The 288,358-nt window shown below is 35.2% G+C and overlaps 1 non-coding gene and 1 pseudogene across 1 annotated transcript; both read left to right on the top strand.

The window, feature by feature from the left end:
- The first annotated feature begins 107,984 nt into the window (after positions 1-107,984).
- Positions 107,985-108,087, top strand: LOC116743370. The gene has a single exon (XR_004346756.1). It is a non-coding gene; the product is annotated as a U6 spliceosomal RNA (small nuclear RNA).
- A 6,788-nt stretch (positions 108,088-114,875) lies between these two features.
- Positions 114,876-239,852, top strand: LOC116742940 (annotated as a pseudogene).
- Positions 239,853-288,358: the final 48,506 nt, after the last annotated feature.

Raw genomic sequence — 288,358 nt, 5'->3', positions numbered from 1 at the left:
AACTACACCAGAATAATTTTTAAATAATATCACTTATTTTCGCACTCAGTATGTGTTTGTATCTATGCTAAGAGGTTTTACCTACATCCTTTCCCTTGTATCCATATATGGCAAATATTATTTTCCCTTTTTAAATGATGAGAACTTTTAAGCTCAAAAAGGTTGTTTGTTCAGAGTCTTGCCATTAGTGAATAGAGTTAAATATTCACTAAGTGTCTGTTGCGTTCCAAAGTCCTAGGATTTAAAGCACATACTACTAAAAATAGGTCAGTGTGAATACACACAGCATCTTAATACGGAGAAGCCATCAAACTCATCAGAGGGAATGAGGGATTTTGAATATATACCTATAAGGACAGTTTTCATGATAACATAACACAGGCTCACTCATCAATGAAATGGTGAGGTAGAATTGTAATTTATCTTCTGAGTTGAACTATTTCCTGCATTTGTCCAGAAGTTGGGGTTTTTCTACTCTCCTTGCACCAACAAGGAGAAGGAAGGAATATGTGGGTGAGGAGAAACTCTATTTTATTAACTTCCACCATGAGCCCCAGTAATATTACTTATTCCTCTGTAACTTTCCTTCAGTGGAATGACTTAATGGGGATTTACCTTACTTAGTCATAAAATAATTTGATTTTGTTACCTACAATGAAATTTATACCCTTTGAACAGTACCTTGAGATAAGAAAGCACAGATCATTATGTAAAAAGTGGCAAGCAGTGAAGACCCTGCAAAATGTATAGTGATCTTCTAATTTGGTGAAGAAATTTTATAATTAATCTAATAACATACACTACAATATGTAAAGCAATTTTGCACAGCTATGTATAAAATTTTTAATTTATTTTGGATATATTTAAAGGTCTATACCTTTAGGTAGTAGAAAGAAACAGAAAATGTAAAAACACTTTAGTTTTAATTAACTTGTGAACACAGAAAAAAGAAAAGGGATAATTTTTCTAATGAATGTAAGCCTATATTCATCAAAGAAAAAATATTCATTCTACCACAATCTGGGAGTTATATGAAGAAAAGCATTTTATAAATATAAATTATGCTTATTTTAAAAATATTATGTAATTATATAAAATGTAAGTCGTGCTCTTATGTCTACTTCTGGTTCCAGGAAAGCAGTCAATATATTATCTTACACATATTTCCAATCTCTTTAGTGCTTTTAAACTTCCAAGACAAAAGATTACTTAAAAGTGAAGACATATAAGAAGTGTGTATTTTTAAAATTACAAATGAAGATAACTGTCTTTTTCCTCAATACTCTAAATAAAAATGAAGTTAGACAAAAAAACAAAAATCCCCGTTTGCCGTTGGATATTTAATTAGATTGAGCAGCAGGACTTCTTAGCCTGATAAGACTCACAGTCATTTCCAGCTCTGAGTAGAAGAATTGTTTAAGGTTTATTAATTGCATAAACTACTCTTGTTGCTCTTTTTTTATCCTCTTTTAGCTTTACTCTCATATTGTCCAAAACATGCAAAGGTTTAGCTACATGTATCAGAATATAACTAAGTTTTCACAGTTAGCAGCCAAGTGGTTTATTCTGTTTCGGTTATCACAGAAGTCCAAGGAAAGTGAAAGTATTCAATTATGAATATGCATTAATAGGAAAAAACGATTATGAGGAAATATGCATAATACTGGCTTTGGAGTCTGAAAGAGCAGGTTTGGAGGCCAAGATCTGCATTTATTAACAGTGTGGCCTCTGATGAGCTCCTTAATTTCTTTAAACCTCAGTTTCCTTATATGAAAAATAATCACACCTTAGGGCTGTTCTGAGGATTAAAAGATATAACATATGTAAATCACTTCCCACAATGTCTGGCTTAGAGTAGGCACTCAAAATTGTTAGATCTCTCTTCCACTGATGAATTAAAATAGTTGGGGTTTACATACTAATAGGTAACAATGGGTCTCATTTTGGTTTTTAAAATTGGTGTTTCATAAGATGAGTAACTGATGGGAAAACCTAACCAACTCTAAAAATGCTGCCTGATAACGACATCTACACATCATAGATGTTTATCTACAATTCCTCTGTTATCCGTTTGCTTTGCTTTCTCTCTTGTAGCTAGATTGACTCTCAGAGTAACTATCTAAAGACAAACCCTCCTCTTGGGCACCACACTTCAAGCACTCTTACCTTATAAAAGTTATTGTTTAAGTCTCCATTCTCTCTCTTAGATCATCAGTTTTTCTCCTACGTGCTGGATCATTCTTAAGTTTAAAAAGACTTCTCTTGGGCGTCCCTGGTACCGCAGTGGTTGAGAGTCCGCCTGCTGATGCAGGGGACACGGGTTCGTGCCCAGTTCCGGGAAGATCCCACATGCAGTGGAGTGGCCGGGCCCGTGGGCCATGGCCGCTGAGCCTGCGCATCCGGGGCCTGTGCTCCGCAATGGGAGAGGCCACAACAGTGAGAGGCCCGCGTACCTCAAAAAAAAAAGAAAAGAAAAAAGACTTCTCTTGACCACAATGGTGTACCTAGGGCTTCAGTAGAAGCAGTCTGCTCAGAGTGCAGGCAATATTAGATGATTATATGATATTATATTTAATATGTGTGTATGTGTAGTTAAAATTGTCATATGCATTACTTATCCTTTCACAAACCTTACATTTATGTGAAAGTTAATTTCTAAAACCCATGTATAGTCTTCAACCGACACATGAGAACTGGGGTGTTCATTTTGAGGATTAATTAATAAGTGTTTGGAATTATTTGAGCTTGCTTCATATGGAATTCATGTATTTCACCAAGGTACATGACAGTAGAAAAAAAAGGAAAAACATAACAGAAAAATACATTTAAATTACTCCAGTGAATTATCTAAGAAAAGGAAAAAAAATAGATGAAGGAAAGCTTCAGTAAGGCTTAGAAAATGATTTGTACATAGCATGACAGGATTGAAGTAACTCAAGTTCTATTTTCCATGTTTACAATCATTGTGTTCTCATTGCCCGCTTTGAATCTCCTGTTTAAACACAGGAATATGTCACAGCCCTGAGGTTCTCCAGTCTTAAATTAAGAGCAGCCACCAAAATAAACAGGTATATATTTACTTAAGAAAGCAATTAAATAGAAAAATTATCTTATATATTAGATAAAAATATATGGTCAAGCAAGAGGAAACTATTCATTGTTTCTTTACAATTGTATGGATGATATTTTGTTCTCTTTTTAGCTAAGCAAAGTGTTTCAAACTTTACAAAGAAAGAATATCTTATCTTGTTAGGAGTGGATGAGTATGAATCTTCTGAAATTATTTTACAAGATCTGCATGCAGAAAATACCTCTTGGGAATGTACTGAGGATATCGAATACACACTTAAGCTCTTAAGAATGTACTGAGGATATCGAATACACACTTAAGCTCTTAAGAGTTCATTTACTCTTAGGCTTTTTAATTGATGAATTTTTGCAAGATTGTCAGACTATCCCAACAATTTCAACAGAAAATCTATTTTTATTTATAAGAGTCTTAAGAATGAGTTTAGTATCTTATCCTTGAGATGACTATTTCATTCTTATCCATGTTTATTATCTGGCTTTTGAACATTTTGTCATTCTAAAACATTTTGCTAGCATGATCTCATTTATCATTTATTGCTTCTCTTATCTTTTTTGCTACTGGCAGGACACTCTCTGAATTGTGTATCTTTTCAAAGTAACACATGCTACATGAGGCAAAGTGCCAAATATCACTCCCCAGGTTACCCTCTCTCTCTTGAAATATTGATTTTCTTCTCTGAGGTTGATCCAAGAGTCTCATAATGTTGGTGGCTGTCTACTGATCTCCCCAGTGAGGAGGAGGACCACCTCCTCCTTGGAGGTAGTTCCAGTCTTGTCAAGTAGTCATAGCTTTAAAAATTGGCGCATGCTGTCAGTAAAGAGAGATTAAATTGTAATCTCGCTGTTTCACACTTCACTGCTAATAACATGGCCATCTATTAAAAGTTCTCTTTCTTTGGAGGTGAATACTGCTGTTTCTGCTAAAATATCACCTGTGTGTCATTTAAAAATCTTGTGATATAGAAAATTGCAGAAAATAATAATAGAATTTACAGGCAAAACAATCTATGCAACTTTGTAACTAGAACACTAACAGCTTTAAACAATACGGAAGCAAATTAGAGATACTACCACAGTTAAAAACACATTAAATTACTAATGACCTCCCCTTTAAAGCAATAATGATAGCTTGATGGGAAGTATGGAAGGAAAGGATTGTAATAACTGAGTTATTTAGACAAGGACGATATACACAAATGTAGTGGACAACCCCAACAAACACTTCTAGAATAGAGTATCTAGAATTAAAAAAAAAAAGAATAGCGGATGAATGGCATCGTCTGTAGCAGGTATATCTCCACTATTTAGGACACTAAGCACTAGTAGTCTACTATGGGTATGGCTGTCCTCTTGGCAGGGCAAAATATGAATGCATTTGGGAAAATCACAAGGAAACAACAGGGTTTCGTTCTTTAAGGGTTGAAACTGACAGTTTTCCCTGGTGAACCAGAGAAAGGTATGTAGCTCTACCTTCTTATCCACGAATGTCCCTCAAAAGAGTTGTATTTTCAGGCATTATCACCATTGTGGGTAAGGAGACCATAATATGTATAAATATCAATTCTCAAAAACAGAAAAGGAAACAAATTTGTGAGAATTGAAATTTTAGATTTTTTGTATTTCTGTGTTCACTTATTTAAACATTTTATATTCTCTTACATCTAGCTTATTATTTTCGATTTAAAGATGGCTGTACATCTGGGTTATTTCCACGTTTTAGCAAAAGAGAAAATGATCAGAATTATTAACAATAATTTTATACAAAATTAAATATGTATGATGTTTGAAATTATGGATCATTATAATGCTGATGTTTTCATTTACTTTTTTTCTTTTTGCCTTTTGATATTTGCAATGTTCTCTTATAATGGAAAACAAAGATTTGGAAAGTCAGATTTGAATAATTGATAATCCTAATTGAGAAATTTTGTGGGCCAGTAACATGGTAATGAGCTGATCTGATTTGATTCTAAAGGTGACAACTACTTTACACAGTGTATATTATTGATAGTTATATTTTACAAATGAGAAACCTGAGGCTAAGGAGCATTACGTAAATTCCTATGTTACAACTAGTCTAGTAAGTGGTAGCTCCGTGATTGGAATGCAAGCAGTTTTATTCAAACCTCATGCTTTTAGCAATATAACATATTAAAACATGGAACTAAATACTGATTCTGAGTGTTAATAAAATACAGAAATATAGGAAGAGGTAAATGATCTAGAAAATGTCCACAAAGAGAAGATGACTACAGAAAATGGCTTGAGAGGAAGCAGAAAGTGTAATACCCTAAGCAGAGAATAAACTTAGAGACAAAATGTTGCATGGAGAACACAGTGAAAGGAAATATGTTATCTTTCCTCTGGAACAAATAGCAAGACCTTTGGTACCCTATGACCTTGGGATTCAGAATCGGCCTGATGCATGCACAGTCAGCATGCTTGGAATGTGAATAGGATAGGATCCAAGAGGATCAAAATTTTAACAATGTTAATAATCATGTCTTAAGAGCTATGACCTACCTAAACTCAAAAAATTCAAATTAGAAGCTGATTTCATATTTCACAGTCACTAGTTAAGGTTTATATATAATCTGAAAAGAAAGTCAGATGTAGATACCACAGGACCTGGAATATGCTTATCAAATACATATGTCAATAACTAAATTAATACTGTCTTATATTGTTTAATGATATTTTTAACAAATAAGCCCTATATTTTAAATATTCCTAGAAGAGTTAGGTAAAAGATAAATATTTCAATATGGTGATATTTCATGGATATGTTTAGCTAGAGAAATTCGCATAAAGATGTCCTTGTTAAATGTACTTAATAGTCAACATTTTTTACTTCTCCACTTCAACTATTAGCCTAATCTCACTAAAGAAATTTCTTCATGAAAAGGTATTAAGATAAGCTGCAAGAGACAATAGTATATTTAGATTGATGACATAGTGAACAGCATAGAATATACATATCACCTTTTATAAGTTATACGACTAATTTAATAGCATCAAATCCATAAAAAATTAACTTGTGTTTTTGAATTCAATGCTTTTAAAATGGATCTCAATTTTGGAAATATTAAAAGAAGAAAAGATGAAAATGAGAATCTTCGAAAGAGGAAATATATTAATTGTTAACATGTTATTACTTCAAACAAGTCTACTTCAGTAATTTTATTAATATGAAAATTTCTATAAATCGGCAAAAGTTAATCAGCATATATTTAAATAACCATAATTCCATCATAAAGGAGTGGCATTTTGTTGATTAGTCTTCTTTACACATGTTGTATAGATAGAAGATAGTAAGTTAGATAGCTAACCAGCTAGATGACAGCTAGCTAGCTAGCAAGATAAACTATTGATAGTGATCTCTTATCTGTTGCCTCAAAATCTTCCTTCTATAAGTCTCTTCTGTGTCATAGAAGGTTGGAAGCCTTAAAGTTGTATTTCTCAGATTCCCTTGCTATCTAGGTTCTAGTTAATATTGGCCAACAGAAGACTCTGGCATATAAGAAGACAGGAAGAGAAAAGACATTTTGCTTCTTGCTCTAGTGGTGGTAGAGGCAGCAGCAGATGTCAGTGACTGAAAGAGACTGTGGCCTCCAGCAGAGTTGGTTTTCCCAGCAGGGGCAGTGGGGGATAGACCTGAAGTGGCAGCAATTGTGCTTCCAGCAACTGGACCTGAGTACGGACTCCAGGGCAGTCCATGGACAGTGGCAAATTTTTGCTGTCTGAGTAACAACATTTTAGGTTTGTTGCTCTTCTATCCTTTCCAAGAATTTTGTAATTATTTCTTTTTGTATAAATTTCTCTCTGCTTGAAAGAAAAAGAAAGAAAGAAACAAAGAAACAAAGAAAGGAAGGAAGGAAGGAAGAAAGGAAGGAAGGAGGGAGGGAAGGAGAGAGGGAGTAAAAAAAAGGAAGAAAAAAAGAAAAAAATTATTAACGTATCATTATTGGAAGCCTTCTCCCCTTCTTCTCTTTCTTCTGTTTTTCTCTGTAGACTCCTGGGAATTTATGGTATTATCCAGAATTTGGTTGATGAGAAACAGATAATGCCAAGCTAAGTTAAAATGTTTTATGTTTTAAAACACTGAATTCAAAGCATATAAGAAAGAAAAATTAAAGGACCACTCAGACAGGCACAGAATGATCAAAAAGGAAGAGAAAAAAGAGAGGTAAGAAAGTCGTAAGAAAAAAGGGCAAGACAGGAATTTGGGGTAGAAAATATGGAAGAAATATTGGGCACAACTCTGTTGATTTTTTATGTTTTTTGGCTTGAATTCTACTTTGATATCGGTTCACAAAGCTACTTTCTTATTGCCTCAATTTGCCTATTTAAAAAAAATCTCTTTTAAAATTATTTAGTACTTATCACTGTAATGCTTCTTTTCTTTTCACTGGTGTATAACATATAATTAGTTGGCCTTTGATTTTGAGTCAAACTGAAATCTTGTTTTCTTCTAATAGGTAAGTTTGTTGACTCCATTAGTTGATAACACTGACATTTATTCTTTGTCAGTCTGTTATAATCATTATGCATACCATTTTATATTTGCTGAATTTGTTTAGTTTCTTTTGCTTTAAAAAGATGTTTTGGTATTGTAAAAAGTTGACATTTTTGTTCAAGTGGTTACCTTTGTGCTTTCATCATTTTTTATCCACATTTTAACACCTTCATAACTTACTTTCTTTTCCTAACTAATTTGGCAGTTTTTAAGCAAATCCTTTAACACTCACCTACTGCTTAATCAATGGGTTAATTATTTGTTTCTCCTTTCTTCTTCCTATATTTTTATTTCATCTCTTGATTTTTAATGTTTTTGCAGTACGCGGACCTCTCACTGCTGTGGCCTCTTCCGTTGTGGAGCACAGGCTCTGGACGCGCAGGCTCAGCGGCCATGGCTCACGGGCCCAGCTGCTCTGCGGCATGTGGGATCTTCCCAGACCAAGGCACGAACCCATGTCCCCTGCATCGGCAGGTGGACTCTCAACCACTGAGCCACCAGGGAAGCTCTCATCTCTTGATTTTTAGTCTATATTTCTTTGGTTTTCTACAATAGCAGAATATTCATATTTAATGTATCACAGCCTAAATTTACATAATAATAGGATACTTCAAACAATATAAGAACCTTTTAGTGGTAAAACATTTTTATACCCTACCCTCACCCCCACCAATTTGCTCTACCCAAAAATATATTTCTGCTATTTTATCTTAAATGGGTAATTGCATTTTAAAGTAATTAAAGATAATCAAGAGTTGTTTTATATTTAACCAGATATTTTTCTTCTTTGATATTCATTATTTTTCAAACTTTATTACTTTCTCAAAAATGAGAAATATTTTTCAATTTACAGCATATATGGCATCTTTTTGTGTCATTGGGGATCTTCCCGGCTCTCCAGGCCCACCCCCCAGTTTTCTGCCCTCAGCAGCTTTACCTTGTTTCCCAGACACCAACCTTCCTAGAGCAGCTGCAGTGCACTCAATGAAGGGCTGAAGAGCCTTGGAGAGATTTCTTCCAAGTGCCTCCAGTTTGCTCTTGGTGAAAATCAAGTGCGCCCTATAAAAACTTTTCTAAGTTCTGTTTCCTGGTCTCCAGCTAAAATATGGTGGCAAGTATACAGGAGTTTGCTTGTAAACATGCTCAGAAATAGACTAAAAAAACTGCTAGAAAAGAGATTGTTTATGTATCAACCGGTAAAATTAAGTAAACAGACTGGTTGATGTGAAAAAAAAAATAGTCCACGCTCACTAAACACAACGCATTCTTTGATAATGAGTCTCAACTCCAGTAATTTACAGAGAGGTAGTAATTGAGCATATGGGAAAAAAATCTAGAAGAGTTGATATATGTATATGTATAACTGATTCACTTTGCTGTACACCTGAAACTAACACAACATTGTAAATCAACTATACTCCAATAAAATTTTTTTGAAAAAAGAAAAGCATGAATGAATTTCAATAATGACAAAAAAGAGAGAGATATCAATTGAGGGTAGGTTGAGAAAAAGGCATTTTCAGAAAAAAGATGCAAAAGCGAAGAATGAGGCCTTTGGGGGAGCAAGGTTAGTCTGACTTATGAGATCTTGTTGGTTAATACTGGGGTTCAGGGAACAATGGAAGAAATATTTGCTGCAAACTTTTGCACCCCACCCCAACATATTTTATCAGAATCTCTTGGGGAGGGCACCCAGAAATCTGTGTTTGAAAAAACACTTCGGGTGATTCTGATGCACAATCAAATACGGAGACCACAATTTAAAAAAAAAATTAAATGTTTAACTTTTAATGCAAAATAAGCTTTTAATTGAAAATACAATGTAGAAAATTTGTGACTTCAAAACATTTAGAGTTTAAGAGCCTTTAGGTACATGGGAAGTGCTGTTCTCCAATATTTTACAGCAAATCCCTAGGAAGTAACAAAAAGAAATTTCTATTGAATCTGCATATTTCTGTTCATATATCACATAAAACTGACATAGAATAATTTTTCCATTTTGGGGAAAGACTTTTATTTTCCTTGAAACTCTCAGAATGAAATTATGAAAATACTATGTGATTTATAAAGACCAATGGCAATGCAAGAGTCAAGAGACAGAGTTAAGTGATAGTTTGTACAAAGATATGCCCATTTCTCACAATGAAACACTAGAAGTCACAAAGATCCCCCACCACACACACAAACTCATAGTATACTTTGCTCTTTATGCTACAGCACTTTCCTCTGATGTAGTAAATGCTTTGAGAAATAAGGGCAATTGTTATTTTTCGTTGTTGTTTATGGATGATTTTATTTGACCAAAATCTTGGGATCAGCCCTATTCCTAGCTGTCAACCTGTTGGAAAAACACAAAACAAAGCAAAATGAAAAGAAGTGTTTTATAAGCATGCAATATTTCCTATATTTAAAAAATTAATAGAATAGCCTGAAACATGAATTTGAAACATAGTATTCTTGGACCCTTATCCCTAAATCGATTTAATTGCAGTTATTAACTCATACCAAAGAGAGTAATAGAGGGAAAACCTCTATTATGGTGGAGATGAATACATAGTTTCATAAGGAAATTTTGAATTTCTTTGATGGGAATTTCAGCATATTGTAGAAGACATTAAAAGATCATCATCTACAAAAGTGTTTAGTTAGTGCAAAATGAGAAGGGAAAATAAATCTTAGAAACATCAAAATCTCATTCCTTGCTACCCAAGTTCTAATTTACTGTCCGCTGCAAAGTGATGTTTCTCCGCCCCATCTAAGTTCATTTACCATTCTGCTTTGGTCACTTCCACCTGTGCTACCACCCTGATGGGAGCCACCATCATTGCTCACCTGGATTATGGCCGAATGACACCCTGCTCCCAGCATCCCTTGCCCCATTTTAGTCAGCTACTCAGCTCCAACGACACTGGTGTCTGTGACATTCCCATGACACATCAGGTATGCTCCTGCCTTGATGCATGTCTTCTTTTTTTTCTGATCTTTAATCAAATATCAGTTTCCCCAAAAAACATCTTTGGTCACTATCCAAAATTGAAAGCCCCTTTTTACTTTATTTCCCGCTTTGAACTTGTTTTGTTTTGGAGACAGCAAATTATGCTCAGAGACTAACTTTGCCAGTAGTTTCTTCAACAAATTTACACTGGGGTAATTAAAGTAATTTCACAAGCCAATAGCATACAGGATAATGTCTCTTAATAAGCCAATAAAGAAATAACATACTCCAAACAAATGATAGATTAATTACATTGTTGTTCCAGGCAAGGGGGGATGACAAAAATAAAATCCAAATTTAGTTGATATATACTTTTTCTAGGAGTTTGGTTCTTTGGAGAGGTCACTTAACCAACCAGGATTCCCAGCTGCCAGGTGAATGGAGGTGAAACGTCCCCCTGTGGCTAGAGCACGTTGCTAGGGAACCAGGGCACCAGTGTTGTCAGGCAAGGTGACCTTCTTCCCTGGGGCCACTGCAGTGAGGTAAGAATTGACTTTACCAGGAAGGAGCTAATGTCCCAAGGTCTTCAGAGAGCTAGATCAGCAAAATATACCTTTGCACAGTCGAAACTCTCAGAGCGTCCTTATGAACTTTGGGTATCTATAGTCTAAATGTGCCCTCACCATAGCTGCTTCTTCATATTATTTGTTTTTGTTTTTGTTTTTTTATCAATAAGCCCCCAGCAGGAGCCTCTCTGTAGCTGAGCTCTGAGTGCTTATCAACTACAACAGATGAAATGACATCCTGACACAGTTTACCACATTCTTATATCAAAACAACTTTACTTCTAAGTTTTTTTTATCTTGTCCATAAAATAGAGGATTAAAATAACTTCACTTAAGTCATAAACAAGCAGCTTTGAAATCATATCAAACTAATATGCAGCATCACTTATTACCATCTAACTCGCAATATATTCAGTCAATTATTTATCTTGCTGATTTTTAATCTCTCCAGCACACCAGCTCATGCAAGTTCCAGAGGTGGAGTTCTCTTCTGTTCTCCATGGTGTCCACTGTGCAAAGAGAATGATCTAGTATTGAGTACACAGGCAAATAAGCATTTACTGATTGAATAAATGGAAATATAAACAATAGTGATGCAAAAACTGGAGATGGAATATCAACAGAAGTTTATAGAACAACAACAACAACAAAAAAGCATCTAAAAATAATCAAACTCAGACATAATAAAATAAATGTATATTTAAAAGAATCAGTGAGAATACCCTGCACTTGGCAGGTACAGACTTACAGACTGAAGAGTTTCTAAAATTTGGCAAACGATGAGAACATTATTTGCAGAGCGCATAAAACCTCAAGTTCTTTGTTATACGTACTTTCTGACAAGAAGGTTGCAATAGATATAAAGTAATTCTTTCAATCTGAGATGTTCACTAAACAGAAGAAAAACCCATAAAAATAAAACTTAAAATAGGAGAGGGTTATGAAGCTGTATAGCACAGGGACTTCAGCTCATGCTTTGTGACCACCTAGAGGGGTGGGATAGGGAGAGTGGGAGGGAGACGCAAGAGGGAGGAGATATGGGGATATATGTATACGTATAGCTGATTCACTTTGTTATACAGCAGAGACTAACAACATTGTAAAGCAAGTGTACTCCAATAAAGATGTTAAAAAAAATAGGAGAGTGTTGAATTGTATTCTTCGTTGGTTTTGGAAAACCTTCAGCATTACAGAAGGCTGCAAAGCATTTACAAGAGAAAAAATAAAAAGAATTCACAGCTACTTAAAAGGTCAATAGAGCAGCCAACGTTTGAAACAGTGACAGAGAATTTTGCATGCTGGTGAAAGTGAGCTCATTAGCAGAGTGATGGCTTAGATCTGACTCTGGGGGAGGAAACAATTGAACTTCACACAGTCTGTCCTGCAGAGCCCATTGTGAAACATCCTTGGTCTCACTTTGTTGGAAGCTGCTCAGTGTGCTTTCCGGCCTAAGGTAAGATAGGAGTCAGTACAAAGGCAGATGGAGAGGGACAAACATTTTGAAATAAACAAAATGAAAGGCCACCATAAAAGTTGGCATAGTATAAAGTAAGATCCCAAATTCCTATATGAATCCTTTGAACACAGAATGTGCCAAAGCCATTGCTGAAACACACTAAAAGTCTCAACACATGATCCTAAATATATATATATTGTGTGTACACACACACACACACACACACACACACACACACACACACATACACAATGTATATCAGTATGACTATTTGATGCTGCTGACTCTAGGAGAAATTTCCTTTAAAAATGTCATTAAAAATTTTATAACTGGGTAAGAATATAAAAGGCATCTAATTTTAATCATCTTAAGTTAATTAGAAACTGGACAATATGTGGTCTAATTGGTCTAAGTTTCAAAGACAATTCTTTAATGACTAAAGTAAACAAAATAAAAAAATATGACTGCAGTTAACTATTTTCTACATATTCATAGTCAAAGGGAAAATTGCTAATAATAATAGAAGTTACATGTAATTTTTTTAAATAAAATGAGCAGAAATTATTGTATTATCCCTGAGATTTCTATTTTTTGTAATTATTTAATGTGACAAATTTCCCAAGATTATCACCTTTTGAACTTCAGGAAAAAAAAATAGTTGTAATTATGTAATATTTATGGGAAAATAATAACATTAAATTTTAAAACTTGAAAACCAGGTACTATATCAAACAATATTAAGAAAGGTGAGGAACAATGGAAATGTTGACTGAAAAAACTGCATAACCTAAAAGTTGAGAATTGTGTTTTATTTGGAAGACTTTTTGAGGACTTCAAGCCCAGGAGACAGCATCTTATATAGCTCTAAGGGACTGCTCCAAAGAGGTAAGTGATACATAGGGATTTTTGCAAAAAAGACCAGTTAGTCAGAATATCAAAAGATTACCGTTAATTAAAGGAAACAAGATATATCAAGCTAATGAATTTAGCACTTTAATATGTATGGGAAGATGCAAGAGCCTGAGCTCATTGAAATCATTCCTTTTGTTACTGAGCTCAGGTGCCAGTAATTCGAGAGGCAAGTGTCAGTAGAAAGGAAAGGTGCTTTAATCAGAAAAGCCCGCAATCTGGGGAAATGGTGGACTCGTGTCCAGAGACCAACTTTGAAGATTCTGCTCAGCCATGACAGTTTTAAAAGGGAAAACTGGGGAGAGAATCTCAGTGAATCATTGAGACAGGAGATTGTGTTCTGCATCATTCTCCATTGTGTACAGAATGATTGACTCTCTTCAGATGTTATCTTGCCAAAGTGATCTGCCTGCAGGATTGTTTAGGGGGGCTGTTGAGCGTAGAGAGCCAGTCATTTTTTTAACTGCTTAATTTTTCATTTTTCTTTTTATCTAGGAAAAGACTCAACAGGTTAGACAAGGCATGGTGTGCATTCAGGAAAGTATGTCAGGAGTTAGGTTAAACTGCCTAGTGATCTCATTCCTATAATTAGGTTCTTTTAAGGTTAGAGAGGAACAGAAATGGACAAACAGGAAAGGGGCAAAAGAGCTGCTTTCACTTTGATATGCACCTTAGCTATCTAGGGCCAGTATCCTATTCTTTCCCATCCTGAGTCCCATCAGGGTGCACCACTGAGGGTGGCTGCAATGACTGAGGGCTTGGCAGGGGGTAGCTCATTTGTCTCCATCTTGAGTTCCCTCAGGGCTCACCATGGGGGGTGTGCTGTAGTGGCTTGATGTCAGCAACATCCTTTGTTTACTGACATGCAACATTTTTCATTCACAGAAGTCATGACCAGCCAGAATTCTAGTAGCACATGGAATTACTTAAAACAGGGTTGTTGGAATATCTACAAGATGCTGAGTGAAGTAGCATCATTGAGAAAGAGCTATATGTGCACAAATCATTTTCTAATCAGCTTGTGAAAGTGGTTCCAAAGGAACGGGGTCAGTTTCACAACAGGGTACAAAAGAAGGAAATCAAGTTGACAGCAGCCTAGGCAATAACAGGAGCAGGAAGCTGGAAGAATGGGACTGTGTTCTGGAGCCCTGAGGCGGGAGGAGAGGTAAATGTGTCTGTTTAGGCAAGAGACAAGGGTCAAGCCCTGAGAAGCAGGAACAAGACCTGAACTGGGAAGTCCACCCAAGAAGAAAAGAAACAGACCTTCAGGAAGCAAGGCAGATGGCAGGAATCAGAATCTGAAAGGCAAAGTTAGCTGGATCAGTGTGTAATATAGTAGAATCCTCTTTCCCAGACCTAGGCGACTTTTAATTCAGGCAGAAAAAGCACACCTGTTTTAGAGCTCCATTTTCTCCCTATCTTTCAGAAAACTTCCCCAAAGTTCTACATGTAGGGATACAAGGAATTAAATGCATTGGTTCTGATGGACTATTGCTTTTTGTTTGAACCACTCTCTCACAGTGAAATCACAGAAGAACAGTGCTGGGTACTAGTAAGTGTTTAAAGCATATATATTAAACTGCATTGATAGCCCATGAGGGCTGGTCCTTGGTCTGACCATGATTAGTTCCACCAGTGATTTTGATATTAAACTTTAGCACCTTCTCATTAAATTCTCTAAGAACATCAATATTGTGACATAGCAGCTACCTTAGAGAATAGTTTCAGATAGTAGTTTTAAAACTCAATTTGACCATGACAAATTGTGGAAGCAAGCATGAACAAATCAGATAACGTCTGAAAACACAGAAGCATGCTGTAGCTTTCCTATTGAAACCCACTTACTTAAAAAGGGTTTATTATTATGCACAGTCTTTCTTTGATTTTTTAATTAATGCAGTGTGGAGATTAAATAGCAGGCTCTCTCACCAGTTTCCAGTAAACTGATGTAAGGATAGAACTTTATATTTTTCTTTCAAAATGGCTCATCTAGAATTGCTTGCTAATTTGAAGGAAAAAAATGTTTCTTTCAAACATAATTTTCAGTTTAGCCAAGATGAGAAACACCTCACCCCATGTGTTCCTTCAGATTCCTGTGAATGCATGCTTTTTTGGGTATGTTCTTTCTTTTTTTTATTCAGAGAAATTACATGAAGTATTAAAATACATGATTTTTAAAAATCACTCATGGTATATCACCTGCTATAAATTCAAACCGTGGAAATGAACTTTTTTCTATTCTTTATGGATGTTAGTTAAAAGTTAAAAATGTACTGCCTGATAAGTGAAACATTGGTGATTCCTTCATAAAGAAGGACAAAAGAGTCATACGAAAAGTATTACTTTTGAAATAATGGAAAGATGAAATGGATGGTCAAAATTTGGAGGTGATCTTGGCTAGCAGTGGTTCTAATCTTTCTACTCAAGAACACTGTCAAAGTGTCACTATCCAAAGTTATTTGAAGTGGTTCATATTAATTGCATTTTATTGTCAAATAAAAAAATGTTCAGACTTAGTAAGGAGAGACCTTATGTATGTATGTATGTATTGAAGTATGTATGTATTGAAGTATAGTTGACTTACAATATTATGCTATTTTCAGGGGATTCTACAACATAGTGATTCAAGGACAGACTATTCAGAAGTATTGCTGCAGGGGGAGGGGAAAAGACTATTGCAGTGGTGGGGGTGGGGAACTATTGCACTAGGGAGAGTGCTCTGACAATAAAATCTGCAAATATCTCAAGGGGTGGACAAAAAGTTTTTCGCTTATAGAGTGGGGTAAATAAAGCCAGAAAGAATCAGGTGTGGAGAAGTGAGGGTGGTCTGTTTAAGAGAAACTGTCTGCTTCTCAGGTTATGAGTGGGAAGAAATTAAGGAATCTGATAGAAGTAGAGAATTTTAACCAAATTTAGTTAACAAGCATTTTGTTCCAATTGATCAGTGGTGACCAGTAATTCAGCCAAACATTTATGAGTCAAAGAATGGGAATATGGAGGGGGCGTGTCTATGTCTGCCCTGGTTAGAGGTAAGCAAGCAGGACATCCTTTACTCTTGTTATTTTCAAGATTGTAACAGAGAAGAACAAACGTGACTCCATATTAGATCTATTCCTTTAGCTCTAACTCTGTGCTTTGTTGCCTGTGCTTTGTCATGCTGGCTCTGCACCTTTTGTAAAACCGTGTTGCCTATAGTCTGAAATATACAGGATAGCCCATTCTCAAGGCTCTGACCTTTAAAGGTATAACACTTTTACATTCATATAGAGATGGAAGTTTCAGAAAAGAGAATAACAATTTTCTTGTCGAAGGTTTATTGGAACACTCTGACCAGACCTAAATGGACAGCTGCAAGAACAAAGGATTCCGGCACCAAGAAATTTGCAACAACCAGCCACAACCTCTCCCCTTTTAGTATAAAAGAAGCCTGAATTCTAACTTAGGTAAGATGATTCTTTGGGACACGAGTCCACCATCTTCTCAGTCTTCTGGCTTTCCAAATAAAGTCACTATTCCTTGACCCAACAGCTCATCCCCTGACTAACTGGCCTGTCGTGTGGTGATGAGTACAAGCTTGCACTCAGCAACAAGATGTTTTCCAGATCACAAAAGGGTAGGGAGATTGCTTAACTTTTGATATTTTCCAGGAGCAGAGGGCTAAGTTAAAATTCAGTACTACGGAGGTGTCAAGGTTACATTTTTGTAATATCACTATTCTTGCTGTGTATCTACTATTATTTTAAATATGAAATGTATCCTTAACACAAATAAACCCTTATTATTTCTACCTCTATGAACAGCCTAAAACTTTTGTGTCATTTTGAAATAAGAAAAAGATATAAACTATGTATTTACTTGCCTTTCATAAAATCTACATGCAAATAAGTGAAGATATTATTTATTAAAACATCTATATGTCATCTAAATTGTCAACATGCTAAGGTGAAAATATTTCATTCTCTGACTTTTCTCAAATTTAGCATGCACGAAATAGAGAGATACTCATGAATTACTGCTCGATATTTCCCCCATCTTTATCAGGGAATCTGCAAGAGATGAAATTTAAGGATGCAATTTAAGGTGAATGCATAAACTGGTCAGTTTTTTTGTTTTTCCTGGTGCAACTTCATACCACTTCTTACAAATATACAGTTTGGTAGAGAAGCTGCAATGCTGAATACACTTGCAGGCAAAATAATTAAAATGTAATTTAAATGGCTTTTATTTAGTAGGATAACTGATACCTTCATTCAAGTAGCAACTTATCATTTATAAATACTTGTTATTTATTTCTTGACACATCTATTTCACTGAGAAAGTTTACCAGTGACCATGGATATCTATTGGCACATGTAATGAAACCAAGGGCTGGATTCAGAGAATCAGTTTGACTGTAGCAAAATGTTCTTGGGTAGATTTCCCTCTCTTCTGGAAGAGTTCACTAACAGATGGCAACTTGTCATTGTTAATGGAGTATTTTCCTAAAAAAAATTCAAGGATCCATGCAGAGTGTGACACTTTTCCCCTCCTCTTTTCAAGCCACATCACAGAAATAGCCAATAATGACCTCTTTCTTTTCACAGATGATTCCACCTTATGTCGGTTGATTCCTTCCAAGCCACATCATGGTTGCTGTAATCCAAATATGACAAAAAACTTTTTGTTGTTTGACAACTAATCTGTACTAAATAATAAAGGCATAGTGATGCAGTAGGAAGGATATTTGTGACCCACAGGTAGAAGTCCTGTGTTCTACCCCATCTCTCTGAGTCCTTGATCAGATAACTTCTCCATTCTGGATTTCACTGTTCTCATTAAAACAGAAGCAGATTGCCTTACACAAACCAGATGCTCATTGCAGGTACATTTGGGATATTCTAAATTCCTTTAATATAAACAAAGAAAGCACTGGTTGCTATTTGAGTATGTGTGAACATTTTACATTGTTTACTTTATTCTCCTAAGATTGTATTTTCATAGAAAAATTGGCAATTTTGTTTCTAAAGTATATAATTGCCATAAAACAACAACAGAAACATTTTGTCTTCGATATTTATTTAGCAATATTACATGGATTAAAGAGCTCACTCACAACATAATATTTATTTGTTTCTGTAAATCCATTAATAATTTAGCACTTCAGAGTTGACAATGCAAAGTGGTAAAAACTTGTCCAGGATCATACAACTTGAAAAGGTTTGTGCAGACTGTAACCTAGATGATATGAATCCTGGCACTAAGCTTGTTCACTTAAGCCATTAATATCTATTTTATTTTATTAATGATAATTAATATTCACACTCCACCTGCTAGTTGCATTTGTTTTTGTACTTTGAAACATTTTTAGATATAATTTTACTTAAATATTGACAAAAATATTCAGAAGAAAATAAAGGTAGAAAATGTTTCCAAGGTCACAGAGTTATTAGTGATAAATTAAGAAGGATCATCAGTAAGAGACAGGTAGAGGAAAATATCGGAAATATCCCCTCTTCTCTCTCAATATTCTAAATCACACTCCACAGTTTAAATCAACCACTCCTCCAGAAGAGAATTAGGCTGGACACCAAATACCTATTGAATAATTAGAAATCAATTATTTTAACCAGATTATTTTTTTACTTAAGTTTGCTCTAATGTTTTCTAATCACTCTTGTCTTTTCCTTTCTTCCTCCCTCCCTCCCTCTCTCTCTTCTTCCCTTCTTTCCTTCCTTTTGTCCTTTCTTAGCATCAACTTCTATTCCTTTCACTTCATTCTGTCCATTGCTTTTTACATTGTTATCTCATACCTGTCCAGACCCATAGATAGTTAAATATGTAGTTTCTTTAAGAATTGTTATTCAATGAATCTAACAAATATATATATAGTATTCAACTTCCTTTGGCATTAGGTGCCAGACTTTTGCAGGTTTTGCTTTTTGTGTTAGAAAAATGTCAATACCATTTTCCTGCAAATATATATTAGCAACACTATGAGAAAATTAACATTCTTATTGCATAGGATTTGTTACTTCCCTAAATGAATAGGAGAACAGCTAATGCTAAGGCCGTTTAAAACTGAAATGAAATGTAAATAGAATTGGAATTTGATTTCCTGAAAGTGTTTTCTCTTGAATAAAAGGAATCCTTAAAGACAATGCTTTTAGTTTTAGACAAAATGCCCTACTCAAATATTAGCTGTCACTTTACAATACCTTACCTTTTAACAGCAATGGCAATTACATTTTTGACTTGTATCATATTTTATGGTTTCCAAGACAAAAAAGGGGAATTAAGGTTATGAGATCTGTTTTCCTCTAAAGTGCAGGGGGGGTACCTATGGCTTCCAGGATGACTCCATATGCATGCTCATGCATGCAACCTGTTTTAGGACAGTGATTTCAGAGGAATAAAATATATTTCTTCTACACTGTAACAAACTTCATTTTACTGATTGTTTGCATATTAACCCTTAACAAGTCATAGTCATAGAATGGTAACCTGGGAAGATACCCCAAAAGTTCATTTTAACCATTCTGGACAGGCAAACATCTATAATGTATCATTAAAAGGGATATAATAAAAGAATAATTTTAAAAGCAGTATGTATCAGTATACATTTCTGTTATACTGGATACTACAAAAGAAAAGATCCAATATAAAAGGCAATGGCAACAATTATTTTTCAAATGTAAATAAGCTTCATTAAAATTCATAACTTTTCAAAAAGATCTCAAAAGTGTTAATGATGTTACGTACAATTTTGAAAAGTGACTTACCTTCCCTGCTACACTTATTACGTTATATAATATATAACCTATTTAGATGAAAAGACGTTCTTCTGAAAGATGGTTGAATTGTAGAGATAAATTTATTGAGGGATGATCCATGAAAGCTAGCATCCCCAAAGGAATTCTGTTCATGCAAAGGTCCTTAGTTATTGATAGTGCTCAATACAATTGAACCTACTCAACTGCGAAGGTTAGTGGCAACCCTGATCCTGCCAGGCAAGTAGCTGGTGTTCAATCCAGTGGTAAATGCTGAGCTCCAAGGGCACACCTGTATCCAAGGCTTTGTCAGATCATGTTGCACTATCAGCCCCTCCCCCAGTCATACCAGGGCAGAGCCAGTGAAACCTTAAATCACTTAATTTGACGTTCCCAGAGCTCCAGGATTGAAGCTCTTTCTTCCAAAGTGTGACATCTAACAAGTTGCATGCCTGTAAACGCTGACTAACCAGCTCCGGGGCAGGGTGTGGTGGTGTGCTAATTTCCATGGTGTAACTATTCCAACCAAGGCTGAGTTCAAGCTACCTACATGATGTCACTGTACAGTAAATTAGGAAGAGATACTCAGCAACAAACTGCAAAATATTTTCACTATACAAATACAAGAGGCATAAATAACCTCAAGAACACAGATATTAATAAAATAGAGTAAGATGATTAGAAAGGGGTGAGTTTTGTGTATTTATTACTTTTGCTTTTAAAGAAGTTTAATTGTTTATATAATTTAATTCATAATAATGGCAATGTTTAACCACTGGGCAAAAAAATTCCTGAAACTATATTAATCACCACTGTATCTGGATCAGCTAGAACTTTGAGGGCTACCAACAAATACTGTAGGCATTGGAGATCTGCAAATCCACTATGCTTCTTTCTCAGCAAGTTCCCCAGTGAACTTTATAGCTGCTAAGGTTGCCATCTGAGTGCTACCTGACCTTTTGCTTTTCTTTTCATAAACAACTCTGAGAAAAGTCTAGCAGGGGGTATATTATTACCTCATTTTTTTCTCAAGTTACCCAGAACTCAAAAATTAAAAAAAAAAAAACAAAAATCTTTATTGAACTAAAAATTATGTAAAGATTATAAGCATATCAATCTAAAATAGAAGATGGTCTTTGGTCTGTCAACCTCAAACAAACATGCTGCCGGTTATTTCTCCAGCAAAAATGAGTTTATTAGAAATCAACAAAAAATTGTATTTTGGCATCTGCAACTACGGCAAGCCATGAGCAAATCCCCACCAACCAGAAGAGAACTCTTTTATAGAGGGGAAGAGAAGTTTTAGAAGGGTTATAGTAAACAAAGTGTCCATTGAAAGAACTAAGAGTTTAAAGTATAGAGGCTTGCTGAGCCTCTATACTCATTGGCTGAGCTTTTGCCAGGAAAGAAGAGGAGATTTTGCTTCTTCCTCCTGGGTTTTGTTATTGTCTAGGGAGTGAGAGCTCCTCCTTCTGGCCCCCCAACTCTATTTTAATTGAGGTTTCTCTTTATTCATTTTTACAGGTCCTATGAAAATTCTACATGATCGAAACTGAATTTTAGTAAAATCGCAAACATGGACCTAAATTCTCTCACAAGAAAAGTATTAAATATTTTTAGTGTAGTTAAAAAAACACTTGATTAAATGTTTCAAGTGTGACTCACACTAGTCCCTATTTAACAATAGACATCTTGAAAAAAGATCACATCCTTCTTTTACCTCTCCAGTGCAGGCAGTGTTCTATGAAATATTAGAAATAATGAATCAAATGCTGACTAGGTGACGATCAATGATTTCAAATATACTTAGACTTGTTCTATGTCAATGACTGGGTGTATTTAGAAAGATTAAAAGACACTTTTAATTAACTGATTCTAATATAAAAGATAACTTTGGAAACGATTTCTTCTGACTCTTAGAGTATAATCAGGAACTATTCCTGGCAAAATACCTCCCAGCCATTTCTTTCCTAATTTGTCTACATCACAGTGAAGATATGGCTGACTACATTGGTTCTAAGGCCCATAGCAGAAGCTGTGAGAGTAGACATTTAAATTCTCTGACCCTAGATACTCAAAATGTGGTAAGGGACCTGCAGCAGCTATATGTTAGAATCACAAAATCTCAGGCTTGATCTCAGACCTACTGAATCAGCATTTGCATTTCATCAGGGTTCCATGTGATTCTAAAGAAAATTAAAGTTCAAGAGACATTAATTCAGACAATATCCAGCCTCAGGAATAGTTCTGATCACTATTTGATCCCATCTTCACCTACCAGAATGCTGGTACTGGCATACACTCATAAATATTTTTGAATAAATGAATGAATATATATTTGTTTTCGCATGTGTATTAGACTAAAATAGATTGTTTTCAATCTGTTTACTACATGAATATTGTCATAGGTAGCTTAAAGATGGGGTCCAGAAAAAGCAATGGAAAATTCCTGACATAAAAATAACTAATTTTCAAACTAATCCAGAATTACAAATAAAAAATTACTAATAAGGAATTATAATCAGATATTTTCCTGAAACATTATTTTATTTGAATTTTATTTCTTTATTTCAAACAGTATATTAAGGTATTCTACCTTATTTTTTGTGATACTACTTTATCCTCCCTTAAAACATTTATTTTAAGCATCATTTTATTATCTAATGCCAGTGTTTTCAAAGTGTTTAACATCTGTCTCTTAGAATCCTTATCAAAATGCAAGTACTTGGACTTTGCTCTGAACCTACCGAATACAATCTCAAAAGTAGACATTTGAGTAGGTACTCCCTCTATGAATCAGGCAGTGGCAGCATGCTGGTACTATATCTATGTCATTGCCCTGAATGCTCCCAAGTGCTCATGGGAAGTGTGTGAGTGGCATTTTGCCCGAAGTGATGCGCTCACGAGGCAATACAGGAAGCACACAGGTGCAAAGTCTTTTAAATGCAACCACTGCGACAAGGAATTTCCTGGATCTGACCATCCTGCCCTCCATATGAAGTGACAAATCCAAAAAGCCTAAAAGCCAACATTTTTATGGCCTTGGCCATTGTCTGAAGGACATGAAGCAGGACAGATGGCTGGATTTTAGGCACAGATCCATGGCCTTGAAGAAGAAAGTTCTCAATTATAAATGTCTGTGTAAACACACACATGCGTGCAGACACACACAGTCACACATAGACCCCCCACCACACACATACACAGTCTTGCCCTCAATGAAAAAAATAATAATAAAATAAAACTACCTAGTGCTTTCTAAAATTAAAATACCTATGTTAACCTTGTATAGATGCATATTGATAGACTAAAGATATAATAATTTAATCAATGGTGATGATTGTACAAAATATATTTTTAAGGTCATCTTTGTATTATCTCAAAAGTGAAGTTGAAAGGAGATGTCTGATCATCCTCAAATCCTACAAAAGCTGAGGGGGACAAGATGATTTTAATGATTCTAAAGAACAAACAAAGTACACACACCACCATCTATCTACTTATTTTTCTACATATATAGTTACTATACTATTTATGTAAACAGGTCCTTTATGTTTAGTTACAATATACATGAACATTTCAGAATTATTGAAGTGAGATGATAACTATAATTAATCAATGATTTAGATTGTATTTGAAAGTGATAAGTTATTAGGAATATTTATATATCTGTTTATCAATCATTCTATCAATTTACTTATTTATTTCTTGGACTGAGAACAAAATGTCTTTGTCATGAAGAGGTTTGTTTATTTATTTATTTTGTAATGATTTGAACTTGCTAATTAAAAAACCCATGGATTTCTCTAAATTTCATTATTTGATTATCATCCTCTGCTGTACTATTCACAGATTGTATTAGGTTCTGTATCAACACTTTTACCAAAGGAACATTTTACTTGCTATCTGTATCAAATAGTACACGTGTTATAGACAACTACCTAGAAGACTCAAAGGCAAAAACATGACTTTTAATACATTAAACACTGATAGCACAATTGAAGCTGCAGATTAAGTGTGCTTGAGCTATGTTAATAGAAGCTGTATTAATAAATTTTAGATATTCACATAGGAGACAAGATAAATCTTTGTCTTTCTAAGTGAAATCTACTTATAAGATTCATACAAATATATTTAAATATACTTAATTTATATAGCTTATTTTTTATAAGCTAGAGTCTTCAGTTCTATATTTGTATAAACTTTAATTATTAATAATTATATGTCATGTAACAGTGTGTAAAGTGCTTTCTCTGACACCATCTCTACACTGGAACCTTCTATGCTGCTATGCCTGTTTCAGTAAGGAGTAAACAAATTCTTGAAGAAGGTAAATGAATTACTTACCTTCTTCAAGGTAGTAACTGAATGAAGAGGGATTCATTCGAGATTTTGGTTGCTAATGCAAAGCTTGGTACTCAAGTACTGCTTGGCAATTTCACCATTCCATCAGAAGGATGGGACAGATAAATCTTCATCATGGACTTTCAACAAATGGTAGCTATTTCTGATCATGATTTTTTGTTTTCTTTCCTCTCAGGGCAGCAGAAAGACACTTGAGACCACATCACTTTAAGAGCTGTGGCAGTCTGTGAGAAGTCTTCAGAGAAGGTGGGCAGGAGGATTCAGGATAGGGTCCTTAGAAGCCCACTAGAATAAGCGTATATTAGGATAAGAGAGGATTGGAAAGTGAAGCTTCTGGCTGCTCTTCATTTAAACTCAATTTAAGCTGGAGGCAATCACTCCATCCAGCTGTGTGTTGGTTTCCGCATCTGTAGAGCATGGCTGAGAATATTCCCAGGGTTACTTTGCTTACCTGCTAACAGTATGAAGTGAAGAAGGAAATACTGTAATAATTGAAATTCATAAAATGTTACAACATTTTAGACAAAGTATAGCATTCATATCATTTATAATATACTGCACTACAACAATGAAGCAGCAACACTGACTGACCTATCTGGTATTCAGTCCTCAGATGATTTCTCTTCTCTGAGTTCATTCACTCCCAAGATGCTCTCCTGTCTAAGCATTATCTCTATGCTGCTAATTTCCAAAGCTATATTTTCAGTGCCCCATCTCATGTGGAGTAAAATCTTAGTTTGTAACCATGTTCCATCCCCCCCCACACACAACTTATCTCTTATTATTGCTCACTCTCTCTTATGGTCTTTACATCCTGTTTTATCTTGAAAAACCTAGGTGGTCTCCTGCCTCAGGGCCTTTGCTTACACTCTCACTCTGATAACAACAAGACTGTCCCCTGACTTCCTTTGAATCTTCTCTCACAAATCATTTCATCAGAGATAAAATATCCCTTTCCTCCCCCATCCCTCTCTCTCTCCATTGCCTAGCTTTATTTTTCTTCATAGCACAGATCTCCATCAAGCTAGCATATTAAATATTAACTAGTTTATTTGCATTTAATTTATCTTCTTCCATTAGAATCAGAATCGCAGGAGCACAGATTTTGTCATTGCTCCAGCCCCAGGACTCAATACATAGTAGATACTTAAGAATTAATCATTAAATGAATTATTGAGCAGAACAGCATCATATGCTGGCAAAGGTGGCTATTTAATTATTGAGTTGCTTCACTTAGTGTTATGGCAGCAATATGGACATCTAGGTATTTGTAGATTCTATCTGTTGAATTCCAGTATTTATGGATCTGTCAGTTTTATCTGTTTATAGCAGTATGTGGAATTGTTTTCAATTGTCTCCCTCACTTAGGTCTATTTACTCTTATACTAAATATTGATTGAAAACTTGTGTGCTATGAAAGGTATTTATATTCACAATCAAGTGACTATGATAATATCACTAAAAGTGTATCTCAAGGTATCCTTCTATTATATCCCAGAAATAGAGTGGAGCTTTTCATATATATATATATTATTTCTATTCCTGCCAAGCAATTCTGCAATGTTCACATTTTTCTCTCTATCTTACAGATGACAAAACTGAGTATTGAAATTGTAAGGAACTTGACCAAATTAATAAAGCTCTTAATGGTTAGTATTTGAATTCAGGTTTGTCTCAATCCACAGCTGTACTCACTGCCACATTGCTACCTTCAAGCATGAAACATTATGAGAACAATATAATGTAGTTATGCTAGAATTTTCTCACTTACAGAATCTATTATGTGAGTTTGTATTGATTGATAAGCTCATACATTTTAGTAATCCTTAATATGTTCCTGAAATCTGTTAGAGTTGGAAAGAATCTCAGAGTTCTTTAGTATGACTTTCATGTTTTATAGATTTGGGAGGTCTGCCTAAGGAATGTTGTTTCACCCAAAATCACATAGCTGCCCTGTTGCCCCAACCCTTTAATTCTCTGGTCAGTGTTCACTATGTTGAACTTTCCCTAACCCTGATTTACACCATATGATTGGAAACTATATAAACTGTGAGCCACCTTTTTCATGGGTTAGTTTGGAAGAAAGTGAGCAAGACTGTCCCTTCAGGGCTAGGGAATTGACTATATACACTGTAGGAACGACTTTTAGTCAATCAGTAATACATTCCTGAAGGAGGGGGAATGAGGTGGGTGGGAAAACCAGGCAGAAGACAATGGATTGTACATGATAGTAATTGGAAGACATTGTGCACCTCAAATGACAGAGTGATACTGTCAGGCTGTTTATGGCTAAGGTGGCTGATACAGAGCTCTGAGTTGTAGCATATCGTGATCATCAATTTCTTCATAGATGCATCACTTAAAAATGCCAATGACATCAACATAACAAAGTGTAAATGATACAAATTAGATGTGTATGTGTCTATTATGAACACACACACACACCACCTAATATATATGTAACATAAAAACATAAAAATATGACATATATACTTAAAGACATGATTTTTTTTCAATTTAAACATAAAACATTCAATCGTAGTATTGTCTGGGAAAAAGACAATACTCAAATAACATATAAATGACTTTTTTTTCTGTATTTGTTATAGATTGTACTCTGATCAAATGAGAGGTGTTACAATCAGAGTTCTGTACCGTGAGTACATTAAGGCTTGTTATTTCTATATGTTCATTCAGTATTTCAACAAGATATTCTTCTGAAACCAGCCTTGAGTGACTGTGAAATTCTACATTATGGTCAATTTACGTTTTGGCTTTATTCACTTGTAGTCCTAAAGCAAATACTTAAGAAAATTCCAAACTGTTTCCATTCCACAATTTCCTATTTTAAATTATTTTGAAAAATAAAGAGAAATAAGAGTAAAGAATTTTGCAAATTATAGAGCCAAAAGAGTTATAAGCAAGTTTTTTTGGACAAAAATATTTCCCCTTAGCTATTATAAAATTGAGTTATTGAAAATATTTTAATATATATGGCTTATGTTATCTATATAAATGCTTGAACTCTTTCACTGACTTCATCTTTGTTTTATATTACACAGTTGGAGCTTGGAGTGCTGGATACAGAATTTAGTAGATAATAAGAAACCCCAAACACTAAATGACTAATTTTCATTCTATGTTAAAGCAAAACAATGATAGAAAACAAATTTGGCTTATAAGGAAACAAGCACAATTGGAGACCACAAAGTCTTAGTTGATATACATTGTGTAGCAATATTTTTGCTCTTTTGTTGTTATTATTAGGACACATTTTGTTTTTTATACTAGGCAATCATTCTCAATCTCATTTGGCACAAAAGAAGAACAAGATCAGTGTAATAAATTTTTAAATAGTAAGACTTACCAATTATTAAATAATAAAAAAAAAAACCTACATTGTCAACATTGGAACTGCTTGAAATTGTCTCCTAAAGACCAATATACATAATCTCATTTTCTAGGCATATTGCTGTTTGAATAAGATTTTTGTCAACTAGTCAAGGAATCAAATGCCTATTTTAAACATTGTTTATATGGTGGGAAAATGAATTCTGAGTTTTAAAAATTAATTAAAAATTAATAATCTCTAGTATTTTGCTGCCTCCAATTCATCCTTAATATAATACACATTCTGCCTAAAGGATGATTTCCCCCCCCAAAAGATTTTTTTTCTTATTACAAAATAAAAATTTTAAGTATATATTAACCATTAATCATGCTATATATTTCCCCCAGAATTGTCATATATATTCCTCATTGCCTCCTTTGTTTATCCTCTATTTACATATAAAATTGCAGTTTCTCAATCTGACCTGAAATTCTACCACAATCACTACCCATTAAATTTTTTACCTATATTCTTTAAAATGACCCCTTATTTCTTTTCTCATTAGCTACTCTCAAGATTTAAGATTATTAGTTGTCTTCAATAAGCAATAAAATTAAATGTCTCAAGCTAAAAATGTTTTTTACCTTGAGAAGCAGTGAGAGAATGGAAAAAAATATGGATAGATTCAGGATTGATTGTAAAGGTCAAATCAACAGCTATATGTTGATTCAATATGGAGCATTTTTAGAAAAAAGGGAACTGATTAAAATTTAAAGGATGGGCAACTGAGAGAGTAGTGGTGACATACACATAAATGAAAAGGCTAAGGGATGTGGTTTCTTCAGAATTGGGAAAAAATAAGATTTGATTTTTTTTTAAATAATAGTTTTATTTGTTGAGCACTCATGAAAGTGCTCAAAATTCTTTATTATCCATTGAGAAAATTAACTATTAATCTAAGTAACCAGTTGGTCACCATTTATGAATTTGTTTTTTTTGTTTTGTTTTGTTTTTAACAAGATTGGATTTTGACATGTGGAGTTTTGTCACTGGGCCGCTTGGCCAATACTTGGAAATGCAGTTTATAATCTCATGGAAGAGGTCAGAGGTCAAGATGTATAGATTGCATTCAATTCAATAAATTCTTATAGAGTACTTATTTGGTGTCAGAGAATTTTCTGAGAAACACGGTCCAGATATAGAATTAAAGGGAGCCTCTCCTTAGGGATTCTTCTGTCTTAATAAGAAGAAATTGATATATACATAACTATGTATAGTTGTATGGAGGTATCTATAATCCACTACAGAAATCCATATGAAAAAGCAATTCAATTTGCCTTGGTGGCTCGGGTGAAGCCGTGGCAAACCACAGAGTTGTGGACAATAAAGTTGGCCACCAAGTATCATTTGCTTGAGCCCCAGGTATTGTCTCTCCCTATTTTGTATCACTTTGTGCAAAGATAATGTAATGACAACATGAGGCTCCTCTAAATATTCTGTTCTCTGCAGCTCTGTCTCTTCTGACTACTTCCTTCTATCCTCCCAGACTTGACCCCATTTTTACTTTCTCACTGAGGTCTTTCTTACTCTCTCTTGGCTTGTATTTCTCCTTATGAGTTCTCCTTATGAGACTCTGTAATCACTGCTATTTTAATATTATTAAACAGTGTTCAAATTATCTGTTTGCAAATCTCTCATTAGGCTCTGAACTACTTAAGTGGGAGGCTGATTTTATCTCCAGATCCCTAGAGGCTAGTCTAATACTTGACAATACTTTATTAAGATGCTTGATAAATCTTTGTGAAAAAAGAAAGGGGAAATGAACAGATGTGAAAAGTGTAGCAGGAGGAACAAAGGAAGGCAGGAATACACAGATTAGGAAATTCTCAAGGCAGACCCTAAAATTGATAAGGTGATATAAATAGATGCAGTAGAGGACTAATGGAATTGATATAATTGTCTGGGAAAAGACAGTAAAAGAAAATTAAACAGCAATTTATAGTACATTGATTTGAGGAAAGGGAGAGAAATGCTTTTATTTCAAAGCACATATTTCAGTATCATGGGAGCTAGTGGACTGAGGGAGGAGTATGGTTAGTAAGTCAAATACTATTCAGATTTCTATAGAGATGAGACTGGTTTGGTTATTAAGAAGTCACAAGTGGGATGTCAATGAAAATAACAGCCTAGGGAATTCTAAAAGCCCAATCTTCAATAGAAATACCAAAGGAGTGATCAAAATATGTTAAAATAAACTTTGTCAGACCTCCAGAAAATAATAGATGTTTTACAACAACCAAGCAAATTCTGAATCAAGAAAAAGACAGCTTAAACCTGAGAAATTTTTGACATTTTAACATAGTCTTCCCCCATTCATCCCTGTCTCCACCATGTCTTTGATCTTGAAGATAGTAGCCTATGTTCTCAGTGTGAGTACCTAGATCCAGAGTGACCTCAGCAGACCTTGGCTCCAAAAGGTCTGTTCAGAACTGTCTGGGTATTCCCTAAAGGACAGATGCAATGCACATGCTTTTGTTTCTCTTAACTTGGAACTCTTTCAAGGTGGAAAATCAGCTGAGTAGAAGACACTATTCAAAATGTTAGAAGACAAATGAACAAGGCTCAACCACCTGGAGCAAATGAAAAACTGGGGAGATAATTACTCTGGGCCTAGGGCTTGAAAATCTACTGCATATTAAAGGGAATCTGGAAAGCTAGATGTATGACTTTGGAAAGAAACATACTCACACAAGACCTGAGAAGATCCTCGGGTTTCGAATCCAGCTGATCATGCTCAGAACAAATAGAAAGTAAACATTAAAGCAGAATTATAAATGTCCTGACTAAGCATTGAAGGAATACCTCAACAGACAGCCAATCTGCAAAAGACAAAGAGAATATTGCTTTCTGTTTGTTGTTTGTTCCAAGCATTTAAGGAAATCTCTGACTAGCTGACTGTAAGCTAAAGAAACAAATGCATCAGAGATCACATATGATGAAGAATAAAGTCTTTAAAAAATAGTTTAGAAAAGTTGCTAGACAAATAACTACAAATGAGAGCAAGAAACAAAAACAAACTTTAATTTCCAGAGTTACCACATTAAAATATTCAAAATGCCTTGGTTTCAATACAAAATTGAAGCATACAAAGAAACAAGGAAGTATGGACAATTCACAGGAAAAAAAAAATTAAGGGAAACTTTCCCTAGCAAGGGACAGACATTTGATTTACTAAATAAAGGCTATAAATCAACTGTCTAAATATGTTCAACAAGCTAAAGGAAATCATTGAAAATGAACTAAAGAAAACCAGAATGATGTCTCAACAGAGAGAGAATATTAGTAAAAAGATATAAATTTTAAAAAGAAATTAATAAAATATTCAGGACCTAAAAAGAGGTTAGATGAAATGAAATTCATTACAGAGGTTCCACAACAGATCTGAGGAAGAAAAAGAAAGACTCAGGAAATGTGAAAAGATGAAAACTATAATCCATGCAACTAGTGAACAAAAGTAAGTTGGGTGGCTTACTAATATCAGAAAAAAATAGACTTTAAGTTAAAAAGCATTAAAGGAGACAAAGAAGGACATTATATAATGATGAAAGTGTTAATTAATTAAGAAGATGTAACAATTTAATTAATTAATTTATCATTTATTTATTTTTGGTTGTATTGGGTCTTCATTGCTGCGCACGGGCTTTCTCCAGTTATGGCAAGTGGAGGCCACTCCTCATTGTGGTATGCAGGCCTCTTATCATTGCATAACATGAGCTCTAGGGGCACAAGCCTCAGCAGTTGCAGTGTGTGGGCTCAGGAGTTGTGGTTCGCAGGCTCTAGAGTGCAGGCTCAGCAATTGTGGTGCATGGGTTCAGCTGCTCTGTGGCATGTGGGATCCTCCTGGACCAGGGATCAAACCCATGTCCCTTGCATTGGCAGGCAAATTCCCAACCACTGTGCTACCAGGGAAGTCTCAAGATGTAACAATGTAAAACATATACACACCTAACAACAAAGCCCCAAATTATATGAAGGAAAAATTGACAGAATTGAAAGGAGAAATAGACAGTTCTACAATAATAGTTGGAGACATGAATATCCCACTTTCAATAATGGATAGAACAACCACAGAAGATTAACACGTATATAGAGGGCTTGAATAACTGTATAAACCAACTAGATCTAACATACACAGAGCACTCCACACAAAAACATCAAAATACACATTCTTCCCAAGTGCATATGGAACATTCTCCAGGATAAACCATATGTTAAGGCACAAAACCAGTCTCAATAGATTTAATAAAATAGGTATCAAACAAAGCATATTTTGGAAGCACAATGGAATGAAAAGAGAAATTACCAACAAAAGGAAAACTAGAAAATTCATAAATATGTAGAAATTAAATATCATACTCAAATAACCAATGGGTCAAAGAAGAAATCATAATAGAATTTATAAAATACCTTGCAGTAAATGAAAATAAAAACACAATATACCAAAATATAGGTCATGGAAAAAGCAAAGCTAAGAGGGAAATTTATAACTTTAGAAGCCAATATTAAGGCAGGAAAAGCATCACAAGTCAAACACCTATTTTATATTTTAAGAAACTAGATAAAGAAGGCCAAACTAAATCCATGCTCATAGAAGTCAAAGAGGGGATGTTACACAAAGAAAAGAGACTTTAAGAGAGTAATATAAATAATTGTACGCCAACAAATTGGATAAACTAGATGAAATGGACAAATTCATAGAAACACATTATCATAAATGAATAAAGAAGAAACAGAAATCTGAATGAATATATAAGAAGTAAAGAAATAGAATCAGTAATAGACAACCTCCCAATAAAGGAAAGCTCAAAACTAGATGGCTTTGCTTTGGAATTATAGCAACATTTAAAGTTAAGTTAATACAATTTCTTTTTAAACACTTCCAAAAAATAGTAAGGTAGGAGAACCCTTTCTAAATCATTCTGTGAGGTCACATTACCCTCATACCAAAGCAAGACAAAGACATCACAAGTAAAGAAAACTAAAGACCAATATTCTCTATGAATATAAATGCTACAATACTCAACACAATACTCGCAAACTGAACCCAGCAACATATTATAAAGGGTTATGCATTATGATCAAGTGGGATTTATCCAAGGAGGCAAGAGTGGTTAAACATAAAAATCAATTAAATGCGCCATATTATGAATAAAAAAAACTACACAATTATCCCAATTGATGCAGAAGAAGCATTTTACAAAATCCAACAATTTTTCATGATAAAAACACTCAAGAAACAAGGATTACAAGGAAACTTCTTCAACCTGATTAAAGGCATCTATGAAAAGCTTAACCGCTAATATCATACTCAGTGATGAAATGCTGTGAGTTTTCCTGCTTAGATCAGGAACAAGACAAGAATACCTTCTTCCACCACTTCTATCTAGCATTTTACAGAAAATTCTAGCCAGGGTAATTAGAAAAGACAAAGAAATAAAATGCATCCAAAATGGAAAGAAAGAGTAAAATTATCTTTATTCACAGATGATCTACCTTTTATATAGAAAATCTTAAAGAATCCATGGGAAAACTATTAGAGCTAATAAACAAATTCTGAAGAGTTGCAGAAAACAAGGTCAACATGTGAAAGCCAAAACAATCTTGAAAAGGAAAACAAAGTTGGAAGACTCAGGCTTCCTCTTTCAAAATTCACTACAAAGCTACAATAATGTGTGGTACTGGTATAAAAATAGACATATGTAACAGTGGAATAAAATTGAGAGTCCAAAAATAAACCTTAAAATTTTGTTCAACTGGTTATTGACAAGGATGCCAAGACCATTCAATGGAGAAATAGTAATGTTTTCAAAAATGATGCTGGGACAACTAGATTTCCATATCCAAATAAATAAAAATGGACCTTACCTTATACTACATTAAAAAAATAACTCAAATTGTGAAAAACTTAAATTAAGAGTTAAAATTACAAAACTTTTAGGAGAAAATATGAGTAAATCTTTTTGAACTTGTATTTAGATATCGATGTGACACCAAAGGCAAAAGTAACAAAACAAAACAAAAAGATAAACTGAACTTCATCAAAATTAAAAACATTATGCATCAAAAGACACTATGAGATAGTGAAAAGGCAACATACAGAATGGGAGAAAATGTTCACAAATCTGCTAATTTTCTAGTATCCAGAATATATGAATAACACTTACAACTTGACAACAAAAAGACAAACAACCCAATTAAAAATTGGTCAATGCACTTAAACAGTTCTCCAGTAAGGATATTAAAATGGTCAACAAGCACATGAAAAGATGATCAGCGTCATTAATAATTAGTGAATTGCAAATCAAAACCACAATGAAATACCACTCCATACTTCCTAGGACAGCTATAATTTAAAAAAAAAGGCTTGGCAAGGATGTGGAGAAATTATAACACTTGTCCATTGCTGGTGGGAATATAAAATTGTGCAGCCACTGTTGAAAGCAATTTGGAACTTCCTCAATAACTTAAAACATTACCATTTCACTCAATGACTTCACTCCTATGGATATATCAAAAAGAATTGAAAACAGTATTCAAACAAAGCTTGTATACGAATGTTCTTAGTAACACTGTTTACAAATAGCCCAAAAGTCCATCAATGGTTTAAACGATAAACAAAATGTATTATAACCAGACAATGCAATATTTTTTAACCATAAAAATGAAGTACTTCTTATAAGTTATAATGTGGATAAATATTGAAAGCATGCTAAGTGTAGCCAGACATGAAAAGACACATACTGGATGATTCCATTCTTTTGAAATGCCCAGAATAGGTAAATTCATAGGTCAGAAAGTGTTATCAGTGATTGCCAGGGACTGGGGGAAGGAAGAAAAGGAGAATCACAGCTTAATGAGTACTGGGTCTCCTTTAAGGGTGATGAGACTATTTCAGAAGTAGAGATGATGATCGCACAACATTGAGAAGATATTTAATGCCACTGAATTGAACTTTCAAATGGTTAATTTACATTTTTTACATTTCACTTCAGGGAATTCCCTGGAAGTCCAGGTGTTAGGACTCTGCGCTTTCACTGCCGAGAGCCTGGGTTCAACCCCTGGTTTGGGGAACTAAGATCTTGCAAACCATGCGGCCAGAAAAAAAATAATTCACCTCAATAAAGAAGTCACCAGTGATGTTTGAGAGAAATGTTTTAGAGGTAATTGGAAGCAGAAATCAGATAACTGTAAGTCCTTTGGCAAGTTACTTCGAATCTTTGAAGTTCAATTTCATGCTCTGTAGAGTGGTGGAAATGAGAGTAATTTACAGGAATATTTTAAAGATTTAAATAAGGTAATAAATATGAAACATCGCATTGTCTCCAAGTAGTGAGTTTTCAGTTATATTTGCGTGTGTTAGGAACTATATTATTATTGTTTCAAGAATGAAAAGAATGGCTAGTGAGGAAGAACAAGTAGTCTTATAGAACATTTTATAGACTTGACTTTCAGCAAACTTGTTATTAGAGAAAAGGACAAACACATATCATGATACAGAAAAAAAATTTTTGAAGTAAAACTATGATGAAGGAAGATGAAGAGCCATAAGGGATAGAAAGACTTGAAAGAGAAATTGAACATGCAAATGAGAGATGAAAAAGTTAATGGTGCAAGTTCCAAGAGGAGGTAGAAATACATGGAATGATAAGGAGTTTTGAAAATAAGAAACAATTGTTCTTGATCAAAAGCAAAGGAGAAGGAGAATAACAAAGTTCTCCATGAGGTTGAGTTACAAAGAATTTATATTGGTCCCAACTAAAGTGGTTTTGGAACCTCCAGCTGACATGACTTAAGAGAGAAGATAAAAAGCACAGAGCAGGAGGGATCCCACAGCCCAACATTGTCAGGATGGGCAAAGGAAAAGAGAAAGGAAACAGAGTATGTTTTAGTGAATCCACATTTTGGAAAATACAATTGATTTCAAGTGGATTAGACAATTTAGTGGAATCAGAAATAGAGTAAAGGACCAGAAAGGTAAAAAGGAGTTAAGGATATAACTATAATAACGAGGGGAAAAGGAAATTTGATGAGACAGTAGAGGAGTGAGATAAGAGGTCATTGTCATCAGAGAGGGCAATTCAGAGTTTAAATCTGCATTTAGAAAATTGCCATGTGATGAGAAAGACTTGTTAGGAATTCTTGGTGGGTAATGGAACAAATATTAACAAATTAACAAAAATTAGAAAATATTTACTGGCTGTAGACCAAGTGCTAGAAACTGTGGAAGGTGCAGAGAGCAGGGCTTATAAGAAACAAAAACTACCTTCTAACACCCAAGTCTTAAAGGAGAGATACACAAATAGATGTAAAATTTCAGTCTACAGTGGAAAGTGTTATGATGGAGGCCATACAAAAAGTGCTACAGGAGCATATAAGGGAGCTCACTAGGACAAGTCAAGTCTAAATTGAGTCTTATAGTATGATTAATAACTATTCAGAGTCAGAAAGAATGAGGTTTTCAAGCAGAATGAGCAAATATACAGAGATATAATCAGCAAGGGTGAAGAAATGGAACTGGGTGAGGGAACCACTAGAACTTCAGCACAAGAGAAGTATCTTTAATCAACTTCTTCTTGACCAGGTTAATTATCTCCAATCCCTTTGTAATATATACCAACCTGTGTCCACAGCACAGTAAACACTTGCAACCTTAACTTTCCTACCAAGTGGGCTTGTTCAGAACATTGTTGTTTCCACCAGCTGTTATGTGCTTGAACAGTCACTTGTATTTTCTTTCAAACCTCACTTACAACAAATATTAATGTGTGAATACAATTGTTTAATTAAGTTGAATAAATAAAAATGTTCATTCATATAAAAAGTCACTAAAGTAACAGGAATCACTGAAGAACTTTCTTGTTGGAAGATGTGGGAAAAGCAAGTAGAAATTATTGGGAAAACAATAAATTGAAAATCCAGGTTTCTTCTCAAATGCCTTGAACTTGTTCTAATTTAAAGAATTGAAACTAGAAATCATAGATGTTTTTAAGCATTATGCAATAATATTAATCAGAATTCAAACCAGCTAACTCACATTTAAAGAAAAGATGATAGGGCTTCCCTGGTGGCGCAGTGGTTGAGAGTCCACCTGCCGATGCATGGGGCACGGGTTCATGTCCCGGTCCGGGAAGATCCCACGTGCCACGGAGTGGCTAGGCCCGTGAGCCATGGCCACTGGGCCTGCGCGTCCAGAGCCTCTGCTCTGCAACGGGAGAGGCTACAATGATGAGAAGCCCATGTACCGCAAAAAAAAAAAAAAAACAAAAAGAAAAGAAAAGATGATAGCATTTATTAGTTTTAATTAAGATGCTTAAAATATGTATTAACTATCAATTTTAATGCAACCATCTTTAACTGATTTTCATAGCTGAGTAACTATGTGTCCTCATTGTGTTGGATAAGCAGTGCTTCTATTCTACCAGTAACTGTCAAGTATAAGAAGAGGAAGTGAGGTAGGTTGGTCAATGCAGTCTGGTCCTGAAGGGACTTTGATGAAATGCTGAGCAATGTAGCACAGTGTCCTGCACAGAAATGCAATTAATCAATATTTGCTGAATGAGGAAAATATGGAGTTTAGAATTTAACTTATAGGCAATGCAAGATATTAATGGGTTTTAGCAAAATGAGATTGTGTGTAGATGGATTATTGTTTCTCATAGAGTGGATAACACATTTAAGATGTGAGAAAAGTGGGTGACAGAAAATGGAGACTTATAAATACCCATGTAAGGTCCAACTAGGGCCTAAAGCCAGTTAAATTCTGTAGGGGTTCATTTCATATATCATACACCTAACTAATACTTGTTACACCTAACTAATACAGCTAGAATTGGCCAGATTTTGGATTAGGTGCTGAGGGTTGATTTATGAATCAGAAGGGACAAGAGGGAAACCATGGAACATACCTAAGAGGCTATGGTTGAAATCCAAATAAGAGATAATCATGATCTGGACCAGAATGGTAGCAGTAGAGGGAATGAGAAGTGGTTTATTTAGGAATATATTTAAAAGGTAAAACAAACAGTGTATGCTGGTGCATTGAAAGAAGAGTATGAAAGAAAGAGACTAGTTCATGATAACTAATACTTTGAGCCTAAACAAGTAGAAAACTGGAATTGACATTTGCTGAGATGGGGAAACTGAAGAAGTGGATTTGGATGGGGAGAAAGATTAGGAGTTCACTTTTAAATGTTAAGTTTGAGATGTCTTTTAAATATCTAAGGGGAGATGTCAAGTAGGCAGAAGTATGTCTGAAGTTCAGTGTGAGTTCACTTGCAGAAAATAAATTTGTAAGACAGCCATCATGTCCCATAAGTTTTTAAAAAATTAATTGTATGAAAAAAACTTTGATAACTTTTTAGGCTGCATATTTTTAAGAAGCTACGTTTTCTTTGTTTTAGCATCAACAAGCTGTGACTGCAACAATAATTTACTATTCTGTCTTGACAATGCAAACAGAATGATATAAGTAACATTGAATGCAATATATGAATGAGTAAGATATCCTTGTGTTAGTAGGCACAGAATCTGGAACAACTCATTACCAAACATAATCAGAGTTATTGCTCAGAACAATATACAAATTATGAAAATCTGAAAATGATTCAAATTCAGCAAAAGAAAAAAAAAAGAAGTAACAAGTCTTTTAGAGCAGAAGAAGTAAAGGAAGATGGTAGATTGTATGTTTAAAAACCTTTCATGAAAGACAGCCAGAAAACAAAATAAAGAAATGGAAAAGCTAGGGTCTAACAATGAGTTACAAAGAAAAGTCAAGCCAAACCACATTGATTTTATGCACGTTGTCATGCAATGCTTACTAAAGGAGAGAAGGGTTTACCAGCTCTTGTGATAGACTAAAAGATTATTCTAGATCTTAATATTCTCTCTTCAGTGTTCAACATGTAAAAACAATAAAGATTCAAGTAATTTATGGTGGATCATATGATAAAAAGTTCATAGGTCACCCTGTTGCATTTTGCACTCTGTTGCTTTGATTCCACTGCTGTCTCCTTTCCTTGCAGTATTATTTATTCAATCTGTTTAGTTTGCTTTACAGGCTGTGGCAGCATTCACAGGGTGGACCTATTGAACTAAGCCGTAATAGATGTAATACATCAATACATTTGAGCTGAACAGCTTTAATTAGGCCTGCCCGGTCATTTCATCAATTCAGTTGAGTACCGTTGGGATTTGGATAACACCGAGCTTCCTGTCTAGCATGAGAATTAGAGCACTCCAGCAGGGCTCCCCCAGTCACAACACAAGGTTAGTTATTCAGCGATAATTCACATGGGGAAGTGCCCCACACACAACCCATAAACTTACCCTTACAGCAATATCTTTGAAATCCTAAAACCTTTAAACCCCAGTGTCAATTTGGAATACAGGCTGCCTGAAAATCTCACAAACAGATACATAAAGCTCTTTTCCTGCTCAACAGAAGAACAGGAGTTTACTTTTGTTTCTACTGATATACGTATATTGACAGGATCTAAGAAGATGCAAAAACTGTGCTAGGTGTAAAATTTTACGTATACAATTTGAAGTTTCAATAACACAATTGGTTTGTATCTTGCACTGTACTTGTCACATAGAGCCCAGAATAAATATGCTGAAAGTAACCTGATGCAGGAAATCTATACAAATGAACCTTACAGCAGGGCAAAACCACTTCTATCTGGAAAAGGTAGAATATTTTACACTCAATTTTGGAACAACTAATGATGAATTTTCAGATACAAAATATCTTCAAAATGAAACAATAAAAAAACAAACAATGAAACATTGGTCAGTATGGTTGGCTAAAACCCAGGTAACAAAGACATTTACATTTACACAGAAAGACGCCCAAGTAACAATCTGATTTTTCTACTGTGTGTGCAATGTGGAGACACAAACTCCTCTGGACACCCAATGAAGATGTGATGGAGAACAGCCAGCCAACACCATACAGGAAGTACTTTAGACAGCCGGCACAGAAACTGAGCTGTAGTGCTCCCACATCAAGGAAACCATCTGACTTTGATAAGAGAAAGGATGGAGAGAAGTGGATTAGACTGAGGTCTCCAATTCCTCAAATGCTGAGGGTAAAATAGCAGATTTATGGGGAATACCTCATCCGGGAAAAATAGTAAGTAGTCCTTACCAAGTAGTCTACCAAGTCTCTCGTCATTCTTTTTCAAATGGTCTCCTTCCCCTAGGGTAAGTATTCTGGAAGCATGGCTTGTTCTGTAGCCACATCTGCTAAAACTCGGGAACAGAACCTGCTCATTTTCGAGGACCATGAGTCAAGTGGCAACCGGGCTAATTTATTATGACTATGAAAGCTTTAAATTGTCTCTATGTTTACTGAAATGACAAGGGGAATGTAAGTTTCCTTTAAAAATTTGACCTTGTTGAAGTCGTTTAGCAAAAATGTAAAGAAGTTTGATGTACAAAATTAGAACATAGGAACTTGTAAAAGAATAAGTGGGTTTGTTACTTTAAAAAGTTAACCACATAGCTATGAGCTGAAAGGCTTATGTCATTTACATTTTAAAATAATACCAGACATAATATAGGTTAATTTGAAATCTTCTTTCTCTCATCTGCAGACAAGAAAACTAAATTAGTCTTAATTGTCTTGTTTAACTTGACCATTTAAATTAGAGATTCTTTGCTAATCTAGATGCTTTTATAGTTAACACATCTTTTTACTTGAGATTCTTTTTCTTATTTGACTTCTTTGACCCGTGGAATGTTTTCAAGTGGGCAATTTTAGCTTTGGAAATGGTAAGAGTGATGTTATAATTACACTTATAGTGCTCTATGAATATATAGATGAATATATATGTTATATATATATATATATAGATGAATATATATGTTTTATATATATATATATATATATGAATATAGGGATCTCTGCAATATTCAACTCCACAGTACTGATATTTTAAATTCACAGACAAACATGTCATTCTGTAGCAAACATTGTTAGTTCATTTGTTTTAATATAAGAGAAAATGACACTGTTTGGTTGTAAGAGAGAGAATATAAGTCCAGTAGATATGAATATTACAAATTGATAGAAATATTAAATTAAATTGTAGTAGAATTTAATCTCTCATATTTTAAAATGTTTTATAAGTTTTGATGGTGAATTGTCCAGTCAATAAATGCTGGGTTGTTACACTTGGAAGGGAAAACATGCCTAGAAATTTCATTACAAAGTTAATTCCAATAATGAAAATATATTGTATAAAATAATACAAGATGGGTTTTCTAATGCACATTACTGACTTGGATATATTCTAACAATTAGAGTATATAAAGCGTAAGTATTTTGCAGTTGAATCTAAAGATCTATTCAATGTTTTCTTCTCCTATCTTTTCCTGGATGTCCTTCCCACTCTGTCAGGGTCCCTTGGCACATTCATTATTGTGGCTACATATTGGACTTTAAAAGAAGATTTAGATATGGTCTCAACATCTACAATATATTCTTTACTTAGTTTATTTTTTATGTGGAGATATATACCTTTATTTCTTATCAAAAAAATTACATGACTATTAGTTTATAAGAAAAACACTGGAGTGAAAGTGAAAAACTGAAGTTTTAGTTGTTTCTTAACTTTAAGGCAAATAAATTTATGTAGAAAACTTTTCTGAAAAGTAATTTCTAATCAGTTAATATCGGTTATAGGAAAAATGGAAAGAACAGTAAAATACTAAGAGAGAAAAGTAAAATTTCCTCTCTTCAATTCATACCAGTAGGAATAAACACTGCTATTAGTTTAGTGTATATCCTTTTGCATATTTAAAATGCATATTTTAACATTTAAATAAATTAAATATTTGTTTGACACAACAACAGAGATTCATATCTAAGAAATTGATGTTAATAGAAAAATTTGATAGGGCTTATAAAATATGTATGTTTAAATATTCCAGAAAAGAATAAAATGAATGACTCTCCATAAACAAAACTATTAATATATAAAATACAAAGATAGACCTAAAAGAGAAGAAGATAGAAGTCATAGAAATTAAAATTTTAATTACTGGGAAAAATTTTAAATTGTTAGTTAAATATTGACTAGGCACTGTGAAAGAGGGAACTATAAATTAGAAGAGAAGGGAAAGGAAAATAATACAATATATTGTAGTCAGCTTTTTCTAAAAAATCACAATATAAAAGGAAGTTAAGAGACATTGACAATGGAGTGTGAAGCTCCAATATTCTATTTGTATTTGTTCCAGAAGTATTACAGAAAGAAACTGGATGAAAGGCAATATTAAAAAAGTTAATGGCTGATACATTTCCAGAAACAAGAAAAGGCATGAGTTCTCAGATTAAAAAGTTCCACCTAGTGCTAGAATTGATAATATCTGTAACTTTATACCTTGTCAAGTCATAAGGAAAATAAAAACATCAAGGATAATGGAACATCGTAAAAGGTAACAGAAATATATGAATATTTACCAAGGATGAATTATCAGGAGACATATCCTCAGCTACTATAGTTGATAGAAGAAAAGTACCTTGAACCAGCTAAGAAGAAACACTTTTTTAAACGTACACCACCAAATTATAAAGATAAAATAAAGATTATACTTGGAATATAGTAATTTATAAATTGTATAGCCCCAAGAACCTCAATGAGAAAATATTATAGTATGTCCCCAGTTAAAGAGACATACATTCAAGAAAGAATTGAAAGTAGAAAAAAAAAGAATAAAGGAAAAGAAATAAAAGGAAATTGGTAAAAGATGATGGTAAATCTAACTAAGCTTTTATTATTGAGTTAAGTCATATTAACAGTAATTTGTAAGTGTATTTAATAAAATACACCCTCAAATGACATTAACATTGTTTGGGTGTTTGTTTTAAAAGGAAAATGAAAATAGACTAAAATGTAATCGGGAATTTTGCGGGGCATTTACTGAGAAGTGTGATATAGTCCTTACCTAATTTAAGAGGAGACTAGGGATAATCTTCAAATTAGGCTATGTTAGAATACATAAATTTAAATATCTGTGTTAATGTATTAAAAGGTGTTACTAAAAGAAAAAATACAAACTTTATTATTTCCATCCAGTAATAGAAAAGGAGAGAAATGAAAAAAATAAAAAATAAAAATTAACAAATGCACCAAATAATAATCTCAGAAGCAAATAATCCCAGAAGTAAAGAGAAACTATAGCAAATAAAAACCACAAAATATGATGACAGAAATACATCAAACAAATTGAAGTCAAAATAAAAGAAAATGGCTCAAACATGCCAATTAAAAGCCACTCAAAAAGGCATGGGGTGGGGGGGGCAGATCACTTATTCCTCGAAAACATCACTTAGCTAAACATCACTTAGCTCCTGATGTTTCCTTCTCTTTGAAGGGACAACCATTAGTGTTATACTTCTGGGTTCACTCCACCCCTTTCTTCTTTTCAGCTTGGAGCTTTTGAGTCTGTGACCTGGGGGTTTACAGCTCAACCTTGTCTTCCTTTCTTTGACTTTGTGGTCCAGCTTACATTAGGCTTTGTGTTTTCTGGTCATTGGCTCCATGCTGAAGTTACATAGAGGTATGAACTATTAAAAGGTAAACGGAAGAATATTAAACATTTTAAAAGTTCATTTGAGCAAAAATCAGTTGGAATCAGGCAGCACCAAAAAGGAAGTGATTTGGAGCCCTCCACCAACACGAGTGAGGAGGGGAAAGACTTTCATAGAGAAAAGACAGAAGAAAAGCAAGGAATTTATCTGATTGGCTATGACTTAAGCATTTGCCTTATTTGGAAAAGGCTAGTTGAGTATTTTTGATTGCTTATCCTTAGGTTTTGGTTTCTTAACCCTGAACCATTTGGAGACTTAGGCTTTGGTTTGCTGCCTTAGGCTGCTGAGGTCTAAAGCCACCTTAGACTAATTTGCCTCCTTGTTTAATTAATTCAAGGAAACTAACACAGGAAGGCCTGCAGTTGTCCGGTTCTATCTGTGATTGGGTAGCATTGATGGTTTAACTCTAAGGTTCAAATTATGAAGCTCACTATTAGTGAACACCTGGGAGATATTGCCAATCTCAGCATTATAGATAATAAATATTTTTATATTTATTTACCATTTTTTTTTTTTTTTTTGCGGTACGCGGGCCTCTCACTGTTGTGGCCTCTCCCGTTGCAGAGCACAGGCTCTGGACGCGCAGGCTCAGCGGCCATAGCTCACAGGCCCAGCTGCTCCGTGGCATGTGGGATCTTCCTGGACCGGGGCACGAACCCGTGTCTCCTGCATCGGCAGGTGGACTCTAAACCACTGCGCCACCAGGGAAGCCCTTTATTTACCTTTTAATATTTTTGTTTCCAATCTCAATGCTATTCTTTTGTTTCAATTAACATATTTTAAGTCCTATAAGATAAATAGGAATTTAAATTATTAATAAGCTTAAATATTTACTATCAAATTAGTTACAGTATGCACATTTTTTCTGTTAGAAAAATCCTCTTCAAGTTTAAGCAAACTTCATTCATTTCACCTTTCCTTTAAATATATTTTGCCAACTCCCATGCTGAGCCGTTTTTTTGGACTAGGAATATCAGGACACACTTAATATAAACTGCTATGCAATTGAAAGAGGTCACATGATAGATATTTATAGGATGAGATGGGTATCCTGTGGTGCTGATGGCTTTTTCAAAAGCTATTTACTTTCTAATACACAAAGAAGCTATTTTGTCTTTTAAATACCACATTAACTTTTGAGAATGGGTCACAGTTCATTCTTAAAAAATCTCATCAACTTTAAATAATGGCAGTAGTTTACAAAGAAGAAAAGCAAAAGCAAACCCTAATAATTTAGCTTTTCAGCAAAAGGAACATATGGTCAAATTTATTGGAAATTAAAAGGGAAACATCTGAGTTTGGCTGCATATTATGAGAAATTTTACACTATACTTATTGGTTGGCTAAATTCACTACTTGTCAACTCTAATTTATTCTGGACAAGTCACCTTGCCAAATGCCTGGGCTTTCATTGTGACCACATTTAGTAATGTAATTCTGACAAGCACTGCAATTCTCCCATCTCATGTATGTGTTGTTTATAATAGATGCATTTGTATATGCTTTCTTCTGTTTGCTTGTACTATATTCTCTCTGTCTGATTTTGTATAAATAGCATAAGTGTGGATTGATTGTGTGGAAGCTTTGGGTCAATCATACTTTAAGTTATCAAAAAACAGCTGTATACACCACAAATATAGCATTGCATTTAGTTGTGGAAATTCTTTAACCAGACAATGATAGTAGATTTGGCAGCTGAATGACGTATTTCTGGAAATAGGAAGATGTCCTAGAAGTAACTTGTGGCTGTTCCTAAAGATTTATGAAAACTTAGCTGACACTTGCATCATTGATAGAGGTAATTTTAAAGCTCTTGAAATTCAACTGACCCTAAGATAATGAAACCACCACCTTCTACGCATTTGTATTCTGTGGCAGGTGGTGTGGTTAGTGGTATGGAATATGAAATGCTATCATTATCTTCCAGAAGAATTCACAAAAGTAACTGAGGGCAAATGCACGGACTAAGAGACACTGCAAAGAAAGGTAGATACAGTGCTGAGTACCTGATGGGTGCTTATGTATGAAAACAAACAATAATGATAAGGGATTATTTAAGCAGTTAATAAATCATGAGGCTTGGCGATGCACACAGCCTCCTAAGCAACACAGATTTCTAAAAAGTATTTCTTTTATCATGTATCACAGCAGAGAATTTATATTATGCCCTAAAACAAATCAAATCCAGTGCATATGAAATGTACTTAGAAGAACCTTGCTAAGGCGAAGATAGGTGCATATTTATGACACAGACAGCCGTGGGCTCCACAAATGAAAGCTCTGCTTATAATCCAAATAGCATTTCTGACAGTATTTTCAGATAAGGGGAACATGTCTTAAACTCTGCTCAGAAGCCTCAAATCTTTAGGCTCATTCAAATTACGGATTGTCCATATGAAATAGGATGATTATATTGAAATACGGCAGAAATATTAATGAAAATCTATGGAGACGGCTAACATTCAACTGCTTTCAGAGATTTAGCACTAAATTATGATTTATTAATCACATATTCATGGAAATAGTTTATTACACTGTTCTAGTCCTTCCCTTCTAAAACTGATATTCACCAGTGCCAGGTAAAAAGATTAGCTTTCAGAAAAAAATGTATAAGACAAGTGGAGTATGAGGGGTTAAGAGAATATATAAAGATAAAAGACATAATGCATAGATGATTTTAGTGGAGGTTGCAAGTTAAAGATGTGGAACAGCCTCTACCCTCAGAATTTCACGTTGTCTTTGGCAACTTTATCACCTTAGTTATTAGGCATAATTCTTTTCTGTTTCCTTGGTCAGATCCCTCCCCTGTTGCCCAAGATGGATATTGTAAATCCATCCCCCTATAATCCAATCTCCTATTTCACCACCCTCCCCCATTTTCAGTAGATGTTTTCATCTACAAATTCACAAAGACATGAACTGTCTTAATTAAATGCCACAATGTTATACAACAGCTGAATCTATAATCATTCTTTCATCCTTCTTTCCTCAAAGGAAATTGTATTTCTCTTGACTTATAGGTTTGATCCCTCCTCTTTCCATTGCTTCATTCATTATCCATTTTTTATTCATTTCTTTCTACCTCCTGGCTCCTTTTCTCTGTTCCTTTGATGATCCATTCTATTTTTATTTTTTCTTATCTCATAGCTTATTTCCATTAATGTTTGTTTCTTTAAATCATATATATATATATGTGTGTATGTGTATATATATATATATATATATATATATATATATATATATATATATATATAAAACACCTTGCCTTGCTTCTTCCTTATTTTCCTCCTGTTACTGCAACTTCTTTTTTCTCCATCACCTCCCCATCTCCTTACTCTTTTGTAGTGAAACTTCAAGGAAAGCCTTCTTTCACTTCCTAACAATCACTTTACTTCTCACTGTCCTGCCATCTAATACTCCAACTAATCCATTAAATCCATTTTCCCAGTGGATTATTTTCAAGATGTATATATATATATATATATATATATATATATATATATATATATATATACATATATATATTCTCTGTTTTCTCCTTCAAAATGGTATCTTTTCTTTGCTTTCAGATACTACATAGTCATTTTTTTTTTCTTCTATGACAGGATTTTTCAACTTCAGCACAATTGACATTTTGGACTAGATCATGCTTTGTTGTGTGGTGTTGTCCTGAGCACCATAGGATGTTGAACAGCATCCTTGGCCCATCCTGGGCTTCTACAGACTAGATGCCAGTGGCACACTTAACCAGCACCCCTCAGTTGTGACAATAAAAAATTACTCCAGATATTGACAAATATCCCCTTGAGGACAAGATTGGCAATAAGGACCCGGGTTGAGAACCAGGTCTATAGTGACATATTCTCTGTCTCTCTTTCTTCACTTACCAATTAACTGTGGATGTTCCTAGGTTCCACTCTAACATTACAACAATTTCACATTTATCTAATTTTTTGTGGCTTACTGATACATATTTACACCTTGAGTCCTCTATATTCTTACCTACAGGACTGCAGGACATCTCACAAGTACCTTACACTCAGAATTTATGAAACTGAACACATCATTTCTCACATCCACTTCCCTCAACCTGAATAGTTACCTGTCTTTTCTGGGTGAAACAAATATCTATCCAATTTCCAAGGCAGAAATATGGGTGTCATCCCTGATTCCTTCCTCACTCAGATACCACATATCCAATCAACAAAATCTCAAACTGTGCATTTCATTTGCATGGCTACATTCTTATTTCAGAAGGCCATCATTTTTAACAAATGTTACTGCAGTATATTTTGTCTGCTCCCAGAGATGGATACCACCAGTGTATTTACCACACTGCAGGGAGAATGCTCTTTCTAGAATGAAAACCTCATCTTGGAGTTCCTCTGTTTAAAGCACCTATGGCTTACTGTTACACTAAGGAAAAATGTACCACAAACTTCTTAATGTTCTTACATGCTTCTTAATAATCTGACTCCTGCTGTATTACCCAATCCCATCTTGTTTTTCTTATCCATTCTGAATTATTTCCAATTTTTTAGAATGTATCATTTCAACCTATTTCTAGACATTTGCATACACTACCTTTTATCTCCTTGGGACACTTGTATTTTATGACTTGCAGCAGCTTTAACTGTACTCAACAATCAGTTTTTAGCTGATGCATATTTATAAAACTTCCCTTAGTCTTTATGAACCACCTATTTTCAATGTTTTCCTGAAACACTGTATACAAACACATTGCCACACTTTATTGAGATTATAAGTTTAACTATTGTTGTTCTCAACGGGACATAATGTGGCCTGTACCTAAAGGCACTGATTTAGTTACTACTATATGCATAGTGAGTAGTACAGTGCCTGACAAATAATGTCCATTATATATCTGTTGGATGGACAGTAAATTTGTGACTGAACTAAACTTTGTCCCATTCATAACATTTCAGTTGTTTTACTAAATCCCACTACCACTTTTAATAGTTGATCTATTTATTCCTTTTCCTGATTTTTTAGATTAGTTGTTTTATTAATTCATTCAGTGAGCATTAGTTTATCACTACAGTGATGTGTGCCATGCTAAGCTCTGGCAGTACAACGAAACCTCTACTGGTTGGGAAGATGGACAAATAAATGATACCAATAGAATGTCAAAGTGCCACAAGATAACAAGGACAAGATCTATAAAATCTGTAACAGCAGCAGCTATTTAGGAATTGAGGTTGGAAAGAAAAGAGGACAAGTGGCATGAGAATACTTCTGGATGAAAGAGAACAATAGATTGAGACATGATTGTTAGGTGGGAGTTATCCAAGTAACAAGAAAGGGAGGAGGAAGAGTCTTTCAGACAGTACTAAAACACAATATCAATCATTATTCTCCGATCTACAATGTATTTTGTTTTCACCACTGTGGGTATGGGCCCTTGAGAAAGTACCATGTGGTTCTATGACTGTGGTAGGGCTTCACTGGGACTAGAGTAAGGTAAGACCTGTCAGGTACCACACCTTCAGGTGCAGGCTGTAACAGGTAATGCTACTCAAGTTCTGATTTAAGAAAGATGGAGATAATAGAAAATGGTTCGGCACAGATAGTGAAACTCTAAAAACCTGATATCTTAACAGGTACTTGGTCAAGTTCTGTCTAGAGATAGACAGAAAAAGAAGAAACAGAAGCAGAAATAAAACAGAAAATGCAATACAACCAGGAGTAAAAATTTGAACAATATCACAATTGCATGGCCAGGAAGCAAAAGCTGGATTTTCAGTTTAATAGGAACAACCAACTGTATAATATAGAGAAGAGGTACATTTCTAAAGGAACTCCAGATATAGAAAGGTTATGGTCAAAATAGTCAAGAATGACTACAGAGAAATTTTTCATGGGAGGGCAGTGAAACATTTCTCATGGTGACCTTCCATTTCTTTAGGTGATGAAGCTGGACAGTTGATAGATAACTTAGTACCAATTCTCCTTCAGTTTTTTATGCAGCATGGCACAGTGTGTGACCTTGGGAAGTTAATTAACTACTCTCTGCCTCAGTTTCTTCATCTGTAGAATGTAGATAAGCCTATGTCACTGAGATGATGTCAGTATTAATCATTAATATTAAGTTTTGCATATTACTATTTAACTACATGAATTGTCCAATCTCGATAAGTATAAAATATGATATGAAAAATGATCCATAGTGAGTTCTAAAATTATAATGAGGTCTTCACCAAATTTAAAAATATGCTAAAACTTTTTCCTGGAAGTTGATCCTTATTTATCTTTTAGATATAGCTAAAATAAAAATTGTTAGAAGTGGGAAATATAGTATCTGGGTAGCTAAAATAGTTGTAGCAATCTTAGATCACAGGACAATATGAAGAGTCTATATATTTCAAGGATTTCATAGTAGTCTTCTGATGAGCACTATTAAACATGTCACAAGCTATATAAACATACATAATCTCTTTTGGAACTAATTTGTTGAAATAAATCTATTGGCCATGAAAAAATAATAACCAAAATGTTAGTGCTTCATTAGCAAAAATTGAAGATTTTTGTTACATTCTCCTTTGGTTCGTCCTATATCTAATACATTTTTCATGTTTCATAAGTAAAAGTGAAAGCTATCTGTGATGTAGTAAGCCAACTGAAGATTTCTAGAAGTGGATTGTTTTGCATTCCATTTTTTTAAATGGGATGAAGATGGCCTTAACATCCCCTCTTCTTGATTAAACTTTACACAAGCTTCTTCTTGACTTAGGCCCCTGATCTCCCTTTTCTTAGAGCATTTACTTCAGAAAATTGCAACTAAATTCTTTCTCTGCTCCCTTTAGATGTAAATTTTCTCCTAGCTTTTTGCAAATTTACAACCCAGGAATGTTTTTCTCAAAGGTCTGGGAGACATCCCTTTGAAATGTAATCACTGTAGGAGTAAGTACCCCTCTCTTGCAGTCTCTGTGGAAGGGTAGGCACCTAACTTAATAAGCCACAATCAACAAACACAGATGGCCTAATCATATTTATCAACCTCTCTCACCCCAGTCCTTCAATACTTTTCCACTAGCTAAAACATCCTCTCTCTCTGCCCTCATTACCTTTTGTTCCAGGGGAACTGAATTCAATCTCTCTCTCCCCTATTACAATAGTCTTGAAAGTCTTCCTTGCCTGTTTAACTCTGTCTGTTGAAAATTTTCTTTGACAACTGAAAATCGTAAATTGTGGACACATTCAAAGATGATTCCATGAAAGTCAGTATTAGAAAAAAAGAGATGGGATATGTTACTTAAAGTTTCATTTTCTACATTAAGCATTTGGGTTATGAATTAAATAGAACCATCTTCAAAATTTATTCTTGTATATATCAAAATAATTGCGTATTAAATTTTGAATTCTTAGAAAATGCTTAAGTTCAAAGAAACTCATAACTTTTGGTCTCTGTTTCTATCTCTTAAAATATGCTCATTTGTGGTATTATTTGAACTATCAGGAAGTAAATTCTAAAACTGATTTCTTATCCTGCTACCAAGCAATTGATGTTCTATTCAGGAAGGTAGGATTATCTGTTTAAAAATGCATTAACTTTCACATAACCTCAATAAGTTTACCAAAATTCATTCTAAATTTATATTAACGCTGTGAAAGCTTTGAAATTGCTGTCTAACAAATTATTCACAGAGGTATTCAAAATGGCTCACTTCTGTGTTTCAATCCTACAGGGTTGTTACTGGAAAACTTATATGTAGTTGAGACTTTGATTAGATTTCCATCTGCCAAGTAGATAAATTTTAAAAATTTGGCCTTAATAAATTAAAATAAAAATTTAACCTACCATCAGAAGTTAACATAGTGTAGGGAAATATGTATTGGGCCATTTTAGTAGCTTGTATACAATTCTAGACTTAATGGTTTCTAAGCCACAAGAATATGAGCTAACCATCTATACTTTAGAGAACAGCTTCTCCAACAAAAGCAAAACAAGCCTTGTTCCTACTTCTTCACTGTCCTACCAGTATTTTCTGTAAATAACTAAATGTCAATTGTAGGTAATTTATATATTAAAATATCTTCATGTACATATAGTTTGTGGCCTAAAGTATACATTTTCTTATAAATTGCCAAAAGTAGCTGATTTGTGGGCCATAAGGAATATTAGAGCACCATTAAAGTAGTGTTTTCTCGGTAACTGTGCATTGCAAAGTGCATTATTCCTATATATAATTGTGTTCAGAAAATATAAACTTAAGTTCTACAAATCTCCTTATTAAAAATAAAAATCATGAAGAAATAATGTAAAAGGAATATAATAATAATAAAAGAATATTTTACCTTGATTTACTAGTTAAATGAATAAAACTTGAATATCACAAGATGAATGTGTTCCTGAGACTTATTTGAAAAGGTGAACATGTTTTAAATTAACCATATTTGAAAAGCAATAAGATAGTGCTCTGCATAAAGTCAGTCATTGTGAAAGCTTTGAAAAGGAGAGAACACTTTTAGTAAAGGAAAGTATCACTACATAAATTATTTGGTTTGAGTTAAATATGAAGACTAAGTGGATAGTGATGCATGTAAGTTAAAATCCATGGCATATGTATATATAGCGTGATGGAATGATGCCTTAGGAGTATAGGTGGTATTAAGTGTTTCAGTTGACACAGGAGCAATGCATATCAGCAATATGACATTGCAAAATTCAAAGAAGCAAACAAATAAAAAAGACACATTGAATCTTTAACTATATTGATGGAGAATTAAAGAAAGTTACAGTCCCAACATTCCTTTTCATTGGACTATCCTGATGATTGTGGTAATTTCACGTGGTCATAAATGCAACATTTCCAGGGTGATTATGAGTCTTGAAAACACATAATACTGCTTTTTCCTAATAATTTAAATGTGTATCTTTAGCCTAAACCTAAAGAAACAAGAAAGAGTTTAGAATAGAAAAGAGTCTTGGATAAGGTTGTCAGATGAAATATAGAATTCCAAGTTCAATTTGAATTTTAGAAAAACAGTAAATAATTTGGAAGTATAAGCATGACTGACACTGCATGGGAAAAATGCATAGAGCATACTTATGGTAAAAAGTTATTTGTTGTTTATTTGAAATTCACATTTAGTTGGGTGTCTTTTATTTACTTATTTATTTTGCTAAAGCTGGTCTATATTTTGAAAGACCTTTATGTGGGAAAATGGGTTTGATTTATTTGATATATTTTCAGTAAGTAGAATAACAGCAGGAAATTATAAGGAGGTATAATTAGGCTAAAAAATCACTAAAATACACTAGGTTCACAAAACTGGAAAACAAACAAAACACAACAAACAACAAAACAGAGATTTCAACTTTGGAAATGTTCAAGCAGTGATTGTCAGTGACATAACAGAAAAAATTCTCTTTCAGATGCAACATTGACTCAGATGATGACTCCAGAGTCTATTGTGATTAAAAGATTCTATAAGTAAAGTTTGGAATGTATCAGATTTGATAGTTAACCTTATTTCTTAACCTTATTTAAGGAGTAGTCACACTTCCTATTCAAAGCATTTTCAATAAATTACACATGATATCCTATGACTCTTACCATTATTAGAGTAAGTAAAATAATTTTGTGTAAAAATAGGAGTAATATTCACTGTGGAATTCAAATGTTGTATCATTTACTTAGTAAACTTTCATTTCTAAAAATTGTCCCTAACCTTTTAAAAACAATGATTAAACATTTGATTTCCCATTTGAAAAACTGTTCTACACTAAGGTCCTTAAGAAATGTTTCAAATTATTTTTTTTCAGGATATTCATAAATTCCATTCTTGAGGATTATTTTTTACTTTTCAAAATAGCCTTTGATTTACTAAGGTAAACATAAACCTATGATATATTTTACCTAAAATTAAAAAATAGAGTTGTAAAATCAAAATCATATAATTTTTAAATCCAGTCCCATAATCATAAAATTAAGTGATTTGAGTGGCATCTTATTTTCTAGGGAGAAATGAAAGTGTTAAATTATTTTAAGTATTAAAGAATGGATTTTGGGGCTTCCCTGGTGGCGCAGTGGTTGAGAGTCCGCCTGCCGATGCAGGGGACACGGGTTCGTGCCCCGGTCTGGGAAGATCCCACATGCCGTGGAGCGGCTGGGCCCGTGAGCCATGGCTGCTGAGCCTGCGCGTCCGGAGCCTGTGCTCCACAACAGGAGAGGCCACAGCAGTGAGGGGCCCGCGTACTGCAAAAAAAAAAAAAAAAAAAAAAAAGAATGGATTTTATTATAAGACTATGTGTGTTTCTAAAATGAGAGTCCAGATTGAAGAGAGCCTAACTTAACTAGTAACCAAGTATATATAAAATAAATAACTGTTGGAGTAAGTTATTTAGAACTTAGAAAGAATGATTAAATATGTATATCATATTTAGATGACAAGTGTTTGTGGAGATTGAAGGAGATGGTGTCTTAAATCTTAATACCATTTTGTTTTTTCATTGCACTGGGTAATTGTGTCCCACTTCAATTATATTGAGTATTATTTCACAATATGTATGATAGCCCTTTAAACCTGAAAAGCACTTCACAATCATTGCTAATGAAAACTATTTATTAAAATTATTTTTTCTTCAGTTGTCATATTGAGTTTAAAAAAGATTGAAATTTCTTATGACAGAAAGAAACAAACCAAAAAAGGAACTCAACAGCAGAGATGCCAATACTTAAGAACAAAACTGTATCTTCCAACAAAAAGGAACAAATAAAAATTTTACTGAATAAAATTAGTTCAGATCAAGAAGTATTTATTGAATTCCTGTACATGTTAGATGAAGTGAAAGACTGGTAATAAAGATACAGAGATAAAAAGGCATGTTTCTTGTCTAGCAACAGATGATGTAGTTAAGGAGATAGAAAAGGAGTCCAAAGTATTATAGGAAAAAATAGATGGACTTGATCAACTTGCATTTGGAGCACTGGGGAACTCTTAGATAAAGTCTCATTTGAAGGGAAACTGGATGAAAAGATATTTTCAACAAATAGAGATAAAGAGAAGTGTTTTACTAAAAGGCAAAAATATGAGAGTGTGGCTGAAACATAGACACATCGTTGTACAAGGAGGGGAAGTGAGTGTCTTGTATATTCTCAGTGGGTAAATAAATCATTTACAAAGACAGAGGGAGCAGCACTGGTGTCTAAATAACTATACTACTTGGGATTACAGCCTTCTCCATGAGTTTTCTGCTATGCTGGGCCAGAATTATAGTGAAGGTATTGGAAGAGAAGCTGATTGTACTGGGAGAAATTTCCACCAATCAGAAGACCAAGGCAACTAGCATGAGTCTCAGCACCTTGTAGATAGCCAGCAATTACTCTATCATAGACAAGGGGAAAAATTAAAGCCAGTGAGAAATGTGTGATAAATGTAACTAAAAATATCAAGAATCTAACTTGAAATAAGTTATTCCTTTGAATATGGAGCAGTTATATTGTTACATTCATGATCAAAATGACAGATGCAGAAAAATACTGGTTATCTCAGATATCAAATATCACTTCAGGGATCTATTTTACACTTCTTTTCACTCTGACCAAATATAAACAAATGCTTTTTAGAATTATTAAAATAAATTGTATTTGACATATAATTTTGGATACATTACTGATATGAATTCCATGAAACACTAGTCTTGTGATATGGTTTATGAACAATATTTTATAAGGTCAAATAACTTTTGTGATTATTAAGTTTAAATAGGGCTTAGAGAACCGCTATAAACACTGTCAACATGAGTCTCAGAAATTTACAATAAAAGAAAACCCTTCTTATTTTAATTTAACACTTCCTAAACATATGTAAACAGTAAATCTCATTTTTAAAATAACTAACTTTTAATAATACTCATGGAACTACTGGTCCTCTCAACAAAATTTGTGACACACTGGTAAATTGAATTCAGGTTCTTCAGTCTAATGCTTATGAAACTAAAGATTGTAGGTTTCAGTTATACTATTTATATAGAAAATATGTCCACAATTAAAAATAAACCAAAAAAATAGCCACTCACTTGTAGAAAACAAAATAAACAAATCACCTCCAACAAATACTTCTCCTGAAAAGATAATAGATCCCAAATAGTCATTTACATGGTTGTTACTTTTCAAAAGGTAGAAGATATTTTTGTCTAGGTCATTTCAACTTCCCAACTTGTGGCTCTGTTCATGTTTTGAATTGCATCCTGATCAGAGAGGAAAAGGTGGAAAGAAAAAAGGAGAGAAAGAGAATGAGAAAGAGAGAGAGGAAGAAGGAAGAAGCAAGGAAGCAAGGAAGGAAAGAAGGAAGGAAAGAAGGAAAAGAAAGAGAGGCTAGAAGCTTGAAATATAAGTCAATGGAAAGAGTAATCAGACACTGATATGACATTCTCCTGAAAATGGGAGAGTGGATCCATTTACTCATCCAGCCTTCATTGGGGAACATGTGATGGTTTATTACTCAGAGTGAGAAGGAGAAAAAAGGTATTGATATGGGAGAGGGGAAAGTAAAGTGAAGAGCAAAAACAGTTGTTTCGATTCCTGAGCAAATATTTGGGAACTATCTTTTATTTCATTATTAGAGGCTCTAAAGGAATACAATATTTATATGAAGCATTAATTGGTGAAAAAATCTTAAAAACTAAAAACAATGTCCTGCTTTTAAAAAAGCTATGTATTTTGCGAATGGTTTAAATATAACTCAACTGCAGCTATAAAGGGAAAACATTTTAAATAGTGTAATCCTCAGCCAATCCCCAACAATTTTCTGAATTAGATAGAAAGGAATTTGTATCCAAGGACAGAGAGAGAGAGTGTAGCAGAGAGTGGACAAATATCACTAATGACCAGAAGGGATTGACTGTGGTTTATTCATACCAAGCAGAATGAAAAATCAATTCAACGTTTCACCAGAAAGCACAGGAGTTTTTTTCATTCAGTAGCAAAGTAATCAGAAATGTGGGTTCCCAGGAGCATTTAGTCATCACAGATCTATAGACTGTGCAAACAATTGTAAAACGTGGAAGGAGTAGAGAACTGAGAGAATTACAAAAGCAGTGAAAATAGTAAAAGGTATATCACAGAAGAGGTCTTATGTTGATTGCTAAAATTTACCCCAAGTAATTGCAGTGCCACTGCAACACATTTGAAACTTCAAAACTTATCAAATGGTTTCGTTGAATTTTATTTGTCTTTTATACAGCAGGTTCTTATTAGTTATCTATTTTATACATATTAGTGTATATATGTCAATCCCAATCTCCCAATTCATCCCCACCACCATCACCTGCACCCCCCCCCCAACCTGCAGCTTTCCCCCCTTGGTGTCCATATGTTTTTTCTGTACATCTGTGTCTCTATTTCTGCCCTGCAAACCGGTTAATCTGTACCAACAAATGGTTTTGTTGAGAAAGCAAATAGCAACTATTTTCTCTTAAATTAATTGGAAGAGGCCAAGAAGAAAATGTAGTACAAGTAACAAGACTGAGAATCGTAGACTGTTGAAGCCAGAAGTAACCTTAAAGACAAGTATTAACAAATGGCCTGAGAGTTGAGACTTCTCTAATCATAAGCCTGAACTAATTAATTAAACATGGGCTCAAACTTAGGTAATTTGCTTTATCCCATGCACTGCAGTAGTCTATAAAAAGAGACATTCAAATGAGATGAATTCCAAACTTCACTTCTGCAAAAACTTTCTGCACTCAAGGTTCAAACCTATAGCTCCCTTGTTTTACCCTGAGATCCATGGATTCCTTACATATTTATTGAATGCCTATTATGTCTGAAGAATTGTGCTTGATTTGGGGAACAATGAAGAGTCCAGGCTCTCATGAAGCTCAAAGTCAATTTTTTTTTTTTTTTTTTTTTGCTGTACGCGGGCCTCTCGCTGTTGTGGCCTCTCCCGTTGCAGAGCACAGGCTCCGGATGCGCAGGCTCAGCAGCCATGGCTCACGGGCCCAGCCGCTCCACGGCACATGGGATCCTCCCGGACCAGGGCACGAACCCGTGGCCCCTGCATCGGCAGGTGGACTCTCAACCACTGCGCCACCAGGGAAGCCCTCAAAATCTATTTTTGATCTCCATACTGAGAGTTGCATATTTGCCCTCTTTCCATTTCTTCTTGGTATTGAAATTGATCCCTATGGAATATGATAATTTATATATTGTTTTGTTGTGTTTAATCCACTATTATTTATAGATTGACTTATTCCTCCTGCCCGAGGAAATAGTAGCAAATAAGCAAATAGGTTATCTTTATATCGTATCTGAGCACACTGAAACTTAACAATGAGGTATGTTGAAAATACCGAGTACCAGAAGTGATACTGTTACACCACAGGGATTAAAAATACATGTTTTGGAGTCACAGAGTATTGAAAGGGAACATTGATTCTACCTTTTTAATAATAACTGCTAAACATTTATTGAGTGCTTCCTCAATAATATGAAAATTATTTTGGTTATCTACTACTACCTAATAAACAATCTTGAAACAATGGCTTGAAGCAGCAACATTCATTTTATTCACTGATCTATAATTTGGGCAGTGCTCAACAGGGCCAGCTTGTCCTTCTTTCATTCAGCAATATCTAGGGGCATTCAAAATCTGGTGTCTAGAATCATCTGAAAGTTTTTTCACTTATATGCCTGGAGGTTGATGGTGCCTGTCATCTCGATCTGTAGCTGGGGCCATTGGAAGGAACACATTCACATGTTGTGGGCTTTCTCATGACATAGAGGCTGGGTTCCACATATCCCGAGTGAGGGATTCAGTCAGAAGCCATATCAGCTTTTATGCCTGGAATCAGAAGTCAGGGAGCATCACTCTCAATGTAGTCTATTGGTCAGTGCACTCACAAAGGTTGCTCAATTTCCAGTGAAGGGGGGATAGAATTCCCATGTTGATGAAAGAGTGACAGGTCTTGGAAGAATACAAGGACCAGAAATGTTCAGTGTCTTCTTTTGGAAAACACAATCTGCCACAATCCTATGTCCCATTACTATAAAATGAAAAATGCAATTCCCCACTTGCCAAAATCCTCCCCAAAGTCTCATCACATTATGCATTAGGCACAAACTTTATCCCTTTCATACAAGTTGGTGGCATTTCTGCCAATAAAATTTTCTTAGAATTTTGTGAGTTTCCTATGACTTGTATTGGAGTTCACTCCATTAGACAAAAGCCTTCCGCATAAATCTTTTGTCTAAGGAGATTTTTAAAGACCCTGTAATGAGAATTTTATGGATAAATCTGTATATGTACAATCAGATTTTATTTTCAATTGTTAACCTTTAAAAGTAAACTCTGGACAATATAATATCACCAGATTTAAGAATAAAACTGTTGAGGATAGTGTTTGTCATTTATACATGTGAAATATGTGATAATGATAAATTATTCCTCTCAGTATGATTCATGCTGTTGACAGGGAATCGATACTCAAAAATGGAAAAAAAAATTAATTAATCTGTGGCTGTACACATTTTGCTCTATATATCCAAACAGCACTTGAAGAATATTAGTTGGGCTCATGAATATTAAGTATTCTCATGGTTTAGTATGGACATATGTTCTATATATCTTCTGTTTCCCCCTCTGGATTTGTCCTCCATAATTGTCAACCCTGCTTTGTGGCCAGGGAAGCTGATTTAAATGAACTGGACTTGACCTCTTGCTCCTGATTCTACTAAAATATATCAAAGGCACCAGTGAGAGATAGGATAGAGAATATAGTCATGTATTTGTTTCCTCTGCAGCCTGCCTTCCAGGTCTCTCTAAACTGACTATACATTTAACAACACTTCTCAACATCTTTCAAGGGCTCTCTCCATATACTACCTTCTTGAGATTTTGGTAATTTGTCCATCCCTTGGGTTCTTCTGTCCTGTCAATGTTTTTGGCTCTTAATATCAATAGAGGACTTTACAAAACTCTGTTGTATATGAGGATAACTAAGGGATACAATTTCCAATGTAATGTGGGAAACAGGCAGGTAAATAATTAGCAATAAAAGAAGCCCAAAAATCCTTCTAAGGACACATGCAAGAATTTGTGTGGAAATCATTTTTAACTGGATCTTAAAGAATAGGTAGGATTTTAAATGTACTTAAAATAGTTGGTTGTATTATAAAGCAGAAACTAACACACCATTGTAAAGCAATTATACTCCAATAAAGATGTTAAAAAAAATGGTTGTATTTCCTAAATTTTTATACCAACATTACATGGTAAAATGTAAAATCATATATAGCTGATAATATAATTTCAATGAATTTTGAAGAAGAACATTCTAGGTAGGAGAAGTACTAAATTGAAAAAGAAATTAGCATGTTCTGAAATGTGGTTGTGAAACAGGGTGAAATGTGAAATTGTGTGGAACATAGAGCGGGCACGATAAAAATAAAGGAGGACAGCTTCATGATGAACTTTCATTCTTTTTTTTTTTTTTTTTTGCGGTATGCGGGCCTCTCACTGTTGTGGCCTCTCCCATTGCGGAGCACAGGCTCCGGACGCGCAGGCTCAGCGGCCATGGCTCACGGGCCCAGCCGCTCCGCAGCATGTGGGATCTTCCCGAACTGGGGCACGAACCCGTGGCCCCTGCATCGGCAGGCGGACTCTCAACCACTGCACCACCAGGGAAGCCCCACTTTCATTCTTTAGGTCATAATTTATTGTCACCTGTCCCATGAAGGCTTTTCTAAACATTTCACCTAAATTCTGTTTTCCCACCTTTAAGACTTTCTATTCCTCTTTCCTGTTCAGTATTTTTATGTAGCATTTATTGTAACCTAACCTACACTATATTTAACTTATTTATTTTATTTATTGCCTACCTCCCTCTCTACTACTGTTTAAGATATAGAACCTATGACAAAATACTTTGTTGATTTGTGCAATTTTGAATCCCTATTGTTTTAAACAAAATAGTTTTAGACACCAAGTGGTCACTCAATAAATATTTGTTATATAAATTAATTAATGGAAAATGTATTTTTTACTACATTAAGTCTATATATACAAAATTAATTTCTAGGTTGTGCTGAAAAAAAAAACCTAAGTATTTCTCATTGATTCCCTCTCTAATGAGTGTGTAAATTACTTCTTTTAATTATTTTCTTCCCTTCTTTATGTTTTTAAAATTGATTATTGAAACTTTGGAACTTGTCCTATTGCTAGACTCCTAATGTTATAACCATAGATTTTGAGAGTCTCATGATTAGTAGGATAGTACGTTTGTTAAGTCAAATGTGTTCTTTCCATCTGATGATCTTAGATTTTCCCCATCTCTACTAATGACTCACTTGTTCTGATTTTTTAAAATAATTTGTTACTTTCTTAAAACATCTTAACAGTGTCCTGTCATAGAAATTTGCACTCTAGCAAAAATCATTCTCACAAGGATCTTTCTTCTTTAAAATTCATCATCTTAAGCAATACTTAGGATTAGTTTTGGATGAGATACTTGATCCTTTAGCACTAATTTGTATATTACTCACTACTTTGATCCTAATTCTCCATTGTCACCTATTATTTGCTTTTCTAATAAGAAGCATATTGTCAATCAAGCCATCTCGGCTTAAGTGAAAGGCCTTCTCTGACTCTCTATTTAAGTTCTCTGACTATCCTATCTGTCATATCCTGACATTCCATATTGCCCTTCTGTAAGAGAGAAGAGCAAACCTGACTCCATATTGGAGGTAACTTCTTCGAGACACTAGTCCACCTCTTCCCAGTCTGCTGGCTTTCCAAATAAAGTCATTATTCCTTGACCCAACAACTCATCTTTCAATTTATTGGCCTATCCTGTGGTGAGTGGTATGAACTTGGGCTAGGTACCACTTTTCTTCTTCACTACTTTTCCATGTCATCCATCAATGTGACTATATTTTACCTGTGCATGCAGTTCTAGTTCAGCTGTTTATTTTCCCTAGCACATTGAAAACATTTCTCTGTTTTTCTTACCATCTATTGATGCTAATAAGAAATTGGCTGTCAGATCATTTTTCCTTTGTAGATTATCTATCTTTTCATTATGGTAGTTTTATAGTATTGTCCTTGAAATGTCTATGATTTTTTGTTTTCTAGAATAAAATCTTTATTCTCCTACTTTCTTTTTGGAATTAGCTTTTATTATAATAAATTATGTCTACCTTTAATTCTGAAAAAGCATCTGACATTACATCTATTAATATTTTCCTCTGATAACCTATCAATTTTCCTCTCCTTAAATATCTACTTGATCTATGTTGTCTCCTCACATTACTTTACAATTCTCTTCGTTACATTTTCATAATTTTGTTAATCTCTTTATGCCATAATCTAGGTGAATTTCTCAGTATAACCTTCTAACTTACTGATTATTTGAATATATCAAGTCTAAATCTTTAATTTAAGACTATATTTTTATCTCCAAGATTTATAGTTTTTTGTTTATATTCACTTAAAATATACATATGTATATTCATGTATACATATATATGTGTGTGTGTGTGTATATATATATATATATATACTATGTTTAGTGAGTTCTTGATTATGTCCAGACTGAAGTTTAAATTTCAGTAGCTATATTTTTTCATTTCCAAGATTTCTATTTTTTTCATATTTGTCTTGTTTAATTTCTTCAGATTATGTTTACTAATTTATTTTATTTTTGAGTATCAGCATTTCATTTATATATTTGATGCATTACATACATTAATTTTTAAGTATTAGAGATGCCACCATTATTTTCATTTCATTTAAAGAAAGTAATTTTCAAATCATGTTTTTGCTATCTCCATTAAAACATACAATCTGTTATAATATGTTAGTTTTTTTTCACATATATGGAATTTTGCTTTGCAAGATCATTTTAAGCATGAGGTTTTGATCTTTAAGTTTTCCTCTTTCCCTTTGTGCTCTCCCTTTCTTGTTTAGTGGTTTTGTGATTGTTCTCCAGAGTCCCCAGTCCTGAATCTTGTTATGTTTTCATTTCCAGGGGCTCCCAACTCACAGACATCTGGAATGGAGATATTCCAGACATGTCCATGACACTAATGCCCAGTGGAAGCTTGACTCAGGGCTTCATTAGAAGACACCTTGTGTTTTCTTCCCACTAAGCATACAGCTGCTGATAAACTGTAGTTCCAAGAAAAGGTGTGCACCAACTTATTTCAAACTTTTTTTATCAATAGTAAGTTCCACATCAGTAAAAAGCCAGGCTCTAGTTTATCATCTTGTGTAGAAAGCATAAAGCAAATTTCCCAAGCTGCCTTGGCCTTTTCCAACTTGGAAATCAGTGAACTGTTCATGACAACTGTGCTTACTATTTTGTTTCTGTTTCATATATGGTCATTAGAAATATTTACTGTGTTAAGCATGATTATATTATTTGCATATTCTCTCTTTGTAGTCTTAGTGGTATGCGTCTGAACAAAGACAAAAGAGTGTGGTCCTCAAACAATTTAAACAGAACCTGTCTTGATCATAATGCATTCCTTCACACATTTTAGTATTTCATTTATAAAAATTAACATTATAATAACAGTAAGTCAGTAGACAATTATTCATTGTTTATATTATAATGGAGGCAAAGGCCAAGTCAAGTAGAGATATAGACAATGAAATGCTTACATCTACTTAGTATAAACTCCTTAATTATGTTTCTCTCTTAAAAATAGAAAGAAATTTTGGCATGAAGTATTAGTAGGAATTTGCCAAATGAATAGTCAACAGCAGTGGATCTAAGGGAAAAAAATTAGCATGTGCAGAAGAGTAGAGCTGCGAGAAACTACAGCCATGGTGGCCTAAGACTCACACCCTAATGACCAGTAAGTTTAAAGAAACCGAGAATTTCTTCTCCAGTAGATCTGGCAGGTTAGTCATATTGAAGATTGCATTTGCCTTTGTTTTGTTTATGTGAACATCTGTGAATCAACTACTGGGATTAGTGTTTATTATTTAGCCTGGGACAAAAGTACACATCTATGATATAGAGATGGGAACCAATCCCCACTCAATTCATACAGATGAGAAATGAGGGTTTTTCTTTCTTTTTTTTTTTTTTTTTAGAAAAGAGAACAGATGGAGATGCCACAAATACAGCAAATATTTATTAAGAGAGTTGTTAAATGTGGATGTAAACATATATTGCTTACATAAAAATTAATACTACTCATTCTCAAAAGGGGACTAAAAATGAGATTCTGTGTACATAATCACATACTTATGACATACACACGTTTTCCATCTGCAGATATATAGAACTGTGTTTCCAAACACCATATTTCTAAACTACTCTTTTATGTTGTTTAATATAAGTTGTGTATTTATCTGTTTATAAATTCCTAATATCCACATTAAACTTCTTGAGGAAATCCTTGCTTTATTCAGTTTTCTAGGTACTTACAACATATATGTCCCATAAATACTAGATAAATTACTGCTTATAGTGTTAATATTCACATATATTCCTAAATAAATATGTATCTAAATAACTGTTTGTATATATACACATAAACACACACACACATGCATACCCATATGCTAACCTATTTCCAGCTATTGCTGAAATAGAGCTTTCCAAAATGATGAGTATTTTGCATTGGCTGTTTCAGTTAATAACACTTTAAAGGCATTTATTTCAGGAAAAAGACACTAATTATAAGGATATTTAATGACCTAATTAAGAATCCATTTTACTAACTGTAATATTAAAATTGGAGTGAATATTCAAGTAAGTTTAAGGACATGATTTTATTTTATGATGTATTATTTTAATATGTACCTTTGCTTCTATATTTTGTAAATGTTCTCCAAACACATCAATCCTGTATTATTGACCTCCCTCCCAACTCTGTTGACCTAAATCTCTGGGATTTCTACTTCAATTAATTATTTTTTAAGTTAATCTCTTCAGAGATCGCTCCCTGCATCTTCTTACATTAAGTAATCCTGGTTTCCTTTGAGACTATCTTATATGGGCACTGCTTATCTTCTGCTTTTCTTGAAAAATAAAGAAGTGCTATCAATTTTCTTTTCTATCCACTGTCCCTTGAAAAATATTTTTTTAGCTTCACGCAAAAAGAGACTTTGTCCCTTCAAGGTTAATTACACCTAATTGTATTACCATTGTCCTGCTGTCATTTTTTAATTGTTACTAACTTATCTCCCATCACTTATGTTTTTTATGAATTTAATTATAATTATCTTTACCTTAACTCTTGTGATCATCCTTCTTATCCCCTGTTAAATCCATTCTTCCTTTTTCCTCAACACAATCCATGGTAGCATTGAAGGAAGGTCCCCAAAATTTCTTGTATGTCTAGTTCAATACTGCCCATGGCAAGACAGAAGGATATCTTTTGCATCTATGTAAGGAGCCCTGTGTGTTTATATAAAGTCTTCTCCTGGCCTCAACAATACCCACAGCAGAATATGTGAGGGATCCAAGAATTTAGGTTTCACTAAACAAACTAATTATCCCCCACCATGATTATCTCCCAACACTGGATTTGGGGAGGGGGAAGCTGAAATAATTTTGTATTATTGAGTAGGCCATCTATCTTTATCATCCCATCTGGCCCATACATACAGAATATCTACCTCATTATTATAAGATAGGCTATAATTTGAGTTATCTTCTTCCCCTGATAGAACAGTAAAATTGATTCTATCATGCTGTAGTGTTTGGTATATAAGTCAATATGAAGACTCCAAAGCTCCCATGTCATCCTTCATCACCCAGATTAAAATCCCCATATGGTTTAGTTCATAATTTCCTTGATCCTTTGTGTCTCTAGAACTTAGTCTTTGTCATCAGCAAACTCTCCCATGTTCTGAACTTCTTTTCTCAGTGCTCTGGAGATAGTGATTCCCTTACAGCTCTATCAGTTGATGTTTTTTTGTTTTTTTTTTTTCTCTCTCCCTCCTTTGTTGCACAAAGACATGAGAGTAAGGTAGGTTTTCTACTTGTATATAACACTATTTCTATGCTATTATGACTCCAATCTTAATTGAAAAATTAAAACAAAAATAATAAAAACAACTCAGCTTCTTTGAAATCTTAATATCCTACAAGTCACTAGCTTTCACACTGAAGTAATAAACCATACTTCCAATCACTCCCTCCCTCACTTTAGTGTCTGTCTTGTTTATTGTCTCTATCTTTGTACCTTTCTTCTACTACTCTTCCTATCCATTTACATTTCTCTCAGTGTCCATATAGATGATTCATCCAACAACATGACCTCTTAGTTTTGTATTCTTCTTACTTTCAACAGTTTTGTTTTCCTCTCCACCTCAGTCACACACACAGCTTAGAACCTGCATTAACAGCAGTGGTACTTTTTCCAGCATAATGCTTTTAAGAATTTCACCTCTGCCACAATCTGTCACCATCCATCCCTCACTCTCACATTTCTCCATTCTCACCCATAGCCCAGTTGTGGGTCTTGATACCTTTCTGTTCTATTTTCTAGCAAATAGGCAGTAAGAATGAAAAGAGTCATTGGTTTGATTGTTGGAAGTGAGGAAGGTCTGGAAATGTTGCTGCCTACACAGTCAATATGAATAACATGTGATACTTGTAATCAAGGTTTTCTAATGTGTTGGTAGAACTGTCAGCCAGAAAAACAAGTATAAATCAAGACCAAACAAAGTTAAATATCTAAATCATGTAAAAATTAGTTTAATTGCCTGTAGAAAAAAAATATTGTAACTTCAACAACATAGATGTTTATTCTTTCACAAATAAAGAAATCTGAAGAACTACAGGTTATGGCTGGTAAAATAGATTCACAACCACCAGTAACCCAAGCTCCATCTTTGTTCCATGATTTTTAGCTGGAATTTTTATCTTAGATTGCGACATGGTCCAAGATCCTATGGAACTCTAGCCATCATATCTGAGTCCCAAGCAAGAGGAAGGGTCAAAGATATTTTCCCCAGTTAGAAAATTATACAGACAAGTGTCCAAAGTAGTCAAGAAATCTTTCATTTTGTGATTTTATGACTATTTCCTTAAATCTAACCAAAGCTGGCTTCTCTAAAATAGGATACTTTAAAGATCATCATGTCTACTTATGGATCATTCAAAATGATCTGGGTATAAAACAATAACTGCCCTTTAGGTTTATATTTTCTTTTTTATAGTGTAGTTTCCTTTTAATACATGATCTAGCAATGCTATTTACCTAAGCATCCTAGCACCTTTTGTATATATTACCAGTGAAAACTTAAAGAACTAGTGAGCTATACCTATACAGTTTTATGTTATATTTAATGATGCATAAAGTCACTTAAGGTCTCAAACTTTTCATATTTAGGCAGATTTAATTGTGTTTTGATTCTGAATTAATTAAATGCAATTAAAATATTCTGAGATATACTGGAGATATATTAGCTTATATCTTCAATGATGTCATACATTTAGGAAATGTTTCTAAAGGAAATTAGAAACTAAGTCTACACATTAATACAGAATCCAAACTTTAATTTCTACTGAAAATAAGCAAATCAAACACAGATAAACAAAAATTTCAATTAAATAGAAAATATAATCTGCTTAACTTGAAGCTGTCACTCAATTCTTAAAATTTTGAATCTTACAAGGACTGGCTATAATTCATTAGACTTTTATACATGGTTAAAGTTTTGAAACAAACATTGCATTCGGTATAAATTTATTTGGAAGAAAATTCTAGGTTTGTCTCCCAAATAAATCCCAGTAAAAACTGTTCTACTATTTCTCTTGAGAATTTATGTTTTGAAACATTATGATTTGCTTTGATGGTGCCATGGACATGTATATTGGAAACAGATATGTTGGGATTTTCTTTAAGTTTCATGATATAAGTTTTTACCAAGTGATCTAAATTTTGAATACAATATTATTCTGTTATACTTTTAACATCTATCATATGCATTTGAAAACAAACAGGCAAATAATTATTGACAGCCAACAAAGTTAAAGATTTTTACATGTTTTGCTGTTGAAAGAATCCAGAGAAAAAAATTATAACTAGGCATTTAGAAAACCTTTTGAAGTGCTCTGAAGTATAACAATAAATTATTTTGCTTAAGTTCAAAACAGTATCATTTAAATGGTCTGTAATTAATCTAATCCATGACATTAATTGTCAAATGTACTTCATAATAGAATAGCTGTCATGGCTTAATTATTATGCTTTAGGTTATATTATCTCCTTCACGTATTAACTCCAGTGGATTTAATAAGAAAAAAAAAGATACTGCAAAGCATAAATGATCAAACAATCATCACATTTTCTTTCCTTGAATACTTTCTCTCAAGAATCAGTGATTCCATAAAATAGGGCCCATCATAGATTTGAAGGAAAAGCGTCTCTGAAAGCTACCCTTCCAAACTTGTGTATATGCCTCGTCTTTTATTTTCTTTTTATTTTCTTGTCCTTCCCATCAGGTCTCAGGTCTCTCCTTCCACTGATTCTCCAGGTCCTTCCCCACTGACTTCCTACCTGGGCTTCACACTTTTTATTTTTCCACATCTTACCTGTCCTCCAATTCCTCTGTAAAATCACCAGAGACCTTAAAGATAATGGAGCTAATCTAACAAGCTAATATAAAATGTTAATAAATTATATGGGTTTGAGATTTTTACTTTGATGATGGGATATCTACCATTTAATAGAAAACATCAAACCAGACAAATAGAGGGAAAAAAGACATTTTAGGGCATTGAAGTGGCACTTAAACCACAGATACACTGGCTTATCTCATTAGAGTCTTAAGTTGATGTAGTCAAAAATTTGGAAGCAATGTTTTCAAAGTTAATCAGTTAATACCCTAACATAGAGAATATTTTTTTCTGAAGTTCTATGATTTCCTATTTTGTGGATCATAATAAGTAAATTATGCCACATTGTCTAAGTTTATAGAAAATAAGGGGAGGAAGGCTACACTGAGAACTTTGAACGTTTATAACTGGGCAAAAACAATGTACACAATATCTGACTTTTTTAATGATGCAGTAATAGAAAATATAACCGAAGCTACTTCTTTCTCAAGGCAGCTATTTCAAGGTTATCTCTAGAGCCTCTCTATCCAAAATAATCCCATATAACTGTTTAATCTCATGGACAAGTAGAATATGGTGTGCCTATCTACATAAGAGGCATAAATGCCATGGCTGATTCAACTTTATCTAAGAACTAATCAAGTGATTTTTTTTTCTTCTAAGTAATAATACATACCCCCTCTGGTAGGCTGCCTTGCATAAAAAAGTTCCTGATAATATGTACTTTTATGTGTAATGATACAGGAAGCAGCAGGAAGATGTCACATGTCTTACGAATAAAAGTGATAATGGTGGTAGACCAAAGTAAAATTGGAAGATACACATTATATTCAGAATAACTTTGTCTCATTTCTATATGACCAGCCCTAGTCTCAGTGTGGGCACTGTTTATTGGCTTGGAAAAACCCTGGATTGACATGGAGCTTTAATAGATGTGGAAGTGACTTTCTAAGTGTGCCTGCTGCGTTCTAGTCAGGAGATGTCCATACTTAACTAGCTCGGGGTTTGAGAAAAAAATTTAACCTTACCACATGCCATTACAGTTAGTTAATTGCTGTGACCTCTATCGTAGATTGTGATCATCATTGATATTTTCTGTTTAGAATATAAAGAAATGACTAATGAATGATATTTTTATGAATGGTCAGGAGAAAACCATGGCTTAAATCTAGAAGACCATCATTTTTTGAAGTTGTACTTTGACAGGCAGGCTGTGGAAATGATTTTCTTAGGCTCTCTTCTGACCAATTCATAGAACAACTGTGATCAATCACAGTTGTTTTATGGAATGGAGTTACTGGTACCATGTCACAACAAACTGATTAAATTCTCCCAGAAGAAATCATCAACTTTATTGGGACTAATGGTATATAAGATCTTAAGTTAGAAAGTTGTTTTCATTCACCCTTCAAGGAAAAGTTTTGCTTTTGAAAACTCAGCACAACTGATTTAATATTTTCAGAATAGACATTATCTAAATGGTTCATGACACCATTTTTCACATTTCAGGATATCATTGTCTTCTTAGTATAATAGTGACAATCTCCCTTTCAAAGTATTTTACTAATTAACCCATCTTGCTACGAAGTATGTTACTGGCTCCCTTTTTTCACATGTTTACTTCTCCTATTTTAATATACTTAATGTAACTGTTTGCCATGATCTTTGTTTTTTTCTTGAATATGTGATTTGAAAATCACGTATATGGTTTCAACACATGAATGTAAGCATGATTTATTTTTGATGCCTCATGATATTCAATAAATGTTATTTAATGAGTTCTTGATATACAAATAACCCCACAGTGGGACTGAGTCAGATTTTACCAACTGCTGTAATAAAGAGACAATCAGGGATGTACTTTGCTAGGTATGACTAGCAGATTTGTTATTTTTTTCACCATTATGGGTATTTATAAATGGTCTGAAATAGCTAGTCCATTTTCCTATTCTATACACTTCCTTGTTCAGGATAAATGTTAAAGAAACCATCTGAGTCCTAGAATCTAAACTAGTTTGTGAAAATTATTCATTATGCATTAAAAATTGCTGCCTCCTTAATAGTAAAATTTTAATTTTCATAGTTCTTTAGGAAAAACAAAGCTCAAATATAAAGTCCCCACATACTCGATTTTCTAAAAATGGCTAACAGTATACTTTCAAGCAAAAATGATCAATTTCATGTTTAAAACAATGGAAGCATTTAAACAGGGAGACAGAAGAATTGCAATGATTAATCTTATGCGACAATTTTATTGGGGCACAGGGTGGGTGCACTGATAAAACATTATTTGGGGGTGTGTCTGTGAGGGTGTTTCTGACTGAGTAAAGCAAAGTGCCTTCCTCAGTTGGGGTGATTATCATCCTCTCCATTTAAGACCTCAGTAAAACAAAGAAACAAAGCAAACAAACAACACCAACAAAATATATATATATATACTATTTGTTCTGTTTCTCTGGATAACCCTAATACATGGATTGCCTTTGTTTTTAGAGCAGTATATCAGACAACTCTTCTATTGGAAAGAGTAGAGACTACACTAAAAAATCAATTAGAGGGCTTCCCTGGTGGGGCAGTGGTTGAGAGTCTGCCTGCCGATGCAGGGGACACGGGTTCGTGCTCCGGTCCGGGAAGATCCCACATGCCGCGGAGCGGCTGGGCCCGTGAGCCGTGGCCGCTGAGCCTGCGCGTCCGGAGCCTGTGCTCCGCAACGGGAGAGGCCACAACAGTGAGAGGCCCGCGTACCGCAAAAAAAAAAAAAAAAAAAATCAATTAGAAGTTGATTACAAAAATGCTTTTGTTATATAATAAGGACTATGACCTTTCCATAGGTCAGGAAAGGAGATAAAATATTCAAAAGACAGTTATTAGGTATATTAAATAAAATTATAGAAATCAAATGGGCATATATAAAAAGTTACCATAAGAGAGAATTTTCAAGAACGAGGCAGTGGTGAGAAGTATAAAAATGCAATGTAGATTGAGAAAGGAAGATGGCGGAAGAGTAAGACGCGGAGATTGCCTTCCTCCCCACGGATACACCAGAAATACATCTACACGTGGAACAACTCCTACAGAACACCTACTGAAGGCTGGCAGAAGATCTCAGACCTCCCAAAAGGCAAGAAACTCCCCACATACCAGGGTAGGGCAAAAGAAAAAACAGAGACAAAAGAATAAGGACGGCACCTGCACCAGTGGGAGGGAGCTGTGAAGGAGGAAAAGTTTCCACACACTAGGAAGCCCCTCCGCGGGCGGAGACCGCGGGAGGTGGAGGGGGGAGCTTCGGCACTGCGGAGGAGTGCACAGCGACGGGTGCGGAGGGCAAAGCAGGGAGATTCCAGCACAGAGGATCGGTGCCGACCGGCACTCACCAGCCTGAGAAGCTTGTCTGCTCACCCGCCGGGGCGGGCGGGGCTGCAAGCTGAGGCTCGGGTTTAGATTTCCGATGGAGCGCAGGGAGAGGACTGGGGTTGGCGGCTTAAACATAGCCTGAAGGGATTAGTGCACCAAGGCTAGCCAGGAGGGAGTCCGGGGAAAAGTCTGCACCTGCCGAAGAGGCAAGAGACTTTTTCTTCTCTCTTTGTTTCCTGGTGCGCGAGGAGAGGGGTTTAAGAGCGCTGCTTAAAGGAACTCCAGAGACGGGCGCGAGCCGCGGCTGAAGGCACGGACCCCAGAGGCGGGCGGGAGACGCTAAGGCGGCTGCTGCTGCCGCCACCAAGGGGCCTGTGTGCGAGCACAGGTCACTCTCCACATCCCTCTGTGGAGCCTGTGCAGCCCGCCACTGCCAGGTATACGGGATCCAGGGACAACTTCCCTGGGAGAACGCACGGCGGGCCTCAGGCTGGTGCAACGTCACGCCAGCCTCTGCCGCCTCAGGCCTGCCCCGCACGCAGTGTCCCTCCCTCCCCCGCCCCCGGCCTGAGTGAGCCGGAGCCCCCGAATCAGCGGCTCCTTTAACCCCGTCCTATCTGGGCTAGGAGCGGACGTCCTCCGGCGACCTGCACTCAGAGGCGGGGCCAAGTCCAAGGCTGGGCTCCTGTGAGCCTTGAGAGCGAAGAAGAGCGGGGGAAATCTCTCCCAGCAGCCTCAGAGGCAGCAGATTAAAGCTCCACAATCAACTTGATATACCCTGCATCTGTGGAATACCTGAATAGACAAGGAATGATCCCAAATTAAAGAGGTGGACTTTAGGAGCGAGATCTATGATTTTTTTTCCCTTTTCCTCTTTTTGTGAATGTGTACGTGTATGCTTCTGTGTGAGATCTTATCTGTATAGTCTTGCTTCCACCATTTGTCCTAGGGCTCTATCTGTCCATGTATTATTTTTAATTTTTTTTCTTAATAATTAATTTTAATTGTAATAACTTTATTATACTTTACCTGCATTCTTTCTTTCTTTCTTTCCTTCCTTCCCTCCTTTAGACAACAAATCAGCCCAAATTAAGGAGGTGGTCTCTGAGAGCAAGATTATGATTTTTCCCCCTTTACCTCCTTTTGTGAGGGTGTATGTGTATGCTTCTGTGTAAGATTTTCTCTGTATAGCTTTACTTCCAACATTTGTCCTAAGGTTCTATCCATCCCTTTTTTTTTCTAAATATTTTTTAATTCAATAACTATATTATACTTTATTTTATTTTTACTGTATCTTCTTTCTTTCTGTCTTTTTTCCTTCTTTCCCTCCTTCCTTCCTTCCTTCCTCCCTCCCTCCTTTCTTTCCTTCATTGCTTCTTTCTTCCTTCCTTCCTTTCCTCCTTTCCTTCTTTCTTTTCTCATACTTCTACTAATTCTCTCTACTTTTCCTCCCTTTTATTCTGAGCCATGTGGATGAAAGGCTCTTGGTGCTCCAGCCAGGAGTAAGGGCTCTGCCTCTGAGGTAGGAGAGCCAACTTCAGATCACTGGTCAACAAGAGACCTCCCAGCTCCACATAATATTAAACGGTGGAAATATCCCAGAGACCTCCATCTTAACACCAGCACCCAGCTTCACTCAACGACCAGCAAGCCACAGTGCTGGACAAACTATGCCAAACAACTAGCAAAACAGGAACACAACCCCACCCATTAGCAGAGAGGCGGCCTAAAATCGTAATAAGGCCACAGACACCCCAAACACACCACCAGACATGAACCTGCCCACTAGAGAGACAAGATCCAGCCTCATCCACCACAACACAGGCACTAGTCCCCTCCACCAGGAAGACTACACAACCCACTGAAACAACCTTAGCCACTGGAGACAGACATCAAAAACAACAGGAACTACGAACCTGCAGCCTGCAAAAAGGAGACCCAAACACAGTAAGATAAGCAAAATGAGAAGACAGAAAAACACACAGCAGATGAAGGAGCAAGATAAAAATAGACCAGACCTAACAAATGAAGAGGAAATAGGCAGTCTACCTGAAAAAGAATTCAGAATAATGTTAGTAAGGATGATCCGAAATCTTGGAAATAGAATGGACAAAATGCAAGAAACAGTTAAGAAGGAACTAGAAGAAATAAAGATGAAACAAGCAACGATGAACAACGCAATAAATGAAATTAAAAATACTCTAGAAGGGATCAATAGCAGAATAACTGAGGCAGAAGAACGGAGAAGTGACCTGGAAGATAAAGTAGTGGAAATAACTACTGCAGAGCAGAATAAAGAAAAAAGAATGAAAAGAACTGAGGACAGTCTCAGAGACCTCTGGGACAACATTAAATGCACCAACATTCGAATTATAGGGGTTCCAGAAGAAAAAGAGAAAAAGAAAGGGACTGAGAAAATATTTGAAGAGATTATAGTTGAAAACTTCCCTAATATGGGAAAGGAAATAGTTCATCAAGTCCAGGAAGCACAGAGAGTCCCATACAGGATAAATACAAGGAGAAATACGCCAAGACACATATTAATCAAACTGTCAAAAATTAAATACAAAGAGAGCATATTAAAAGCAGCAAGGGAAAAACAACAAATAACACACAAGTGAATCCCCATAAGGTTAACAGCTGATCTCTCAGCAGAAACCCTACAAGCCAGAAGGGAGTGGTAGGACATACTGAAAGTGATGAAGGAGAAAAACCTGCAACCAAGACTACTCTACCCAGCAAGGATCTCATTCAGATTTGATGGAGAAATTAAAACGTTTACAGACAAGCAAAAGCTGAGAGAGTTCAGCACCACCAAACCAGCTTTACAACAAATGCTAAAGAAACTTCTCTAGACAAGAAACACAAGAGAAGGAAAAGACCTATAATAACGAACCCAAAACAATTTAGAAAATGGGAATAAGAACATACATATCGATAATTACCTTAAATGTAAATGGACTAAATACTCCAACCAAAAGACACAGATTGACTGAATGGATACAAAAACAAAACCCTTATATATACTGTCTACAAGAGACCCACTTCAGACTTAGAGACACATGCAGACTGAAAGTAAAGGGATGGAAAAAGATATTCCATGCAAATGGAAACCAAAAGAAAGCTGGAGTAACAATTCTCATATCAGAAAAAATAGACTTTAAAATAAGGACTATTAGAAGAGACAAAGAAGGACACTACATAATGATCAAGGGATCAATCCAAGAAGAAGATATAACAATTGTAAATATTTATGCACCCAACATAGGAGCACCTCAATACATAAGGCAAATACTAACAGCCATAAAAGGCGAGATCGACAGTAACACATTCATAGTAGGGGACTTTAACACCCCACTTTCATTCATCCAAAATGAAAATAAATAAGGAAACACAAGCCTTAAATGATACATTAAATAAGATGGACTTAATTGATATTTATAGGACACTCCATCCAAAAACAACAGAATACATATTTTTCTCAAGTGCTCGTGGAATATTCTCCAAGATAGATCATCTCTTGGGTCACAAATCAAGCCTTGGTAAATTTAAGAAAATTGAAATTGTATCAAGTATCTTTTCTGACCACAATGCCATGAGACTAGATATCAATTACAGGAAAAGATCTGTAAAAAATACAAACACATGGAGGCTAAACCATACACTACTTAATAATGAAGTGGTCACTGAAGAAATCAAAGAGGAAATAAAAAAAATACCTAGAAACAAATGACAGTGGAGACACAACGACCCAAAACCTATGGGATGCAGCAAAAGCAGTTCTAAGGGGGAAGTTTATAACAATGCAAGCCCACCTTAAGAAGCAGGAAACATCTCGAAGAAACAACCTAACCTTGCACCTCAAGCAATTAGAGAAAGAAGAACAAAAAAACCCCAAAGCTAGCAGAAGGAAAGAAATCATAAAAATCAGATCAGAAATAAATGAAAAAGAAATGAAGGAAATGATAGCAAAGATCAATAAAACTAAAAGCTGGTTCTTTGAGAAGATAAACAAAATAGATAAACCACTAGCCAGACTCATCAAGAAAAAAAGGGAGAAGACTCAAATCAATAGAATTAGAAATGAAAAAAGAGAAGTAACAACTGACACTGCAGAAATAAAAACAAATAATGAGAGATTACTACAAGGAACTCTATGCCAATAAAATGGACAATCTGGAAGAAATGGACAAATTCTTAGAAATGCACAACCTACCAAGACTGAATCAGGAAGACATAGAAAATATGAACAGACCAATCACAAGCACTGAAATTGAAACTGTGATTAAAAACCTTCCAACAAACAAAAGCCCAGGACCAGATGGATTCACAGGTGAATTCTATCAAACATTTAGAGAAGAGCTAACACCTATCCCTCTCAAACTCTTCCAAAATATAGCAGAGGGAGGAACACTCCCAAATTCCTTCTACGAGGCCACCATCACCTTGATACCAAAACCAGACAAGGATGTCACAAAGAAAGAAAACTACAGGCCAATATCACTGATGAACATAGATGCAAAAATCCTCAACAAAATACTAGCAAACAGAATCCAACAGCACATTAAAAGGATCATACACCATGATCAAGTGGGGTTTATTCCAGGAATGCAAGGATTCTTCAATATACGCAAATCTATCAATGTGATAAACCATATTAACAAACTGAAGGAGAAAAACCATATGATCATCTCAATGGATGCAGAGAAAGCTTTCAACAAAATTCAACACCCATTTATGATAAACACCCTGCAGAAAGTAGGCATAGAGGGAACTTTCCTCAACATAATAGAGGCCATATATGACAAGCCCACAGCCAACATCATCCTCAATGGTGAAAAACTGAAAGCATTTCCACTAAGATCAAGAACAAGACAAGGTTGCCCACTCTCCCCACTCTTATTCAACATAGTTTTGGAAGTTTTAGCCACAGTAATCAGAGAAGAAAAGGAAATAAAAGGAATCCAAATCGGAAAAGAAGAAGTAAAGCTGTCACTGTTTGCAGATGATATGATACTATACATAGAGAATCCTAAAGATGCTACCAGAAAACTACTAGAGCTAATCAATGAATCTGGTAAAGTAGCGGATACAAAATTAATGCACAGAAATCTCTGGCATTCCTATACACTAATGATGAAAAATCTGAAAGTGAAATCAAGAAAACACTCCCATTTATCATTGCAATAAAAAGAATAAAATATCTAGGAATAAACCTACCTAAGGAGACAAAAGGCCTGTATGCAGAAAAGTATAAGACACTGATGAAAGAAATTAAAGATGATACAAATAGATGGAGAGATATACCATGTTCTTGGATGGGAAGAATCAACAATATGAAAATGACTCTACTACCCAAAGCAATCTACAGATTCAATGCAATCCCTATCAAACTACCACTGGCATTTTTCACAGAACTAGAACAAAAAATTTCACAATTTGTATGGAAACACAAAAGACCCCGAATAGCCAAAGCAATCTTGAGAACGAAAAACGGAGCTGGAGGTATCAGGCTCCCTGACTTCAGACTATACTACAAAGCTACAGTAATCAAGACAGTATGGTACTGGAACAAAAACAGAAAGATAGATCAATGGAACAGGATAGAAAGCCCAGAGATAAACCCACACACATATGGACACCTTATCTTTGATAAAGGAGGCAGGAATGTACAGTGGAGAAAGGACAGCCTCTTCAATAAATGGTGCTGGGAAAACTGGACGGGTACATGTAAAAGTATCAGATTAGATCACTCCCTAACACCATACACAAAAATAAGCTCAAAATGGATTAAAGACCTAAATGTAAGGCCAGAAACTATCAAACTCTTAGAGGAAAACATCGGCAGAACACTCTATGACATAAATCACAGCAAGATCCTTTCTGACCCACCTCCTATAGTAATGGAAATAAAAACAAAAATAAACACATGAGACCTAATGAAACTTCAAAGCTGCTGCACAGCAAAGGAGACCAGAAACAAGACCAAAAGACAACCCTCAGAATGGGAGAAAATATTTGCAGATGAAGCAACTGACAAAGGATTAATCTCCAAAATTTACAAGCAGCTCATGCAGCTCAATAACAAAAAAACAAACAACCCCATTCAAAAATGGGCAGAAGACCTAAATAGACGTTTCTCCAAAGAAGATATACAGAATGCCAACAAACACATGAAAGAATGCTCAACATCATTAATCATTAGAGAAATGCAAATCAAAACTACAATGAGATATCATCTCACACCAGTCAGAATGGCCATCATTAAAAAATCTAGAAACAATAAATGCTGGAGAGGGTGTGGAGAAAAGGGAACACTCTTGCACTGCTGGTGGGAATGTGAATTGGTTCAGCCACTATGGAGAACAGTATGGAGGTTCCTTAAAAAACTACAAATAGAATTACCATAAGACCCAGCAATCCCACTACTGGGCATATACCCTGAGAAAACCAAAATTCAAAAAGAGTCATGTACCAAAATGTTCATTGCAGCTCTATTTACAATAGCCCAGAGATGGAAACAACCTAAGTGCCCATCATCGGATGAATAGATAAAGAAGATGTGGCACATATATACAATGGAATATTACTCAGCCTTAAAAAGAAACGAAATTGAGCTATTTGTAATGAGATGGATAGACCTAGAGTCTGTCATACAGAGTGAAGTAAGTCAGAAAGAAAAAGACAAATACCGTATGCTAACACATATATATGGAATTTAAGGAAAAAAAATGTCATGAAGAACCTAGGGGTAAGACAGGTATAAAGACGCAGACCTACTGGAGAGCGGACTTGAGGATATGGGGAGGGGGAAGCGTGAGCTTTGACAGGGCGAGAGAGAGTCATGGACATATACACACTAACAAACGTAGTAAGGTAGATAGCTAGTGGGAAGCAGCCGCATGGCACAGGGATATTATCTCGGTGCTTTGTGACAGCCTGGAGGGGTGGGATAGGGAGAGTGGGAGGGAGGGAGATGCAAGAGGGAAGACATATGGGAACATAAGTATATGTATAACTGATTCACTTTGTTATAAAGCAGAAACTAACACACCATTGTAAAGCAATTATACCCCAATAAAGATGTTAAAAAATAAATGCAGTGTATAAGTCCTAGATCCTGAGAACTGGAAATCGCCGCTGGGGATGATCATTGATGGAGATAGATATGAGATTGTAAAAGTTAAATTAGGATAAACATTGACAAGATTAATAAAAATAGTGACATTTATTATTTTACACATAAGGAGGTAGGGCTCAGAGAGGCTTTTTGGTTTTTTTTTTTGTTGTTGTTCTTGGGTTTTTCATTTGTTTGTTTGTTCTTACTGGCTTAAGCTCATACAGCATGTAAGGACTGAGATAATATTGCTTCCTGAACTTATGACTCATAATTTATAGCCATTATACTAATAAAGTGTATCAAATGTTAAAAGCAAGGCATGAGCATCCTAAACATTTCAGATATAAAACTTGCTAAAACTTAACTTTGGTATGATAATTATAAAGTGAGTATGGGATGACAAAATTTACTTGGGAATCAGCTGGCCAGTAGATCTAAAAGACATTTTAAGAAATATTATAATTATATAAAATAACAATGTCTATTATTGAGTTATAATTATAGAAGGCAGAGAAACTATGGTACCAAACAAATTAACTTCTCATGCAGAAACAAGACATTTTAGTAGCAGTACATATATGTGCAACCATGAAATGAAACAAGATTAATTTCAGAAAATAATAGATCCTGAACATGCAAAAATACAATCTTCAATTGCATATACAATAGAAAAAAATGTTAGACAAGGATCTTTGATTTCTTGTTTTTAGACAAAGATAATTATAATACAAAGGGCATTAAGCTATAGTCACATACATAATCATAATTCTACGGATAGTAAGTAATATGCACATTGTGAGTTAGAGTATACAATATTATTTACTTACAATTTAAAAATACCTTGCAAGTTATGACTAACAGATTTGTTATGTTTTTTCACCATCGTACAAATATTAAAAAAAAATACCTCAAAGGGTTAAAGTAATTTTTCTCAGTTTACATAGCTCTTATGTTCTCAGGACTTATGGTTCCAAATCCTTTATGTTTATGTCACAAACATATATAAGTGAATGAACACACTGAGACATAATTCAAATGGTCACTTGGATGTAATGTAATCTTTTGGACAAATCTTTAGGTATAACTGAATCACTAATATGTACATTCTTTGATTACCTTTAGTTACTTTAATAAGGTTTTCTGCACAGAGTTTAAGCTTATATTTTGATGTAACCTTTTCAGAGATAACTTTATTTTCAATTTTAAAGTTTCTTTTCTTTCCTTGCTGACATTATACAATTCTCTAAGTTTATTTCAAAATTTCATTCAATGAGTAATCATCCATGTTTCATCAAATGCATACAGTGAGGTAATCGTGGTGTGTGTGAGTGTGTGTGTTTGTAATTGGTGTACTTAATATATGGCTTTCCAGAATCCTTTTATTGAATTATGTGGAGCATACATTTTATCATCCTCAATTGGTATTTATAACATACTCAAATGCCTATAATATATGCTAAATAATATTTTATAAAGTCATTAAATGTTTTCTAAAGGGTGATTCCAATGATTTTGTATATAAACACCCACCACTAATACACCAAACATGTACATGTATATGCTGATTTTTATTCTATTATTATTTTTTTTTTTTAGCTCACTGATTTGGAAGGACGACTTATAGCTGGCTATCAGCATCCTCCTCACTGAACAATGCTGTTGACTCTGCATCCACCTCTGTGTATTCCATATGGCTAGAATAGCAAATCCAGGTAATGGAGTCTGTGATAATGTAAGAAACAAGCTTCAGCTGAGCAAGCATCTACCTGAATTGGGCATAAATAATTATGGTTTTCTCAGAGATATTGCTGCTTTGGAGAGGATGTTTCAGAAGTTGTGTGCTTTGGGTCCCAAACTAGTAGAACTAAGGTTTAAAAAAATGAGTGGTCCATTTTATCAAAAAGTATCTGTAATGTGTGTATTTCTCCTTTGAATACTCAGTGTATACAGTTTATAATTGGTTTGCTGTGTTCTCAGAGCAGTGATATAAGTGACTAAAACAAATGCTGGGAGGAAAAATTAGTGTTGCCTATTATTATCTATAAAACTAAATATGTGTTTTCTACTGTATACATTATGCAATTGTCTACAGCTTTTTATTTTTAATGCTATTAGTTGTGCCTAAGGAAACACAGAACTCTTCATCTGAAACCAAGCTGTTTTTTACTTAACTTATATACTTAATAACCTTTATAGAAAGACAGTTGTAGCTTCAGCAATTTTATGGCTTGAGATCAGCATACAAGTTGAAATTTATAGTCAATGACAGTTGCTAATCTTCACTTGTAATGTCATATTTGTTTGCTTCCTTTGTGAAAATATTTAGTTAACTCTACTTTTACTCAAACATTTATTTTATATGTAACTTTTATGCAGAGAAAGTTAAATTGTTTGTTAATAAAGTTTGAGTAAAAGTACTGCTAAAACTATCCTTATTGACACAGACATAGAGAATGGACTTGAGGACACGGGGAGTGGGAAGGGTAAGCTGGGACAAAGAGAGAGTGGCGTGGACATATATACACTACCAAATGTAAAATATATAGCTAGTTGGAAGCAACCGCATAGCACAGGGTGATCAGCTTGGTGTTTTGTGACCACCTAGAGGGGTGGGATAGGGAGGGTGGGAGGGAGACACAAGAAGGAGGAGATATGGGGATATATGTATAGTTGATTCACTTTTTATAAAGCAGAAACTAACACACCATCGTAAAGCAATTATACTCCAATAAAGATATTAAAAAAAAAAAACTATCCTTATTTTATGCTTTCACCACTGAATGTTCTCCATTAAAAGTATTAAACTTATATGCTCACAGTCATGTGTTCATTTGAATGGGGAAATTAATAGCTCATATGTGGCTAAACTGGAGAATTAATTTTGATACATCATACTCCAAGTAAATGTTGAAAACAAAAAAAAAAATAATGGTTACATATAGGAAAATACTAAAGATTTACACTATTCCCATTTACACCTTGTGTCATTTCATAATTTGACTAATTCTCTCATCCCCATACTTATAGATTTCAGTTTGCAACATGGAATATGTTTTCCCATGGGCAAAGCAACAAGTGAAAAATAGGTATTTGAGCTTCTGAAAATAAAATGCTGTCACATTCTTAGACCTTAATATAATTAGGTTCCCATTATCTTGGTAGACTCTTTTGGTGGCAAGCGTTAATGGTATGAGTATGATGGCAATTCAAATATACAGAACAGAGAAGAAGAAACTAAGATTTGTTGTGTGTCCCACATATGTCAGGCACTCTGCAAGCTGGAAATTTTAGATAATAACAATAAGAGCATTCATACATAACAATTATATACATATTTCAAATAGTCAGTTGTTTTATAATTATTTACTCATTCATTTCTCACAATAATCTCTGGTATAGGTGTACTTTTATTTAGGTATTAGATTATGCCATATCAAATTAATCACTAATCTCAGACTTTTAACGTAGACTGAGTTTATTTCTGTCTTAGGGTCCATATCCAAAGTAAGTCTGAGGCTAATTGTATGTGGAAAGTGTTGTGTTCGACAGTCACTCAAAATCAAAGCTGTCAGCTGCTCCCAGCTATTCATTGACCCCAAAGTGACAGACATTACTTGTGCCCACATCCCTTTGACCAGACCTTGTCTCAGAGAACTACAAAACAAAGGATAGGAAAATAAAAGGCAAGCAAAGAATATTTGATTAAACACCACTCTTTGGCAGTGCGTCTTTCTGATGTGCAAACTATTTGATTCTACTTAGTTCCGTGTTCCATAACCACGCATTTCTTTGGGGCCATGCACATTTATTATCACTTTTCCTGCTTGAGGTAAACAGACAAAGGATTTTTTTAGCCAGGATTGTAGTCTCTTTGACAGTAGAATGAATGTAGATCTCTGCACGGGATCAGATTTCCAAGTGGAAGACTACAATGGGAAACTCCTTTATCAATAGAGGGTTTTTTTCATTTGTTTGTTTGCTTTTAAGCAAGAAATTTTAAAGCCACACCCTTAACCTGATCTGTGCTATAAGAGTTAGTTTTAATCTTTTGTTATTATTTAAAGGAATATTCCATTTCAACACCTAATGTTTAGGTTCTCAAAGTAATTAGATTCTCTAACACTGCAAGTGTCAACATTTCTGAAACCTATCCTTTTTCTTTTTATCAAGCTGGCAAACTAGCTCATCTCTTTCTTACACCTTGCCAAACACAGGCAATTAGAAATAACACAAACCATAATGCCTTGTTCTCCAACCTCTTCTTACCTTAGTCACAAAAACAAAAAAACAAAACAAAACATCTCTCCTATAATTTTAAATGACAGTTTAACCAAATAATTTGGAGCTGTATAACAATATTTTTCAGCCTCCAACCTTAGCTTCTTTGTTGTCTGCTCCCAGATGCTAAGCCAATACCACAGTCTATGTTTTTGTTTGGGAAATACTCTACAGCAATTTCAGTCGTGTATAGTAACATAGATGGTGTTTCAGCTGTTGTTATCTTCTAACAATCAAACATTATTTTTTTAGTCTCCTGGTCTGGTACCTTTCTTTGTCCACTCTTGAAATGCTGGTGATCTCTTTGGTTTCATCATCATCCTGACTCTCTTCTTACTGTACATACTTTTCGTGTCCACAAATGAAATATTTGGCAAACATTATGATTTTTGCCACAAGAGCTACTACTTTCATCCCATTTTACAGATAAGAAAACTGAGGGACAGTGTTACTAAATTACTAGCCCAGAATCACACACCCAATAAAGAGTGACTCTCCAGAGTATGTGATCATAATTTTAACACTATTAATTCATTTAATTCTCACAACTATGTCCTTAGGTATTTTTTATTTCTCATTTTACACATGACAACACTCAGTTCCAGCTAGGTGTCAAAGACAGAATTGAAATCTAAGTATGCATACTTTTTGACCCTCTAACAGATCCTTCAACCTTAACATTTCAAAAACTGGAACCAGAAAATATATTCTCCTTCCTAAAATCTGCTGCTCTCCCTGTATTCTCTGGCCAAGTTAACCATTATCCATAGAGCTGACAAAACTGTACTCACCTTGTAGCCTTTAGTTCATCTCCTTTTCTAGTTTAGACCCTTATCTCCTGTTCCACTTGGACGATGATAGTTGCATTTCACAGGTTTACCTGTTTACAGTCTCTTCCAACTCCCATCCATCCTTTATATTCCTGGATGTTATATTTCTAAGATAAAGATTTGATATACTATTTCCCTTTTATTAAAAGAAAAAAATAATAAAGGATAGTGCCTTGCTGCTCTTTGCTACAGAATAAACTTTAACTTTTAGCCAAATTAATGGGAGTGTATAGTTGCCCTCAACAGAGATGGAGAAGACTAGTGCTGGAAGAAGTTTCGGGAAGAAAGATCAGTTTGGGGCACTATAGCATGTGTCTTAGACATCAACATAGAGCTGTCAGGAGACATCAAAATAGAGCTGTCAGGTCAGCATTTGTATATATAAATTTCAAGGCATTATAATATAGATTTTGTTGAAATCTATGTAAACAAATTAAATCACCAAGGGAGAGTACTGAGAAAGAATAACTAGTGAAGTAAGGAGAAAACTAAGAGAAATGGCATCCTGGAAGACAAGTGAAATAAGTATATCAAAGAAGAGGACAAGACTAACTTTTTCAAATACTCCTGGTACGTCACACAAGATACTCATTTAGAATTGAAACTTGAATTTACAAAGCATCTGGAATAGAAATTCTGGCAAACTGATGGACTCTAAAACTTGATTGAAATGGGTATAAGAGAGAATTGGAGGAGAGAAATTGGAGACAGTGAGTGTAACAACCATTTTGAGGTGGAATTTCAATGCAAAAAAAAGGAATCAAGAAATGGTGTGGTAGCTCCTACAGGAAGGCAAGTTAGGTATTCTTTTTAAGAAAGAAACACATAAAAGATGGAAGCTTTGTATTGACGGTAACAATTTGTCTGAGAGAGAAACACTTGATGATGTGTACGGAATAATGACTAGGAGAGAACAGATGGAGTTGTGTCTTTGAGAGAGGTAAGAGGATATGGAATCTTGTACCCCAAAGAGGAGATTGACTCTAAATAGAAGCTTGGAAATTTTGTCACTGGTAAAAGAGAAAAGGCAGAATGTGTCTGCAGATACTGCAGGCTGGTAGGAATTGTAGCTAGTGTCTGTGGATGTCCCTTTCTGATAATTTTTATTTGCCAATGAAATAGGAAGTAATTTTATTAGCTGTAGTTAAGGTAAGGAAGGAAATTGACAAGTGCATGGGAACTTATAAGTAAAATTACAATATGAAAGAAACATGAATACTTAATTCTTGCCAATATGTTTAGATCATGGATGATGTGTCAACTAATTTTGGGTACTCAGCCTATCTAAATACCTAAGATATATTAGGGTAATGATAATAATAGCTGCAATAATGCTGAAATAATAATAATTTACATTTCTTAGGTTCTTATTATTTACCAGACACTACTCAAAGTGCTATATATGGATTAGCTAATTTAATCTTCAAATAAAACCTAAGAGTTAGATGATATATTATCCTATTTTACAAATGAAAATATCAAGATATTAAAAATGACATTTTACCCAAGGTGACACATTTAAGAAAATAAACTGGTGAAATGAAAAAAGAAATTATCTCATGTGTTAATACATTTCATAAGGACTCCAAGAAAACTGAGAGACTTATTAAGTCAGTGTTAAAGTATCAGTCATTTTGGTAAGTCAGAGTATGATATTTTGGAAAAGGATTTGAGGACCTACCCAATACTCTATAAGTGACCATTTAAGGATATCCTCTTAAGGATAATTCTATATCTATAAACAAGCATAGTTGTCCTTGTGGTCAGATATCCCTCCTAAAACCAAGTCTTCAAATGTTGTCTGAAACCATCTAACAAAGAAAAACTTCCGCATGTTCCTTGAGGTTAGGGTGTGTTCCTTAGAATCTTTTATCTCTCCAGCAACTTGCAAATAATAGGAATTTGTTGTTGATGCCAATTATAAGGAGGATGATTTCATGGCTTTTTAAATTAACATCTCTATATGCAGGTAACAATCACCTTGAAAGACTGATTACTAATGTTCAAATTGCCTTTTGTGCAAAACTGACAAATTTTAGACTAAATTGCTGTTGGCTATGTTTTCAAAAAGGTAGATTTTAATGACATTTAATTTTTTTCTTTTTTGAACAAATGAATGAGTTTCAAGACTGTTTCTACAAAGACAGAGCACTATATAAATTCCACATGATAGCAAGCCCTAATTTAAAAAATAATACCCTAATGATACCTAATTACTTCCTTGAGAATAAGCAGCAACCTAATTAGTCACCTTTATCTTCATATGCACCTGGAATTGCCATTGTGAATAAAGCATACAAAGCACAGTACATTTTAACAATAATTCTCTGTACTGGAGGAAAGTGAGAAGGTTGGGTTAAGCAAGCATGGTAATTTATGACAAATCATTAGAATTTGTAATGGTATTTGATTCATTTTTTGGAGGGGATTGATCAAATAATTTATAGAGTTTGGAAAACTTCCCATTGCCAGTTACACAGAATTATTTTAGAGCTAAACTTAAAGTATTTCTTATAAAGCTAGATAAAATGCAGCTTCAAGAGACAGTGTATCTGTGTATGTCAGACATTTCTCTGCCGTAGCAAATGGCAAATATTAACTCCACACTTTGAGATTTTATCCAGAAAGAACTTGGAAATCTCTTCTCAGTTAGATAATGTCTTCTCAGAAATGGGTTGTGGACAGGACAGATTAACCAAGCTGACAACCACTCAGATGAGTTCCTGGAGGTGAGCCTTTGCAGACAGAAAGGAAAATAAAAGTTCTCATGTCTTCACCACTGCCACAGTGAATGGCTTAAAAATCAGTTTGAAAGATATTATAAATAAATAAATAGATAAATAAATAAATATTTTTTAAAAAATCAGTTTGTACCGTCTTGTATAAAATTTGAAGTGAGAAAGGCAAGGCATATTCTTTCCTTGGGCACTGCAGAAGAGTTAGCCCTTACCTTTATTGTTAATAATGTAAATCTTTAGAAATTTGTAGTGGCCATTCAAGCCAAGTGAAAACAATTCTATTTCATGGTAAATTGCAAATAAGTTTCCATGGAAGGTGAAGACAATCTTCCTGATTACTACTGGACTTTTATGAGTATGAATTTTTTATATTCTTTGGCTTTTCTGAGAAGTTACTTTTAGAGAAACTTTATTTGTCATCAATTTCTTTGTTGCAAATTACCACAAATTTAGCAACTTAAGGCAACAGGCTTTATAAGCACACAGTCCCTGTGAGACAGGACTCTGGAAATTTGCTTAGCTGATTCCCATACTAAGGGTCTTATAGGCTGTCATCAGAGTTAGCCAAGACAGGGTCCTCATCTGGAGGGTCCACTACAAAAGGATCTGCTTCCAAACTCCTAGTTCTTGGGCAAAATTCATTTCCTTGGAGTTGCAGGACTGAGAGCATTAGTGTTTTGCTGGCTGGAGGCCAGAGGCCAGACTCAGCTCCTAGAGACTGTCCAAAGTTTTTGCAGTTGTTTGCCATGTGGGATTCCCCAACCTGACCATGAACTTCATCAAGTTGACCAGGAGAGTCTCTGAGATAAATGGGCTAGCAAAACAGAGTCTTGTATAACAGAGCATAATCACAGGAGTGACATTCCATCACTCTTGCTCTATTATACAGTGTTAGAGGAAAGTCACAGGTCCTTTCTCATTTAAGGGGAGGAGAGTATACACGGACATGAAGACCATGTGGCAGGGGTCTTGGGGATGGGCACCCTAGAAACTGTTCCGTCTTTTCACCTGTTTATCATGGAGCTTTGTTTCCTCTGTTCCAGCAAATGTATTCTTGTAAATTCTTAAGAGCAACTACTGAATTAAGACTTTTGCTTAGAGGAGTTTTTTTTTTTTTTTTTAACCATGTCTGCACTCCTCATTTCTCAACTTTCTGTGATGACTTTTATACTCCACTGTCTTCCAGTCTCCTGTCTTTTTCACTAGGACCATGAGTTTTTCAAATTCTCAGCAGCTGTGTATAGTCAAGATAAGTAAGAGTCTGGGAGGTCCAGTTACCAGGCAGAGCCCTTAGGCTTAAATCAGTCTCTTAATGATGATGATCAGATTGCTTTCTCCCCTTACATTCATTTTAGTGTAACCTCTGCTAACCACAACTCTTTAGACTACTGAATTTCTCCTCCCCTTAGTAACTAGGGAGAGAATAGCTTTTGAAATTCCATCCTTAGATTCTTGGATCCTTGGATCAGCTATCCACAAAAAGTCTTCATTGTTAAGAATTTGCCCCAAACCCCTGGATTCCACCCCTCCCACACACACGTTTGAATGGTTAAAATTAATTAGCTTTCTAAACAATTTGATGTTCAAAATTTTATACCTGCCTTTGCACCTGGCATCTAGGGAGGTCCTGCTCAAAGAAATTTTTCTCTTCTCTCCAAATAATCCAAATGGCAGGAAATTCATTTGGTAAACTATAGCTTTAAAAGTATACAGAATGATTATTTCCTGAATTTTTTCTGATTACTAAGATTATTTTGACTTTTAGAAAAAAGGTATATCAGGATTAGTTCAGTTGTTATGAAGATCATTTATAATAAGAGCTGCTTAGTAGTCTATTCCAGATATCTATCTTCAGACCACATTCTATGCTTCCAAGCAGCACTGCACTTCATTCTGAAAAACATATTCATCCCACCTTCTCAGAAAAAAAAGCCTCCTTTCTATCTTTATTCACAACATGACCCTTTGGGTCTTCAACAATTGGTTACTAACTTCACACTCACCTCCACTAATGTTCTCCTCTCCCCCCTTCCCACCTGAGCAGGTTCTCTAGCCATCTACTGGATACAACTAAAGCATTCTTTTGATTTTAGAAGTTGATTCTAGTCTTTTATATCATTTCTTGTCTCTGATTTTCTAAGATAATAACCAGATTAAATTTTTCTAATGATTATAAAATTTCCATTATGAGTTTCATCTTTACGTGGATACTATTTAATTCCAATATCTTTAAATAATTGTAAGCAGATTCCTCTTTTCAAAGGCTATGTATTAAAATTAATAATTTTTTCTTTTAAAAAAATTTGGTTGTGCTATCAGTTACTGAAAGAGGGATTATGGATTTGTTTATTTCTCCCTTTATTGCTCTTGAGTTTTGTTTTATATATTTGGAGGCTACATTATTATTTGCATGCAAATTTAGAATTGTTGTAACTTTTTGATAAACTGATCTTTTTTTGTTTTCACTGGGATCAGTTCTCTTTGCATTGATTTTTTTCACTTAAATTCTACATTTGTTGATATTAATGCAACTACACCAGATTACTTTTGGTTAGTACTTGCATGGAATAACTTTTTCTATCTTTTACTTTCCTCATTTCAGCATCCTTATATTGGACAGGTCTCTCTTGTAAGCAGCATATGATTTTTTTTTTTTTAAATCCAGTGTGTTAGTGTTTGTCTTTCAATTGGAGTATTTACTCTGCTTACATTTAATATAGTTGCTCATATATTCAGCATCCTAATGCTCGTTTTCTATTTGTCCCTCTTATTTTCTGTTACTTTTCTCTCCTTTCTTACCTTTTCTGGCCAACCTGAAATTACATACCCAGCAAAATATATCCTTTGAATATTTTAAAATATTATTATTTTACCTTCTGGGAGAAATAGCTCAACCTCTACATATTTGCAGAGCACATGTAAAATCAAGTTCATCAGCTCCCTCTGCTATATTTTCATTTTGCTATGCCATTCTGTTACCGACCAGGGTTCCTGGTCTCCTTAATCAATAAAAATTTATCAGAGGCCAGACAAGAAATTCAGGCAAGGCTTGACTGAAGCTCCTGCTGCAACAAGACGGAGCAAAAACAAGTAACAGTTTCCCTTGCTTGCTCCCTGAGCGGGGTGGCAAGCTGGTTCCTTCTATGGGGTGAGGGTAGGGGTGGGACCAGGGGTTGGACCCAGGAGGTGATGTAGGTGCTTTCCCCACCGCCTTGATGGTGTTGTGTGCAGCGTGCGTGTGTAGTACCATGCCTTTGCTCCCAGCTCCTCAGAAGTGGCAGTTGGAGTTTTGGTCTTTTGGTATCCTGTTGTTCATAATTTGCCCCAACTGTGCATGCACACAGTTATTTTTAGTCCCTTATACTTTCTTTTTGTTTTTTATAACATGTTATTGGAGTATAATTGCTTTATAATGTTGTGTTAGTTTCAGCTGCATAACAAAGCGAATCAGCTATACATATACATATATCCCCATATCTCCTCCTTCTTGCGTCTCCCTCCCACCTTTCCTATCCCACCCCTCTAGGTGGTCCCTCTAGGTCACAGGGAGTTGATCTCCCTGTGCTATGCAGCTGCTTCTCACTAGTTATTTTATATTTGGTAGTGTATATATGTCCATGCCATTCTCTCCCTTTGTCCCAGCTTACCCTTCCCCCTCCCTGTGTCCTCAAGTCCATTCTCTACGTGTGGGTCTTTATTCCTGTCCTGCCCCTAGGTTCATCAGAACCATTTTTTTTTTTTTTTAGATTCCATATATATGTGTTAGCATACAGTATTGTTTTTTCTCTTTCTAACTTCACTTTGTATGACAGACTCTAGGTCCATCCATCTCACTACAAATAACTCAATTTCATTTATTTTTATGGCTGAGTAATACTCCACTGTATATATGTGCCATATCTTCTTTATCCATTTATCTGTCAGTGGACACTTAGGTTGCTTCCATGTCTTGGCTATTGTAAATAGAGCTGCAGTGAACATTGTGGTACATGACTTCTTTTGAATTATGATTTTCTAAGGATATATGCCCAGTAGTGGGATTGCTGGGTAGTATGGTAGTTCTGTTTTTAGTCTTTTAAGGAACTTCCATACTGTTATCCATAGTGGCTGCATCAATTTACATTCCCACGAACAGTGCAAGAGTGTTCCCTTTTCTTCACACCCTCTCCAGCATTTATTCTTTGTAGATTTTTTGGCGATGGTCATTCTGACCGTTGTGAGGTGATACCTCATTGTAATTTTGATTTGCATTTCTCTAATGATAAGTGATGTTGAGCATCCTTTCATGTGTTTGTTGGTAATCTGTATATCTTCTTTGGAGAAATGTCTATTTAGGTCTTCTGCCCATTTTTGGATTGGGTTGTTTGTTTTTTTTTGATACTGAGCTGCATGAGCTGCTTGTGTATTTTGGAGATTAATCCTTTGTCAGTGGCTTCACTTGCAAATATTTCTCCCATTCGGAGGTTTGTCTTTTCATCTTGTTTATGGTTTCCTTTGCTGTGCAAAAGCTTTTAAGTTTCATTAGGTCCCATTTGTTTATTTTTGTTTTTATTTCCATTTCTCTAGGAGGTGGGTCAAAAAGGATCTTGCTGTGATTTACACCATAGAGTCTTCTGCCTCTGTTTTCCTCTAAGAGTTTTATAGGGTCTGGCCTTACATTTAGGTCTTTAATCCATTTTGAGTTTATTTTTGTGTATGGTGTTAGGGAGTGTTATAATTTCATTCTTTTACATGTAGCTGTCCAGTTTTCCAAGTACCACTTATTGAAGAGCAAGTCTTTTCTCCATGGTATATTCTTTCCTCCTTTATCAAAGATAAGGTGACCATACGTGCATGGGTTTATCTCTGGGCTTTCTATCCTGTTCCATTGATCTATATTTCTGTTTCTGTGCCAGTCCCATATTATATCTTGATTACTGTAGCTTTGTAATATAGTCTGAAGTTAGGGAGTCTAATTCCTTCAGCTCCGTTTTTCTTTTTCAAGATTGCTTTGGCTCTTAGGGGTCTATTCTGTTTCCATACAAATTGTGAAATGTTTTGTTCTAGTTCTGTGAAAAATGCCATTGGTAGTTTGATAAGGATTGCATTGAATCCGTAGATTGCTTTCAGTATTACAGTCATTTTCACAATGTTGATTCTTCCAATACAAGGACATGGTACATCTCTCCATCTGTTTGTATTGTCTTTAATTTCTTTCATCAGTGTCTGATAGATTTCTGTATACAGGTCTTTGGTCACCTTAAGTAGATTTATTCCTAGGTATTTTATTCTTTTTGTTGCAATGGTAAATGGAGTATTTCCTTAATTGCTCTTTCAGATATTTCATTGCTATTGTATAGGAATGCAAGAGATTTCTGTGTATTCATTTTGTATCCTTCTACTTTACCAAATTCGTTGATTAGCTCTAGTAGTTTTCTAGTAGCATCTTTAGGATTCTGTATGTATAGTATCATGTTATATGCAAACAGTGACAGCTTTACTTCTTCTTTTCCAATTTGGATTCCTTTTATTTCTTTCTCTTCTCTGATTGCTGTGGCTAAAACTTCCCAAACAATGTTGAATAATAGTGGTGAGAGTGGGCAACCTTGTCTTGTTCCTGATCTTAGAGGAAATGGTTTCAGTTTTTCACCATTGAGAACAATGCTGCCTGTGGGTTTGTCATATATGGCCTCTATTATGTTGAAGTAGGTTCCATCTATGCCTACTTTTTGGAGGGTTTTTGTCATAAATTGGTGTTGAATTTTGTCAAAAGCTTTTTCTGCATCTATTGAGATGATAATAGGTTTTTCTCCTTCAGTTTGTTAATATGGTTTATCACATTGATTGATTTGCATATGTTGAAGAATCCTTGCATTCCTGGGATAAACCCCAATTGATCATAGTGTATGATCCTTTTAATGTGCTGTTGGATTCTGTTTACTAGTATTTTGTTGAGGATTTTTGCATCTATGTTCATCAGTGATATTGGCCTGTAGTTTTCTGTTTTTTGACATCTTTGTCTGGTTTTGTTATCAGGGAGACGGTGAGCTCATATAAAATTTGGGAGTGTTCCTTCCTCTGCTATATTTTGGAAGAGTTTGAGGACAGGTGATAGCTCTTCTCTAAATGTTTGATAGAATTTTCCTGTGAAGCCATCCCGTCCTGGACTTTTGTTTGTTGGAAGATTTTTAATCACAGTCTCAATTTCAGTGCTTGTGATTGGTCTGTTTATCTTTTCTATTTATTTCTGGTTCAATCTTGAAACATGCTTTTCTAGCAATTTGTCTACTTCTTCCAGGTTGTCCATTTTATTGGTATGTACTTGCTTATAATAATCTCTCATGATCCTTTGTATTACGACAGTGTCAGATGTTACTTCTCCTTTTTCATTTCTAATACTGGTGATTTGTGTCTTCTTCCTCTTTTTCTTGATGAATCTGGATAATGGTTTATCAATTTGTTTACCTTGTCAAAGAACCAGCTTTTAGTTTTATTGATCTTTGCTATTGTTTCCTTCATTTCTTTTTCATTTATTTCTGATCTGATCTTTATGATTTCTTTCCTTCTGCTAACTTTGTTTATTTGTTGTTGTTCTTCTTCTTCTTTCTCTAGTTGCAATTAGGTTGTTTATTTGAGATTTTTCTTGTTTTTTGAGCTAGGATTGTATTGCAATAAACTTCCCTCTTAGAACTGCTTTTGCTGCATCCCATAGGTTTTAAGTCATCGTGTTTTCATTGTCATTTGTTTCTAGGTATTTTTTGGTTCCTCTCTGATTTCTTTAGTTGTCTCTTGGTTATTTAGTTGTGTATTGTTTAGCCTCCATGTGTTTGTATTTTTTACAGTTTTTTTTTTTACTGTAATTTATACCTAGTCTCATAGTGTTGTGGTCAGAAAAGATACTTGATATGATTTCAATTTTCTTAAATTTACCAAGACTTGATTGGTGTCCCAAGATATGATCTATCCTAGAGTATGTTTCATGAGCACTTGAGAAGAAAGTGTATTATGTTTTTGTTTGGATGGAATGTCTTATAAACATAAATTAAGTCCATATTGTCTAATGTGTCATTTAAAACTTGTGCTTCCTTATTTATTTTCATTTTGGATGATCTGTCCATTGGTGAAAGTGGGGTGTTAAAGTCCCCTACTATGATTTTGTTACTGTCGATCTCCCTTTTATGGCTGTTAGCATTTGCCTTATGTATTGAGGTGCTCCTATGTTGGGTGCATAAATATTTACAACTGTTATGTCTTCTTCTCAGATTGATCCCTCGATCATTATGAACAGTCCTTCTTTGTCTCTTGTAATAGTCTTTATTTTAAAGTCCATTTTGTCTGATATGAGAATTGCTCCTCCAGCTTTCTTTTGCTTTCCATTTGCACAGAATATCTGTGTCCATCCCCTCACTTTCAGTCTATGTGTGTCCTTAGGTCTGCAGTGGGTCTCTTGTAGACAATGTATGTATGGGTCTTGTTTTTGTATCCATTCAACCAGTATATGTCTTTTGGTTGAAGCACTTAATCCATTCAAATTGATCCATTAGTATGTATGTTCCTATTACCATTTTCTTAATTGTTTTGGATTTGTTTTTGTAGGTCTTTTCCTTCTTTTGTGTTTCCTGCCTAGAGAAGTTATTTTAGCATTTGTTGTAAATCTGGTTTGGTGGTGCTGAATTCTCTTAACCTTTGCCTGTCTGTAAAGCTTTTAATTTCTCCATCGAATCTGAATGAGATCCTTTTTGGGTAGGGTAATCTTGGTTGTAGTTTTTTCCCTTTCACCACTTTAAATTTGTCTTGCCACTCGCCTCTGGCTTGCAGAGTTTCTGCTGAAAAATCAGCTGTTTACCTTATGGGAATTCCCTTGTATGTTATTTGTTGATTTTCCCTTGCTGCTTTTAATACTTTTTCTTTGTAGTTAATTTCTGATAGTTTGATTGATATGTGTCTTGGCATGTTTCTCCTTGGATTTATTCTGTTTGGGACTCTCTGCACTTCCTGGAGTTTTTGACTATTTCTTATCCCATGTTAAGGAAGTTTTCAACTATGAGCTCTCCAAATATTTTCTCAGACCCTTTCTTTTTCTATTCTTCTTCTGGGACCCCTATATTTCAAATATTGGTGCATTTAATGTTGTTCCAGAGGTCTCAGAGACTGTCCTCATTCTTTTCATTCTTTTTTGTTTATTCTGCTCTGTGGTAGTTATTTCCACTATTTTGTCTTCCAAGTCACTTATCCATTTTTCTGCCTCAGTTATTCTGCTGTTGATTCCTCTAGAGAATTTTTAATTTCATTTATTGTGTTGTTCATCATTGTTTGTTTGCTCTTTAGTTCTCCTAGTTCCTTGTTAAGCATTTCTTGCATTTTCTCCATTCTGTTTCCTAGATTTTGGATCATATTTACTATCATTAGTCTGAATTCTTTTTCAAATAGACTACCAATTTCCTCTTCACTTGTTTGGTCTGGTGGGTTTTTACCTTGCTCCTTCATCTGCTGTGTATTTCTCTGTCTTCTCATTTTGTCTAAATTGCTGTGTTTTGGGTCTCCTTTTCACAGGCTGCAGGTCCTGTTGTTTTTGGAGTCTGCCTCCAGTGGGTGAGGTTGGTTCACTGGGTTGTGTAGGCTTCCTTGTGGAGGTGATTGGTGCCTGTGTTCTCGTGGGTGGGACTGGATCTTGCCTTTCTATTGTGCAGGGCCACATCTGTTGGTGTGTTTTGGGTGGTGTCTGTGACCTTATTATGATTTTAGGTAGCCTCTCTGCTAATGGGTGGGGTTGTGTTTCTGTATTGCTAGTTTTTGTCATGGGGCTTCCAGTACTGGAGGTTGCTGGCCATTGGGTGGAGCTGAGTCTTAGAGTTGAGATGGAGATCTCTGGGAGAGCTCTCACTGATTGATATTACATGGGGCTGGGAGGTCTCTGGTGATCAAATGTCCTCAACTTGGTTCTCTCACCTCTGAGGCTTAGGCCTGACACCGAGTAGAAGCACCAAGACCCTGCCAGCCACACGGCTCAGAAGAAAAGTGAGAAAAAAAGAAACAAAAGAAGTTTTATAAAAAATTAATAAAATAAAATTTTAAAAAGGAGAAGAGAGCAACCGAACCAATAAGCAAAGCCATCAATGATAACAAACAATAAACACTAAACTAAGATAAACATAAAAGTCAGAAACAAATCAGTTGCAGAGAGCAAACCCCAAGTGTACAGTTGGTCCCAAAGTCCACGGCCTCAATTTTGAGATGATTCATTGTCTATTCAGGTATTCCACAGATGCAGGGTACATCAAATTGATTGTAGGGATTTAATTCACTGCTCCTGATGCTGCATGGAGAAATTTCCCTTTCTCTTCTGTGTTCCCACAGCTCCTGGGGTTCAGCTTTGGTTTTGGCCCCACCTCTGTGTGTAGGTTGTCCTCAGGCATCTGTTCCCCAACCAAACAGTAGGGGGTTAAAGCAGCAGCTGATTGGAACACTCTTGCTCACTCAGGGAGGGAGGGATACAGTAGCCATAAGTGGAATGTGGGGTGAGCCTGCAGTGGCAGAGGCTCTCATGATGTTGCAACAACCTGAGGCTCACCGTGTGTTCTCCCAGGGAACTTGTCCCTGGATCATGGGACCCTGGCAGTGGCGGGCTGCACAGGCTCCCATGGGGGCTGTGGATAGTGACCTGTGCTTGCATACAGGAGTCCTGGTGGCAGCAGCAGCAGCATTAGCGTTCATTCCTGTCTCTGTGGTCTGAGCTGATAGGTGCTGCTCACGCCCAGCTCTGGAGCTTGCTTAGGCAGTGCTCTGCCTTCTGTGAGCAGATGGGGAAGGAATCCCCTCTCTTCACACACCCCAAAACAATGGTCTCTTACCTCTTTGGCAGGTCCATACTTTTTCCCAGACTCCCTCCCGGCTAACTGTGGCTCACTAGTCTCCTCAGGCTGTCTTCACACAGCCAACCTCAGTCCTCTTCCTGGAGTCTGAACTCTGGAGCCTGAGCCTCAGCTCCCAACCCTCACCCACCCTGGCAGGTGAGCAGACAAGCCTCTTGGGCTGGTAAGTGCTGGTTGGCACCATTCCTCTGTGAGGGATTCTCTCTGCTTTGCTTTCTGCACCACTGTTGCTGTGCTCTCCTCCATTGCTCTGAAGCTTCACTCCCACCAATGCCCTGTCTCCACCAGTGAAGGGGCTTCCTAGTGTGTGGAAGCTTTTCCTCCTTCACAGCTCCCTCCCAGAGGTGCAGGTCCCATCCCTATTATTTGTCTCTGTTTTTTTCTTTTATCTTTTGCCCTACCCAGGTACATGGGGATTTTCTTGCCTTTTGGGAAGTCTCAGGTCTTCTGCCAGTGTTCAGTAGGTGTTCTGCAGGAGTTGTTCCACATGTAGATGTATTTTTGATGTATTTGTGGGGAGGAAGGTGATATCCACATATTACTCCTCTGCCTCTTGAAGGTCCTCCAGGATAGGCTTTCTATTTTCTATGATTATGGAGTTTTGGTGAATCCAAAATCTGATGTAGTAGGCCAGCTAGCTGGAGACTCTGAGAAGAGTTGCAGCCCAAATGAAGGCTGCTGGCAGCATCCCATCCCTTATAGTTTCTTTGTATTTTGTTTCTCAAGAAGACATTTGTCCAGGTGCAAACACTGTAGCAAAATCTCCCAGGTCCCAAGTCCAGCCTGTCTCAGTTCTATGATGACACATGAGACTATGTGTTCCCACTAGAGTGACTGAATTGACCACACCCTTTGTTATCCTGCTCTATGTTACTTCCCTAACAATCACTGACCTCACTAAGTAGAACAGTGCTCCTGGTCCTCATGAGCTCTCTCTCAAGAAACTCTACTGGCACTCTGCAATTTTTCTTCAGTCCTTATACTTAGGTCATATGTTCCCAGGCCTTGTATACCCTGTATTTGCTATGGCATTAGCTCATGGCCCTGAGTATTGCTGAGACCTAATTTTAGTAATTACTAACACTTACAATAAAAAAAAAAACACCCACAGATTATAAGAAAACTTAACTAAGGCTGCCATGTTGCATAACTCCATGGCATGTATGTACTACAGGAATCAGTCCCTGTGGGGTTAGACAACACTGTGGCCCTGCCAAAGCAGTGGCCAGAATATGTTATTTTTAACTGTTTGAATTCACAGTTAAGTCTGGATGAAACCCTTAACAAATTCTTTTTTTTTTTTTTTTGTATATGGCCAAGCTCAACTAACTAGCCAGTCTTTTCCAACTGTCTACTTAGTTATCCCTTCAACTTGACTAGGAAAGTGAAGTCTCAACTAATGTTTCTGTCCACAGATTAAGAAAATATATTAATTTATTAATAAAGGAGCTGATCTAGTTATATACAATTAAATGAAATTGAGGATTGATTATTTTCATAATCTGGATGCATTCATGGTAACAAAGAAAATTAAATTCTATGCCATTACTACTTATAAACTTCCATATATATACCATTTCATATGTTTCTTAGTCTCACAAATACATAGGATGCCAAATCTAAAGTTGCTGGGCTCCATTACCTTTTTTCTCTGAAATGAATTGCTTTTCGGAAAGAGAAAAAAGGTTGGCTACTATGTGAATCTTGTGTAGTATCTTGTCTGCATAGTAACAGAGATTTGGATCGTGACATCAGGCTCTAACAGGCCACAGACTTATAGAGCATTTCAATTTGTGTTAAGAAAAAATAAAAAGACAAATGCTCAGTCCTGAAAAGATACCATAAAAATGACTGAGGTCCTATGGGTGTAGATAAGAAATACAGTAATAATCTATACTGGTATGCTTTCACATTTCACTTATTGGCCTTTCCATGTGGGCTAATATATTCTTGTAGATCAAGTGACCAACTGTACGTCTTCTATTGAACGGTACTGTTCAAACAACATCATATCAATACATTTTAGCATGCTTTGAGAATAATTGTAAAATGTGTGATTTCAAGATTTACTGAAAATTTCTCTAATGGATACTTAATTTTGTTCCAGGTTAGTGGAAGGAAAGGGTAGCCAGCTCAAGAATGTAAGGTTGACACCAGGAATCTAGTCTCTACTTTCTTTTTAATGACTGTGTTTTGAGTAGAAGCATATTTTTCTCTCATTATGATTTCCATGAGGAAGAATTTATCCTTAAACCCATTTCAGGCCAGTCTCTTCATCCTTTTTCTTATGTGGTTGTTGAAGAGGTAGGTTAACTTTAACTAGCAAATTTGGAAAAGGATAACTTAGACTGCAAAGCTGAATTCTTCCCTGCTCATTCTTATGTGCAGCATAAAGTCTCAGTTTCCCTATGCTGCAAATTATGCAAGAGACTATTTTACAACACTCTTCAGGGTGTCCAAAGTAATGTAGTATAGAAGTGATGAGAATAGGCATCTTGTCATGTTCTGGAATTTAAAGTGAGTATTTTAAGCATTTTTAATTGAATTTGATACTTGCTATAGATCTTTGGTGGATACATGAAAGTCCCTTTCTATTTATAACTTGCTAAGAGGTAATTTTAAATAATAAAATAATACTGAATTTTATCAAGTGACTTTCTGCATCTAATTAGATCATCATTTTTTTCCATTTTTCAATATAAACTAACATGTCAAACTATATTTATAGATTTTTTTTTTTTTTTTACTTAGTTTAAAACTTACGTAACATGCTTGGAATAATCCCGAATTTGTCATAATATCCTCCATTTTGGGAGATTTGCATTGATAGCTTACATTATTTTAGTAATTTTTCAATTTATTTTTGTCAATAAGGTTAGTCTATTATTTTCTTTCTCATTTGTTTTAGCTGTTTTTTAGATTATCTATTTCTTTAAAGGTATCTTAGTATTCTTGTCTAAATACATGATATTTTCCATTAGAATTTATTCTTACATATATAGATAAGATATTAATAAATATATATCCATATGTAATCTGTTTATTGTAAACTTTACTTACTATGTCTTATTGGTAAATGAATCATTTTATCAATATGTGATCATTCTCTTTTTCTCTGGTTTTAACTTATTTCTTAAAGTGTATTGCTTCTCTTGCTATTACTACAACCTTTTGTTTTTGTTTGTATTTGCCTAACAAATTTTATAAATTTGCTTTTTGTGTGTAATTGTGTTTCACTTAGAAATATTTTTTAAAAGTTGGATTGTTTTTTAATTGAGTCTAAAAAGCTTTACCTCTCTTTGGAAAGGTTTACCATTTTTACTGAATGTGATTGCTAATATATTTAGGTTTATTTTATCTTTGTTTTATGCTTCTCAGAATTTGTTTCTTGTGTGTGGTCAGCATCATTCTTCTTTTTGAATATTTTTTCAGAAGTTCCTGTAGTAAAGTTTTAATTGTAGTACATTCTCTGTTTTTAACTTTTGAAAAAAAATAATTTTTGTTCTCTTTTTAAAGAAAACTTTACCCTGCATATATTTTTGTTTGATAATTATGTTATAATTGTAATTTGAAGTTTTATTTCACTGTCTTATGGCTTTTGTAATTTTTATAAATTTGTCTACATATAATTTTTGGTAGTTACATCATTCTATGTTGACTAAAGAATTTCTCTTCATGGTTACTGCTCTGCAATGTAATAAGCAGTGATTGAAATTCATTGTGATATCCAAGGATCTACATCTTTCATCCTTCTGTTTTTATATCTAGAAGTTATATATTTTTTCATATTTACACAATCCTTTCATTCTCTGGTTACCTTATTATATTTTGTTACCATTTTTCATAATTTTAAACCTATTAATATGTTAGTTTATATCCTCTTGTATTTAATATTTTCTAATTATGTGGGCTCCTAAGATCTGATTCTTGTTGATTCTGCTGACTCTAGCTCATAGAGTGAGGATTTTTTCTGCATGTGTTTCTCATAATGGTTTACTACAAATTTATATTTATTGAAATTTTATCTATAGAAAGTTTATGAAGTTTGGTTCTAAAGTGCATTCTGGCAGAGAGGATTCATGTTTTCCTTCTCTTAGATATTTGGGGACATAACCAGTCTGGACCACGTTGTTTTCTCTTGTGGGGGTATGTGGCAAGCATGGAGTGAAATGTTGCCAACATCAGGTGAATGCATATGGTTAGAAATTTTCTGAGATTTTTTCTTCTTTTTTTTTTGCTCTATCCATAGCCAAACTTGAGACAGTCAGGTAACTATCCCCCATCACCCTAAGGGATGTTTTATTCAATTTCCTTCATCTAGAGAGTTTCAGATCAGATTTTCTATCCTGCTTGTTACTCAACCTTCACATTGTCATTTTGATCCATTTAAACCTGGAATCTAAGATAGCAGACATCTCCAGAGACCGGTGAGGACACTAGACCTTCAGTGATTGCTTTGTTTCTGGATTCTTGCTTTATTTTTGTCCCTCACCCCCAATAATTTTCTTTAATTTCTCCCCAAGTCAATTTCACATTTAGATTTTATTTTATCTTTTCGTCAAAAATTTTATGTATTCCATAATGGGAAGTTTTGCTTGGACAATAATCTGACAAGTTATTGTAAAGGATCTAGTCAATAATATTCTATTTTCAAATAGATGAATATATTTTTCTTCTGGAAATCTTGTGTGTGGTGTCTCACTAGATCAGTGTTTGTGCAGAACTTGTGACCTTTAAAAAATCTGCATGAGTTATCATAATATTTAGTTTGAATGACATGGAATTGGCATTTTTGAGTTCACAAAAAGTTGAATATCAGCATATTGTATCATTTAATTTAAATACATATTTTTATATATACTAAATGCAATAGCATTGTCAGTTGTATTAGACAGTATTAAAATAATAAATCTATTGTTTGTTCTGTTATGCTTTGTAGTGTATTTAAAAAGTCAGACAGAGAGAGTTGAACATGCTGTGGTGTCACTTATGTGTGGGGTCTAAAAGGATGATCCAAATAAACTTATTTACTAGGCAGAGGTAGACTCACAGAGGTAGAGAACAAACTTATGGTTGCCAGGGGTTGTGGGGAGGAAGGAGGAGAGGGAGGAATAAATTAGGAGTGAATTTAACTGAATCACTTTGCTGTACACCTGAAACTAACACAACATTGTAAATCAACTATACTTCAAATTTTTAAAACTACATAAATTTATTAATGTGATCTAATTAGATTATAGATTTTTTTCAACATGTTCCATTTTTACTGCTGTCTCTCCTTTTAAACACTCTTACCCCAGGAGATGTATGTTGACTACTTAACAGGCATGCCTCCATTTTTCTCTGTGCTCATAGAATCACACATATATACACTCATACATCTGTATGCAGGTACACACATATGTAACATATTTTTGACTAAGTCACAGAAAGCATATATGATTTTCTACATTTTCTTATTTAATACCTCATAACTATCTATACAAGTCACCAATATAGTTTCACTTCTTTACTGTGGAGCTTAATTTTCCATAGTATTAAAGTAACATACTGTGTTCAATTATTATGTTAATCACGGGTATTTCTTGGTAAAATACTGTGTTTCAAACATAGTTTTGTTGAGGACAACCACCATTATATACTGGGATTAAGAGAATTAAAGGTATAATAATATAACACCAAATATAGTTCTCTAATATATTTGTCGAAGTCTTAAGTTTTGAAAATAAAGTTCCCGTTATTTATTGTCATTTCAAAATTTGGCTCAAGTATGTTTTCTACAGCTTCTGAGGCAAGAAGAACCACCCAATTCACATGGATTTATTATTTCTTGATATTGTTACTTAGAGGATTTTCAAAATCAGTTCTAAAATTATCTGGACAAAGAATTTTTTATTTCTTTTTCTTTTTTGTTTTTTTGGTTAAATCAGACTATGTTTTTCAGGGTATAATTTTATGAGTTTGGAATGTGTCTTATCTCTGTGGTATCTCCCAATTGACACACAGTACAAAAATTGGAGATTTATTTATGATTTAAAAAATCTGTTAATAGCTTTATGAAAGTACAATTAACATTCAAATAATTATGCATGTTTAAATTGTATAATTAGATAAACTTTGACGTATTTATGCACTTATAAAAACATCAACATAATCAAAATTGTGAACATGTTCTTCATTCCCAAAAGTTTTCTTACACTCTTACGTAATCTCGCTATTCTGCCCTTTTGACCTACTCCCTCCTCTCTCCCCCAGGCAAACAATGTTCTGTTTTGGATCACTGTAGATTAATATACATATACTGAATTCTTCAAGTAAATTCTAAGGTATGTACTTTTTTTTTTTTTTTTTGTCTAGCTTCTTCCACTCAACATAATAATTTTGAGGTTTATCTATGTTGTTGAATTCATCAATAGTTCATTCCTTTTAATAGCTGATTAGCTTTCCATTGTATGGATATACCACAATGTTCTTAGCACTTTACTTCCTGATGGACACTTGGGTTGTTTCCAGTTTAGTGATATTACAAATCAAACAGCTGTAAATAGTTGCATATGTGTCTTGATATGGATATAAGTTCTCTCTCTTTTTTTTTGGCTCCACTGTGCAGTATGTGGGATTTTAGTTACCTGACCAGGGATCGAACCCACAACCCCTGGAGTGGAAGTATGGAATCTTAACCACTGGACTGCTAGAGAAGTCCCTTTTTAAACATTTATTTTTATTTATTTTTATTTTTTGGTATAAGCTCTCCTTTGTCTTAGGTAAATACTTAAGAATGGAAAGACTGGACCCTATGTTCGTGCTATTTACCTTTTAAAGAAACTATAAAGTTGATTGTCCAAGTGACTGTGCCATATTGCATTCCCACATGCAATTTAGAGACCTCAAGTTGTACCATATCCTAATCAACACTTGGTATGGTCAACATTTTTATTTTGGCCATTCTAATAGGTGTGCTTTATCACACTATGGTTTTCATTTGCATTTCTCTAAAGACTCATCATGTTGCTTGTTTTTTTAATATCTTAATTTGGAAAAAGAATATCATCTTTGGTAAAGTGTCTTCCAAACTTTGCCTCATTTTTTATTAGGTTATTTTCTTTCTTAATGTTGCATTTTAAGAGCTCTTTATGCATTCTGTATATAAATCCTTTATCAGATATATGATTTGCAAATAATTTCTCTCCATTATGGTTTGTCTTTTCCTATCTTAGCAGTATCTTTCTTAATTTTGATAACATGAAGTTAATGGATTTGTGTCTTTTATGGATTTTGCTTTTAGTATATTTATGAAATGTTTGCATTACCAAGGTAAAAAAATGTTCTTCTAAGTATTATTTAGAAGTTTTATAGTTTTGTGAAACACATTATGTTTAAAGTCCATTTTGAGTTAATTTTTGTATGTGGAAAAAAGCATGGGTTCAAGTTCATTTTGTGCAATTGTTTCAACAAAATTTGTTGAAAAGATTTACAGATTCTCCACTGAATTGTCTTTGCATCTTTGTTTAAAATCAATTGAATATATGTAAGTGGGCCTTTATTGGCACTTTCTATTCTAGTTCAGTGATCCTTTACATAAATATTATTCAGTCGTTTTTACTGAAGTTTTCCAATAAGTCTTAGTGTTAGGTGATATGTCTTTCAAGTTTGTTCTTCTTTTTCCAAACTTGTTATTACTACTCTAGGTCTTTGATTTATATATCAGTGTTAGAATCATCTTGTCAATATCTAATAACAAAACACCTGTTGAGATTTCGATAGAAATCACATGGAATTTATAGATCAATTTAGGGAGAATTGCCAACTTAGCTGTATTGAGCCTTCTAAGCCCTAAAAAAAGTAAAATTCTCCACTTATTCAGGTCTTCTTTAAAGCCTTTCAGCACTGATTTGAGTGTACAAATGTTGCATATCTTTAGTTGGATTTATTCCTAATATTCCAAACTTTTGATGGTATTGTATTTTAATTTTAATTTCTTTATTTTCTGTGTATAGAAATATACTTGATATTTCTATAATAAACTGGCACACTACAAAAATGCTAAACCGAACTTCTTTGTTTTATTTCTTTTTTTATTTATTTTTTAGATTCAGCAGATTTTTTTACTTAGAAAATCATGCAAATTCTAAATCCCTTCACTTCTCCGGTCTCCGGTCTCCACCTCCTCAACTCAGAAAGTTCACTAGTCTGTGCCCTTCTATTCTCTCCCTGTGTTGTTCCTGGAATATTTATCTGCTTAGTAACATGGGACAACAGAAAACTACCTTGTCTGTTTCACTTCTCTCAGAAAATACTGTCCTTTTTGCATAATATTTAAAGTCATCTTGAGAATTGTTGTTTCATATATTTTACCCAGTTTCTTAGCTGTTTGAAGGAAGATAAATCTGTCCCCTGTTATTCCAGTCTGGCCCGAAGCAGAAATATGTAAAGTGTGTCTCAATCTATACAAGTATCCACCTCTTGTCCTCACATTTTTTTTTATTAAAATATGATTTACATACCATAAAATCCATTGTTTCAAAGTGTACAGTTGAATAATTTTTAGAATATTCACTTAATTGTTCAATAACCACCACTATCTAATTCCAGAACGTTTTATCAGCTCACAAAAGAACCCCTGCCAACCCTTAATCTACTTTCTGTCTCTATGGAGTTTTCTATACCGGCTACTTCATGTAGATAAAGTTATGCACTATGTGGCCTTTGCCTCTGACTTCTTTCAATAAGCAGAATATTTTCAAGGCTTATCAATGCTATAGGATGAATTGGTAACTTATTTTTATGGCTAAATAATGTTGTTATATGGATATACCACATTTTATTTATTCTTTGATCAATTGATGGATATTTGGGTGGTTTGGACTTTTTGTTTATTACAAGTAATGCTGCTGTTAACATTCATGTTCATATTTTTGGGTTGATATGAGTTTTCAGTTAGTTTGAATATATGCCTGAGAGGGTAACTGCTGAATCATATGTTTAATTTTTGATAAACTGCCAAAATATTTTACAAAGTGACCTTGTTTTCCCTCTGCATTGCAGCCTAAAATCTTCCTTCCCTCAGTAAGCTGGAGCCAAGTTTTGTAGCAAACAATAACACAAGGTTCACATGGCTATATACAGATGGCACTCCACAGTGTGCGTGGAAATAGGAGAAAAAAGAAAACAGTGGCACTAAATAAATTTCAGATTTTTGTAAAAAATGGAAAATCTTTGCCGTCACAAAGTAGAGCATACTCTGGCATCGCACTGCTTTACCTTGGTACTCAGGTGGAAAAAAGCAATGTGAACACTTAGGTGGTGAGTTTAGTTTGTAATAATATTCTTCTCTAGAGACAAAGAAACTAATAAAATGTCTTCTTTGTAAAGTACATGAGAACTTTTCTGTGGTAAAATGATGCAATTGGGCCTATAGTTAGGAGAGTAGATTTTAAGTGTCCTCACCAATAAATAAATAGTAACTACCTGAGGTGACAGATATGTCATTTAGCTATATTATGGTAATCATTTCATATGTATACATCAAAAGATCATGTTGTACATCATAAATATATGAATCTTCCTCAACTTATCAACTTATGATGGAGTTACATACCAATAAACCCATCATAAATTGAAAATATCATATGGTGAAAATGCATTTAATGCACCTAACCTACCAAACATCATAACTTAGCCTAATTGACCTTAAACATGCTCAGAATACTTACATTAGTCTACAGTTGGGAAAAATCATCTAATACAAAGCCTATTTTATAATAAATTGTTAAATATCTCATGTAATTTATTGAATTCTGCACTCAAAGTGAAAACAGGATGTTTGTACGGATACAGAATGGTTGTAAGTATTGGTTGTCCACCCTTGTGATCACCTGGCTGATTGGGAGGTGCCACTGCTCAGCTGTGGCTCTGTGCCTAATGCATTTCATTAGTTGGGATATTCAAAATTTGAAGTACACTTTGCACTGAATGCATGTAACTTTTGCATCATTGTAAATTGGAAAAATTTTGAGTGGGACCATTCTAAGTCAGGGACTGTCTGTATAAAATTTTTATTTAACAATCATACCTCAATGAAACTGGATAAATAGGGGGATGGGCCTAGAACCTCTTGTTGCAAGAAATCCAGGCACTTTAAAAAATGCCTAGGTTAAGCCTTTGAAAAGGAAAAGAAAATCTCATTGGCTTAATTGTGATTAAAAAAACAGTGATTATACTATTTTGTTGAAAGATGTTGAGTAAATTAAAAGAATCATACACCATTGACATTGACAGTGAAACATCTTCAAATAGAAAAAGTGCTAAAAAGTGGTGGTAAAACATATATAATTTTCCCAAAATTTAATCACTAATGCTATACATTGATCAGTGCAGGTTTGTGAGTCTTATGTTGAAGTTAATCTAATTATAAACCATGGGTTAACTTTTCGTTTTACACCAACATAATATCTGGAAGAACATATGTGTTTGTAGAATGTTAAATTGTTAGAATATTCAGAAGGAAAATATTTGTTCTTGAAGAGGGAAAGGGATCCATGTTATATTGTTGAAATAGAATGTGAAATTCAGTAGATTCAAGGTAATTTCAGGGAATTCCACTGGTTTGCAAAGAAATGGAAAATGCTGAAAATTTTTCAGAATTAAAAGGAATGAGCTAACACAAGAATACAGTAAGAGTTTATTGAAGTAGAATTAAGATCTCAGTAAAGGTAGAAACTGCTTGTCCATTCCCTTAATAAGAAGTCCCCCTTTATGATAATAGCATTGTAATGGGACAACCCATGTGCAATGGAAAAATGCATTCATTCTAAGGGCACTCATTTGGTTTGGATAGCCTCACATTCAGGAATGGTTCAAGGAGAAAATGGGAGAGGTTGTGACATTAAAATAAAATAAATAAATAAAAGGAAAAAATGCCTTGAGGAAAATATATTGAATTATTATAAAAAATAATTTAACATCACCAATACACTAAAAGGAATTTGGGGGTATGTTGTATATATCAGTCAGAATCTTTGCAAGTATAAATCATTTGATTGTGTGTCCACATTACAATCAGTTGTTTGTACTTCATTATCTCCATCTTTTGCTTTGGAAAGAGTAGGAGCCTATGCCAAAAACACAGACTATTTTGCATTGGAAATCTCCAAATCTAACCATTATGGCATAAATTCTTTGAATGCAGACACCAATTTTGTACAGTTGCTTATGGTATGCATAATGCTGCACAAGGCAATGTACTAAGTGTATTATTTTACACATAGGAAGTGTAAAATAATAATTTCTGAAGGATAAACAGATAAATTTTCAGGACATTTAAATTTTACATGCAGAACACTGAATTTCAAACTAACTCAACTAACATTAATATACATACTATCACATTTTATAATCAGAAAAATTAATTAAAATAATACAGTGTAGCTTGAATCAAAAATATATCTTCTTCCAAGTAACCATATCAATTTGAGCATAGAGTTTGCCAATGTCATATTCAAAGCACTTTAAAAATCAATTTTTCTCTTTTTTTTTCCCAAAATACAATATATAGAATTTTACATTGAAGGGAAAAAAAAATAGCTGACACATAGGGGAAAGAAATGATTGGCTTTCCCCAGCCAGTGTCTGTCTGGATGGGAAGAGAGAAGCATGACATTACTGGAGAGGTGATGACATCTAAAATGATGTATCAGAGTACTTGCTTTGGCAGCACATATACTAAATTTGGACCGATACAGAGATTAGCATGGCCCCTGCACAGGATGACATGCAAATTCATGAAGCATTCCATATTTTGAAAGCAGTTCAAAGAGGGAAGATTATAGCAATACAAGTCTACCTCAAGAAACAAGAAAAAATCTCAAATAAATAATCTAACTTTACACTAAAGGAACTAGAGAGAGAAAAACAAAAAAAAAACCCAAAGTTATTAGAAGGAAGGAAATCATAAAAATCAGAGCAGAAATAAATGAAACAAAACAAAGAAAACATAGCAAAGATCAATAAAACTAAAATTTGCTTCTTTGAGAAGATAAACAAAATTGAGAAACCTTTACCCAGACTCATCAAAAAAAAAAAAAAAAAAGAATGGAGAAGTTACAACAGACACCACAGAAATACAAAGCATCCTAAGAAACTACTACAAGCAACTCTATGCCAATAAAATGGACAACCTGGAAGAAACAGAGAAATTTTTAGAAAGGTATAACCTTACAAGACTGAACCAGGAAGAGACAGAAAATATAAACAAACCAATCACAAGTAATGAAATTGAAACTGTGATTAAAAATCTTCCAACAAACAAAAGTCCAGGACCAGATGGTTTCACAGGTGAATTCTATCAAGTATTTGGGGAAGAACTAACACCAATCCTTCTCAAACTCTTCAGAAAATTGTAGAGGAAGGAACACTCCCAAACTCATTCTATGAGGCCACAATCACCCTGATACCAAAACCAGACAAAGATACTACAGAAAAAGAAAATTACAGACCAATATCACTGATGAATATAGATGCAAAAATCTTCAACAAAATACTAGCAAACATAATCCAACAACATGGTAAAAGGATCATACACCATGATCAAGTGGGGTTTATCCCAGGGATGCAAGGATTCTTCAATATATGTAAATCAATCAATGTGATACACCATATTAACAAATTGAAGGATAAAAGCCATATGATCATCTCAACACCCATTTATGATAAAAGCTCTTCAGAAAGTGGGCACAGAGAGACCCTACCTCAACATAATAAAGGCCATATATGACAAACCCACAGCAAACATCATTCTTAATGGTGAAAAACTGAAAGTATTTCCTCTAAGATCAGGAGCAAGACAAGGATGTCCATTCTCACCACTATTATTCAACATTGTTTTGGAAGTCCTAGCCAAGGCAATCAGAGAAGAAAAAGAAGTAAAAGGAATACAATTTGGAAAAGTAGAAATAAAATTGTCACTGTTTGCAGATGAACTGACACTATACATACAGAATCCTAAAGATGCCACCAGAAAACTATTAGAGCTAATCAATGAATTTGGTAAAGTTGCAGGATGCAAAATTAATGTACAGAAATCTCTTGCATTCCTATACACTAATGATGAAAAATCTGAAAGAGAAATTAAGTAATCACTCCCATTTACCATTGCAACAAAAAGAATAAAATACCTAGGAATAAACCTACCTAAGGAGACAAAAGACCTGTATGCAGAAAACTATAAGACAATGATGAAAGAAATTAAAGATGATAAAAACAGGTGGAGAGATATACCATGTTCCTGGATTGGAAGAATAAGTATTGTGAAAATTACTAAACTATCCAAAACAATCTACAGATTCAATGCAATCCCTGTTCAAATTACCAATGGCATTATTTTACAGAACTAGAGCAAAAAAAGATCTTAAAATTTGCATGGAGACAAAAAAGACCCTGAATAACGAAAGCCGTGTTGATGAAAAAAAAACGGAGCTGGAGGAATCCGACTCCCTGACTTCAGAGTACACTACAAAGTTACAGTAATCAAGACACTATGGTACTGGAACAAAAGCAGAAATATTGATCAATGGAACAGGATAGAAAGTCCAGACATAAACCCATGCACCTGTGGTCAACTAATCTATGACAAAGGAGGCAAGAATATACAATGGAGAAAAGACAGTGTCTTCAGTAAGTGGTGCTGGGAAAACTGGATAGCTACATGTAAAAGAATGAAATACGAACACTCCCTAACACCATACACAAAAATAAACTCCAAATGGATTAGAGACCTAAATGTAAGACTGGACACTGTAAAACTCTTAGGGGAAAATATAGGAAGAACACTGTTTGACATAAATCATAGCAAGATCTTTTTTGATCCACCTCCTAGAGTAATGGAAATAAAAAGAAAAATAAACAAACGGGACCTAATGAAACTTAAAAGCATTTGCAAAGCAAAGGAAAATACAAACAAGACAGAAAGACCACCCTCAGAATGCGAGAAAATATTTGCAAATGAATCAACGGACAAAGGATTAATCTCCAAAATATATAAACAGCTCTTGCAGCTCAATATTAAAAAAAACAATAACCCAATCCAAAAATGGGCAGAAGAGCTAAATAGATATTTCTCCAAAGAATACATACAGGAGGGCACAAAGTACCTGAAAAGCTGCTCAACATCAGTAATTATTAGAGAAATGCAAATCAAAACTACAATGAGATATCACCTCACACCAGTTAGAATGGGCATCATCAGAAAATCTACAAACAACAAATGCTGGAGAGGGTGTGGAGAAAAGGGAACCCTCTTGCACTGTTGGTGGGAATGTAAATTGATACAGCCACTATGGAGAACAGTATGGAGGTTCCTTAATAAACTAAAAATAGAATTACCATATGATCCAGCAATCCCATTACTGGGCATGTACCCTGAGAAAACCATAATTCAAAAAGACACATACACCCCAATGTTCATTGCAGCACTATTTACAATAGCCAGGTCATGGAAGCAAGCTAAATGTCCATGAGCAGACAAATGGCTAAAGAAGATATGGTACATATATACAATGGAATATTTCTCAGCCATAAAAAGGAAAAAATTTGGTCATTTGTTGAGACGTGGATGGATCTAAATAATGTCATACACAATGAAGTAAGTCAGAAATAGAAAAACACATGTCGTATATTAATGCATATATGTGGAACCTAGAAAAATGGGACAGAAGAACAGGTTTACAGTGCAGAAATAGAGACACAGATGTAGCGAACAAACGTATGGACACCAAGTGGGGAAAGTGGTGGGGGTGGGTGGTGGTGGTGTGATGAATTGGGAGATTGGAATTGACTTATATACACTAATATGTATGAAATGGATAACTAATAAGAACCTGCTTTATAAAAAATAAATAAAATAAAATTCAAAAATAAAATAAAATGATGTGTTACAGTGTTAAAACAAATGAATATGTGATTCAATATTCTTCTAAATACATACAATAAAATGTTTTATTTTAATATATTTCATTGCTTCTATAATTCATTTATTGTTTCTTTTTCATTTTTTCTTTATTTTTCTTTTTTAGTATCACTACTTTGTGCTCTCTATATTAAATCATAACCATAGCAATACCTTAGAGATATCTCACAGATGGATAGGAAATTGCTAACAATGCAAGGCAACTTAAAAAGGAAATAACAGGATAGGCCATTACCATGACTGTCACAGTCTATGTTGCCCAGGGCTTTGTCCTGCCATCTCAAGAAACCTCTGCTTATAGAAGCAGAGCTCTCAGGGAAGGCCGTGGTATCAATCTTCTCATTTTACTTTAATGCTACTGTCCCATAACTTCTGCTTTATAAAATATATTTTAGGGTTGACTCAGCTATGTTTATAATATTAGCAGATATGAAGGTAAATATGTAGACTCAGAAATTAGCTCTACAAATTGTTTGAGAAACAAGAAAGAATTAAGGTTTCAGATAATGGCAGTTTTTCATAATAAATTTACATTCTGTGATAAAAGTGTAGTCTAAAGAACCAAGGAGAAAATAACTCCATTAGACAGGTTCATTCTGAATAGAGATTCCACATAATTATAGTAGAATATATAACCTCATTTGAGTATAACTGATTACAAGTACTCACGCTGATGGGAATCAGGAATATTGTGTTAATCATGGTAATGCTTTTCTAACTCACTGATGGTTACTCACTTATCTATCAGGAACAGTCTTTAGATCTGCTAATCACTTTCCTTTTATCTTTTTTTTAATGGAAGTATAATTGACTTACAATATTATACCAGTTTCAGGTGTACAACACAGAGATTTGATACTTTTGTATATTACAAAATGACCACAACAATGTCTAGTTATCATCTGTCACCCAAGGATATTAACATATTATTGAATATATTCTCTATGCAGTACATTAAGTCTCTGTGACTTATTTCTTTCATAACTGAAATAATCTCCCTCTCCTAGTTCAATCATCTACCCATTCTCCTCTCCTCTGGCAACCACTTGTTTGTCTGCTGCATCTATGAGTCTGCTTCAATTTTGTTATGTTTGTTCATTTGTTTTGGTTTTTAGATTCCACATATAAGTCAAATCATATGGTAATTGTTTTTCTCTATATGACTTATTTCACTTAGTGTAATATCCTCTAGGCCCAGACATGTTGTTGCAAATGGAAAGATTTCATTTCTCATAGCTCAATAATGTTCCATTTTGTGTGCCTCTGTGTGTGTGTAATATATATGTGTGTGTGTACATATATACATATATAAATATATCACATATATATGTATTTGTAGATATGTGTGTGTTTATATGTATGTATGTGTGTGTGTGTGTGTATATATATATATATATATGTTATGTATATGTATATACACATCACATCTTCTTTAGCCATTCATCTGTTGGTGGACACTTAGGATGCTTCCATATCTTGGCTATTGTAAATAATGCTGCAATGAACCTATATAGATAGGGGTGCAAATATCTTTTCAAGTTACTATTTTTGTTTTCTTTGGGGAAAATCCTAGAAGTGGAATTGTTGAATCATATAGTTGTCCTATTTTTAAATATTTGAGGAGTCTCCATACTATTTTCCATTGTGCCTGCCCCAGTTTACATTCTCACCAAATATGCACAAATGTCCCCTTTTCTCCACATCTTTGCCAACACTTCTTTGTTGTCTTTGTGATAATAGTCATTCTGACAGATATGAGGTGATATCTCACTGTGGTTTTGATTTGCATTTGCCTGAGTGTTGGTGAAGTTGAGTATTTTTTCATGTGTCCATTGGCTCTGTGTATGTCTTATTTAGAAAAAATGTCTATTCATGTCTTCTTCCCATGTATTAATTGAGGTGTTTGGTCTTTTTGATATTGAGTTGTTTGAGTTCTTCGTATGTTTTGGATATTAGCATATTATCAGGTATATCTTTTGCAAATACGTTCTTCCATTCAGTAGGCTGCCTTTTCCTTTAGTTGACAGTTTCCTTCATTGTACAAAAACTGTTTAGTTTGATGTACTCCCATTTGTTTTTGCAGATGAAATTTATATAGATAGGTATAAATTAGTAAATCATGTGTTAGAAACCCCAGATAAAAGGTAAGAGTGGAGATTAGGATTTTTTAAAATTATTTAACAAATATGTATTGAGTTTATTCTGTGTTCAGACACTGTTATAGGCACTGGAGATACATTAAATGATGTCTGCCCTTATAGAGATTACATTCAAGTAAGTCATGACCACCATATAGTTCCCTTTCTTATGAATTTAGATAATAATTGTTCTTGTGGTTGGAAACTATAAGATTTTATTAGTTTTCTAACAACATATTTATATTTAAGGTATTCACAAGAAGAAAAAATATTTTGTTAGGCTATCAGTCTATTGACTGGTAACGTATATTTATTTGAGCAGTATAATGGTAGCAAGCTCAGTAGCGATATTTATTTTTGCCAAACATTTTTCATTCTGTTTAATTCTAAGAATAATTTAAAAATCTCAAATGAAATAAAGAATTAGGGAACAAACCTAAGTTCATATTCATATATAGTTGTGGTTAATTCCTAAGTTTTTCTTTAGCTGTTAAAATCAAAGTCAAAATCAAGATTAGGATTTATTTTTCAGTATCTACCAGTAGAGGTGCATTAATTTTGCTTAATTTTAGTTACTTTCAAGGAAATGAATTTAGTCTTCGAAAGAGGAAAGCATATCACAGGTAACATTTTCCACTGACTAGAGTCAATGTTTCTTCACGGCCAACCAAATATTTTATTATTATTTTCTATATTTTCATTGCTTAGCTCTTAAAGTACATTATTGGTAGTGGTTGATCTATTTTCACCGTATATTATGGCCCTGCAAGGTTTTCTTTCAGTTTTTCTGGTTATTATTTTCATAATCGGTCTCAAGTTTTCTTCCAAGAAAAATATGCATATTCATTTATTTTACTCTCAATTTCAAAACAAATGAAAAATAGGAAAAGACAATTTTGTAGTAAAGCACAATTGTTGCTCTTTTCTGATGACAATGTAATCCTAGGAAAGGTTAAGCTTTACTCTAAATAAATGCAAGAGTTTATTCAGATCCAGCACATGAACATACATTATGAAGACATGTAAAATATTTGTCAAAATGTATTTTCGTGCTTGACTTTCATCACCTCTGCTCTCAGCTACAGTTCACTATTTCTTATTCTTCTTGCAGGTCCATTTGAGATATATTTTGACAATCAGTCAAACTTATTAGTTTACAAAAGTCTGCTTTCTTAATGTGGGTAAGATAATAATGCAGAAGGATGATACACTCAGCTTTGTGGCACACAAAGCATAGTATTGCACAAGATTAATAATCTGGGGACTAATAATTGGGAGATATAAAGCAGTAATTTATAATCATGAATTGATACTCTAGTTCAGATTAGTTTACCTAATTACCAAACCTTAGAATCTGAACAAATGGACCATGTGACAGATGAACTTCTATAGGGATAGAAGGGGGAAATATTTTTTAATCAGCTAGAGGACAGCATAAATCCCTGAAAATCTAAGTTGAGAATATTAAGAAATCTGAATATGGAAACGATGACATGGGAAATGATAGAATATGAAGGTAAGCTTCACCTGCTTAAAAATTTGATCTGGATTAAGTTTAATTTGTATGGTTTGACAGGCAGTGCAAGTGCCTGTTTGCTGATCATATTCTTAGGCATAATTGTCAAAAAATTTGATCAAAGAAAAATGGAAAGGGGCAAACATTTCTTGAACTTTCCTTTGAAATAATGACCCCCTTTCCTTTTCTCATTAATTTTAAACCATCATCACCACAAAGAAGCAGAGACTCCATTTATCTGTAGTCTGGTGGCTGGTAATTTATATTTCTCTGTAGGTTCATCAATTTTAAGCCTTTGCAGTAAACAAAGGACCTCTGCTTGACTTTAGTAGATAGTCTTGACATATATTAAGTTACTCCAATTACTAAAAGAAGGTATTCTGACAATATCTTCACTCCTACAAATACCTTTCCTGTATTCTCACCTAGCAAACTGCACCCAGTAGGTATTAAAACTATTTATTCAAACAGCGACTGAATTAAAAAATTAATAGCATATGTTAAATGTGGCACAAAAATATGAGTTTATGTAAGTTTGTTTGAAAAAAAAGTAACAATAGCCATTTAAGAAGTCTAGATAGTATTTACTTGACCCAGAAATTCCATTACTGGACATTTGTTTTCCAGATACACTTGTACATGTGTGCAAAGACAAATGTAGTAGGATGCACAATCGAATTTCTTGTAATACCAAAAGATTAAAACACATTGTAAATGTCCTTCAATAAGAGATAGGCTAAAAACATGTTACAGCCACAAAATAGAAACCGTGCGGCCATTTAAAAGAACTATGTTTATATTACAGTGTGTATATATGTGTGTGTGTGTGTACACACATACTCATATATATATATATAATCTATATATGCATCATGTTTATTTATGTGTATATAGTACAGATATATACCATACACATATATTTATTGTACATTTGATAACATATATACAACACACACAAATATGAAAAGATCTCTAAGATATGTAAAGTTTAAAATAGAACATTAGGGCTTCCCTGGTGGTGCAGTGGTTGAGAATCTGCTTGCCAATGCAGGGGACATGGGTTCGAGCCCTGGTCTGGGAAGATCCCATGTGCCACGGAGCAACTAGGCCCATGAGCCACAATTACTGAGCCTGCGCGTCTGGAGCCTGTGTTCCGCAACAAGAAAGGCCGCAATAGTGAGAGGCCTGCGCACTGCGATGAAGAGTGGCCCCCACTTGCCACAACTAGAGAAAGTCCTCGCACAGAAACAAAGACCCAACACAGCCATAAATAAGTAAATTAAATAATAATAATAATTCTTAATTTTAAAAAAGTAAAATAGAACATAAAGAGCAGCACTATGTACTATACATAAGTGCCAATCCTAGAAAAAATTCAAATTTCTGTCAACCAAGAAATGGATAAAGAAATTGTATTCTGTTGATATAATAGAACACCATACATCAAAGAAAATTAATGAGCTATAGCTACACACAATATGCTTGAATCTGAAATACATAATATTGAACTAAAAAAAGTTAGATGCCAAAGAATACCTTTAATAAAATTCGAAAACAGGCAACACTAAACTATAGATTTTAGTTACCATATAATGATGATAAGATAAAGGAAAAAATAAAGGAGCAAATATCATAAAATTCAGCTTCGTTTTACCAATAGAGAGAGGAGAATTACCATTTATTTGCAATCACTCTGTGTGTGTGTTTGTGTGTGTGTATTGGCAATGCTGTATTTATTAAACTTGGAGGTGATTATATTGTAGCTCAGGTTATAATAATTCATTATATCTACATTAATGTTTTATACACATTTTATTTATGGTATATTTAATGAATAACAAGATATTAATATGAAATATAAGATGCTAATCAATATGTGCCTTATGTTTATATTTGTGGTAAGAGGAGAGTGTAGTATATTTACAAATGTGTATATATATGTATATATATAATTTTCTGATGGACAACCAAAAAGTTGAAAGGGTAGTTACATTGGAGTAAAGACATAATAAAGTAAAAATTGTGCCCAGAATGTCATCAGGAAAAATACTAGCTTGGTGAGTTTTTTTTTCCTTGAAGAACTGCTTTTTAGTTGTTTGACAGAAGGGCTAAGCTTTTGAAAATATGTTTTTCTTTTTTTGTTAGAGCAGCAAAATGCCAGGTATGCCTGGTTTTTCTCAATTGTGTAAATTCCAACAGTTTTAGCTTGTGCAAAATATTTGAAGTCTAGTCTAAAGAAATTTTCAATTAGCGCCTTTGTAATATAGTATTTGTTATTAACCAAATTCCACTACATAAACTTTTGTAATGTGTTGCCTCACTGAAAATAGCAAATTGACCTAAGAACACAATAAGAGGAATTAACCAAATGAGTTGAATTTATTCCTGTCTAACTGTATCCAAGTTACATTTCTTAGTTTATTAAGGGGAAATGATAGCAGAACAAATAACAAAAAAAAAAAATGTTAAAAATAAAATACTGTTTTTCTAATAAACATATACAGTTACTTGTAAAGTGGACACATTTTTGCAGCTACAGAATACATTTGTAAATGCAATGACAGTATTATAAATATACTTTGTTGACATTATAGAGGATAATCCACCTTCTCTCTTACTTGGCTGTAATTTCTGTATTACTTCAGAACAAGGTGAGAGAGGTGATCCACCTGAATTTTCATCCCTGCTTTCCGACTTTAGTGAAATCTGAAGATTTTTCCTGAAATCCAAAGTCTGTTCTAAACTTGTTTTATGAGAGCTACACACACTAAATAATGATGAATGAGTTTCTCCTTGTGGTCATGAACTTTTGCAGGAATACTCCATTAAGTTTAAATCTTTTGAAAATATGTGCCTCATAGAGGTGCCAGAGAAGATTGAAAGTAATCCTGTATTTCTTAAGGTGATGCTTCAGCCTTACAGTATGTGGTAAGAATTTGAAAACTTTCTTTAGCTTTAATCTGTATAGCTATATCTTCCTTAAGAATGCAATGTGATGAAGAGTCAATTCTGCAATGATTCACCTAAAAATGCAACAGCAAAAATTGATACAGGGATATTTAACTCTGAATAGATGAGGACTATTCGACTACCTCCAGTCTCACAAAAATATTTTAGTTTGCAAGATATGCTGGAAATTATGTTTAGAGTGATTTACCATGGTCCACATTGCTGATTAAGATTGAATAAGCAGTTGAAATAAAAGAAACAAGAAGAGGGGATGAAAATATGGCTTAGAAACAAGCCCAAAATTGCTGCAAGTGGTCCAATTTTTTCATAGTCAAATGGTTTTTGTAAAGCTTCAGTAGAATAATCAATGCTTACTCCTTTGAAATTGCACTCCTTTAGTTCTCTGGTCATTTGATTCTAGACTCCCCAGGAATGAGGCCTGGGAGAAGAAAAATGACAACAAGGGAGTGTATGCCTGTGTCCTTCTCCTTTTTTGTTTTATTTTGTTTTGTTTTAATACCTTACTCTGCATAAAAGAGAGATTCCCATTTTGTTTAATACTCTTTCAGAATTTGTAGATGGAGGTTATGAACTTAGGAAAACTTGTATATAAATCCTAAAAGAACCCCTTTGTACTTTGTGACCTTAGACATTGTTTTAAATTTTTTATTGGCTCATTTTCTATAAAATGGAGATGATCATACTTACAAGTTTGATTTCTTAATTAAAACAATTTATGTGCTACAGCATATAGTCAAATGTTATAAGAATGTTCTTTTTTAAATATTGATCTAAAGGCAAAACATTTGTGAAAAAGTTGTGTAGTAATTATTATGGTCAAATATTAAGAATTATTTTTCCATAGAGTTTAGCAAAAGAGCAAGATATACCTTAGTTCTCACATTAAAACAATCAACATTTTTCCTATTCAACAGACATAATGATTTTAAATATAATATTAAACATAAAAGCAACATACCTATATGTACAAAGCAAAATACCTATATGTACCAAAGTGCAAACTAAATAAGAAATGTGGAGTATTCTTACTAATAAAACTATACATTTTTGATGTACATGAAGGAAATCTGAATAAATGGAAAGCTACAAAGGTGTATGAATGAAACAAGTCAATTTTGTAAAACTTTCAATTCTTTCCCCTCAACAAATTTAATGTAATCTCCAAATCCTGGAACTTGACAAAATCATCCTAAATTTCTAAAATTCAAGTGGAATTTTACATGAGGAAGAATAAGCAAAAAAATATTGAAATATAATTATAAAGAAGGGAAAGGCTCATCCTATCAGATAATACAATATAAAGACCTAATTTAAAAATAGCATAATGTTCCTATTGGCATAACTAGACCTATAGAACAATGGAACAGAGATTTCTAAAACAGAGCCATATATATACTTGAATTTGAATTTGAAAAATGTGATGTCTTTAATAAACGGTTTTGGAATTCCAATATCAAATCACTGACATACACACGTGCAAAAAATATCCAAGTTAGTGAAAAACCTAAATGAAAAATGATACAACTAAAATTATAGTTATAGAAGAATTTGTTTATGTATTTGGAGTATTAAAAGTGTATTGAACAAATCATAAAGAAATAAACTGGTAAATTTGACTGAACAAAATTTTAAACTATTTAAAAATAATGCTATAATTATATCTAAAATGTGCACAAAAGCATGTAATAAAATATTTGCAACATGAATAACATATAATCAATAACATTAGTCCCAAGGGTGTATAAAGCAGAATTTAGCCATATCTGCTATGTTTCAACTTGTATAAAGAAAATATACTCAAATGGTATACTTAAAAACTAAGAATAATAAAATAATAAAATTTGGCATAAGACAGATCAGGCCAGGTCAGGTGTGCATTGTGAAGGATTTCAGAACAAGCCACCCCAAATGTTATCATTTTGCCATATGGATTATTCTGAGCTATAGGCAAATGAGACCCTGTGGCCTCAAGAGAAAGTTCTGCCCTTCTCTTAACTACCTGGAAGAATTGAAATGGGGAGCCTTTCTCAGGATGATAATTATTACCAGAGATAAATTTCATCTGAGTGAACCATCTATATGGCAAGGCAAACATCTAGTCACCCCATATCTGCTCTTCTTATTATTGTCCTGTGAATTAACCTCCTGTCCTTGGAAGCCCCAGGCCCCATCACATTCCTTAGCTCAAAATGGCATATATACCTCATTTTTCCTTTCTGTCTTTGAACCTCTCATGTATGTGGTGCTCTCAAAAGTACAAAATTAAATGTGGGTGTGTTTTTTTTTCCTATTAATCTGTCTCATGTTGATTTGATTAGTAGACAGCTGAAAGAATCTTTGAAGGGTAAAGGAAAATTCTTTCTCTACAACAATTGTATGACAGACTTAATTCTAACTATAATGAGAAGTTATAAACAATTTTAAACAAAGAAGCAAATAATCTGATTAACATTTTAGGATAAAAGACCTTGGGTGTTCTTTGTTTTGTTTTGGTTTGGTTTTTTTGAGAATATTTTAGAATGTCTAGTGTAGAAACTTGAAGACTAGTTAGGAGACAAGTTATTGCCCTAATGCAGGTAAAAGATGATGGTGATTTGGACTTTCGAGGTGACAAGGAAAAAAAATGACAAACCAATAATAATACCTAGGCTTTTTGTCTTAAGCAACCGGATAGATGCATCTGACACTAAGATGGAGAATCCTGGTAGGGGGACCATGTGGAATAAACTGCATTAGATGGAAGTTATTGTAACAGAGAAGAACAAACCTGACCCCATATTGGAAATATTCATTTAGATCTAAGGTTTTGTGCTCTGTTGCCTATGCTTAGTCATGCTGGCTCTGCACCTTTGTCTAGTCAATCAGTGAAAGAATGTTTCCTACAGTCTGAAATATACGTAGTAGCCCTTTCTCAAGTCTCTGCCTCCCAGGCTTAACCTTTAAAGCCATAACACTTTTCATTCATATAGAGATAAAAGGTTGCAGAAGAGAAAATAACATTTGTCTTGTTGAGGTTTATAGAAACATTCTGACCAGACCTACATGGACAGCTGCAAGAACAAGATTACCACATCCTCTATGGGATCAGGCTGGCACCAAGAAGTCTGCAACATCTAGCCGAAACCCCTTCCCTTTTAGTGTGAAAGGAAGCCTGGGGCTTCCCTGGTGGTGCAGTGGTTGAGAGTCCACCTGCCGATGCAGGGGACACGGTTTGTGCCCCGGTCCAGGAAGATCCCACATGCCGCGGAGCGGCTGGGCCCATGAGCCATGGCCACTGAGCCTACGCATCCGAAGCCTGTGCTCCGCAATGGGAGAGGCCACAACAGTGAGAGACCTGTGTACAGCAAAAAAAAAAAAAAAAAAAAAAGCCTGAATTCTAACATGGTTAAGATGGTTCTTTGGGACACTAGCCCGCCATCTTCTGCCCCAGCACCTCATCTCCTGATTTTGTTGTGTGATGAGCATATGAGTTTGGACTCTGTAACATTATTACTTCCTAAAGTAATCTATTTCATCAGTAATCCTCTAACTGAAACTTAATCTAAATATTTGCTGTTTATAAAAATATATTTTACCTTAGTACCAAAAAATGTAAAAATTCTTATTGAAAGGATGACAGAGGTGATTAGATATTACATATACTTGTTTGTCACAGATACTGAGAAATAAACTAAATTAAAATGTTATATATAATGAACAAGCAGTGTCCTGTTTATGCATTTTGCCTCCCATTCTAGACTGAAAAAATCTTGTAAAGATTGACATAGACTCACATCATCCTGTAAATCTTCTAATATATGGCAGAATAGACTATGTCAATGTGTATTTGGTGAACGTATAGATGATTGCCTATGATATGTACATGTATATGTTGTACTAGAGTGATAGTGTATAAACAAATAACTCCAGGGAAGTAAAATAACACATTTGAAACTGAATTACTAATTAGTAAGTTACTACATTTCAGAAATTATTAAAAGTTTCTTAAACTTGCACTCTACCAGGACCAACATCTACAACACAAACTATTTTTTTTTAATTTTTATGTATTAGGTGTACCAATGTATTAGGAAATGTAAGAAGCTCTATCCCAGCCATTACTATTTTTTATAGACAAAAATTTTATTCTAGCTCTATTTTCATATACATCTTCTTCAACTTCCATGGAGCCCACAACCTGTGAAATTAGAAATTGACATCTTTTGCACAATTCTTATTTCCTCTCCAAAGATGGTTTAGGCTTTTTATCTACATTTGGCTCTTAGGCATCTCTTCTAATGTATTATTCTAATCAGATCAGAAATTATAAGATGTGTTAAATTAAGGAAAAGCAATTGCTGTTTATTTTTAGTCTCTGCACTTCAGTTTCCTTATTTTAAATAATTATTATTAAACAAGAAAATATTCCCAGAAACAGACATGTGCATACATATGTACATAGATTAGGCACTCAAAACAGTGGCAATTATTATAAAGTTTAAATTCTAAAAAATTGGGGAGTGCTCAATCTTTATACATTTATGAATTGAACAATGAAAATTTGAGAAGCAAAGAACCCTCATTTCCTCATTACTGTTCTCTTCGTGCTGCAGAACTAGGCTGCACAGTTTATTCTATCTTGTGGAAACACTATTTGGCTTTACTCTTAATTTCAATCTTTTATTTCTCAGAATTGGCCTCCACATTCATAGCTGCCATGTTCATGTTTCACTTTGACATTGAAAAAATTTCAGAGGCTATACAGTTATTGTTTTACAAATGAAGTTGTTTTATGACAAACAGTCCTGCTCTGAAATCATATGGTATTTGTCTTTTCCTACCTGACTTATTTCAGTCAGTATAATGCCCTCAAGGTTCATCCATGTTGTTGCAAATGGCAAGAGTTTATTCTATTTTATGGCTCAGTGATATTCCATTATATATATATATATATCTCACATGCTTAGTTGATTAGACAGCAGGTTTTCATGTCAGACAGCAAGTTATACAATCTACTTCCATTATTGAACAATTTTGGCAATTTGGGCAAGTTACTTAATTTTCTGAGCTTCATCATAGGTTTGTTAATAGTTATTTTAGTACAGACTTTAAAGAAACTTAAAGGTTTAAAGAGGTAGTATATACAAATAATTTTGACAATATTTAGCCCATAGTAGGCACTTGATAAATATTATTGGTTTTTATTATTAATCTATACTCTATTCGTGTTTTTTATCAGTGGTAAATGCATTTGGCAAGAGTAATAGAAAACATGATAAACATTGATCTAAATAAATCCTGTATTTATCCCACCCAAAAGAAATCCCAAGATAGATTCTAAAGAGATGGCAGAGAAATTCTATAAAATACTCAGGGACTCATGTTCATTCCACTTTTCCCTTCAATAACTCTTGTGTGTAGGCTTACAGCTGCTTTCTTGTGGCTTCATTGGTTTAAAGATGGACACTGCATCTTCAGTATCATGGTCCCTTCTTAATTAGGGGAAGAATAATGGATTAAAACCTTTATACTTGAGTAAAGTTTCCTTTTAATTTGGGAAATGATATCTTCCCCAAGGATTTTTAGCTAGATGACTTTGGACAGTACTATATCGTATATCCAACCTTAGCAGCCGGGATGTTGGACAACTGAGCTTTCTATCTGTAATAGAAGAAGGCCAGTAATAAGGGGGAAGTCAGTGGCCATTGTGCAGCTGTTCTATGGTGACTGCCATGTCTTCCATGACAAAGGGTTATTCTGGCTTTATTTCTTGCTCTCTGATTGCAACTTCTCTGAATCTTTTGCTCTACCTTCACTCATCTTGAGTTCTTCTGAAATCTGATTACAGTTACTTTGAACAGTAATTATAGATCTATAAAACCTAGTTTATAAGTTAATATATCATCTTATATTTTAGACAATTGCATTGCAAATGGTAAACTCACTTCATCTCTGACCACTCTTTATATGGTTTGATGCTCCAGGGGTTCATAATTTTCTAGTTCCTCTCCTGGATCAGACCTCAACAGTAATGAATGATATGAGAAATATTTAGGGCATACATCTTTAGGAAAATAACATAGCCTAATCTGGCTAAGGCGAACACAGGAAACAAACCTATATGAAAGTGAGAGTTACTTCTTTAGAAAACTAGGCCATGCTAGTTCTCTGATTGTCAGTTGATGCTAGTTTTCTGGTTTTCATTTATGCTTGCTTTATCTTTTATGTTCTGGTTCCCAAAACATCACCTCTGGGTACCATTAATGATTGAAAATGTGTATCTATTTTGATAAGGGAGACAACATGATATTTGGGGTCAGAAGTTTTAGTTTTGGGCTTCATCTTTACCAAATTTGAGTACCATGGCCTTGACTCATTTTCTTATCTTTGAATGACAGCTTCTTCACATATAAAGTGATGACGAGGATGAGGTTACTCATGGAGTTAGTGCAGATAATAAAAGTGGTAAAACCTTGCACATAGAAAGGACTAAACAAATCTTCCTTGGTGTTACATCAATAAAGAATACATTGTTTCTATAAACAGAATATTATCATGTAGATTTTAAAGCAATATATAATAAATTTGAACTAGAACTTGGAATTTTTATTATTTCTATAAAAAAACATTAGTAAGTCATCATGTTCGTCTTTTACAAAATGATAAATGATTTTAACTTACTGGAATACTGTGTTTCAAAATTTCAGATTTTTACATTTTCCATGCTCAACAGAGGGAAGATGTTTCTTATACCGAGTTGGTAATAGAGAGGAAAGCAGAAGAATGATATGTGTCCTCCTCAAAGATGAATAAAACGTTTATTCCAGATCCTACTCTCATCAATTATAACTGATTATACTACACTGGAGTACTATCACACCTGTTGAGATGTTAACAAATGATATCTCATATGAAGACAAAAGGAAATTGTAGGCAATGTGGCAATCTTTAAGATGATCATGAAGAAAACTGCTGTGAATTTTGAGAGAATGATGAAGAAATAAGTTGTTTTCTCATTCAAGCTCACCCCCAGAAGCATCCACAAATAACTTAATTTCTTAAAACCTGAGCCTGCGACTGATGGTTTAACACTTTTATTTTTTCAAATAAACTGCTGTTAAAAAGTCAGGCAAATTACTCTTTGGTTCTTTTATAATGTAGAAAATGTGGGGAAAAAATATTTCACCCTCTGTATTTTGCTTAATATTCCTCATCTGAAATGTTCTCCTGCTTTCTTTTTTAACACATTTATTTTTTCTAGGCTCATATAAAGCCATGCCTCTTCCATTGAGTATGGCATGCTTCCTTTTGAAATCAAGTACTTTCAACTCTTCTCCAATATTTGGAATTGTACTGACCAAATTAGCACCTAGAACATGCCAGCTTAGATTTTTCACTGATGTTTCGAAACTGTTAATCTTGTCTATTTTCATCTCACATTCTGTGCAATCTGCTAACCTTATTTCTTTAAATGATCAGTGTTCTCTCTTACTAACTGGTATTTGTTCACGTGTTTCACTTCTAACTGGAATGGTCTTTTCCTCCTGTTGGCATAGCTAACACCTATTTAGTCTTTACATTTTAGTCAAAATGTTATAGTTTCCAGAGGTATTCTTTGACCTTCTACACTCCTCAGGTCTCCTGAAATATGTGTTCCTGAAGCTTTATGCATTTCCTCTATCATAATACTAATCAAAAGTGGTCATAAGTATGAATTTAATCATCTGTCCCTTCCACAAGTTCAGTGGAGGCAGAGACTGGCTCTGTGTTATTCATTGCTTCAAATTTGCCATTGTACCGTGTCTGGAAGACAGATGATTCTTAACACTTATTGAACCAAACATAATTGGATTTTTTAAATTTAAGCATAGTTTTTATTTATATCACTCTGGATCATACACAAAAGGGAAATATAAGTGAAAGCAATTAGTTAAGCAATTCCTAAATCTTCTTTAGATTCATAGACTCTTTTAATAAATTTTCCAACACAACATCACCATAAACATAATTGGATGTTTAAACTCCTTAGGAGCATAGATTGCGACTCTACTTCCTCTATACCCTCCATGTGGCATTGCACAAAATTTTGGAGTATATTAGAAGTCTTCAACACTTATTAAGTGCATTCTAAGAATCCTAGAGCTAGAGGGTGTTTTATAAACAGTCTGATGTAAAATCTTCAACTTAATAATAAGTTGCAGAAGCAAAGGACCAAAGGCCAAAAAGCTGATGATTTTAATAAAAACCACACTGAGACCCAGATCTTCTAACTTCTGGATAAAAATTTTGTCAACCTACCAGGTTGCCATATTGCTAGATCTAATTTCAGAGTTGAGCTGAATTGTGTAACCACCAAAAAGTTACCACACCTAGCATAAACAAATGTCATTTACACGTTCTTATTTCCTTAGCTGTCAGGAATAATGAATCATATTGGATACAAAGCCATTGTATAAATTCTTATAGAAGATTGCTAGATTTTAGAAGTTTGTGAAGATTTTCTCTGTTCTGATGTCATTGGCACATGCTAAAACACTTTCAAAAATCTGGTTTCTTTTTTCCATCTACTCCACATGAACACTCATGTACATGTGCAGACACATATACATGTACAAACATCCCTCTACCTTTCAAATATGCTTGTTTCAATTTAGAGAAGAAAATTGAGACAGTAAGATTTGGATAATTTTTTAGTACACATAGTAATGGTCAATTTCCCGTAATGCCTAGTTATTCCCTTGGCTTTCAGTTAAATATTGAGAACAATGCATTTATCCTTTGAGGGAACAGAGGAGCTATAAGGCACTCTTATCTGTCATCTATGAAAGTTATCTGAAAGCATTAAAATTTCCTTAAAGGATTTACATACCAAAATGTTTAATTGGATTCATTACATAAGAAAAACAGATATTTGCCGTATATATACACTTTCTTCTTTAAAAACGAAATCACAGAACTTGACATTTCCTATGTTAATTAAAATTTTGAATATTTTTCCTAAGTTAAAATGCTGAAATCTTTCACAGAAGCATAGAGCAATTTCACACATCCCTTTGTTATTTTATGCCAGACAAATGATATGAAGTAAATGCTAAGGAGAAAACAAGTCCTCTGCTTTTTTGTTATGCCAAAAGTGACCTATATATGTATTTTTCTAATGTTTTCAAACCTACAGTTGTGGTCATAGTAAGAAGTTAACTCATCAGGATACTTCATATTAGGCATAAACCTTATTGCAATATGTTGGTAAACAGATAAATATTACCATAAGATATATGCCAACTTCAAGACTGAAGAAGTTGTAGGCATATAAAAGGAGTGATATATTTCTTCCATTCATGAGCAGAGAAGTAACTCAGTTTCCAAGACACTGTTCTCGAGTTTGCAAAAATGATGACAAAATGTGACTTTGCAAAATTAATAATTTTATCAGCAATTACAATTTAGAAATGTTTAAGACCTAAGAAAGGCAAATGATTTGTTTTAATACTGGATAACTCATGGAGATTGAAGAAGTCATTGGTAGTTATCTGAATTTGACAATTTATGCTGATCGCACTTCAAAAATATATCTAAATGTAACATGACTTTCCAATTGTATGTTTATGTATTTGTGTGTTTGTGTGTTTATTCAAGAAATAATAGATCTTCTCCTTCCAAAATCCCGAACATCTCCTTCACAAAAGCATTAAATTGGAGGAAGAGAGATTAGATCAGCAGCAGAAAAAGAATGGCATAATTTTTAAAATAAATGTGTAGTTTTTAATCCTTTACACTCACTTAATGAACTTGTGATGGTAAGGTAGGTATAATTAGAGCTGTCAAAATTGAATTTCAAATGTTCACTGCACGATGAATTTAATTTAAATTTCTCTATCCCTACCTTTCCCTTCCCATCACCACTGGGAGAAAATGAAGCGCTTGACTGCTGCTGTGGCAAATTGGATACTAATAAGTAGGAGGCTTTACTGCTTCTTGTTTTTGTTAAGATACAACTGCACTATTTCAGAAAAACTCACCTGGGCATTAATTCAGCAAGAAATGTTGGTAGGAGCATTATATTTTCCACGTTTTGATATCTCAGTGAATGACTTGCATATAAAGAGGTCTGGCAGCTGGTTCATCATTCACTGATGTGCTTGTCATTTTAGCCTCAGGTTCAGCTGACTCATCTCTGGGGGCTTGGAAATTATATCTCTCTCAGTGTTTCACATTATGTGAGATTACCATTTTTTTTCAATCTGAAGTAAAGCATAATGTAACCGATTAATATGCTTAACTATAAAGGAGTTGATTTAAGAAGATATCTTAAAAACTATCAGCAATATCACAAGTCATGATGAGACAAAGTCCATGAAATATTTTATATAGAGACATTCAAATGTGATATGAAATATTTCAAGTGCTGGTGAGAATTGGAGCATCTAGAACTCTCATACACTGCAGGTAAGCATGTAAATCGGGACAACTACTTTGGAAGATTTTGGTATTGGCTTTTAAATCTAAATGTGTCTGTGACTGCAACAGAAATACTGACAGATGTTGTCCTTATGTATGGACACATCTAAGCAGCACTATTCATACTATAAACCAGAATGGAAAAATGAAGTTTTCATTAACAGCAGAATGGACAAATAAATTGTAGAATAGATCTAAAATGCAACATGATTCAGCAATGAGAATGAACAACTAACTGCCACATGGACTGATATGAAGTAATCTCACAAATGCAATTTTAAATGCAATAAACCAGGGGAAAGAAGAGTCCTAACTTCTTGATTACATTATATTGAGTTCAGAAAGAGTAACATCTAGTCTAAGGAAATAGAAGTCATCTTAGTGGTTTCCTCTGAGGGAGACTCTGCATGCTGATGGTGTTCTGTTTCTGGAGGTGAGTGGTAGTTCCTACAATGTTTCCTTTTGTAAAAATTCCCTGAGCTGCATGCTTATCATTTGCACACTTTTCTGTAGGTATCCAGATTTCAATTTTAAAAATTATTTTAAAAAGGGGGATACAAAATGCGACAAAGAATGAGAAATTCCCATGAAAGAATAAGTCCTTAATTTTTTTTCTTTCTTGTTCTCCATAGCCATTTGTATATATTTTTATTTCAGCATGCAATCATTTTTATTTTATTTTTATCTAACTACATTATACAATTGTTAAGTCTGGGGATATGCATTACTATTCTTGTACACCGAGGATCTATCACAGTTTCTACCACATGTTAGTTTTATTCATGATAATAATTTAAAAAACTAACATGTGTTATGTGCTTACCATGTGTCAGTCTTCTAATTTATGTGTATTACTTGTTTTACAACAATTATTTGATTTAGTTAATATGATCTCTGTTTTCTAAATGAGGAAGCTGAAATAGTTGGCAGTGCAGTAATTTGCCCAAGGATACATAGTCTGCAAGCAGTGAATCCAGACTCCATAGCTTAATTTCTAAACTACTAGGATATGAAGGGCAGAACATTAATTATGTAATAACACAGATTTGGCATACAGTAGGTGCTCAACATGTGTGAGCTATGAATGCAATATGCAACTTAAATAATCATACAACATAGTAATTGTTCTCCTTTAGAAGAACAGAGGCTACATATAGCTGGATACATTTATTTACATACACACACTATGGTAGGCACTAAAGATACAATGTATTAAAACATCAGATTCAGTCCAAAGATTGAAGTTTAGTAGTAAAGACAGGAATTAACAAAATTATCACATTTGTTATAAATATTGTTAAGGAAACCTATTGGATGCATAAACGTAACTAACAGGGTGCCAGATGCATGGAAGAAACTAAAAGGAGGCATGACCACAGAAGGCCAAAGGTGACTTTTTGAGAGGAAAGTGACAGGAAGGTAGGGCCAGATAGAGTGCAGTTACATGGGTAAAGAACCTGAAAGATTTGTTATTATAAAGACTTAGGGGATGATGATGTTATGTATAAAGTTCAACCTGACGAGATGATCTTGAGTAGACTAAGTTCTGTGTTTTTAAGAAAATGTTAGCAAAGTTAATTTAATAAAAAAAAGTCTGAATTATCAAAGTCACAAAGATGGGATGAAGTGAAAAATACAAACCAAAGTTAAACCTCTCATTCTGGATAAGTTTCTTCACTATTTTTAATTTTTTTTTAATTGAAGTATAGTTGATTTACAATATAGTTTTAGTTTCAGGTGTACAGCACACTATATTAATAATATATAGTATATATATATATGTGTGTGTGTGTGTGTATACATATTTATATACATATACATATTCTTCTTCAGATTATCTTCCCTTGTACGTTTACAGTACGTCCTTGTTGGTTATCTATTTTATATATAGTAATGTGTGTATATTAACCCTAAACTCCTAATTTATCCCTCCCTCACCCCTCTTTTCCTTTTGGTAACCATAATTTTGTTTTCTATGTCTGTGACTCTCTTTCTGTTTTGGAAATAAGTTAATTTGTATTTTTTTTTTTTTTTTTAGATTCCTCATATAAGCGGTATCTATGATATTTATCTTTGTCTGGTTTACTTCACTTAGTATGAGTTTCTTCACTGTTTGAAGCCTATCACAAATGCTTGTTTTAATGAATGAAATTATAGTGAAATAAACAATCTTGTTTTTTTTTTTCTATACACAAACTCATGATGATTCAGTCTGAGTATTAGCTTATTTTCTTACTGTCTTTCAGTGAATCATAGAAACACAAATTTTAGATTACTCCATTATTACCACTGTCCAAGTCAAAAGTTGGTAGATGTGGCTGAATAGTGACAAGATTGATGCTGCTTGGATTCTGAAAGTATCTCTCCTAAGCTGGATGGAACAATGACATTGCCTTTAGAACATTTTGACATTCAACACTTTTTGTCATATCTCAAAAATAAAATCCCTGGTGCTTGGAGATCTGAGACATCAACATCCAATCATCATTGCAGGACTCATCAACCACCTTAGTAAACCCAGGGTGTGACATTTTGTGGCTAAACATCACTGCTGAGATACTGAAGTGACAAGCAAAGTTTTGATATGGGGTTCGGTTTATTTAAACATTTTTTTAAAGTTGTATAGTATTTGAAAACTCTGAGATATAAAGTTTATGTTTACAAACAAGTTTGTCAAACAATGCAAGTTTATTTTAAATTAACCTATGCTCTATCTCCTTTATATAGACTTAGAGCAAGAGGTAGAACTAGTAACTATGACAGACAGTAACTATGACAGTAACTAAGAAAGAAGTTTTGGAAAGTAGAGTTGGAATGAAATGCACAGTCTTGTGAAATAGTGGACATCATTGTCCTAGAGGTGATCTAGCAGAGGTTGAGAGGAAATGGCAGGAGGCAGACACCAGCAGGGAAAGTTGTAAAGAGGATGTCTGCTTTGGATAAGAGTCTATGATTACTCTATAATTACTCCTTACAAACCATACTCTTAAGGTTTTCAAATAATTATAATTGCTATTAATTAGCACTTAATATATGCTGGAACTATTTTAAGCAATTGTAAACGTCATCTCATTCAATCATTAAGACAAACATGATGTAATTATTGTTACTCCCATTTTACAGACAAAGAACTTAAGGTCTAAGGAGGTCTAATGGATTAATGTTAGCTTATAAGAGGAAATACTGGAGCTCAAAACCAAGTCTGTTTGCCTTTTTATCTGGTGATTCAAAGTAGAAGTTTATGGCACATTATTATAAAGTAGTAAATAATTGGATAATTTGGATTGAAGCAAGACAATTGTTAGTCTTTCTGGAAAAAATTACCCCTGAAGTAAACTCTTCATGTTGTGTTTTATCATCTCCTCTTCCTTCATCCAGTTCATTATGACTTTCTAGGTTTTCATGTGCTTTTGCTTAACTAAACTCCAGAAAAATTAGGTCAATAAAAATGGTAGTCCTTGAAGTATCTGAAACTAACTTTTAAAACATTTAAATTAAAATGGTAAGAGTGAAGTCCATTAAAAAAGATTTCCTTTCTGTAGTCCTACCATGGAATCCATAGAGGAATATTCCAGATTTTTTAGTTTAAATGTTGAGCAAAATCAAAAAACACTATTGCAGAAAGAAACTTTATAAGGACAAAACTTTTGTGTTTTGTTTACTTATCAGAACTCTTATGTAAAGAATTTGCAGAAAAGTTGATTGATTCCAAAGTAGAAGAGTTTTGTTTTGTTTTGTCTTAATTAACACGGCACTCCACAGTTTTGTCTATTGTTAAATTTTACTTTGGCTGATTTGGACCATGCAAAACTGCATTACTTGTGTATATATTTTATACAAATTCTTTGAGAAATTACGTATTTTTAAAAGGCACAGTGGGTCAAAACTGATGGCGATGATCAAAATGCTCATAGTGTTCTCCTTAGCTTGACCACACTGAAGACAGGCTTCTTACTGACTCGAGACCCTTGAACATTTTTCCTCAGATAATTTAATTTAGAACACTTGAAAATTTTTTCTCTATCCTTTGTAGATATTTTTCAAAGCCTCTTGCCCATCCTACAACCCAATAGTGACCTTCTCAAGGTTCTGGGAGCTATCCTTTAAAATGTAATCATCAAGGAAGATAATGCCCCTATCTCCCATTCTCTGTGGGAAGGTAGGAGCCTAACTTACAAGTTTGCCTTTCTCCAAGTTGTAAAACTGCCTCCTTTCATAAAGCTATGTGAAGTTTATTTTTTCTTTGTATAAAGTGCATAAGACATATACAGATGACCTACAATTCCCCCATTCTAGCTCTTTAAACTCTTAGCCCTTTTGTTTTAGTGGAGTTGAGTTCAATCTCTCTCTTAAATTTCAATAGTCTTAAATAAAGTCTTCCTTTCCTGTTTAACTTTGTCTGGTACAACTTTTGCTTTGACAGCAATCGATTGCATGGCTAAGAAGATTGATAGGATATCCCTAACCAATCATTATGTTTCATTAAGCAAAGTGCAAAGATAATAAAGCAGACATCAATCCTGCTCCATAATATAGACTGTGGACAAAGGAGGCACTACAGAATAGTAGACTATAGTATAACGTATGGGAGTTTGGAAGTAGAAAATCTAGAATTCTATTTATGCCACCAACTGCCCAGTAAATAAATGGCATAATGTAGGGTTTCAGTTTGTAGCTCTGAGATCTTTTACTCCATATCAGTGTTTGGTATATTCAGCAGAGGTTGAGCAAGAATGTTAATGACAAAAATATACAATTAATTCACTTAAATTCTATGTGAACAATAGAAAGAAAACACCTAAAATCAGTCACATAATATAATTATTTCAGCTATTGATGATATTTGATGAACATATATTTTAGATCCCTATGAATGACCCTTTAGTGGCCTATGGTTATAGATCTGATAATGTAGGAATCACCAAGCAAAGGAAAATTCTTTATTCTTTGTAGACACATTTTCTTCATTCTAGATTATATGTTTCTTAAAGTCTCTTTGCACTCTAAATTTTAATATTATTAAACTTAGATGAATATTATGAATATCCAACTAGCAACTTAAATATTTATATTAAATCTATTTATCTTCAGTTTTTTGGTGTCAAAAAAGCTGTATGTTAACAAAATAGGATATTGTATTCAATTTCTATTGCTGTGTACCATATTACCACAAACTTAGCAATTTAAAATGTTACATTTATTAACTCACAGTTTCTTTGAGTAGGAAGTCTGAGTGAGCTCAACTGGGTAATCTGTTCCAGGTATTACAAGATTGAAATCAATATATTGACTGAATGAGGTTCTTATCTAGAGTCCCTGGGAAGAATTTGCTTCCAAATTCATGCAGGTTGATGGTAGAGTCCATTTCCATACAGTTGTAGGACTGAGGTCCCTGTTTCCTGGCTGGCTGTCAGCTAGAATCTACTTTCTACCCTTAGACTCTGCCCATCTTCCTTCTTACATGGCTCTTCCATCTCCAAAGCAGCAAGGGCATACTGAGCTCTTCTCACACTTCAATTTTTTCTTACTGCTTCAGAAGAAGCTGCCAGAAGAAGCTCTCTGCTTTGGGGGATTCTTGTAATTACATTTGACCTACTCATATAACCCAGTATAATTATATTATCTTAAAGTCAACAAACCCATATAAAATAACATGATCACGGGAGTGATAACTCATCATATTTACACACTGAAAATAATGTCTGTGTACCTTTCAGGGACCATTTTGGTATTTCTGCCTATCACACATGGTTATAAAGCATTTTATTTATACTGAAAAACTATTTAGTATCAAAAATTTTATAACAAGAAATTGTTTTAAAAACAGACAAAATAATGATTAAAATAATGCCTTAAGTGATTACAATGTGTTTACATATTACACATTACAAAGTGATTACAGTGAGTTTGCTACCCTGCATAGTGATTTAAATAAATTATTTAATTTAATTCTCGCATAGAAAAAACATTGTGGTGAATAGCCATCATTCTCTAGTTTTTGGTAAGAAAACAAAGAAAAAGAGATTAAACCTAAAGTCACACAGCTGGGGATAGTTCAAGCTTTCAACAAAAAAGATAAAAAAGATAAAACTCATCCAAGATCAATAGATCTGCTAAAAGTCCCTGTAATATCTTAGTAATCATTCCATGCCAGTTTCTGTATCTTATTTACTACGTTTAACCAAAATTTGAGTCTATGTTTATTCAAAATTCTGTTTGAAAGGGTGGGAAGTTGAACTCTAAGCTTTTTTGAATTTTTCAAAAACATTGTGACAGTCAAACAGTTTTATGTACAATAGTGAGACCAAAGTTCCTATGTACTCCAGGAATTATACATTATATATTATCCTTTGTGGATTCACCCTTAGTTGAAATAGGTTTATTTGCACTGCATAATAATTATTCTTCTATCTAGTTATACCCAGTGGTCTCACCAACCAAAATAAGGTAAGGCTTTAAAAAGCAGAGGGAATAAAATTAGTGTCTAAATCTATCTTCTGTGGCTCATTTGCTGTAGGATGTGATAAATTATTGACTCTTCTGTGATGGTTTTCTCATTGGTGAAATAATAATATAGACCCACTTAAAGTCATGAATGAAAAAAAAACTAATAAAGAATTGAAAACTACTTCAGAGACATCAAGTGTTCTAACAGTTAGTAAAGATAGTAATACTAATTTTCATCTGCCAACTTGGCAATTGTATTTCTCACTGCGCTACCTGCTCATCTTTTAGGTCACACACTTTTAGATATTGAGTTTGTGCCATCTTTTGGCATCCAAGGCTGTGTGTTTAATAACACTATTCAAGGTACTCTTATACTGCTAATCCTATTGCTTATTTAAAATGACTAAGTTCCCTTAGAATTTTAAAAGCATCTCATGAAGTAGGAAAACAAGGGTTCTTATTCTGAGAAGGTCTTTTAAAAGATAAAATAGTATGAAACATAAAAATAAAAACAGTAACGTAGAGCAAATGTTCTAGATAATTACTTCATTACTTTGTTTGCTTTTAATATGATTCAGACTGCTACTTTCTCTTCTACAGGTAAAATATTTAGAAGAATTATACAATCTTCAGAGCAGAAGGGAAAGAAGTTATATTCAGATGCTATTTGTTGTTAGAAAAACAAATGAATAAATGTATGCCTGCCCACATGCAATAATCTATTCCAACTTTCATCCTAACCTAGGAATCTCATTCACCTTGTGTCGGGTTGAACCCTTTGTTTGAAGAAAACCCAATATTTTGTTTTACCTACATTTATTAGTGGCATTACATAAAACTAAAAATTGCTACTCTCTAATTCCCATCCATTTATGTAAAAACTCAATTATTTTATGTAAAATCTACTTTCTCTTTTACAGATGTAAAATTACTTGATAAGATTTATTAAGACAACATTTAACGTCCCCATTTAAAACATTTCTCAAGCTTTTGTGTTCGTTTTTCCTCATATTGTAAAACATTACCTTCTATAGCACCCTCCTCTGGACAAACCTTAGATTTTCAATATCTCGCTAAAAATATAATGCCAACATAGAAAAAAAAAAAAAGCCAATTCGGGTGCTCTATTTTCCTAGATCCTAAAGTCCCATAATTACACATTACATATCTTTTGGTCTCAGAGCTCCACAAAATTTGGCCCTACATACAATATACCGTTGAAGTCATTATAATTATATCATTGGGAATGGTAGTTTTCTCAACTGGAGCATTTTTGCCATGGAATTTAAATGGATGTGCAAAGGTATCTTTAACTTTTAAGCTGATATTTTTTGAAGTTAAAAATCTTTTTGTGTGGAATTCTCAGCACTTATTTCCAAGTTGAACTTAAAAACACATGAATAGTATTTCCCTGTTTATTAAAAATTTTACATTATGCATCAAAATAGCAAAGGCTATTCAGTTATTCTTTTTTTTAAGTCTAAGTTTTCTGACAATGTGTGCAATTTAGCCCAATAAAAGTCCCTTTCAACATATGCAACAAATTCATAATAAAAAGCCTTATTCCGTTCCATTTACAACATACTGTACAATTTTCAGATATTAATTTTAATGTCCAAATTATTTCCTAAAACTGAAATATCTAGGTAGCTTCAAAGCATGAAACATTCTTTTGTTGGACTTTGTTAAATTTCAGTTCCCTTTAACATATTTCTGAGTTAGACTGTCCAAAACAGAACTGAACATTTTGTCATGCATTGGGATTATATGTTCTTCCCCTGAAATTCGTACCTTCTAAAATTTTTTGGTTGTTTTTCTGAGCTAAGTTGTCTTCTCAATTTTTGTTGTTATGTGACTTTGTAATATTCTTGAAGATTATTCAGTGCTTTATAAAACCAATCCTTAGGGAGCTATCTGTAAACAGGAAGCTTGTTGAATACCTGAAGAAATATTTGATATGTTGTCATTTATCTGAGTAACATAACTGATTTGAAATTGTCTTAGAGCTATGAAATGATCATCCAAGGTAAATAGTTCTTTTGAAACAAAAAGCTTACATTTGGGAAAGATGTTAATTTTATAACACTAGGTTTTATGCATTGTGATAGTTTTGGCAGAAGGAGATTAAAACAAGTAAGTTACTCATATCTTAAACACATCAAATTCAGAAAAAGAAAGTGTGACTTGTGTTCTTTACAGTGCTGTTTTGTAAGAATAAAAATATGAAATTGAAAATTCCTTAAAAATTCAAAATATGTAATTCAAATGCACAAATAACTGGAGAAATTTTGAAAATGTGGAATCTCAGGTTTTTTTAAAAAATACATAATAGTAAAAATTAACTCAAATCATCTGATCATTTTCTTAATAATTGAGATGCTCTAAACCACAGAAAATTAATCATTAGCTCAAATATTGTAATCAACATTCAGACTATACAATAAAGACACAGTTGATGATCATAATGACAGCAACAATAACTGGAGCATTTATCAAATGATGGCTAAATGACAGATATTTTTTGAAGATATTTAATAGACAGAGAATACATATACATATTCGTGTATATGCTATTGTTTATTCTCATTTAACTATATGATGGTTACCTTTAGTATTTCCATTTATCAGATGAGGACACTGAGATGTAGAGATATTACTAAGTTGTCTAGGCATGATAAGGTAATGTTAGAAAATATATTTCAGTTAAACTTGCAACTCAAATAAATAGAAATTCCATAGAAAATGAAATCTTGCTAGAAAAATTGAAGTCAAAATTAAATGATATTTTCTAAGGGATGTTTCTATCAAAAATATTTAGATAAATAATAGAGCAAAAACTAAAACTTTCTAAAGTTCTTTACACACAAATGCATAACTAAACACAGGTAAGTTTTTAAAACAAATATTTGCAACATTTCTATCAATGATCATTAAAAAGAAACATTAAAGACCTATGGAATCAATATTTTGTACCACTTAAAGGGTACTCAGAGAAAAATTCATAACCTTAAATTTAAAAATTGAATAAAATATAGCAGATATCTAACTATAAAAGACAGAAAAACAATTATAATTTAAATCAAAAGAAAACAAGAAAAAGAACTTGGTAAAAATAGGATTTAATTGGAAAAATCCCACAAGAACAAAATTTTTAAAAATTCTTTTTTTTAAAATTAATTAAACATATTTAACACATCAAGAAAATAAAAATAATGAAAATTAACAAAATATAAAGAAAGATATTAGGAAAAGGAGATATATAGATATATCTTCATATTATGCAATTACATAAAAATATAATTTTAAAACCCAGTGAAATCATAAGTTTCAAAATAATACATTTTATCAAAACTATTCCAACTTCTATGGAATATGTTAAAAAGACCCACCACCTGCCCCCAACCAGTGCCACAAGCTCAGGAACTCCCACAAAGGAATTCAGCAACACCATTAACCAGAATAGTTAATTTAGTGTTCCTTAATTGTTTCAGAGCATATAAAAAAGAAAAATCTTATAAATGATTTTTAGGAAAGTAAGTGAAACATTGAAAAGAAAGAATAACGGAGCATCTGTAATTAAAGAAAATCAAATAGAATGATGTTAATTTATAAATATCAGTGCAGTGATCTGAAATAAAACATGAGTAAACAATATAGAAACACATTCAAGAATGGTGCAGCATAGCCATATATATTTCACACTTGTATGGATGCTTTTAATATTAGTTAATTAGTAAAATTTTTCATATTAATAAACCTAATGAGTAGCAAGGGAAAAGCAACAAGTAACATTACAGGGACTCCCATAAGTCTGTCAGCTGACTTTTCAGCAGAAGCGCTACAGGCCAGAGACAGTAGCACAATATATTTAAAATGATGAAAGGGAAAAACCTACAACTAAGGCAAAGCTTTCATTCAGATTTGATGGAGAGATCAAAAGATTTACAGACAAGCAAAAGCTAAGAGTTCAGCCCCACTAAACCAGCTTTACAAAACATGATAAAGGGTCTTCTCTAGGAAAAAAGAAAGAGGTGACAACTAGAAATGTGAATATTAAAAAAAGAAAATATCATTGGTGAAGGCAAATATATAGTAAAGGTATAAGTCGACCGTTTATAAGGCTAGTAGGAAGGTTAAAAGATCAAAGTAGTAAAATCATCTATAGCCACAATACGTACTTAAGGGATACACAAAACAAAAAGAAGTAAAATATTATGTCTAAAACAGTAAAGGTGGAAAGAGGTGATTTAATATACGTTTCATCCAGTATAAAGATCTATCTATAGTCTCAAATGTCAAATATTATTTCTGAACACAATTATAGAATGGATAATTCACGTGAGAGCTTATAAATAACTAGATGAGAATAGTTGATAAGTAAATTATAAAATATTTCACCTGATTCTATGTTTTTTTGTTTGTTTGTTTGTGTGTTTTAATTCTGCTTGAAGTTTTATTTTATTTTAAACATATTTTTAAATTTAGGATGTATTTATACATCTGAATTGCTAAATTACTAGTTGATAACTTAGACCACAGAGATTATATTGTGCTATATTTTTAAAAACAATAAAAGAATACAAACTCATAATTTTTAAAAATTACATCCTTTAGGAGCTAGGAAAAGTTGTGTGTGCTTTTTTTCATTTTTTAACATCTTTATTGGTGTATAATTGCTTTACAATGGTGTGCTAGTTTCTGCTTTATAACAGTGAATCAGTTATACATATACATATGTTCCCATATCTCTTCCCTCCTGCGTCTCCCTCCCTCCCACCTTCTCTATCCCACCCTTCCAGGCAGTCACAAAGCACCGAGCCAATATCCCTGTGCCATGCGGCTGCTTCCCACTAGCTATCTACCTTACGTTTGTTAGTGTATATAGTCCATGCCTCTCTCTCACCCTGTCACAGCTCACCCTTCCCCCTCCCCATATCCTCAAGTCCGTTCTCCAGGAGGTCTGTGTCTTTATTCCTGTCTTACCCCTAGGTTCTTCATGACATTTTTTTTTCTTAAATTCCATATATATGTGTTAGCATACGGTATTTGTCTTTCCTTTCTGACTTACTTAACTCTGTACGACAGACTCTAGGTCTATCCACCTCATTACAAATAGCTCAATTTTGTTTCCTTTTATGGCTGAGTAAATTCCATTGTATATATGTGCCACATCTTCTTTATCCATTCATCTGACGATGGGCATTTAGATTGTTTCCATCTCTGGGCTATTGTAAATAGAGCTGCACTGAACATTTTGGTACATGACTCTTTTTGAATCATGGTTTTCTCAGGGTATATGCCCAGTAGTGGGATGGCTGGGTCATATGGTAGTTCTGTTTGTAGTTTTTTAAGGAACCTCCATATTGTTCTCCATAGTGGCTGAACCAATTCACATTCCCACTAGCAGTGCAAGAGTGTTCCCTTTTCTCCACACCCTCTCCAGCATTTATTCTTTCTAGATTTTTTGATGATGGCCATTCTGACTGGTGTGAGATGGTATCTCATTGTAGTTTTGATTTGCATTTCCCTAATGATTAATGAAGTTGAGCATTCTTTCATGTGTTTGTTGGCAGTCTGTATACCTTCTTTGGAGAAATCTCTATTTAGGTCTTCTGCCCATTTTTGGATTGGGTTGTTTTTTTTTTTTATTGAGCTTCATGAGCTACTTGTAAATTTTGGAGATTAATCCTTTGTCAGTTGTTTCATTTGCAAATATTTTCTCCCATTCTGAGGGTTGTCTTTTGGTCTTGTTTATGGTTTCCTTTGCTGTGCAAAAGCTTTGAAGTTTCATTAGGTCCCATTTGTTTATTTTTGGTTTTATTTCCATTTCTCTAGGAGGTGGGTCTAAAAGGATCTTGCTGTGATTTATGTCATAGAGTGTTCTGCCTCTGTTTTCCTCTAAGAGTTTGATAGTTTCTGGCCTTACATTTAGGTTTTTAATCCATTTTGAGCTTATTTTTTGTGTATGGTGTTAGGGAGTGATCTAATCCCATACTTTTACATGTATCTGTCCAGTTTTCCCAGCACCACTTATTGAAGAGGCTGTCCTTTCTCCACTGTACATTCCTGCCACCTTTATCAAAGATAAGGTGTCCATATGTGCGTGGGTTTATCTCTGGGCTTTCTATCCTGTTCCATTGATCTATCTTTCTGTTTTTGTGCCAGTACCATACTGTCTTGATTACTGTAGCTTTGTAGTATAGTCTGAAGTCAGGGAGCCTGATACCTCCAGCTCCGTTTTTCATTTTCAAGATTGCTTTGGCTATTCAGGGTCATTTGTGTTTCCATACAAATTGTGAATTTTTTTGTTCTAGTTCTGTGAAAAATGCCAGTGGTAGTTTGAAAGGGATTGCATTGAACCTATAGATTGCTTTGGGTAGTAGAGTCATTTTCACAATGTTGATTCTTCCAATCCAAGAACATGGTATATCCCTCCATCTATTTGTATCATCTTTAATTTCTTTCATCAGTGTCTTATAATTTTCTGCATACAGGTCCTTTGTCTCCTTAGGTAGGTTTATTCCTAGATATTTTATTCTTTTTGTTGCAATGGTAAATGGGAGTGTTTTCTTGATTTCACTTTCAGATTTTTCATCACTAGTATGTAGGAATGCCAGAGATTTCTGTGCATTAATTTTGTATCCTGCTACTTTACCAAATTCATTGATTAGCTCTAGTAGTTTTCTGGTAGCATCTTTAGGATTCTCTATGTATAGTATCATGTCATCTGCAAACAGTGACAGCTATACTTCTTCTTTTCTGATTTGGATTCCTTTTATATCCTTTTCTTCTCTGATTGCTGTGGCTAAAACTTCCAAAACTATGTTGAATAAGAGTGGGGAGAGTGGGCAACCTTGTCTTGTTCCTGAACTTAGTGGAAATGCTTTCAGTTTTTCACCATTGAAGATGATGTTGGCTGTGGGCTTGTCATATGTGGCCTTTATTATGTTGAGGAAAGTTCCCTTTATGCTTACTTTCTGCAGGGTTTTTATCATAAATGGGTTTTGAATTTTGTCAAAAGCTTTTCTGCCTCTATTGAGATGATCATATGGTTTTTCTCCTTCAATTTGTTAATATGGTTTATCACATTGACAGATTTGTGTATATTGAAGAATCCTTGCATTCCTGGGATAAACCCCACTTGATCATGGTGTATGATCCTTTTAATGTGCTGTTGGATTCTGTTTGCTAGTATTTTGTTGAGGATTTTTGCATCTATGTTCATCAGTGATATTGGCCTGTAGTTGTCTTTCTTTGTGACATCCTTGTCTGGTTTTGGTATCAAGGTGATGGTGGTCTCATAGAAGGAATTTGGGAGTGTTCCTCCCTCTGCTATATTTTGGAAGAGTTTGAGAAGGATAGGTGTTAGCTCTTCTCTAAATGTTTGAAAGAATTCACCTGTGAAGCCATCTGGTCCTGGGCTTTTGTTTGTTGGAAGATTTTTAATCACAGTTTCAATTTCAGTGCTTGTGATTGGTCTGTTCATATTTTCTATTTCTTCCTGATTCAGTCTTGGCAGGTTGTGCATTTCTAAGAATTTGTCCATTTCTTCCAGATTGTCCATTTTATTGGCATAGAGTTCCTTGTAGTAATCTCTCATGATTTTTTATATTTCTGCAGTGTCAGTTGTTACTTCTCCTTTTTCATTTCTATTTCTATTGTTTTGGGTCTTCTCCCTTTTTTTCTTGATGCGTCTGGCTAATGGTTTATCTATTTTGTTTATCTTCTCAAAGAACCAGCTTTTAGTTTTATTGATCTTTGCTATTGTTTCCTTCCTTTCTTTATCATTTATTTCTGCTCTGATTTTTATGATTTCTTTCCTTCTGCTAACTTTGGTTTTTTTTTTTTTGTTCTTCTTTCTCTAATTGCTTGAGGTGCAAGGTTAGGTTGTTTATTTGAGATGTTTCCTGTTTCTTAAGGTGTGCTTGTATTGCTATAAAATTCCCTCTTAGAACTGCTTTTGCTGCATCCCATAGGTTTTGGGTCGTTGTGTCCCCATTGTCATTTGTTTCTAGGTATTTTTTTAATTTCCTCTGATTTCTTCAGTGATCACTTCATTATTAAGTAGTGTATTGTTTAGCCTCCATGTGTTTGTCTTTTTACAGATCTTTTCCTGTAATTGATATCTAGTCTCATGGCATTGTGGTCAGAAAAGGTACTTGATACAATTTCAATTTTCTTAAATTTATCAAGGCTTGATTTGTGACCCAAGATATGATCTCTCCTGGACAATGTTCCATGAGCACTTGAGAAAAATGTGTATTCTGTTGTTTTTGGATGGAGTGTCCTATAAATATCAATTAAGTCCATCTTGTTTAATGTATCATTTATGGCTTGTGTTTCCTTATTTATTTTCATTTTGGATGATCTGTCCATTGGTGAAAGTGGGGTGTTGAAGTCCCCTAATATGAATGTGTTACTGTGAATTTCCCCTTATATGGCTGTTAGTGTTTGCCTTATGTATTGATGTGCTCCTAGGTTGGGTGCATAAATATTTACAATTATTATATCTTCTTCTTGGATCAATCCCTTGATCATTACGTAGTGTCCCTCTTTGTCTCTTCTAATAGGCTTTATTTTAAAGTCTATTTGTCTGATATGAGAATTGCTACTCCAGCTTTCTTTTGGTTTCCATTTGCATGGAATAACTTTTTCCATCCCCTTACTTTCAGTCCGTATGTGTCTCTAGGTCTGAAGTGGGTCTCTTCTAGACAGCATATATATGGGTCTTGTTTTTGTATCCATTCAGCCAATCTGTGTCTTTTGCTGGGAGCGTTTAGTCCATTTACATTTAAGGTAATTATCGATATGTATTTTCCTATTCCCATTTTCTAAATTGTTTTGGGTTCATTATTATAGGTCTTTTCCTTCTCTTGTGTTTCTTGTCTAGAGAAGTTCCTTTAGCATTTGTTGTAAAGCTGGTTTAGTGGTGCTGAACTCTCTCAGCTTTTGCTTGTCTGTAAAGGTTTTAATTTCTCCATCAAATCTGAATGAGACCCTTGCTGGGTAGAGTAATCTTGGTTGCAGGTTTTTCTCCTTCATCACTTTCAGTATGTCCTGCCACTCACTTCTGGCTTGCAGGGTTTGTGCTGAGAGATCAGCTGTTAACCTTATGGAGATTCCCTTGTGTGTTATTTGTTGTTTTTCCCTTGCTGCTTTTAATATGCTTTCTTTGTATTTAATTTTTGACAGTTTGATTAATATGTGTCTTGGCATATTTCTCCTTGGATTTATCCTGTATGGGACTCTCTGTGCTTCCTGGATTTGATTAACTATTTCCTTTCCCATATTAGGGAAGTTTTCAACTATAATCTCTTCAAATATTTTCTCAGTCCCTTTCTTTTCCTCTTCTTCTTCTGAAACACCTGTAATTCGAACGTTGGCACATTTAATGTTGTCCCAGAGGTCTCTGATACTGTCCTCAGTTCTTTTCATTCTTTTTTCTTTATTCTGCTCTGCAGTAGTTATTTCCATGATTTTATCTTCCAGGTCACTTATCCGTTCTTCTGTCTCAGTTATTCTGCTATTGATCCCATCTAGAGTACCTTTAATTTCATTTATTGTGTTGTTCATCATTGCTTGTTTCATCTTTATTTCTTCTAGTTCCTTCTTAACTGTTTCTTGCATTTGTCCATTCTATTTCCAAGATTTTGGATCATCTTTACTAACATTATTCTGAATTCTTTTTCAGGTAGACTGCCTATTTCCTCTTCATTTGTTAGGTCTGGTGCATTTTTATCTTGCTCCTTCGTCTGCTGTGTGTTTTTCTGTCTTCTCATTTTTCTTATCTTACTGTGTTTGGGTCTCCTTTTTGCAGGCTGCAGGTTCGTAGTTCCTGTTGTTTTTGATGTCTGTCTCTAGTGGCTAAGGTTGGTTCAGTGGGTTGTGTAGGCTTCCTGGCGGAGGAGACTAGTGCCTGTGTTGTGGAGGATGAAGTTAGATCTTGTCTCTCTAGTGGGCAGGTCCACGTCTGGTGGTGTGTTTTGGGGTGTCTGTGAACTTATGATTTTAGGCATCCTCTCTGCTGATGGGTGGGGTTGTGTTCCTGTTTTGCTAGTTGTTTGGCATAGGTTGTCCAGCACTGTAGCTTGCTGGTCGTTGAGTGAAGCTGGGTGCTGGTGTTAAGATGGAGGTCTCTGGGAGATTTTCGCCATTTGATATTATGTGGAGCTGAGAGGTCTCTTGTTGACCAGTGTCCTGAAGTTGGCTCTCCCACCTCAGAGGCAGAGCCCTGACTCCTGGCTGGAGCAGCAAGAGCCTTTATCCACACTGCTCAGAATAAAAGGTAGAGAAAGTAGAGAAAATTAGTAGAAGTAGGAAGAAAGAAAGAAAGAAAGAAAGGAGGGAAGGAAGGAAGGAAGGAAGAAAGAAAGAAAGAAGAAAAGAAGGCAAGAAGAAAAGAAAGGAGGGTAGGAGGGAGGGAGGAAGGAAGGAAGGAAGGAGGCAAGGAAGGAAAGACGACAGAAAGAAAGAAGATACAGTAAAATAAAATAAAGTAAAGTATAATAAAGTTATTGAATTAAAAATTAATTATTTAGGAAAAAAAGGGGATGGATAGAACCTTAGGACAAATGGTGGCAGCAAAGCTATACAGACAAACTCTTATAGAGAAGCATACACATATACCCTCTCAAAAAGAGGAAAAGGGGAAAAAAATATAAATCTTGCTCTCAAAGTCCACCTCCTGAATTTGGGATGATTCGTTGTCTAAAGGAGGGAAGGAAGGAAAGAAAGGAAGAAAGAAAGAAAGAAAGAAAGAAAGAAAGAAAGAAAGAAAGAAAGAAAGAAAGAAAGAAAGAAAAGTATAATAGAGTTATTAAAATTAATTATTAAGAAAAAAAATAAAAAATAAAACAATGGACGGATAGCACCCTAGGACAAATGGTGGAAGCAAAGCTATACAGACAAGATCTCACACAGAAGCATACACATACACACTCACAAAAAGAGGAAAAGGAGAAAAAATCAAATATCTTGCTCTCAAAGTCCACCTCCTCAATTTGGGATTACCATTGTCTATTCATGTATCCCACAGATGCAGGGTACATCTAGTAATTGTGGCTTTAATCCGCTGTTTCTGAGGCTGCTGGGAGAGATTTCCCTTTCTCTCCTTTGTTCGCACAGCTCACAGGGGCTCAGTTTTAGATTTGGCCCTGCCTCTGCGTGTAGGTCGCCGGAGGGCGTCTGTTTTTTGCTCAGACAGGATGGGGTTAAAGGAGCCGCTGATTCGGGGGCTCTGGTGCACTCTTGCTGGGGGGAGGGAGGGGCACGGCGTGTGGGGTGGGCCTGTGGCGGCAGAGGCCAGCATGACATTGCACCAGACTGAGGCCCGCCTTGCCTTCTCCCTGGGAAGTTGTCCCTGGATCCTGGGACTCTGGCAGTGGCGGGCTGCACAGGCTCTCCGGAAGAGGGGTGTGGATAGTGACCTGTGCTCGCACACAGGCCCCTTGGTGGCGGCAGCAGCAGCCTTAGCGTCTCCCGCCCATCTCTGGGGTCCGCGCTTTTAGCCACGGCTCGCACCTGTCTCTGAGGTCCGTGCTTTTAGCCGCGGCTCGCGCCCGTCTCTGGAGTTCCTTTAAGCAGCGCTCTTAAACCCTTCTCCTTGCGCACCAGGAAACAAAGAGGGAAGAAAAAGTCTCTTGCCTCTTCGGCAGGTGCAGACTTTTCCCCGGACTCCCTCCCGGCTAGCCGTGGTGCACTAACTCCTTCAGGCTGTGTTAGAGCTGCCACCCCCAGTCCTCTCCCTGCGCCCCGACCGAAGCCCTAGCCTCAGCTCCCAGCCCCGCCCGCCCCGGCGGGTAAGCAGACAAGCCTCTCGGGCTGGTGAGTGCCGGTTGGCCCTGATCCTCTGTGCGGGAATCTCTCCGCTTTGCCCTCCGCATCCCTGTTGCTGTGCTCTACTACGCGGCTTCGAAGCTCCCCCCTCCGCTTCCCGCAGTCTCCGCCCGCGAAGGGGCTTCCTAGTGTGTGGAGACCTTTCCTCCTTCACAACTCCCTCCCACTGGTGCAGGTGCCATCCCTATTCTTTTGTCTCTGTTTTTTTCTTTTGTCTTACCCAGGTACGTGGAGAGTTTCTTGCCTTTTGGGAGGTCTGAGGTCTTCTGCCAGCCTTCAGTAGGTGTTCTGTAAGAGTTGTTCCACGTGTAGATGTACTTCCGGTATATCTGTGGGGAGGAAGGTGATCTCCGCGTCTTACTCTTCCGCCATCTTCCCAGCACCCCTGATTACATGTTAAGTTGACCTAATTTCTATTTATAGGTGGTGTTAGTACCTCCAGGAAATATGATTTTGAGAATCTAGACCTCGAAAAAATCATATACTGTTGCTTCATGTCAATGGAATACTATGATCTAATACAAAAATGATCAAGTGGATTAGTAATATGAGGAATGAATATATTTAAAGAGATTTGATCAATATCAGCTTAGAGCCTCGGGTGGCAGTCCATAATTGGGTTGTGAAAGTGTTTTGATGGAGATGGTATATTCCTTCTATGACACCTCCAGTGTAGGACTCTACTTCTCTCCATGATGTTGGGCTTAGCCACATGGTTTGCCTCGGGCTCGTGGTGAGTGAAATATATCTCCACACTATAGATTTTAGTTTCAGCAACGTAACTTTATTATTTTTTTTATTTTTTGCTGTATGCAGGCCTCTCACTGTTGTGGCCTCTCCCATTGCGGAGCACAGGCTCCGGACACGCAGGCTCAGCATCCATGGCTCACGGGCCTAGCCGCTCCACGACATGTGGGATCTTCCCGGACTGGGGCACGAACCCATGTCTACTGCATCGGCATGCAGACTCTCAACCACTGCACCACCAGGGAAGCCCCAACAATGTGACTTTTGACCAATGAAATGATAGCAGATAAAAAACAAGCAAAGTCATTGAAGCATGCTTTGTGCAGTTGGGCTTTGTTTTTTTATGTTTCTGACACCACTATGAGAAGATTGTACCTAGGTTATTCCACTTTTCTACTGAACATGTGTTTTGTGTTTTTTTTTTTTTTTTCTTTATTATGAATAGAACACTCCCAGTTTAGCCCACTGGTCTAAGAAGTTACAGAGGCACATGGAGCTGATTAGACCCATCACAGATCTTGGAATCAAGCCCAGCTAAGCCCAAGCACATCAACAGAATCCTAGCTGATCCATAGATATACAAGTAGGGAAAAAAATGAAATTTGAGGGTGTTTTCTCACATAGCACTGGATAAATAATAGTGCAAGCAATAATCAGTAATTTACACAAAGTGAAAGAGAATAAAACAAAACAGAAAATATCAGAGTGGTTACTTCATAGTAGGAAAAATTCAGCTATTAAACTTAATTTGATATTTAAATATCCTGGGTTACAATGTAAAATGTAGTTCTTACTTTGTTTCATGATCTTAAAAAGACTAAAAATTGCTGACCCAAATGACATTCCTGAAGTGGACCACAGTACTCGGTTATTAACCCTGCTTATTCAACATTTTAGTGACTCAGTAAGATGTGAATTACATGCTCATCAAGTTTGTAAATCACTGAAACCTGTGTGGAAGGAATAATAAATAGTTTAGATAAAGGGTACAAAATACCAAAAAATCTTCTATGATCTCCAAGTAAAAAAGACTTAGTTACTAGTAAACTGAGTGTAGGTCAATAATGCACTATGACCAACAGAGTAGCCAACTGTGACACACGATGCATCATTAGAAATATATATTAGAGGTGAAAGATGGGATAGTTTAATTCCACTCTGTTTGGGGGTAAACTATACTGGACATACTACATTCAGGGATATATTACATTTAAGACACCAAAGTGTCTGTATTGCTTTGAAAATCCCTACCGAACACTAAAAGAGTTTAGTTAAATGTGTCATTAGAGAAGTGGCTTTAAAAGAGATAATATCAGGAATGTCATAAAGAACTAGAGAAGTTTTGCTGAAAGTATAAGAAAATCACTGGATAAGTGTATAAAAGACGGTTTTCATGTGGAAGGTGAATGAGACTTCTTTTGTATGGCAATAGGGTAGTGTGATATAGCTTGATTAGCACAAAGTTTAATTATGTGGAATGATAAGAGAAAAGTTTAATGGGGTGTTAAATCAAAAGAGAAACACTAGTGGAGAGTCATCAGCATTTATTCAGTTTGTTGGAGAATACTTTTTTTGGGCGATGTGATTTCAAAAGTTATTTTAATTACAGATCTAAGAGGAATACCAAACTGTAGGAAAGGTAGAATAGAGAAAACATAGGAAGTAAAGCGTTGGGAAAACAGCATGTTGACTTAAAGAAAAAGAACTGTAGATTAATTAGAAGGGGAAGGAGTGGAAGCTTTGAGAAATAAAGATAAACAGCCCTCAGAGAAGGTGAGTTAAGAGAACAAAAGTCTTGAACTGTAAGAACTGACCAGATCCTCTATGGAGAGGCAGCAAGGCTGTCCCTTTTGAATAATGGATGAACTCAAACAAAGCTGTGGGCATGGAATCTGATAAAAAGTTTGGAACATCAAAAGCCTTTCAAAAATTCAGAGTATTACTCATTTTATTTTTCAAATACTCATTGTGAACATACACATTCTTCAGTGTGAATTCAACATTTAGAAATGTCCTAAAGGTGAACGTTTATGATGTTTGCAAGTTTTGGACCTTTGCCAGCAACATTGCCTGCCTTCTTAATAAAGAGATCATAAATTTAAAATGGCATAAGATCAATTTCGCTAGTTACTTATTTATCTGTTCATTTATCTTGAATGGGGACTATTTGCTTTGCTGAAAACTTTTGAGACACATACTATAAGGTGTATCCATTGTAACAGTTTCTCACAATGCTCCTTTACATTCTTGGGGTTACTGAGTATCTTGGAGTTAGACTGGGCCCTGTAGGTCAGTTAGTGTAACTGTCCTCCAAAATCAGAACACCACCTGTACTCCTCATATGTGTTCTTCATCCATCCTCTGCTTGAATAGTGTCATCAACTCAGTTGAAATTAGTACCTACTGTCACATAATTATATTGATGAGATTTATTCTTTCATTTTATAAATAAGTATCATTTAAAAGCAACTCATATATATATATTTTACTAAATCAATCTGCCAGTTCACTAAAATGTATCTCAGGAATGAAAAGTAAAGTCAATAGATTCTACTAATAATTGAAACTTACAATTTAGAGTTTTCTTACTTGCATTCTTGATATATTTTGCTCCTAAAGAGAATTTCTCTATTCTCTCTCCTGACAGCAAGGGTTATTCTCCCAGAACAGTGGTTCTCAATCTTTGTAATGTTTCTGAACCATTGTAAATTTCATAATTTGAAAAATGTTGAAAGTTCTGAGCCTTTATTGCAGAGAAAATGGCCATGAGATTAAGATTTACATATACTATCAGTATGATGGAAAATTAACCAAACACATTTGTGAATGTAGAGTTAAGAATTCCTAATTTGGATATGAATGGAGTTGAATTTTTCCCACTGGATCAGTTTAGAGAGAAAGATTGATCTCCCTGCTTGCTAGGCCATTTATAATTTCTCTCCTTGTCATCCTTTGGTTCCTATGTATTTACATTTTCAAGATAGTGATGATCTTTATCAAAATGAACATTTGAGAGAGTACAATACTGTTACCCATTCCAGATCACTTTGCCATAAATTTATTCATGCAAGAGAGTTTTTCTCTTGTTCTTAATGTGGAGACTTGAAAATTCAAAGTGGGGCAGAAATAAGGCAGAAGTGAATTATCATCCAGATGTTAATATGTAAATCTATCTTAATTTCTCATTAATAATTAAAAAACTGATCATAGATCTGAATATAAGCTTTTTGTTGTTTAAGAGAAATGTAAAATAAAAACAAAAGAGTGGAATGTAAATAATTACAAAACTAAATTTTTATTTAAAAAACAATTAACTGTGGCCATCTGTGCTTTTTAAAAGGAAAGGCCATCAACCATCTCTATAATCCTCTCTTTCCTTTGCAGAAATTGTGGAGAAACAGTGAGACCTGGAGCACATTTACCATTTCTTAGGGAGCAAAGGATAAGTGTTATTTTGTTTTGATATGTTTTGCTTTTAATATGCAGAGTCCCAGATCTTGAGAAGTGGTGGTAGAAAGAGTTTATTTTTTTTCTCTACTACAAGATGAGAATATTTTAATTTTTATTTTCTACTTTTGTTTTTGGAGTTCTAGCAGGCATAGATAAGGAAGGAGGGTTAAAAAAAGAAAAAGAGGACTTCCCTGGTGGTTCAGTGGTTAGGAATCCATCTGCTAATGCAGGGGACATGGATTCAATCCCTGGTCTGGGAAGATCCCACATGCCATGGAGCAACTAAGACTGCAAGCCACAACTACTGAGCCCACATGCAGCAACTACTGAAGCCCGCGCACTTAGAGTCCCTGCTCCTCAACAAGAGAAGCCACCACAATGAGAAGTCCATGCACCGCAGCAAAGAGTAGCCACCTGCTCGCCACAATTAGAGAAAGCCCGCATGCAGCAACAGAGACCCAACACAAACAAAATTAATAAAACTAAAATAAGATAAAATTAAACTAAATTAAAAACAAATAAGTTTATTTTTAAAGAAAAAAGAAAAGATTTAGTAACACACAAGTAAAGCACAACTAAAGTACAAGTAAAGCAGAAGTAAAACTGAATGGTTTACAGCCTGGTAAATCTTCAATTTTAAATTTTCATAATTGTAATGTGAACTCTCTGGAAATTAAATAGTAATCTTAGAACAGGATTAGAGGATCTGTACTAACAACTGTGACCTTGGATTACATATAGATAAAAATGTATAAATGATATTAATTAATCCATCATAACTATCCCTTTTTCTAAAATCATTCAACTTGAGTATTATAATTTTCCAAAAAAAGTTCAGCGACCTTATTGAAATGCTAAGCTATCTGTCATGAAAATTTGTCTGCAAGAATAAAGCAGTAATTATAAAAATAGTATATTCTTTAAATTCAACCAATAAACAAAGTAGGAAACATTACTCAGAAAAATGTTTCATTCTTCAAGACTTCAAATGTAATAACTAATATTCTGAATTATACTCAAAAGGGAAAAATAAATAAATGGAAGTTTATATCTATCTATCTATCTATCTATCTATCATCTATCTATAATCATAGTATAATCAATCCCTCTAGTCTTTGGAATTTTCTGGAAATTACTTGTATATAACAAGCTTTTTATCTAACAATAAGCATATGAAAATATGGCCAATGTCATTAGTCATTAGAGAAATAGAAATCAATACCAAAATGAGATACCACTCTAACCCAGAAACATGACTAAAATAAAAAGGCTGACTATAATAAGCATTGGAGAGAGTGTGAAGAAATTGGAACATTCATACGTTGTGGATAGAATCATAAAATAGTGCAGCTGCTTTGGAAAAGTTTAGCAGTCTCTCAAAATGTTAAACACACACTAATCATATGATTCAGAATTCCACTCCTGGGTATATACCCAAGAGAAATAAAAACATAGGTCCACACAAAAACCATGCACATCAATGTTCATAGAAAGATTCAGCTAAAAACTGGGAATAACACAAACGTCCATCAATAGATGAGTGGATAAACATAATGTGGTATATCTGTCTAATGGAATATTATTCAGTTTAAAAAGGAGTGAAGTATTGATATGTGTTTCAACATGGATGAACCTTGAAAACGTTATACTAGGTAAAATAATACAATCACAAAAGACCACCTATTATATGACTCCTTGTAAATTAAATATCCAGAGCAGGCAAATTTAAAGAGTCTGAAGGTATCTGTTTGTCTCCAAGGCCAGGTGGGAAAGACAAATGCTGGACTGACTACTAATGGATGTAGGGTTTCTTTTGAGGGTGATGAAAATGCTCTAAAACTAGATAATAGTGATGGTTGCACAGCTTTATGAATCTACTAAAAACCATTTAATTATATACTTTAAAGGAAGAATTTTATGGTATGTGAGTTATATCTCAGTACGGGTGCTATAAAAAATTAAATGAATGTCAGCGATATCAAAGGCAAGGTGAACTCCTGCAATCCGCTAACATCAGACATCTCATGACCACTTATTCCATCAACAAACATTGCTGTGATTATGAAAGTCATGCTGTGTGCTCACCACCAAATAAAACATTTAACATTTAGATTCTAATCTATAATAAATACAATAAGTTGAAAACATATTTATAATAACAGAGAGATGAAAAACCTGAGTGATGAATACTTCTAAATATACTTTTACTATCCTTCAGAGTTTGGCCTTGATAGCTGTTTAATATATTTTCTTTGAAGTGCAAAGTTAATGCATGTAAACCTCAAAGAGTTCAGCATAAGACTGGCTTGTACTTCTTAACAACTTTTTAAATGTGTAGACCTCTAGGGAAGTGTTTGCATGCATGCTGATCTAATTGTGCATGTTAGCTATGTACTCTACAAGATAGTTAAAATTTATACAGACTGTGCTCAGAATGGCATTTGCAAATGGTTAGAACTTTAATAAAAATATGTATGTTTCAACCTGGTCATCTTGTCTTCAACAAATTATCACTTGTATTATAATTGTGTTCTTCTGTTCTTATTTTTTTGATGAGAAGAGTATGTTAATAGTGGTAATTATATATTTTTTTACTTCAATCTGTTTATCCATCTGTGTTTAACTGACCTTCTTTGTACAAGATGTAGGGATCTTGGCAGAGAAAAGAATGAACAACAAAAATACTTCTATATATTAGTTTACTTACCACAAAGCCTTAAAGCGAAATAGTGGTTGGATGAGGTCAAAGGCCAGAAAAGCAAGATGGATTTTGCATCTCTTTCTAAATAATATACTTTGGGCATACTTCCTTTAGGATTATAACATAACCATCAACTAAGACGAGATGATAGGAGACATGTTCACATTAGCATTAAACAGACTACTGAAGGGGTAATTACATATATATGTGGGTTTTGTATTCTTTTATTTTATAACATCTATATGAGATATTATGCACTTTTAGAAGGATATTAGGGATATAGTCACTGTATTTTCCCTATTTGGCCAAGTGACAAAGGCAATATTTGGAATCACACAAGTCTCCCATTTGACAGATCAGAGACCCACCTTCTGAAATGAAGCATCCTAAATGGATAAGTACTGGAAATATCTTTCAAAGTCTCCATATTCAGAAAGAAGGAATTTTCTTTTCAAGATGTGTTAACTGAAGGCCAAGTCCCATACCCACCTGCCTAAATACACAACAATTTTCCACTCGGGGTGTCTTGCACCATGAAAAATCCATTTAAAATAAGATAAAATATATCACATGATTACATATATAAAATAGGTATTCCCAAATGTTTTAATTTTTCATTTTAGCTTTTGGCATTATGAACATTAAATGTCTTGTGTAAAAGTGATAACATTTTCCTTCATCCTAAAAGCCATACACACACACCTACATGCACACAGACACACATAATAATATACACCTGCACACACATACATGCATACGCATTCATGAAACGATAGTTAGATGCCCTGCACACATGTGCACAGGCAACACTCTTGCACTCATGTCCTGGATTTTTAATTAAGACTACCTCAAAGTCAAGAGAATGCTTTAGTCTTACAGGACTTTGGCCTTTGAATGGATGTTTCCAGGTTCTAAACGTAGCACTATCTCTCACTAGTCCTAGTTTCCCAAATTGGGGCCCAACATACTTTAGCTTTTTTTAGCTTCAACAGTAATAAGATAAATATATTCTTCTCTAATATAGATCTGTGTTAATACCTCGATTATACTACCACTTCTCTGTGCCTAACCAAATTCTATCCACCATTCAGGATCAGCTCAAGTGTGACTCATGAATTTGATCTTATGCCCACATACAAAAAGTTGAGAATGGGTCATATGACATACTCCATCATAGCTTACTGTCACATGACTTTCTAAGAATTTCATACTTTTTATTCTTTTTTTTCTTTAAAAGATAATTGCATCTCCCAGTTCATCCACTGTCCAAGCACAGACCTAGGTATATTGTTAGGGACTGAAAAGTGAACAAAGAGAATCCATGATTTAAGAACAGTCACTTTCCTAATTTGATGATTTGCTGTTTAATGCAGCTAGCAGAAACTACTGAACAGAATTTGGTAATTTGAAGACTTTAACTTTGAAAGTAAAGGAAGACTTTGTAATATATATATATACATATATATATATATAGGAGAGAGAGAGAGAGAGAGAGAGAGAGAGAGGGATTGATTCACACCTTTAAAATTTTTTGACAATTGAATTATTAAACAGACTTTCAGAAGTAATTTTTAATTTTTTTGCAAAGGATTATGTTGTTACTTCAATTAATTTATGCTTTCTTACTTTAAAAAGAAGAAATGAACAGACAACAATGGTCACAATATTTATCTCAGTAAACTTGAAGATTTAACTTTGGTTGTTAGGTGTGTTTTTCAATACCTAGATCACATTAAAGGTTGACAATTTTTTTAGATCTCTTATTAGAATTGTTGGACTTCTACAGTAAAGCTTTCAAAATATTTTTCATTTTATTTCACTAGGTCCCTTTCTGGTTTTGGAAATAAAAAGTAATATTAAGCTAAATGTTTCATCTCCTTTTTAACTATTAAGCAAATGTAGACACTACATTCAACCATTTTAATTTCAAGATTACCTAGCATTTAGAAAATCTAAATTAACAGTAAAATTATTTGTTTCTAGGTAAGAGTCATTTTTTTATAAACTAAAATCCTGATGAATTATGTATTTACTGCTAGAGACAAAATTTCTTAGATATTACCGTAAAGTGGTGAAATATTGCTTTACTCTTTTCTCTCATTGAAACCAAAATAAAATATAATATACTTCTTTATCTAAGGTTTTTAGTGTCGTTGTCCACATATTGTAAAACTTTTTTCCATTTATTTTTACCGTTTGATTTCTTTTTATTTTGTATTAAAAGTCAATAATCTGGGCTTCCCTGGTGGCTCAGTGGTTGAGAGTCTGCCTGTCGATGCTGGGGACACAGGTTCGTGCCCCGGTCCAGGAGGATTCCACGTGCCGCAGAGCAGCTAGGCCAGGGAGCCATAGCCGCTGAGCCTGCGCGTCCAAAGCCTGTGTTCCGCAACGGGAGAGGCCACAGCAGCGTACAGCAAAAAAAAAAAAAAAAAAAAAAGTCAATAATCTTTTTAAAAATATTTTATAAATATCAGAAATGGAAACCCATATATTATTTTTAAATATAATTGGTCACTATCAACATCTTAATGTAGACTTAAAGACATATATAGTTGTAATTTATTCAATTATGTTAATATTAAAGATGATGTGCAAATGTATATTTCATTGTAATTTCCTTGTCCGTATGTCTTAGTCTGTAATTGTCTTTTGAAAATGCAAAGAAAAAAAAAATGAGTCATGTAAACTAGATAGTATTTTATAATCATTTATGTTCTCACTGATGACCCATTTAAATAAACTGTTAACTTCCTTTGGACTATTGTAGTATGCCTTATTAAAGCTATATTTTAATTATTTACCCTATTAGAGAGCATAGGAGAACATAGGTGAGATGTTTTCACGATTTTGTTCTTGGAGGAAAATAGTAATAAAATATTTCCTCACAACACACCTTGGCTATTAAATCTTGACCATAGTCTGGGTCAGGGAATGAAAAGTCATAAGTTAGTACAATTTTACCAGTTTGCTTTGGCTTTCTTTTCACTTAAACATTTTTCATGAATTTGAGTTTATAATCTAACAAGAAGCCAGATGTCTGGAGATTTCTAAGGTATATAATGGTGTTGGATGTTGAGTACAAATTACTCTGCTAGTTCCTCTGCTGCAGAAACTTCTAGATCCAGAACACTTTCTTTCTTTTGGGCTGTACTTCTTTCCTGTGTGATCTCACCTGGTCTCTTATATTTTTGTAACTTTAGGCTTATTATACACACACACACACACACACACACACACACACACACACACACAAATATATACAGCCATCCCTGTTACCCCTGGGGAGTTGGTTCCATTAATCATCAAAATTTGTGGATACTCAAGTCTCTTATATAAAATGACACGTTACTTGCATAAACCTAACACACATTCTTTTGTATACTTTAAATAATCTCTAGATTACTTATAATACCTAATGCAATGTAATTACTCTGTAAATAGTTATAAATACATTGTAAATTCTATGTGGATCATTGCTGGGTATATTGCAAATTCAAATTTTGCTTTTAGGAACTTTCAGGAATTTTTTTTCCTGAATAATTTTGATCTGTGGTTAGTTGAATCTGCAGATTCAGAACCCGAGATTATGGAAGTCCAGCTATACATTTTTCAGCCTTAAGTTCTAGGCTTCTTTAACCTATTTTCTGCCAGACCTTTATTTTGAATGTTGTAATGTATAAAAAGTGTCCACCTGTCTAAAATCTCTTCCCCCTAATTTCTAGCAAAATTATTCTTCTTTTACTTTTGGAAACCCCCTAAATAAGGTGGTACAGTAAACTTAATAACTCACATTTACCACCACAAAGGAGAAAAGGTGGTCCAAACCAGGTTATACATAGTTCTTTTTGTGTGTAATCATCAATATCTATCTGTACTGTCATAGGTTTTAAAAAAAATATTCTAGCATGACTTATCAATTATGCTAGTATTACACATAATAGTGGTTACAGACAATGGTCACATTAGATTAAAATAATTAAAAAATAAATCAATAGAATTGCAGTATAAATCAAAGGCCAAGCTTTATTGTAGGCCAAGTTTATTGTAGATTCCAGTTCTCTTGAGGGCATATAAATATGTTTCATTTCATACTACAAGATTGTACTGCCAGTGTTCCCATTGTGTTTTGTCTTTAAGTAATGCCCATCTTTTCCCCATCAGTAAAATCCTAGTAAGTTAAATAGCTTTCTAATCTCAACTTACTTACTACACTGTTTGATGAACCTCTTTTGCCTTTATCCATGAGACTTAGGCAGTTAGAGAGCACCTGAGCATAATTTCCATTTAGAAATTTCCATAGACTTCATGACGTGGAACATAATTCTCCCATAAGTTTATTCCTTGTGCTTTCACAACATCCTGCACCACTGTCCATGAGCTACATTAGCAACCTCTGGAAGATCTTACCTATTAACTCCTCTTGTGTCAATGTGCATTCTCTGTTCCATCTTCCTTCTTTAGCTGAGGTTTAACTATTTGTGGTTTGTTTATTCATTACTTTAAACCATAGTATTTGCCCAGGATGATTGTCATGCTATCTCTTTGTCCTGAAAGACCTTTCTTATTGTCCATTATAAGCCAATAAGTCTTTTTTCCTCAGTGTCTCTTGTCATTGAAAGCAAATGTGCTTTTCATAGGACAACTAGGTCTATGCCAATTTTTTGCAAATTGCTTTTAAAACATTTTGACCAATGTTGGTTTATTCAACAAATATGGTGTTATCATTGAATATTTATTGATTATATCTTCAGTATAAATTTTGGAGCACAAAATTGCCATTAAAAATTTGAAGTTCCCTTGGAGGCACTCTGTGCTAGATTTCCTACGTTGTTTACAGAGGTATAGATTGGTGGTTCCTTCTGGTTCCTGGTTACACAGCCGGATCTAGCTATGTAATCAGAGACTTTTCAGTAAATTTGGGCCAGGGTGCCTGCTTGCCTGAAACTGAGATATGTCTCACTGATCTCAGTGGATCACAATCCAAAGACAAAGAGCATCCTGTTGGGTTGAGAAAGGACTCTGGTGGGCAGTGTTTGGCAGTTTGTTGATTTCTCTCTAATTGCCTCCCCTCTCTTTCCTCTGTAGTGCTATACCCCTTACAGGTATTAAAGCCTTGCATAAATAAAACATGTGCCCTTTCCATTATTGTACACTGAGTAAATGAGGTAAAACCTTGGGAGGTGACTGTTTTCAGGCATGGCTTAAACCAAGAACTAGAACATCTCTCTTGATCTTTCAAGTTTTAAGGCAATTTCAGAAAAAAAATTTTTTTCTCCATATCCTATCTAAAACAGATTAGGATGATGTTGAATTCCCAGGATAGTGATATATGGATAGTAGACATCCACAATACTTGAATTTGAATATGCCAAAGAGCTTCCCATAGGTACCCTCACTGATCATTGTGACCTGGTTTGGATCGTGTATTCTTCTTCATGGTGGTCAATACTGTCATTGTATTTACTGTCCCATGTGGTCTTGAGAAGTGTCCCAGAGTAAAAGAGGAATCCTTTTACTATAAATCAGGGAGAAGGCATGCTAAGTGGGAAGAAAAGAAAAACAAAAATAGAAAAATGCATAGCTGTTATAACATTCAAATGGCAAGGTCAAAATAAGAATGGGATATAAGGGCCTAGGACTATCAATGGTAAATATATTAGCCCATCATGTCATACCTAAACTGACATTGATTAACATTTGCTGAAGATTCTTTCCCTTCTGTTATCCTGAATCCACAATAACTTGGTTTACAGCAGTTAGGAATTGCGATATTATGATAACAATGGCTCACAACAAATATCTGGGCATGTTTCACAATAGACAGATAATCACTCAGATTAATAGTCACACAGTGGCCTGTTATTTCATTGATGAAAAAAGTCTTTTGCACGTATTTGAGAAGAAACAGTTCCTGCATATTGCATCCCAAAAGGGTTCCCCATACTAGATGAAACCTGTAAAATGAGGACCAAAGGAAAAAAGCAACATTGGAAGTACTCCAAGTGTTCATTCACAAGGAAATATGAATGTCATTGAGATACATCACATCAGTAATTCCAGGTTGAGAAGTTGTGAACCTTATTTGACTTGGTTTATAATAACTGCAAAGAATGGGTTTGATGAGTAACAATAAAATGTGTTGAAAATTTGACAGTTAGATTAGTTTTGGTAAATTTATTCATAAGATGGGGAAAAAAGACTGTTGAATAATTTACTGCAAAATGTTACATGGGTGATATAAAAAAGAGGGAAATGAGAACATAATTTCTCTCTCTTAAAATAATAGTAAAATCATTGCTTTTTAAGGGAAGAGGTAGACCAAAATTTCTATATCATGGTGGGTCTAAAACCATTATCAATCCAAATAAATATTGATTATTATGTGAAATATATTTGCCTAGTAGAAATTAAGATTAATAAGGACTGTAAATAGAACAATTCAAATTAATTCTCTGTACAAATGACTTAGGCAACTAAAAGCAAACAGAGAATTTTTAAAGTGCTTCTTATAGACACTAGGACCCATACTGGACATTCAGCTTCAAATAAAGGGAGATTTCTGAAGGCCAACAGCTTCACCCTTACCGATATCTGCAAAGATACTATATCATCTAATAACATACAAAGTATTGTTGGCTTTTCTTCTTTTGGTCTTATACATTTGTTGGCTCCCTTTACATCAGCAATTACTTCCTGTTGTTTCTATTTATCATTAATTTTTACCTAGATCTCCTCTTCTAGGGTAGTACTGTAAGGTAAGAAGGAACACTGTCCATATAAGTGGCAGCAGTTGAACCTGAGCAAGCTAGAAAAATGTTATCATAGGAGAAAAATGCAGGTAGTTTTATATGGGTTTCTGTCGCTTGCAGCTAAAAGGGTCCTATCAGATAGAAATGTCCACTAAACTTAAACTTATCATAAAGAAAATTCTGGGTTTTCTCTATAAAATTCTGCCTTTCTCAGTCTCCCTAATCTTATTAAAAATATTATCCCCTAATTAGTTCATGTCCCAAACCTATGAATTCTTTTTGATTCCTACTTTTCTTCAGGAACCACACCAAATATATTAGTAAATCCTTTCAGTTCAGTCTCCAAGTATAATTAAAATTTATGTATTTTTCTTGCTCTTCACTGCCTATTCTCTAGTCTCAGCCACTTGTGTTTTTGGCAATTTGATGTCAATCAGAGTGTACTACTATAATACTTAAAATTCTTCCACGTTCTCATTATTCTTAGAATAAAATCTTAGCTCTTTAACAGGTTTCACAGACTCTGCTTAATCTGGTTTCCATCTACCACCCTGTTTATCTCAGGTTATTTCCACCTTTTCTGGATAAACCTCATCTAAACTGACCACATTTTTTGCAATTTAGCCTTATTATACTTCTGGAACTCTCTTCACAAGCTATACCCAATTATTACCTGCACAAAGAAGCACACTTTTATTTCCTCCATCTCTATTTTATCAAACTTGTCACAATCTGAAATTATTTTGTTTCTCCATGTTGTTTGTCTGTCATTTGTGAGTTTTTACACTCCAACATCAGTTCTAAGAATCAATATCCTATTCTGATTTTTTACTGTTGTATCTCACTTTCACCTCAGTATCTAAGTGTCTAGCTTTATAATAATCTCTCTAGATAGATAGGTATTAGATAGATAGACATATGTAGATGATAGATAAATCTAGTGATCTATGTGGGTGTGTAAAATGCTTAAAATTTCATATATATATATATATATATATATATATATATATACTTTTTTAAAAAACCTCTTCCAGGACCCTTAAAACATTCTGTATTATTTCTGTTATTTCTCCCCATTCTCTGATGACCTTAGAGGCTACTTGCTTTAGAGACATTTCCACAACATGGAGGAAGATCCCCAGTTCTAAACCAAACTGACACAGTCAGTAAATAACCCTTTATAGGGTTAAGTCACTGAAAATTTATGGTTGATTTGTTATAACCACATATTATAGCCTAATCACACTAATATAGAGCCCCCAATCTACCACATACCTTTATGACTTTACTCATTCTAATCATCCTTCTCAGAAAGTGGAAAGTTTGTTTAATATTTCCTATACTTCCTACTTAACATTCATATTTACATGCTTAATTCAAATCCTATTCCTTTAGAAACCCTCCAAAATGCTCAAGAGCCATCTTTCCATTTTTAAATTTATTTAAATTTTTTTATAACTGTGGTAAGAATACTTAACATGAGATCTACCTTCTTAAAAACGTTTCAAGTGCACAATACAGTATTGTTAATTCTAGACATAATGTAGTACAATAGATTTCCAGAACTTATTCATTTCGTACAGCTGAAACTTTATAGCAGTTGAAGTGCAGTTCCCCATTTCTGTCTCCTAGTCTCTAGCAGCCACATTCTGCTTTCTGCTTCTAAGTGTTTTGTAAGAGACGATATGCTTAGCAACTGTCAAAATTTAAATAAATTATCAATTTATTTGTTTATGGCGGCCATTAGCACCAAGACACACTACCGGTTAAAATCTTAAAAACAAACTCAAGGTGAGCTCTTGCATCTGACCATGATGGAATAAGTGGGGATGGATTTGCTTGTCTTAATAGAAAATTGAAAAACTGGATAAAATATATAAAAGAAAGGTTTTCAGATGTTAGACCAAACAAACAAAACCAACAACAACCCAGGACTGTGATTCCTAAGAGAATGAAGACAAAAAAAGGAAGTACTCCAGTTACCCTAGGTTTCTGCTTGGGAGCAATTTTGGGTTCATGTACAAGAAGGTGAAAATTTGATTTGAGAAAAAAGAAATCGAAGTTCAGAGGGAATTAGATAGCTGGAATTTGTGGAACAGAGGCTGTGGGGAGAGGAAAATGAGAAGTTGTTTTTAATGAGTATAAGATTACAGTTTTACAAGATGAAAAAGTTTGGGAAATTGGTTGCACAGCAATATGAATATGCTTAACAAAGATTAAGATAGCAAATTTTATGTTATGATGAAATAAAAATATTTTACCACAATTAACAAAACAACAAAATAGAACAAGAGGGAAGAAATTAACAGATGAAATAAATAAAAATATTGTAAGATTAGAGTCTTGCACCCCATCATTACTTGTTAAGGACACAATATAAATGGTACAAATACTCTGATTTTTTAAAAAAAATATTCAACTGTGTGATTTAATTATGGGCATAATGAAGCTTCACACATTACAAAATCAATTATAAAAGTGGCTATTTTTAAAATTTATGTATGTATGTATGTATTTTTTTTAATATCTTTATTGGATATAACTGCTTTATGATGGTGTGATAGTTTCTGCTGTATTACAAAGTGAATCAGCTATACATATACATATATCTCCATATCTCCTCTCTCTTGTGTCTCCCTCCAACCCTCCCTATCTCGCCCCTTTAGGTAGACACCAAGCACCGAGCTGATCTCCCTGTGCTATGCGACTGCTTCCCACTAGCTATCTATTTTACATTTGGTAGTGTATACATGTCCATGCCACTCTCACTTCATCCCAGCTTACACTTCCCCCTCCCTGTGTCCTCAAGTCCATTCTCTATGTCTGTGTCTTTATTCCTGTCCTGCACCTATGTTCTTCAGAACTTTTTTTTTTTTTAGATTCCATATATATGTGTTACCATATGGTATTTGTTTTTCTCTTTCTGAGTTACTTCACCTCACTACAAATAACTCAATTTCATTTCTTTTTATGGCTAATATTCTATTGTATATATGTGCCACATCTTCTTTATCCATTCACCTGTCAATGGACACTTAGGTTGCTTTCATGTCCTGTCTATTGTAAACAGAACTGCAATGAACATTTTGGTACATGACTCTTTTTGAATTATGATTTTCTCAGGGTATATGCCCAGTAGTGGGATGGCTGGGTCATATGGTAGTTCTGTTTGTAGTTTTTTAAGGAACCTCCATACTGTTCTCCATAGTGGCTGTATCAGTTTACATTCCCACCAACAATGCAGGAAGGTTCCCTTTGCTCCACACCCTCACCAGCATTTATTGTTTGTGGAATTTTTGATGATGGCCATTCTGACCAGTGTGAGGTGATACCTCAGTGTAGTTTTGATTTGCATTTCTCTAATGATCAGTGATGTTGAGCACCCTTTCATGTGTTTGTTGGCAATCTGTATATCTTCTTTGGAGAAATGTCTATCTAGGTCTTCTGCCCGTTTTTGGATTGGGTTGTTTGCTTTTTGATATTGAGCTGCAGGAACTGCTTGTATATTTTGGAGATTAACCCTTTGTCAGTTGCTTCATTTGCAAATATTTTCTCCCATTCTGTGGGTTGTCTTTTTGTCTTGTTTATAGTTTTTCTTGCTGTGCAAAAACTTTTAAGTTTCATTAGGTCCCATTTGTTTATTTTTATTTCCATTTCTTTAAGAGGTGGGTCAAAAAGGATCTTGCTGTGATTTATGTCATAGAGTGTTCTGCCTATGTTTTCCTCTAAGAGTTTTATAGCATCTGGACTTACATTTAAGTCTTTAATCCATTCTGAGTTTGTTTTTGTGTATGGTGTTAGGGAGTGTTCTAATTTCATTCTGTTACTTGTAGCTGTCCAGTTTTCCCAGCACCACTTATTGAAGAGGACGTCTTTTCTCCATTGTGTATTCTTGCCTCCTTTATCAAAGGTAAGATGACCATATGAAGCACTCTGATCTAAAGGCAAATATTGACAGACTAAATAAAATAGCAAGACCAAATAAAGCAATTAAGCATAAAGAAAAAGATAGATTAAAAGTAAAATAATGGAAAATGGTGCATAATTTCTAACAGTAATCATAAAAAGGATGCTCAGCATCCTCTTCCAAGCTCACTGATTTTTGGACAGAATTTGGTTCTTTGCAGCTGTAGAACTGAATTTCTGATTTTCATGCTGGCTGTTGATCAAAGTTTTCTCACTCTTAGAGGCTGTCCTAGGGTCCTTTCCATGTAACCTGTCCCTAAGCAGTTACTTCATAACATGGCTGTTTGCCTCTTCAAGACCATCAAGAGAAAATCTCTCTCTCTCTGATTTCTGAGTCCTCTTTTAAAGTGCCCTCACCTGGTCACCTGATTAATGCAGGCACATCTAGGAGATTCTTCTATGATTACTTTAAGATGAACTGATTAGGAATTTTAATCACATTTGAAAAATTTCTTCTTTGCCATATAGCATAAACTAACCATAAGAGTGATATTCCATTATATTCTAAGTTAAATAACGAAGGTTATATAGAATATATACACCAGAGCTCAAGAATCATGGGAGCCATCTTAGAATTCCACCTACCACAATTATTATGTTTTTCTTCTGGTTCTGAATAGGTGTGTTCTGTTCCCCTTTCTCCACAGATGCCTTCTTTGTGTTTACTAAATCTTAGACATCTTTTAAAGAAGGCTAAGGAGAGAAATTTCATTAGTAACCAATTTGGGGTTTAAAACAAGAAAATGCCTAAAGTTTATTAAGTGTGTCATGGATTATAAATGCAAAGATGGTAAGTAAAACAATAAATTCTACTAAAATATTTCAGTGTTCCTGAAACTTACAGTGCTTACTACCCTAAACCAATTTGGTCTTACCTGTTACTGAAAAATAGTGTCTGGACTAGAAAGTACAAAAATTTTAAGATTATGCTTATACCAGGCAGATTAAAAGTAGGGAGAGAGACAATTAGACAATTTCCAATCTTCCCATTCTCTTACTTCCATTCCTAAGACAACCTATTTCTATTTCTGTACACTCTTCTTTCAGGAATGCTATCATATGTTAAATATAGTGATAATGACATTGAATCTCAGCTCTCCTGGGTCCCTCAACTTTGTATCACATGTATGGAAAATAGAGAAGAGTAGGGGACCTGAAGAGGGTGCTCAGAGTCGTTGTGGTCTCACAGTATCTTCTGCAATGAGTGAATGTATTCTAACTGGAACTTTTTTAACGAGCCATCCTATCTCCCCCTATGTCACAGCAAGGTCAATTTTCGATTGGTCCGTGTCACCATTATATAAGAAGATAGAACTTATTATATACCCTTGAACTCAGTGAGAGATTCCAATTGAAACTGATTTTTATTTTCTATTCACAATTTATATAATATCCAGACTGAAGAATTTATATGAGAATGTATAATACTTTTTAGGCTCTTTCTACTGAATTTAACTAACCCATGTTTTTAAATACTAGATCTTCCACTTTATTCCTTATTATACTCTCTACTCCTTCTAATATATGGTTCAATCTTTAATAATTCTCTCACTTGTATTCCTTTTACTTCCTTTTTGGATCCATCTTTCTCATTATAGATTTTTCTTCCACTTGTTACCTTTTATTCTCAATATTCCATCCACTTCATGAAAACACCTTTCTTCCTCTTGTTTAGAGTTTTTTGGGAGAAGATATATACCTTAGGAGATGTCTCTCCTAAGACAAAAATATGCAATGAATGAGAAGAAGGCAGTTTCTTTCTCAAGCTCTTTAATGAGACTCACCCATATTTCTATCAGTTCAGGTCAAAGGTGGACCTCACACATATATCAAAAACTTCATGATCCAAATCTTATCATTGAAATCAGTAATTATTCATTGAACACACACTTTGTGCCTAGCACCCAGGTTTTAAGCCTAGGAAACTTAAAAAGAAATATATGTGAAAATTTCTCTCCTTTCATGAAGTTTGTTGTTTTATTTGAGAGAAATGAGGAAAGCTAGTAATAAACCAAAACAATTTGAGATTCATTTAAGTGTTTAACTAGGTAGTTATTGTGGAGAAATGTTTATAAAGGGAGAAAATAGCTATGTGTCACAAAATGGAAATATCACAGCCAGAATTAACTAAATAAATGTCCCAATGCAAGAAAAACAATGGGAAAAGAAAGGCATCAAACAGGAAATTTAGAGACATTCCTTCCTTGAAGTATGGAAATAGACTAAAAATAAACATTTGAGGCCTTTTCAGGCATTTAGTTTTGTAAAGACTAATTGATTTATTCCAATAATTTTACATCATTTCCCTTGATTCAATTTATTCTCAAAGAGAATCCAGATATTGAAGAATAAAGGAGCACAAATAATTCAGAAATGTTTATCTGTGCCAGCAACAGGTGGACATTTTTTAAGTACCTGGGGGATCTATTAATATCAAAAAGGACACTGGATAGATCATGGTATTCCTCCTGAGGGTGCCAAAACTAAAGATGGTCTAAAATCTTTAATAAAAATATGTAGATACACACAAACATACACACATAACATACCCACATATCTTTATCTCTATCTATACACTATACACACACACATACACACAGATTACCACAAAACTGCCCTAACAGCACAGATAACACACATACATACACACCACATATCACACACACACAGACACATACCCTGAAGCCTACATTAAACATCACACATCACACACATGTCCGTTAGTCCTAAAAAGGTCAGATAACTAAGTCCAAAATACACATTTCCTCCCAATTGTAGATAAAAAGTCTATAGTTTTAGAAACTCAAGTAGATAACTTTAACAGAAAGTACATTAACACAAAAGTACATTTTTCATAGGAAATGCATCTTATTATATATATATATATGTGTGTGTGTGTGTGTGTGTGTGCGTGTGTGTATATATATAGAAAAGACCTAAAGTGTTAACTGCTTCTTTTATTATAGTGACTTTTAAAATGGATCTGTCCCAAGTATCTGGATCAATAGAAAGAGAACACTTTAAAATCAATGATATAGGCATAAAAATCAGAAAAAAATGTCTTATTAAACAGATATGTATCATATACCATGCTTTCATGGTTGAGGGATTTAAAAAGCTGTTAGGACAGGAGGGAATTTACAAGCTATAACTCTGACATAGTAAGTTATTTTTTCACTGTATCTTAAAGGCCAGAAGAGTTAATGGAAATCCTAGAGAATTATTTAGTAAATAAAAGAAGTTCAGGTCAAGAATTCCTAGGTGCCAGCCAAAGGGCAGGGCTTAGTCTCTTTAAACAGCGGTTACCTAGTTATCACAGCCAACCCATGAAACTGAGGACTCACTGGGGCAGTTTAGATTAACTGACTGCAATTTAGAATCTAATGTCAACAAATAAGATCGAATTTCTTTGAATTTCCCAAACTAATCTGAGCACAAAAACCTTCATGAACATCTTAAACCTGTCAAGGACTAAGAGTGACTAATTCACATGATCTGGGTTGATCCTAGAAATCTTTATTTATAAGAAGTTCCCAAGGTAATTCTTAAAACCAGACAAGTCTGATCACATATAAAATAGCTGTTATCAGAGGTTTAACAACAGGATTGTGTAATTCGTACCTTTACCTAAAATTACAGCCTTGGCTATTCCCTTTTGCCCATTTCTGTTGTGCTGTACACTGCACTCATTTTTTCACTTCTTTAAATCTTGATCAGACTGTTGAGCTGATAGATTGTCAATAGCTTATCAGGCTCACAAAATTATCTACACATCTTAAAGAAAATCAACTGAAATTTGATAATGCTGGCAACAAACTCTATGAAGAATAAAGGAAAAGTGACACAGTCGAGACTATTGTGGATTAAAAGTTATAAGAACATCTATTGTTTTAGTTTTTCTGCCCAGCATCTGACTCTCCATCCTATATTTAGGAAATCCTTCACCTTACCAGACGGAACCTTGTTTTTAATATAAATGCTGGAAGTGCCATGGATTACTTTTTGAGCCAATTCATGAGTGTCCAGGAAATGAATGAAGACTTTGCTGTCAGATCCACCATGGCAGCAAGGGTGGTAGTGGCCACAGAGACGGCAGATACATCCTTCTTCCAAATGCATCAGGGGCAGCCAACCTAGAGCAACATCAATGTGGTATGTGTGGTGGTATCATTTCCCAACCTCTAGGGTAGATTTCACTAGGTGCTGATTGAAGGAAATTTCCCACCTAAGCTCCAGAAGCAAAGAAAAGATTAGTACTTTCTTTCACAACTTAATTTCTCAGACATTTTGGGGACATGGAACTTTTGCCTTTCGCCCTTTGATAGGTCTCAAAATTGGTTGCCCAAATGGAAATTGGCCCTCAATTCCGTGCATGCAGCAAACCCTAAGGGTGAACAAGTGCTTAGTTTAAAAAAATGACTTTTCAAATGACAAACTGATGAAACAATAGGCAATGAAAGAGGATTAACTATTGATATTACTGATGCTAATAACAGTTAAAATTTTTTCCAAGTGTTATTGATATATGTTCATTATATTAATTGTGTAAAGTATTCAACTTCATTAAATAATTATTTGTGTCTTTTCCTTTAAAACATGGATCACTAGAATGTTCAGATTCCTTTAAAAATTCTCATTCCAACATGATTTCAATTTAAATGAAAAAGACATCCAAATTGGCAAAACCTAAAAACATATTCAGGAAAAGTATTCCGTAACAACATACTGGTTATACTGCTTCTATAACATAAATATAGTAGTCATAGAAAAAGTATTTGACACTCACTATTTACTTTCTGAAGGGTAAAAAAAAAAAATAATAAGCATCATTGCTATGATTTGCTATGCTAAGAGATTTCCCTGTTCTGCCCACCTAACAAAGATAGCTCTGTGTGTTGAGGCAGTGCTGCAAGTCTTAATACTAAGGTCTGGCCCAGAGTCTACTGCATAGGCTTGATAGAATAAACAAACTGGCTTATGTTGTAAGTATACTGTTGACCACAACTTTTATTCATTTAACTTTGTCCTGCACCAGGTTAAAAAATCAGTCTTTTGTAGGTGGTGGTACTGGTTATTAGTGTTACTTTGGATAATAATTGTTTTCTTAAGGGTGACATATTTGTTGGGAAAGGTGACACAGTCAAATGCACACAGAAGACCATGAAATGAAATTATGTTCCAATTTAGGAAGACCATGGAAAATAAAATGATGTATATACAGGGAACTTCTCACTAAGTAGAGCTCTGCTAAGTTGAGAGGCTCAGGAGAAGAGAGCAAGTTTTAGCGAATAAGATGAATCTTTGCATTCATGTAATAATTCACGGATATCTTCCTTTGTGATTGCTTCATAAAAACTCTAAAAATGGTTGCATTTTGTTTTTATTATTACCAATAATATTTTAATAATATCAGTAAAGAAAAGGAAACACTTTTATGTGAAAAATAGTTTTATTTATAGGTCAGACTTTCCTCACTTAGTTCCTGGTACTACCTTTAGTTAGAACTGTGGTGGGCTTACTTGTCTTATAGTTGACCTGGTAGTAACAGATGATATTCCTACTGAACAATGTTTCCTCTTCATCTTTAAATTCTTCTTTCTTCTTCATCATTGAACTGATAATGGATCAGACCCTGCAGCAAACAAGTGGGTTGGACTTACCTTCTACCTAGTAAGTGACTTGCTAAGACTCAGGCACTGTAAAATTTCCTGGGTGATAGAAATAACTGAGAAGGTTATTTGAACCTAAATGCAGGAGTTAGTCAAACTATGTAATATTGTCTCTTATCTCCAAGTCCCTGTACCAGGGATCCTCTGGAATGTTTCCATCTTAATGGGTTAAGGGGAATTCTTGATCATTTGCCTGGAGAAGGAGACCTGCTCATTTATGAGCATACATAATTTGTAAACCACCATCAGGAGAACATGTTACACCAAACCTAAGATAATTTATGTTATACCAAGAGAAAGTGAATTTATGTGATATAGTCTTTAGTTTGTATAACTTGGGTCTATCCAGGAGACTGTTTGCATACTTGCTGCTTTGTAAATCTTTATTAAAAAATCAACAAACTTCTCAGTGAAATGAGAAAGGAAACATTATAATTGGGTGTTACCAACGTTGAACAATCATGGGCACAGAGTCAATAGAAGGAGGCAAAATAAGGATGGGGTCTTACACGTGGATTCAACAGAAGCCCTGGCTGAGCAAAAGGATGAGGAATATTTTTCCATTCAGCTTAGTCCTTGGAAGCCATTTGAGGAGAACAAGCCCACTGCCAGAGACTTAAAAGCTATTGCAAATTAAGGTCTGATTTTTATTGATTAAACTGGCATAAGAAAATAAAAGGATTTTACTGAAAATTCCTTTAAATTAATGTCTGTCTCTTGTTTTAAAGTATTCATTTACTGCTTTTGATTAAATTGGTATCTGACAAGGAGCAAATAGTCTCTCTTGATCTTTGCCCCAAAATATACCTACAATGCAATTTGTTTCTGAATACCCAAGGGTTTCCTGAAAGCAGGGAATGTTAAGATCTGGGGAAAAAAAGAGATATTTTAAATTTGGGGGAAGAAGGAAAGGAAGGTGCTTGACCACAGAATACTTAAATAATGTGGTCCCATGATATCACTGGAGAGGTCTCTATTGTTGTTTTCTTTCTATATATCTCCTTCATCCCATCATATCTCTTTTAACTTCCTCATTAGATATTGAATTTCTTCCTGCAGGTTGTGGCTCCATAACTTTTGTGGCATATTATACAAATATAAATTCCAGATATGTTCATTAAACCTCTGCCAAACTGTGTCTGTATTAGTACATATTAATATTTCTCTCTCTGTCATATATAAATTCTTTTTTTAATATATGTAATTTTTTAAAACTAAATCAGCATAACTAAAGCTGTGGTATCTGCTTTCATGTTACAGTTGGCAAAATCAAAACAAAAAGCACACCCCAAACCCCAAAATAACAAAAATCTCAAGAAAGTAGAGATGACAAACTGCATAACACAAGGTAAGATTCAAAACATTTTCCCTCAATGATTGCTATTGTCAATTTGGGCATACATCAAATTTGATGTTATAACCAACACAGAAATGAAAATATTTCAAGAATCTGGACAGTATCCTATTTAACACTAATTCAAAAAGTAGGAAGAGGAAGGAAAAAATAGCACAATGATATAATTCTTATATATATATATATATATGTATAATTATGTGTGTAATATATAAAATTGTATTTATATATAATTACAGTATATATAATTCTTAGGTAGATGTAATTTTTCTTAGTAAGAGTATCAATATTTTTTTATCAGATTCTCAGATGGGTTCAGAAACTACAACAAAATTTAAAATAATTCTTGTAGAAATTGTGAGGAATCAATACATCACCCATCCCCATATATTAGAAATGAAAGAAATGATATCTGCAACTGAAAGTTAAGCTGGAACAGCAGCATTAAATTTACACACTTGGAAATATGTAGTCTTAAAGAAATAGAAAATTTCCCATGCCAGACTTGAAGCTACTACAGATGTAGAAAAAGAATATGTCTTTTGACAGGGACTTGGTCAAGCAGACAAATATGGAGTGTGCTCATCTATTTCCTGTCCAAGACAACACCCAAGATCCTGGATTGAAGAACTTCATCCCCTACATGCTAATGTAGAAATGGATGTAAGCAGAATCCATAGACTAGACTCTAATTAAACACTTGACTCATGAAACTAACTTCGTATTGCAAAAAAAAGTCTTGGTCACTAAATAATTTCACCAGTGATTAATCTTAAGTAGTAATCAGTCTTCCGAACAAGTCTAGTTTCTTAGAGTTAGAAGCTATTTCTGTTGAGAATTCACAAAGGTTAATCTCACCTTCAGGCGGCCAGGGAGAACCAGCCATTCGAGGCAAAAGCCGGGCATTTTGGGACCTCGCTTCAAACTGCTAGATTCTAATTAAGTATAAACTTCTAAAGCAGTTTCATACGATTTAGCCAGCATCACTTGCCTCTGCCATGTATTCACTCAAACATTCAATAAATATTTACTGAGCACCTACTATTGTGAATAGGTGTTGGGGATATAACATCAATTAAAAAAAGAAAAAAAAATTATATATATATATATAGATATATATATATATACACATGGTCTGTGAGCATGACGCAGTGTTTCCTTATCCATTTATTTTTGTCCCTGTTAAAGAAAAAAGAAAAGGTATGATTCTATTTAAAGAGTCTGCTTTAATTATTTTCAATCTAAAGGGAGGGTGTAAAAGAAATAATTATTGTACATCAATTTTGTTTATATTGAATAGTACCTAGCCAAATATACTTTGATTCAAGAAACCAAAATAATACCTTTAAATGTTAAATTTTGATGGACTTTCCAAAATGCAGGAACAATTTATTTTTGTTCAGAATAAACAATTGGCAAAGCACAGGCACACTAACATGTAATTTGGAGTGTACATTACAGAATCTTTCTTTCATACAAACAGTTCCTAACCTACACTAGATTTAGAAGTAAAAGATATGGGTAATAATTGGTCCAAGTGAGTTCAGGTTAACAAAGATGTAATTATATAGTTCAGTTGTTTAGCACACCATAAGCACTATTTAACTAGACAATTTTTATATTTATAAAATTAATCTTTGTAACCTTTGCATCTAGAGTTCAAAGAGAGAGATGGCTGATAAAAGACCAAAGAATAAAATTAATGCCTTTCCCTTGATTATTCTAGTTCTTGGTTATTAAGATTATTTCATGATTACTTGAAATGTCTTCTGTGATTTATTCATTGACCTAATACTATACAAAATATAAGATAACAGCATTTCCAGTCAGAGCTCAGTGAAAAATTATTCTGCTTTAATATAAATATTTACAGAAGCACTTTGGATTCACCTTTTTCTTTGCGTAACATCACCTTCTTTACCAATGTAAGGATCACCGCCATTAATTCATATCCATTTCTGTTGTATCCTTTTTTTGGACTTCTTTAGCAAATAATTAAACATTTTTTAATCTCATAATAATTGAAAAAATGTTTTACATTTTGTTTGCCATTTTTATTTTAACCATGGCTCAACACTAATTAGGTGATATGCTATTTCAAAAGTACCATTTGGATCTTCCTAAGCATTTCTGTTGAGCTAATTCTGACGAAGATATGTTTACATAATGTTGTACTGATACCCAGTTAGCCTCATTCAAGTCATTGAAAATCACTCCTTTGAAAATATAATTCTAACACTCTCTCTCTTTGTGTTCGTATCAAACTCTTTTAAAGGCTCTATTTCCTTCTGAAGGATTACTGACCAAATAATTTATCTGGCAATGGTTTGTGTTTATTATACATTCATTGTTCTTTCTTGTACAGCTCCTTGATTACCAGATAAATATTGGTTCCTGTTTTCTGTGAGCACCTCTCATCCTCCGCAGTATAATTTTATATTAAGGTTTAGAGTCACCACAATTGAATAGCATAAATCTACTCATTATATCACTTAAGCTTTGACTTTCTATTGTAGCCTGTGGAAAGAAGGCCTTTCCCTATTCTGCAGTCTAAATTTAAAATCTAGAATATGACCAGATGTTCTCATTAAGCATTAAATGAATACCATACATGTATATCATTTCTTTCCTACATATAATATGCCCTGCAATTTTAGTTTTAATTAAATATGGATTTTCTTAGCTCATTCTCCAGATAGCTACACTAACTGCAATAATATTCTTAGTATTCTCGAATGCCACTGAATATTTATATAGTCAATGTCTCACTGTGAAACCTTAGCTAGAAACGTACGACATTTATAATCTCACACAAAGTGAGAGCTCTTAAAATAAAACATTCCATTGAAAATTGAACCCTTTAAGTACTATTAGCATGGGAAAAAAGTCTTAAGATTATAAAATGTATATATTAGGATTCAGACGCAAGGAGAATATTTGTCCATCTCCTTATATTTTTAAAATATGTTCTAGTATGAACATAATGACATAAAACTTGTTCAGGCTTCAGTGTAAGCCCACAAGGTACAATGTGAAGGAAAAACTAGTTCACTGAGACACTTCTAGCCATAATTTTTTTTTCATAAAGTAATTACAGAGAATCAATCATGTGCCTGGCACTGTGCTAAGACTTAGGTTGTAAAATTAGAGGATGCATGTACTGCCCTCTAGTGTGCAAACCGGAAAAAACAAATCATCAAAGAATATAATCATTGCCAAAGTGGATGCATGTGCAAAAGTACTAAAGAAGCTTCTCAGAAGAGGTATTAACTGAGCTGGTATTGAAAAAACACGTCAATTTTTGCCACATGTATAAGCCAATAAAAAGTAAAACAGATGTTTACCCAGGGAAAGAGACAATCTAGAAGCCAATGTTAATGGTTAGAAGCAAGGACTTTGGGACCACATTTTCTAGGTTCAAACACAACTCCACACTTAACTGAAAACTTAGGAAAAGTTAATCCTCTATGTTTCGGTTTCTTTATTTGTTAGAAAGAAACTATATCACGGGTTATTAGGAGAATAGTGTGTGTCAATATATGTGAAGTGCTTAGAATAATACCTGTTTGCTCAATAAAATTAGACAACTTCATGTTTTCTGAAATATAAACTTTAATAAATGCATGGATGAAACAAAGCAGTCAGACAATAATCTTAAATGCCTTTAAAAAGATATATAGACTTCTATCTATAGAAGCTATAGATATATAGCTTCTTTGGTGGTGCAGTGGTGGGGAGCCCACCTGCCAATGCAGGGGTCACAGGTTCAAGCCCTGGTCTGGGAATATCCCACATGCTGCGGGGCAACTAAGCCTGGGCGCCACAACTATTGAGCCTGCACTCTAGAGCCCATGAGCCATAACTGCTGAGCCTGTGTGCCACAACTACTGAAGCCTGCACACGTAGAGCCTGTGCTCCACAACAAGAGAACCCACCACAATGAGAAGCCCCGCACCTCAACGAAGAGTAATCTCCACTCACTGCAACTAGAGAAAGCCCATGAACAGCAACAAAGACCCAATGCCAATGCAACCAAAAATAAATATAAGTTAATTACTTAATTAAAAAAAAAGTATATAGAGAAGACATTTTGAGCAGAAGAGTGATGTGGTAAATTAAAGATGGTTCAAATTGTTTGTCACTTCTCCCTTTTGAGAAGTGGAGTCCATTAATTTTACTCCTTTTGAGTCTAGACTGGTCTTCATAATAACATTGATGAAAGGAATATGGCAGAAATGATATGTCAGGTGCTGGGCACCTACACTAAGAGACTGCCAGAATCCACTTCAAATTCCTTGGAACACTCTCTATGGGAGCCCCGAGTCTCCCTGTAAGAAATCTGACTGCAGGAGATCCCTCATAGGTACTATGGTTGATTATCTCAGCTCAGCCCAGTCTTTCGACCATCCCCGCCCAGGCACCAGACATGTGAGTGAAGCTGCCATGGATCCTCCAGACCAGAACATCTGCCCCTGAGCTCACAATGAACTCTATCAATGTTAAATGTAAAAAAGGAATAATTCATCTCATTCCCGCCTGGAATTCTGGACCAATACAATCATAAAACATTATAAAAATGGCTATGTTTTAGGTCACTAGGTTTTGGGGTAGTTTGTTATTCACCAATAAATAATCTAACAGGAACAAAGTGACAAGTTAAGATTTTCATATTATAAAGATCTCTTGGCCTTTGTGATAGTGGGCAGGATATAATAACCAAGATTGAACCTGAAAGCTGTAAAATGATAAGGAGATTTTCAGATTAATCTCAAACAGAGATTATGAAGGCCTACACTAGATTAATGTTACAGATATGAAGAGAAAGGGATATTATATAAAAAATCAATTTTTTTTTCTGAATTCTTTTACAGAACTCACCAGTCAAGTAAGTTGTTCCTCCTTCCACAAATGGACATCAAAAGAGACACTAATTGTTCATTTATACACGAAAATATCAGGAATGTAGAAAGAGTGTTTCACAGTACAGATAGTCATAGTTAATGTATATTAAATCCTTACCATACACCAACACTGCTATAATGTGCTTAAGTATCTTGCTCAACTTTTAATACCTTACTATGATTCTGCCTTCTCTTCTGTAGTCTATTCACAAGCAAATCACTGTAATCTCTCATCAACTTGTCCACTTCAACATAGACTACCTCTGTGATCTGGCTTCTACCTACAACACTCCACAGAAATGGCCCTCACTGAACTCACAAGGAACTTCCTCATTGCTGAGCACAATGGGCAACATTTTTTTGGTTGTTCTTTTCTTTTCCTTTTTCGTTTTGGAGTACTCTGCAGAATGGGCCACATTAATTCCTCTCCTTCTTGTAAAGTTCTTCATCCTTGGTTTTCATGACACCAGCATTTTTGCCTCTTCCATATAGTGGATATCAATCTCCAGTCCACTTTCTTAGTCTGTTTCTAAAATATTAGAAGAACCCTGTAATTTACCATTAGACTTAATGCAGAATCAACTATTACCTATATGTTGATGATTATTCTCAGATCCATATAACTATGTCAGATCTCCTGTATGATCTTTAAACAAATATGCATAACTACTATGATATGTCACTACTTGGAATTCACAGATGCACTTCAAATACAAAATATCAGAAAGAATCCATTATTGTATTTCAAAAACTGCTTGCCTTGATTCTAGTCCATATACCTATCCTAGTGAATGAAAACACCATCCAAGCATTTTCCTAAGCAAGATTTTTAGAGGAGGGTATAGATTCTTGTTTTCCCTTACAAATATCCCCTCTATGTCTTGTTGTGTCTGGCCCCTCAATGTTCACATAAGACATGGCTAACATTGTGCCATCTTAACCCTAAAGTCCTTCTAGAAATTCTTCAAAGAAAGGTAAAAATCATATACTAGAATATGTGAAATAATATATTAGTGCTTTCTAGACAATCAACCTAAAAAATATCATCTGGTGAAAGTAATTTTGAAAGAGAGTCTACATTAAACTAAATGTAAAAGAGCCAGATTAGGATGTATATATATGGGGCAAAAAGAATGCAGACCCTCCTTTTTTTTTTTGAGACAAAAAAACAAAACAAAACATCTCTGTACTTATTGGGAAATTGTCAGAAAACTGGTATTGAAAATATTGGTAATAAGAAATAAAGCAAAAATCCAAACAAACTAACAAAAAACGTTAAAATAATCCTTTATTTGACACTGAAACTAGGTTTTCAAATCCAAAAATAAATTACATGTAAAAAAATTGAGCCCTATTAAGGAATGATATATGTATCATTAGATTTATCTTTATTTTAGCAAGTTGTTTTTAAAATAGTCCTTGAGTGTATTGTTTGAAGTTTAATATTACCTCTTTTTAAAGGTTATGTAGTGCTTTGGGTGTAAACCTACCTACAGTCTAATATCTGATACCTTGGGACCTATCCCCACTGCTGTCTGGTGTTATTGTAATCAAATTGCAATGGCAGCTCCTTAGACTAACACATTTTACTTCATAAAAGTTGAAATTACAAAAATAAATATGCATGGAGACAAGTTTGACATTAAACATTCTACCACACTCAAAAGTATTATGATTTTAAGCAAAGACAGACATTATTTTCTTGTCGTGCTTTGCACTGAGGCACCAGCTCAATGAAGTAACATTTATGTTACTGAAAGGTGGTGGCACAGTAAATCCTACTTCATTACCAATAAACTGAAGATCAAAACAATCAACCAAGCTCCACTGGTAATAAATTGAAAGTCAGTGGAGCACAAAATGTATTACTGTTAGAATTAATTTTGGCACAAAATGGGTTGTTGAGTTTTCCCCTTTTCCTAAGGCAAATTACCCCCAAGCAAATAGTTAATGGACTGTTTAAAAGTAAATTCTATGTGCTCAAAGTATTCTGATGGAATTTGAATTTTATATTTGACTTTTGAACATAATATAATCATTTGGACTCCATTTTACATGTGCTTTGGAATATTTCTAAATATTTGTATTTTACAATAGTTTCATGATTAAATTGCATCTTAAAAAGTCTATTGGATTATATAAAGAAGTTTTTCACACATTTAGCAAAAAGCTCTTAAGGACCAGCAGTCAGTCTGTTATAATAAGTTAGATTGATACTTTATGGGCTTAGGTGATTTAAAACTTGCTAACAAAATTGGAGTGTTTCATAGGAAGTTGTTTAGATACTAGAAGAATTTATAGACATACAATATGGTGCCAAGTGAAGGAATATAATATGTTTATTAAGCATACTCTGGAAGTTTGGGACTGAGAGAGCTAAGCCTATCCATCGTGCTGAACCTAAAGATTCTGAACAGGAAGTGCAGAGATGTGGTAACTCAACGACTCCCCTACTACAGGTTATCATCAGACTCCAATTGCATCCATTCTCTTTACTTCGCTCATTTTAGACTAGCAGTTGAGCAATGCCATTTTTAAGGATGTTGCATTATATAACTTTTACAATAGTAACTGACTGTAGCCATTGATGAGAAGGGCTCCATCTATATTTAGGTGATAATTCCCTCCAAGTTCTAAAATAATAGATACTTTACTTTGTTTACTGGGTTACAAGTCAACAAAGTTGCAGGACCGATGTTTATTATTAAATATAATTTATAAAGACTGATTAAACAATCTATAGAGTAGGCGTTTTTCTATAATTTTCTTCTGACTCCATTTGCCAACATCACTTTTTCAAAGGCTTTATGAAAGGGTAAAGATTTTTAAGCACATAACAAAATTCCTCATTTACCCAAGTTCCCTAGGTACACAAAATTCACTTAAGTCCATGTTTAAGGTTTATAAGCATCTCATGAGTCATAAATTGTCTTTGTGCACCTCATTAAACTCGATGGAAGAACGATGAGTGTGTCAGAGGTTGTTGCATGACAGAACGCTGCTTGGGCTAGACTCTCCAATTTAACTACCAGTTCAAGATAAAGCCCTTAGCAATCAATGAGAGAATGTTTGAGATTTCTTATTGTATCACTTTTACAAATTAAAACTGTCATTCAAAAATTCTTACATATCTGAGAGAATTTACTACAGAATTACACAGATTTTCAGAGTAAAAAGACATTTTCATTTAATACCTCCATTCAAAATGAGGTAGCTAACTTATTCCAGATCACCTGGTAACAAAATTAGAATTTTGCCTTATTCTCCTAACTTGCACAAAGGTTTATTTTAACGGCAAAACATCTTTGATGCAGTAAACTTCATTCTGAAGATAACTTAAACCTTTAGTGAAACTTTATTTTACTTTATTTTTCATAATAAAGATTCATAACAGATATAATTTAGCTTCAAATTCAATTCTTCTCATCATCTAAAGCTGAATCTGTTGCCTGTGAATCTTTGTAAAGCACAGAAGAGATTGCTATTGTTATATGAATCCTTTCAAACATGATTTTATTTCTTTATATCTACCAAGTTCAAGCTGCTCCTTAATCCATGTGGGAGTTGATTTCCATAGTTACATAAAGAGGTAATTTAGCAACAAAAACATTATCCCTATTCTAGATAGAAAGCAAGGTTTGTTCACTTCTGAAAGTGGGTACCACAATCAGACATAAATAATCCTTACCAAGAGTTTTTTTAAAGGAAATAGTATTCCTGGTTTCTTCAGAATCAAAATGTTATGACCCAATGAAGTATGTAAAATTTATCTGCACCTACGAGGTGGAAATCATTATCAGGAGTTTGGTTGACTTGTAAAAATCACCTTTTGAGAACGAATCCACACTATTTTGTGTTGGTAATGATGATGATTATAATAATAGCTACCAATGACAAAAATGATAAATTTATCCTGCTAATGTGTAGATGAGTTTCTCTATGTTCAGTTTAGAATGTTTTTCAAGCAATCACTTTAACCAATCAATAAGCAAATATCCAGAGATCATATAAAAATAATCCTAGTAATTGATAAATACTAAAAACATTAACAGGTATAATTATTTATGAGAACTATAGGAGACCTTCAAGATGGCAGAGGAGTAAGACATGGAGATCACCTTCCTCCCCACAAACACATCAAAAATACATCTAAATGTGGAACAACTCCTACAGAACACTGACAGAAGACCTCAGACTTCCCAAAAGGCAAGAAACTCCCCACATACCTTGGTAGGGCAAAAGAAAAAACAGAGACAAAAGAATAGGGAAAGGACCTGCACCTCTGGGAGGAGGCTGTGAAGGAAGAAAAGTTTTCACATACTAGGAAGCCCCTTCATTGGTGGAGATGGGGGGGCAGGGGAGGGGAGCGCAGCAACAGGGGTGTAGAAGGCAAAGCGGAGAGATTCCTGCACAGAGGGTCAGTGCCAATCAGCACTCACCAGACTGAGAGGGTTATCTACTCACCCGCCGGGGCGGGTGAGGGCTGGATGCTGAGGCTCGGGCTTTGGAGGTCAGATCCCAGAGAGAAAACTGGGGTTGACTGCATGAACACAGCCTGAAGGGGACCTAGTGCACGAAGCTAGCCCAGAGGGAATCAGAGAAAAAGACTGGAAGTAACTAAGAGCAAAGAGACCATTGTTATGGGGTGAATGAGGAGAGAGGGTTCAGAGCACCACCTAAACAAGCTCCAGAAATGGGTGCAAGCCACAGCTATCAGCATAGACATCAGAGACAGGCATGAAACACTAAAGCTACTACTGCAACCACCAAGACACCTGTGTGTAAGCGCAGGTCACACTATCACACCTCCCCTCCCGGGAGCCTGTGCAGCCCGCCACTGATCCAGGGACAATTTCCCCAGGAGAACACAGGCACGTATCAGGCTGCTGCAATGTTATGCTGGCCTCTGCCACTGCAGGCTCCCTCCGCATTCCATACTCCTCCCTCTCCCTGGCATGAGTGAGCCAGAGCCTCCTATTCAGCTGCTACTTTAACCCTGTCCTGTCTGAACAAAGAACAGACACCCTCAGGTGACCTACATTCAGAGACGGGGCTGAATCCAAAGATGAACTCCAGGAGCTGTGCAAACAAAGACGAAAAAGGGAAATTTCTCCCAGCAGCCTGAGGAGCAGTGGATTAAATCTACACAAGCAACTTGATGTACCCTGCATCTGTGGAATACCTGAATAGACATTGAATCATCCCAAAATTGAGGCGGTGGACTTTGGGACCAACTGTAGACTTGGGGTTTGCTTTCTGCATCTAATTTGTTTCTGGTTTTATGTTTATCTTAGTTTAGTATTTAGAGTTTATTATTATTGGTAGATTTGTTTATTGATTTGGTCACTCTCTTCCTTTTTATTTTTATATATAGACTTTTTTTTCATTTTTCTCTTTTTGTGAGTGTACATGTGTATGCTTCTTTGTGTGATTTTTTTTCTGTATACCTTTGCTTATACCATTTGTCCTAGGGTTCTGTCTGTTTTTTTTTGTTTGTTTAGTTTTGTTTTTAGCATAGTTTTTAACACTTGTCATCACTGGTGGACTTCTTTTTGTTGCTCTCTTCTTTCTTTCTTCCTTTTCTTATATTTTCTTTTTTAAATTACTTTTTAATTTTTAATAATTAAAAAAATTATTTTAATAACTTTATTTTACTTTAATGTCTCTTTCTTTCTTTCTTTTTTCTTTCTTTCTTTCTCCTCTTTCTTCTGAGCCTTATGGTTTACAGGGTCTTCATGCTCTGGTCAGGTGGCAGGCCTGACCTAAGAGGTGGGAGAGCTGAGTTCAGGACACTGGCCCACCAGAGGACTCCCAGCTCCATGTAATATCAAATGGTGAAAGCTCTCCCAGAGATCACCATCAGAAGATGAAGACCCACCTCCACTCAATGACCAGCTAGCTACAGTGCTGGACACCCTATGCCAGACACCTAGCAAGACAGGAACACAACCCCACCCACTGGCAGAGAGGCCACCTAAAATCACAATAAGATCACACACACTCCAAAACACACCAGCAGGTACGGTCCTGGCCACCAGAAAGACAAGAGCCAGGCTCATCCACCAGAACACAGGCACAAGTCCCCTCCATCAGGAAGCCTACACAACCCACTGAACCACACTTAACCACTAAGGGAAGACACCAAAATCAATGGGAACTACAAACCTGTAGCCTGTGAAAAGGAGACCCCAAACACAGGAAGTTAAGCAAAATGAGAAGACAGAGAAACACACATGATGAAAGAGCAAGGTAAAAACACACCAGAACAAACAAATAAAGAGGAAATAGTCAGTCTATCTGAAAATGAATTCAGAGTAATGAATGATAGGAAAGATGATCCAAAATATTGGAAAAAGAATGGAGAAAATACAAGAAATGTTAAACAAGGACCTAGAAGAACTAAAGAGCAAAACAACAATGATGAGTGACAAAATAAATGATATTAAAAATTCTCTAGAAAGAATCAATAGCAGAATAACTGAAGCAGAAGAACAGATAAGTGACCTGGAAGATAAAATAATGGAAATAACTACTGCAGAGCAGAATAAACAAAAAGGAATGAAAAGAATTGAGGACAGTCTCAGAGACCTCTGGGACAACATTAAATGCACCAACGTTTGAATTATAGGCGTTCCAGAAGAAGAAGAGAAAAACAAAGGGACTGAGAAAATATTTGAAGAGGTTATAGTTGAAAACTTCCCTAATATGGGAAAGGAAATAGTCAAGTCCAGGCTGTGCAAAAAGTCCCATACAAGATAAACCCAAGGAGAAATATGCCAAGACACATATTAATCAATCTATCAAATATTAAATACAAAGAAAAAATATTGAAAGCAGTAAGTGAAAAGCAACAAATAACATACAAGAGAATCCCCATAAGGTTAACAGCTGATCTTACAGCAGAAATTCAGCAAGCCAGAAAGGAGTGGCAGGACATATTTAAAATGATGAAAGGGAAAATCCTACATCCAAGGTTACTCTACACAAGCAAGGATCTCATTGAGATTTGATGGAGAAATTAAACCTTTACAGACAAGCAAAAGCTAAGAGAATTCAGCACTACCAAACCAGCTTTACAAAAAATGCTAAAGGAACTTCTCTAGGCAGGAAACACAAGAGAAGGAAAAGACCCACAAGAACAAACCCAAAACAATTAAGAAGATGGTAATAGGAATATACATATTGATAGCTCCCTTAAATGTAAATGGATAAATGCTCCAACCAAAGACAGATTGGCTGAATGGATACAAAAACAAGACCCTTATATATGCTGTCAAAAGAGACCCACTTCAGACCTAGGGACACATACAGACTAAAAGTGAGGGGATTGAAAACGATATTCCATGAAAAAGGAAATCAAAAGAATGCTATAGTAGCAATTCTCATATCAGACAAAATAGACTTTAAAATAAAGACTGTTAAAAAAGAAAAGGAAACACACTAAATAATGATCAAGGGATCAATGCAGGAAGATATAACAATTGTAAATATTTATGCACTCAACATAGGAGGACCTTAATACATAAGGCAAATGCATAAAAGGGGAAATCGACTTTATCAAAATCATAGGAGGGAATTTTAACACCTCACTTTCACCAAAGGAGGGACCATCCAAAATGAAAATAAATAGGAAAACACAAGCTCTAAATGAAACATTAAACAAGATGGACTTAATTGATATTTATAGGACACTCCATCCAAAAACAGCAGATTACACTTTCTTCTCAAGTGCTCATGGAACATTCTCCAGGATAGATTATATCTTGGGTCACAAATCAAGCCTTGGTAAATTAAAGAAAATTGAAAGAGTATCAAGTATCTTCTCCAACCACAACACTATGAACTAGCTATCAAGTACAGGAAAATATCTGTAAAAAATACAAACACATGGCAGCTAAACAATACACTATTAAATAACCAAGAGATCACTGAAGAAATTAAAGAAGAAATCAAAACATACCTAGAAACAAATGATAATGAAAACATGCTGACCCAAAACCTATGGGATGCAGCAAAAGTAGTTCTAAGAGGGAAGTTTATAGCAATACAATCCTACCTCAAGAAACAAGAAACATCTCAAATAAACAACATAACCTTACACCTAAAGCAATTAGAGAAAGAAGAATAAAGAAAACCCCAAAGTTAGCAGAAGGAAAGAAATCATAAAGATCGTATCAGAAATATATGAAAAAGAAATGAAGGAGGCAATAGCAAAATGAGTAAAACGAATATCTGGTTCTTTGAGAAAATAAAATTGGCAAACCATTAGCCAGGGAAGCCCAAAATGGACAAATTCTAAGAAAAACAAACCTTCCGAGACTGAACCAGGAAGAAACAGAAAATATAAACAGACCAATCAGGGCTTCTCTAGTGGTGCAGTGGTTGAGAGTCCGCCTGCTGATGCAGGGGACACAGTTTCATGCCCCGGTCTGGGAAGATCACACATGCCGCAGAGCGGCTGGGCTCATGAGCCATGGCCGTTGAGCCTGCACGTCTGGAGCCTGTGCTTCGCAATGGGAGAGCCCACAACAGTGAGAGGCCCACATACCGCAAATAAATAAATAAATAAATAAATAAATAAATAAATAAATAAAAAGATCGATTACAAGCACTGAAATTGTGACTGTGATTAAAAATCTTCCAACACACAAAAGCCCAGGACCAGATGGCTTCACAGGTGAATTTTATCAAACATTTAGAGAAGAGCTAAAACCTATCCTTCTCAAACTCTTCCAAAATATAGCAGAGGGAGGACCACTCCTCAACTCATTCTACAAGGCCACCATCACCCTCATACCAAAACCAACAAAGATGCCACAAAGAAAGAAAACTACAGACCAATAGCACTGATGAATATAGATACAATTATCCTCTACAAAATACTAGCAAACAGAATCCAACAGCACATTTAAAGGATCATATACCATGTTCAAGTGGGGTTTATCCCAGGAATGCAAGGATTCTTCAAAATATACAAATCAATGAATGTGATACACCATATTAACAAACTGAAGGAGAAAAAACATATGATCATCTCAATGGATGCAGAAAAACGTTTGACAAAATTCAATACCCATTTATGATAAAAACCCTCCAGAAAGCTTGCCTCAACATAATAAAGGCCATATATGACAAACCCACAGCCAACATCGTTCTCAATGGTGAAAAACTGAAAACATTTCTTCTAAGATCAGGAACAAGACAAGCCTGTCCATTCACACTGTTATTATTCAACATAGTTTTGGAAATTTTAGCCATAGCAATCAGAGAAGAAAAAGAAATAAAAGGAATCCAAATCAGGAAAGAAGAAGTAAAGCTATCACTGCTTGCAGATGACATGATACTGTACATAGAGAATCCTAAAGATGCTACCAGAAAACTATTAGACCTAGTCAATGAATTTGGTAAAGTAGCAGGATACAAAAATTAATGCACAGAAATCTTTTTCATTTCTATATACCAATGATGAAAAATCTGAAATAAAAATTAAGGAAACACTTCCATTTACCATTGCAACAAAAAGAATAAAATACCTAGGAATAAACCTACATAAAGAGACAAAAGACCTGTATGCAGAAAACTATAAGACATTGACGAAATAAATTAAAGATGATGCAAAGAGATGGAGAGATATATCATGTTCTTGGATTGGAAGAATCAATATTTTGAAAATGACTATACTATCTAAAGCTACCTACAGATTCAATGCAATCCCTATCATACTACCAATGGCATTTTTCACAGAACTAGAGCAAAAAAATTCACAATGTGTATGGAAACAGAATAGACCCCGAATAGCCAAAGCCATCTTGAGAAAGAAAAATGGAGCTGGAGGATTCAGGCTCCTTTACTTCAGACTACCCTACAAAGCTACCATAGTCAAGACAGTATGGTACTGACACAAAAACAGAAATATAGATCAATGGAACCGGATAGAAAGCCCAGGGATAAACCCACACACATATAGTCACCTTAATTTTGATAAAGGAGGCAAGAATATACAATGGAGAAAAGACAGCCTCTTCAATAAATGGTGCTGCTAAACTGGACAGCTACATGTAAAAGAATGAAATTAGAACACTCCCTAACACTATACACAAAAATAAGCTCAAAATGGATAAAAGACCTAAATGTAAGGCCAGACCCTATAAAACTCTTAGAGGAAAACATAGAGAGAACACTCTATGACATAAATCACAGCAAGATCCTTTTTGACTCACCTCCTAGAGAAATGGAAATTAAAACAAAAATATACAAATGAGACCTAATGTAACTTAAAAGCTTTTGCACAGCAAAGGAAACCATAAACAAGACCAAAAGACAGCAGCTCACAATGGGAGAAAATATTTGCAAATGAAGCAACTGACAAAGGATTAATCTCCAAAATTTACAAGCAGCTCATGCAGCTCAATATCAGAAAAAAAAAACAAACAATCCAAAAATGGGCAGAAGACTTAAATAGACATTTATCCAAAGAAGATATACAGATTGCCAACAAACACATGAAAGGATGCTCAACATCACTAATCATTAGAGAAATGAAAATCAAAACTACAATGAAGCATCACCTCACACCAATCAGAATGGCCATCATCAAAAAATCCACAAACAATAAATGCTGGAGAGGGTGTGGAGAAAAGGGAACCCTCTTGCTCTTTTGGTGGGAATATAAATTGATACAGCCACTATGGAGAACAGTACGGAGGTTCCTCAAAAAACTAAAAATAGAACTACCATATGACCCAGAAATCCCATACTGGGCATATACCCTGAGAAAACCATAATTCAGAAAGAATCATGTACCACAATGTTCATTGCAACTCTATTTACAATAGCCAAGACATGGAAGCAACCTAAGTGTCCATCAACCGATGATGGATAAAGAAGATGTGGCACATATATAAAGTCGAATATTACTCAGCCATTAAATGAAACAAATTGAGTTATTTGTAGTGAGGACCTAGAGACTGTCATACAGAGTGAAGTAAGTCATAAAGAGAAAAACAGGTACCGTATGCTAACACATGTATATGGAATCTAAAAAAAAAAAAAAATGTTCTGAAGAACCTAGGGCCAGGACAGGAATAAAGATGCAGAAATAGTGAATGTACTTGAGAACACAGGGACAACACAGGGAAATCAGCTCAGTGCTTTATGACCACCTAGAGGGGTGGGATAAGGAGGATGGGAGGGAGATGCAAAAGGGTGGAGATATGGAGATATATGTATATGTATAGCTGATTCATTTTGTTATAAAGCAGAAACCAACAACACCATTGTAAAGCAATTATACTCCAATAAAGATGTTAAAAAAAAAAACTCTAGACACTTCACTGCATTTTGAAACATAAATTTTGATCAAAACACATGTTAAAATTTATATAAAATCATATGCTTTTCAGTATTTTGTAATTTGAGCATCTTTAATTAATCAAACTGTAAATGTGTTAAGAGGAGTGAAAATGTTTAAAATGAATATAAGAATCCTGAGAAATCATACAAGTAATGCTAACAGGGCATTAGAGAAAAGATCAAATTGACTGCTATTGAAATGAAAGCCTAAAATGAATGCAGTTTAACAAATAACAATGAAACATGAGGAAGGAGATTAGAAATGAGATAATGAGCAAAATGTGATAAGGTTAATCTAATGAAATACTTGATTTGAATAACCAAGAAGATGTAACCCATGTGGAAGGGCACAACATAGAAAAACGGTGCTAGAACTGTGAATATTGCAATAAACTTACATCTTGGTGTCATAACACACCTACTTTGCATTTCCATCTGACAGAAAAAATGTGTATCATATGTTACAGGCCATCAACAAATCACTTTGGCAGACTCTATACTTTTCTAAGCCTGTATTTGGTCACTTTGCTGTCTCTAGGGTGTGAACATTGTATTGTTAAGTGTCCTGCTTGAACAGCAAACGAATGTGCTTATAAAAAATATAAATTAATTAAATTCTTAAAATTTTATAAGTACCCATTCAAATATGCTGACATGACATATAATTGACATTATATATATAATCCAGGTATAATTGATTATACACGTATTATACTAATGACAATCATAAATGTATATAATTATAAATAGTATTCTTTGGTGTTCTGAAAGCACATCTCAATTTCTCCTCACCTAGGATATGATAGCATACCCTAACAAAAGTATTTAATGAAAAATTCTCCATTCCCCAAATGTCTTTCTTCTAGGTGTAGTAGATCCTCTTTCTTGTATTTTACTGCAGAGTAAGTCCAAAAATGAGATGCCTTTTTTAAATTTATTATTATTATTTGCAAGAATCACTTAGTCATGCCATTTGCTATTTCTGAGTATGCTGTAAATATTACAAGTTAACTTTAGGCATAGTTACTAATAAATTGTTTTTTATGAGTTATGTTCTCATCCAATAAGTGGTGAAAATGTTCACTTCCTTTATTAACCACCAAAGCACTGATTGCTTCTTTCTTTCCATAAGTTCTTTGTCTATATGTGATTTCTGTGCTATTATCAGCATTCCAGTCTGATAAAGAGTGTTTATTAACTCTGTTTCCATCTTTTTTTTTTTTTTTTTTCTTTTTTGCAGTATGCGGGCCTCTCACTGTTGTGGCCTCTCCCGTTGCGGAGCACAGGCTCCAGATGCGAGGGCTCAGCGGCCATGGCTCACGGGCCCAGCCACTCCGCGGCATGTGGGATCTTCCCGGACCGGGGCACAAACCCGTGTCCCCTGCATCGGCAGGCGGACTCTCAACCACTGCACCACCAGGGAAGCCCTCTGTTTCCATCTTGAAATCACAAAATGCAGTTTTATTACTTGATCCTCTTAGTAGAGTCAAATCCTAAGGTCTCAGCTAAAAACAGATCCTTGAGTTGTTAATTGACATGACACTTGTCTAAATAACATTTCACTGGTAACAGTATTTCAAAGTTATCATTATCACATTGTTTTATACATATTTTCATGCTTAATATAATATGCTTTCCATTTGGGGAAGTCCCCCTCGCTCAGTAATTTTAATAGGGTCTCTTTTAGTTTGGTAAAGTATGGCTAATATTTCAGTAGCCTCAAGATTTCTTGGAAGCATTACAGGCTACACATTTTAAATTAAATTAAATTAAATTAAATTAATCCACTCTATCATTATGTATTTCATCCACTGGACATGTACAAACAAATATTCACACACACACATACACACATTTTACAGGCAAAGAAGAGATAAACAAATAAAAAATTGGGCAGGTGAATGATAAATTTAATGAAGAAACTCAAACAGAGTGATGTTATAGTGATCAGATAGAAAGTAATTTAAACTAAATGCTACAGAAGGCTTTTGGGGGGAAGGGCCATTTTGTTAAAACTGGTACCCTACTAAGAGGTCACTAAGAAAATATCTGATGGCAAAGAATTTCAGATTAAACAAACAAGTTATAAATGAATTTGTAAATTAAAAATTTAAGCAAGTAATTGAATAAATATAACAAAACTAATACAAAATAGGTGTTCTATGATTCTTTGGTACTTGAACCCTTTTACAAGGAATTTGTTTTTCAGCCCATCTGGAACTATTTTGTGAATCCATACTAAATGGCTATGGTAAAAGTAACTTAGCTCTCAATGTACAACTTCTGATTTTGATTGTTCCCATCCTTGTGTACTTATATCAGTGGGACTATCACATCACCACTTCTCTACTGTCTCTTCCAAATTGCACTAAGTCTGAAGTGTCCCTGGGAACACTCACACCTGAGGAACTTGGCCTTAGCCTCATGCAATCACCATTACAGCAGACACGCTGCTGTAGTCATTTGCATCCGTGTCATGACAAGAAAAGAAAACTACAGACCAAGATCTTTTATAGAATAAGATACAAAATCCTTAACAAAATATTATCAAATATATGAGGAATATATAAGTAAAATACATCCTGATCACGTGAGAATCATCCAACAAATAGAAGTTTGTTTCAACACTTGAAGATAAACAGATGTAATTCACTATAACAACACGGGGAGAAATGATTATTCCAATAATTACAGAAAAAGTAGCTGCACACTTCAAAATATATCCTGGTGTCATATCTATAATGAAAGGAATCCACTCGAATAATATTGTCAGATATTATACCAAAGTGTCACACTGTAACTAATGACAAGCCAAAAGGACACCATAATTTCCAAGCATACTTTTCTTATATATTGGGAAACAAATATTTATCGTCTGTTAATAATAACTGAATACTTCTATTAATTTTGGCTGCTTAATCCTCTTTCTGTGAATCAGAAGAAATTTAAAGAATCAAGGGAAGACAAAACAAAACAAACCAAACAAAAGAAAACCCAAACTATTTTCTTCTCTTTCCCTCAGTGGTCTAATATTACTGAATATTACCTTAACCAACAAATAAATTAAAAAATAAGAAAATTGTCCAACATCCAAAGCAAAGTAAAATAAAAGAAATACAAAAGAGGGCTGTGCCCAACAAATCCAAATCTCTATGGAAAGCCAATAATGAAAATAAATTTTAGCTGTGAATCCCTTTAAACAGAAGCTACAGTACATGTAGTTGCACTGTACTAAACCTCCTTTTAAATTTATTTTTCCTTTAAATATAATGTGTTTTACTGCAAGCTATGCAAGCTCAGAATAAAAGCACTAATTTACAGTGATATGTACATATAATAATATTCGGTATAAAATATGTAAGATATTCAATGCTGTGATTTGTTTGGATGATGGTAAGCACTCTTTTATAGCAGTAAAATATAGATCTACAGTGCACAATTCTGGTTATTTGCCTTCTAGATTAACAGAGACTGGAAAACACTCCTTGCCTTAGTAAGTTTTGCTAAACATTGAGAGAGAGAGCGAGCGAGAGAGAGAGAGAGAGAGAGAGAGAGAGAGAGCTCTTGCTTCAGGATAGAAATTGTCTTATGTTCTTACGTTAGAATAAAATGTGCAATATATCAAATAGGCATATTATTCAATTAATAGAAGATTTCTTAGTAAATATCACAATGGACTGAATTGTGGAGAATAAATTATAAGAAACAATTGAGGGCTTCCCTGGTGATGCAGTGGTTGAGAGTCCGCCTGCCAATGCAGGGGACACGGGTTCGTGCCCTGGTCCGGGAAGATCCCACATGCTGCGGAGCGGCTGGGCCTGTGAGCCATGGGTGCTGAGCCTGTGCGTCCGGAGCCTGTGCTCCGCAACGGGAGAGGCCACAACAGTGAGAGGCCCACGTACCACACAAAAAAAAACAAAAACAAAAAATCAATTTAAATCACATCAAAATATATATTTCGCACCCAAACTATTTTTATTCTAAACTAGTGACTCATATATAGCTTGTTAAAAAGAGCTGTATTTTGTAGCTGCCATTTCCTTAAGGGATTAAATCTAGTGCTAAAAAAGCTAGTTTGCTAAAATTTCTAATTTAAACATTTGAACAAGCATATAGTTGTTAGCATAACATTGCTTTTTACCATTTCTATCTGCAATGTTAATCACAATTCTGGGGACCTTAATGGTTAAACATGCTAAGTTCTCTCAGTTTGTGAAGTAATTGGGGATGACAGTAAGATTTTCTCAGAAAGTACTTAACAATGGATTGAAATTTTCTAAGATCTTTTATCAAACTTAACATGTATCTCTCCTGAAATATCTGCATATGTGCAGAAAATGTAGCCATAAATGATATTTAGATTTCATGACCTAATAACATAAAAATACTGTTTTAATATATTCACTGACAATCAAATCAATTGATAACAGCTATAAAATAATGTGCTCTCTCTGTAGGAATTATAATAACAGTAAATCCTCAATTTTGGCATCTTTGTGTTTTGTAATTACCAAATGCTTTTATATTTTTTTCAAAGAAAGGTAAACCATTTAATTATAGCTTTTACTTAATAGAGACATCCTTAAATATGTACTAAAACTAGATATATCTTTTTACTGAATCTTATGATTTCATCATTCTTTGATGGAATCGTATTACTAATTTACAATAAAAGGTTATGTTTGAGTTTTCATGATCTAGTGTTCTGATCTAGCATTTAAAGTCACCATCCTCCAGCTCTGAAGTCCATTAGAAAAATTGAGGAAAACACTGAAGTAAGAATTGGAGAAGTAGATTTTTTTAGGTGGTGTCTATATCCAAAATATAATGTCCCAATGGATGGAAGCAGCAGTAGGAACTGTAAATCAGTTAGAAAAATGATGAGTTAACGAAAAGTTTGAATAGAGAGAAATGTACATAGACTATTGTTTCCACCAATGTCAAAGTTTACTCAAACTTAGACTCTGAAAAACACTTGTATTAGGATGAATTTTGGAAAACCATTTTCAAAAAACCTCAGTTTGGAAAATAAAGGAGACAATAAACTAAAAAAAAATCATATCTAAATGCCCTGAAATGTTGCTCTACCGTGACCTATTATAAGATGAATTTCTGTCTGAGGTATTTCTGTCTCATTCTTCCTCCAATGAATTCTAAGGGAATTAATTAGAGTAAGCAGCAAAAGAATCTACTTGTAACATTTTTTTAACCTATAACAGAGTAATGTGGTGTTGACCATGTTGTAAACCCTAGTGTCCTTTCTAAAAAAGAAAATATAATATCAGGGGACATTTTTTACATTATAGTTAAAAGAAGTATTTATAAGATCATCATACAAGATTTATTTGTTCCATATTACTAGGCACATCATACCTTTTTAGTAGCTACATGTAGTTTGCAGAACATAGAAAAATCTTAATGAAGATCCTTAATGAAGTGAAGGTATCTTTATGAATAAGGTAAAATATAAAATGAAGAAAATGAGCCACCTTTCATGAACACAGACCTAATGTTCTAAATTATGCTCAAATCTTCAATGAATAGGATGAATTCATCATGTATAAAGTAGACTCTTAACTTAGCAATATGTAAAGTTAACAAAAATCTTGTCTTCCTGCAAATCCCAATACCAAATACTTAATACCTGAGCTATTTATAGCAATGGAACACAAGAAGAAAGTATCACCACATAGTATGAGGCTTATTCTCACATGAAGTAAAAAAAATAATTAAATACTTATTTATGTGGCTAGATAACAGAAAGACAAAGGCACAAGCAGATTATATAGAGGCCTAAATTCATAAACAAAATAATTTAGTAGGAAAATGTCATTTTTCCATTGTTTTATTATGCAATCAAAGTCAGAGATTGTGAATTCTTTCCTGATGACATTTCTTAGATTCACCACAGTCCTGGCCCAGAAGTGCTCTTCTATCTTTCCTTACACTCTCCTTAGTTGTGTAACTAGTTTAGGCCCTCCCCGTATTCAGAAATGTGTGATTACTTTAAAATTTCTCACACCATGTTAGAAGTCATTCTTCTGTACCAGTTTCCTAGATTTTGTATATTTTTTTCATTCTTCTACAAAAATTGAATAAAATATTATCAACTTTATTTATTTGCAAGAAGCTCCATTACTGAAAAAAGTCATATCATTGTGTGTTCTTATGCTTTTGGGATGAAATGCATAAATTGGTAGATATTTTTAATGTATTTCCTACCTGAGACACGACCAGATGGTACTGTGCTAGTCTCAGGTTGATCATTATGTGAGAGACCTGGGCTCACAGCCAGACTAATATGCCATTGGCTGAAAGAAAACAATGTAATGCTGAACCGTACATAAAAATCAAAAACGGCTCTTTTGTAATTTAAACAGACATCTGCTTTCATGTGTCATGTTTATCTGGTATACATACATTTTTTTCTGATTTGATCTAGTTATTAAACTGAACGTGATTACAAATATGTGTAGTTGAGCTACAGACATATGATACATGTATATATACACTTATGGTATAGATATCTGCTGATGGAGATATCAGCTATCCCTATATATGTATGTATTAATCACCCATATATACACATGCATATACCTTAGAATACAAAAAAATTAAGTGTATCTCTGCTCTCCCTGTTTGTTTGTGTGTGTGTGTTTTCTAAGCCTTCCTTAATGTTTCCTGAGAGGGAGTTTATTTTATTTACCTAAGAAATCCCCACTTGACAAAGCCATCAACTAGACCCAGTGCAGGGGTGACTACCTTGGTTTCTTGTTTGTTTGTTTTTGTTTTTAATTTTTATTGGAGTATAGTTGACTGACAATATTGTGTTAGTTTCAGGTGTACAGCAAAGCGAATCAGTTATACATATACATATATTCTCCACCTTTTTTTTTTTTTAGATTCTTTTCCTATATAGGCCATTACAGAGTATTGAGTAGAGTTCCCTGTGCTATCCAGCAGGTTCTTATAGTTATCTATTTTATATATAGTAGTGTGTATATGTCAATCCCAATCTCCCAATTTATCCCTCCCCACCTAACCCCCTGGTAACCATAAGTTTGATTTCTACATCCATGACTCTACTTCTGTTTTGTAAATAAGTTCAGTTGTACCCTTTTTTTTTTTAGATAGGAAATCATTACCTTGCTTTCTGATCAGGACTTTATTTGCTTTAGGGAAAACTTTTCCAGAGACAACTTCTCATTTGAAGTTTTAAATAAGTGTAATTGTTTATATTTTAGTAAGCAAAAAGAAAACCCCTCGTTTTCTCCTTCCTCTCTCTCTCCTTCCCTCTTTCCTTCTTTTTTTCTCTTTCCTAGCTTCTTTCCCTTTCTTTCCTCTTTCTTTCTTTCTTTCTCTTTCTTCCTTCCTTTCTTTCTTTCTTTCTTTTTCTTCCTTTCTTCCTTCCTTCCTTCCTTTTTCTTCCTTCCTTTCTTCCTTTCTTTCCCTTTCTTTCTTTCTTTCTTTCTTTCTTTCTTTCTTTCTTTCTTTCTCCTTTTTTTCTTTTTCTTTTTGGTTTGAAAATACCCTCAAAACAATCTGATTCTTTTTACTTTATGTATAGTCATCCCATTCATCACAATTTTTATGCAAATCTCAAGAGGTACAGGCCCCAGGTATTTTGTTTTATATCTTTCTAGTCTTTCATCCCTTCATCTTCTAGTCTCTCTTGAATTTTTGACCATCAATAATATGGCCATGAGAAAAAGGTTAGTGTATTACATAACTGCTAGGCAGATTTTATAACTCATGAAAGACATTTAACAAGAATGAAAACATCACAAGAGAATTTTAACTTTATGTTGACTAGCTCATTATATAGAGTTCCCTTACTTTGCAAAATGTTACATAAATGATTTGGTTAGCCTGGTCGAACTTAAATCTCTCAAGTACACATATATTTAATTACCTTCTTAAATTCACTTTCATAACTAAACAAAATCAGAAAAATTGTTTTATTAAAGCTTTACAGAGGACACAAAAAACATTTGCATTAATAAGGACTTAATATTTACATGGTAATATAAGTACAACTTAACAAGATAATTAATCTTTAGGTAAGCAAAGTCCATACTAACTACTTTAAGTTTATAAGGGCTGATTGCAAGAGCAAATAAGCTAGTCTTGTTTTTTAGGATCTCTGCTATTATTAGTTTCTGCTTGTGGTAAGTTAATAGATGTTATATACATATATATATATATATATATATATATATATATATCACATTATACATATTACATAATATATATTGTGTGCACCAGATTATATACATGTCTCTATATGTGTCTGTATAGATAGAGATATAGGTATTCTCACTTATTCTGCTCTAAGTTTTTGGTTATGTGATAGAAAATAGTGTCATATATTAAAGTACCTTTATACATGCAGATAACTTTTATCTAGGTAGGTTTTTTAAAAGAATCTTTTAAAAATGCACATTGTCTAAAGAACTTTCATGTATTATAATTAAAATTTAAATCTATACAATAAATTGATGAGGTTCTTTCAAGAAAATGAAAAATTACATTACCTTCAATATATAAAATTGTAGTAGTAAACCCTAAAATACAAACACAAAATGGAAACACATCCATATTTTTGCTAAATATCAGTTGGTAGCTTTGTTACCTGCTACTTGAAAGACCTGACATGCAATTTCTAGAATTGTTGCCATGCATTATCCATGTATTATTTTAAAAGCAGAAAGAAAAAATTATTTTGGAAACATTATTTTAGCATATACAAACCGATTAACAGGGAATTGGGAAATTACTTTTGCTTTCCCATTTCTGTTTAAAAGCAAAACAAATAGAGTAGTTCAGTAAATATTCCAAGTAGGCAAGTAAGTAGAAAAACCCAGCATTGTCATATTACACAAAACCACTAAGATATATTCATTTTTATTTATGGTAATTTCTGCAAAAAAGAAAGAAAAAGTGCTATAAAGCACAATGGAAGAAGAATAAGGAGAAAAAAAACTGATTTGTGAACTTGTAGGAAATTGGAAGAACATGATGTTAATTTTTACAATGATAAATCTCTTCAATATTTTCATATTACTTGGGTAACTAATATAGTAATATAACTAATATCCCAAAATAAAATATTATGTGGTTAGTACCATTCTTATTATCAAATTTAATAGATAATCAAACTTGAAATTGAAAGGTCATAAACCTCTCAGAATCCTTTAGCTAGGAAGAGAAATAGCCATGATGAGAACACCGGTTATTTCTTTTCCTTTATTCCAAATTCAGCATTCTTTTCACCTTTCTATAAGGTATTTCACCAGAATTTATGAATAATCTTCTTAAATATTTATTTTGTTTTTAAAATAACATAGCATATACATTTTATAAATGAAGGTCCTAACTACTGAAACATTTGCCTATCTCAAAATACTTTTTAGTGGGAAAGCCCCCTAAATATTGCATATGAATGTTTAATTTTTGCATGACCAATTCTCTATATAATGCTATTTTATTTGAATAAAATATCCATGAGGGAAATTATTAGCTATAATTTTTACTGGATATCCTTAATTACTTAAAATATTTACCTTTTTATGATTAACAAATAAATAGATTTGATTAAATATGAATGGCAAAATAATGACACTTTAATATAATCCCTGTTTATCATGAGTGAGGCTGTATACTGTACCAATCAATAATAGCATATCTAAACTAATACAAAATATATATCAGTCTTTTATTTGGCTTCACAGAAGTATAGGTCCTATATTTTTATAATGACCAAACCAAACAGAAGAAGATAAACAACAGCAAAAAAGAGTCTTAAATTTACTGTTGATCAAAAAGAGCAAGAAAAAATTTAAAAAATAAAAACAAACAGAAAATAAAATTAATTCTGCCATAGTTCATAGAACTATAAGCCCTTTTACTGTGCAGAAATTTAGTCTCCAGAGATGGAATTTATGATAGAATTGATTCTCATTCCCAGACTGTTCTTTCTACAAAATCGGAAATGTATTTCCTAATTCTTTAGATTAAAAGTGATGGAATGAGAGTAGGACTAAATATAAATAGTAATAAAAGCATATGTTACATTTCTTCAAAAAGACTGTAAATCTCTCAAAGATAAAAGAAGATCCTAACCACCTGGCCAGAGCACTCGGAGTGAGGAGGGCCCACTGGAGTGAGGACCAGAACCAGACATGTGTGATTCTATCCAGGCCAGCATCCTTCCATGGATGATCAGCTCTTCTGATTCTAAACCACTCTCTCATCCCATTTCCCAATTTCCTCAGTTTCCTTACAGCTGAATTTTCCCTGCCCTTCTCATGACTGCTTTCTTTCTGTTCACCATGGCTTAAACTAACGTTTGAGGTCACCACTGCTAGACTATACAGCACATTATGTATTTGGGTTTATCTGCAGTTAATATACATATATATATATATATATATTTTTTTTTCTGTCACAATAACACATTTGCTAATCCTCCACTGAGCTGAATGCTTCCAGCATAGTTATTTCTAAGGAAACACTTAAAATTCAAAGTCAGTTTAATTTTGACTGTTGGAAAAAAAAAAAAAAAAAAAAGATTGCCTACATGTTGGTAAGTTTCAACATCAAATGATGGTAAAGCAAAATGACATATTATTCTCTAAAAGCTCTTTCAGCAATAGGATCCATGCTTGGAAATCATGCATATGATCAAGTCTTATTTCCGTGATTTATCCAATGGGTTTGGAGTGGAGGAAAGGTGTGAAATTCAAGACGGGATATTAAAAGATCAAACCATAGGGAAGAGGAAGCAACAATGCAAAGTCAAGATAATCTGATGAACAGGCCTGGAAAAACTTATCTAGCTTCAGTTTTTTTGCCTTCATTTTCATTCTTCTTCCAAATGTCATTACAATAGCAGCACCACAGCCCTTAGAATCACAGAAAAGAAGACATTTTTAGATCTTAGAAAAGTAAAATATTTTCCTGGCAATTAAAATAAAATTCTGAGAGGTCTCCAGGGTTACCATGTTAGTTATTGACAGAACTTGCAGAGTTAGGCCCAGAATGCAAGTTCAAGGTCCTTTTCATTGTGACACAGTCTTTCCATGCAATTTGAGCTTATTTTCACACACAAAAAATCCTTTTGTAATGAATAATTTTCTCCATTTCATTCTATCTGTAAGACATAGAGTATCTTCTGGAAAAAAAAATTACTTTTAGATATCTTTATTGTGAGATTTATATGCAGAAATATTAAATAGGAATTTAAATAGATCACTTTATTTTCATAATTGAGATCTGGCCCCAAAGTCCTTAAAATGTGCATGATATTGGAAGTCAAAAACACTCATAAGAGTGTCTGGAGATAGAGTTAGCATAAAGAGAGGGACCAGAAGAGAATCGTAAGATACCCTTCTTTTAATTATTATTTTGTGCCCCTAAACTTTAGGATATAGAAGAATGTTTGATAGAATGTTAAATTAATGAATTAAATAATTGCACTCCTTTAAAGAAGGAAGAAACAGAAAATGAAGATGAAGATAAATGAAAATGAAGATAAATAGGACAATATAAATGGTAAAAGAACAGCAAAAGAGCTCAGTACCACAGAATACAAAAGAAGATAGACATTCAAGGAGTAAAACAAAAATCAAGCATGGTGAATCTGGATAAATTATATTAGATACATGGAACTCTGGAATCCTTAATAACATGGGTTTGAGTAAAATGAAGGGGATAAAAACAAGATTATAGAAATAGGTCACAATCCTGCTCTCCAGGTGCTCATAGTCTACTGGGTATAGGGGCAAAAACAGAAAAAAATGAATGATTTATTACAATAGATTGAGACAATGTTACAACAGAAAAGACACTGGGTACGAGAGAAGCCCTTAGGTCATAAGAGAGCTTCTTGGAGAAAGTAATGCCTGAGTTGCGTCTTAAGGACCAGAGGAATAAACTACACAGAGTAGCACAATTATAGATGAGTAGCAGGGATGGTTATTAGTGTATTTCAGGTACACATACAAAAAAAAAAATAGAAGTACACATACAAAAAAAAAGTAGAAGTACACATACAAAAAAAAAGTGAGGATAGATTTAGAGAACTCAAGTGATTCTTTAAGTTCTAGTTTCCATTATCACTAATTGGGCCAATAACTGCCTGGCTTCCTTTCTTGCCTTTCACTTTTTCTGTCTAGTCCAATATATTTAACTGAAAATAGAAATGAAATTTCATTCCTAAAGTTTCTAACTAACTAAATTTGAGCAGGAGTTAATTCCTTTAATGGATCTAAATGAACATTTCCATTATATAGAAAGGAAGTAACATTAAAAGAGGATCAGTGTCTTCCCAATTTATAAAAATAAGTGAAAAGGAAGACATACCCTTATCAGTTTCTTAATACATATATAAAATCAAGCAAAAATAATGATCATAATGGTAGAAAAGAAATGTATCCTAAAGTAATAGTTATACAATTTAGGAATAGTTTCCCTGAAAATTATAGTAGTTTTACTCATCTATTAGAGTTTGTAGTAAATTGTTTTTCCATCAGTTTATAGTAACTGTATAAAAGAAGAAAATTTGAGAGTGACTCATAGTTATAAGAAAGAGAGCTATCTTAGTAATAGAATCATTATTATAGAATTGTTGGGATACAACAGTGAAATGATCTTGCACTTATTTTGTGGTGAGAGAGTGAAGAATATTTATGTAAAGTCATAAGATATTAATGGATGTAGAGAAATGTATAAATACATCTCTAATGGAAAATAACAGAAATGTAAGTGCTACTTGGGAATCTAATCAGCAAGTATCATTGAAGAAAGGTACTTATAAAAATATGTAGCTAGCCAAAAAATAAATGTATTATACAGCTAAATTTCTTGGGCATATATTTAAGTTTTCTTCATATATTGAATTTGATACCAGACTTACTTATAACTGAGACTTTAAAGATGGTATACTTTAAATTCAATAAGTATATCTAGTTTTTCTGTCCATCAACTGTGCATTGCTTAAGAAAGGTAAGTATTCAGCCTGCATTTACAAGAGAAAGCTCTGTGTGAAATTTTAAAAGCTAAACCAGAAGTGCATATCCTTAAGTTTCTAAGCACAGAAATGAGAAATTATGCAACCCATGTCCCAAGTCAGTCACAAATTACTGTATTATTTTCCACTCCAATCTAACATTTACAAAAATCCAATATTCTGGAATCAAACATTTATTTTAGAATACCTAATAGATATAGTACTTTACAGAGCAATATCACAAAAGGCAAACGCAATACTCAAAGAAACTTACATGTGGCCAATGAAATAGAACACTCTTCTCTAATAGATGTGGTTGTCTGTCGGTAATAAGTTTGGGTTGCAACTTTTGAAAGATAAATGGAGCCCACAAGGTGAGGTTCCCAGGTGAGGCTGCCTTGAGCAGAGAGCAGGGTTGCCTCAGACATCTTGTGAAAACACACAGAGACTGACAACACTCTACCAATGGAGTTTTGACTCCTGCTCACACTCAGGACAGAGGGACTGGTTTTTCCTGGCTGAGAAGCCTCTCTGGGTTTACAGAAATGTACTTAAGATCATAGAGAAAGGGGAGATTCAAGATGACAGGCACGAGAGACCTCCCAGCTCCAAGTAATGCCAAACGGTGAAAATCTCCCAGAGATCTCCATCTCAATGCCAAGACCCAGCTCCACTCAACAACCAGCGAGCTACATTAATGGACACCCTATGCCAAACAACTAGCAAGACAGGAACACAACCCCACCCATTAGCAGAGAGGCTGTCTAAAATCATAATAAGGCCACAGACACCTTAAAAAACACCACAAGATGTGGACCTGCCCACCAGAAAGACAAGATCCAGCCTCATCCATCAGAACACAGGCACTAGTTCCCTCCACCAGGAAGCCAACATAATCCACTGAAACAACCTTAGCCACTGGGATCAGACACCAAAAACAATGGGAATTACGAACCTGTAGCCTGTGAAAAGGAGATTCCAAACACAGTAAGTTAACAAAATGAGAAGACAGAGAAACACACAGCAGATAAAGGAACAAGATAAAAACCCACCAGACCTAACAAATGAAGAGGAAATAGGCAGTCTACCTGAAAAAGAATTCAGAATAATGATAGCAAAGATGATCCAAAATATTAGAAACAGAATGGAGAAAATATAAGAAAAGTTTAACAAGGACCTAGAAGAACTAATGAGTAATCAAACAGTGATTAACAACAAAATAAATGAAAGTAAAAATTCTCTAGAAAGGATCAATAGCAGAATAACAGAGGCCAAAGAAACAATAAGTGACCTGGAAGATAAAATAGTGAAAATAACTACTGCAGAGCAGAATAAAGAAAAAAAGGAAAAGAAAAGAATTAAGGACAGGGCTTGCCTGGTTGAGAGTCAGCCTGCCGATGCATGGGACACGAGTCCATGCCCCAGTCTGGGAAGATTTCACATGCCATGGAGCGGCTGGGCCCATGAGCCATGGTCACTGAGCCTGCACGTCTGGAGCCTGTGCTCTGCAATGGGAGAGGCCACAAAAGTGAGAGGCCTGCATACCACAGGGAAAAAAAAAAAAGTATTAAGGACAATCACAGAGAATTCTGGGACAACATTAAACACAGCAACATTCGAATTATAGGGGACCCAGAATAAGAAGAGAAAAAGAAAGGGACTGAGAAAATATTTGAAGAGATTATAGTTGAAAATATCCCTAATATCGAAAAGGAAATAGTTAATAAAGTGCAGGAAGCACAGAGAGCCCCATACAGGATAAATACAAGGAGAAACACGCCAAGACACATATCAATCAAACTATCAAAAATTAAGTACAATGAAAAAATATTAAAAGCAGCAAGGGAAAAACAACAAATAACATACAAGGGAATCCCCATAAGGTTAACTGCTAATCTTTCACAGAAACTCTCTAAGCCAGAAGGGAGTGGCAGGATATGTTTAAAATGATGAAGGGGAAAAACCTACAACCAAGAATACTCTACCCCAAAATGATGTCATTCAGATTTGACAAAGAAATTAAAACCTTTACAGACAAGCAAAAACTAAGAGAATTCAGCATCACCAAACCAGCTTTACAACAAATGCTAAAGGAACTTCTCTAGGCAGGAAACACAAGAAAAGGAAAACACCTACAAAAACAAACCCAAAACAATTAAGAAAATGGTAATAAGAACATAAATATCGATAATTACCTTAAATGTAAATGGATTAAACGCTCCAACCAAAAGACATAGACTGGCTCAATGGACACAAAAACAAGACCCTTATATATGCTGTCTAAAAGAGACCCACTTCAGACCTAGGGACACATACAGACAGAGAGTGAGGGGATGGTAAAAGATATTCCATGCAAATGGAAATCAAAAGAAAACTGGAGTAACAATTCTCATATCAGACAAAATAGACATTAAAACAAAGACTCTTACAAGAGACAAAGAAGGACACTACATAATGATCAAGGGATCAATCCAAGAAGAAGACATAACAATTGTAAATATTTATGCACCCGACATAGGAGCACCTCAATACATAAGGCAAATGCTAACAGCCATAAAAGAGGAAATTGACAGTAACACAATCATAGTAGGGGACTTTAACACCTCACTTTCACCAAAGGACAGATCATCCAAAATGAAAATACATAAGGAAACAGAAGCTTTAAAAGATACATTAAACAAGATGGTCTTAATTGATACTTATAGGACATTCTATCCAAAAACAGCAGATTACATTAACTTCTCAAGTGCTCATGGAACATTCCCCAGGATAGATCATATCCTGGGTCACAAGTCAAGCCTTGGTAAATTTAAGAAAATTGGAATCATATCAAGTATCTTTTCTGACAAAAATATTATGAGACTATATATCAATTACAGGAAAAAAATCTGTAGAAAATACAAACACATAGAGGCTAAACAATACACTACTTAATAACCAAGAGATCAATGAAGAAATCAAAGAGGTAATCAAAAACACCTGGAAACAAATGACAATGAAAACACAATGACCCAAAACCTATGGGATGCAGCAAAAACAGTTCTAAGAGGGAAGTTTATAGCAATAAAATCCTACCTTAAGAAACAAGAAACATCTCGAATAAACAACCTAACTTTACAACTAAAGCAATGGAGAAAGAAAAACAAAAATACCCCAAAGCTAGCAGGAAGAAAGAAATCATAAAGATCAATGAGAAATAAATGAAAAGTAAATGAAGGAAACTATAGCAAAGATCAATAAAAGTAAAAGTTTGTTCATTGAGAAGATAAACAAAATTGATAAAGCATTAGCCAGACTCATCAAGAAAAAAAGGCAGAAGACTCAAATGACTCGAATTAGAATTGAAAAAGGAGAAGTAACAACTGACACTGCAGAAATACATAGGGTCATGAGAGATTACCACAAGCAAGTATATACCAATTAAATGGGCAACCTGGAATAAATGGACAAATTCTTAGAAATGCACAACCTTCCCAGACTGAACCAGGAAAAAAAATAGAAAATATGAACAGACCAATCGCAAGTACTGAAATTGAAACTGTGAATAAAAATCTTCCAACAAACAAAAGCCAAGGACTAGATGGCTTCACAGGTGAATTCTACCAAACATTTAGAGAAGAGCTGACACCTATCCTTCTCAAACTCTTCTAAAATATAGCAGAGGGAGGAACACTCCTCACCTCATTCTACAAGGCCACCATCACCCTGATACCAAAACCAGACGAAGACGTCACAAAGAAACATCAGGCCAATAGCACTGATAAACATAGATGCAAAAATCCTCAACAAAATACTGGCAAAGAGAATCCAACAACACATAAAAGAATCATAGACCATGATCAAGAGGGGTTTATCCTAGGAATGCAAGGATTCTTCAATATATGCAAATCAATCAATGTGATACACAATATTAACAAATTGAAGGAGAAAAACCATATGATCATCTCAATAGATGCAGAGAAAGCTTTCAACAAAATTCAACATCCATTTATGGTAAAATCCCTCCAGAAAGTAGGCATAGAGGGAACTTAAAGGCCATATATGACAAACCCACAGCCAACATCATCCTCAATGGTGAAAAACTGAAACCATTACCACGAAGATTAGGAACAAGACAAGGTTGCCCACTCTCACCATTATTATTCAACACAGTTTTGGAAGTTTTAGCCACAGCAATCAGAGAAGAAAAAAATAAATAAATAAAAAGAATCCAACTCAGAAAAGAAGAAGTAAAGCAGCCACTGTTTGCGGATGACATGATACTATACATACAGAATCCTAAAGATGCTACCAGAAAACTACTAGGGCTGATTAATGAATTTGGTAAAGTAGCAGGATACAAAATTAATGCACAGAAATCTCTGGCATTCCTATGCACTAATGATGAAAAATCTGAAAGTGAAATTAAGAAAACACACCCATTTACCATTGCAACAAAAAGAATAAAATATCTAGGAATAAACCTACCTAAGGAGACAAAAGACCTATATGCAGAAAATTGTAAGATACTGATGAAAGTAAGTAAATGTGATACAAATAGATAGAGAGATATACCATGTTTTTGGATTGGAAGAATCAACATTGTGAAAATGACTCTACTACCTAAAGCAATCTACAGATTCAAGGCAATCACTATCAAACTAACATGGGCATTTTTCACAGAACTAGAACAAAAAATCTCACAATTTGTATGGAAACACAAAAGGCCCCAAAAAGCCACAGCAATCTTGAGAAAGAAAAACGGAGCTGGAGGAATCAGGCTCCCTGACTTCTGACTATACTATAAAGCTACAGTAATCAAGACAGTATGGTACTGGCACAAAAATAGAAATAAAGGTCAGTTGAACAGGATAGAAAGCCCAGATATAAACCCACACACATATGTTCACCTTATCTTAGATAAAAGAGGCAAGAACATACAGTAGAGAAAATACAGCCTCTTCAATAAGTGATGCTGGGAAAACTGAACAGCTATATATCAAAGAATGAAATTAGAACACTCCCTAACACCATGCACAAAAACAAACTCAAAATGGATTAAAGACCTAAATGTAAGGCCAGACACTATTAAACTCTTAGAGGAAAACATAGGCAGAACACTCCATGACACAAATCATAGCAAGATCCTTCTTGACCCACCTCCTAGAGAAATGGAAATAAAAACAAAAATAAACAAATGAGATCTAGTGAAACTTAAAAAAAAATTTTGCACAGCAAAGGAAACCATGCAAAAGACAAAAAGACAACCCTCAGAAAGGGAGAAAATATTTGCAATGAAGCAACTGACAAAGGATTAATCTCCAAAATTTACAAGCAGCTCATGCAGCTCAATATAAAAAAGACAAAAAACCCAATCCAAAAATGGGCCAAAGACCTTAGTAGACATTTCTCCAAAGAAGATATACAGATTGTCAACAAACACATGAAAGAATGCTTGACATCATTAATCATTAGAGAAATGCAAATCAAAACTACAATGAGATATGACCTCATACCTGTCAGAATGGCCATCTTCAAAAATTTACAAACAATAAATGCTGGAGAGGGTGTGGAGAAAAGGGAACCTTCTTGCATTATTGGTGGGAATGTAAATTCATACAGCCACTATGGAGAACAGTATGGAGGTTCCTTAAAAAACTAAAAATAGAACTACCATACGACCCAGCAATCCCACTACTGGGCATATACCCTGAGAAAACCATAATCCAAAAAGTTTCATGTACCAAAATTTTCACTGCAGCTCTATTTACAATAGCCAGGACTTGGAAGCAACCTGTCTATTGACAGATGAATGGATAAAGAAGATGTCACACATATATATAATGGAATATTACTCAGCCATAAAAAGAAACAAAACTGAGTTATTTGTAGTGAGGTGGATGGACCTAGAGTCTTTCATACAGAGTGCAGTTAGAAAGAGAAAAAGAAATACCATATGCTAACACATATATATATAGAATCTAAGAAAAAAAAGAAAATGGTCATGAAGAACCTAGTGGCAAGATGGGAATAAAGACGAAGACCTACTAGAGAATGGACTTGAGGATATGGGGAGGGGGAAGGGTAAGCTAGGACAAGGTGAGAGAGTGACATGGACATATATATAAAATGTAAAATAGACAGCTATTTGGAAGCAGCCGCATAGCACAGGGAGATTAGCTCGGTGCTTTGTTTACCTAGAGCAGTGGGATATGGAGGGTGGGAGGGAGGGAGACACAAGAGGGAAGACATATGGGGATATATGTATATGTATAACATTTACTTTGTTATAAAGCAGGAACTAACACACCATTGTAAATGAATTATACTCCAATAAAGATGTTAAGAAGTGCCCCCCACCCCAAAAAAAATGTTGAATAGAATACTTAAAACTTAGTAAATATTTGGTGGAGAATAAAAGCAAACAGTAAGTCATATTACTATAAATATCAAGGATGAAAATTACACAGGAATGAATAGTGGTATTAAATTTAATTTTTAGAAAACTGATAAAGTTAGATGATAAAAAGACATGAAAAATAATTATGGAAATAATATCTGAGAATTTTAGTTAACTATGACTTGTATAATATGAACTCAAAAATACTATCTATGCATATTATCCTTATGTTAGTGAAATAAATTATGTACTTGAGATTTTTAAGGAAGATAATTATACAATAGTCTTATGCAGAGGTTATATCTCAAATAGAGTAACAGGTTCACTTCTAGGCAACAAATTTTTAAAATGTTTTAAAATAATCTAAAAACCTTAAGATTAAATTTACTAATTGATTTGAATTATCTGCTTTTCATAAACTAGATTCATTGATTAGTTACAAAGATATATAAAATAAAGTCCTTATCCTTAAAGAACTGTCATAATGTGAGATGACAAATTCATCTGAAGCATGTGAGATAATACCTCTTAATCCTGTGAGAAATGGGATTAATAGAATTGCCATATGATCCAGGAATCCCAATCCTGGGCATATATCTGGAGAAAACCATAATTCAAAATGATACATGTGGGACTTCCCTGGCGGTCCAGTGGTTGAGACTTCGCCTTCCAATGCAGGGGGTGAGGGTTCGATCTCTGGTTGGGGAGCTAGGATCCCACATGCCTCGTGGCCAAAAAACCAAAACAAAAAAAAGAAGCAATATTGTGACAAATTCAATAAAGATGTTAAAAATGGTCCACATCAAAAAAATCTTAAAAAAAAAATGATACATGTACCCCAATGTTCATTGCAGCACTATTTACAATAGACGGGACATGGAAGTAAGCTAAATGTCCATCGATGGAGGAATGGGTAAAGATGTGGTATGTATATACAATAGACTATTACTCAGTCATAAAAAAGAACAAAATAATGCCATTTGCAGCAACTTGGATGGACCTAGAGATTATCATACTGAGTAAAGTAAGTCAAACAGAGAAAGACAAATATATGATATCGCTTATATGTGGAATCTAAAAAAATGGTACAAATGAACATATTTATAAAACAGAAGTAGAGTCACAGATACAGAAAATAAATGTATGGTTACTGAGGGGGGAAGCAGGGGAAGGAATAAATTGGGAGATTGGGATTGATGTATACATACTATAATATATAAAATTGATAACAAATAAGGACCTACTGCATAGCACAGGGAGCTCTACTCAATACTCTGTCATGACTTATATGGGAGTAGAATCTAAAAAAGAGTGGATATATGTATATGTATAACTGATTCACTTTGCTGTATAGCAGAAACTAACACAGCATTATAAATCAACTATACTCCAATAAAAAAAATAATTTAAAAAAAAGAGTATATATACCAAGGATGAATGCAGTTGACTTAGGAAAGCACAGTACACACAGAGTAACTGAGGGCATTACTATAATTGAACTCATCTTTCAATCCACTATATTCTTGACCTTCCTGGATGATGTAATGAGGACAAAGGTCAGCTGGTATTATAAAGTCTTAATAAAGGGAATGACTCCATAATGCTGGTAGCAATAAGGGAGCAGGCAATGCAAACACCTCGTATCTACACAAAGGAAAAACTTTCACTGATAATTATGTAGGTTTTATGGGTGCACTCTATTATGTTCAGTTCAAAACTTCTTTCCTTCTATCAAAATGAAAACCCACTTATTAAAAAAAAGCATAAGAAGTAATTAGAAGTGTGGTCCTACAAATGCAAGTTTGCCCCCAGTTTGTTTAGTCACAAGAATTTCATCCAGTCAGTAATTTATAATGCTGTGATTATAAAGATAATGTGGTATCTTGAGGCATATCATCTAAACATGAGAATTTTAAAAGTCCTTATTTTTCAACACTTGCTATGATAAAATATTGCCTTCTTTGTGTACAATATCAAGCAAATACAATAATTTCATATATATACATATATATGTGTTAGTTTTATATAACTACAGACACAGCATGAAGGTATTTTAAATAAAGAAGTAAATTCAAGCAGATAAATTCACACTATGAGAAGAATACAGAGAAATGGGACAGAAGCAAAACAAATGAGGTCTATAACACTGTCCTTTTAGCTGGGTGCCCAGTTTAGCTTATCCTCATCCATGTGTGTATATACTATTTTAGAATCTTTTCTAATTGAGAAAATTGTTTACAGCATTCCCCCCTTATCTATGGTTTCACTTTCTGTGATTTCAGTTACCCAAGGTCAACCATGGTCAGAAAATATTAAACACAAAATTCCAGAAATAAGCAATTCATAAGTTTTAAATTGCACATCATTCTAAGTAGTGGGATGAAATCTTGTGCCCTCTAGGTTGGTCCCACCTGGGATTTGAATCATCCCTTAGTCCAGAGTATCCACACTGTATACTCTACCCACCCATAAGTCACTTAGTAGTCATCTCAGGTATCCGATCAACTATCTTGATATAACAGTGCTTGTAAAATATACCCATATTTTACTTAATAATGTCCCCAAAGCCCAAGAGTAATGATGCTGGCAATTTGGATATTGTCTTACTGCACCTAATTTATAAATTAAACTTTATCATAGGTATGTATGTATAGGAAAAAACAGAGTATGCATAGGAATCAGTACGACTAGAAGTTTCAGGCATCCACTGAGAGTCTTGGAACACATTCCCCATGGATAAGGGGGGACTACTGTATATTTAAATTATAAAACATTTAGTCAAAACTTGACACTTTTCTTCAAATATTTGGAGATGTTCATCTAAAAAAGGATTTTGACATATTTCGTGATGGCACATAGACCAAAAGAAATAGATTAAAAAACTGATTAGAGACAGATATTTTTATAAGGTAGAATATAATAATAATTACAATTGTTATACCAAAGATTCTCTTTTCTTTCCCCCCCCATAAACAATGAGCAACTGATCACTGGAAGTATTCAAACCTACATGGTATGCTTGTATTTCAGAGTGGTTAAGAAAATATTTCCAAATTGAGTCAAAAGGGAGATAGCCTTTAAAATAACATCTCATGCAGAAAATCTGTGATTCCTTAATTACTGAATGAAAGAAATAAAGCAATAAACACTTTTTCTTTATAATTTCTCACTATTTTTAGAAATATGCTTACAATGTTACTATTATTTAAAATGATGAAACTTCATTTTTACTAATTCAGCCTGATTAGAATTTATTTCAAACTTAATAAGGTGGGTCTAAAAATTATGTACAACAGATGAATGAAGATTTATTCAAGAAAATTAATGAAAGCATAAACTGCAAGGGAATAGTCATATCATTCGAGAAGCTTATTTCTCTCAAGGGTACTGTTGTAACTATTAGCACCATGGTCATAGAAAGAGCTCCTGACTCTACCCATTAACCAGATAAGAGACCTTGGACAAGCTTCACAGTCCCTCTAGGGCTCTTCTTTCATCTGTGACAGAAAGGATTTAGTCAAGATGCTCTCTGAGATGATTCCAATCTCTATGGATTTATTACTTCAGGTACCACATAGAACCATATCAAGAGGAGAATATCATTTATTGATTTTGGTAACTTTATCTTAAATAATGAATTACATTAAAAACTTCTCAGGTGGTACTCTTTTTCATATTATCAAAATAGTTGAAAATACATCTTTAAAAATGATGTTTTTCAGGTTTGTTTATAGGCTTTCATGGAAAATGAAGCATTTCACAAGAGGTGATAAGCAATACAGCCATTTTTATAGAAACACAGATATAAAGTTATATATTTTTAGAAATTTTCCATCTGATGTCAACTACATATGTCTTTATCACCTACAGTTATCTTTGGAATTAAATCTTTTGTGAGATGAATGATATAGACTACTTAATGCTTCAGTAGGTTTAGATGCTTATAACTCATAAAAAGTTAAAATGTTTTTCCTTTTATTTCATATTCATTCTAAGTCTTTATTGTTGCCTTTGAAACAGACCCCTTAGAAACAAAAAAAAAAGATGTTAATGATCATTTCGCCCAGTTTTGGCATTTTCAAACCAGGACCACAAATTCTTTTCCTTCCTCCTGTCAAGAGGTGAAAGCTAGAAGGCTTGCTCCAGAAGCTCTGAGGCACACTGTAAGAAGTTCCACTACACTGAAGTGGTTGCCATGCTGGAGAGGCCACGTGGAAAAATTCTAGTTGATGATTCCAGCTGAGGTTAGCCTTCCTGCCACTCCCAATGAAGCATCATGTGACTGGAATTGGTTTGGGACCCTCCATACCAGCCCATCTGCCATCTGAATACCCCTGAGTGACTTCCATCAAAGTCACATGAAAAAGCAGAATCACCCATTTGAACGCTGCCAAATTACTCTCATAAAATTATTAAATATAATAAAATAATTGTTTTAGGCAATTAAGTTTGGGCAGTTTTTTTTCTTTAATGTAGCAATAGATAAATAGAATGTGGTAACTGGAAGTGAGGTGTTAACATTACAAAAACATTACAAAATCTAAAATGTGTGACTTTGGTTTGCGGACAAGACAACATGAAAAATCTGAAAAGCCTTGAAGTAACTGGTATAGAGGACTTGACAGAGATTGAAAAAAATACTATACTGGGAGCTGGCAGAAAGTTTGGTAATACTGCCACCCGACGTAACCTGAGAAATATAAAACATACTTAATGAACTTGATAATAGAGCTAAGATGATTTCTGGGCAAAATTTTGAAGGTGCCACCTGGTTTCTTCCAGCTGTCTACCTAAAGGAGAGAAAAGAGAGATGGAATAAATAATCAATTGTTTATAGAATATGGAGTTAATGTAAAAGACTTTGGACAGCCTCTCCAGGCAGCAAGTTCTCCTCAAAGTAGGAGACAGTCTCAGGCTAAAGATCAAATTTGGGGCACTTTGAGGAGAACACAGCCTCAGTGAATCCAGGCTGTGGTCATAAGGTCCTTGGTTAGGACTTCAGAAGGATTTAAGTCTATATCTTAGTTACAAAAAGAAAAAGGGGGCTTCCCTGGTGGCGCAGTGGTTGGGAGTCCGCCTGCCGATGCAGGGGACACGGGTTCGTGCCCCGGTCTGGGAAGATCTCACATGCCACGGAGCGGCTAGGCCCGTGAGCCATGGCTGCTGAGCCTGCATGTCCGGAGCCTGTGCTCCACAACAGGAGAGGCCACAACGGTGAGAGGGCCTGCGTACCGCAAAAACAAAACAAAACAAAACAAGGGCATGCCATATAGATGCCCTCAGACAGACAATAGTGCTTAGTGCATAGTCAAAGAGCAATCTCACAGGAAAACCAATGTTGATGAAAATAATCAATAAATAATCTATAATAGGAATAGAAAAGCATTTTATTGAAGCCAAACTGAGGGCTATGGCCTGGAAGACCCTCCTAGATAACTCTGAAGAACTGCTCTGGAGAAGCATGGTTTTCATAACAGTTTTATATCTTGTCAGAAAAAAGAATATCAAAGAAGTCAAGGATACATTCCTTCAAGGTTTCAAAAACAAACAAACAAAAAAAACCAGAAAGATCAGCACGTACACAAACTCAGTATGAACTTGGCACCTGGGAAGGGAGTGTTATCATTGAAGGAGTACCAGCATTGGCATCCCAGGAAGGGAGACATTTAATCTTTATTTTTAACATGGACATTCTTTACTTCTGGTCAATGTGACCTTTTCTTCAATAATTAAAGCAGATGTATAATATGTGTTTGAGAGGCCACAAGTAGGCTATTCTAGTTAGCATAAAATTTAAGTTAACTCATGTATAAGCCAGAATGACTTCCCCATACCCAATATGTGAAAATTTCTTTTATCACAAAGTTAGAGAATAATTTATCTTAAATAGATTCATGGATATGGTTTTGTCTAATGGGATAGATTAGGAACTGATACACAAGAGACTCACAAGATTTTAAAGGAATTATATTAGCATAGATTGAGAGGGACAGAAAGAATAGAAAAAAAATTGAGAAGCCCCAAATTCTCTAAGCAGGGAAAAAAATCTAAGAAAACTGGATTTTAAGGAAACTAGATTTTATGGAAAAAGCTACATTACTGTGTATGGACTAGGACGTTTTCAGAGAGCAGGTCCAAAACCAAGAGCCATGTAGAATTATACTCAGAGATCAAGACTGAGCCTTAATTAGGGAAATGAACACATCTACCAGATTATATTTAAGAATTGCTGCAGGACAGTGATGGTTACATGTCTCTCATTTTTCCCCTTGTAGAACAGGAGTGTTTATTCTAGTTCACTTACGCCTGTCTCATCTTTGGACATTAGGTGGACGGGGAACAGATAAATTGTCTCTTAATTTCATAAGTCTTTAGACTAAGAGCAACTTTATCCAAGGCATAAAAGCCAAGGAGATTCTTCTGTAGCTAGATATGATTTCAATGACGAGATCCAGGACCTTGAACCTGAACTTTACAGCATAATAGGATGAGACTTTTGGTGGTTCTTGCATGAGGAAGAAAGATCAGTAATTTTGTGGTCAGGGCATTAACTTAAGTGGTTTCAAACATGGAAGCAAATTATTTGAAATTTCTCTCATGGGTATTCAGGTCTGTGGTCCCCCACCTTGAGTATGTGCTTGGTTGGGTCTGCTTCAACCAACAGAGTAGGGTAAAAGTGGTGCTAGATTATAAAACTTCATGCAGCTTTCACCTTCACTGGAAGAATTTCTCTTGGCACACGGACCCACCATGTAAGAATTCAACCTTGAGGCTGCCATACGGAAGAGGCCACAATTAGGCATTTTGTTGACAATTCCAACTGAACTCAGCCTTTCAGATATACCCTCCAAGTCACCATATATGTGAGTAAGCAATTTCTGCCTTCTAGTCCAGATGGTTTAACAATTGAATAACATCAAGTGACTTCTATGATGTCACATGGAATAGCAGAAGTATCCAGCTGATCTCTACCAGATGTCCTGACCCACACAATTTATAAGATACAATAGAATGACTGTAGGATTTTTACCACTAACTTTTGTGGTCATTTGTTCCACAGTAATAGATAACCGGAACACAACCCTTCTCTTTTACAAGATAAATCTTTAACAGAAAAATTATGGCAAGGAGAAATGAAGTAATTTTCACAAGTTCATGCAATTATACGGGGGAAGACAGGGATGTGAAGCCAAGATCCATGGCTTATCCTTATTTCCACTATACCTCTTTGTCCTGACAAAGTGCATTTTTAAAAATATAGTGCTATCTTATAATGTTTAGATATTAAATAATCAACTTTATGAAAGTCAAACGTTTATTATTAGTCCTTTCTTTTTTTTCTTTTTATCTCATTGTCTTGTATTATTTAACTTTTTTCTTTTTTTACTATTTAACATTTTAAGACTTAGCCCATATATGAAGAAAATAAGCATAGCTGAATTTTTAAATCTTAGTAGACTTCAAAATATAAATTCATTATTTATGTGATGAAGATTTATGCCCTGATCTATTCCTCTGCCACATTCACTGTCATCTCTTATAAGTTTAACTAGGAACATTTAATTTCATACTGACATCCTGACAAATCCAGCACGAGGATCAAGAAAGATTCTTATCAGACAGAATTTAAAGACTCCAATCCAGTAAATTAGCATTTCAACACTGAGGTAACTTCTTGGAAACTTCACTCTTTTCTTGCAGTCACATTCTCCTTCCTAGATTTGTTTTTGATGAAGCCATCCTACATTCTATGTCAAGTAGCTGAGTCGCCCGCCCTTGTTTAACCTCATGCCAGGGTCCTGGTTTGGATTTCCTGCCCATCTCCCCTATGTACCTAGGATTTTAGTCCCACCATATTCTCCTAGATTCTGAAAATTTTAGCCCTGACGCAAGAATTATGCCAGTCCTCTTCAATTTCCTTGGTGTTTCTTTAATCCTGTCTAGATTCTTTGCTTTAGTACTTAGCTGCCTTAACTTAAAGTTACTTAACACCTAACTTTACACTCTTGCTTGTCTTTCTGGACATGAGTGTGAATGCCTGCCTTTCTGTCCACTTGTCTTGATCCATTATTGCCTAGCATTCACTGTTGTATTCTCCAGATGAAATGCTTTGTCTGTCTGGCTGGATTTCCATCACTCTGTTTTTGTACAATTTCTAAGAGCTGATTTTATGTCAGCATTAGTGTTTAGCGTCCCACTTCTACCCAATCTAAACTCTTTCTGCCAATGCCAAGTCCCAGATTGGTTAGAGAACAATTGTTGTACAACAGCTAACAGGCAGTCATATCACTCTAATAATTAAAAATACATTGTAAATCAATTGTGTTAATAAAATTTTAATAAAATTTACCTCTTTTCATAATTTTGAAGAAAATAATTGCGTTGTGCTTTCTTCCTTGTCTTTGACAGAAATAATAACAGAAGACCACAGATTTATGAATTGAATCTCAGTGTTTTTAATGTGTACATTTTACAAAGGCTCTGACTTTCAGGTCACCTATTAGTAAAGTGAAAGCGATAGTTTTTATAACTTGCTTTTCAAAATAGCATTCTCACAGTGGGAAAATATGGCATACTTATTTAAATATAAAACCACAACTTTTCTTTGTGATGCACTGAAGTAAAGCCTATGACTGGTATGCATATGATGGTTTTTCCCTAGAGCAAATAAAGTTCATTATTCTGAACTGAAGTATTGATCAAACATGATGATATATATACATATATGCATATCAGCTATTGTAATTACTTACAAAGTAAGAAAATAAAACATTACAAAATTTTTAAATGTGCTTCATTATAGTGTATGTGGGCTATGTATTGGTCTGGGTCCAATCAGGAGACAGAGAGACATAGTAACTGAAGTAGAGGAAGTTTAATATAAAGACTTATTAAGCTATGACAGAATCATAACTGTAAAAATGAAAGAGAACTCTAAAATGTACTCTGAAGCATTCCTCTGTCTTTTCCTAGAGCTAAGAAAATGTACCTAAGTAAGGACATACTTCCCTCCATGCTACTCCGTCCGCCCCAGCGGGCCAGGATAGGGTTCAGACCTAGTGAAGAGTGAAGAAGTTTCTTGTGTTGTCTGAGACAAAGCTAGTTTACAGACATCAAACAAACAGGGAAGAGAACCTCTGGGCTGGGCCAGCATGGTCACCAAGGGACTGGGTGTTCTGGGTGCACAGATGGGGCAGAGTGACACTAAATGTTCCCACACACCTGCTCCTTGACAGACAGCATGTCAGCAGCAAGAAAAAACAAAATAACACTTATCCTAACCTGAAAAGGAGAAACCCCTTTCCACCTTTCTCCAGCGCCCTCTACCGACGAAGCTTAAAATCATGCTCACTGTAAAGGAAAAAATGTTCAGAGTCTATTATTTAGAACAGGTATACAAAGCTTGAATTTGCAGTTGTGAGACAATACATGGATAACTGTCACACACATCATATAGGATATCTCACCATGTTGTAAATATATGTTAAATGCAAAATTGAACAACTCGTTTGGGTCACAAATTTAGCCTGTAAGTATTATAACAAATGTGCAATAAAAATTAAAAAATACAAATGTATGGATACCAAGGGGAAAGGGGGGGTGGGAGGAATTGGGAGATTTGGATTGACACATATACAATATTGATACTATGTATAAAATAGATAACTAATGAGAACATACTGTATAGCACAGGGAACTCTGCTTAATGCTATATGGTGACCTAAATGGGAAGGAAGCTCAAAAACGAGAGGATATATGTATATGTATAGCTGATTCACTTTGCTGTACAGTAGAAACTAACAGAATATTGTAAAGCAACTATACACCAGTAAAAAATAATTAAAAATAATAATTATAAATACTTCATCATTTTAAAAGATTAAGGTGGTCACTACTGACAGTCTAGATCTTTTGTTTCCCTCTAAATTAGAACTTGATATAACCTTTGTTCTAGATAATCTTATCTGTGCTGCCAGAAAGAGTGTAAATTAAATTCCATGAACTTTTTATCAATTTTTATATTTGACTTCTATTATATATAAAAAAAGACTTCTATGTCTTTCTTTTGTTTTAGTTTCTATGTTAGGTTTCAAATACATGGCAGTGGCAATGGCAATAGCACACAGCAATAAATGCTAAATTGCGATGCAGCTTACAGCAAATGCCTGTCCACAGACTAGTTTTATCCATCCTTTTTGCCTGATATGATTAGAATTACATGTAATCTTTCTGTGCTCAAAACAAAGTATATTTCATTGTTCCAACACTGGCAAATCGGGATCCCACAAGACAGTCAACATTTGTTGTACTATAAAAAAAAGTGAAGATAATTCCAAAGAATTTGACCCCTCTTGGGTTATCTAAATTTATTCTGAATGGGAGACTAAAAATCTACTGGAAGAGTGTTTCTCACCATGCTGAATGTGAGCCCCTTTGATCTTCTTATATTAACAACCACGCATTGACTAATTTAATGTAGTTTTTGTCTCACCCCAAATTAAGGAATTATTTATATTGGTGGTCATTAACATAATGATATTTTTATACCAAAATTGTGCTTCTAAATGCCTTAATCTCCCAGGAGCAATGGAAATCATTCTAGAATTAGATTTATGCTTCTCATTTCCATATGAGCTAAGAGTTTTTGTTCTAGAAATTTAGTCACAAGGTAAGCCTAGTTCACTAGTTAAAGATGTGTGGTCTAGGGGCTTCCCTGGTGGCGCAGAGGTTGAGAGTCCGCCTGCCGATGCAGAGGACACGGGATCGCGCCCCTGTCTGGGAAGATCCACATGCCGCGAAGCGGCTAGGCCCGTGAGCCATGGCCGCTGAGCCTGCGTGTCAAAAAAAAAAAAAAAAGAAAAAAGTGTGGTCTAGAGTTAAAATTTTGAATTTTAGGTTTATATGTATTTACCCATCTCCTAAGTCTTTCAGCCATTACAGGACCCTGTGCTACAGAAAGAGGATATAGCTGTGAGCGGGAGGGACTCAGCCCCTGCCGTCATCCAACTTATCTTCTAGCCCAGAAGAGACACACATTAAATAGTTGAATATCAACTGAACTATTGAAAATTTTGGTAGGTAGTTCGAAGAAGTATGTATGGTACTATGAAAGATGAAAAGGAGATCTTTTCTGTCCTACGTATTAGGGAAGTTTTGACCAGGGAATTACACTTGACTTCAGTTCTGAAAAATGACTAGGAATTGATAAATGTCGGAGTTGTGGGGTTAAGTGAGTTGTCCAGGTAAAAGGAGTGACCCATGAGGTATGGAATTGCCTGAATGATAGAGGATCTAACAGAAAAGTATTGTTCTCAAGGGAACGCATTGTAAGAAGAGTCTAGGGAGGGAACAGGGTCTTTATCAGGCATCATTTAAAATTATTAAATTTATTTATCAATTAAATAATTATTAGTTATGACAAACCTCATGGAACTTATTAGTTATGAAAAACCTCATGGAACCTCATTTTTCTTCCTATAAAAATGGAGCAAATAATGCCTCCGTTTCAAAAATGTTATAAAGATTAAATAGTAGAACGTTTACAAAGTCTTTGACACAGAGTCTTGCCAGGCTAAGCAATCTGTGAAGTATTTGCAACAGCAGGGCAATACAGTTTATTTCTATTCATTTTTCTAATCTATAGGTTTTGTATAATTTCACCTCTAATTGTAATTTTTAGTAGTATTTTTACATTTTAGATTGTTAAAACCAATCTTATCATTATTTATATATTTAGAAGTGACAGTTCTAGAGAGATAAGGAAGGCACTAAAGTGTAAATAAGTTTAAATATATATGTATATATACATATATACAAACTATATATATATATACTATATATATACATACATATAAACTAGAATGTATATATTTTGGAAAACAGATGCTTATGTATTTCAGTACATAAATAATTAGGTCTCTAATTTGAAGAAAGGTGACCTTAGGCATCTCCCTATTAACACATTTCTCTTTTTCTTGAAACTATGGAAAGCACAATTAGCCATGTGGCATCTGTTTGATTTTCCTCATTGGGCCAGCGAAACTGCTTGAACTTTTAAGGTACTTTCCAATATTCAATCAAATAAGCTTTGAAGTATATGAAAAAACAGTGACCCTTCTTGTACCCCTGTTAAAGGAACACTGGGCCTAAGTGTCAAGGTAACTTGACTTCATTCTTAAGGGGAACAGGAACACCACAGGAACGTGTCAACGTTCCTCACTAAGCATTTTATTATTTAAGGGCTGTCAGAAGCCAGCTTGAAGTGGACATGTTGTTTTTCACTTTTACCTTTTCAAAATAAAAGTTATAAAACTCTCTTTAAACCTCAATTCTTGTACTTTTGTATGTATATTTTTCCCTCAGGGAGCATTTAAATGGTTTGTTCTTGTCATTCCCTGTCTCCCCTTTAGGTTTGTTCCTCTAGGGTATTCTTCTTTTGCATTGTGTTTTACACCAGGAACTGACAGCTCCAGTCTTGCTAAAAGAATACACTGTCTGTTTTTCTCTGATGAAAATACCGACCCAATGCTCCATTGACCTTTTGCATTTTCCCTCTTTACCTCTGCTGAATCCTTGTTGCAACAGGAGCTCTCCTTTTCCAATATCGCATAAAAAATGCATGTATAACAACAGAGAAAAATGTCAGAAACATGAAAACCAAGTGCTGTGTTTTGGGTCTGTATCGTTGTGAAAGTCTAACTTCTAGCGTCCTGAGAACAAGAAAATGTATTTCATGCCTTCCAAGGAAGTTGAGAAGAAAAAAAGATATTTACTGAAGTATTAGGAATGGTCCCATCAATTTCTTTATGGATACTGGAGAAAGGCTAGTATACATGGGTTTACTGGTGGTCAAAATCTATTCATGGACAAAACCTAAGAGCCAGAAATCATCTGGTTAGGCCTGCCATTTATAGCTTTAGAGTCATTTGTAAAATGACAACATCAGTGGTAAAGCTAAAAAATGGAAAGCATGTGACACCATGGAGTAGTATTTCCCTTAGTACGCCATGGCTCTGAGAAATAGAATTATTTCCTGCCACATCAGTAAACAAATGATGTCACACTCATCAATGACTGCAGCCCTCCAACATGAACTGGTGAGCCCTGAGGAAATGGAGGGCTGAAAAGAACACCTGCTATCTAGCAGCTATCAGAGTGCAGCCACTCCCAGAAGCCACTCCCTACTGTGAGACCTGAGGAAACTCAGGATGTGAAAATACAGGACACTCGCCCCAGAGAGCTGAGGTGCATATCAAAGGAATGATTTCAGTGAGTCCAGACTCTTGCATCTTCCCATACATAGAAAAGTACTAAATTCCTTAACTCAAGATACCTGGTTTTCTTTAATTAGCAATAATATTTTGATGTTCAGACTACCTGTACTTTGTTACAAAACTTCTATATAACCTGGCTCCCCCGCCTCGCCTCCTCAAAGCAGTTTCTCAGAGCTATATGAAACGCTGTGTCCCAGGTTGCAGTCCTCATTTTGCCCCAAATAAAACTTAACTCGCAACTCTCACATTGTGCGTTTTTTTTTTTTTTTTTTTTTTTTTAATTCAACAGCTGCCTCATTTAAGAAAACAGCCACCCCATTTGCCTTTCAGGCTTTCTTCTTTTACTCATTTTTGTCTTCATTTTTACAATGACACCCTCTATGGTAGTTGTAAAAAATTAATAAACAGAAATCTCAATTAAATAGGGCTGGGGGGCTTCCCTGGTGGCACAGTAGTTGAGAATCTGCCTGCCAATGCAGGGGACACGAGTTCGAGCCCTGGTCGAGCCACAACTACTGAGCCTGCGCGTCTGGCGCCTGTGTTCTGCAACAAGAGAGGCCGCGATAGTGAGAGGCCCGCGCACCGCAATGAAGAGTGGCCCCCGCTCGCCGCAACTAGAGAAAGCCCTAGCACAGAAACAAAGACCCAACACAGCAAAAAATAAATAAATTAATTAATAAACTCCTACACCCAACATCTTCTTAAAATAAATAAATAAATAAATAAATAGGGCTGGGAAACCAGAAGGAGGAGCTCTCAGGCCCTGCTAGTATAGCAGAACCCAACAGGAAGAAGAAAGAGTCCTCTTCCTTCCTGGCAAGGATGCAGCCAATAAAAAGCCATGGACTGTAGCCTCCCAACTTCCTTTCTCCTCTAAAAAGGCGTTCTCCTTCCCTTGCCATGCAAGGACTTGTATGTGGCTGCCATGGTTGCAGACTTTGAGTTGCAATTCTCTGCTGATCCTGAATGAACCCATCTTTGTTGGAGAAATATCTGGCAGTCTGTTTCATGTCTATGTAGTACTTATGGAAAATTAGTAAGCTTTGAAAGTAATGCTGTTATAATTAACATAAACACTGTGTCTTTTCCTGTTAGAGTATTATGGGGTGCTACTGGAATAATTGTCAAGAAAGATAAAAATTAAAAATAAGATCCTTAATTCTCCTCTGTGAAAATAAGGGAAGAAACTACTCCTCCCTCTCCCAATTTTCTTAATGCATTTATATTAGAAAACTTGTCATTGTATTTCTCATTTCTTTGAAATGTATATAAATCCTTTTAAAAACTAGACAGACTTTTTTGTTAGCTTTATGACCTAGGAATGCTTTTCTCAAAGACCTAGGAGCCATCTCTTTAAAATGTAAAAATTAAGGGAGATTGCACTACTATTTCCAGTTCAGTGAAAGGGTAGGAGTTTAACTTCAGTGGGAACCTTATTCTGAATTGGAAAACTATCTTCTGTTATGAAGATATGAGAAGTTTGTTTTTCCTCTAGTAGCCAATTAGCTAACACAGATGGTCACCCCAATTACCAGGTAGAGTTAGTATGTACATGTGTGACAAATGGTGCTGTCAAGTTCTCTTACTTGTGAACTAGTTGCTGTTTATCTTATTACATGCATGTAATGAATTACATCTGCCGGCTATATAAGGGAATAAACATTTTTTTTCCATCTTTGCAATCTCTTAGCTTAGCAGACTACATGTGACACACATCATATTCTGACTTAATGCTGTTAAAAAGAAACAACAGCTCCAAATGGAGTCCCCTATGCTAAGCTCTATCTAGACTTAATAGCAAACCTAATTGAAGTTTCATGAGTGGAATTTTAAACCAATCAATTTGGAATTTCCTAATCAAGACTAGTGAGGTAATCTTGATAAAAGTGTTGCTTTTCTTTAAGGAAAGGGGACCTTGCCTGAAACAATCAGATATTTTAACTTCCTTGTCCCACCTCCTTTTGCCTATGAAAGCCTCCTATTTTGTACAGCTCCTGGAGCTCCCTTCTAGATGTTAGATGTGATGCTGCCCCATTTATGAATTGTTGAATAAAGTCAAGTAGATCTTTAAACTTATTCAGTTGAATTTTGTTTTTTAACAATGCTTATTCAATAATAAAAGGTTTTTCTTACTCCACTACGTTTGTGGAGAGGATTTCTGGGTTGAGACATTTTGTTTTTAACTATATTTCCCCAACAGAATATGATTTGAAATAAAGATACCCTTTAAAATGGGTATGTGTACCAATCAACCAAGAAAAATATAACAGACCCAAATGTCTTCTATCTGAAATAAATTTACTTCAGTCTTTTCAAGGCCTTGTCTATGGATAAGGAAGAATTTGTATAGAAGTGGAAAATCTAATCTATAGTATCAAGAAACTTGCTGAGACAGATAGAAATGCTATTTATCTTCATTATCGTAATTCTCTGAACCTGCCATTACAGTTGGGTCAGTTGTGAATAAAAAATAAACATGGTTAGTGATGATATAAAAGGATTTTCAGTATATAATTCAATAATATATTCCAAGAGTGTCATTCAATGTTTTCTATTACATCTTCCTGATTCATAAAGCTTCTGAGAAATAAGAACTGTATCAATAAGTAGAATCCAACAAAACTTTTATTAAAATTTGTCATAGAATGCCTTTTGCAAATTAATATTTTTATCACTATGTCCATGAAATGATATACTCACTTTTTTACTAAGTAGAAGTCAGTGGAGTATCTTATCAAAACTTTGGATTGGTGTTTATTTGACTGTATTTACTGTTGATATAATCAACAGAAATTTCTTAATTCAATTAAATAGACACATATGGCATGGTAATTATTAAATGTTAAATAGTGATAATCCTTAATTTTAATGTAGCCATATGAGTAAGGAATGGAAGACACAAGGAGGGCAAAAGAGCTGTGTGTGTCTAACACTGAAGAATTTCTAGTGGGAACTTTCCAGGTGGGACTCATCTGAGGAAAGTTTATCTTTCACACCAAAACCATAGTGGAATAATGGTATATAATTCTCTCACTGATATAAAATAGGGCAGATCAGGAGAATACAAATACAATTCTGTTTCTTTTTATTAAATCAGGGTATAATTAAGTAATGTCTTTCCACAGGGTCATTTAAAGCTCATCTATTATATCTTCCTGATCACATAAAAGATTCTGTGAAATGGGAAACATGAGTAGTTTTTAGGTCTAAATCTTCCATGTACAGATATCAAGTCCTGAACACTGCCTGGACTTGCTGACACTATAGAGAATCTTGGAGGAATCACAGGCTGAGAATAGTCATATTAATACATTCTCTAAAACGAGGGATTTTTCATTCTGTTTTAAATGTAGAGGATGAAATCTTTTCTCTCCTTCCTTTACAAAGATCAGTTCTTTGGCTGATCTGATAGTTAAATTGACATAAGAAAGATAACGGGAGAAAAACAAATTTAATTCATACATATAGGAACCCTCAAATATGAGCCTTCCTGACAGTCAGGAAGTTGCAGCTTATATGCCATCCTGAGCTTAGGAGAAGGGGATAGGAGTCTGGGATGTCAAAGGGGAGAAAGACAAATCACAGAAAGTTGGGAAGAGCAAATGTTTGGTAAACAAATGTGTGCCAGGCCATGCAGGTAAGTCTTTCTGAGATAAAAAGTTATCTCTGGTAATAGCTCTCTCCCTGGTACAAGTCCCCATCTAAATTATTTTTGGCAGTTTAGGAAGAAGTTAAAAGATCTTCTTCAGTCTGTTTAACCTTGATTGTCTTTAGCTCAAAATAATCCACTCAGCAAAGTGACACATTCTGGGGCAGCCTGCCCTGAACTCCATCATAAAGCAACATGGAACTGATAAAGAGGCTTTAAAGAACTGAAGAAAACAAAAGAAAAGCTGCTTGTTGCTAACAATTAGACATACTCACCTCAAAGTACACTAAAAACTTCCAGAATAAAGTGCCATCAATAACAGACTGCATCATCCACCTCATGACCTACCCAGGACCTCAGGTCTGGTCAATAGTGCAGGATCTCAGGCTGGACATCTGTATGCAGAGTGAGTCCTAACTCTCCATATCAAATATGGAGCTGCCTCTTCTCCCTCATGCAAAAATGTGACTGTAACTTTTTTTAGTGCTTAGTTTACTCTAAGCTTTCTCTGTGGCCTAGCCTTGCTGATAGCTCTTGAGGACACCTGCATATGGACATTGCATATTTGAATAGCATGGAGTACAGTTGCCCTGGGAAACACCAGGTCTTTCCACTTTTTCAGCCACTCTAGGGTTGGTGTCATTTCTGCCTGCATCATATTTCTCTCACTCAGCAAGGATATTCTGAGTGCCAGCTTTGCTTCTTGGCCCAACTTTTAAACTCAGTTTAGTGGCTATGATTCACAAAGTAGGGTTAGGGGAAGGGAAAGAGCTACACACCAGCTCATATATATAGGTTCTGGGGCCTGGCTTATAAATGATTATGGTCCAAGTGGTACTGCATTAAGTTCAAAGATTCTAGATGAGATCAGAAAATATGACCTGTATGACATATTCTTTGCTTTTCTGTCCCTCATGGTACACCTCTAGTATTTGTAAGGTATAGAAAATTTACCAGAGAGATCAACCTGCTTCTCCAGCCTAGTTGGTCTCTGTGGTTCATAATGAGGAAACAGCAAATGCCTCTCAGATGGCCATGGGGGGCAGGAGGTGTTGGGTCCTTTTGTCCCCTCCCTATTGTATATACCTCCTCACCTATTATTCTCCAATAAAAATTGCACTTCATTCTGATGAGCCCAAATATTAGATGAGATCCAATACAATTTGCTTCTATTCAACTAATTTTGTATGATTCAACTTAGAGCTCTTCATAAAAGTGTTCCGGTAAATACCACAAAGCCTTAACAATTTGGGGGAAAAGATAAGAAGTTATGACCTTCGGCAAGGAAAAAGGTGTACATGAATGCAACATATCTACTTTCTGGGCCGTAGTTGGTTCTCTCCTACAATATCTGAAATCAATCAAACACATTTGTCACAGCAAAGCAATACCATGTTTTTTGGAGATACACATCTGATCTGTATGAGAAATTTCTTTATCTTTTATTGTCAAACCTTGACCCATTTTCTACAAAATAAACTTGGTCTTAGAGTGCGTCTTTCTCTAGCTTACATTACAAACCTGCTTATAGGTAAAGGTAACAAGTGGTATTACGACCAAAATGTTTTTATTTTATCCATGCAACTTTTTTTTTCCCCCATTGAGGAGTGAAGAATGGGAGTTTCAATCTTTCAACATTCATGTAATATGCTCAGACACTAATTCATACCTATGTTAACTGTGTTTGCTTCTTAGGACAAAGTTAGGGTGCCTCTAATTTCCAGTTGAAATTATACTTTGAATCTTTTAATTATAATGAAAGGAATCTTCCATACTATTAAGAGACATAAACCTCTCAAAAGGGTAGTATTTGCCTTTTTATTTTCTTTCGATTCCAATAGACAGAATATGTTTAAATAAAATCTGTACTGTTTTCACCCTTCTGTATGACAGGAGGCTATTTCACTTGGAGCAGAATCCTGAGCCCCCAACCTGGCATTGTTCCTTTGTAATTAGGAGCTGGCAAAGGAGAGAGCACCAAAGCATTGGGAGAAACTATCTGGGCTACTGCTCTAGCCAAATGGAGAGGGTGTCTTATCTGCTCTTATTTTGTATCTCCGAGAGAAATCATGAACATCACTTAACTGCCCACAACTTCAACTAATGGACTGATTGAATTAACCACTCTCAGGCAAAATTCCTTTTCTTACTAAGGGACATGTCTTCCTAAGTAGATTAGAGAGATAAATATTCAAGCAGGGCATTTGTACACATTTTTTTGTTGTTGTTGTTGTTGTTGTGGTGGTGGTACGCGGGCCTCTCACTGCCGTGGCTTCTCCCGTTGCGGAGCACAGGCTCTCGACGCGCAGGCTCAGCGGCCATGGCTCACGGTCCCAGCCGCTCCGCGGCATGTGGGATCTTCCCGGACCGGGGCACGAATCCGTGTCCCCCTCATCGGCAGGCAGACTCTCAACCACTGCACAACCAGGGAAGCCCTGTACACATTATTCATATTTCTTCGGTGCCTTTATCCTATAAAGAAGGATGTGATGACTTTAATTGGAACAATGACCACAATTTAACAGTAATTTCTGTTCCCTTAAAAAGGACACATCATTGCATGGTGGGTCCTGGAAAGATAAAGCCTCAGAAGAAATTCTCTGAGGGTCAACCATAATCCCATTTAACAAACTGTATTTAGTTTTAGCAATATAGTGTGAATTTTGTTATTGCCAATTAATTATTTGATTGTCTTTACTGTGTCCTGAGTTTCCGGGCGCACAGGCCTAGAGGCCATGGATCACGGGTCTAGCCGCTCCGCGGCATGTGGGATCTTCCCGGACCAGAGCACGAACCCGTGTCCCCTGCATCAGCAGGTGGACTCTCAACCACTGTTCCACCAGGGAAGCCCCGTCCTGAGATTTTTAAAATGACCTTGGAGTATCATTCAAGACAGTATCCTCAAGCAAGTAGAACTCTACTAACAATTATGCCCATAATCCTAAAGCTCCATGTTACCAGTTTAGCAGATCCTCGTTGAAAAATAATTTCTGTACAGCGGTGTTACATTGCTCCTAAGACCCTACACTAATTACGGCAGGGATTATAAAAAGGCCAAGACACCAGCATTGTGCCCACCTAACTCTGGAAGTAAGGAAAATCAAACATGTATACAAATGACTATAATAGTGTTTATAATCAGTAAGATCTATCTGTGTGTGCTCTATAAACAATAAAGAGCTATACAAAAGCAAATAAATTGTTGTTTCTCTGTTATTATTTAAAGTAGGGAGAAATAACATTTTAAAGGTATTTGAGAGGAGCAACTAATTTTCCTGGTAGAGGATAGTTGGTTAACTAGTTAGCTAGTTAAATTGTTTATGTGTTTGGGATCTTAAAGAATAATAGATATTTTTCATTAGCAGTTATTTGATGGGAATTACATTCTAGTTTAAAGGAAAGAATGACCAAAAAACATAGTGGCAGGAAAGCAATGGTTTGTTTTGAGACAAACTAAGCCAGTTTAGCTAGAGTTTCGAATTATAGAAGAAAGCACCTCTGAGAAAAGCATGGATCTTGAAATGAAGGAGTGTTATTAAATACCAAGAGGATATGTTTATGCCCCATTTCAGGAGCTTTGATAAATTATAAATATTGTTGAGCAAGGAAGTAGCATGACCAGAACAATGACTAATGAAGACACTTTGGCAACACAGTAGTAAATGATAGCTTACCAAAGTGGAATATGAGTGGAGAAGTATAATGGGTTGAATAGTGTCTCATGAAAAATCATGTCCAGCCAGAACCTTAGAATGTGACTTTATGTAGAAAATGTTATTAGTTAAGGATCTCAAAATATAATCATCTTGGATTTAGGATAGGCCCGAAATGCTATGACCAGCAAGTGTCCTTAGTAAGATACAGAGAAACACAGAAAATAAGGTGATGTGAAGATGGAGGCAGATTGGAGTACTGTATTTGCAAACCAAGATATGTGAAGGACTGCCTGCAATCACCAGAAGCTAGGAGAGAGGTATCGGATGGTTTCCCCCTCCCAGAGCTACAGGAAGGAACCAACCCTGCTGACATTTTGATCTCTCGCTCTGTTCTCCTGAACTAAGAGAGAATAAACTTTGTTTTAAGCCACCTGCGTTGTGGTCATTTGTTATGGCAGCCCTAGAAGACCAATAGAAAAAAGACATCCAGGGGAATCATAATGAAGATCTGAACTAGAGGGAAAGGAAGTGGAAATAGAAGGGAGCATGTGGACACACTACTTACTGTAAAGTTTATGTGTCTGAGACCCTCACTTGGGCACCCTCCTCCAAGGCTTGTACCAAATTATATATTAATAATTTGGAATTATTTTATTAAATAAAACCCCCATATCATATAAAGTACAAAGCCTAGACTAGTCCTTGTGTACATAACACCACAACTAACCTATTCAAGTAGGCTGGAGTGTAAGAGTCTAGCATTTCTAATCCAACAATCTCAGAGGCTGGTGGTATCTTTTATCAGAAATGGTAAATTTAAATTTAGAAAAAGAACTTTTGGAGAATTAAATAAAAATGATGTTTCTGAACAATTTGTAATGTACTTATCCTACAAGACCCAGTCTGGTGCAGGATTTGGTCTGCAGTCTATAGTTTGCTGACCTCTGGTGCAAAGAAACAAGCATAATACAATGTGGTAAGTGGTAAAATAGGGGTATGTGTAAAGTGCAAAATGGGCACATGGTGAGAGAAGCAGTTTATTGCCATTGTGTACTGGGAAAGTCTTTCTAGCTCCTATTGTGGATTGGGTTTACTTGGTCTTCTTCGGAAAAAGAAAACAAAGAAAAAGAAGTTTGTTGACCTGTGGTTTAGGCCACAAGCTCCACAAGGAAAAGGCTGCATTGTGTGTTCCCCTTTGTACCCACGGTGTTGACTACAGAGTACATCAAGTAGATGCTCATTCATCTTGAAAAATGGAAAACCTGAGTCTTGGATACTGATAGGCACTCAAATGCAGATATAAAGCAGGTGTTAAACATATGAATCTTGATCTCAGGAAAAAATATTGGGGTTGGCAACATGGTATTAGGTAATCAACACAAATGGAATTGCTGAAACTCTGGTATTGACTGAGAGCCTGGAGGTGAGGGTAAGACCTGAGGATGAACTTTGATACTTACAAGCACCATGTTGGTTGCTGTGATGAGTATAGAGAGACATTTTAGATATACTAACTGTAGAGTCAAAACAGATACTTTAAATAAATATGCTCAATAAGTTGGTGAAATGGAACTTTATTGTAACTCTGACTTTCTCTGGCTTTTTCTTGTTTGGCCCATCACTTACAGGAAATGTCAAGTGATTCTGAAGACCACCTGGAGTTGCTTTAACTTCAATCCCCTGAGAAGCCTCAGAAGGTCAAGTATTATCTCCTACTGCTTCTCAGATGCCTTTACATCGTACTGAGTTCCTAGTTAATCTTCCGCATTCCTGTAAAATTCACCTGTGCCACTGCTCTAGGAAGAAATGACACATTCTTTCAATTTTGGAAACTGAGCTTTTCCTCATATACTCAGGGGGATAATTCCACATTTTGAAAATAGGTTTAAAAATATTGAAAGCTGTAAAGATTAGAATAGCTCTTTGAAAATTCCCTAAAAGCACATTAAGTGGTAATAATGTACATGGTCTTAAAAATATATATGAATTTAGATTTCAAAAATAAAGTAAGAAATCATTTTAAGTGAATTTAGAGATACACATAAAACATGATATTATAGTATATAAAAAACACACACACTTATGAATGTACACATATAGAAACCTAAATGCACTCATATACACACAAGTTCCATTTGTGTTCATTACTGATAACAGTTCAACAATAGCAATGCAAGCATTAACTGAGATCTTACTGTATGCTAAGGATGAACTAGGTCACTCTAAATATTAGCTTCTTTACCCTACCAACAACTCTGTGAGGTAGATAATAATATTTTTACATTTTTCAATTGCTACTTTGTATAGCCTACACAAATAAAATGTTAAAGGAGTCAAAAAAATAAAGCAAAAACTTACTGTTCAATTTACTTCAATAAATTGTTTATTTAGCATCTTCTATCTTCTAGTCAGTGTGTCACATGCTTAGACAAAATACCTTACTTCTGCATAAGAAAGATATATTAATGCAGTCATAGGCATCAAAGGAGCTGTGTGCCCCCAAGGAGAATAACAGTCTCCATGCTAGAAGACAGAAACTAAACTGTACAAAATTTTTCAAAAGGGAGATTTTCAGTTTCTTAAAAACAAACAGGGGGACCTTGAAGATGGCGGAAGAGTAAGACGCGGAGATCGCCTTCCTCCCCACGGATACACCAGAAATACATCCACACGTGGAACAACTCCTACAGAACTCCTACTGAAGGCTGGCAGAAGACCTCAGACCTCCCAAAAGGCAAGAAACTCCCCACGTAACTGGGTAGGGCAAAAGAAAAAACAGAGACAAAAGAATAAGGACGGCACCTGCACCAGTGGGAGGGAGCTGTGAAGGAGGAAAAGTCTCCACACACTAGGAAGCCCCTCCGCGGGCGGAGACTGCGGGAGGCAGAGGGGGGAGTTTCGGGACCGCGGAGTAGTGCACAGCGACGGGTGCGGAGGGCAAAGCGGGGAGATTCCTGCACAGACGATCGGTGCCGACCAGCACTCACCAACCCGAGAGGCTTGTCTGCTCACCCGCCGGGGCGGGCGGGGCTGCGAGCTGAGGCTCGGGTTTTGGTTTTGGACGGAGCTCAGGGAGAGGACTGGGGTTGGCGGCTTGAACATAGCCTGAAGGGGTTAGTGCACCACGACTAGCCGGGAGGGAGTTCGGGGAAAAGCCTGCACTGGCCGAAGAGGCAAGAGACTTTTTCTTCCCTCTTTGTTTGCTGGTGCGCGAGGAGAGGGGTTTAAGAGCGCTGCTTAAAGGAACTCCAGAGACGGGCGCGAGCCGCGGCTAAAAGCGCGAACCCCAGAGACGGGCGCGAGCCGCGGCTGAGGGCGCGAGCCCCCGAGACGGGCGCGAGCCGTGGCTGAGGGCGCGAGCCCCCGAGACGGGCGCGAGCCGCGGCTGAAAGCACAAACCCCAGAGACGGGCGCGAGCCGCGGCTAAAACCGCGGACCCAAGAGCCGGGCGGGAGACGCTAAGGCTGCTGCTGCCGCCACCAAGGGGCCTGTGTGCGAGCACAGGTCACTCTCCACACCCCTCTTCCGCGGAGCCTGTGCAGCCCGCCACTGCCAGGTTCCCGGGATCCAGGGACAACTTCCCCGGGACAACGCACGGCGGGCCTCAGGCTGGTGCAACGTCACGCTGCCTCTGCCGCCGCAGGCCCGCCCCGCACGCAGTGCCCCTCCTTCCCCCATCCCCCAACCCCCGGCCTGAGTGAGCCGGAGGCCCCGAATCAGCGGCTCCTTTAACCCCGTCCTGTCTGAGCGAAAAAACAGACGCCCTCCAGCGACCTACACGCAGAGGCAGGGCCAAATCCAAAGCTGAGCTCCTGTGAGCTGTGAGAACAAAGACGAGAAAGGGAAATCTCTCCCAGCAGCCACGGAAGCAGCGGATTAAAGCTCCACAATCAACTTGATATACCCTGCATCTGTGGAATACCTGAATAGACAAGGAATGATCCCAAATTGAAGAGGTGGAATTTAGGAGCGAGATCTATGATTTTTTTCCCTTTTCCTCTTTTTGTGAATGTGTACGTGTATGCTTCTGTGTCAGATCTTGTCTGTATACTCTTGCTTCCACCATTTGTCCTAGGGCTCTATCCGTCCATGACTTTTTTTTAAAAATTCTTTTTCTTAATAATTAAGTTTAATTGTAATAACTTTATTATACTTTACCTTCGTTCTTTCTTTCTTTCCTTCCTTCCTTCCCTCCTTTAGACAACGAATCACCCCAAATTGAGGAGGTGGTCTCAGGGAGCAGGATTTATGATTTTTCCCCCTTTACCTCTTTTTGTGAAGGTGTATGTGTATGCTTCTGTGTAAGATTTTCTCTGTATAGCTTTGCTTCCAACATTTGTCCTAAGGTTCTATCCGTCCCTTTTTTTTTTTTTCTAAATATTTTTTAATTCAATAACTATATTATACTTTATTTTATTTTTACTGTATCATCTTTCTTTCTGTCTTTTTTCCTTCTTTCCCTCCTTCCTTCCTTCCTCCCTCCCTCCCTCCCTCCCTCCTTTCTTTCCTTCTTTGCTTCTTTCTTCCTTCCTTCCTTTCCTCCTTTCCTTCTTTCTTTACTCATACTTCTACTAATTCTCCCTACTTTTTCTCCCTTTTATTCTGAGCTGTGTGGATGAAAGGCTCTTGGTGCTCCAGCCAGGAGTCAGGGCTCTGCCTCTGAGGTAGGAGAGCCAACTTCAGGACACTGGTCAACAAGAGACCTCCCAGCTCCACATAATATTAAACGGTGGAAATATCCCAGAGACCTCCATCTTAACACCAGCACCCAGCTTCACTCAACGACCAGCAAGCCACAGTGCTGGACAACCTATGCCAAACAACTAGCAAAACAGGAACACAACCCCACCCATTAGCAGAGAGGCTGCCTAAAATCATAATAAGGCCACAGACACCCCAAAACACACCACCAGACGTGAACCTGCCCACTAGAGAGACAAGATCCAGCCTCATCCAGCACAACACAGGCACTAGTGCCCTCCACCAGGAAGCCTACACAACCCACTGAAACAACCTTAGCCACTGGAGACAGACATCAAAAACAACGGGAACTACGAAAGTGCAGCCTGCAAAAAGGAGACCCCAAACACAGTAAGATAAGCAAAATGAGAAGACAGAAAAACACACAGCAGATGAAGGAGCAAGATAAAAACCCACCAGACCTAACAAATGAAGAGGAAATAGGCAATCTACCTGAAAAAGAATTCAGAATAATGATAGTAAGGATGATCCGAAATCTTGGAAGTAGAATGGACAAAATGCAAGAAACAGTTAACAAGGACCTACAAGAACTAAAGATGAAACAAGCAACGATGAACAATGCAATAAATGAAATTAAAATCACTCTAGATAGGATCAATAGCAGAATAACTGAGGCAGAAGAACGGATAAGTGACCTGGAAGATAAAGTAGTGGAAATAACTACTGCAGAGCAGAATAAAGAAAAAAGAATGAAAAGAACTGAGGACAATCTCAGAGACCTCTGGGACAACATGAAACGCACCAACATTCGAATTATAGGGGTTCCAGAAGAAGAAGAAAGAAAGAAAGGGACTGAGAAAATATTTGAAGAGATTATAGTTGAAAACTTCCCTAATATGGGAAAGGAAATAGTTAATCAAGTCCAGGAAGCACAGAGGGTCCCATACAGGATAAATACAAGGAGAAACACGCCAAGACACATATTAATCAAACTGTCAAAAATTAAGTACAAAGAAAGCATATTAAAAGCAGCAAGGGAAAAACAACAAATAACACACAAGGGAATCCCCATAAGGTTAACAGCTGATCTCTCAGCAGAAACCCTACAAGCCAGAAGGGAGTGGCAGGACATACTGAAAGTGATGAAGGAGAATAGCCTGCAACCAAGACTACTCTACCCAGCAAGGATCTCATTCACGTTTGATGGAGAAATTAAAACCTTTACAGACAAGCAAAAGCTGAGAGAGTTCAGCACCACCAAACCAGCTTTACAACAAATGCTAAAGGAACTTCTCTAGACACAAAACACAAGAGAAGGAAATGACCTATAGTAGCGAACCCAAAACAATATATAAAATGGAAATAGGAACATACATATCGATAATTACCTTAAATGTAAATGGACTAAATGCTCCCACCAAAAGACACAGATTGGCTGAATGGATACAAAAACAAGACCCTTATATATGCTGTCTACAAGAGACCCACTTCAGAACTAGAGACACATACAGACTGAAAGTAAGGGGATGGAAAAAGATATTCCATGCAAATGGAAACCAAAAGAAAGCTGGAGTAGCAATTCTCATATCAGACAAAATAGACTTTAAAATAAGGACTATTAATAGGGACAAAGAAGGACACTACATAATGATCAAGGGATCGATCCAAGAAGAAGATATAACAATTGTAAATATTTATGCACCCAACATAGGAGCACCTCAATACATAAGGCAAATACTAACAACCATAAAAGGGGAGATCAACAGTAACACATTCATAGTAGGGGACTTTAACACCCCACTTTCACCCATGGACAGATCATCCAAAATGAAAATAAATAAGGAAACACAAGCTTTAAATGATACATTAAACAAGATGGACTTAATTGATATTTATAGGACACTCCATCCAAAAACAACAGAATACACATTTTTCTCAAGTGCTCATGGAACATTCTCCAGGATAGATCATATCTTGGGTCACAAATCAAGCCTTGGTAAATTTAAGAAAACTGAAATTGTATCAAGTATCTTTTCCGACCACAACGCCATGAGACTAGATATCAATTACAGGAAAAGATCTGTAAAAAATACAAACACATGGAGGCTAAACAATACACTACTTAATAATGAAATGATCACTGAAGAAATCAAAGAGGAAATAAAAAAATACCTAGAAACAAATGACAATGGAGACACAACGACCCAAAACCTATGGGATGCAGCAAAAGCAGTTCTAAGGGGGAAGTTTATAGCAATACAAGCCCACCTTAAGAGGCAGGAAACATCTTGAATAAACAACCTAACCTTGCACCTCAAGCAATTAGAGAAAGAAGAACAAAAAAACCCCAAAGCTAGCAGAAGGAAAGAAATCATAAAAATCAGATCAGAAATAAATGAAAAAGAAATGAAGGAAACAATAGCAAAGATCAATAAAACTAAAAGCTGGTTCTTTGAGAAGATAAACAAAGTAGATAAACCACTAGCCAGACTCATCAAGAAAAAAAGGGAGAAGACTCAAATCAATAGAATTAGAAATGAAAAAGGAGAAGTAACAACTGACACTACAGAAATAAAAAAAATCATGAGAGATTACTACAAGCAACTCTATGCCAATAAAATGGACAATCTGGAAGAAATGGACAAATTCTTAGAAATGCACAACCTGCCAAGACTGAATCAGGAAGAAATAGAAAATATGAACAGACCAATCACAAGCACTGAAATTGAAACTGTGATTAAAAATCTTCCAACAAACAAAAGCCCAGGACCAGATGGCTTCACAGGTGAATTCTATCAAACGTTTAGAGAAGAGCTAACACCTATCCTTCTCAAACTCTTCCAAAATATAGCAGAGGGAGGAACACTCCCAAATTCCTTCTACGAAGCCACCATCACCTTGATACCAAAACCAGACAAGGATGTCACAAAGAAAGAAAACTACAGGCCAATATCACTGATGAACATAGATGCAAAAATCCTCAACAAAATACTAGCAAACAGAATCCAAAAGCACATTAAAAGGATCATACACCATGATCAAGTGGGGTTTATTCCAGGAATGCAAGGATTCTTCAATATACGCAAATCTATCAATGTGATAAACCATATTAACAAATTGAAGGAGAAAAACCATATGATCATCTCAATAGATGCAGAGAAAGCTTTCGACAAAATTCAACACCCATTTATGATAAAAACCCTCCAGAAAGTAGGCATAGAGGGAACTTTCCTAAACATAATAAAAGCCATATATGACAAGCCCACAGCAAACATCATCCTCAATGGTGAAAAACTGAAAGCATTTCCACTAAGATCAGGAACAAGACAAGGTTGCCCACTCTCACCACTCTTATTCAACATAGTTTTGGAAGTTTTAGCCACAGCAATCAGAGAAGAAAAGGAAATAAAAGGAATCCAAATCGGAAAAGAAGAAGTAAAGCTGTCACTGTTTGCAGATGACATGATACTATACATAGAGAATCCTAAAGATGCTACCAGAAAACTACTAGAGCTAATCAATGAATTTGGTAAAGTAGCAGGATACAAAATTAATGCACAGAAATCTCTGGCATTCCTATATACTAATGATGAAAAATCTGAAAGTGAAATCAAGAAAACACTCTCATTTACCATTGCAACAAAAAGAATAAAATATCTAGGAATAAACCTACCTAAGGATACGAAAGACCTGTATGCAGAAAATTATAAGACACTGATGAAAGAAATTAAAGATGATACAAATAGATGGAGAGATATACCATGTTCTTGGATGGGAAGAATCAACATTGTGAAAATGACTCTACTACCCAAAGCAATCTACAGATTCAATGCAATCCCTATCAAACTACCACTGGCATTTTTCACAGAACTAGAACAAAAAATTTCGCAATTTGTATGGAAACACAAAAGACCCCGAATAGCCAAAGCAATCTTGAGAACGAAAAAAGGAGCTGGAGGAATAAGGCTCCCTGACTTTAGACTATATTACAAAGCAACAGTAATCAAGACAGTATGGTACTGGCACAAAAACAGAAAGATAGATCAGTGGAACAGGATAGAAAGCCCAGAGATAAACCCACGCACATATGGACACCTTATCTTTGATAAAGGAGGCAGGAATGTACAGTGGAGAAAGGACAGCCTCTTCAATAAATGGTGCTGGGAAAACTGGACAGGTACATGTAAAAGTATGAGATTAGATCACTCCCTAACACCATACACAAAAATAAGCTCAAAATGGATTAAAGACCTAAATGTAAGGCCAGAAACTATCAAACTCTTAGAAGAAAACATAGGAAGAACACTCTATGACATAAATCACAGCAAGATCCTTTCTGACCCACCTCCTAGAGTAATGGAAATAAAAACAAAAATAAACAAATGGGACCTAATGAAACTTCAAAGCTTTTGCACAGCAAAGGAAACCATAACCAAAACCAAAAGACAGCCCTCAGAATGGGAGAAAACATTTGCAAATGAAGCAACTGACAAAGGATTAATCTCCAAAATTTACAAGCAGCTCATGCAGCTCAATAACAAAAAAACAAACAACCCCATCCAAAAATGGGCAGAAGACCTAAATAGACATTTCTCCAAAGAAGATATACAGAATGCCAACAAACACATGAAAGAATGCTCAACATCATTAATCATTAGAGAAATGCAAATCAAAACTACAATGAGATATCATCTCACACCAGTCAGAATGGCCATCATCAAAAAATCTAGAAACAATAAATGCTGGAGAGGATGTGGAGAAAAGGGGACACTCTTGCACTGCTGGTGGGAATGTGAATTGGTTCAGCCACTGTGGAGAACAGTATGGAGGTTCCTTAAAAAACTACAAATAGAATTACCATATGACCCAGCAATCCCACTACTTGGCATATACCCTGAGAAAACCAAAATTCAAAAAGAGTCATGTACCAAAATGTTCATTGCAGCTCTATTTACAATAGCCAGGACATGGAAACAACCTAAGCGCCCATCATCGGATGAATGGATAAAGAAGATGTGGCACATATACACAATGGAATATTACTCAGCCTTAAAAAGAAATGAAATTGAGCTATTTGTAATGAGATGGATAGACCTAGAGTCTGTCATACAGAGTGAAGTAAGTCAGAAAGAAAAAGACAAATACCGTATGCTAACACATATATATGGAATTTAAGGGGAAAAAATGTCATGAAGAACCTAGGGGTAAGATAGGAATAAAGACGCAGACCTACTGGAGAACGGACTTGAGGATATGGGGAGGGGGAAGGGTGAGTTTTGACAGGGCGAGAGAGAGTCATGGACATATACACACTAACAAACGTAGTAAGGTAGATAGCTGGGGGGAAGCAGCCGCAAGGCACAGGGATATTAGCTCGGTGCTTTGTGACAGCCCGGAAGTGTGGGATGGGGAGAGTGGGAGGGAGGGAGACGCAAGAGGGAAGACATATGGGAACATATGTATATGTATAGCTGATTCACTTTGTTATAAAGCAGAAACTAACACACCATTGTAAAGCAATTATACCCCAATAAAGATGTTTAAAAAAAAAACAAACAAACAAACAAACAAAAACAACCCAATATCCAGTTACCAATGAAACACTGTTATTTTTCATTTTTCCTTATTCTTCTTCTTTTCCCTCTTCTAGCTTCCATGTAGATCTTGGCTCTATCTTTTGTATTTCAAATAACCCCTGGTTCAGTTCAAAATGGGATCAAGAGAGGAGTGGAAGTGTGCAAATTTCTTCCCTGCTATTCCCCAAGACATGCTTTTAATTCCTGCTTAATTTTAAGAGCCTGACTGCTAATCTCTTTGGGAAAAAAAAAAAAAAAGGTGAGAGTTGGGGTGTGAGGCCCCAGGGCCTGGGTGGGTTGGTGGCTGCCACCATGTCCTTGCCTGTGTGATGCTGGGCTTCAAGGCAGCCCAGTCCTGCCTGGCTGGGGCCACAACAGCTGTGACAGCTGCTACAGAGAGGAAGGAGAATGCCACAGCCCTAGTTTGGGAGTCATGAGTGTACCTTTCCAGGGTCTTCACCCTGATGAAGAACCTGGAAGTAAAGCCTACAGAACGCACCCCCTGAAGTTCTGTGGGCTTTACACCCACACCCCTCAGGCTACACCCTGGAGTTTTTCACTCTCACTAGTCTACACTCAGCCTCCAGCACCAGGTTTTGGTTCACAGCTTCTGCTCCAGGAAATTGAAAACGGCCTTTCAGCTCTGCTAGGTCAATAGTGGGAAGTGTCACAGTCTGATATTTCTGTTGGGTGCCTTTTTATGTCTGTGTCCTGTACAGATTTTCTTTTTGTTTATTTCATCTTCAGTGAAGTGACTCAGCTGCTTAAGAATGTGTCCATCAAGGGGTCTGGGTCCCTTGTATCACTCCCCCCCACCCCAAATTCTATCCCTGTTTCATTCCAAGTCTGATATTAGAGTCATAATTAAATGCAAACAAAATTGTGATATGATAGATAATCATATTGAAGATCCAGAAGAAGGCAATGTGAAATTCTCTTCTGAACTGGATATGAGTTTTAATGAGAGTGATCAGGAATTGTGATACTTAGGCTATCAGAAACATGCCTTTATATGATTATTAGTAACTACGTGGGCAGTCATGGAGATTTGTCAGACACGAGGAGTGAAGCATGTAAAAAAAGTCTTGTCTGACTGGTTTGGGTTGTCTAGTCAAAGAGACACTAAGCCACTAGTGTTATTTGTTTCTATAATGAAGCTTTGTTGGCCTTGTACAGAGTCATAGATGGCACACCAGCACATCATTTCCATGAAATCATCTTTGTGGATAAGGATAGTGACTTTGGTGATTTAAATGGAGAGCTAGATGAATATGTCCAAAATAAGAAATACAAGTGTGAGGGATTGATTGAAGGAAGAATGATTGGAGCGACCCATGGTCTAAGAGAACTTCTGGTGTTTCTGGAGTGCAATTGTGTGGTGAATGTGATGCAGCTGCAGCCTTTGCTGGCTGTTATCCAGGAGGACCAGCAGACCATGGCTTGCCCAGTGATTGTTATCATCAGTGTGGATGCACTCACCAATGGCTCACTGTCCTCTATGATACAGGAAGGATTTAGCTGGGGGACACACTTCAAGAGGGATCTTGCTCTCATTTCTGAGCTAGGAAGACCAGAAGGAGCTCCTGCATCAATAAAGTCACCTACAAGGGCTGGAGAATTGTTTGCCAGGAACAGATGCTATTGCAATGAATTGGACAGTGTGACAGTGGCATGGATTTCCGGGAAGGAGAAAATGTGGAAATATCATTTAGGATCTGAATGTGTGCAGGTAAGCTCTTTATTATCCATTGCTCTATAATAAGAGATGTTTTCTGAAAAAGGTAATCATATGGATCTCCTGAAGGCTAGGACACCATGACACATAACTCCTTCAGGTTGGCACATGTTTGGTTGAATAAATATAAAAAGTATTATATTTCCTTAAGCTGTGATCTGAGGACCAACAGCTATGCAAATAACCATGAGTGTGTTGAACTGAGAAAAAAATTGAGTTGTAAATTATTTAAATGATATCTGGAACATACTTACCCAGAAATGCAGATATCAACACAAGGACAATTTGAAAGTGGACAAAATAAGTGTGAGAAAAAGCAGCTAAGAAACTGTTGCTTAGCCCAGAGAAGAATCAGAGGAAACAAGAGGAGACCTGAGGAGATTCTGATGTAAGTCAGGACTTGATTACCTCACACTATGTGCTGGAAATTTTTAAAAGATTTTTATTGGGGTATAGTTGATTTACAATGTTATGTTAATTTCAGGTGTACAGCAAATTGAATCTGTTATACATATGTATATATCTATCCACTCTTTTTTAGATTATTTTCCCATTACAGAGTACTGAGTAGAGTTCCCTGTGCTATACAGTAGGTCCTTATTAGTTATATATTTTATATATAGTAGTGTGTAATGTCATTCCCAATCTTCCAATTTATCCCTCCCCTCCTTTACCTTCCCCTACCCCAGGTAACCATACGTTTGTTTTCTACATCTGTACCTCTATTTCTGTTTCATAGATAAGTTCATTTGTACGCTTTTTAGATTCCACATATAAAGCAATATCATGTTTGTTTTTCTCTGTCTGACTTATTTCACTCAGTATGACAATCTCTAGGTCCATCCATGTTGCTGCAAATGGCATTATTTTGTTCTTTTTTATGGCTAAGTAATATGACATTGTATATATGTACCGCATCTTCTTTATCTATTCCTCTGTTGATGGACATTTAGGTTGCTTCCATGTCCTGGCTATTGTAAAAAGTGCTGCAATAAATACTGGGGTGCGTGTATCTTTTCGAATAATGGTTTTCTCTGGATATATGCCCAGGAGTGAGATTGCTGGATCAAATGGTAGCTCTGTTCTTAGATGTTTAAGGAACCTCCATACTGTTCTCCATAGTGGCTGTACCAGTTTACATTCTCAACAGTGTAGGAGGTTTCCCTTTTCTCTACACCCTCTCTAGCATTTATTGTTTGTAGATTTTTTGATGATGGCCATTCTGATCACTGTGAGGTGATACCACATTGTAGTTTTGATTTGCATTTCTCTAATAAGTAGTGATGTTGAGCATCTTCTCATGTGCTTTTAAACCATCTGTATGTCTTCTTTGGAGAAATGTCTATTTAGATCTTCCACCCATTTTCTGATTGGGTCGTTTGTTTTTTTATTTTTGAGCTGCTTGAGCTGTTTGTATATTTTGGGAGATTAGTCCCTTGTCAGTTGCTTCATTTACAAATATTTTCTCTAATTATGATGCCTGTCTTTTCATTTTGTTTATGGTTTCCTTTGCTGTGCAAAAACTTTTATGTTTAATTAGATCCCATTTGTTTATTTTTGTTTTTATTTTCATTACTCTAGGAGGTGGATCAAAAACTATCTTGCTGTGATTTATGTCAGAGAGTGTTCTGCCTATGTTTTCCTCTAAGAATTGTATAGTATCTAGCCTTACATTTAGGCTTTTATTCTATTTTGAGTTTATTTTTGTTGTATGGTGTTATGGTGTGTTCTAATTTCATTCTTTTACCTGTAGCTGTCCAGTTACCCCAGCACCATTTATTGAAGACACTATCTTTTCTCCAGTGTCTTTTCCTCACAGTCTTTTCTCTTTTGTGTTAGATTAGGTGACCATAGGTGAGTGGTATATCTCTGGACTTTCTACCTTGTTCCATAGATCTATACTTCTGTTTTTGTGTCAGTACCATACTGTTTTGAAGACTGTAGCTTTGTAGTATAGTCTGAAGTCAGGGAGCCTGACTCCTCCTCCTCCATTTTTCTGTCTCAAGATTGCTTTGGCTGTTTGTGATGTTTTGTGTTTTCATACAAATAAGGACACACAAAACATTCTCCATGATAGATCACATCTTGGGTCAAAAATCAAGCTTCTGTAAATTTAAGAATATTGAAATGATATCAAACATCTTTTCTGACCACAATGCTATGAGATTAGAAACGAATTATAGGAAAAAAAACTTAAAAAGCTCAAACACATGGAGGCTAAACAATATGTTACTAAATAATCAATGGATCACTGAAGAAATCAAAGAAGAGATCAAAAAATACCTAGAGACAAATGACAATGAAAACACGATGACCCAAAACCTCCAGGGTGCAGTAAAGTAGTTCTAAGAGGGAAGTTTATAGCAATGCAATCTTACCTCAGAAAACAAAAATCTCAAATAAACAACCTATCCTTACACCTAAAGGCAACTAGAGAAAGAAGAACAAACAAAACCCAAAGTTAGTAGAAAGAGAGAAATCATGAAGATGAAAGAAGAAATAAATGAAATGGAGACAAAGAAAAACAGACAGCAAAGATCAGTGAAGCTAAATGCTGGTTCTTTGAGAAGATAAACAAAATTGATAAACATCTAGCCAGACTCATCAAAAAAAAAAAAAAAAAGAGAGAAGACTCAAATGAATAAAATTAGAAATGAAAATGGAGAAGTTAGAATGGACACCACAGAAATACAAAGGAACATAAGAGATTACTACAAGCAACTCTATGCCAATAAAATGGACAACCTAGAAGAAATGAGCAAATTCTTAGAAAGATACAACCTTCAAGATTGAACCAGGAAGAAATAGAAAATTTGAACAGACCAATCACAAGTACTGAAATTGAAACTGTGATTAAATATAACACAACAAACAAAAGTCCAGGACCAGATGGCTTCACAGGAGAATTATATCAAACGTTTAGAGAAGAGCTAACCCTTATTCTTCTGAAACTCTTCCAAAAAATTGCAGAGGAAGGAACACTCCCAAGATCATTCTATGAGACCACTATCACCCTGATACAAAAACCGGACAAAGATATCACACAAAAAAGAAAATGACAGGCCAATATCACTGATGAACATAGACACAAAAATCCTAAACAAATACTAGCAAACCAAATCCAACAACACATTAAAAGGATCATACACCATGATCAAGTATGATTTATCCCAGGGATGCAAGGATTTTTCAATATCTGCAAATCAATCAGTGTAATACACTACATCAACCTTTTTTATTATTTTTTAAATTAATTTTTATTGGAGTTGTTTTACAATGTTGTGTTAGTTTCTACTGTACAGCAAAATGAATCAGCTATACATATACATATATACCCTCTTTGTTGGATTTCCTTTCCATTTAGGTCACCAGAGTGCATTAAGTAGAATTACCTGTGCTATATGGTATGTTCTCATTAGTTGTCTATTTTATATATAGAATCAATAGAGTACATGCGTCAATCCCAATCTCCCAGTTCCTCCCACGCCTCCTTTCCCTCTTGGTATCCATACAGTTGTTCTCCATGTTTGTGTCTCTATTTCTGCTTTGCAAATAAGATCATCTATACCATTTTTCTAGATTCCATATATATGCATTAATATACGATACTTGCTTTTTTCTTTCTAACTTACTTTATTCTGTATGACACTCTCTAGGTCCATGCACATCTCTACAAATGACCCAATTTTTTTCCTTTTAATGTCTGAGTAATATTCCATTGTATATATGTTTACATCTTCTTTATCCATTCACTTGTTGATGGACACTTAGGTTGCTTCCATGTCCTGGCTATTGTGAATAGTGCTGCTATGAACATTGGGGTGCATGTGTCTTTTTTAATAATGATTTTCCCTGGGTATATACCCAAAAGTGGGATTGCTGGGTCATATGGTAGCTCTATTTTTAGTTATTTAAGGATTCTTCATACTGTTTTCCATAGTGGCTGTATAAATTTACATTCCCACCAACAGCACTTCAAAACTACAGTAATCAAGACAGTATGGTACTGGCACAGAAACAGAAATATAGATCAGTGGAACAGGATAGAAAGCCCAGAGGTAAACCCACACAGCTATGGTCACCTAATCTATGACAAAGGAGGCAAAAATATATAATGGAGAAAAGACCGTCTCTTCAATAATTGGTGATGGGAAATCTGGACAGCTACATGTAAAAGAATGAAATTAGATTGCTCCCTAACACCATACACAAAAATAAACTCAAAATGGATTAAAGACCTAAATGTAAGGCCAGACACTATAAAACTCTTAGAGGAAAACATAGGCAGAACAGTCTTTGACGTAAATTGCAGCAAGATCTTTTTTGACTCACCTCTTAGAGTAATGAAAATAAAAACAAAAATAAACAAATGGGACCTAATACATCAACAAACTGAAGAATAAAAACCATATGATCATCTCAATAGATGCAGAGAAAGCTTTTGATAAAATTCAACACTGACTTATGCTAATAACTCTCCAGAAAGTGAGCATAGAGGGAAACTACCTCAACATAATAAAGGCCATATATGACAAATCCACTGCAAACATCATTCTCAATGGTGAAAAAGTAAAAGCATTTCCTCTAATATCAGGAATAAGACAAGGATATCCACTCTTGCTGCTATTATTCAACATAGTTTTGGAAATCTTATCCTAGCCACAGCAATCAGAGAAGAAAAAGAAATAAAAGGAATCAAAATTGGAAAAGAAGAAGAAAAGCTGTCATGTTTGTAGATGACACAATTCTCTACATAGAAAACCCTAAAGATGCTACCAGAAAACAACTAAAGCTCATCAATGAATCTGGTAAATTTGAAGGATACAAAATTACTACACAGAAATCCCTTGCATTCCCATACTCTAACAATGAAAGATCAGAAAGAGAAATCAAGGAAACAATCCCATTTACCATTGCATCAAAAAGAATAAAATACCTAGGAATAAACTTACCTAAGGGGGCAAAATACCTATACTCAGAAAACTAAAAGATACTGATGAAAGAAATAAAATATGACACAAACAGATGGAGAGATATACCATGTTCTTGGATTGGAAGAATCAATATTGTGAAAATGACTGTACGACCCAAAGCAATCTATAGATTCAGTACAATCCCTATCAAATTACCAATGGCATTTTTCACAGAATTAGAAAAAATTTACAATTTGCTAGAATTTTTTGTTTGGAAAGTAGGATATAAGTGCTACTGCATTAAAAACAAACAAATAAAAGATCCTAGTTCCATCAATTGCTTCATACCCATTAGGGTTCTATTGTGTGAAAGAAAGTTTAGCAAACCCTAAGTATTCAAAGATGAGTAAGACTAAGCTTGTTTCCCCAAAGAACATACAGTATACCATGGGAGACAAATAAGCAGATGATCATGCTGCTGTTCATTCAATCACTAGGAGTCAAGGCGAAGAGGGAATTAAAGGATGACTCCCACAGGATGGGAATAAATGATGTTGACTTCACCAAAAAAAAAAATGACAGGGTGTAGTGGAAGAACACAGCTGGCAAGGAAGATGATGAATTAGAAAGTGAAAGACAAAACACAAATTTTGTGGTGCATTTAAAACATTTTTTGGAAGAAATTAATATATCTAGAGGAGTATTACATCAATAGGTTTACAGCTATAGAAGCTATTAGAGCTGAAGATAAAGGCTTCTGTGTCATCCCAATCTGGTAGGGAGACATTATGACGCAAGATGGAATGGAATAAAAAGACACACTTTGTGTAAGTTTGCAATGTGGTGAGGGATTGATTTAGAATGTATTGTGTGTGACCTTTCACAGATCACTTCACTTTTGGTCCCCGTTTTACTGTTCAGTAAAATTAGAAAATAATACTAAGAACTTTTTCCAACAGTAACATGTAGTTTGAATGAATTCCATTTTTTCTCTTTTCCTATCCCTCTGTATCTCCACCAAACTTTGAGAATACCCTTTTAACACACAATAGAATCAGCAAGGTTAACATAATGGGGATTTTTTTTTAAATGTCAATTTCCTATGAATTTCTCACTGATGGGTCATGCTACACTGGAAAAAGGTCATCATTAAACAATTTTAAAAGCTGCTCCTGCTCTAAGCTGGAAAAACCATCTTATTTCCATTTCTCCTGCAATTGGGTGGCATTTCTGCTCTTGGAAATCCAAAGGACAGCCCCATGGAAGCCCCACTGGTCATTGTATTGGAGTATGCTCAATGTTGGTCAAGTTCAGTTTTCTCCATAAAAGCTGTAGTCAGTTTCTACCATGTGGAACAGCATTAAGTGGTGGTAATAGAATACTCAGCCTTGCACAGAGTAGGTGCTGGTAATATTTTTTAATATTTTATTTATTTATTTATTATTGATTTATTTATTTTAGCTGTGCCAGATCTTATTTGTGGTGCGTGGGATCTTCGGGCTCTTTTTTTTTTTTTCTTTTCGGTTGTGGCAAGTGGACTTCTTAGCTGTGGCTTGTGGGCTTCTTATTTGCGACATGCAGACTCTTAGTTGTGGCATGTATGTGGGATCTAGTCCCCAACCAGGGATCGAACTCACGCCCCCTGCATTGGGAGTATGGAATGTTACCCAATGGACCATCAGGAAAGTCCCCCAAATTTTTTTTTAAAATTCAAATCATTTGTTTATGCTAAAAGTTAAGATTTATTTCAGCAGTGTTCAGCATGTGATTCTGTGTTAGAGTGCCAAAGATCCTCTGGGTGTTGATCACATAATTTCTAAATTGAACAACAAACCGTCTAAGACTGAATAAGAACGTTGGATAAACATAAATCAGAAATACAGCAGGTGTTTTTAGCATCTTTTTTTTTTTTTTTTTTTGCAGTACGTGGGCCTCTCACTGCTGTGGCCTCTCCGGCCGCGGAGCACAGGGTCCGGACGTGCAGGCCCAGCGGCCATGGTTCACGGGCCCAGCTGCTCCACGGCATGTGGGATCCTCCAGGACTGGGACGCGAACCCTCATCCCCCACATCGGCAGGCGGACTCGCAACCACTGCGCCACCAGGGAAGCCCTAGCATCTTTTACCACATTTAAAAAATACAATGGCATGGGTCAGTGACTATAAGTGTGTATTAAATTAACATGACTGCCATATTCTAATTGCAAAACTCTGTAGTATTATAATTCCTGGTTACCAATTCAGAAAAATGCATCTTAGGGCATGGCAGTAGATTATAATAGAAGAAGATGGACCAAATCAAACTTGAGAAGAAGGAAAGTAAAGCTGAATACAGGTGAACATTTTTGAATGAGATGGATGAGCATCTCTGAATGAAATATTCAAGACTGTGCAGCAAACTGCCTCCTGAGGGAAATAAGAAAATTCAATTTCATGGACAAATTAAAATTAGAATCAAAAGTCTCTAAAAGACACACACACACACACACACACACACACACACACACACATATCTGTGTTTAGCAAAGACAAGAAGATTACTAGTTAAGTTAATAGATCCTTTACAACTGTATATGTTTTGCTTCCTTTGTTACCATAAATACTTGTAATCATTATTTCTGGACCAAGGTTGGTATTTTTCACTTAAATTTAGATACTGTAATTCCTTATCTCCTCTAAACCTGAAGTAAATGTACACATTGTATATTTTTGAATAATTTATCACAGTAAGAAGCTGCACAAATATAAGTAACAGATTTAAAACCACAATTGACAGAGAGGGCACTCTGCAATGACAGAATCCAGAGTCCAGAATTTTAAAGAGTTTTATTCAGTTCTAGAAATCTTGTTTCCCTTATTTTTTTCAAATTAAATCAAATTATTTAAACAAATCTCCTCATCTTTGTTTTAAATATTGCCAACACTAAGTTATTGTGCTGAGGTACTACTGTACTAAAAACCTTACATATCTTATTGTATGCCCTCCTACAACATTCTTATAAGATAGATATTATGATCTCCATGTTAGCTATTGAAAAACTGAGGTGTAGAGAAGATATGTAAGTAATGTGTCCAAGTTTATACAGCTAATAAATAATAGAACCAAGATTGGAAATTTTGACTCCAAAGCCTGACTCTCAGCCACTCCCCCCAAAACTTGTGATAAGTTCTTAAACACTTCAAATATTAAGTGTATACTTTAGATAAAATGTAGTTTTCTCCAAAATGATACTAGACCTTCATAAAAGATACCCATAGGTATCAGAAAGCTCTGGTGGGTATAAATTAATTTCAGAATAATACTTTATAACAAGTAAAATAGAAAAGAACTACAATTGATGTGCACCATGAACTTAGTGCCAAAGAAGAATAGTCTTTTACCATTGATGAAGACTCTCTCCTTGACCAAATGTTAGTCAAGTTTCCCTGTGCCCTCTTCCGGACTAGGCCTCAACCTTTTCCCCCATCTTGCTGGGCCTGCATAGCCCAGTGTTAGCAAGGATAATGCTAAGTCAGTTTAGAGAGAATCCCTTACATTTTTTTTCTGGTTAGATCCTTAACAGTCTTTTTTGTTTGTTTTTTAACATCTTTATTGGAGTATAATTGCTTTACAATGGTGTGTTAGTTTCTGCTCTATAACAAAGTGAATCAGCTATACGTATACAGATATCCTCATATCTCCTCCATCTTGTGTCTCCCTCCCACCGTCCCTATCCCACCCCTGTAGGTGGACACAAAGCACCGAGCTGATCTCCCTGTGCTATGCAGCTGCTTCCCACTAGCTATCTATTTTACATTTGGTAGTATATATATGTCCATGCCACTCTCTTACTTTGTCCCAGCTTACACTTCCCCCTCCCCGTGTCCTCAAGTCCAGTCTGTATGTCTGTGTCTTTATTCCTGTCTTGCTCCTAGGTTCTTCAGAACCATTTTTAAGAATCCCTTACTTTTCATATCTGGTCAAATTCCTCATCTTCCATCATCCACCAGACAATATTTGAACGCCCTGACCTGCCTTCAGCAAGAATCCTGTTGAGTCAATTTATCAAGAATCCCCTGCCCTTGATGTCTCCTTAGTAATTTTCAATGTATTAAACAACCTTCCCTGCTCCCTGTCTATAAATCCCCACTTGTTCTTGTATTGAGTTTGATACTGAGGTCTCTATTTCCCTGTCACAATAGTTCCTGAATAAAATCTGTTTTTACCACTTTAATTACTGTCAGGCTCTATTTTTTAGTTTAACATTTCACATGTAGGGCAGAGAGACTTTAGGAAAGAAATAAGTTTTGAAGAAAATGACATTTTATACCCCATAGTTTTTTCTTCCTATATTTAAAAGACTCTTTGCATGGAAGTTTTTGTTCATTTGCTTTGGCAATATTCCTAAACTCATGGGAGGAAGGTGATTGTTTACTTAACTTCTTCAAAATAACAACTTTGCCAGGCAGCGATGGCCTGCATCTTTTAGTCAACAAGTGGGTACTCTCTACTGAAAAATTACAAAATCAACCTGAAGCATTCTTTGGAGCTACTCTTTCACACCAGTACTCTGCTACTTTGATTAGGATTTACTGTGGCTAAAATAATATCTTATCTTCCTGTTCACTAGCTTTTATGAGTAGAAAATATCTTTGAAGAAAAAAAAAACAGTTTGATCCACAATCCTTTCTCCACAGGGTAAGCCACTGTTATCATTGATAGTGTTCTTATGAGTAAGATGGTGTTTGAAACTGCATTTCATGAGACAGTCATAAAAGATTTTCAAATATTGTCAAGTGAGCACTTTAAATACTGGAATAACAAAAGCAGAGTTTATCTCACAGTTGATAAGAAGTCTTTTGTGATTTTTCTTGTGTGACAAAGAAATCATGTACATCAACTGCTGTAAAACATCAAAACACCGCTTAGCAGCAGGTATTAGATGAACAAATTTCCACCAGCAAAGTTAGCCCTTAGCAAAATGTATAACTTGTGCCTTTATGTCTTTTGAATTTTTATAATATATGATTAAATTATAAGTTTTGCAGTCCAGAGAAAGCCCCCTTCACTCTAACTAACATGCTCATTTTTAAAATGACTCTGTGTTGTTTCAATGGCATAATTATGCAATGTATTCCATTGCCCAGGGTCCTACAGAAGATTTCCCATTATTTTCTAAAAGATCCAGTAAAGCATTCTTGATTTCAATCAGGTCAGACACCCTGTCAGAATCCAATCTTGACACATCAATGACAAGGCATATCAGAGCTGTCAAAAGTTTACAACATGTAATAAAAACTGAACTAAAGTCAAGCCTGCTATCCTCTCGTAGGCCCAGTGAGACTCTAGGCAACCAGTGATTTGTAGGCTTCATTACATCCCAAATGTTCAATGTATCTAGCCCTTGGCAGGGTGTCAAGGACAAGAAATAATCAGTCTTTAGAGATCACTTTTGAAATGCTATGCCCTCTGCTTCCTTCAGGTAAATCATTCCTTCCACGTTTTCAGGATCCACTGATGAAAGCTGATGATTTTCAGTAGTCTGTGACAAGCGAGATATCCCCCTCCCCAGCCATGGAGAAAATGATCTCATGCAGTCAGCTTTCACCAGGTGGGCTGTGCGTGATGAGTGATGATCCTCCTGAACTCCTCTTTCAGAGTCAAAAGTAAAAACCAGAATGCCGTATGCGATCTCGTACACAAGAGCGGAATGAGCACCAGAGGAGCAGACAGGAAGAAATTTTAAAATTTATTTCCTGATATTTCATGTCTAGAAACCAAATTTTGTTATGTTGAATTTTTGCATTCAAAACAGTGGACTATTATGAAGTATCTGAAAATGATGTGAACATAAATGATGCAAACTGGTGGCACTGCTTACATTGCCATAACCATTAAATGAAGCTTCTTGTCTTTTTTTATCAACAGACTTTTATTGGAGTATAGTTGATTTACAATGTTGTGTTAATTTCTGCTGTACAGCAAAGTGATTCAGCTATACATATTTGTACATTCTCTTTTAAAGTATTCTTTTCTGTTATGGTTTATCATAGGATATTGAATATAGTTCTCTTGTCTTAATATGACTTTTAGTCCAGCTAATAACATGCTGATAGATCTGCAAAGAAAGTTGTTGCTAATTTTCAAGTAGCAACTTTTTTCCTCATGATAGGCTTGCACTTTTTTTTTTCACTTACTAAAATTCCAGCTATTTCAACCATAACAACCACAACAATTTAAGTTGCTCCTACCAATACAGTATAGCTAGTATATTTATTTAAAAAAAATATTTTTAAGAACTGATGATCTATTTTCTAGTTAATTTAGACCTCTAATTTCAGCATCTCACTTCATACATAGTCCAGGTTTGGTTAATTCCCTATAATTTGTGATTAGAGATGATATAATGCCAATAAGGGTAATAAGAAAAGCGAATGGCACCCCAAATTTCCATTTTGGAGAAAATATGTGGAATGATATGCTGATAAGAGAGATAGAAAACAAAGATTCAAATATAATAGCAACAGTTACAGAACATGGTGGATGATTTCTGGTTTTACTGTAATGTTATGTGTTAATGTGAAAATATGACACATTGAATTTATTTCCCAAATATCTGACTTTTAAAAACTGAATGGATAAGACAGTATTGATTATGAAATATAATTAATTCAATAACTGAGTCATATATATTCCCAATAATTCATGAAAAATATACATGTATATAGACATATAATCTTTTATAAAATTTTAATAAAAATATTTTTGCTTCCTTACTATGTAAAATTTAGTAAATATTTTATGAAACACTGCAAATTGTAATGCAGCACTATATTCTTCATGACAGAAAAAAAATTTTCCAAAATGTAAAAGTCAATTTGAAAAGCAAACACATCCCAAATTACAGATTATTTTCTGCTGGTGAATTATCTTTCATTATTTTTATTTTTAAGGATATAAAATAAATATTTTCTTGCTAAATGCTTGATGTTTCTTTTTTAAAAAAAATTTCTTCCATGTGTTTTAATATTCTAGTTCAAGGTGAATAATATTGGGCCTTCATGTTACAGTTGTTTAGGATATATGTTAATATATATATATATATATATATATATATATATATAAAATTGCAGAATTTTGTGTAGTATATGCCATTCCTTTAAAAATCTTATATAAGTATATATGTATATATATCTTTATACTTAATTATATACTTTATATAGAGAGAGATATAAAGGCATAGATATAGTTATCTATACCATAAAACTTTTAGAAATCTGCAAAGTTTTCTTTTGCAATTAATTACCACATTTATATTTATCACTGTAAAGAAGGAATTTTTTTCAAGTTTTATCTCTCTCAGGCAGTTAGAATTGCCATGTATGCTTATTTTCTGGTCCCAGTCTCTCACATTTTTTTAATTAATTATTTCTTTTATTTCAAATCCCACCTCCCCCAAAAGCACCACACACACACAACAGAATGTTCCAATTTCTCCACTACTTTAAAAAATAATTTAAAAAATCCTACAATTACATCCCTCTGATCCTAGTCAAATAACCCACAAACAAATGAACATAATCTAAACAGAGGCTATATGGCAGATATCTCAATCCACAACCTATTATAACCTTAAAATACAAATGGGGAATGCTTTTCAATGTGTTGTAAAATGAATGTCACTTTGAATTGAAACATCACAGATTGAATACATGTGTTTATGTACCAAGAATCTGTTAAGAATTTTAAAACATACATATCCACCAACATAAAATAAATAGGAGAAAAAATGAAAAACAGATGTCAACCAAATTTGGAAGATGGCAAGGTGACAGACAAGTGATACCTGAGTTGCCAGGAAAACAAAAAAAAAGATGATATCTCCAGGATCAGAGGAGAGTCAGCTAGAAGCTGGCCTGGGAAAGGTTTGGGTGTTTGGGCAACAGCTAGCTCTGAGTGAAAGTCTATGGAAGAATTAGTCAAGCCTCCATAAGCCTGGAGCCCTTGCATCTAAGCAACTGTCTCTACCAAAGATGAGGGGAAACAGGAAGCTATCCATCCAAAGAGAGCTAACTGAAGAGATTCTGCACATAGAATTTTGGACAAAGTTGAGAGTAGAGGTGAGGCTAAGTACTCAACACAGAAAGTTGAGGTAAAGGCCTCTATATTGATATGGCCAATGCCCCAACCTAGAATATTAGAGAGTCCAAGAGAAAAGATCTATAGACCTCTGCATTTAGAGGAAATTCCTACAGGTCTGCTAAGTCTTTGTGTTATCACTGCGGAGTGAGGCCTGGTAGAAACAAACCTCGTTCATACACCAAAGCTTACAATCACCTTTTCAGTGCCTCATAACATAAATATAAATGGAAAATAATAATAAGCAGACATTTGAGGAAATCCACTGCTATAAAAGAGACAAAACCAAACAAGCAACAAGCATGCAACAAAATAGATAAAAGGAGCAAAGAGCAATTTGGAGGAAACAGGGATCACTAGGGAGTGATGGGAAACTTCAAAATATCTATTAATCTTCAGAGAGCTGTAAATATTACCAAAAAAATGGTACTACAGGAAAAGAAAATCCAGACAATAAGAAAAAGCTCCAGGAAATTCTAAAAAGAAGGGCAAAACCAAAAAACAACAACCACCACCATCACCACAAAAATAGAGGAGAAGGGAAGCTGAAGTTGGGGATGGACTTCAGAAAGAAAAACTGGAGTAAAAGTGATATGGAAATGTAGAAAGAAAGAAAGAGTTTTAAAATAATTAATTTACAAGTTTCAACATTCAATTAATACAGAAGTAAACAAGAGAAAAACTAGAGGGAAAATCTTTTAAGAAATAATATAGGAACATTTTCTTAAACTAAAGGATATAATTTTTCACTGAAATAAGCTACACTGGGTACCTAGAATAATAAATGAGACCCCATGCAAAAACATAATTTTAATAAAATTTCAGAATCATAGGCAGAAAAATAAGACTATGATCTTACAGAGAGAAAAAAACTGTGCATATATTAAGAATCCAAAGTAAGGATAGCATCCAATGTTTTAATAGTATTGCAACTAGAAGGCATTGGAACAATGTCTTTTAAAATATGAGGAAAAATAGCTGTCAGTCCAGAATTTTTCATCGCAATGAACAGCTACTCAAGTGTAAGAAGCATAATATTTCAAAAATGTTTCAAAAATATTTCAAAAGATCAGCCAAGTATCTTCCTAAGTCAGTTGACCTAGAAGACCTTAACCTTCCCCTCAGCAACACTAAAATTTAGGCAAGCTTCGTCCTAACTCTAGGTCCCTGACTTCCTTTTCTTAGAGCATTTACTTTAGAAAGCTTAGAATTATAAATTATCTCTTTATTCCTTTGAGATGTAAAATTTTTAAAAAGACTCGGCAGTTTTACAACCCAGCCATATCTTTCTCTGGGATCTGGGAGCCATCCGTTTGTAATGTCATCACCGAGGAGGATCATGGTCCTATCTCCCATTTCCCTGGCAGAGTAGGAGCCTAACTTAGGCAGGCACCTTTCTCCAAGCTGTAAAACTACCTCTTGTTTTAAAGATATGAGAGTTTATTTTACTTTGGATAAAGACAATAGCAAGCACAGATGGCCTATGATTCCTCCACCCCACCTCTTAAAAACTTGCCAGTTCTTTGTTTCAGCAGAGTTGAACTCAGACAGAGTTCTGGTCTCACTCCCCTGTTATAATAGCCTTGAATTAAGTCTTCCTTGCATGTTTACATTTGTACAGTGCAATTTTTGCTTTGACACAACTATAACTTATATTCCAAAAGAAGGCGTAAGAGATAGCATCCAAAATAGAATATGTAACAGGAAAGAGGCAAATAGAGTCCCCGAGCTAACTATGAAAGAAACCCTAAATGAGAGTTGTCAGAGTTTGAAAGCATAAAATACATTGGGAGAGAAAGATGGAAAGTATGAGGAGAATGAAAGTACCCAAATAGAACTAGTAAATTCCTAGATGAGTTTTACCATATTAAGAGGAGCTGTATGCTTCTACCAGAAATTTGGTGGTGAGTTAGTGCAAGGGTACATAGAAAACTTAACCAAAAAAGTAGCTAGGAAGTTATTAATGCCATCGAAGATAAAAAGTTGGATGATAAAAACAAATATTTTTTATGCTCTGAAAAATATTTACACAAGTCAACATATTAGAAATCCTAAATAAAAGTTAATGTAACCAGTAGTGTCATAGAATTGTGTCAGGAGGATGGGGTGTGGGGATGTACTTGTGAGTGAGAGGCACAAGAGAGTTAAATCCTGAACTGCAATATTACAAGTAAAAAGTTAATGTCTAAACTTTAAATAGATTAATATCAGAAGCAATGGTTCAAACAGGTGAAGTATTTGATTGTCAAGGGACTAGGGGTAGGGATGGTGAGGCTACAAGATAATTTCTTTCCCTTACAGGACTGGAAGTATTATTTGACTTTTTAAATGGCAAATATGTAAATTTGAAATATAATAAGAACAGGATCTGCAAGGGGCAAAAAAAGCATCTGTTTGCTGAAAATAAAAATGAAGAAAAAAAGATAAAGTGAAGAACAAAAAGAGGGAGAGGAAAATTTTTTAAAGGTGAGATGTAAAGGAAAGGAGCCAAAAACAACAAAAAAAGAAAAACTGCATTTTTCATACTTAATCATTTCCTGGTATGTTATCTGTGAATGATTGTATGAATGAGGAATGGCCTTGACCAATACTGTATTAACAAACAGCAACTCTTATTTTCTTCTAAGAATTTATTTTACTTTTTTCACTTATTTTTTTAAATTGAAATACAGTTGACTTAAAACATTTTGTAATTTCAGGTGTACAGCAAAATGATTCTGTTATATGTACAAATATATCTATTTTTACAGAATTTTTTCCCTTATGAGTTATTACAAAATTTTGAGTATAGTTCCCTGTGCTATCAGTTCTGATAAAACATAGTATTGAATTACTGTGAGGTCTTCAAAACTGCTCTGCAATGTTCACCATGTCAATGTTTTTTGTCCCACATGAGCTATTTTAAGAATTCACCAACTTCCTTAAGTCCTATCACCACTCCCTGCCTCCTTCATTCTCAGTGATTAACCTTAGCTCTTACCTTACAGAGAAATTAAGACACCATCACATCCCATCTCTCTCACTCTTAAATCTTACCCCTTCAAATGTATCCTAATTTTCACCTAAATATTTTCCTTCTCTCTCTTCACAGGAAACGTTTGAAAACTGGCACATGTATCCCACTTCCATGCCCTTGGTGATCTCTGTAACTCTCCTGGATGAAGTTCTGAGTACCAAGGCCAGTTCAGCTCTATTGCTGGTGTAAAACCTGTTAGTTGCACAAGCATATGAGATAAAATACCTCCAGTCTTGCTGTTAGAAAAGCTATTAGAAATATTTATACAGGTATTTCTATTATTTAAGCATTTTTGTCTATTGCAAATTTTTTTCAACCCTCACAGACCAATGTCACCCTTCACCTCTGCTATTAGGTGATGCTGCTAAAGAGAAAAATTGGACGGCTTTTGATTTTGCCCATGAAGATATAATCTTCTTGAGGGTGCCTGCTGTCTTTTAATCTTTTATTTTACTGTCAGTTAACAAATCCAGGCTATATCTTAGTTTAAGAATCATTTTGGTATCAGGGATGCCTCATTGGTTTATAATTATTCTTTACAACAAACTTATTTTCTGGATCTGATTCCTTTAATTCTCATGGATCACACTCAGCTTTGTTTTTAATCTGTCCATCTTTACTGGTTCTTTTCTCTGAACACAAATATGCTCAAATCTCTGCAAAGATAAAAGGTAATATTTTCACTCTTTGCTCTAGAAATGTTTCTTTCTCCAATAAATCCTGTGAATTTCATTTCATTAATATCTCTTAAATGCCTCCTCTCATCTAAATCCTCATCACTACTGTCCTTTCTATTTATTATTTTGGTTACTTATATAATCTTCTAATTGTTTCTCTGATCAATTTCCCCCTCCAACTCTATTTCACCATTATCTCCCTTTAAGCCTCAGATCCACATATCTGACTGTTTATTACACATGTCCACCTGTATGTCCCATGCACACCTCAACTCAGTATGTCCAGACCTAAAATCAGCTTTTCCTCATATGCTTGCTCACTCTTCTCATGTCACTGCACGTAGTTGTTCAAGTAGATATGTGATCATCCTTGATTTCATTCTGTCCTTTACTCTCAATATGCTAACAGTTATCAAATTGTAAAAATTCTATTTCATAATTGTCTCTCAAGTCTAGTCACAGCTCTCCATTCCCATGTCCGTATTTAGATAATCATTTTTTTCCATATGGATATCCAAAAACCTCATGGCTGATATTTCTGACATCAGATTTGTCCTTCTGCTCATTCTTCTGAGGAGAACACAGAATGCACTTATACTGATTTTTATAGACTGCAAGTATAATTATATGTTTCTCCAGTTTAAGACCATTGGATATCTTGTTATTGCCCTGAAGATAAAGTTCTAACATCCTTCAATTGACTTAGAAGCACCTTGATTATCCAGCTCTTATATTTCTCCCTTACTTAGTCTCTTGATCCCACACTTCAATATTTCAACATATAAAAATAGTTTTGTGATTCAAGTGCAAAATTGTCTCCCTCTCCTCTGGATAGTTATGCATCTTGTTTCATTTTCCTTGAAATATTTCCTCCCTTTAACACCCATTCTCTTCAACTTTCCTGAGGTTTGATTTAGATGCTCTATGAGATTCCTAGGGCTGTCCTAACAAATGGGTGGCTTAAAAGAACAGAAATGTATTCTCTCACAATTCTAGATGCTAGAGTCCATGGCTGGGTCATGGTCCCTCTAAAGGCTCTAGGGAGAAAATGTCCCATGCCTCTCTACAAACTTCTGGAAGTTGCCTGCAATTCTAGACATTCCTAGACTTGTAGAGGCATCAATCCAATCTTTGTCTCCATCATCACATGGCTTTCTTCTCCCAGGTGCATCTGTGTTTTCACATGACCATCTTATAACCACACCAGTCATTGAATCAAGGACCCACTAACCCAGTATGACCTCATCTTAACTGATTATACTTGTAAAGACCATATTTTCAAATAAGGTCATATTCTGAGGTTCCAGGTGGACAAGGGTTTTAGAGGGACCCAATTCAGCAGAGTATAGATGCTCTTTTTACATCTTTTTATTGCAACCTGAACAGCCCCTAACACACCAGATATAATATTACACTGAAAACTCTTACTGATTTGTCTTTTCCCAAATTGCACAAGGACCACAAACATGCTTACCTTGTTTACCATTTTATCTTTAGTGCCTAGTACAATGTTTGACAGAGAGAAGAGGCTATATATATATATATATATATATATATATATATATATATATGAGTGAATGGAGGATTTAAAAATCTGCTTTTTTTAAAAAATTCTCACAGCCTTCTCATAGTTTTCAGGGTAACTAGCTAAACTAAAACAGAATCTAAAAGAAAGGACTGTGTTGAAGTTTAAAGTAGTCATTCCCTTTTCTCTCTACCTCCTTTAGGACAAATACAAAAACAAAAAGAAACAAACTCTTAAACAAACTAAGGTCTTCTGAAGGTGGCATGCTGCACATTATTATTATTTTTTTTATCACCCTACTTCACGCTTCATCTTCCCAACTCCTACTTATCCTTAAAAACTTGGTTCATTTAATTTTCCTATTAGAAGGGGCATCCAGTTCTCCCCCAACCTCATTCTTCTTTTGGGGTAGGTGCATTTTATTCCATTCCTATAACAAGCACTGTCAACATGCTGCCCATGTTCTAACCTCTCTCATAGTCCCCATGCCACCTGGCTACATCTTATGGCAAGAACCTACAAGTTCTGGACTGGTTGAGATGTCACAGAGCTGAAGTCCATGACAAACCCTAGCCAAGGACAAATGCTGAGTCCAAATCACTGAGATCAGCAAACTTAGGCATGTCATGTGACATTTCAGCATCTCAGTTGACCAAAACAGTAACCTGCTCATTAACACAAACTGTGTTGTCTCCTTTCCCTTCTGTTTCACTTTTTCCCTGACCTCCTGGTGTTTCTTAGGATCACTAACCAAATAGAGCACTAGCACTCCAGTCCTCTCTCAGGATCCACTTGTGGTTAGACCCAGTTTGAGGCATTTCTTAACAGTCTTCTAATCCTGTTTATCATACTCTGTAATCTATTTACTTGTCTTTTGTTACTATTACTATATAATGCCCCCAATGGCATGAATAGTACTTTACTACCCACCATCCAGCACAGAGCTCATAGTATGGTAGGAATGAGTAAACATCTATGGTTCATGGGAATGTAAACTGGTGCAGCCATAATGGAGAGTAATATGGAGTTTCCTCAAAAAACTAAAAATAGTTACCATATGATCCAAAGATCCCACTCCTGGGTATATATCTGGAGAAAACTATAATTCAAAAAGAAAAATGGACCCCAATGTTCATAGCAGCACTATTCACGATAGCCAAGACATTCTTAGAAGCAACCTAAATGTCCATTCGACAGAAGAATGGACAAAGAAGGTGTGGTATATGTACACAATGGATTATTACTGAGCCATAAAAAGAATGAAATACAGTCTTGCGCAGCAACATGGATGGACCTAGAGATAATCATACTAAGTGAAGTAAGCCAGAGAAAGACAAATATCATATGATATTGCTTATATGTGGAATCTAAAAGAAAATGATGCAATTGAACTTATTTATAAAACAGAAGTAGACTCAGACTTAGAAAACAAACTTATGGTTACCAAAGGGGAAAGGAGGAGGGGAGAGATAAATTAAGCATTTCAGATTAATATATACACATGACTATATATAAAATAGATAACAAACGAGGACCTACCATATAGCACAGGGAACTATACTCAATATCTTGTAATAATCTACAATGGAAAAGAATCTAAAAAAGAATATATATATATATATATATATATATATATATATACACACACATACATATATAAAATTTCTGGTTCTATTTTTCTTTTAATGTATGAATAATTTCACAATTTTATTATTATGTGACAAAAATTGAATTGAAAGGCAGAGACATTATGGTAAGGGACATGATATTAATCACATATAATTTGTAACTTTAACTATATATATATTAAAATATATTCATTTTTATAAGCAAAACACATTAAGCATATCTTTTAAAATGTAAGGAATTTTAAACATATTCTACATGTCAGTTCTGTAGACACTTGTAACTTGTTCTGAATTTTTTCCTGATCCATTTTTAATCATATTTCAAACTATTGAACATGCTTTTCAAATGTGTTTCCATGTCTATGGCTAAGTAATCCATTGCTTTATAACCTACTCATAATTGACTTAACAATCTTATCACACATTCTAGCTTAAAATAATGTCAAAAGGTACTCTTCAAAGTTACTAGTTTTATGAAAGTGCAGTCGTGGGCACAAACGTACATATTTAACACTGATGGATTGCATACCATTGTTTTGACAAGAATACATGTAAGTAGTGTTTAGCTCACTTGTTTTCTGAACACTCAAAATGCAGTCTGAACAGGTTTTTTATTTAAACTATAAAGCACATCTTGTCTTTTATTTCTTTGATGTTTACTCCCCTCATGGCTTTCTAATTTATTCCTGAATAACTTTCCCCAACTGGAGTAGTGAGCACTACATCAAAAGTGTACATTGTGAATAGGCTCTGCCATGCTCAGTGGGCCCCAGGAAACTCAGGGGGAGGCACTGTGGGCCAGCGGCCTGGGCTTGACTTGTGATGGGACAGCAATTTTGGAGACATGGGAAGCAAGGTAGTTGCCGAAAAGGAGCAGACCAGTGTAATGCAACCAGAAAAAATAAATAAAAGATCTTTCCCAGAGGCCTTCAAGATGGTGGAAGAGTAAGACATGGAGATCACCTTTCTCCCCACAAATACACCAAAACTACATGTGGAACATGTGGAACTACATCTACATGTGGAACAATTCCTACAGAGCAACTACTGAATGCTGGCGGAAGACCAGACTTCCCAAAAGGCAAGAAACTCCCCATGTACCTGGGTAGGGCAAAAGATAAAAGGAAAAACAGAGACAAAAGAATAGGGACAGGACCTGCACATCAGGGAGAGAGCTGTGAAGGAGGAAATGTTTCCACACATTTGGAAACCCCTTCACTGGCAGATACGGGGATGGTGGCGGGGGAAGCTTCAGAGCCACAGAGGAGAGCACAGCAACAAGGGTGCAGAGGGCAAAGCGGAGAGATTCCCACACAGAGGATTGGTATCGACCAGCACCCACAAGCCTGTGAGGCTTGTCTGCTCACCCGCCAGGATGGGTGGGGGCTGGGAGCTGAGGCTCGGGCTTCCATGGGATCACAGGGAGAGGACTGGGGTTGGCTGCGTGAACACAGCCTGAAGGGGACTAGTGCACCACAGCTAGCCAGGAGGGAATTGGGGAAAAAGTCTGGAACTACCTAAGAGGCAAGAGACCATTGTTTTGGTGTGTGTGAGGAGAGGGGATTCAGAGTACCACCTAAAAGAGCTCCAGAGATGGGCGGGAGCCACAGCTATCTGAGCAGACACCAGAGACGGGCATGAGATGCTAAGGCAGCTGCTGCCACCATCAAGAAGCCTGTGTGCAAGCACAGGTCACTACCCACAACTCCCCTCTGGGGAGCCTGTGCAGCCCGCCACTGCCAGGGTCCTGTGATTCAGGGACAACTTCCCCAGGAGAACACAGGCCCACCTCAGGTTGTTGCAAAGTTATGCTGGCCTCTGCCGCAGCAGGCTCGCCTCACATTCTGTACCCCTCCCTCCCCACTGGCCTGAGTAAGCCAGAGCCCCATAATCAGATGCTCCTTTAACCCCATTCTGTCTAGGCAGGGAACAGATGCCCTCAGGAGACCTACACACAGAGACAGGGCCAAAACCAACCTGAACCCCAGGAGCTGTGCAAACAAAGAGAAAGGGAAATTTCTCCCGGCAGCCACAGGAGCAGCAGATTAAATCTCCACAAGAGGTACCCTACATCTGTGGAATACCTGAATAGACAATGAGTCATCCCAAAACTAAGGCGGTGGACTTTGGGAGCAGCTATAGGCTTGGAGTATGCTTTCTGCATCTAATTTGTTTCTGTTTTTATGTTTATCTTAGCTTAGTATTTAGAGCTTATTATGATTGGAAGGTTTGTTTATTGATTTGGTTGCTCTCTTCCTTTTTTTTTAATACGCATATATATTTTTGCCATTTTCTCTTTTTGTGAGTGTGTATGTATAGGCTCCTTTGTTTGATTTTGTCTGTATAGCTTTGCTTTTGCCATTTGTCTTATGGTTCTGAATGTCCATTTTGTTTTGTTTTGTTTGTATAGTTTTTAGCCCTTGTTATCATTGGTGGATTTGTTTTTTGGTTTGGTTCCTTTCTTCTTTCTTTCTCTCTTTCTATTTGTTATTACTCTTTAAATTTTTAATTTTTTTTCTATTTTAAACTTATTTTTATTTTATTTATTTGTATGTTCTTTCTTTCTTTCCTTCTCTCTCTCTCTCTCTATCTCTCTCTTTCTTTCTTTCTTTCTTTTTCTCCCTTTTCTTCTGAGCCATGTGGCTGACAGGGTCTTGGTGTTCTGGCAGGGTGTAAGGCCAGAGCCTCTGAGGTGGGAGACCCAAGTTCAGGACACTGGTCCAACAGAGATATCCTGGCCCCATGCAGTATCAAATGGTGAAAGCTCTCCCAGAGATTTCCAACTCAACGTTAAAACCAAGCTCCACTCAACGACTAGCAAGCTACAGTGCTGGACACTCTATGCCAAACAACTAGTAAGACAGGAACATAACCCTACACATTAGCATCCTAAAATCATAATCAGGTCACAGGCACCCCAAAACACACCACCAGAAGTGGTCCTGCCAACCAGAAAGACAAGATTCAGCCTCATCAACCAGAAAAAAGACACCAGTCCCCTCCACCAGGAAGCCTACAAAACCCACTGAATCAACCTTAACCACTGGGAGCAGACTCCAAAAACAACAGGAATTATGAACCTGCAGCCTGAGAAAAAGAGACCATAAACACAGTAAGATCAGCAAAATGAGGAGACAGAGAAACATACAGCAGGCGAAGGAGCAAGGTAGAAACCCACCAGACCAAATGAATGAAGAGGAAATAGGCAGTCTACCTGAAAAAGAATTCAGAATAATGATAGTAAACATGATCCAAAATCTTGGAAATAGAATGGAGAAAATACAAGAAATGTTTAATAAGGACCTAGAAGAACTAAAGAGCAAACAAACAATGATGAACAACACAATACATGAAATTAAAAGATCTCTAGAAGGAATCGATAGCAGAATAACTGAGGCAGACGAACAGATAAGTTACCTGGAAGATAAAATATTGGAAATAATTACCACAGAGCACAATAAAGAAAAAAAAATGAAAAGAATTGAGGACAATCTCAGAGACCTCTGGGACAACATTAAACTTATGAACATAAGAATTATAGGGGTACCAGAAGGAGAAGAGAAAAAAAAGGGACTGAGAAAATATTTGAAGATTATAGTTGAAGAGTTCCCTAATATGGGAAAGAAAATAGTCAATCAAGTCCAGGAAATGCAGAGAGGCCGTTAGAGGATAAATCCATGGAGAAACATGCCAAGACTCATATTACTTAAACTATCAAAAATTAAATACAAAGAAAAAATATTAAAAGCAGAAAGGGAAAAGCAACAATTAACATATAAGGGAATCCCCATAAGGTTAACAGTTGATCTTTCAGCTGAAACTCTGCAAGCCAGAAGGGACTGGCAGGACATATTTAAAGTGATGAAAGGGAAAAACCTACAACGAAGATTACTCTACACAGCAAGGATCTCATTCAGATTTGATCAAACTCTTAGAGGAAAACATGGGCAGAACACTCCATGACATAAATCACAGCAAGATCCTTTTTGACCCACCTCCTAGAGAAATGGAAATAAAAACAAAAGTAAACAAATGGGACCTAATGAAACTTCAAAGCTTTTGCACAGCAAAGGAAACCATAAACAAGACCAAAAGACAACCCTCAGAATGGGAGAAAATATTTGCAAATGAAGCGACTGACAAAGGATTAATCTCCAAAATTTATAAGCAGCTCATGCAGCTCAATAACAAAAAAAAAACAACGCAATCCAAAAATGGGCAGAAGACCTAAATAGACATTTCTCCAAAGAAGATATACAGACTGCCAACAAACACATGAAAGAATGCTCAACTTCATTAATCATTAGAGAAATGCAAATCAAAACTACAATGAGATATCATCTCACACCAGTCAGAATGGCCATCATCAAAAAATCTAGAAACAATAAATGCTGGAGAGGGTGTGGAGAGAAGGGAACCCTCTTGCATTGTTGGTGGGAATGTAAATTGATACAGCCACTGTAGAGAACAGTATGGAGGTTTCTTAAAAAACTACAAATAGAACTACCATATGACCCAGCAATCCCACTACTGGGCATATACCCTGAGAAAATCATAATTCAAAAAGAGTCATGTACCAAAATGTTCATTGCAGCTCTATTTACAATAGCCCAGAGATGGAAACAGTCTAAGTGTCCATCATCAGATGAATGGATAAAGAAGATGTGACACATATATACAATGGAATATTACTCAGCCATAAAAAGAAATGAAATTGAGCTATTTGTAATGAGGTGGATAGACCTAGAGTCTGTCATACAGAGTGAAGTAAGTCATAAATAGAAAGACAAATACTGTATGCTAACACATATATATGGAATTTAAGAAAAAAAAAATGTCATGAAGAACCTAGGGGTAAGACAGCAATAAAGACACAGACCTGCTAGAGAATGGACTTGAGGATATGAGGAGGGGGAAGGGTAAGCTGTGACAAAGCAAGAGAGAGGCATAGACATATATACACTACCAAATGTAAGGTAGATAGCTAGTGGGAAGCAGCCACATAGCACAGGAAGGTCAGCTCAGTGCTTTGTGACTGCCTGGAGGGGTGGGATAGGGAGGGTGGGAGGGAGGGAGACGCAAGAGGGAAGAGATATGGGAACATATGTATAAGTGATTCACTTTGTTATAATTAAAAAAAAAAAATCTTTTCAGACAAGCAAAGGCTAAGAGAAATCAGCATCACAAAACCAGCGCTACAAGAAATGCCAAAGGAACTTCTCTAAGCAGGAACACAATAGAAGGAAAAGACCTACAATAACAAACCCAAAACAATTAAGAAAATGTTAATAGGAACATACATATCAATATCTACCTTAAATGTAAATGGATTAAATGCTCTAACCAAAAAACATAGACTGGCTGAATGGATGCAAAAACAAGACCCGTATATATGCTGTCTACAAGAGACCCACTTCAGACCTAGGGACACATACAGACTGAAAACGAGGGGATGGAAAAAGATATTCCATGTAAATGGAAATCAAAAGAAACCTGGAGTAGCAATTCTCATATCAGAGAAAATAGACTTTAAAACAAAGACTATTATAAGGGACAAAGAAGGACACTACATAATGATCAAGGAATCAATCCAAGAAGATATAAAAATTGTAAATATTTATGCACCCAACATAGGGGCACCTCAATACATAAGGCAAATGCTAACAGCCATAAAAGGGGAAATTGACAGTAACACAATCATAGTAGGGGACTTTAACATGCCACTTTCATCAATGGACAGATCATCCAAAATGAAAATAAATAAGGAAACACAAGCTTTAAATGATACTTTAAATGAGATGGACTTAATTGATATTTATAGGACATTCTATCCAAAAACAACAGATTACAATTTCTTCACAAGTGCTCATGGAACATTCTCCAGGGTATATCATATCATGGGTCACAAATCAAGCCTTAGTAAATGTAAGAATATTGAAATCATATCAAGTATCTTTTCTGACCACAAAAATATGAGACTGGATATCAATTACAGGAAAAAAATCTGTAAAAATACAAAAACATGGAGGCTAAACAATACACTACTAAATACACAAGAGATCACTGAAGAAATCAAAGAGGAAATAAAAAAATACCTGGGAACTGGCTTCCCTGGTGGCACAGTGGTTGAGAGTCCTCCTGCCGATGCAGGGGACACAGGTTCATGCCCCAGTCCAGGAAGATCCCACATGCCGTGGAACGGCTAGGCCCGTGAGCCATGGCCGCTGAGCCTGCGCATCCGGAGCCTGTGCTCTGCAACGGGAGAGGCCACAACAGTGAGAGGCCCGCATAACGCAAAAAAAAAAAAAAAAAAAAAAAAAAAACTAGGAACCATTGACAATGAAAACACGATAACCCAAAATTTATGTGATGCAGCAAAAGCAATTCTAACAGGGAAGTTTATAGCAATACAATCCTACCTCAAAAAACAACTCAGGTAACTGAACTAAATTTACACCTAAAGCAATTAGAGAAAAAGAACAAAAAAACCCCGAAGTTAGCAGAAGGAAAGAAATCATAAAGATCAGATCAGAAATAGATTAAAAAGAGATGAAGGAAACAATAGCAAAGATCAGTTAAAATAAAAGCTGGTTCTTTCAGAAGATAAACAAAATTGATAAAACTAAGTGTCCATTGACAGATGAATGGATAAACAAGATGTGGCACATACATACAATGGCATATTACTCAGTCATAAAAAGAAACAAAACTGAGTTATTTTTAGTGAGGTGGATGGACCTAGAAACGGTCATACAGAGTGCAGTAAGTCAGAAAGAGAAAAACAAATACCATATGCTAACACATATATATATATATATATATAATCTAAAAAAAAATAAAGTGATTCTGAAGAACCTAGGTGCAGGACAGGAATAAAGACACAGACAGAGAATGGACTTGAAGTCATGGGGAGGGGGAAGGGTAAGCTGTGACAAAGTGAGAGAGTGGCATGGACATATATACACTACCAAATGTAAAATATATAGCTAGTGGGAAGCAGCCACATAGCATAGGGAGATCAGCTCCGTGCTTTGTGTCCACCTAGAGGGGTGGGATAGGGATGGTGGGAGGGAGATGCAAGAGAGAGGAGATATGGGGATATATTTATATGAATAGCTGATTCATTTTGTTATAAAGCAGAAACTAAAGCAGAAACTAACGCACCATTTTAAAGCAATTATACTCCAATAAAGATGTTAAAAAGAAAAATAAAAGTGTGCATTGTTCTGAAATCAGATTTACCTGATTTTATTTGCCATATGATACAAAGATTTGCGTTTTGTTCCCCCTGCATTGTCTTCTGCTTTCTTACTGTGTCTACTGCTGTGAGGAAGAGTGGGGCTCACAGCCTGATTCAGTCAGGCTTAGCAGCATGAAACAGCATATTCAAGCTGGCATTGTGGGCATGTTTATTTAATTGTCCTACCAAAATATTCTAATGTACCTGCTGCTAAAATAAGAGCATGCTTTGAAGAGAAGCAATGTTTTCTAGTCGGAAAATAATTAACTAGAAAATGGAAAATGTTGCTTTAATCTTCAGTTATTAAAACACTGAAAGAAAAATCCTTTTTTAAAATTTCCCCTAAATTTGCATTTTGAAAGCCAGTTGAAACTTTTCCCATACTATATCTTATAGCGAGCGAGCCAAAAGCACAAAAGATTTAAATTCAAGCAAAGGTTTGCTTCTATGCCTATTATTAGCTTAACTGCTTTTCCAAATACATGGAAGCATATATACAAAAATGTATATAGGATATATTTCTTCTGTGTTTTATAAATTAGAGATTATCAGTAACTATCAATAACTACCAGAAAATTCAATGGGTTTTCTTGTTGGAAAATATAGTGAAGAATTTTTACTTATAGCTAAAAGTAATTAATAATTTCCTAGGATAATTTAATTTTGCCAGTAAGAAGGATGAGGTATTTTATTGATATTTATGAACCTTTTTTTTAGCTGATCATCTCTGCCTGTTTCTTGTCCATAGAATTTGGGGGTCCATACTTGAAGTCTCAAAAAAACAATTATCTTAGGTCCAATTGTTTGCTGGTTTGTATAATTCTGTCAAAAAGTTAACCGATTTATTTACTTGATTCTCATGAGTTTCATGTGTCAAGAGACACATTGGCTTTTCTGGAACCATGCCTCTTTCCCTGGATTTAATATGGGTAACTTAAGCCTATCATACTTCCATAGGAGAGAGATGCCATTTTCTTTTCTTCTTTTTTAAACCATATTTTTCCAACTGAAAGAATTTCCTGGGAAAGTGATACCCATTAAGAGTTTTTAAAATGGGTGTAATAACTACACCCTGATATTGGTCTTTAAATCTGAATTTTAATTGGTTATTTTTATTCAGCTGCTTTGTCAGTTCTATATATTAAAGGGAGATTAGTGCCAGTTAAACTTCCAACACAGACAGCCATTCCACTCTGTATTTTCTCTGTTTTCCTTAGGTTCTGCTTGCAAAGCAGTTCTTTTCTGAACTCACCTCTCTCGCATTATCCTGGCAAGTGCAACCAACAGGAAGAAACTCAGGTTACTAACACTGGTTTCTCACCTCTTCATTTACAAATAAAGCTTAGTGGGTACAATATCTCCCTTCTAAGTTATCACATATGATACTTTTTCTAAATAGTTAACCACTGCATGACATGCATCACCATCCTTCTAGGTTCTGATTAAAAAAACTCATGCTCCAAGTTCCTGACCTCAAATCCAGGGCCACATTTTTCAGTTGTCTATTAAGGGAGCACCTTTGATCCAAAATTAATTTTTGTACAACAATCATGATGGCCAAGTTATTCTGTAGGAAAGAAACATTGGAACATTTCAGTGTCTTAAAAGAATAATGTCTACACCTTATTCGTGAGATGTGTTACATCACATGTCTTTTCCAGGCTGATGGATATTCCATTTTAATATGCAGGGTCAATTTTAATATGCATTTTAATTGGCAGAGTCAGGAGAAAAAGTAAGAGAGGGTGGCAAACAAAGGGTTAGCTTTTAAAATTTAAGCCCAGAATCCATGGAACATTTCTGCTCACATTTTGTTGGTCAAAACATGTAATGTGATGTACTGAATTAAATAAAGTCCCCCCCCCCGGCTCCAACCTCTGCCAAAAAAAAAAGTATGCCCATCTAGAACATCAGAATATGAACTTATTTGGAAATAGGATCTTTGTGGTATAATTTGTTAAATTAAGACAAGGTAATATTGGATTAGGATGGGCCCTAAATTCAATGACTGAAGTCCTAATATAAAAGTCACAGGAAGACACACAGACATACAAGGAAGGCTATATGAAGATTGGAGGCAGAGATTAGAGTGATGTGTCTACAAATCAAGGGACACTAGGGATTTCTGGCAACCACCAGAAGCTAGGAGAGAAGCAAGGAATAGTTTGTCCCTCAAAGCCTCCAGAAGGAACCAATAATGTTGACTCCTTGGGTTTGGACTTCTGGCCTCCTGGACTGTGAAAGAATACATTTCTGTTTTAAGCCATTCAGTTTATGATAATTTGCTATGACACCCATAGAAAACTAATACACATGGAATACTTAAATTCAAGGGAGTTCAGATACATAGTTCTTCCATAGATGGGACACTGAATATAACACAAGTTCAAAAGACAGGTTATTTCCATATAAATATGAGTAGGATGATAGGATTGTTTAAACAAGTTTTCTTATTTTAGGCATAAATTTTGAGGTGATGGACATAATATATTTTGGTCCCTTATTTGATAAGTGAATTAAGCCAAATCGATCCAAAGTGATGGTCTATCAGACATAAATAAATTAAGTTCATGAAAGCACAAAGATATTTGGGAGAAGACAAAATATTTCCATATTAAGAGGTTTTTTGTTGTTTTGTTTTGACATAACTAAAGTAAGCATTCTGAGAGTAAATAAACTCAATAAATCAGTTTGCTTCTGGCCCTTTTATTCTATGTCATTGTGTTAATTTTTATTAGGAAATAAGATATGCAACTCTGAATTATCTGTGGTTCTGAGAATTCAGTTCAGATAAGAAATTTAGCAGAGTTTAAATAACAAACCAACCACAATCAAACTAATCCTGCCTGTTCACAGGCCAAAACTATTTTTTAGGGAAAAATAATATGAGCATCATTTCTCCAAAAAGCAAACACAATATCATAAGATGTCCGAATTTAAGTTGGGAAAATAGCTTATTGGGAAATTATTATATTTATTCATCCATTTCCTATTAGTTGGGGTTGATGTTACTTACCACAGTAGAGGTAGCCCTTGGAAAATCCAAGGGTAGAACATAATATTTCCCATTAATGTCAGTAGCCAGTACACACCCTAATAAATCAGCCACCATAATCCTAAATGGCCCATTCTGTCATATAGACCTTGATACCAAGAAATAAACAAGAAATATTTCAATGATACAGCAAAGAGGATTTCTTTTATAACTTGTCTATAGATAGAACAGAATTAAAGAATGTTGTACATAGTCATAGCCTAGAAGATGAGACTGTTCAAGGAGGATAGAAAGGGTATCATGTATTTGTAAACAATACTTTGTTAGGGGAAAAAAATTTGGGGCACAAAAGGTTTGACTCTTGGGTACTGGAAAATATTTTTAAGATAATAATCAGCATCAGGAAAGGCAAGTACCTTGTGAGCAAATAAAGGTTCTTCAAATCCCATGCAATGGATACGCCGAATGTAATACTTGTGGAAAGATGAAATCAATTAGAGAGTTTAGGACATGACATAGAAGAATCATAAAGTCAAGAATGGGAATTATGTATAAATGGAATTAATAACTGAGAAGGGAAGGTGAAGGAAAAAGGAGACACATTATTGGATGATGGAAAGGAGTAGCCCTAATGTTCTCTCCACCAGAGTCCATTCTGTAGACTGGCTGGGATTCCCATTTCAGAATGAGCTGTTGGCTTTAGTTCTTATTGGCTTGACTTACTTTTGGTGACTCCTTATCTCTCTTCAACTCCTGTTCTAAGGGTAGATGCTCAACTGATTGGGCTTGATTAGGCTAAATTTCCATTAAAAGGACAAGATTTGGGGGAAAATTTGTATAAGAAATTTTTGGAATTTTGAAAAGCCACCTTAGATTCAAGCCATTTCCGGAAGTATTGGCTCCCGTGATTTGCTTTACTAAACAGAAAAAGACATTGATAATGATGTTTTTATACTTAAAATTATGTTTTCTTTGGTCTACACTTCTTAATTTTAGTGTGCCTCAATTTATGTTGATCATTAGGGCTTTTTATTTACAAGCCATAAAAAGAAATGAAGTTGAGTTATTTGTAGTGACGTGGATGGACCTAGAGTCTGTCATACAGAGTGAAGTAAGTCAGAAGGAGAAAAACAAATACTGTGTGCTAATACATATATATGGAATCTAAAAACCAAAACAAAACAAAACAAATGGTACTGATGAACATAGTTGCAGGGCAGGAATATAGATGTAGACAGAGAATAGACATGAAGACACGTGGTTGGAGGGGGAAGCTGGGGCGAGGTGAGAGTAGCATCGATATATATACGCTACTGAATGTAAAATAGTTAGCTAGTGGGAAGTAGCAGCATAGCACAGGGAGATCAGCTCCATGCTTTGCGATGACCTGGAGGGGTGGGATAAGGAGGATGGGAGTGAGGCTTAAGAGGGAGGGGATATGGGGACATGTTTATGCATATGGATGATTCACTTTGGTGTACAAGAGAAACTAACACAGTATTATGAAGCAATTATACTCCAATAAAGATCTATTAAAAATATATAAATGTTCTCAAATGCATTTATTCTAGTGAATATCTGTATCTATGATGTGTACATATAGATAGATAGATAGTTAGATAGATAAGTGTATTAATATGCAAACTACTGAATGCAGCCATGCAGCAACCTATTCAAGAATCAAAAGACTTAGAATCAAGAAGTAATTAAACAAGGACTTCTGAAAGATGAAAAAGTTACTTAAAATTGAAGTACTTAAACTTATACACTATTTTTTTTCAAAATAATTTTGGGAGAGTGCTGCCAATTGGGTGCTTTGTCAGATTAATGAGACTAATGGCATAATATTTACAGGGGCAGAAATGTCTCAGTTACAGTTTTCTTCTATTAGTGGTTAAGAAGATCATGTGCTTTGAGGTCTGAAAAACCTAAATTCAAATTTCCCTTTCAAAACTTTCCAGCTGCATAATCCTAGGGAAAGTATCTAACCCCATCTGGACATTTCCTTCCCAGTTTGAACATGTGGATATTACCTACCCATCAAGTCATTTTGAGTATTAAGGTGAGAGATGTTAGCTTATAACAAGCACCCAGTAAATATTGGTAATTATTGATTTCTTGCAAAAATGAACTCACACCTGGGAGGGGTGAGTTGAACATTGAGAAGAAGAAATTGGAATCTAATGTAAGTAAGAAGATTATAAAGAAAACCTAGCTGCTCTGAGTTCAAGTGTGTGGCTTGTATACTTTTCAAGACACTTAGAGTTTCAGCAGCTCAAGTTAATGAGCTCTGTGAGACACAAGAGAGGAGACATCTGTATGAGACTGTGTCTAACTCCAGCCCCGTTGCTCAAAAGGGGGAAGAACTCAATACCAAAAATTTCAGAGGTTTATTTTTAGAATTGGTTATTAAAAGCACAGTATGCAATAATTTAGGAGGAAACATTTGGTGATCATCAGGAACCAACAAAAAATCATTGAATCCAGAATGGGAGGTAGGGGATAACAGCTCTATTTAAATGTATCAAGGGCATTTATGAATGTAGCAATATACCTTGTGTGAGATTAACCTTGAATTTTTTTTCTGCATTAGCCATCAAGATACCAGATGGTTATCCTCTAATCTAAACTAATTTTGAGTCACTACAGATAGCTGAAATTAAGGTAGGAGAGGGTTCAGGAAACTAGAGGGGGTGGGAGGTAAAGTGTAGGGTGACTAACCATCCCAGTTTGCCTGAGACTGAGGAGTTTCCCTGGATGTAGGACTTTTGGTGCTAAAACCAGGAAGGTCCCAGCCAAACAGTGGCAACTAGGTCACCCAATAAGTGGAAGGCAGGACTAGGACTCCCAGAATGCACTTAAGTCTCCGTCTTAAGATTCAGGTCTCACATCCTTGCTGTGTGGGTAGCATCAAAGTTTTTGTTTTTATTTATTTATTTATTTTTTTATGGTGAGGATAAAAATGCAGAAGTTTATTGATTGATGGAGGTACCCTAAAGACATCAAGATCAAAACCTTACTATGATAAAGCACATATTTTGTGTCATGTAATATTTAAAATATTTTATAACTGCACATTTTAATCTTATACCAACTTTGCAAATAAGCTATTATTCTCATTTTATAGATAATAAAAATAAATCAGGGGAGAAATTAAGTGTCCTAAGTTCACATACGGTGAATGTTTGCCCTTGAGAGTGGGTATATTGCTTGAGTGTTCTGGATGTCTCATACAGTCAAATCTTTGGTGTATGAGTTTCTAAAATGAGAAAAGGCTAGGACTCAGAAAGAGATAGGGAGGAGACAATGTGTGTTTGAGATTTTTGGTCTGTCAGTTAGTGGAGGCCTCAGTAGCCCTATCCCTTATATTTTAAGAGTAGCTAAAGACTTGGGAGTTGGCACAGGAAATGGATGCTGAACACAGGTAGCAGGACGTGCCTGGTTTGATGTCAGAGTAGAAATCCTAATCCATTGGCACATTCTTGAATCCAGTTCAGGCAGGTTACATCTGCAATCAGAGCTGCAGCCTCATGGGCAAAATAAAAGATGTTGCTCACTCATCTCACTGGAAACCAGGTTAATTCCCACAGATAGGGAGAGCTTGGAAGGCAGTGGCTTTGCACACAAACTCTGAGCCTGTGTGTCTGCAGACACATGGCCTGGTTGGGTTCCTATTGTGGTCACAACAATTGATGCCACTTACTAATGAGCTCCCTGGCCCAGTAAAATTCTGGAAGAGACTCTAGTGAGATAGAGATTTCAAATCAGCATTCTCACTCCTGGAGCTGGGTGGCAGAAGAGAGAGAATGCCCTGTTATTCCCCTAGATGGGAACTGAACTTAAACCCTGCACTCTGGAAAGGAAACTATTGGTGTAATATGAATGCATAGATGGAGAGGAGGGAGGACGTAATGGTAGAAGAGAGAAGTTTCTTCTTTTTTTTTTGTTTGGATGCACTGTGCACAACATGCAGGATCCTAGTTCCAGACCAGGTATCGAACCCTGTCTTCTGCATTGGAAGTGTGGAGTCTTAACCATTGGACCACCAGGGAAGTCCCAAAATAACCTCATTATAGAAGACAAGGGTTTAACTTCTGTTATACACTTCATAGGATTGTAATTAATAGATACACATTAAAGAGAGTCAAACAGTACTTCATTATAAGTAAAAACATTTATGACAACTTTTCTGAGCATGAGAGAGGAAGTCTCCTATATTTGTAGGTTTTCAAGTTTAAAAGCTATTTATTTGATATAGGAAAGTTTCAAGTATTAGATGAGGATTAAATGGCCTTTTAGTTCCTCAAATGCCCAAGTCCCATTACTATGATTAGAAGTCAGGTTTTAACCACATTTTTCAGCATTCTTTCTGTATTATTTTCTATACTTCTCTGTGTACTTGAAATGTATCATGAAGAATCTCTTTTATATCTCATTGGCCAGATAGGTTGAAAGTTAACCCTTAAATACCAAGACAATTTGGTTTTTAATATTACTGTGATTTAATAATTTTGATAACTTCCATTATGTTGGAAAAGAGGGTTTTAAAAAAAAAAACCTATGTTTCTCTGAGTTTTAGTCTCCCACTTATAAAGTGGAGAAACAGTATTTACATCAATTTCCTAATCTCATAATGCTTTGTAGACCAAGTAAATGAAATGCTAAACAAAATGTATCACTTATAATGAGTATAGCATTTATATTATATGTGATTTTTATTATCAATGCACATTTTCAGCAAATATTAATGAAAGGGTCATATAAGAATTAATTGGTGATATAATAAAGGCATTCTAAAAGGTAATAGGTAGTATGTGGATTCCCTGGAGGCTTTGAGTTTCACTTGCCCCTCTCTTTGGTCTTAATGATAAGGCCTTATGATTACCAAGAGGGGTACTCAAATTAACCAGAAGAAAAAAAAGCAACTTAGTTCATTGATGGCTGTTAGCTTTTGCTGAGTATATGGCTTTGTGATAGTGAATTTGAACAGTACTTTGATTATACTCACCACAAAACTGTGCAGATACAATTTAGTTGGTTACCATTTAAAATCATCATCATCTCATAAAACAAGCAGCTATGTTCATTGCATCTTCCTTTATAACTCTGGAATTGTCATCTTTGATTTATTTCTGAAAAAAATTATGTCAACAATTTATCAAGTGTCAAGTAATATAAGGACTGAGAAACAATATTCTAAGATGTAGACAATCTCCATCTTCAATGAGCTACAGAAGATAAGGACTGGTAGGGAGATATGTACAAATAAGATAATTCCTACTCAAACTGTTAAGAGCTAAGACAGGTAAATCCCAGAGGGTAGGATATCATGAGGGCACAAAGAAAATAGTAGGCCAGAAAGAATTCATGCAGGATGTTTCAAAAACTGAAAATTAACCAGAATAAAAGGGCAGACGGCGCCTGGAAGGGAGAAAAAGTTGTTCTAAGCAGCTGATATGCTACTATTTAAGAGTAAAACTAAGCATGATGTATTCAGGAACTAAAAGAACTTCATAACTAGAAAGGGTGGGGAGAGATAATGGAAAATACTATAGATATAAATGGAGGGTAATTATTAAAAATATTGAATATCATGCTAAGTATATTTAAAATTTATCTTGAGGGCATAACGAAAATGGATGGTATGATCCTATTTATATTTTGGGAGAACACTGTCCCTGCAGGGTAAAGAACAACCTAATGGATAAGCAGAGGGCAAAGCTAGGTGAAGGCATCTTGGTGAAGAGGTTTTTGCTGAAACCCAGGTAAGAGGTAATGATGTCTCGAACTAGGGTGATGGATTATAAAGAATGGAGAATGCTATTTCCAAAGTATCAAAGTTGAAGCTAGAGAACTTGCTAATTGAAGAGAGAAGGAGACACAGGAGCCAAATATTATAAACAGGTTTCTGTTTAGGTAGTTGAACCTATGAGATTTTTGTATGCAACATAAGAAGGTGATCAATAAATTTTGTAACCAAGAGATGATTGTAATCTTGCACACACGGTTTAAGTGAAGTAACTGGGAAAGAATCTAGACTGCAGTGGATTGTAGAGTGTGTAGGAGGTGAGGAAATGGAGGCATCAATTGAAATGAATATGTTCAATAAAATTTGCTTATGAGAGGAAGTCCAGAGCCAGAGCAATAACTGACAACTATATGGTAATTGATGTTCAAGGAAGGAATTTGGGTTTTTTCATGAAAAGGAGGCTCAAACGGAATAAATGCCAACAAAGGGGGACTAAATGTAACAGGACAAGAAAGATAGAAGAAGCAACAGAGGGAACTAGAAGTCCCTAAGAAAATGTGAGGAAAGGGAAAGTAATGCTCGCTGGAGAATTTATCAAAGGAATTATACCTGTTCCTCTGTTACAGTTACTCCTTATTTCCTGCTTTTACTTCAGATTCCAAAAGTCTGAGACAGAGAGATGGGTAGTTTTATAAAAGTATCAAAAATTGTCTTGGTAGTTATTTGTGATGTACTAGTCATCTTGAGAGCATTTTAAATGCTGTCTTTTAAAATATTTTTGTAACTTATTTTATGTTATTGTTTTTTCTTCCTTCGTGATGCTCTAAGATTCTTTCAGTCATTTTATTATTTTCTTTCTGTATGAAGAACTTCTTTTAGCCTTTTATAGAATCAATCTGCTAGTAACAATTTCTTTATTACTTCTGAAAATATCTTTATTTCTGATTTGTTCCTGAAGGACAGTTTTCCAGATATAGAATTAACTGTTGATAGTTCTTTCAGCCCTTGAAAAATGTTGTGGTACTTCCTTATGGTCTCCTTGGTTTCTGATAAGAAATCTGCTGTTATTTGAATAGGAGTTCCTGTATATGTAATGTGTTATTTTTATCTAGTTGCTTTCAAAATCTTTTGTTGTCTTTTGTTTTCAGAAGTTTAATTTTGATGTGTCTTGGCTTGGATTTCTTTGAGTTTACCCTGTTAAAGTTTGCTCAGTTTCTTGAATATGTGGGTTTATGTCTTTCAACAAATTTGTGATGTTTTCAGCCATAATTTCTTTGAATGCTTTTTCAGCCTACTCTCTTTCTCCTCTCCTTCTGGGATTGCAGTGATACTAACTTTGTATCTTTTGATATTGTCCCACTGGTCCTGGAGGCTCTGTTGTTCATATTGGGTAAATTTTACTGATCTATCCTCAAGTCCACAGATTCTATCTCCTATTATCCCCATCTAACATTGAGCCAGGAGCTTGTTTTGCAGATTACTCCTTGCTGGTGCTTACTGTCCCCTGGCCGTGCAGTGTCACAAAGTAAGTGGGATGAGAGACCCTCAGCCTTATTGCAGAAGGAGCAAACTTTCTCTGGTCTTTTACTGTTAGTATGGCAAATGGATCAATGATCCTCCTTGCTGGTTTAGTAGGGAGATTCTTGTGTTGTTGGAGGACTCTCCTTGGGTCCTGGTAAGGAATGAGTTTACCTGGCCCACCTTTAGTTCCTTGGTCAGAGGTCAGGAGCATGGACTTGGATTGTCTTCTTCTGTTGGGTAGAATTCTGTAAGAGTTATGCTGCTATATTGTTCCCCCTCTCCAGAGCTTCCTAACCAATTTTCCTTCCTCTTACTCCATTTCATAGTTCTCCTCTGTTTATCTGTTAAGGTATTAATACATTTTATAGTTGTACTTAGGAGGTAGAAGCAGGCAGAGCTGATTCTATACCACATTATATAGCAGATCAAAAGTCCTTTTTCTCTAAGTTAAATCAGTGGTTCTTTACCCCTGATGGTAGTTGACAATGTCTACAGGCATTCTTGGTTGACAAAATAGGACTAAGTGCTACTGGCATCTAGTGAGTAGAGCCCCCAGGTGCTGCTAAATATCTTACAATGAACAGAACAATTTCCCACAACCAAAGATTATCTAGTCCAAATGTTGGTTGTGCCAAGGTTGAGATATCTTGATTTAAATATTCTCCTTTATTAAGAGGAAACACGTTGGCTACTTTTAAAATGTTTTAGGATTGGACATTGGTATTACTTTTTCCCTTCTTCATCATAGCCACTGGTCCTAAGGTAAACTTGAGCTTTCTAACTTGCAAAGAGCCTTTCCAAAAATATGCTTGTAGATTTATAATTTTGAAAAATGGCATTTTATTTAATCTGCTGCACTTATAAATGAAAAAGGTAGTTATTTCATCATATGTCATTGAGACTATGTACATTACACTCAGGCAAGGAAATTTTTAAAAAGCTACTAACATTTGTCCCTCCCATTACATTTCACACAATTATATGCACAAAATTGGTCTGGGGCTCTGGGCTTCATTTACATATCTTTCCTTTTTATGCTAAATATAATTTGGCATGCTCTTTAACATTTATTATTCTGGTATCGTTTGGTGTTCTAATTTACTCTCTATGTCAGCGTCTAAGTTACTACTAATCTTTTCAAGGGTTGAGTAAAGATCCTGGAAACCTTGCTTCTTTAAATACTGCTAAAGATTTGGGAACTCCCAGAGTCAAAGAAGGAGTTGGTGTGGCAGCTCATTACTGAACTGTGAGCTCTAGATCTATTGAGTTACTGACAGAAAATGTTTGCACTCTATAGTCATAGGCTTTATCCTTTCATCAATGAGATCTGAAGCAGACTACCTGAATATGGTTAATGCTTCCTGATGATCTTCCTTGGAACTAAGGAATCCTTGTCAATCTCACTGTAGCACTGCCCTTTAAAAGTGGTGTGCCAGGGCCAATAAAGCAGGCAGGTATTGTTCCTGAATAAACAGCTCATCAAAATTCAGAGAACATGGGCTTCCCTGGTGGCATAGTGGTCGAGAGTCTGCCTGCCGATGCAGGGGACACGGGTTCGTGCCCAGGTCCGGGAAAATCCCACATGTCGCAGGGCGGCTGGGCCCATGAGCCATGGCCACTGAGCCTGCGCGTCCGGAGCCTGTGCTCCACAACAGGAGAGGTCACAACAGTGAGAGGCCCGTGTACCGCAAAAAGGAAAAAAAAATTCGGAGAACAGAAGGTTTCAAAAGTATCAAAGCAATTGGCACAGTTTTTCACTAGTTAATTAGGAACACAAAGGCACTTTCGTCAAGCTGCCCAGACCATGGGGCCATCTGTGTGACAGCACTGCCTCTCTGATGATATGTACAAATAGAGCTTAGCCAGAGCTTTCAAGGGAAGGCTTACTGACCTTCTTGCTTTAAAATATATATAAAGCATACAGAAGAGATGAAAATATTGAACATAATCATCAAATGAGCCCCCTTTTTAGTGTTTAGCCTTCTGAAGAATTTCCGGGGGGCTTATGTCCTATTTATGTTGGTTTCGATAATTGCTTTATTTTACTGGTACATATTTTAGTAATAGTTGTAATTATTTCCAGGGCACGTCTGATGCAGTAATACATAATGTATTATCATTGTTTAAGTTTTCTTCCTCCTCCAGTGTGTTTGTGAGGGTAGAAAGCATATCTATTTTGTTTAATTTTATGTCCCTTCTACTTAGTACAATTCTGGAATGTAATAAAATTATGTGATGCTATTGGAAAGTTTTGTTTATTTTTGAAAATAATGTTTTTGGTTTACTCTGACTTCTGAAAACCATATACTCACATTCATATTTGTAAACATATATATTTTAATATCTGAAATAGCTTTGTGCAATTATAGTTTTGTTTCTTATCATTCTTAGAGTTGAATGAGGGGAGAAAGCGATTGAAATGCCCTCTCTACCACCCTGGACATTTGAATATCACTTCTCTTAGTTAATTCTATACTCCTCTTTTATGATCTAAATTTCCATGATCATAAACACCATATGTTTATGCCAGAAAGATGCCATGTGAGGTCAAGGAAATTGTTACAATTTCCTTTTTAACAGGTCAGGCACTGATAATGAATACGTCTCATTTCTGGGATTATTTATGCCTCACCCATACATTACCAAGAGATAGAAAGAACTAATATACATGCACCATCACCTACTTTTCTGGTAAGTTATGTTTTTTCGGTAGAAGTAGATGTTTCCTTTTTGCAGCACCAAAGTTCCTAATACCTCAATTATAGACTTAGGAATGTGCATGTCTATTTACCCAAATAGACAGTGAATCTTGGAGTCCAGCGCCATATCTTATTTCTTTTTTTTTGAAATTGAATTTAATTTATTTTTATACAGCAGGTTCTTATTAGTTATCTATTTTCTTATTTCTTATTGCATACATTCCTCGAGTGCACTAAGGCTGAATGCACATAAAACACAATAAAATAGGGCTTCCCTGGTGGCGCAGTGGTTGGGAGTCCGCCTGCCGATGCAGGGGACGCGGGTTCGTGCCCTGGTCCGGGAGGATCCCACGTGCCGTGGAGCGGTTGGGCCCGTGAGCCATGGCCGCTGAGCCTGCGCTTCCGGGAGCCTGTGCTCCGCAACGGGAGAGGCCACAGCAGTGAGAGGCCTGCATACCACAAAAAAAAAAAAAATAAAAAAAAAAAAAAAAATAACAAAATAACAATATGGGTGACCCTTAATGAATACTTAGTGAATATATTATTCGAATTAATCAAATAGGGACTCAACAGTAGATGACAAAGGTGTGTGTGTGTGTGTGTGTGTGTGTGTGTATATATGTATATATATATATATATATATATATATATATTTACCTGGCATTTTTTGAAACTAAGGAGACTTCCATTCTGTTCCTAGTAAGAACAAAGCAGGCTTTCTATAAATACAGTCTAGTATTCAAATAAATTCTAAGTCAATCTCTCTAATCATGACTGTTATTATCTTTTGTCCTTTGGAAGTCATTTCTTCCTTTCTAAATCACTTAAGCACATGGCTAACATCCTTTCTTGTCATTAACTTTATGTCAAGACCTATCAGAACAACAGACTCCATAGAACAATAATTCCACTTTGGTATAATAATGCTTTATGGATATAAATAAATAAATAAATAGCTTGCCTTCTCAATTCTCTAACTTCTTCTAAAATTAACTCTTTCCTTCCTTTCTTGTTTTTTTTTTTTTTTTTTTTCGCTTTTTCGCTTTTTCATTGAAATGTCTAACCTCAGCCTTGAATGTGCTAGAAAGACATACAGGACTCAGTTACACCGTTATACAGTAATAGCATTTACAGGTTATTATTGCAAAAAGATACAGACCTAAGTCAGCAAAGGGAAAATAACACACGGTCAAAGCCCAGGAGAAAGAAGGCACAAGCTTCCAGTTGTTCCCTCCCATGGGAGTCACATTCAGATGCAATCAATTCTCCCAACAGTACTAGACAACACATGCAAATTGTTGCCAATCAGGGAAGGTCAACCAAGCCTTACTGTCCAGGGCTTTTTATTGGGGGTGGGTCATATATTCATGCAGCATGCATATGACTGACCTCAGCTCTCAGGTCCCAACCATTCCAACCTAAATCCCAGAGCAAAGACTGGCATTCACCATAAATCACATTGCTAGGTAAACTTATTTGGTCAAACTGATACAGCATAGCCCAAAGCCCCAGGCATACAAAAATAGGTATTCTTCATAAATACTGCATGGCCCAAAGCTTTGGGAATGCAAAAACTCAGAATATTCCTATCAGGCAGAATATTCCAAGGACTCAGAAGCTATCTCTTAAGAGTGGGTCAAGGATCAATCTTTTTTTTTTTTTTTTAACATATTTATTGGAATATAATTACTTTACAATGATGTGTTAGTTTCTGCTTTATAACAAAGTGAATCAGTTATACATATACTATGTTCCCATATCTCTTCCCTCTTGCATCTCCCTCCCTCCTATTCTCCCTATCCCACCCCTCTAGGTGGTCAGAAAGCACCGAGCTGATCTCCCTGTGCTATGCGGCTGCTTCCCACTAGCTATCTATTTTACATTTGGTAGTGTATATATGTCCATGCCACTCTCTCACTTTGTCACAGCTTACTCTTCCCCCTCCCCATATCCTCAAGTCCATTCTCTAGTAGGTCTGTGTCCTTATTCCCATCTTACCCCTATGTTCTTCATGACACTTTTTTTTCTTAGATTCCATATATATGTGTTAGCATACGGTACTTGTCTTTCTCCTTCTGACTTACTTCACTCTGTATGACAGACTCTAGGTCCATCCACCTCACTACAAATAACTCAATTTCGTTTACTTTTATGGTTGAGTAATATTCCATTGTATATATGTGCCACATCTTCTTTATCCATTCATCTGTTGATGGACACTTAGGTTGCTTCCATGTCCTGGTTATTGTAAATAGAGCTGCAATGAACATTTTGGTACATGACTCTTTTTTTTGCTTTTTTTTGTTTTTGCGGTATGCAGGCCTCCCACCGTTGCGGCCTCTCCCGTTGCGGAGCACAGGATCCGGACACACAGGCTCAGCAGCCATGGGTCACGGGACCAGCTGCTCCGTGGCATGTGGGATCCTCCTGGACTGGGGCACGAACCCGTGTCCCCTGCATTGGCAGGCGGACTCCCAACCACTATGCCACCAGGGAAGCCCCATGACTCCTTTTGAATTATGGTTTTCTCAGGGTATATGCCCAGTAGTGGGATTGCTGGGTTGTATGGTAATTCTATTTTTAGTTTTTTAAGGAACCTCCTTACTGTTCTCCATAGATAGGCCTTTCTTTGAAATACGTATGCAGGTTTTGAGCAATTCAGACCTGCTGAATTAACCTTTTCTGTGTAACAGTCACAGAGTGAAGTACACATTGTTTACTGATTTTAAGGTAAGAGCTCGATAAATTATTACACATGGTACAACTATACAACCACCATACAGATCAAGGTACACTTTATTTTTACTTTTAACTATCTATATCACATTTCTAATGAGTTTCTTGTAAATTTCATCTAGTTAGACATTTTTTAACCACTCTGGTAATCTTAGATTTTTAGCTGATAAGAAATTATGTTAGTTGAATTTGTCTATTACCTCTCTATTTTTGTTTTCCTAATTGTCCCAGTCATGAAATTCTTATTTTATGGTTCTCATGTACCCACTTTTACCCCTTATGTCTCAATTCTTCATAAATTAGACAGTAATTTTTCTTGCCTTATTTCTGGATATAGGGCATTCAGTTAGAGATTACATTTCCCATTTGGCCAGATGTGGCTATGAGATCAATGTCAGACTCATGGGAAATTAGACAAAGTTATCTGCAAAATGGATGGACAATCTCTAACTCAAATATATGCATATATACATGCAATCAGTTTCCCTTCAGTTAGTCTCATTTTTCCTTCTGAAATTCTAAAATTGAATAGGCTAGTAACCTAGATATTTCTAGGTAGATGAGGGCAACACTTCAGACAATCATAAAGGAACAAGTTAGCAAGAACCCAAGTCCTGGAGTGACTGTTCCACCCAGCTGCCCTCCCAGCTTAGTCTAGCCACGACATTATGGGAAAGAAAAATAAACTTCTATCAAAGTTAAGTCATTGTATTTTGAGCACATTTAAATATTATTATCTTTTAAATATCACAAATAATAATTAGCATCATACAGCAATTTACAAGGGTTATTTAGAATTAAACATACTAGGTACTGTCATAGCTTGTAAGATAATTTTGAGATGCTTATTATATTATATTATATATATATATATATTAGCACTTAAGTCTGATATTTTATTATTTGCTCTGGTTCTTGTTCCTAAATTTGTTTTATATTATCTCCCTGTGGGTTATTAGAATATGTTTATGATTTTATTTTGATTTATAGTGTTTTTCAGTGTATCTCTGTATATTTCTATAGCAGTTGTTCTTGGTATTATAACATACAAAAATACACAAAACTGGTATAAAGATAAAATAAAATATATTAAAGTTAATAATAAAAGTATTAGGCAGGGGCTTCCCTGGTGGCGCAGTGGTTGAGAGTACACCTGCCGATGCAGGGGACACAGGTTCGTGCCCCGGTCTGGGAAGATCTCACATGCCACGGAGCGGCTAGGCCCGTGAGCCATGGCTGCTGAACCTGCACGTCCGGAGCCTGTGCTCTGCAATGGGAGAGGCCACAACAGTGAGAGGCCCGCATACAGCAAAAAAAAAAAAAAAAAAGTATTAGGCAAATGTTATCGATTATTATAGCATTTGATTACCCACCTAGAAACCAGAGTAGTTTGACTTAAACCAAATTTCCCATACTCCTCTGTTTTTCTTACTAAAACAACAATGCCAACAGCACAGTTTATTTGCAATCTCAAAGCTTATATTTTACATTAACTTTAAGATAGATAGGGGTTCCTGATCAAACAACTGTATTCCATCATTCTCTCCTCAACCAAAGAGCTGGTTAATCACCAGGGATTCTGCTGCCTTCAGATAGAATGGTGATATAGTTGACAAATCAATGCCCAGCCAGGAATTACATTTATTAACCCCCACTTTTGCATGTAGATGAGGTCATGTGACTTGTTCTGGCTGATAGAATGTGAGCTAATGCAGAGTGTCATTTCAATGGCAAGGTGCTTAAATTTCCTGAGTGTTTTTGGCAAACATTTTTCTTCTTTTCTTCTCCTCTTCTTGGTTGCAAGATAGATGGCAGAAAGATAAACTCGAAGGTGGGAACAGACTGAATACCCAAGTCACCACTTGGAAGAGGGCTGCCCCAAAAGCCAACAGACCAGTAACATCTATACTTGATTTTGAGTGAGTGAGAAATAAATTTGTTTTTAAGCCACTGAGATTTTGAAATAGTATATTACAGAAATTAGCCTATTTTTCATATAAATATGTCTTTATAGACCACACTCATTCTTGGCATTTTCCCCTCTCTACTTTCTTATATTACATTTTTTTAAGACAGGCTTTTGTAGATTGGAATATCCTTCTCAATTCTTCAATCCCTGTTGGCATGTGATATTGCAGTGTAAGGGAGAGAGTAAAGTCTATTTACCTACCTGTTGGTGTTTGGATTGCCATATAGTTTTTTTATTTCCTGGTTAGTTATATTTGAAGAACAGTGAAGTTGTGCTAGTCTAGAGCAAAATCCTTAAGAAACAGTGTGCATTTCTATTCATAATCTTGACTTTGTTTGATCTCTCAACAAGGAGAACTAGACCTGGATAGACTGGTCTACGTTATTCTCTGGTCTAAGGTGAATGAATGAGACATGTGATGTCAAACAAACTCCAGCCTGAAGCCTTGAGCAAAAGCCCAGCTGAACCTAAGCTGAAAGAGAAAAATAAATGCTTATTTTGGGGAGATATAAAATTTTGGAATATGGAAATTTTATTTAAAACATCACTGTTTTGACAATAACTGATGAATACAATGCATAAACTGGAGGAAATTGTATTTAAATTTCCCAACATTTAACAGAAGAAAAGAAAACAAACACTCAAACAAACAAAAAACTAATTGGCTTAAAAGGAAATTACTAGTCTCTTTCTATTCCTGGTTTGCTGAGAGTTTTTAGCAATGGGGTTTTCATTTTATTAAAATGCTTTTTCTTTGTTTATTGAGATCATTAATGTGCTATTAATGTGACATGTTACATTAATTGATTTTCTTATGTTGGACAAACCTTGTATTCCTGGGACAAATCCCACTTGGTCATGGAGTCTAACTCTTCTAATGTGCTATTGAATTTGGTTTTCTAGTGTTTTGCTGAGAATTTTTGTGTTTCTTTTCATAAGAGATATTGGTCTGTAGTTTCCTTGTGGTGTCATTGGTTTTGGTATCAGGGTAATGCTGGCCTCATAGCATGTGTTAGGAAGTGTTCCCTCCTCTTCTATTTTTTGGAAAAGTTTGAGCAGGGTTGCTGTTAATTCTTGAAATAGTTGGTAGAATTTACCAGTGAAGCCATCTGAACCTGGACTTTTCTTTATTGGGAAGTTTCTGGCTACTGATTCAACCTCTTACTTATTATAGGTCTGTTGAGATATTTTATTTCTTGAGCCAGTTTTAGAGATTTGTGTATTCTAGGAATTTTTCCATTTCATCAAGGTTTTCTAATTTATTGATGAATAGTTATTCATAGTATTATAATCCTTTTTATTTCTATAAGATCAGTGGTCATTTCATTTTTAATTTTAGTTATTTGTGTCTAGCAAAAGACTTGTCAATTTTGTTGATCTTCTCAAAGAAACAAGTGTTTTTTTGTTGTTCATTCTGTTGTTTTCTCCATTCTCTATTTGTTGATCTCCATGCTAATCTTTGTTATGGTCATCCTTCTGCTGGCTTTGGGTTTAGTTTGCTAGTTTCTTAAGGTACAAATTTAGGTTTTTGATTTGAGATCTTTTATTCTTTTCTTGATGCACACATTTCCAGCTATAAAATTCTAAAATGATGACTTAATTATATCAATATTTTAGATATTTCAAGTGTAGGCAAGGATGTGGAGAGATAGGTACTTTCATACACTGCTGGTGGTTCATAAAATGGTGTAGCCAAGGTGGCTGCAGTTTGGTGGTTCCTCAAGAAGTTAAACATAGAGTTACCATATGACCATCAATTCACTTCTAGGTATATACCCAAGAGAAATGAAAATATATGTCCACAAGGGAACTTGTACACAAACACTGATAGCAGCTTTACACAAAATAGCCAAAAGGTAGAAACACAAATGCCCATCCATGGATGATTTGATAAAGAAATTGTGGTGTATACAAATCATGAATGCCATAAAAAGGAAAAAAAAAAGTACTGTTATAAACTACAACTTGAACGAACTTTGAAAACATTATGCTAAGTAGAAGAAGTCAGAGAAAAGGTATCATATTGTATGATTTCTATAAACACAAATATATTCAGTACAAGCAAATTCATAGAAACAGAAAGTAGATTAGTGGGTTACCAGGGAATGGGGAGTTGGGGAGAGACTACTTAATGGGTACTGGTTATTTTTAGGGGGACACAAAATAGTATTGAAACTGGAGAGAGCTAGGTGCTTCACAACATTGTGAATCCACTAAATATCACTGAAATGTGCACTTGAAAATGGTTAGTTGTATTTTACGTGAATTTCACCTCAATAAAACAATATTTTAAAAGCAATTAAGAAACAATGACATGATTGCAAGCTCCCTGAGGGAAAACACTTCCTATGTCCTGCATAAGATCTCAGGAAAGTGCTAGAAACTGAGCAGCTGAACATAAGTCCTTATTGACTGTAAAAAGCTACAGTAAGCAATGTCCCTGCAACAAGGGCAACTTAAAATTACAACTTGCTAAAGCAATAACAAAAATATATGCTAGACATTGTTCAAGTTGCCTATGTCAGTGAAGTAAAATGGAATATTCAAAAGTCAGTAGGGATTCTCCAAAGAATGCTGGCACCTTCTCCCGTCTGTACTGGAGAGGCCCCGTCAGTTGCTCTAGCCCTTCATCTGCAGTGACAGGCATTTAAGAGGCATGCCAACTAGAAATACTTGCCGCCACCTGGCACTGAATTCCCCCTAGGCTTTTCATGTTTTGGAATTTTTCTGTAGGTCAGCAGATGTAGCAGTGCTCTTACTCCCAAGAAAGCAGTACCCCATTTTCAGAATGTCATTACCATGGCAGAAAAATCATCAAATTAGGATACACAAGTATTTATCCTGCTACCTAATGCAAAGCAAAATTGTTCCCAACAGCATATTCTCAAATGCTTGGGTGCTGTTTAAATTTAAATGATTCAGCTTCTACAGATTTTTTTTTTTTCTTTTTTAGTGCATGGTATGGCATCCGGTGATTTAGAGTCTGCAGCTTTGCTATTTCTGTTATTTACTGGAGGACACTATTTGTCCGAATCTGAATAAAACAAATGCTCTCATTTCCATGGGAATAGGTGCCCAGAGAGATGTGCGCACTCCACATTTGTCAGCTCTTTTTGAAAAGAGGAGCTATGTATTGTAGTGGGGGAAAAAAGGGGTAAATATTGTAAAGTGACTCTAATTGGGACTAGGTTTCTGGTCCCCATGACAGCACAAGGTTTCCAACTGTCTGGGAACCTTATGGGCATTTGAGGCATTGCCCCTCCCTCCCCGTTGCTGTTTCAGTTCACAAGCTATCATATGACTCCACTCTGTCATTCTCCTAGATGACACTCTGTGTCCTTGAGCACAGCTTAATTTTCCAAGTCCACTTTAGCAATCAATAGATTTCTCACTTGCTTAAGAAGTGTTGGGAAAATCCTGTCACAATCAGCAGATTTGTGGCTGTTTGGTAGAAATAATGTAAGAACCAGGAAGATTACATAAATGAGTCTGTTCAGAATGATTCCAGTGTGAGAGTACAACTCTTTCTACTTGTAGCATGAGGTTCTAGGGATACAAAATGTATAACACATGGTCTTTATCCTTATACTGATCCTGCAGGACCTCACCAAGAAAATGAAAAAGTATCATCTGTACAAGGAAATTATCAACAACTGAAGAAAAGGCACCTACGAAAAGAAGTCTGACTATATCCCTGGGGAGAGCTCAGATAAGGGTGTTCCTAATCAAGGGCATTAGTAACTGTGCCAATTCCCTGGGAAAGGGTTGGGATTTAGTCATTGTGGCTATTCCCCAGAAGGGGTGACAATGTGTACATATGCAAATTAACATTATAGCAACATGCTTCACTGGGTGGTACTTCTTTAAGAGACAGTGATTTTTTGTGTTACATATTTTTTCTACATGTGGTACATTACTCTTTCATCCACGGTACATATAGCATCAAGATCCTGGATGAATTTGTTAACTAAGAGAGGAGAATCATACATGTTTAAAAATAATTCTTTTCACAAAGTTACAGACCCTTTATTTTTATTAAAAGGAAAGCTTTAGAAAGTTTAGCTAAGCAGATTTCATGTGGATGCTGATGACCCAGCAAAAGCTGTAGGATTT

Source organism: Phocoena sinus, chromosome 18, assembly GCF_008692025.1.
Source record: "Phocoena sinus isolate mPhoSin1 chromosome 18, mPhoSin1.pri, whole genome shotgun sequence".
Classification (NCBI taxonomy): Eukaryota; Metazoa; Chordata; class Mammalia; order Artiodactyla; family Phocoenidae; genus Phocoena; species Phocoena sinus.
This window is presented reverse-complemented; position numbering and strand designations above follow the sequence as displayed.